Below are 287,438 nucleotides of genomic sequence, written 5' to 3' on the forward strand. Positions count from 1 at the left end.
CCAAGGTGAAAATTCTGCCTTTAGTCTCCAGAATGGAAAATTCTGCCCCAAGTTATTCATAAAAGATGAGGAAGCCAGAAGAATGGCAAGTAGGTGAGGATGTCCCAGCTTCCCATAAAGGCCGTCCATTGCTTCAGAGTCATGGAATCCAGAACTCAAGGATGCTAGTCTGAAAAGGATATTCAAGGATCATCTTACCTATGTGAAGGCTGTGTGGTCAGTGTCTGAGGATGTGCAGTAACTGATAGCCTTGACCCTATGCATTTCAGTTCCTCATTTGCCTTGTTACCAATATCACTTGAACACATGGCAGCTTCACTGAAGTCTGTGGCTGGCCCCTGAGCTGAACCAGCCAGGACCCGTTGGTGCCTCCAGCTCCAAGGAAGCATAGGCTGCAGCTCCATGTAATATATCAATGCAGGTCCTTGGCTATTCTCTTGGATTGTTATGCAAGGAGAGAAGTAGATTCGATGTGTTGCAAGGTGAAGGAGCACATGCGTTCTGACAGACATGTGCCCAAAGCTATAGCTCATTTTGGGTCTCATTAAGTGACCATGTATCAAGCAGCTAGGTTGTGTAACAGTGCTTTTATGTGTGAAAACCTTTGGATATGTGAGGGTACCAACGTTTTAATTTGTAAGTTGAGCTATAATACCGATCCTAAGCAAAGTCAGCAATGAAAGCTGTAAGACACAAACCCATTGCTATAAGTGTGTCAAAACCCTTTACATTTTGCATCATTCCTTGTCAGCAATTTCCCCTCCCCTCCTCAAAAACTCCCAATGCCGGATCCCAAATTGGCTGGGAGTTAGATCCTTTTATTCAAATGAGGCAAGCTGTGAGAATTGTTATAGGGAATTCTTCTGCCAAAGTTACATAAGGGAATTGGGAAAACCCCATGAAGATTCTCCTCAAAGTGTTTTTATGTTTTACAGTTATTTTTGTAACTATGGTTTAATGTTGATTAATAAAAGAGGCAAAGACCCAATGTTGCAGTCACATATACCAGCAATTCTCTACTCTTTTATTTAACCAAAGACTTTCTATATGCTGACAGTGACTGCACATTGAGGTTTGATCCTTAAAGCCTTGCAACACACCATAGAATTGTGTGCTCATGTGTCTTGGAGAGTTAAATGTAATGTTGCTTCCTCAACACTGAGCTGTGTTCATTGTGACCATGAAAGCACATGACCTGGAGCCATTATGGTTTCTACAACCATGTGCAAATCTCTACAGCCACTCAAAGTGTCCTCTTTACATGGCAATGACTGCACAATGTGCAGTTGATACAGATTGCGCACTGGTGTGCTGCCTTTCACCTTGCATGCCAGTTATATGCAACTTTGGGTGCTGGCCTTTCCAAGAATGAGGGCTTCGTGATCCTTGACGGATACAGGTCCAAAGCCGAACACTGACCTTGCTAGCAATGTCACTGCTTGTAAAGGTCTTTCCAATCACTGGCATGTCACTCAGGGACAGGAGAAATGCACTCAGGGCCCCGTGCTTGGACCTTACTCCTGCTAGAACCTTGTGGCACAGCCATGTCTTCTGTATCACTATGATGGCATCCTCACATGGAAGCTGACCATCATTGTCCTCCTCAGGTTCCTGCCCTTCCAAGTCCCCCTTGTCCGAGGAAATCTCTGCCTCCTCCATTTCTCCCTGTGGCAAGTGATCGCCCCTTTGAAGCGCCAGGTTGTGGAGGGCGCAACAGACCACGATGATGCAGGACACCCTTTCTGGAGACTACTGCAGAGCCCTACCTGAATGGTCCAAATAACAGAAGCACATCTTCAGGACCTTGTCACAGAATGTGCTATGTTGTATCTCTCCTCCAAGACACTGTGAGGAACATGGGTGTCATGAGCCATCTCTTCAGCGGGTACCTCTTATCACCCAGCAGCCTAACCTGTAAGCGCCATGGCCCTTCAAAATTCTGTGACATCTGGAAGTGTCTCAGGATGTAGGAGTCATGAGAACTCCTCAGCGCATTTGATACATACAAGTATGATCTGCTCCTGATGATCACAGACCAGCTGAAGGTTGATGGAATGGAATCCTTTCCTGTTAGTGAAGATCAGGAGCTGCTGCCAGGGAACTCTTAAAGCAACATGTGCACAATCGATTGCACCCTGCACTCTTGGGAAGCTGAAGATCACCACAGATCCCAGAAACCTAGCAGCCTGGCTAGCTTCATCCATTGTGAACTTTATATGATGACCCTTGCTGTAGAGGCAATCTGTCACCTCCTTTATACAGTTATGGGTTGAAGACTGAAAGATAGTGCATTGGTCCCCTATAGATCCCTGGAATGAGCCGCTTGCAAAAAATTGAGTGACCTCCTGAGGCATTGGCAGGGGATGGCCTCCCAGTCCATGCGGTGTCGGATCCCGCTGAAGAATGTGGCAGATATGAGCCACCACATTTCTTGACAAATTTAGGCATGCATGGCACTGTCTCTCGTTCATCTCCAATTAGGAGAGGCGTCTTCGGTAGACCCTTGGTCATGCCAGTCATGTCTGTGAGATGGGTCTGACCTCCTCAGCCTTTGGATCTTCCTGGGGCACCCCTGGATCATGCACCTCAGGCCAGGCCTCTTCTTCAAGCTGAGCTAGATGGCACCGGGCCCTTCTTCTCCTCCTCAACCTGCAAATGCCATCCAGAAGGCAACATTGACCACAGCCTCCATTTTGCAATCCTCTTTCTTCCAGTGGACAGTTTGATCCAAGAAATGAATGTATCTCATTCAATAAGTATAGACCTCCCACCCCAAGCCAGACAACACTGTCATGCCATTGGGCTGCGCTTGCACTACCTGCCTTTGTTCACCCTTGTAGCTGAGGCGCTCCCTCAAAGATCATGTGTCTAAGAAGCCACTCCAACAATTTGATATCTCAATCCCATATACGATGGAAGAGGGTCGAGCACAGCCATGTAATTTTGAGACTCACTAAAGACACTCATATGCTGCCTAATTTGGGTTTGAGATTACAACTGCCTTGAACTCTTGGAAAGATTGGATGCCTTGTGCCTTGTGATCCGTGTCAAATTTACAATGCAGTTTGGACAATTTGAGAGAGCTTCTTGCACTTATCCAGCACCTGTGCTCCCTTAATGTCTGGCTGCTCCTTCCCTTTTCATATTCCTCTGATGGTTAAAAGCTCAATGAGACCACCTCTAATGTGACCCCAAGGCATAGCATAGTCTCATGTAAAAGTGCACCATGATTTACTGGTCCCAACTCTAACTTTCCAATAAAGTCTTCATGAGTTCTCTCAGGTGATCCTTATTGCCATGTTTAAATTCTAATAAGTATGAGGATGCCCACTGAAAGAGCCCTGGAGTCAAGCTGTGGACTCATCCCACACTGCGTCAGACCCCTCCCACACTGCGTCAGACCCCTCCCACACTGCGTCAGACCCCTCCCATGATGATTTTTTCTAGTTTAATTTTTAAACTGCATCATTGATTCTCGTCTCAACGTGGTGCTTCTGCACTTCTACTTGCAGACTTGCTCCAGCTCTTCCCTCATCACCGTTAATGTCCCTCCAAGCATCCTGGAACCCTTGCCTTTAATCTCTCACCACAACCATTTGGCATCAGTGCCAGGACTATGACTGTCTAACACTCATTGCCCCCCCCAACAACTTCCTTCAGGACTCCCACTCTCCCCGCTGCCACACCACCACCCCGCCCCAGTCATAAGTATCCATGTACCCTTTCCTCTGATGCAACCCTAAACCCATCCCCTAGTCATAAGTCTGCATGCACCCCTTGCCTCTTGTGCCATACTAACCCCAACCACCCACTCACTTCCTGAGTCTGCATACACCCCTCCCATGTCAGGATCCAGCTCCCACACCTCCAGTCATCCCCCCACCCTCCCTTGTTCCTAATACCCCCACCTACCCCCAATCATCCCTCTACCTACCAGTCCCCCCAGCCCCTCCCATGTTCCCTTCACCCTCATGCCTCTGCCTTTCTTCTCTCCCCCCACCCACTGTCCCCATGCTGATCACAGCTGGTAGAGTGCAGTCCTGCCTGCAAACCCACCGAACCCAGTGCAAGCTGCCCTGCCTGTGCCTCGCAGCACCAAGTGAAAGCAGCCCTGCCAGTAACCCACAGCACCCAGTGTAAGCAGTCCTGCCTGTAACCCACAGCACCTAGTGTGAGCAGCCCTGCAATCTGGGAACCCCACCAGTCTTGCCTGAAAGACCAGCTTTGTCAGTGGTGACAGGCCAGAGCAGCACTGTTGCAGGCTGGCTTTCAATGTTTTATGCACCTCAAAGTCACAAGTGAAGTGAAGGTGGACAGATGCATACCACTTATATCTGATCGTGAATCAGACCAATCTATTTTCCCGCTGGCACGACACATAATTAGGAGGGAGAATGTGATTCCGGTTAGTAGTGTATTTAATAAGTATTCATGAAATGTTAATATATGCAAATGGGGCTCCAGAAATGGGTCAGTAGGAAAATCGCTCCACGATTAGGCCGCCACAAAAGTGCTGAGGGGAAAATTCTGACTTGCTTTCCAGCCAGCAGAAATCTGACTTTCAGTGTCACTCTGAACTTTCTGCTCTGATCCATCATGACTCCCAGCGCTGGCGGGACCAGAAAATTTCATCCTTGGTGTCACATCCTCACAATATTTTCCCTATTTTTCGATGGTGATCAAAATGGATGTCATTCAACTGTGCTTTAATTTTGTGTTATTTGTGTGAAGGGATTCCAAGAAATTACCGGTATTTTCACAAATCTTTGCCATGGTAAACGGGAAAAGATTGGAATACATGGATTGAGACAGTGTAATTACAAACAGGCCCTGCCTAAATTAGCTTAAGGGACATCGCTGAGCAAGGTGAGCAATTAATGCAAGTACACATACTATAGAGACTGTGGGCTTTGCCATTTAATACGAAGATGAGGAGAAATTCCTTCTCTGAGGGTTGTCAATCTTTGGAATTCTCTACCACAGGGAGCAATGGAGGCTGGGTCATTGAATATATTCAAGGCTGTGATAGACAGATTTTTGATCGACAAGGGAGTCAAGAGTTATGGAGAGTGGGCAGGCAGGCAGGTGGAGCTGAGACCACAATCAGGCCAACCATGATCTTGTTGAATGGCAGAGCAGGTTTGAAGGACCAAATGGCCTTTTCCTGCCATTATTTCTTATGTTCTTGTGCTCTTCACTCTGCACAAACATGACCGAAATCTACTATTCATGGCAATTATATCCAAACTGAATAGACATTAAGTGAGTTGCTATGCCTCTTAAAAGGGGGAAACTTACGGAAGGAAGGGCCTAAGTCCTTTCACACATCATGGGGCAATTATGCCAATTTATGGGGGTTGCCAGAGCAAGGCATTTGACACAAGTTTGTTCCACTGGATCACCACTGTGTTTGTGCTCAGTGGGAAAAGAATACCAATGAAGGGATGTAATGTGTACAAAATCTTACGTTAAATATGAACCATTTTAGCTTATTCATCAGGGTGTTTTTCTAAAAATACAATCTACCTATCATGATTTCTGATTGGCTATGCAAATCAAAATTCTTTGTCGGGCCCTGCTTGCAATTTTCAGTATGAATGTGTGAAAGTTGAAATTCACACCCCCAGCACCAAACTCTGACATTGATCTCCTTGTTGCTTTCTTCCCTTCAGCTAATTCCTTATCGACACCCATCTTTTATTCAAATTTCCACTGTTTTAATTTTCAGCCACAATCTTTCATGAAGAACTTTATCAAAGGTTGTTTGGAAATCTAAATATACCCTATCACTTTTGTCAAACAGAGCAGTCACATTATAAAGCTGCATTTGGTTATTACTTTGATTATCCAGCGCAGGTATTTCTCAAGTTTGCACCTGGCAATTCATTCCATTATTCTATCAGCTATTAATGTGACTGATGGGTCTGCAGTTGTTTTGATTAGGATTTTTCCTTTCTCTTGAGTACTATGTTTGTTTCTTTCCGATCAGTTGTTACTCCCAACATGCATTGGTTTTCACATCCCAGATAACCCTTTGTTATTTAGAGCAGATGCAATAATGGAGGCAAATTTTCATAAGGGCTCTCTTATTCACATGGGCCTGAATTTTTCAGGTGGCAGGTGGGCTCAGCGGGAGCTGGTGGGGCAGTCGTGGAGCTGATCGCCACCTACGATCGGCTCTGCACCGCCATTTTACGCGAGCGGGCCAATTTAGGCCCGCCCAGCTTAAGACGCAACCTGTAGCGCTCAGCGCTAACTGTGCAGGTGGGGGTAGGAGAGAGAATTGGGCGCGAAAGAGCGCCTCAATTTCTCTGAGGCACGGAGCTACCTCAGAGAGATTGAATCGCTACTGAAAATATTAAATGCATGGAATAAAAATTTACTTAAACACGTCCCCTCATGTGACTGTGTCACTTGAGATGGACATGTTTTTATATTTAGGAAAAAATTTTTATTAAATTAATAAAGGTTTTAGGAAACCTCATCCCGCTCGTGGATTAGGTTTCCTAAAAAACGTGAAGGCCGCTTGGTCTTTTCCCCTGCCCGCCTACCTAAAAGTTGGATGGGCAGCATTAACAATTACATTAATCACTTCCTTAATGGCCTTAATAGGCCGTTTAAATATCAGCAGGCACGCAGCCAACTCCAGTGTGCCCACTGATATTGAAACGGCTTATTAAGGAAATGATTAGTGTTCATGTGATATGGGTGGGTAGGCCACCATGTTCAAAGGGCATTTAAGAGTCATTGCTATGGGGCTTGAGTCACATATAGGCCAGGCAAGGTCAGTAGATTTCCTTCCCTAAATGGCATTAGTGAACCAGTTGGGTTTTTATGACAATGGTTTGATGGTCATCATCAGACTTTTAATTCCAGATTTTTATTTAATTCAAATTTCACCATCTGCCATGGTGGGATTTGAACCTAGGTCCCCAGAGCATTTCCTGTGGCACTGGAATACTAGTCCAGTGACAATACCACTATGCCACCACCTCCTCCAACACCTGGGGGCTTGTGTCAAAATTGGGAGAGCTGCCTAACAGACTAGTCAAGCAACAGCCTGACACAGTCATACTCCTGGAATCAAACCTTGCAGACAATGTCCCAGACACCACCATCACAACTCCTGGGTTTGTTCTGTTCCACTGGCAAGACAGATCCAGCAGAGATGGAGGCATAGTGGTATACGGTTGGAAGGGAATTACCCTGAGAGTTTTCACCATCGCCTCCAGACCCTATGAAGTCTCATGGCATCAGGTGAAACATGGGCACGAAACCTTCTACTGATTACCAGGTACCGCCTGCCTTCAGCTGATGAATCAGTGCTCCTCCATGTTGAACACCACTTGGAGGAAGCACTGAGGGTGGCAAGATTGCAGAATGTACTCTGGATGGGGGACCTCAACATCTATCACCAAGAGTGGCTTGGTAGCACCACTACAGACCAAGCTGGCTGAATCCTAAAGGACATAGCTACTAGACTGGGTCTGCAGCAGGTGGTGAGGGAACCAACAAGAGGGAAAATCTTACTTGACCTCACCCTCACAAACCTGTCTGCTTCAGATGCATCTCTCCATGAAAGTATCTGCAGAAGTGTCCACTGCAGAGCCCTTGAGGAGATGAAGTCCCATCTTCACAATGAGGATACCCTCCATTGTGTTGTGTGGCATTACCATCATGCTAAATGGGATAGATTTCAAACAGAATCAGCAACTCAAGACTGGTCAACAATGAGGTGCTTTGGACCATCAGCAGCAGTAGAGTTGTACTACACAATCTGTATCACACAATCTGTAATTATTAGCCTGACATATCCCCCACTCTGCCATTACCACCAAACCATGGGATCAACCTTGGTTCAATGAAGAGTGCAGGAAGGCATGTCAGGAGCAGCACCAGGCATACCTAACAACATACCTATCAACCTGATAAAGCTACAACTCAGGACTACTTGCGTGCCAAACAGCATAAGCAACAAGTGATAGACAGAGCTAAGTGATTCCAAAACCACCAGATCAGATCTAAGCTCTGCAGTCCTGTGACAGAATCATACAGAATCACTGAATCACAGTGCAGAAGAGGCCCTTTGACCTATCGAGTCTGCACCGACACGTGAGAAACACCTGAACCACCTACATAATCCCATTTACCAGCACTTGGCCCTTAGCCTTGAATGTTATGAAGTGCCAAGTGCTCATCCAGATACTTTTTAAAGGATGTGAGGCAACCCACCTCTACCACCCTCCCAGGCGTGCATTCCAGACATTCGGTCGTAAATAGTGGTGGACAATTAAACAACTCACTGGAAGAGGAGGCTCCACAAATATCCACATCATCAATCATAGGGCAGCCCAGCACATCAGTGCAAAAGATAAGGCTGGAGCGTTTGCAACATTCTTAAGCCAGAAGTGCCAAGTGGATGATCTATCTCGGCCTTCTCCGGAGGTCACCAGCATTACAAATGTCAGTCTTCAGCCAATTCGGTTCACTCCATATGATATCAAGGAAAGCATAAAGGCAATAAATACTGCAAAGGCTATGGAGCCTGACAATATTCCGGCAATAGTACTGAAGGCCTGTGCTCCAGAACATGCCAAGCTTTTCCAGTACAGCTACAACACTGGCATCTACCCGGAAATGTGGAAAAATTGCCCAGGTATGTCCTGTACACAAAAAGGCCAAATCCAACCTGGCTAATGACCACCCCATCAGTCTACTCTCAATCATCAGTAAAGTGATGGAAGGGGTCATTAACTGTGCTATCAAGCAGCACTTGCTTAGCAATAACCTGCTCATTGACACTCAGTTTGGTTCCTCCAGGGTCACTCTGTGCCTGACCTCATTAAAACTTTAGTTTAAACATGGACAAAAGAGCTGAACTTCAGAGGTGAGGTGAGTGTGACTGCCCTTGACATCAAGACAGCATTTCACTGTGTGTGGCATCAAGGAGCCATAGGAATCCTGGAGCCAATGGGAATCAGGGGGAAAACTCTCCGCTGGTTGGAGTCAAACTTGGCACAAAGGAAGATGGTTGTGGTTGTTGGATGTCAATCATCTCAGCTCCAGGACATCACTGCAGGAGTTCCTCAGGGTGGTGCCCTAGGTCCAACCATCTTCAGCTGCTTCATCAATGGCCTTCCTTCCATCATAAGATCAGAAATTGGGATGTTCCTTGATGATTGCACAATGTTCAGCGCCATTTGCAACTCCTCAGTTACTGAAGCAGTCCAGGAGCATATGCAGCAAGAGCTGGACAATGTCCAGGCTTGGACACACAAGCGCCAGGCAATAACCATCTCCAACAAGAGAGAATCTAACCATCACCCCTTGACATTCAATGGCATTACCATTGCTGAATCCTCCACTATCAACATTGTGGGGTTTACCATTGACCACAAACTAAACTGGAATATCCATATAAATACTGTGGCCTCAAAAGGACGTCAGATCTAGGAATCTTGCAGCATGTAACTCACCTCCTGGCTCCCCAAAGCCTGTCCACCATCCACAAGGCAGAAGTCAGGATTATGCTGGAATACTCTCCACTTACCTGGATGAGTGCAGGTACAACAACACTCAAGAAGCTTGACACCACCCAGGACAAAGCAGCCTGCTTGATTGGCACCCCATCCACAAACATTCAGTCCCTCCACCACCAATGCACAATGGCAGCAGTGTGTACCATCTACAAGATGGTCTGCAGGAACTCCTTTGTGCCTTAAACAGCACCTTCTAAACCCACTACCATCTAGAAGGACAAGTGCAGCTGATACATGGGAACACTGCATTCTGGAAGTTTCCCTCCAAGCCACTCACCATCCTGACCTGGAAATATATCACCACTCCTTCACTGTTGCTGGGTCAAAATCCTGGAACCCCCTCCCTAACAGCACTGTAGGTATACCAACACCACATGGACTGAGTGGTTCAAGAAGACAGCTCACCGCCATCTTCTCAAGGGCAATTAGGGATGGGCAATAAATGCTGGCCAACCAGCGAGGCCCACATCCTGTGAATGAATAAAAAAAGATTCCTGTAGACCAGTGTGGCTCTGTTTTGTTCACAGGAGGTTGCCTTTACTGATGAGTCTGTGCCATATAGACCGATGCTGTGCAAGATTCTCCCATTACCCAGGGTGATATTGAAACTCTTTAATGAGACCTTCAGGGTCATTTTTCTGACCTCTATGTGAATATTTCCCTTCAATTAGCTTGCCATAGTAGAGCTCTTTTGGCAATCACTTATCAGGCATTTTGGAAATAGGTCCTTCCCATCTTTCCTGATGTGATAAATGGGCACTTGGATAATAATGCTCTGGTTGGGCATAGTCAACATGGACTTATGAATGGGAAACCATGTTTGAATCTGTTGGATCTTTTTGAGGATGTTACTAATAGAATTGATAAAGGGGAGTTGATGGATGTAGTATACTTAGATTTTCAGAAGGCTTTTGATAAAGTCCCCCACAGGAGGTTGCTTAGCAAAATACAGCACATGGGATTGAAGGTAATATACTGGCATGGATTAAGGATTGGCTAACAAGTAGAAAACAAAGTAGGAATAAACAAGTCATTTTCACAGTGGCAGGCTGTGACTAGCAGGGCACCGCAAGGGTCAGTATTTGGGCCCCAGCTGTTCACAATATATATCAATGATTTGGATGTGGGGACCAAATGTAATATGTCCAAGTTTGCAGATGACACAAAGCTAGATGGGAATGTGTGTTTTGAGGAAGTTGCAAAGCCGCTTCAAGAGAATTTGGACAGACTTAGTGAATGGGCAAGAAAATGGCAGATGGAATATAATGTGGAAAAATGTGAGGTTATCCATTTTGGTAGGAGGAATAGATGTGCAAAGTATTTCTTAAATGGTGAGATTAGAAAGTGTAGGTGTACAAAGCGACCTGGGTGTCCTTGTCAATAAGTCACTGAAGGCTCACATGCAGGTGCAGCAAGCAATTAGGAAGTCGAATGGTATTTTAGCCTTTATCACAAGAGTAGCGAAGTCTTGCTTCAATTGTATAGAACCTTGGTTAGACTGCATCTGGAGTACAGTGTGCAGTTTTTGTCCCCATATCTTAGGCAGAATATTATTGCCACAGAGGAAGTGCAATGAAGATTCATCAGTTTTGTTCCCGAGATGGTGGGACTGTCCTGTGAAGAAACTGGACCTGTATTCTGTAGAGTTTTGAAGAATAAGAGGTGATCTCATTGAAACCTACAAAATATTGAAAGGAATAGATAGGGCAGGTTAGATGCTTTCCCTGGCTGAGGAGTCTAGAACCAGGGGACACAATTTCAAAATAAGGGGTAAGCAACTTAGGACTGAGGTGAGGAGAATTTGTTTTTACTCAGAAAGTGTGAATCTTTGGCATTCTCTACCCAAGAGGGCTTTAGAAGCTCAGTCATTGAGTATGTTTAAAGTAGAGATTGACATTTTTCTAAATATAAATTATGTAAAGGGATATGGGTAGACAGTGGGGAAAAAGACATTGAAGTGGACGTGGAGCCATGATTGTATTGAATGGTGGAGCATACTCGATGGGCTGAAAGGCCTACTCCTGCTCCTGTGTTCCTGTGTTCCTATTTTTGAATCCCTGAGGATCTTCCTGTTCCACATTATTTGAAATAGTTTGAGGTTGTCAGTGAGTATTGTACCTCCTGTCTTGTATATTTCACCTAGTATAGCATGTGACTCTGGTCCTTTGCTGCTTGACAGGAGGCTCATTGCTTTCATGATCACAGCTTTGTTGGGTGTGTCAATAAGTGACATTGGGTGTGTGGCATGCCTCTGCCATTTTAATGGGCACTTGCACTTTTCAAGTGATTCACCTTTCATTGGTACTCACTGACACCCAACTCTCATCTCTTGCTGCAAGTTGTTACTTGCATGTGATAGCAGCCACACCCCAGCAAACAATCTCAACAGGTGGGCAAAATCAGATGAGGGTAACAGTTGTATTTCCTGATCGCTGAGTTAGTGTTTGCCTATCCTTGCCTGTAAATTCTTAGCATTGTTTTATTAATTTGTTAAACAAGAACCAAGTATTCATGCATAGATTCTAAATAATGAATAGTAGATTGCTCAACTCTTGACCCACCTTTATTTTTGTGGAAATAATGTAATAATGATTCGATAACTAAGCATTTTGGAGACATTCCAACATTACTAGATGTCACCTTCGGGTTATTACTGGGACTGAGTTAGCTCAGATTAAACTCTTTTTTGGCATTTTAATTTTCAGCAAGAAAATATCTCCAAGTGAACTCTGCTTTCTAGGTTACTGCTCCTTCCCAACTCCCTTCCACCTTTGTTGGAGGCTCATTTCTCAGCTGCCAAGCTCCTGTTCTGTGGAATTCTTCCCAAAATAATCTTTTCCCTCAACATTTTCTTCATCACATCCAAAAACCTCCTCTTTGATTGTGCGTGTTATTTCCCCCTCTGTTTTCTCCTTTTTGCATGTTTCTTCCCGATTGAGTGCTCCAAGGTGTTTTTTTTATACCAGGGATTTATACAACATGTAACTTTTTTGGTCATTTTAATCACATGATATTTGTTTTCTTTGGATCTCCATGCTTTAATCTACATTACTTTCAATCCCAATATGTCAATTGTTATGGCACAGTGGATGGTAATTGCTGAGCTGCTCAAATCCCAGAAGGAAATTTGAAACAGCTGCCACAACTGTTTGCAATTTGTACTTTATTTCAAGATGCATGCCATGAATCAGTAGTAATGAGCCCACCAAGACTTAGAGGTTTTTTACAAAATTAAATGAAACATTTATTAATAGAAGAGAAAGGTTTTTAAGTATATACATAGGTCTACAAATTACTACCATAATAACTCCTAAATCTCCTCATTAATCTAGCTCCCAGTTGCACCTCATTAAGGCAACAGTAAAACAAGAGAGGTTTTAACAGACCCAGGCAAAGCACAGAATACCTTGGACAGGGAGATTCATAATGAGTTTTAACTTCAGTTCCTGTAGACAGCAGCTTGATGCATAGAAGCTGGAGGCTTTTCACACTTGTTAGATCATAGAATGCCCTCTCCTTACACATAACTTCATCTCCTTTATACAGGTTTCTCCATTTTTAATGTGAATTCCATTGTCCCAATATGTTTTTGCCACTACTTTTTCCATAATATAAATCTTATATTATCAGTAATCTTTGGGAAAAATAAACATACTGTTTGGCTTAGCCCCTGTTGGCTAGGTGTAGCAGCTCTTTGAAATTCATGACTCAGGTTTATCTAAAAATTCAAATGTTCCTCACACCTCACATTCTAAAACTTCAGCCATGTTTATGTACTTAGCATTTCAAACCTAGCTTCTCTTTTGATAACTCAAAAGCTCCAGATTATTGTCTGCAATTCAATTTAAATCCCCCCACAACAAACAACCTCACACAGAGAAACTAAGCCAAACCCCAATATTAACTTATCTTTATAATAAATCACAATAATACTATGAAAATTATTACATTTTCATGACAGCAATACAAACCTCAGACAATTTTTGCAAAATATAACAAAATCATTGGACAAAAGTGAGTACATGGGCAGAATTTTCCCATTGGGGTGCAGGGACGGGCCCCGTATGTCTGCATGTAAAATAATGCATGGTGACATCGGGTGAGTGTCCAGACGTCAGTGTACGCCATCGCGATATTTCGTTGGGCAGGCACGCAATGATATCTGCTGTGCACCCGCCATTAATTAATGGGCCATTTAAGGCCCTTGACTCACCAATCGACACCAGTTTTTTGGCGCCTGTGCAATCTTCGGGTTGGCGCACGGGCGCAACGGGCAGGCAGGTAGGACACATTTGTATAAATCTCACCGACAGGCAGGATAAGAGGGCTCACTGGGGCCGTAAGTGTGCTCTCTCAAGTATTGATTTTTCAAAGTTTTTGAAACTTGCCTGTGTGATCTGCAATACTTCAAAACACATACCAGCTGCTTTGTCTGGACTCTTAACCCTCAGGTCAGCACGCTGCAGTGAGGAATCTTTTTTGGGCCTGCAGGTTTCTGGAAGCCTTCCCCTAGCCTGGGAATGGGAGCTGAACTGTTCACTATGGCAGTTCCTCTGAGGAGGAAGGGAGGGCTAGAAGGCGCAGGCACAAGGGGCACAGGGCCAAGAGGCAGTCATTGGAAAAATGAGGGGTGCACTGGCCCCCCTGCCCAACCCTCCAGCCTGGCCTGCCCCAATGGCCTAGCCTCCAGACTTGCATAACCTCCATTGCCCCTCTGCAGAGCCCTTCGCCCAGCCATTGAGAGCAACCTTTCCAAGGCTGCCAGGCCTTCCTTTATACACGCCACCAGATTGCAATTGGACCCGGCAGGCTGAGCACAGCCGCTGCAGCCTGCCTACTCCCACTATGCATAGGAGTTGTGAAGCACACTGGGCAGGCCTTAATTGTCCCGCCCATGTAAAATGGCGGCACGAACCCGATTGTGAGCAGCGATTGGGTCTGTGCCTACCCACCACCACCCCCCACCCCCCCACCGCCCCCCGCCCCCCAAGCCATTCTGCCCTATGTAAACTTGAGTTCATCCCAAACTCTCGTGCCTGTTTCCTAACTTACACCAAATCCCATTCACCCATCACCCCTGTGCTGTTGATTTACATTGACTTCTGGTAAAGCAGCACCACAATTTTAAAATCCTCTTCTTTCTTTTCAAATCCCTCCATTGTCTCACCCCTCCCTATCTCTGTCATCTCCTTCATCCTCATATCCCTCTGAAATATCTGCACTTATCGAATTCTAGGCCCTTGAGCATATTCTAGCCTCTTAGCATCCCTGATTTTAATCACTCCACCATTGGTGGCTGTGCCTTCAGCTGCCTGGGCCCTAAGCTTTGGAATTCCCTCCCAACCTCTTCACTTCTCCACCTCAGTTTCCTCCTTAAAACCTACCCTTTTAGCCAAACCTTTGGTTATCTGCCCTAGTAGTATATGGCTTGAAAATATTTTGTTTTACAATGCTCTTGTGAAGCAGCTTAGGATGTTTTATTATATTAGAAGGGTTGCAGAAATATAAGTTGTTGTTATTGTTGTTGTTGTATGGTGTCAGAACACAGATTAGCCATGATCACATTGAATGGTGGGCCAGCCTCAAGTGTGCACATCTCATTTCTTGTATGCCTGAATACATTTTATAATATTTATACTGGTGAAGCTGAATCTCTCACATGTCCTCACTTTAAGCTTTGAAACAGTTTTATTTATTGATGACCTGAAGAACTGAGCAATAGCACAAGATATTTATAGAAATAAATTTCATGAACAGTTAATAACAAGTATAGGAAAAATACATTCAGAAGCATGATCTCAAACCATATCAGAACAATAGGGCAATTAAACATTGGTTCCAGCTGTAAAGCAAATTTATGACTGGTGTCGGTAAGTTATCTTTCATGCATTCACAAAGAATGATCAACAAATATGAGAGATTTTCATGTAGAGTCACAAAAGCAAAAATCCTAGAAATATTAGCAATTTAAGAAACAGCGGATACCATGGCTGGAATTTTCTGCTCCTGTTAGCAGCAGGCGTGTTTGGCGGCATGAGTGGACAATATGGCAAAAAGGCCAAAAATATGTTGGACAGTCATTGTGAAACCAGTTTGCGATCGTCCGCTCGCCCGTCAATGGCGGTCCGTGTTTCCCACTGTGCATCGTCGGGAACTTAACTTTAATGCATTTGCACCTCATCATTGTGCCCGTACACCAGAATCATCCCCCCACATCAAACTTACCACCCACACTGCCTAAATTTATGACTGCCTTTACAAGGCATGCACCTAGCGAGCTGAACTCCGAGGGGAACTCGGGGGTGGGTGCACACAACCTTGCACAGCGCTTGCGAGGATTGTCTGTAGGGCATTGAGGAAGAGCTGTCATGCATTCATGGGGTGAACAGGCAAGTCATTTTTTCCAGGCCCAGATTTCAGTGTGGTGCTGGGGCAAGGACTCCAGTGCAGGTGGGGACAGGTGTGGAGGACGGAAGGTGAGGGAAGCGGTCACACCCTTGGAAAAGCTTGTCAGAAGTGAGCATTCTTCCACAGCTGAGACCATTCAGCTGCAGCTCCATTGACATGCTTGGAGTCGGGCATTTCTGCCCACTCAAACAATGCAAAAGCATGAAAGTACCACCAAATGCTCCAGAACTTTTCAGTCCTCGGACACAGACTGCAAATTAATGTGAGTTTTAAGGGGCTGCAGAACAATTGGATGACTGGGCAAGTTGTAGAATCCCCTTGCAAAAGGTGGCCAGTGCGCAGTCACTGGTGGAGGTGCTCAGAGCCCCTTGTAAATGTCTTTATTCAGTTTTGGGCCAGTATCCCTCATGGTTAAAGCTAACAGTGCAGCCTTGCAGTGTGGGTTAGGAGTACGCCTGCTCCTGAGCTGAGACCACAGCATGTAGTCCAGTCGCCAAAGCTGCCACCAATCAAATGGAGTGGGGCAAAGGTGGGTGGGGTTTCGGACAGCCATGAAGCGCACTGCAGATGGCTATCCAAGTGGTGGCCAGTACTCTCCGGCACACATGAAGGGGCCTTGAGACTTCACCAAGAGAGGTCCTTAGCACATATATGCTAACCCACATTGATCCAGCAAGAGGAGAACATCAGGATCATGGAGCCTGGTGATCTAGCTGTCTGCCTCGTGGCTTAAAGAGAGCAGAGAAGAAGAGTGCAACAGAGGCACCTGGCTCACCAATGGGAGGAGCACCACCCTCAAGATGAAGGTGCAGTAGGAGCTCCTGCACATGCAGCTGAAGATCCACAGTGAGCTCTCGCTCGTAGGTGCCTCACTAGACCCAGGGTTTATAGACAGCGCTTGTCAGTTCTGCAGATTGAGAACCAGCATTGCCGAAGACTGTGCATATCTAAGGAACTGGCTGGTCACATATGCCACCTGCTGCAGGATTTGGTGCCATGGGAGCATGGAGGGTATCCACTGCCAGTGGCCATGAAAGTGACCATGGCATCAATTTTTATGCCAGTGGCTCCTCTGAGGCCTCCACAGGTGATCTGAGCGAGATCTCGCAAGCCTCCACCCACAAGTGCATCTGGTGCCTTGACAGGTCTGGTGGAGCACTGCAATACAGTCCCCAGAGGGTGTCAGGCATCAGCATAGCTGGCTGCACACTACACAATCTGGTGCTACAAAGGGGAGAGGACCTGGCTGAGGAGGAGATGGAAGAGTTGCACATCTCCTCCAATGAGGAGGACGTCGAAGGGGACAAGGGTGGAGGTCCTCGAAGGGGAGCATGCTGGTGATGAGGCCATCACACTGGCCTGACAAGGCAGCTCGCTCGGGAGGCCCTCATAGCCGCAAGATTCTTGGAGGATGATGATGACGAGATGCAGTGAGGACAATCCTGACATCTTCACCTTGCACCTAATGAATGTTTGACTCATGTGTGGCTGTTGGCAGTGCACATACCCTCAGGGCTCAGGCTCAGCAGAGGTCCTAATAGTTGCTAGATTCCAGGAGAATGATGAAAACATGCAGTAAGGATACTCCTTAGATCTTCACATTGCCTCTGTGAATGTCTGACTCCTGTCTGGCCAAGGGTAGCTCGCTTATGCTCTGTGATCAGGGTCATACCATGGAGATTGAGCCATGAAACTTTAATTGCACCTGACCCTTTGGCAGCCTTCAGTAACTGACTCCTTCAGCACCATACCATCACTAGACACAGACGCTGAAGAGATTTGAAAGCACACAGGATTACGGAACTCTGCCCACTGTAATCTGGCAGAAATGATGAGCACCATCGAGGTGCAGCACGGTTGTGTGAAGCTGGACCATCTCCTTGCTCTGAAGGTTATACACCGCACAGGGAAGAAGCCCTGGACTGAGACACTTGCCTTTATCTTGTGCAGGAACCGAGATTTCACATCCAAGTGACACAAACACTGCTCATCATAATAAGGAGCCATATGCACTCTACCTCTCTTACATCTCAAAATTAGTAAACATCAAAGCACCCAGACTAGCTGGCTCTAATCCAATTAAGACACACCCACAGACTAAACCTCTATTTTAAAAGAAAAATATTTTCCAATAATATTATATACATTAATAGCTTCATGACAGTCCCCTCCTAACATTCATGACAGGTCAGGTCCCAACTGAATCTCAGCAGGAACCCAGTTTGCATCTCATGCATGCTTGTTAAAACCCCAACAAACTGGAATTGTGCACCCCCATCAAATCTTCCATCCCGCCAGTGGGAAATTACGCCATTCTATAACCTTTCTGGCATTTGTGGCGTGCACCCGGCGAGGAAGAATTTTAAAGCAATTATCTTAAATCAAAGTTGGCTGCACCACTGAAGCTGGCCACAGGTATGGTGCAAGTATGGAAGACGAGGTGGGGAGGATGGGTGCAAGATATGAAGGGGATGGTGTCCAGAGGAGAAGGGGGGTGTGTCCAAGAGAGAAGGAGTGGAGGTCAAAGGTGGTGACACAGATTACAGGAGTGGGGGGATCAGGGTGAGCATAGAAATAGTGACGGGGTGGACTCAGCAGGGAGGGATAGGGTCCAGAGTGAATTTGGGAGGCTCAAGGGTTATAGAGGGGAGTGTGAAGGTGACATTTGGGGTTGACGATGATAGGAGGAAGTTGGTCAGTGGCAGGAGGAGGATAAAAGGTGGTGGGAACAGTTGGAAATGATACACGTACCATCCTGAGAAAGGGTCAGCTCCAGCCCAGGGCAACGTTCTTGATGCCCAACTGCAAAACATCAAGGTGGGGGGTGGGGGTGGGGGGGGGGCGGGGGGGGGGGGGGGGGGGGTGGCGGGGGGGGGGAATCTTCTCGAGTGGGTGGAGCTGCAGGACAACTAAAAGGAAACATTAATAATCATTTGGAGTCTGTATGAGAGCTGTCTCATTTGTGAAGGCCACATGGCAGCAGGTCTGGCCCAGAGGGTTCTCACAACAATGAGCTCTCAGCAAGGTGTAAAGCCGCCATTAACTCTGAGCCATTTGCCATCGGCTCCAGGCAGAGTTAGGGAAGAAAAAGGGGAGGGAGGGTGGGAGGGAGGGGGATTGCTACAAGGGGCATGCTGGTATATGGCAGCCAAGTCACAGCTACAAACCTCCATCCTCCTAGGGGAATGGACTTGCCTGACAAGGGCTCATGTGGTTAGTCCATTGTGACTAACAATGAGGGCAATAGATGCAAGCGGAAACGTGTGAGTGGGAGGCTTCTCACACGTGGCAGTCATTACTCTTGTCAAAGAGCAACGTTTCCATGCTCAGCCATGTTTTATGGGGAGGAAAACCCATCCTTGGTCCCCACCAGGAAGGGTTGAAGTGCGTGCAACTATTAAAACTGCTTGCAGGACGAATGAATCCAGAAGATTTCCAAACAGTGCAAGATAACATATATTTGGGAGTGCAAAATCTATTTACAATGATTGAACACCCGTGTCACCAGTGCTCATTCAATACTTCTTAACTTTCCTTTCTCTATCACTACGTCATTTCCCCAGCATCCACAGCAGAGGTGGAGACAGCCTGCTGACTAAAGTGATGACTTTAGCAGGCGTCCTCTGGAGGGCCTTGGGCTGCTTTGAGTCTCCTGCTCCAGAGCAGGTGTGCCCTTCCCAGCCTGAGCAGCTGGAGCTGAAGAGGTCATGGGCAGAGAGGATTGGGAACGTCTGTACACTCTTGGAGACACTGTTGGTTTAAGACCTAGAATGTGGTCAGCTGCATACCTGTACTTTCTACTATAAATATGCACATAGTTATGAGTTGTTAATAAAGACGTACTATTAACATACTCCAGACTGGAAGCCTACTTCATGGTGTCCAAAGCAGAACTCTTCAATACCCACACCTGAAATAGGCTTTAGGTCCTTTGCATATGAAAATACTTGAATAATATCTAGGTCCCCTCTCCAAGATTGGTTTGCTTTGAGGCTGCATTCAGGCAAACCAGCCCTGGGATCACCTAATTGTAGAAGATAACTAATTTACTGGAATGTAGAACTGGACTAAAACTACTTCTCCCAATCAATGTTCCCTCTAGTACTTTTTAGATGTGTGGGTGATTTACTTAAATGTATGGTCCCTTTAAACTAAAGAGACTATCTTGTGCATGGCCTGCACAGGGACTTTTGGGTTGCTTTACTGCTGAGCAGTTTAGGGATCATTGATTCCAACCCCATGTTAAATGTTTTGTTCGCTACGTGTGACCTACTCCATCCACGCTACCCCATCACTGCCTCAAGTAACTCTAGATCCCACAGTCTTGAAATGAAGTATTCCTGCTCTAGTCTCCCATAGAGCAACAAAGAATAGGAGCAGAAATATGTCATACAGCCCCTTGAGCCTGGTCTTCCATTTAATAAGATCATGGCTGATCTGCAACCTCAGCTTAACTACCCTAACATCTCTTGATTCCCTTAGAGTTCAACTTCAGGACTTTTAATGCCCAATGGGATGTATTGGGTAGCCAATTAATGGGAATTAAAAGCCAATTAATTGTCAGAGGTCTACTAGAATTTTCCAGTTGGCCTTTGGGCCCACTGAGGTATCAAGGAGTAGACCAGCTGCTTGGAGGTGACCTCCTGGCGACAGATTGGAGGGCCAGCACTCCAGGCAGGCTTTGATACTCTGCCCACCTGCCTGGCCTCTGGTGGGGGTGTGGGGCTCCACATTTACAATGGTAGCTTGGCTCCTATGTCTATTTTTTATCAAACAATTTGGAAAGTGGGGAGTGCCTCCATCTTGAGATGCCCTCTTACCTGAAAAGGCAGCCAACTGTTTCTTCCAAGTTGGAGAGCCTCCTATTGTCCCTCCAGCTTTGAGAGTCTGCCTGTCAACCTTAATTGGATGGCAAGCCCAGCCTCTGGCCACTAACAGGGTGACTGTTCCCCCTACAGTGCAAGGTTATGCCCTCCATATTTGACATCAGGGATCGAACCCAAAACCCAACCTCAAAAATCTATTGATCTCAGTCATGGGTTTATTCAATGATTGAGCAACCACGGCCCCAAAGATTCACAACTCTCTAAAGATATTTCTGCACATCTCAGTCCGAAATGGCTATTCCTTTATCCTGTGACTACATCCCCTAATTCTAGATTCTCCAGCCAGAGGGAATAGCCTCCTGGCATCAGACATTGAGACATATATGAAATATATTTTTACTTTTTTGTACACCTTCTACCAAGCAGCTGAAATGTGATTTCTTTTTTGTTTTATTAATTTTCAGGTAGTACCCAAAGTTTGTCAATCTAGCCTCTTAGACAAAATGTATCATAACCTCAAAACCATTTTAAAGAGCCTTGCTACAATCAATTAACAGGTGAACTGTTGTCATTGGACACCTGTAGAAAAGTCTTCTCCAGAATAGTCACATTCCTGTCAGCTAACCATGCACCACGAACAAGCAGAAACTGCAACTGAGAATGTATAGAATGCATAATGTTCTTCCAAGCTTCCTGTTAACTAAATGCTTCCCGTGGGTAGACTGGCTTTATAACATATGAGAAAACAACTGAGGGCAAGGAAAGTATTCAAATACCAGCACTCAATTACTTTTTAACCTTGCAGTGCAACAGTACAATTGTGATAATGTTCAGAATAAAATCACCCAAAACATTCTTCAGTAACTTTGGCAAAAATGTTGACATGTATATCATGTGGATTTCCACCTTTACAATCATGGCGATTTTTTAACCAACATTACTGAATGGAAGAAAGCATCCCTTAATGTATTGTATGATGGTAAACACAGAGGATTTGGGATAATACCACAAGAACTTGAATAATTCATGTAGGTCTGCCTTCTTTAGCGTCAGATAAAAGGTTACAGAGCCTAAAGGCCTTTTTTTGCAGTAAAGAAAGATTGTTAGTACCTGGATTTATAATAACATACAAACAAACAAACTAAGAGCAAGAGTAGGCCACTTGGCCCCTTAAGCCTGCTCCTCCATTCAATAAGATCAATGCTGATCTGATTGTAACCTCAACTCCATATTCCCGCCTACATCCAATAACCTTTCACCCTCTTGCTCATCTAACTCTGCTTTAAAAATATTCAAAAACTCTGCTTCTACAGACTTTGGGGCAAGTGAGTTCCAAAGACTCACGACCTTTTGAGAGAAAAGATTTCTCATCATCTCTGTCTAAAATGGATGACCCCTTACTTTTAAACAGTGACCCCTAGTTCTAGATTCTCCCACAAGAGGAAATACCTTTTCTACATCCATCCTGTCAAGGCCCCTCAGGAAATTATATGTTTCAATCAAGTCACCTCTTACTCTTCTAAACTCCAGCAGATATAAAGATTGTGACTATTTTTGAAAAGACTTTTCTACAGGTGTCCAATGACAATAGTTCACCTGTCAATTGACTGCAACAAGGCTCTTTAAAATGGTTTTGTGGTTACGATACAAGCAGATTGACTGTCCAATCTTTCCTCATAAGACAACCCACCCATTTCACGGATTAGTCCAGTAAACCTTCTCTGAATTGCTTCCAAAGCATTTGCATCCATCCTGAAATAAGGAGACCAATACAATACACAGTATTCCACCAATGTCTCACCAATGCCTTGTATAACTGAAGCATAACCGCCATACTTTTGTATTCAATTCTGCTCACAATAAACGATAGCATTCTATTAGATTTTCCAAATACTTCCTGTACCTGCATACTAACCTTTTGTGATTCATGCAATAGGGCACTCAAATCCCTCTGCATCTCTGAGCTCTGCAATCTCTCACTATTTAGATAATATGCTTCTTTTTTATGAACAATTTCACATTTTCCCACATTATACTCCATTTGCCAGATCTTTGCCTACTCACCTAACCTATCTATATCCCTTTGTAGCCTCTTTATGTCCTCTTCACAACTTACTTTCCTACCTACCTTTGTCTCATCAGCAAATTTAGTAACCATACCTTTGGTCCCTTTATCCAAGTCATTTGTATAAATTGTAAGATGTTGAGGCCCCAGCACTGATCTATGTCGCACACCACTTTTCACATCCTGCCAACCAGAAAATGATCCATTTATGCCTACTCTCTGTTTCCTGGTAGCCAGCCAATCTTCTATCCATACCAATACATTACCCCTTACACCATGAGCTGTTATTTTCCACAAAATGTGACACCTTACCTAATGTTTTCTGGAAATCCAAGTATAGTATATCCATCAGTTCCCCTTTATCCACAGCACATGTTACTTCTTCAAAGAACTCTAATTAATTGGTTAAACATGATCTTTTCACAAAACCACGTTGACTCTGCCTGATTACCTTGAATTTTTCTAAGTTCCTCGTTATAACATCCTTAATAAGAGTTTCTAAATCTTCCCTAAGGCTGATGTTAAGCTGACTGCCCTGTAGTTTCTTGTTTTCTGTCTCCCTCCCTTTTTGAATAGAGGAGGTACATTCGCTATTTGCCAATCTAATGGAACATTCTCCAAATCTAGGGAATTTTGGAAGATGAAAACCAACGCCTCAACTATATCACTAGCTACTTCTTTTACCATCCTCAGATAAAGTCAATCAGGACAAAGGGACTTGTCAGCTCGCAGCTCCAACAATTTGTTTAGTACCAATTCCCTGGTGACTGTAATTTTCTTGAGTTCCTCCATCCCTTCCATTTCCTGACTTACAGCTATTTCTGGGATGTTACTTGTATTCTTTATAGTGAAGACCAATGCAAAATACCTGTCCTACTCATCTGCCATTTCCTTATTTTCCCTTATTAATTCCACAGATTCATTTTCTATAGGACCAATGCTCATTTTGTTAATACTTTTCTTTTTTAAATATTTACAGAAACTTCTACCATCTGTTTTCATATTTCTAGCTAGCTTTCTGTCATATTCTGATTTTTTTCCCTCCTTATCAATCTTTTAGGCATTCTTTAGTGTTTTTTATATTTTGTCCAATCTCTTGACCTGCCACCCATCTTTACACAATTATATGCTTTTTCTCTAAGTTTGATACCATCTTTAACTTTTTTTTAGTTAACCATGGATGGTGGGTCCTCCCCTTGGAATTCTTCTTTCTTTTTGGAATGTATCTATTTTGTATATTCTGAAATATCCTCTTAAATGTCTGCCACTGCATTTCTATTGGCCTATCCCTTAAACTAATTTGCCAGTTCACTTTCTGATTTCATGCCTTCATAATTGTCCTTATTTAAGTTTAAAATACTAGTCTTAGGCCCACTCGTCTCTCCCTCAAACTGAATGTAAAATTCAGTCATATCATGATTGCTTCTACCTCAGGGCACCTTCACTATGAGGTCATCAATTAATCCTAACTTCTGACAAAGAGGTGGCTCTCATATGAATAGCCAGTGGTGAGATTTTGGAACTTTTTCTCCCAGATAAATGTTATCCCTCCATCTTAAATTCATACTGAGGTTCAGTTCCACTGCTGCAAGTTATCTTCCAGTACCTTGCCTGAATTGCTCATGGATGGTGGGACTAGTATACCACCCCTACAGCCACCTTAGCTGAGACTAAATGTGCAGCTAAGTGCAAACTGGGATCCAGGCATGCCTTTCAGTATTAACTTTTACCTCCAATTAGAGAACAAAAAAAGTAAATTTGGGAGAGCCTCATTTTGGAATTTGTGTTTTGCATAATTTTTGCTAGGAGTGAAATCAGCAATGAATTTTCTATTTGCTGTTTTATGAATACAAAATATGTGACAATCAGTTATGAAATATTTGAATATAAAGGGCCGTAACATCCGAGCTCCAGGGCAGTGTATCTGGGGCTCTGGGGGTATCAGGGATGCACTGGGGAGCCCACCGGAAGTTCCCAGTTAAGGATTGCATGGCAATTGCCTGGGAAGTTCAAATTACCAATGAGCAATTGCCCTGCAATGGGAACCATCCAAAAATGCAGTTTAAATCACAAACTTTGGATACTTCCGACTGTGTTCCATCAGTAGTTACCCAAAAAACATTAAAAGAATTAAAGCTACTTCTAGCTTCTGGGTAACTGTTGTACAGATCTACACTAACCACCCCCCCACCTCGACCTGCCTGCCACAGGACTCCTCCCACCCACAGCGACCCCTAGGGGGCTCCGTCCACCCACTGACAACCACCTCCCCATGGGACTCTTCCCCTGCCCCCCCACCACACAGGACTCCCACAAACACCTGACTACTCCCCCTCAGGCCCAATGCCCTCCCCCTCGCTGATGCCTGACCCGCTTCCCTCCGACTATTCAACCCCGCCCCCAACTCACTGATTGTGCTGTCCTAACTGCCAACCTCCCCCAACTGTCTGACCTCTCCATCCCACTGTCATTCCCCCTGACAGTCGAACCCCCAGCCCCCACACCCCCTGTCGGCCCCCCTGCCCAACAGTCGAACCTCTTTCCCGACTGTCCTCCACCCCCACCCCCACCATCTGTCTGAGTCCCCACCACCCCTGCAACCCCCACCCTCGGTCGACTGTCCAAACGTGATAATGGTCAAATAATCTATCCTAGCTCTTCTTCAAAATAGTGCAGTGGGATTTTTTATGTCTACCTGAAATTGCAAATGGGACCTCAGTTTTACATCTCATCTGACTGACAGCACCACCAACAGTGCAGTACTCCATCAGTGTTCCTAAAGTACTGCACTGCATCAGCCTTGATTTTGTGCTCAAGTCTCTGGAGTGGGATTATCCCACAGCCAGCTCAGAGACAAGAGCACTACAAACTGAATGAGAGCTGACATCATGTGATCCCCAAAGTGTGGGGATATATGGGCGGAAAAGTGGCAAATGGAATTCAATCCAGAGAATTGTGAGGTAATGCATTTGGGGAGGGCAAATGAAGCAAGGGAATACTCAATTAACAGGAGGACATTGAGAGGGGTAGGGGAAGTGAGAGACCTTGGAGCACATGCCCACAGGTTCCTGAAAGTGCAGAACAGGTGGAAAGATGGTAAATAAAGCATATGGAATGTTTTCATTTATTGGGGCGAGGTATTGAATATAAAAGCAGGGATGTAATACTGGAACTGTATAAAACGCTGGTAAGGCCACAGCTGGAATTTTGTGTACAGTTCTGGTCACCACATTACAGGAAGGGCATGATTTCTCTGGAGAGAGTACGGAGTAGATTTGCAAGAATGTTGCCAGGGCTTGAAAATTGCAGCTATGAGGAAAGATTAGATAGGCTATGGTTGTTTTCCTTAGAACAGAGAAGGTTGGGGGATGACCTAATTGAGGTGTATGAAATTATGAGTGGTCTAGATAGGGTAGACAGGAAAGGCTAGTTGAGAGGTCAACTCCCACAGATTTAAGGTGATTGGTAGAAGGATTAGAGGGGATATGTGGAAAATCTTTTTCCCCCCGTGGGTGGTGGGCATCTGGAATTCACTGCCTGGATTGGTGATCCAGCCTGAAATGTTCAACCCATTTTAAAGGCTGCAGACCAGGTGCTGGAAAGTAGGATAAAAATGAGTGGTTAGTTTTTTTTATCTCTTTTTTTGGCTGACGCAGACATGATGGGCTGAATGGCCTCTTTCTGTGCTGTAACTTTTCTATGGTTTCTGTGGTTATTATGAGTGTGTGTATATATATATATATATATAAATATATATATATAAATAGTTAAGCTAGCGAATTTCCTGTGTCATTGCTTATAGTATCTCAGGGAATAAATAGTTTTGTAGGTTCTGGAACTAACACTGGGACCTCCCTCCCAACACAGGTACAGCAGAGGTCACAGCTGCCCAAAATAAAGGCTGCCAACTCGATCCCAGCCTATGCACAGAATGTTCCATTATTATGTAGCATAGTGTAACTCTGCAGAACATTGCATAAATTATGTAACATTCCGTACTTTCAAAAAAAAGCAACAAATTTAATTTACAATTACCATGTGTGGCTATGTCTGGAGAAAACAATCCTGCCTTTCAAACTGTAATGTACAGTCATAGTTTTCTTCCCAGCATAAGGTAGGTTCTAAGAATCATTTGTACTGCCAGTCATTTCTTTTGCAGGTCACAGCACTTCAGGTGCAGCTCCAGGTACCTTTCAAATGGGTTGAACATTTCAGGCTCAACCGCCAATCCAGGCAGTAAATTCCAGATGCCCACCGCCCACTGGGTGAAAAAGGTTTTGCAAGTTAACTCTAACAAAGGAGGATTTCCTGTCCTTGTTGGAGTTCCACTCTCTCTAGGGCTCATAGAATATGCCACAGAGAATTGGAGCAATAGAAGGCAAGCAAAGAAGATCAAACCTGGAGCACCTGCACAAGCCGGGCTGGGCCACATATGTCATATTTTCATTTACTTTTCAATCTCAGCAGACTAGAGTTTCCTTAAAGAGAAGGGAGACTTATTTTCTAGTTTCCACGTATTGCCTTTTGTGAAGAACAAAATGATACTCTTCCCAAGAACAAAAAGCGTCAATTTGATTTTAAACATTATCATTGATCCCACAAACTTCCACATGTTTCTTATATTAAACCTTATCAATTGCTTCCTGAAAGTCATTACCGACCATTATATACCACTTCAATTAGATCCTAAAGTTGCTCAAAGTCAGAGGCCCTACTCACCAACTACTATCCTGCCCCCACTGCCAACACCCTGTCATTAATGTCAGTGCCACAGGTAATGATAGATTAACCTTATACCATTGAAGGTGAGGGGAAGCATACAGGGCCTATTTTAGGCCCAAGAAAATGGATGGACTACAAGAAGAAAGTCCAGGTCATAGACACTTCTGCACAGAAGCTGTCTCAAACACAACACAATCTAAGGCAAAATCTGAACAACCTTTTGTTCTTAAAGTTGGACAGGAACACTCAAGAAGCTTGACACCATCCAAGAAAAAGCAATCTGCTTGTTCTGTGCTCCATCCACTAACTCAAACATTCACTCCATCCACCACCAATGCACAGTGGCAGCAATGTGCACCATATGCAAGATGCATGGAGGATACAAAGGGATTAATAGAGGATACAAGTTGTGAATCAGGAAATGGAAGGGAGGGAGGAACTCAAGAAAATTAAAATCACCAGGAAAATGGTACAAAACAAATTGTTGGAAAACAGGCTGACAAGTCCCCAGGTCCAGAAGTGGCTAGTAAAATAGTTCATGCATTGGTTTTAATTTTCCAAAATCCGCTAGATTCATGGAACGTTGGAAAATAGCAAATGTAACTCCCTGAATCAAAAAGTGAGAGAGACAGAAAGCAGGAAGCTACAGGCCAGTTAGCTTAATATCTGTCATAGGGAAAATGTTAGAAGCTATTATTAAAGATGTTATAGCAGGGCACTTTTAGAAAAATTCAAGGCAATCAGGCAGAGTCAACATGGCTTTGTGAAAGGGAAATCATGTTTAACTAATTCACTGGATTTTCTTGAAGAAGTAGCATTGCTGTGAGTAAAAGGGAACTGGTGGATGTACTGTACTTAGATTTCCAGAAGGCATTTGATAAGGTACCACCAGAAAGGTTATCACAGAAAACAAAAGCTTATGGTGCAGAGGGTAACATATTGGTATGGATAGAAGATTGGCCAGTGAACAAGAAACAGAGAATAGGCATAAATGAGTCATTTTCTGGTTGGCAAGATGTAATGAGTGGTGTGCCGCAGGGATCAGTGTTGGGGCCTCAACATTTTCTAATTTATATAAACAACTTGGATGAAGGGACTTAAGGTATGGGCTGGGATTTTCCAGCCCCGCCTGCTGCTGGGATTTGCCAGTCCCACCGAAAGTCAATGGACTTTTGACTGGCCCGTTGCATCCCGGGCAAGTCCCGCTGGAAAACACTGCCATGGTTGCTAAATTTGCTAATGATACAAAGGTAGGCAGGAAAGCAAGTTGTGAAGAGGACATAAGGAAGCTACAAAGGAATATAGACAGGTTAAGTGAGTGGGCAAAGATCTGGCAAATGGAGTATAATGTGGGAAAATGTGAAATTGTCCATTTTGGCAGGAAGAATAAAAATGAAGCATGGTGATGAAAATGAAGCTTTTAAATGGTGACAGATTGCACAGCTCTGAGATGCAGAGGGACCTGGGTGTCCTAGTGCATAAATCACAAAAAGTTAGTATGCAGGTACAGCAAGGAAACCTAATAGAGTGCTATTGTTTATTGCAAGGGGAATTGAATACAAAAATAGGAAGGTTATGCTTCAGTTATACAGACATTGATGAGACCACGTCTGGATTGCTGTGTACAGTATTGGTCTCCTTATTTAAGGAAGAATGCAAATGCTTTGGAAGCCTTTCAGAGGTTTACTAGGCTAATACCTGGAAGGGATGAGGAAAGTTTGGACAGATTAGGCTTTTATCCACTGGAGTTCAGAAGAGTAAGAGACGATTAGATTGAAACATACGAGCATAAGAGTTAGGAGCAGGAGTAGGCCACTCAACCTCTCAAGCCTGCTCTGCCATGCAACAAGATCAAGGCTGATCTGGTTGTAACCTCAACTCCACATTCCCACCAAGCCCTGATGACTTTTCACCTCCTTGCTTATCAAGAATCAATCCAGCCCCGCCTTAAAAATATTCAAACACTCCACATCCACAAACTTTTGAGTTCCAAAGACTCACAACCCTTTGAGGGAAAATATAATTCTCCTTATCTCTGTTTTAAATGAGCTTATTTGCTGCTACTTGTTTACAATATCAGCTAACATGAGGGCCAGAAGGGAATTTGAGTGGTCAACAGTTTAGTGGGAATAGGGTTAAGAGAGCAGAAGATGTGCCTCATGGACAAGATGAGCTCGGAGAGGACATCAGAGGAGATGGGAGAGGACCTAGAGAAAGGTGCAGGTCCAGGTCTATGCAAGGGAGGAATTTTGGGGTAGGTCTAACAGCATCTGTGTAGAGAAAGACAGATTTAATGTTATTTTTAAATAGTGACCCCTAGTTCTAGATTCTCCTACGAGAGGAAACATCCTCTCCACAGCCACCCTGCCAAGACCCCTCAGGATCTTAAAGGTTTCAATCAGGTCAGCTCTTACTCTTCTAAACTTCAGCGGATATAAGCCTAACCTGTCCAGTCTTTCCTCATAAGACAACCTGCCCATTCCTGGTATTAGTTTAATAAACCTTCTCTGAACTGCTTCAAACGCATTTACATCCCACCTTAAACAATATTGTACGCAGTACTACAGATGTGGTCTCACAAATGGCCTGTGCACCTGAAGCATAACCTCCCTACTTTTGTATTCAATTGCCCTCGCAATAAACAATAACATTCTATTAGCTTTCCTAAATAATTACTGTACCTCCAAACTAACTATTTGCGATTCATGCACTAGGACATCCAGATCCCTTTGAATCTCAGAGCTCTGCAATCTCTCATCAATTAGATGATATGCTTCTTTTTTAGTCTTCCTGTCAAAATGAACAATTTCACATTTGCCCACATTGTACTCTATTTGCCCATTCACTTAACTTATCTATATACCTTTGTAGCCTCTTTATGTCCTCTTCACAACTTACTTTCCTACCTACCTTTGTGTCATTAGCAAATTTAACAACCATACCTTTGGTCCCTTCATCCAAGCCATTTATATAAATTTTAAAAGTTGTGGCCCCAGCACTGATCCCTGTGGCACATCATTCATTACATCCTGCCAACCAGAAGAAGGCCCGTGTATGCCTAGTCTCAGTTTCCTGTTAGCTAGCTCATCTTCTATTCTCCACTACTAATCGTCTCTTTTCCCCTGTTCTCCCCTGCACCTCCAACAGTAAGTGTGAGGAGCTCATGTGCTTTTTTGCCACTAAGGTTGAACCCATCTGTTCAGCTACTTCTTTTGCACTTGTCTCTTCTCCTTGCCCATCAAGCCAAGCTACCCCAAAGTTAAAAGCAAAATACTACAAATGCTGAAAATCTGAAACAAAATCAGAAAATGCTAGAAGCTCTGAAGAAGTCATACGGACTCAAAATGTTAACTCTGTCTTTCTCTCCACAGATGCTGTTAGACCTACCCCAAAGTTCCTCCCTTGCATAGACCTGGACCTGCACCTTTCTTTAGGTCCTCTCCCATCTCCTCTGATATCCTCTCCGAGCTCATCTTGTCCATGGGGCACATCTCCTGCTCTCTTAACCCTATTCTCACTAAACTGTTGACCACCCAACTTCCTTTCTGGCCCTCATGTTAGCTGATATTGTAAACAAGTAGCAGCAAATAGTTGAGAAATAGATGGGACCAAGCTTAGGTCCTTGGGGGCTCTAGAGATAACAGTGCAGGAACAAGAAAAGACACCATTGAAAATTTTCTGGCTACGGCTGAATAGGTAGGCGTGGAGCCAGTCAAGGACAATCACATTTGGCATGATAGTGAAGTAGAGACACTGGGGTAAAACATTGTGGTCAACCATGACTGCAGGAAGATGAGCAGGGATAGTTCCCCTGCCCTAATATCTCTTTGGCTCAATGTCAATTTTTGTTTGATTACACACACTCCATTGAAGTGTCTTGAGAAATTTTGCTATGTTAAAGGTGCTATAGTCATGCAAATTCTTGTTATTGTACATTAGTGTATCATATTAGATGCTCTGAGAAGACATTTTTTTTCTGGAAATGTTATCTCAACTTAAGTAATGTCATGTTAGTATTGTACTTTAATTGCTGGGTTTTTGGCAGTCTCAGGCTCCCCTTCTGCACCCTTTTTCCCCTGGAACATACCTGATTACGGCAATACTGACCAGCATGGTGTCCACCAAAGAATTCTAACCACACACAAAACCATAGCCAGAAAGGCTCATCGGGGCCCCAAAATAAACCTTGGGACTCTCTTGCCCTGAGCTTCACTTTTCCAAGCTTCTCTTTTCCTGTACCTCCAATGATGATTATCTCTATATCCTCGGTCACAACATACTATTGTACTGGGAACTGTTCCCTTGGGTTCCAGTGGTGGTCCCTAGTACCCTAAATTCCTGTTCACATCACCTTATAATGCTCTACAGGTTTAGATGGGAGCCTTTCCTCTTGCATGGTAATGAGGCTCAGGAGTTAAGATGGTTTATGCTTCAGGCTGACATTGTCATAGGTAGTTCCTGCCCAGCTCGCATGTTTAGCTTGCATCCTGAGTTCAAATCTGAACTGTTGTATCTGTCACATACCTGCGAATCTTGTTTTTCAGTTTTGGAGTGATGGTGACATTTATGATTCATAAATATGGATTTCCTCTCACAGGTAAACCAAACAAATATTTCTCGTGTTATGTAAACCTGGAAACCGATTTTGATAAATTTCTATCCTAATATCAACTAAAGCTTTGAAATAGATGATTTAAATTTAAGCGAATATTTCAAATTGCACTACATAGCTAAAATGCTGTGTAGTTTTGTACAGCTAGGTATTTTTCAGTCCACAAAATGGTCAGTCTATTAGTCCTTTCTTCACAGTGAAGAGATGCAAACTATTGATCAATATCTGGGTGACTTTAAATGTCATGTTCAGAGAATGACATTAGAAGGCACAGCATTAGATAAAATAGGTGGGTTAAGCCCAACACTAAATAATAGGGCAGATCAGAGATATGAAACATCCCTATAGCAAAACTACATAGCAAAGTTGAGAAATATGGTGCAAGATGTAGCAAGCCCTAATATGCACATGCGTAATGTGAGGAAAACAAATACAGTGGATGTTGAGGACCTGTTTTTCCTGAGACCTAGGATAGCCATTGGAGATGCAGAAAATACAAGAGCTGCTTTCTATTGGCCTTCTAACTGGCCCCACAATCACCAATGCCAGAATTTTACATTCGGCATTTTGGGGGTGAGCCTGACATGCGGAAACATGAAGTGACGCATGATGCAGTCAGGCGTGCGTCCCAACGTCACTGCACACCATCGTGATATTTTGGAAGGCGGGCACGCTATGAGGATGGAGGCGCACCCGCCATTAATTAACGGGGCAGTTAATGCCCTTGAGGCACCAATTGAAATCAATTTTGCACAGCCCATGCGATTTTCAGGGCGTCGCACGGGTGCAACAGGCAGGCAGTTTGGCCACATTTTCAAAAACCTCAACCACGGGTGAGATAAGAGGGCTGAGTGGGCTCGCTAATGTGAGTTGTTAGTACTTTAGATCATAACTTACTGCTACTTGCTTGTGTGAACAGGACAACTTCATTCTACTTCAAAGTTGTTTTGACAGAAATGACAGGCTTCAGTTCAGGACTCCGGAGGAGTCATAACACTTGGGGCCTTCCCGGTATCAGACAGCCTTCTCTTACCCTGGGAATGGGGATTGTGGTCTCCGCTGGAGGCACCTCCTCTGAGGGGGAAGAGAGGGCCAGAAGGGGGAGGAGGCCAGGTGTCCCTTTTCAGCCTCCAGGGGAGCGACCTGTGGGAGGACAAGCACATGCACAAGGGGTGCAGGGCCAACAGGAAGTCCAAGGCGGAAGAGGCCACAGAAGATGCCACTATCCTGCTGCCATGGTTTAAAGGCAGTGATGCAGCTACCTCAATATGTCTGAGGTGCAACCCCGAAGGAGGCTCCACCTCTCAAGGAGACAGTGACGTCCATCTGTCAGATGATTGGCCCTGAGATCAGCTCCAATACCCTGTGCCAGTGGCGCTGAAGGTCATGGTGACCCTCAACCTCTTTCCAGGGATCAGTGGGTGATCTTTCTAGAGTCTCCTAATCAACTGTCCACAGTTGTGTCAAGCTGATGACTGACACTCTGTTCAGGCGTGCATTGACTTTCATTCACCACCGCATGGACGAGGCCAGCCAGACACAGCAAGCCAGAGGCTTCACAGCGATTGCTGGCTTCCCCCACATCCAGAATGCAATCGACTGTACACATGTGGCCATCAAGGGACTAGCGGATGAGCCTAGTGCCTTCGTCAACAGGAAGGGCTTCCACTCCATGAACGTGCAAATAGTGTGTGACCATAGGATGCAGATTCTGCAAGTCTGCGCAAAGTACCCAGGCAGCTCCCACAACATCTACATCCTCAGACACTCCCAGGTGTCGAGGCTCTTCAGTGCTCCAGCCCAGCTGGATGGATGGCTGCTGGATGACAAGGGCTATCCCCTCAGAAGGTGGCTTATGACGCTTCTCCGCCATCCAAGATCAGAGGCTGAGCAGCGGTACAATAGGAGCCACACCTCCACAAGGGCTGTGGTGGAGAGAGCCATTGGTCTTCTCAAGATGTGCTTCCGATGCCTGGGCCTTTCAGGGGGTGCACTCCAGTACCCCCCACATTGTGTGTCGCTGATAATGGTTGCATGTTGCGGTCTCCACAATCTGGCACTGGAGAGGGGTGATGGAGCGGAGGCAGAATATGTTAAAGCAGCTGCTCTAGCAACAGACAATGAGTCCAGTAGTGTGTCCGAGGATGAGCACACTCAGGAGAACGCTGAGGTTATAGATGCTGACCTGGGCAACCTCCAGGGAGGCTTAGATCCAACACTCCTTCAGCTAGCCTACCAAAGATGAACCGCCACCACATGCCAGGGCTGCAGTCTCCATACTCAGTATCTGACAGGAATATTTGCTTGGTGAACAACATGCACTATGTGCCACTTCAATAAAGTTCAATGACAAACAAGTCACTCATAACATCATGGGTTACACTTCACCTATAGAACGAATGAAGCACCCAGAGGCTTGTTGAAAACAAACACATTTACCGGTGTGGTGCCTGTCATACATAAATCAAATTAAATGTAAAGGTGTTCTCCATCACACCTACCTATAAATAACTTAAAAATGGGGCAAAAAATAATACCAGTGTTATGTTGTGCCATAACAAAAACAAAAACAGAATTACCTGGAAAAACTCAGCAGGTTTGGCAGCATCGGCGGAGAAGAAAAGAGTTGACGTTTCGAGTCCTCATGACCCTTCGACAATGCTGCCAGACCTGCTGAGTTTTTCCAGGTAATTCTGTTTTTGTTTTTGTTTTGGATTTCCAGCATCCGCAGTTTTTTTGTTTTTATCTTTATGTTGTGCCATGTCTATGTGTTCCTCCCTCGCTGGCACTGGCATTGGAGACTGTCTTGTTCTGCTGTCTTGTTAGCCTTGATGACCTTGGCAGGCGTCTTCTGGCCCATGGAGCCTGTGCTGGCCCCGCCTGGAGGGAATGGCCAGTGGCACGGCTGGCATCTCCCCAGTTGTCGCAGCCTCATCGGATGCCTCAGTCACTGGTAGAGGGGCGGAGGAGCTGCTGCCCTCATTTGGAGTGCCCTGAGAGGAGCCCGCAGAGACGACAAGCAGCCCATGTGCCAACATTAGGTCACTTTGGACCTCCCTGCTCACCATTGATGGATAGGCACCTAGCTGGGATACTGGGTGCCCAATCCATCTCCCACACTGACCACCTGAGGTCATTGCCGGTGTGAGGGCTTGCAGGTCCGAGCGCAACCCCAGGAGGCCCTGATTCGGGTCCTGAAGGAGCCTCTCCATGAGAGTCGCCACTCTCTCCATGGAGGAGGCAGTGCATTTGGCCATGCAGGTCATTGCATTGCTTATGCTCCACATGGACCCCTCCACAACGGAGACCATGATACGCTTTCCCTCATGTATCTCTGCCAGATCCTCCCGCATACCCTGCTGGACTTCCAGCATCTGCTGCCTCAGGGTTGACTCCAGAGGCATATCATCAGCCACTGGCTGAGCATGTTCCTGGTCCCCAGCAGTCCCCCGACTGCTGGCGCCCTGGGCACTCTCTGCCTCACCGCTGTGCACCGAGATACTAGCCGATGATCTAATTCCCACCAAGATGCTGTTTTCTGCGCTGGTGCCTGCCTGGCTGAGAGGGTGTGACGCTGGTGCATTTAGATCCTGTGTGTCCTCTGGGGTGAGTGGTGGTCCTAAAACCGAGGGTGTTCTGGTGAGCCTGAAAGTAAGAACAAGGACATGTGATTAATTGAAGTCATTATACTGTTACTGTGCATGCCTGGCACCCGGATCAGAGTGCCCTCGTCTTTCCATTATCAATTCCATGTTCGAGGCTGACATCAATATAGAGACAACAGTGGAATGGTTGCAATTACAGACATTCTGACCTCAGTGCACTGGACTCTTGCCTTCCTGTGGCACCCCAACCTTACCGCGGCCGGTTGACTAGGTGCATGGCGCCTCTCCATCACCTCCTGCTTGTATCTGGTCAAGATTAAAAGGTGGGGCAGTCCTCCGCCAGTCCGCAGCCTCTCAGCATCCCTCAGTGTGGGATGTTTTCTCCTGAAAGAAGAGAGGAGCATTGATTAGTCCACCCTGTACCTGCAGTGCCATTGCAGCCTGGCCAACCCCACTTGAGGAAAACCTTGCAGGGCTCAGCCGATTCGTGACCCTGGAGCCGCGAGGCACTCATTCCAAGCAGCCAAGGCTCACCCCCTTGCCCAGATGCTGCCTCATTGACATTTGCCACTCACACTCTAAGAACTCTGAGGTCCGGGGGTGGGGGTCGCACCTAACTGCTGTGCTAAGTGACCCATGCCAACATGGCACTCACCCTTTCCGATTGCAGGAGACCATTAAAGCACTTGCGGCACCGCACCCATGTGCGCCTCACCACATCGTGGGAACTGACTCTGGATACCACCTCCTTCCAGGCATTTTTGGTTAGGTGGGGGGGCCTCCTCCTCCCGTCCCTTGGGACAATGATATCCCAGCCTGCTGCCACCTCCTCCAGGAGGCCGGCGAGACACTTGTCAGAAAACCACGGTGCCGACTGTCCCGCCGACTTGCCCTCCCGCCTGCCCTGTTCTGCAATGACATTCTGCATCGCTACAGTGCTGCAAAGTCAATGGCAGCCTTCGCACGGCTGCCTGTGCCGCTTTTGAATAGGCCACTGGGTCGCCGTTGGACCTGGCAGATTTTGAGCTCCTGCCCCCACCTGCCCCTTCACACTAATGCCGGAGACACGCATTACACTGGGCCGGCCTTAATTGGCCTGCCTGCGTAAAATGGCTGTGCGGCCCGATCGCGTGCGGTGGTCAGGTTTCCGACTGCCCCCACCCGCTCCCGCTGAGCCCGCCCGAAAATTCAGGCCCAGGTGTATTCTGGTGTTCAGAAAAAGAGGAGTGGTCACAGGTCTCTGCCTGAGTGTCACTCCCTCTCTTTCAGCATCAATGTAAACGGACTTTTAATGAGTTCTTAATGTAAAAGTGCAGATAGTTTCTTTCAATACTATACATGAGGTGTCTCACTAGACTTGCCATTCTGGGTTTTATAATTATAATGTAAATTTCCTTTTCCTGTCAAACATTCTCTGGTTCATATGACCCAAGGAGTTTTGCACAAGTTCCAGCACTTTGGTCTTAAAAAATGATGATCCTGACTCAATAAGTTTAACCGGGGGCAAGAAAATGAATCTGTTTAAATACTGCAAGACATCTAAATGATAGGGAGAAATAGAAAAGCTAAAAGCTTTTTTCCTCATGTTTTCGTGACATAATGCTACTTCAAAGACAACCCGAACAACAAGTATTGATTTTGGATTATTTTAATGAATTTTGAATTATCAGGGTGAGATCAATGCTGTGATGAATGGTGATTACAAAATATAATAAGGAATTTTGAAAATCCAAAATAAAAAAGTCTAAATGCTCTCAGTACGAACCTGTTATACTGCCAAATTATGTTGGAAAACCAGGCAGCATGCACCCATTTAACGACTAAATGTGATGATAAGCGAGATTTTTCAATATCATATGTACTCACAAAATTACCCCCACAGCAGGTCAGTCAGTGAGAACCACCTGATGCATTAACTTACCACTTTCCTTCAAATGCCGATGAACCTGCTGTATATTTCCAGCATTTCCTTGGAAAAAAGATTGTTTTTGCAGCCTGCATCAGCAGAACGTGCCCCCAGACGAGCTACAAATTTTCACGCTGTTCGTTCAGTGATCATAATCCCAACTTCGCTCCCTACTGCATCAATTGGATGTTTCAGACCTAAATCACATTTGAGGCCTCTTGCCACTTTGGTACTAGCTTCATGTTGAATTATACTTTTTGTGGAGTCAAACCCACCAAAAGCAGGGTTTCAATTAATTTTATGCAATACAATTATAACCAGCAGAAAGAGAGAGAGAGACAGATAGAGAGAGATAAAGATGTTTCTTCCATCAACTGGGCTGGATATGAATTCAGATGCTGCAGTGCAATGGATTTTGTTTGAACTGGGAGGTTCAGCTCTCCTCAAAATATGGTGAACATCAAAAGCGGAAAAAGATTAACATGGTAGAGATAATGTAGCTTCACAGGGAATATCCTTAAACAGTAATTGGCCTGGCTTTAAGGTGCAGTCGTTTCTTGATTCATTCAATAAATATTACTGATAATGATTTTTCAAAATTTAATTATTGGGCTAAAGGCATCACTTTATTCCCCATTCCAAGTTTGCCTTGAGAAGATGGTGGTGAACCCTCTAGAATGGCAGTCATGACATGAAGTCATTCCTGCTGTGCTGTTAGGCAGGGAGTTCAGGATTTTAACCTAGCGACAATGAAAAATGGTGATTTGTGTCCAAGTCAGGCGCTGTGTAAGTTGGATAGGAACATGGAAGTGGTGATCTTCTCATGCATCTGCTGTCCTTGTCCTTCTAGGTGGTGGAGGTTACAGGTTTCTCAGGTCTGATGAAAGCCTCCCACGTTTAAGAACTTTTCTGTTAGTGTGTCATTCTGTCCCTATTTTATATTCCTTGAGGAGAGGGAAGGACCTCTGGCAGACAACACCTGACATGTCTCTGGGATCATTAAATTCCCTCTTATCTGACCCCACCTAATATCTTGCTATTTTTTACTCTTGTGCTATCTATCTCTCCCAATTCTCTGTGCACCTTAGCTTCCACCTCTAATATTATTTCCTGGTTCCCACACCCCTGCCAATCCTCTTGAATAGCACTAGCAAATCACCCCACAAAGACATTGGTCCTGACTCTGTTCAGTTGAAACCTATCCGGCCTGCATAGGTCCCAGCTCCAGCAGATTGGTCCCAATGTCTCATGATTCTAAAGCCCTCTGTCCTGCACAATGTCTCCAGTTACAAATTCGTTTGCTCTATATCCTCCTATATTTATACTAATTTGCATGTAGAAATGGGAATAATCCAGAGATTACTAAATTTGAGGTTCTGCTTGCTAGTTTCTTTCCTACCTCCCTAAAATCTGCTTGCAGGAACTCATCCCTCTTTCTACCTGTGTTGTCAGTACCGATATGGACCTCACCTCTGGCTGTTCACCCTGCCCCTTCAAAGTGCTCTGCACCCTTTCAGCGCAGGCATTTGAGCTGCTGTTAAATTTGTTAGGGCCTATTTTTTTTAAATGAGCCTCGCAGCCACCTGAAATGAGTGCAGGTCTCGTTCCAATATTGAAATAAGGGTCCTGCATGTATTTCAAGGACCTGTTTGTGAGATTCAGTAAGATTAGTTCTCTATCTATGCTTATATGGTTTTTGTGGCACATCACTTATGAAGATCACAACAAAACCTGCTGCTTTAATTCCCAAGAGTAGTTTCTTGCCTCCTAAGACTGAAATGCAAGAATAGGAAAGATAGCAACATCAAATCCAAACTTGGTCAATATTCTGCAACTGGACATGCTGATAGGAGGCCCAAAATATATGCAGATTACAGGTGAAAAGGGAAGTGACTGTAAATGTCCCTGTGGCCTGTTATGTGTACCACTGCCTGGAGGGTGAGTGTTTGAAAGTGGCAGGTTGGGAAGGCATCCTGAACAAGCCAATATACTTTTATACTTTTCAATAGGAATTACCAGACAGCAACTAGAAGTGAGAGCCTTGGCTAGTTCATGGGACTATATTTCCGCATAGCTAATACGGTGCAGTGCTAAGCTTTGTAAACTTAGGATACCCAAGTTCAAACCCCTGTGTTATCATGATCTCAGTTTGGATGAACATTGAGCCAAAGAATCAGGATCGTCTCAGCCTCCAAACAGGAAGTGAAAGGATTATACATAAAATGGAATAATTTTGACCTCTTTCTCTTAGTTCTCTTTGACAGTTGATCACAGTCCACCTTTGCTCATCCTGACCTGAAATGTTAACACTATTTCTCTCCACAAATGCTTCCTGACCTGCTAACTATTTCCAGCATTTTTTGTTTTATTTCAGATTTCCAGCATCCACAGTATTTTGCTTTTGTCTTATGACTGTCTTAGATTGTCAGGGAGAAATTTTCCAGTACTTTTCTTGAATTTTCCTCATTTTTATAAAAACATTTCCCCAGGAAAACAGCATTGCTAAAGGGAGTGTTGGATGTTGTGTAAGGTAGCATTGTTGACAAGCTGACTCAATGATCTTTCACTGTTCTTTTCTTATGTTGTATGGAGTTCTTCTGCAAATTTAGCACATGAGAAAGCAAGTATGGGAAGCAAAGAGGGATTATGAAAAAAGACTGGCAGCTAACATAAAAGAAAATCCCAAAGTATTCTATAAGCACACCCCAATAGTAAAAGGTGGTAAAAGGAGGAGTAGGGCTGATTAGGGACCAAGAAGGGGATTTAAACATAGAAGCAAGAGGCATGGCTGAGGTGTTAAATGAATACTTTGCATCTGTCTTTACCTATGAGGCAGATGCTGCCCAGGCCAGGATTAAAGAAGAGGAAACTCAGTCACTAGAAAGGTTTAAAATTGATAAGGAGGAGGTATTGGATAAACTGTTGGTACTTAAAGTTGATAAGGCACTGGGACCGGATGAGATGCATCCAAGAATATTGAAGGAAGTGAGAGTGAAAGTTGCAGAGGCACTTTCAATGTTCCCTAAATTCGGGGGAGGTGCCAGAGGACTGGAGAATTGCAAACATTACACCCTTGTTCAAAAGAGGTTGCAAAGATCTGTCCTGCAATTACAGACCAGTCAGTTTAACTTTGATGGTGGGAAAATTTTGTTTTTTATTATTCATACATGGAATGTGGGCTTCGCTGGCTAGGCCAGCATTTATTGCCCATCCCTTGTTGCCCTTGAGAAGGTGGTGGTGAGCTCCCTTCCTAAACCGCTGCAGACCAAGTGGTGTAGGTACACCCACAGTGCTGTTAGGGAGTTCTAGGACTTTGACCCAGTGACAGTGAAGGAACAGCAATATATTTCCAAGTCAGGATGGTGAGCTACTTGGAGGGGAATTTCCAGGTGGTGGTGTTCCCATCTACCTGCTGCCCTTGTCCTTCTCGGTGGGAGTGGTCATGAGTTTGGAAGGTGCTGTCTAAGGAGCCTTGGCGAATTACTGCAATGCATCTTGTAGATGGCACATACTGCTGCACTCGTCGCACAGTTCCTAGATCTGACCTGCTCATGAGGCCACAGTATTTATATGGCTAGTCCAGTTCAGTTTCTGGTCAATCGTAACCCCCAGCATTTTGATAGTGGGGGATACAGTGATGGTGATGCTGTTGAACATCAAGGGGCGATGGTTGGATTCTCTCTTGTTGGAGATGGTCAATGCCTGACACTTGTGTGGCGCCAATGTTACTTGCCACTTGTCAGCCCAAGCCTGGATATTGTCCAGGTCTTGCTGTATTTGGACATGGACAGATTCAGTAGCTGAGGAGTTGTGAATGGTGTTGAATATTGTGCAATCATCTGTGAACACCCCCACTTCTGACCTTATGATGGAAGGAAGATCATTGACAAAGTAGCTGAAAATGGTTGGGCCTAGGACATTACCCTAAGGAACTCCTGCAATGATGTCCTGGAGCTGAGATGACTGACATCCAACAACGACAACCATCTTCCTTTGTACTAGGTATGACTCCAACCAGTGAAGAGTTTTCCCCCTGATTCCCATTGCTTCCAGTTTTGCTAGAAACAATTATCTGGGATAGAGTTAATAGTTACATGGAAAAATGTGGATTGATTCGGAAGAGTCAACATGGATTTGTTAAAGAAAAATCATGTCTAACTAACTTGCTGGAGTTTTTTGAAGAAGTAACAGAGATGATTGATGAGGGCAAGGTTGTTGATGTGGTGTATATGGACTTCCAAAAGGCGTTCGATATAGTGTCACACAACAGGCTTGTGAGGAAAGTTATAGGTCATGGAATAAAAGGGACAGTAGCAATGTGGATACAAAATTGGCTGAGGGATAGGAAACAGAGACAAATGGTTAATAGGTATTTTTGGGTTGGAAGAAGGTTTGTAGTGGAGTTCCCAGGGGTCGGTATTGGGGCCCTTGCTTTTCCTGTTATATATAAATGATCTAGATCTTGGTGTGCAGGGGACAATTTCAAAGTTTGCAGACAACACAAAACTTGGGAGAATTGTAAACTGTGGGGAGGACAGTGTAGAACTTCAAAAGGATATTGACACATTGGTGGAATGGGCAGATAGGTGGCAGATGAAGCTCAATGTGAAGTGTGAGGTGATACACTTTGGTACAAAGAACATAGAGAGACAGTATAAAATAATGGATACTCCCCTCCTAACAGCACTGTGGGTGTACCTACACCACATGGACTGCTTGAAGGCAGCTCATCACCACCTTCTGAAGGGCAATTAGGGATCGGCAATAAATGCTGGCCCAGCCAGCAAAGCCCACATCCCATGAATGAATTTTTAAAAATACTATTCTAAAGGGTGTTCAGGAGCAGAGATCTGGGTGTTAATGTACATAAGTAATTAAAGGTGGTAGGACAGGTAGAGAGAGCTTTTACTAAAGCATACAGTATTCTAGGCTTCATTAATAGGGGCATAGAGTACAAGAGCAGGGAGGTAATGAACTTATATATATGACACTGGTTAGACCTCAGCTGGACTATTGTGTACAGTTCTGGGCGTCACACTATAGGAAGGATGTGAACAAATTGGAGAGAGTGCAGAAGAGGTTTATGAGAATGTTTCCAGGGATGAGACATTTCAGTTATGAGGAAAGGATGGAGAAGTTGGGACTGTTTTCCTTTGGGAAGAGAAGGCTAAGAAGAGACTTGAAACAAGTTTTCAAAATCATGAGGGGTCTGAACAGAGTAGATAGGGAGAAACTGTTCCCGCTCATAAACGGATGGAGAACCAGAAGGCACAGTTTTAAAGTGTTTTGCAAAAGAAGCAAATGTGAGGTGAGAAAAAACATTTTCACACAACAAGTAGTTGGGTTTGGAGTGCACTGCCTGGAATTGTGATGGAGGCAGGTTCAATTGAGACATTCAAGAGGACATTGGATGATTATTTAAATAGAAACAATGTGTGGGGTTACGGGGAAAATGCAGGAGATGAGCAGGAAATTAAAATGCTCAGAGAACTGGTGCAGACACAATGGGCTGAATGGCCTCCTTCTGCACCGTAACAATTCTGTGATTCTATGAAGAGAAGGGGGTTAGTCCTCTGATAACAAGTTGTGAAATTGCTGAATCATTGGGTGCCCAATGCCCTTGGTTGTGTAATGATCAGATTGTTCATATCAATGAGTCCAAACAGCAAAATAAAAAACATGCGACTGTTGTCAATGACAGTCACAAATAAAAAAGTTTTTAATTAAGCTCCCTAGTCTCAATAACTCCTATTAGATAATTGCTCTGATATCTTCTGCATTAAACCTACAAATAATTGCAACAGAAAACAGTGCCCAAAAAGAAACCATCTGCAAAAAGGGATTTCTGCACCTATTATGATCGTTTATCGAGCTCAAGGAAGCTGAGCAGTGGATCAGAGACATAGGCATTTGATTTAATGGATCTGCGCCAATGTATTTTATGTCACCGTGAGATGTAGTTTACAAAGAAATGTTTGCCAAATATTTCATTTTAATGACAAAACATATTTTTTTAAAAGTTTCATTGATAAAAGGGATTTTAATGGTGATCGTCAACATCGTATATTGTTATTTTTTAGTTGACCTTTCACAGAAGGGTGTTAAAAGTGGGCAGGCCTTTGGTGAAGTTACTCACTAAACTGGATTAACAACATTCATCAGGGTACCTACCCAGGGACTGTTCCGTGCTATTTGTATTTGTGCATTTAAGTGTTTCGGACAGCTCCTTAAACTTACACAATGCTAGTAACTGAAACTTTAGTGTACTACATTCTGATCTCATTGCATCATTTTCAGAATAGACCTGGGCTGGTATTTTCCAGCCCCAGCTGCCGCCAGGATCTTCCAGTCCTGCCAAAAATCAGCGGAATTTTGCCGGGCCTGCTGCATCCCCTGTGGCAGGTCCTGCCACAGTGGGCCCAGGGATGGAATTTTACGGCCCCTCCTACCGGTGGGATCTTCCAGTCCCACTAGAGTCAATGGACTTATGAACAGCTCGCCACATTTTCCAGCCCCGGTCCTGCAAAATTCCGCCCCTGGTATCCGTTGATTGCATTTCTACAGGAAACTTAGGTATCATTATTTTGCTCATTTATTTTAAAATGCAATGAATTAAGCAAAGCTCATCTATTCTAAGTGTCTACACAGCTGCTTCAGTCTTTTGAACTGTCAAGAACTTCACTAATGCAGATAGGAAAGAAACTTGCTGCACGCACGTAAGATGTTAAAATTGTGATTTCATGTTTGGTGAACCGTCTACTGGATCCTTTCTCAACAATTGTCCTATTCCCACTTTGCAAAGGTTGCACAAGATAACAGAGAAATTAAGGTCATCAGTTACAAAGGGAAGATGAAAAAGTTCATCTTTAAACGTTCCAGTGTTGACAGCGAGGAGTCAGTCTCATTGTTTCCTATGTGGATTTTGGAAATTTAGTCACAAAATTCGGCTCCATAGCACCTGGGTGCTGTTTCCCATGTCAGTGGCTTCATCAGGACAAAAGAATTCCGCATGGTGCAGGGTGGCATTGACAGCACACTCCTTGCTTTATGGGTGCCACACCCAAATTCAAAGATGTACTGTGAGATCCCTTGGAGATTGGTTTCTGCAGATATGACAGCAGCTGTTTGACCTTGCATGACTTCAGCCTAAGCATGGATGACTTCAGCCTGAACTTACACTACAAACGCAAACTTTGGGTGGTTGCTGCATTTGCTGTAATGCCAGTTGAGACATTGGCAATCAGATGCTGTGTGATGGTTGGTTGGGTCTGCAATTGTTCGCATGGAGTTTTTTTTTATTTCTTCATGGGATGTGGGCATTGCTGGCTAGGTCGGCACTTATTGCCCATCCCTAATTGTCCTTGTTCAGAGGGCATTTTTTAAGAGCCAACCACAATGGAGTCACATGTAGACCAGACTAGGTAAGGACAGCAGATTTCCTTCCCTAAAGGACATTAGTGAACCAGGTGGGTTTTTATAACAATTGGTTATAACAAAATGGTTTCATGGTCATCATTAGACTTTTACTGAATTCAAATTCCACCATCTGCTGTGGCATGATTCGAACCCAGGTCCCCAGAGCATTACCCTGGGTTTCTGGATTACTAGTCCAGTGACAATACCACTACACCATCACCTCCCCTCTGTAATTATATATGGCTATAATTATGGAAAGGATGGGCTCCAAGCTCTACTCGAGGCCCTGTGCTGGTTGGTGCTGGATTCCTTCATACCCCTTGATAATGGCAGAAAGCTTTCTGGAAGGCCTGGAAATGCACCAAGCATTTCTGCGTGCATACCGACTGGCCTTTTTCTGTGCACTGCCTATTGATGTCCTCTTCTGAGTCCTCTGCATCAGAATCCATGTGCGACTTGGCCCTCTGGTGAGCTGGCGCCGGCAATATCCTGACTGCAGGCCACTCTGCCCAGTGTCTCACCAAGCGCAGACCCTGAATCTAAGCTACCTTCTAAAGTACATGCAGTGTCAGTATTCGAACTGTGGCTGTAAGGAGAGGGTGGGAATGGGATCAGGACCAGGTGCTGGAAAGTGGGATTAAAATGAGTGGCTAGTTTCTTTTTTCTCTTTTTTGCCGGCGCAGACATGATGAACTGAATGGCATCTTTCTGCACCATAACTTTTCCATGGTTCTATGTGAGAAGGAGGAATTAGGTATGAGCGATTTGATGATTTCAGCCACACCTCTAGACAAGGCTCAGTCATGGCCACTCTAATAATGATGAGCATTATTTCTTCAATCAATTAATTGCTGATGCACATGGTTTTGCGCAACCTTGTCACGCAAGAGAGAGGGAATTGTGTCAATAATTATGCAATTATGCGGCTGTCATGGTTGACTAGTTAGCAATATGTGCAACCTATGAAATATGGGTATAAGGATTGCAGCAGTGTTAAGTGTATGTCACTTCAGAATGATTCAGTGACTCTGACCTGCATTGCATCCAGGGTCTCAGGGCTATACTGCTCCATTTCTGCTGTTGGATAGTTATAACTCCACATTTACACAGTACAAAAAAATTTCAGGATGAATATTAATATAACAGTCCATTATCAGATTTCACTCCATATTATCAACCTGTTAATGGTGCTTATACAGGTTAAGGTATATCTCTGTTCAAATAATTAAAAAACAAAATAAGTAAATAAATAGCAACTCCCGAGCTCACTGACCTACATGTATGCCCGTTCCAGCAAGGCCTCAAATTTTAAAATCTCATCCTTCCAGTCGATTGCCTCCATGGCCTGCCCCATCCTATCAGTGCAACCTTCTACAGCCCTACAATCCTACCAGATCTCTGTTTTCCTCCAATACTCACCTCTTGCTGATCCCCCATTCCCTTCACTCCTCCATTTGTGGCTGTTCCTTCAGCTGTCTAAGCCCGTTCTTGGATTCCCTCCTTAAAGGTTTGCACTTCTCTCTCCTCCTTTAAAATGCTTCTTAAAACCTGCCTCAACAGCCAAGCTTTTGGTCATCTGTCTTAATGCCTAATGGCGTGGTGTCAAATTCTGCCAGATAACACTTCTGTGAAACACCTTGAGATATTCAACTAAGTTAAAGGTGCCACTTAAATGCATGTTGTTGTTAAAACACATCAAGACGTCTCAAAATGTTTCACTCAATAAATATCCACAGATGTATAGGCCCATGAAAAATTGATTCTCTGAATCTGCTGCATATGATAGCGGAATCAATTTAACAGTATAAAGACCAGAGGTCAGCTCAGGGACACTGACTTTCCTGAGCCCAAACCAAAACCAAAAACAAGGACAGTGTAAGTGCAGCTTTAACTTAGTTTTAGTGGCATAGGCTGAAGGAGGAAAGTCAGCATAAATAGCCAGAAAACAACTCACTCTTCTTCGAATAGGATTTCTTACGTTCAGTGGAACGGACTAGCTTGATTTGGGTTTAACATCTCAAGCACAAGATGGTTGCTTCGGAACACTGTGGAACTGCTACTGCAGCCCACTAAGAGATAAACTCTGTAGACATCAAAACAAAAACCATCTTTCAAAGTTAACACAAGAGAACTTATTAGCCCTTGAGGCAGTGAATGCCCATGACTTGCAAGAAACTGGCGTCATTGATCTCATTGACTGTAAGATGATGCTGACACAGAATAGTGATATTTATTGAGTGAAACATTTTGAGACATCTTGATGTGTTTTAACAACAACTTGCATTTAAGTGGCACCTTTAAGTTAGTTGAATATCTCAAGGTGTTTCACAGAAGTGTTATCTAGCAGAATTTGACACCAAGCCATTATGCATTAAGACAGATGACCAAAAGCTTGGCTGTTGAGGCAGATTTTAAAGAGCATTTTAAAGGAGGAGAGAGAAGTGCAAACCTTTAAGGAAGGAATCCAAGAACAGGCTTAGACAGCTGAAGGAACAGCTACAAATGGAGGAGTGAAGGGAATGGGGGATCAGCAAGAGGTGAGTATTGGGGGAAAACAGAGATCTGGTAGGATTGTAGGGCTGTAGAAGGTTGCAATGATAGGATGAGGCAGGCCATGGATGCAATCGACTGGAAGGATGAGATTTTAAAATTTGAGGCCATGTAGGTCAGTGAGCTCAGGAGTTGCTATTTATTTATTTTATTTTTTAGTTATTTGAACAGAAATATACCTTAACCTGTATAGGCACCATTAACAGGTAGATAATATGGAATGAAATCTGTGGGCAGAATCGTCTCAGATTTGCACAAGTGTGGTAGCGGGCGGGAAAAAGGGCGTTTTACCCGCTGGCCACAATGATGGGTTTTCACGCCGTTATCGTCCCAATCCCGGCTCATTAATCATGCATTCCCAGGAAATACACCATTTCGCTGGCACTCAGCCTCTGACTAGCCCACCACGTTGTCACCTTGCCACTTCCTCACGCCGGGCACCATATTTAAAGTGCAGCTGTGCACATACCTCTCAGTGCCTCCAGCCCGGGACTGCTGCACAGAAGACGTGGCCCCGAAAGGCAAGAAGACTGCAGCCCCTGATTCAGTGGCACATCCCTGGGATACCTTCTGGGTACCATTGGAAACCTCCACTATGTCCTCTACCCCCACTCTGGCTGTTGGAGGCCCATCAGTGTCACCACTCCAGCTTGGGAGGCGGTGGCAGAGGTTCACCATCCAGAGCAGAAAAGAGAGCAAATGATTTCATCCGTGCCAGGGTAAGGCAACCATCTCCTCACTCTAAACTCACACTCTCAAGGCCATCACACATTCACTGGCATCTCACTCACTGCCAGCTCAAGGGACATCACCACTCCCTCTCTCACACACACCCTTACATCCCCATCTGGCCTCACCTCCTCTGGAGACTGCCTCCTCAGTCCTCACCCTCTTCAGGCCACTTGCATAGATCAAGTGTCCCCATACATACCCTGGGGTACCCCCCTTTAGCAGTACAACCCTAGCCTTGCAGCCTCTTCCCTTGCCTGAGGCTACTTCCCCCACTTCCCCAAGCAAGCCCTAGCCCTGCAGCTGTTGAGAAGCCACCCTGCCTTATGGCTGGTCTGGTAGGTAGAGACCTGCCCGTGAGCCCTGATGTGGTGCTGCCTGCGAAGCCTGGCACTGATGACTGCGTCTGCTGCCTGAAACAAGGTAGGCAAGCAAGCCTCAAAGCCCCGAGCGAAGTGCAGCTCACCAAGTGCATGTCGCTTATGTTCAGTTGTGAAACACGTCGGTGTGATTGCCCAGATGATCCAGCATTGGGCGGAGGGGGGTGGTGATTCCGGCAAGCAGGGCTCATAATGAAATGCAGATGTTTTACAATAAAGTTGCTGACATGCGGTGGTGGGAAACGTTGCCCACCATTGACTGGTGGAGCGGACGATTGCAAACTGGTTTCATGACGTCGATTTTTTTGCCTTCCCGCCATTTTGTCTGCTTATGCCCGCAATGACACCTGATGCCAGTGGGCACGGAAAACTCCGCCCTGTATGTGGTCTATTCTTGCTCCTAATTCGTATGTTTGTATGTTCGTCTGGTGAATAGGAAACCTAAAATACAACAAACAGAACTGGCAGTCATATTGCTGCTTCCTAATGTCCCCTAAGGTAGACATGTCCCCTACAAAAATAAGAGTGGTACTGCCAAATCTAGACCTCCCCGATTGTCTAGAGGAATACAGGAGAAGATCAAACAGAAAAAGAAAACCTACGATAGGCACAAAGAACTAAGCACTGCAGATAGCCTAGACGAATATAGGAAGTGCAGGAACGAAGTAAAAAAGGAAATAAGGAAATCAAAGAGAGGGCATGAAAAAAGATTAGCAAGTGAAGTTAAAGATAACCCAAAGATGTTTTACCAATACATTAATGCTAAAAGGTTAGTTAAGGAAAAAGTGGGACCTATCAGAGATGAAGATGGAAACTTGTGTGTAGATGCAGAGACTGTGGGAAGGGTTTTGAATTAATATTTTATCTCTGTGTTTACAAAGGAAAGGGAGGATGTAGATATAGTAGTCCAGGAGGAACACTGCGAGATATTGGACGGGACAGTCATAAAGAGAGAGGAAGTACTTGAAGGGTTGAAATCCTTGAAAGTTGATAAGTCACTAGGGCCAGATGGATTGTTTCCGAGGCTGCTGAAGGAAGTCAGGGAGGAGATATCAGATGCTCTGAGGATGATTTTCCAATCTTCACTAGATACAGGGGAGGTACTGGAGGACTGGAGAAATGCAAATGTAATTCCATTGTTTAAAAAGGATCAAAGGAAATGCCAAACGATTATAGGCCCATTAGTCTTACATCGGTGATGAGCAAATTAGTAGAATCAATCCTGAAAGATAAGATTAACTGTCATGTGGAAAGGCATGGGCTAGTCAGGGATGGTCAGCATGGATTTGTTAAAGGAAGGTCTTGCCTCACAAATTTGATTGAATTCTTTGAGGAAATGACAAGAAGGGTTGATGAAGATTGTGCAGTGGATGTACATGGATTTTAGCAAGGCATTTGACAAGGTCACACATGGCAGATTGGTCAGGAAAGTAAAAGCCCATGGGATTCAGGGTAATGTGGCAAACTGGATAAAAGACAAAAACAGAATTACCTGGAAAAACTCAGTAGGTCTGGCAGCATCGGCGGAGAAGAAAAGAGTTGACGTTTCGAGTCCTCATGACCCTTCGACAGAACTTGCGTTCGAGTCCAAGAAAGAGTTGAAATATAAGACCAAACGTAAACTGGGCGACCACTTTGCAGAACACCTGCGGTCTGTCCGCAAGAATGACCCAAACCTCCCTGTCGCTTGCCATTTCAACACTCCACCCTGCGTGCCATGCCCCAAACTGGATAAAAGGTTGGCTTTGTAACAGGAAACAAAGGGTAATGGTTGATGGATGCCCTTGCGAATTGAAAGTTGTCTCAAGTGGTGTTCCACAGGGCTCGGTGTTGGAACCCTTGCTGTTTGTGTTATACATTAACGATTTGGACGTGAACATGGCAGGCACGATTGGGAAATTTGCAGATGACAAAAAGATTGGCCAAGTAGTGGATAGTGTAGAGGATAGCCATAATCTTCAAAACGATATAAATGGGTTAATGGAGTGGGCGGTAAAGTGGCAGATGGATTTTAACATAGAGAAGCGTGAGGTCATACATTTAGGGAGGTCAAACAGTTACAGGGATTACAAAATAAATGGGAATATACTAAGAGGGGTAGATGAAGTGAGAGATCTTGGCGTACAAGTACACAGGTCCATGGAGACAGCAGTTCAAGTAGACAAGGTTGTAAAGAAGGCATATGGAATGCTCTCCTTCATTGGCAGAGGTATAGAATATAAAAGCAAGGATATAATGTTGGAATTGTATAAAACACTGGTGAGGCCACAACTGGAGTATTGTGTGTTGTTCTGGTCACCACATTACAGGAAGGACTTAATAGCTCTGGAGAGAGTGCAGAGGAGGTTTACAAGAATGTTGGCAGGGTTAGAAAAGTGTAGCTACGAGGAGAGATTGGATAGGTTGGGGTTATTTTCCCTGGAACAGAGAAGGCTGAGAGATGACTTGATTGAGGTGTACAAAATTATGAGGGGAATAGATAGAGTGGACAGGATAAAATTGTTTCACTTGATGGAGAATTCTAGAATCGGGGACATAGATTCAAGGTAAGTGGCAGAAGGTGTAGGGGGACATAAGGAAGAACTTTTTTTTACACAGAGGGTAGTGGGTGTCTGGAATTCGCTGCCCAGGCTGGTGGTAGAGGCAGAAATTTTAAACTCTTAGAAAGTACCTGGATCTGCACCTAAAGTGCTGTAAACTGCAGGGCTATGGACCGGGTGCAGGGAGGTGGGATTAGAAAGGGCACCTGTGTGTCCTTGGGCTGGCATGGACAAATTGGGCCAAATGGCCTCCTTCTGTGCTGTAACTTTTCTATGGTTCTAATGATCACACTGAATGCATTTAAATCGGAGCTCACCATCAGACTGCCTTTGAAATTAAATACTTACCAAATTGGTGCCAATTTCCTTTATTTTAGAAAATCCTCTTTTGATTAATGAGATATCTTTGTACTTTTGACACCTACGTAAATTGCAGGTTCAGTGCTAACCAGTCAGTCTGCAGCCTTCTCTACTCTCTTCAGTTTAGCCCAGTTTGAAAGGCACACCCTCCATTGTACCAATGGAAAGTTTTCCATTTCACATACAGATGCTTTCAATTTTGATGAAATGTCAACACATTTTTCTGTTCTTTTCAGATTCTGTCTGACTTGCTGAGTCATTCCAGCATTTCCAGTTTTTTAACTGGTCATTTTCAAACCTTTCTAAATGTGACTTGTCAATTTTGTGCTGGTATATGCTAGTTGATAAGACCACTTAGTGTGTTTTTTTTTCCTTATTTTTTGTTCTTGGGATGTGAACGTTGCCCAGCAAAGCCGGCATTTATTGCTTATCCATAATTGCCCTTGAGGAGGTGGGGTGAGCCACTTCCTAGAACTGCTGCAACCCATATGGTGTAGGTACACCCACAGTTGTATCAAACTACTCCAGAAAAACACACTGAGTGGACTGCTGGGCCTTTTCAGACAGCAGCTAAGAGTTAACACCATTGCTGTGGGTCTGGAATAATGTGTAGACCAGGCCTGGTAAGGATGGCAGATTTCCTCACCTGAAGGGCGTTAATTAACCAGATGGGTTTTTACAACAATCTGGTAATTTCATGATTATTAATAATATTAGCATTTTATTCCAAATTTATTAATTAATTAAATTTAAATTCCCCCAGCTGCCATGGTGGGATTTGAACTCATTCCTGCAGAGTATTAGTTCGGTACTCTGGATTACTGGTACACTATGCTACCACCCCTTTACGGTTTCCATTGACCATTAGCTTTAGATAATTTTCAACAAATTATATAATTATTTCATAATTAAAATGACATAAAACAAACTAATAACTGAAAATTAATATTAATTGGTGTCAATGAAGTCACATTGTGAGCAGTATCAAGCAGCACTAAAGCTCAATACATACTTGGATAGCTAAACTAGGAAAAGGCTCACTCCACCATACAAACTTCCTGAAAATGCCTATTCCAGCCCTTGATGTTTGAACAAACACATAGTCGGGAGAACTCTGATCAATATTTCTGGCAGGGAGGAGGGGCTGGGGCGTGAATTACACAGGGGAAAACCCAAACACAGCAGGGCAATCTGCAACTAGCACTGAGTTCAAACAAACCCTATTTTCATTGTTGCAAGGGCCTTAACCCCCAGGGTCAGAGTCACGAATTGATGGAGTAGATGTAAATGCTTGTGAAGGGTGGATAAGATCTGTTTAAGTGTCATGGTCTGAAGTTTTTTTATTAGAATTGCCTATTCTATAACTTGAAAAAAAGGCTGAAGCTGTCAGTAAGATTTAAAAAAACACCATCTGCTGGACTACTTTGTTTGACGAGCCTTCTACTATAGGTTAGAGAAAAGCATTACCATCTGTTCATATAGTTTCAATAGGGCACTTTGTTGACATTTTGCAAGGACTATTATTATGCCATTAAGACTACTTGGTGAAATTCAGAAGCCACAATTACCTCAGAAGAGGGTTCTGAGTTCAATTTGATTGACAGTTTAAAGAAGCTTTAAAGGAATAGCTGTCTTTGATGTGGGGTCTGAATAGAAGTTGTTTGTTTTTATAATAGACTAACCACTTGATGAGATTTAAAAGCTTTGAATGGGTTTCAAGAATGGGAGTTTTTTTTTCCACTGTCAAGTCAGTATTAGATTTTTACAATTTTTTTTCATTGCCACATGTCTTCTGAGGCCTGCTCATGGTAGATAGTGAGTGAGTAGCTACGGAGATGGCATGGGAGTATGAGAGACATGGGGGGATGGTTGGGGTGCATAAGTTGGCATGGAGGAGGCCATGGGGGTAGTGGGCATTATAAGTTGGCATGGAGGGGCCATAGGGGTTATAAAGAGGCATAAGTTGGCATGGAGAGATGGGTGAGGGGGGTCTAAGGGGCGAGGGCCAGAGGGTCTAACAGCTTCTAAAACAACCGAGACAGGCCATCTAACCAGCCCACCTTAGCACTCGCCTGCCTCGAGGATCTGCTTCTGGGATCGATGGGTTCAACTCAATCCCATCCCACCTCCCGGAGCGAAACTTGGATCTAATGAAGCCCTTTGCAGCAAGGCAGGTCTGCTGAGTTGGAAAATTTCCCAACTCAAGTTACCCATCTTCATAGCAAAAATCCAGTGCAGTCTCCAAACAAAAATGATAAAAGATTGAACATTTATTTTAGTGGTTTGTTTTGTTTAAAGAAAAGCAAATTTTCTTTAAAATCAAGTGCACAAAAAAGTGGGAATTTTGTTTCTCGCCCAGGTGCCTTTGCATGGAGATGTTCATGATGAATATTGGTAGAAAACATTTGAATGAAATACATTAGAGAAGTCAAGATGTTTGCACTAGTAGGGGATCTAGAACTAGGGGCCAATGTAAGAGTCACTAATAAATGCAGTGAGAAACTCAGGAGAAATATCTTTACCTGGAATCTGTCAGAACGTGCTACCACACTGAATAGTTGAGGTCAATAGAACAGGTACAATTAAGAGGAAGCTAGATAGGTCCATCAAGAAGAAATAAATGAAAGAAAATGCTGACAGGGTGAGATGAAGAAGAGTGGAAGGAAGCTCAAGTGGAGCATAAAGATGAGCAAAGACCAGTAGGGCTGAATGACCTATTTCTGAGCTGCACATTTTAGGTACTTCTATATAAAGCCAATTCTTTCCCATCAGGCAACCAGCCAATCACAAATGATATTTCTTTAAGCTCGTGTCAGTAAATCCAACATGTCAATTTGCGTCAAACTCAGCTATTCCACCACCACACAAGCAAAACTGATGGTCATCTAATAGCTAAACCAATGGATCGGTCCACAGAGAATCATTTGAGAGAAACTGGTTCCCAGTGGGGTATCCCTATAAAGTTACTGTAGTACTTAAAGTTGTATTCTATTCTGGCTTCTATTGTATTTTGTTGATGTTTGGTCAGAAATAGATACTTCATTTTAGGAATTTTAAAAACAGAAGTAGTTAATTTAAAACCTGTACCACTATGTGTGTCTCTAGGTGTGAAGTTATCAAACCATTAAGGCTGGGCTGGGGCTGGAAAACCTTCATTTGGGAAGGGGAATGGCTTTCATGGACACTAACCAACAAGTAAAAACATCTGGTAGTCAAAAGTGAGGGTAACACAATAGCTGTTAATCCAATAAACAATGTTGATTAGATATATGGGGGTGGTTGGTCCATGTCAGCCATGCAAAACAGCCTCACAGTGAATCTGTTTACCATTGGATACCTGGTTGACCATCCCTCATCCCAACAAACCATTTTAGATGTGAATATGCAGCTTCCAGTCAAGATAGTCCTCAGTAACCATTAATATTAACTTATTGCCCATTCATTTAACCACTGCAAGCACTTCTCTCTTTCTTCCTCTGTCTCTTCACTTGTTTTTTCCACCTGTATTTTCTCCGCTTGAACTCCAAGAATGTTGTTACTGTCACATTGCTCTGTCACACACTTGTCTTTCAGTCCCTTGATTATGTTGTGCAAGCTATTGACACATGAGCCCAGTTCCAAATTATTGTCCACCAAGTGCGTGAAAGGGTCAGCCGTGGTCACCTCTATAAGCTCCCCCTCCATGGGAATCCGCAGGTGATGGGCATGAAGCATCATACGATAAGGGCTGCTGTCAGTCTTCAAGCTGTAGGTAAAGTCACCTACTATGGGATGCCCCACAGCGCTGCAATGGACCCTCAGCTGGTGTGTCCGGCCTAAACAAATAACAAGACACACTAAAGCAAGACATCTCTACATCAATCTCAAAGAAACAATTTCTACCTTCCAACATTACGGATTAAAAACAAATAAGTTGACATCACTTGCATCTCTAAATATCTAATATCTTTTCTAAGCATTATGTCATTGCATGAAAATTTGCATGACAAATTTAAATTTTTTTTATTTATTCATTCATGGAGTATGGACATCACTGACAAGGCCATTATTTATTGCTTATCCCTAATTGTCCTTGAGAAGGTGGTGAGATGCTTTCTTGAACCACTGCAGTCCATGTGGTGTAGGTACACCCACAGTGCTGTTAGGGAGGGAGTTCCAGATTTTTGACCCATCAACAGGGAAGAAACGGCAGGTGATATAGTTCCAAGTCGTGATGGTGTGTGACTTGGCAGGGAACTGGTATGATGGTGTACTCATGCAAAAACAGAATTACCTGGAAAAACTCAGCAGGTCTGGCAGCATCGGCGGAGAAGAAAAGAGTTGACGTTTCGAGTCCTCATGACCCTTCGACAGAACTTGCTGCGCTTGTCCTACTAGGTGGTAGACATCGCAGGTTTGGAAAGTGCTGTGGAAGGACCTATGGCAAGTTACTGCAGCACATCTTACAGATGCTACACATTGCAGCCACAGTGTACCAATGATGGAAGGAGTGAATGTTTATGGTGGAGGGTAGCTTGTCAGTCAAGCAAGCTGTTTTGTCCTAAATTATGTTAAGTTTCTTGAATATTGTTACAGCTGCACTCATCCAAGTAAGTGCAGAGTATTCCATCAATCTACTGCCTTGCTCCTTGTAGAGAGTGGAAGAGCTTTCAGGAGTCAGCAGACAGCCTCGGACCTGGTCCTGTGGCCACAGTATTTAGATGGCTGGTCCAGTTTCTGGTCAATGGTGACCCCCAGAATATGGTAATGATTCAATAATGGAAGTGACATTGAATGTCAAGGGGAGGTGGTTAGATGCTCTCTTGATGGACATGTCATTTCCTGGCACTTATGTGGTGCAAATGTTACTTGCCACCTGTGAGCCCAAGCCTTATGTTGTGCAGGTCTTGCTGCATGTGGGCATGGGGTGCTTCATCAGCTGATAAGTGACAAATTAAACTGAACACTGCACCCTCAGCACCTTCCAAACCCATGAATGCTACCATCTAGAAGGACAAGGGCAGCAGAGACATGGAAACACCACCATGTGGAAATTCCCCTCCCAAGCCACTCACCATCCTGATATGGAAATATATCGCCGTTCCTTCACTGTCACTGGGTCAAAATCCTGGAACACATGGACTGCCACAGTTCAAGAATGCAACTCACTACCACCTTCTCAAGGGCAATTAAGGATGGGTAAATAAATGCTGGTCTAGCCAGCGATGGCCACATCCCATGAATGAATTTTTAAAAATTAGCAAACATCCCCATTTCTGACCTTATGTTGGAGGGAAAGCAATTGACAAATCAGCTGAAGATGGTTGAGGCCAGGAAACTGCCCTGAGGAACTCCTGTCCTGGGGCTGAGATGATTGACCTCTAACAAACACAACTTTTGTGCTGGGTGTGATTCCAGCTCAGTGGAGAGTTGTTCCCCTGATCCCCACTAACTTACAACTTTACAATGGGCGGAATTTTATGGCAGTGGGATTTTACGGTTCCGCCGTAGTCAATGGAGTTTAGAATGGCTCGTAGCATTTTACAGCCCCATCCCCGCCTTAAAATCTGGGCCTATGCTTACTTGGTGCCATACTTGTTCAAATGCTGCCCTGATGTCAAGGACAGTCACTCTCACCCCACTTCTGGAATTCAGCTCTTTTGCCCATGATTTGTCTAAGGCTGTCATGAGGTATGGAGAAGGGTGATTTTGACAAGAATCCAAACTGAGCACTGGTAAGCAGATTATGGGTGATTAAGTGCTGATTGATAGCACTGCCAAAAGACACCTTCCATCATCTTGCTGATGATTGAGAGTAGGCTGTTGGGGTGGTAAATAGCCAGATAGGATTTTCCCTGCTTTTTGCAGAAATGATACCTTTTCCACATTGTCGGGTAGATACCAGTATTGTAGCTGTTTTGAAAGGGCTTGGCTAAGTGCACAACTTGCTCTGGAGCACAAGCCTTCAGCACTACAGCCTGGAAGTTGCAGGTGCCAAGAGCTTTTGTTTCTTGAAATCATGTGGAGTAAATCAAATTGGTTGAAGACTGGCATCTGTGGTGAGGAGCTCAGGAGGAAGCTAAGATGGATCATCCACTTGGCATTCCTGGCTGTAGACAGCTTTCTCTTTAGCACTCACGCCAGGCTCCGCCGTCATGGAGCATCCTCACCTTTTAGCACTCAAGACTGGATGTGACAGGACTGCAGAGCTTTGATCTGATCTACTGGATGTGGGTCTGCTTATCTCTTGTCTGAGGCATCCTGCCTCTGATGTTTAGCATGCATGCTTGTTGTAATTTCACCAGGTTGACATCTCATTTTCAGATTTAACTAGGGCTGCTCTGGCACATTGTCCTACACACCTCATTGAACCAAAGTTGGTGATCTGGTTTGATGTTAATAACACAGCGAGGGTTATGCTCGGCCATGAGGTTACAGATTGTGATTGAATACAATTCAGCTGCTGTTGTTAGCTCACAGCTCCTCAGCAGTTTTGAGCTGCTAGTTCTGTTCAAATCAATCTCATTGAGCACAGTGATAGTGCAACACAGCATGATGGAGGGTATCCTCAGTGTGAAAAACTCCACAAAGATTGTGGTCACTCTTCAGTGACCATACTATCCTGTACCAACACATCTGCGACAGGTGGATTGGTGAGGGCAAGGTCAAGTAGGTTTTCCCCTCGCATTGGGTCTGTCACCATCTGTCACAAGACCAGTTTGGCAGGTGTGTCCTGCAGGACTCCACTAGCTCGGTCAGTAGTAGTGCCACCAAACCACTCTTGATGACCCTACCCAGAGTACATTCTGTGCCCTTGCTTACCCTCAGCGCTTCTTCCAAATTATGTTCAATTGTTCAATATGGAGATGCATTGATTCATCCTGGGACAAGGGGTGGGCAGGTAATCAGCAGGAGGCTTCCTTGCACATGTTTGACCAGATGCAATGAGACTGCAGGGACAACCCGCTCCTGACTGTGTGCCACTGTGTCGCCACCACTATTAGTGGGTGATGGAGGAGTCTGGGGTCTTGGCTGAAAGGCACAATGCTGTGAGTATGGCTATGTCAGGCTTGGTTAATCTATGGGACAGCTGACCCAATTTTGACACAAGTCACCAGTGAGGAGGACTTAGCAGGGTCGAATGGATTAGGTTTGCCTTTGTTATGTACAATCCAATTGCTAGGCTGATGCCAGGTGGTCTGTCTGGTTTTATTCTTATTGTACTTTTTTTGTAGATATTTGATACATCTGAGTGGCCTGTTAGTCTATTTCAGAAGGCAGTTAAAAGTCAACCACATTACTGTTCACTTAGATTTACCTAAAGACCAGACCAGGTAAAGATGACTGGTTTTCTTCCCAAAAGGACATCACTGAACCAGTTAGATTTTTACGACAATCCAATAGCTTCAGACACCAGGTTTATTTAATTGATTAATCTGCCGTGGTGGGATTTTACTAGTTCAAGATTCTGGATTACTAGTCAAGCAACATAACCATTATGCTACCGTACTCACATGTTTTTCTATTCATTCTTGGGATGTAAGCATTGCTGTCAAGGCCAGCACTTATTACCCATCCCTAATTTCCCTTCAGAAAGTATCATAAAGCAATAAGCACACTGAGCAACAGTACATTTATGGACCAGCTCACTTATGAAGTGAAGAAAGAAATGAAAAGTGCTCTCCTGACAGCAACTGCAAAATCAATTCTACCACTACCTTATTCCAGGGAAAAAAGGGGCCATGCTATTATAGGCCCAAAATGGTATTTGTAGGAAGCGTTTTGTCCTGGCTCTCAATTTAATGACCTGATTACTTGAAAATTGCTGAAAAGAGAGACAGGTTGCCAAAGTTTTTTGTCTTGTGCTCATCAGGGCAAACACAAGAATACCAAATTTTAAACAATCACACATTTTATATTGCAGAAGAAAAGGGTGCTGATTGGTTGGCGAGTCAACTCTGATTGGCTGAGGTGTTGACATGGAGAAAGCAACAGGAAATTATTGGCTCCCCAAGTTCCCTGGTAATTCAAAAAATGCACAAGGTTTGAACTTATTCTTTTTCTTTGCAGAGAAAGGGTCTCTGCGAATGAATATATGTCGCTTCCAGTAAGCGTAAATGAGCCATGTTATGAGCTCAACTGATTATCCTAAATTGTTTGTTATTGTATCTATTAGTGCACTCAGGATTGTTCAGCAAGCGCCACAGGTAGAAAGAACTCACATCTTGGGAAATATTTACCTCCAGCTGCTAGCATGGGTGAGAGTGAAGAGATTCATTTCATAGTCCCACCCTCTTTTTCGTTCACACTGGTGAAGGGGAAAATATGCGTTCAAGTCTTGTGTGACTGCTACATATTAATTTCATTCATATGACAAAAGTCTGTCATCGATTTCCATTTTAAATTGAAACCAAGCTTTTATACGGATTGAAACAAAATCAAAAATGGGAAACTCTCAGCAGGTAAGCCAGTGTTTGTGGAAAGAGAAACAGAGTTAATGGGTGGTACTTCCTAGAGACGAAAGGGGGTTTCGCCCGACAGCCAGAGAGCTGCCGAGAGCCCTGTATTGCCTCTTTTCGGGAAGGCCTGCCATATTAAGTGCCACTCAGGCATTTCAGTGGACAGGGGCAGACCTTTCCTGAGATCAAGGACGCTGGGGGTGGAGGTCCGCCACCGAGAGCTGCCAACCAATCAGAGGCCAGCAGTTCTATTGAACAACAGCACCACCAGGATGGCAGCCGCTAGTGCTGCTTATGACACCCATGTGAAGTCTAGTATTATCACTGGATTCGAGGCAATGGGTGAGTGATGGTGAGACAGAGGGTGGGGAGAGGGTGGTGGGCACCAAAGGCAGCGGGATGGTTCTCAGTGGGGCGCCTCTTCCTGATGCCAGGTCCCTCGAACAGAAACAGAGTGCCTTTGAACAAGGGACCCCCCCCTCCCCAGGAGCCCAACAGGATTTGTTTATCGTGCTCTCTGCATGGCAAGTCCCCCACATGCTGCAGGGTTAATGGTGGGTTGAGGCCCTTAAGTGGGCCTCAATTGGCAGCAGGACAGGAAGGCCTTCCACAGGCCTTCCTGCTACGGACTTAATTGGGGTAAAGGCAGGAAGGCGGCGGGATCCCCACCAGCCACCCTCCCACTTGATTAAATGCCCCCCCTTCCCCACAAACTTACCAAGGGGGAAGGGCATTAAATTCTACTCAACGGTCGATGGCCCTTGTCAGATTGAAAAATATTACAGATGAACAGCATTTAAAAAAGAAACACAGCAAAAAGAAGGGGATTGGAAACACACAAACATTGTGCAAAAGACAATAGAATTATCTATGAATTGCTCAGGTGGCAAGCTAGGGATGGCAATATTCATATTAACATGGGAAGGTGACCTGACATCTCCATTGATTATATCTGATAATACTGTTCATTTTTTTTCTCTTTCCCACAATCCTATCTGTTCTCATTGACATTATTTGGAAGGCAACACCTATTTCTTGCAGATCACCTGATGTGGTGTGGTATAAAGCTCTCTCAACACTCTCCCAAAGATTGCAATTAACAGAAGGGCATATTTCCTATACTTAGCTATTTCCCTTTTTTTTATAACACCAGTCACCTCTGAATGATAGAGCCAACAGGGTGAAATGTAGGCACTCTATGCCATGAATTCCTGGTCAGAAACTACAAAAAGAATAATCTGTAAATATCTGAGGGGTAGACTATATCCATCTGTATCTGAAATTAATTCAAACGCAAGTCCCACAAGTGAACCACTGCACCGATTTGTTCCTCCATGCTACAGGATGCAAGAAGGAACTTGTATTTATATGGCGCCTCCGTTAATCCCCACAGCACTTCACAGCTAATGATGAATTGCTTTTGAATTTTAATCACTGTTGTGGCAGCCATTTTATGCAGAGCAAAATCACACAAATAGCAATGAGATAAATGACTGAGTCATATGTTTTTGGAGGAGCTTATGAAGGAAAACTGTTGGATAGGGCATTTGGAGAACTCCCCTACTGTGCCATAGGATTATTTACACCCAAGGTGGAAAGCGCCTGACGTCAGCCAAAACTGGCAGCAACCCGCCAATCCAATCTCTGGGAACCCTGAGGGAAAAAAGTCCCTAATTGGCAGCAGGAGCCCTGTTGCTGGGGCTCCCGGCCCCAAGAGGGATATTTAATTGTTGTCCTACACCAGTAGAGTGAAAATCCTGCTGCCAAGAGCTGCCAGCCAATCAGAGGCCAGCAACTCTTCATTACCAGCAGTGGCCAATGGGAGTGGTGGCTTCTGCCAGTAATTCACTTGGGCCTTCACCAGGGATCCCTGGAGAAAGGTAAGTGAAGGTGGGATGGGGGTCGCAGGGAGGGAGTTTAATGGCAGAGATGGGAGTGGGGTCAGAAGCAAGGTGGGGTGAGGCTGGCTCTCAGTGGGCCCCTATCCTGATACAGGGTCCATTGATTGAGCACTGGTGACTTTGAACGAGGGACTCCCCATCACCCCTTACCCGAGAAGGCCGCAGGCAGGTCTCCGTGGCAAGTTCCCCGCCTGCTGCTGAATGTGGCAGGATGAGGTCCTTAAGTGGGAATTAATTGCTCAATTGGCCTCTGTGCAGGAAGGCTGCCTGCAAGCTTCCTTCCCAGGACTTAATTGGTGGAGGCGGGATCTTCCCCATGCCTTGCTCCCTTCCTGTTAAAACAGCCCCCTTCCTACCTCCAATCTCTTAATGTCAGGGAGGGGGGCATTAAATTCTGCCCCTCAGCTCTGTTTAATATCCAACCAAAAGACAGCAGCTCCAACTTTGCAACATTGCACTGCACTGCAGTGAAATTCCAGCCTAGATCATGTGCACATCTACTTGGTAAAGAAAGAACCTGACTGAGAGACGAGATCGCTAAAACTGTGTTAAGCTAACAATTATTTTAACCTGACTTTTCATTTAATAAACAAAGTTAGAGCTTTAGAGAGCAACACTAACCTGTTAATGGCTGCAGGAATACTTTAGTAACTGGATCTCCACTGTAAAAACCTCTTGCCAGGACAGTCATCTCTGTCTGAGATGGTTTGGGATTTTGACAGCCTTTATAGAATCACATAGAAGTAAATCATTTATAAACTGCTTATTCTGGATAAACTGATAGCAGATACCTTTTTCATTTAATCCCATAATGTAGTAATCAAACAATTCCAAGCTAGACAGAAATTCTCCCAATGATTCACCTTCAGAAAACTTACTGTGCTGTGGGAATCTATTTATGATTATGTTATTAATCCTATTGTCTGACAAGCAAAACCTCTCTCACATCAAGCTTCCAACTTCTCTCTTTCCACCACTTTAATCAATGAAGTTAACACTTTGCTTAACCGAATGTCCCATTTCAACACTATAGAAATGCATCTCTGCTACATAGGATAGTGCCAGAAGGTGAAGTTGAGGTCAAGATCAGCTGCAATTTTATTGAACGGCAGAGTAAGCCAGAAGAGCCAAATGGCCTAGTCCAGCACTTATTTCTTATGTTCTTATCACAATCTTATTGGCCCCTTATTTTACTAATATTTGGGTATTGTGTTTTTCCCTGAACGTTACTCTTTTCCTTCAGAATGGCCTTTCACATGTTTTCTCCTGTTAAAATTGAGATTCAGTGCACCCTACAATATTTGAACTCATTCTTTCCTCACTCGGTCGTTCCATCTTCCTGAAATGTCTTAATACCCAAGAATTGGATTGTTTAATCACTATTCCACTTTTAATTTTAGCTTCTCTTTCATCCTTGGGAGGCTTACTGCATTATAGCCTTTGGCCTTTGACATTTGTTTCGGACAGGTGACCAGCTATTAAAAGTTGAATTCCAATGATGGCACTCTGTCAATGTGCCAGTTACTTCCAATAGAGACTGACCTGCAACATAGATGACACCCACCACTCCCATCCTGGCGAGCGTTTCAATCTCAAAGGCAAGCTTGGACAGCTGGGAACCCTTGGCTGCTCTAGTGCATTGTCCTGTCAAGGTTGCAGGGAAGCACGAAACATAGAAAATACAAGCAGGGGTAGACCATTTGGCCCTTCGAGCCTGCTCCGCCATTCAATATGCCCATGGCTGATCCTCTATCTCAATGCCACACTCCTGCTCTCTCCCCATACCCCTTGACGCCTTTAGAGTCTAGAAATCTATCTATTTCTTTTTAAAATATATTCAGCGACTTGGCCTCCACAGCTCTCTGTGGTAGAGAACTCCACAGGCCCTCTGAGTGAAGAAGTTTTTCCTCATCTCAATTCTAAATGGCCTAGTCTGTATCCTGAGATTGTGACCCCTTGTTCTAGAACCTCTCCCAGCCAGAGGAAACATCATCCCTGCATCCAGTCTGTCCAGCCCTGTCAGAATTTTATATGTTTCAATGAGATCCTCTCTCATGCTTCTAAACTCCAGTGAATACAGGCCTAGTTGGTCCAATCTCTCCTCATACGACAATCCTGCCATCCCAGGAATCAGTCTTGTGAACCTTTGCTGCACTCCCTCTGTGGCAAGTATATCCTTTCTTAGGTAAGGAGATCAAAACTGCACACACTACTCCAGGTGTGGTCTCACCAAAGGCTGCAGTAAGACAACCTTGCTCCTGTACTCAGGTCCTCTCGCAACGAGGGCCAAGATACCATTTGCCTTCTTAACTTTTTGCTGCACCTGCATGCTTGCTTTCAGTGATTGGTGTACAAGGACACTTAGGTCCCTTTGTACATCAACATTTCCCAATCTAGCACCATTTAAATAATTCTCTGCCAATCTGTTTTTCCTACCAAAATGGATAACTTCACACTTAACTATGTTAGACTGCCTCTGCCATGTATTTGACGACTCTCTTAATGTGTATAAATCAGATTGAAGCCTCTTTACATCCTCCTCACCACTCACATTCCCACCTAGTTTTGTCATCAGCAAACTTGGAAATATTACATTTGCTTCACTGATCCAAATCATTGATATATATTGTGAATAGCTGGGGCCCAAGCACTGATCCCTGCAGTACCCCACTAGTCACCACCTGCCACTCCGAAAAAGACCCATTTATTCCAACTCTGTTTCCTGTCTGCTAACCAATTCTCAATCCATGCCAATATATTACCCCCAATCCATGTGCTTTAATTTTGCACACTAACCTCTTATGAGGAATTTATCAAAACAGAAGCTAAAAAGTAGCTCTGGTGCCTGGCATGCAAAATCTCGGTGGGGAGAAAGGGGATAAGTTCATCATAAAGCAAATGTTTTATCAGTTTGTCTCTAACTTTGAGTCCAAAGAAAGATCTATGAGAAACTGTCCTTGAGTTAATGTTAACCTTTGAAGTCTATAGCAATGTATCTTTCCACCATGCTTTTGCAGCCCTGTCTATTTATCATTTTAGGGGTTTATCAGCAACTGATTCATTCTGGAGCAGATGTAATTGTATACTTTACCCTGGGTATCTTCAGTACACATCATGTGTGTCATTCCTTCGGTTGTATTTTTACCAATTGCTCGATCTATCATCATCCTATTCACAGAGACATGACCTCTGACCTGTGGCAAACATGTCAGCATTAGATTTAACATTTATGTCAACAATCCCATTCTACAAGGGAAAACCTACTTCTTAAGGCTCAGTTTCATTTCACAAACTTTCTAAATGTGTCACAATTGTTCTCACTCTCCTCAAACAGATTAAAACTAGATCTAAATCAGAGTTTAACCTGTCACGTCAATTAATTCATGTGGAGAAGGAATTCTGATGTGCAAGTTTATTTCACCCATTTTCACTCTAGATAATTTTTTTGTTTCCTTTTTTAATCTACTCTCGTCAGTGAACCCAAGCTCCCTAAACCTTCAAGTGTGTTTTCACTTTTCCTAACAATAACAACTTTCATTAATACAGCATCTTTAATGTAGTGAATGTCCCAAGCTGTTTCATAGGAGTGTAATCAGACAGAAATAGATGCTTAAGCCAAAGGAGATAGGAGGAGGGGTAACCAAAAGATTGATCAGAGGTGTACTTTAAGGACGGTTTTAAAGGAGGAAAGGGAGGGAGGAAGAGGAGCAGACAAACTTAGAGAAGGAACTCAGGAGCACTGGATAATGAACTGATTGTTTTTTTTAAATTACTTTAGTTACAATTTCCATCCCTTGCACTGTGAGATCCTCATTTTCAGAAGGTGAGAAAATAACATTACTCTAGATCTTATTTTACCCTTTAACATGCCTCACAAAATGTATTAAATAGCAATAGGAACAACATCAAGACATATTTAGAGTAGTAATTAAGATTTGCTAACTCCTTGTATAGTACCCTCCATACCAAAACATATTATAATTGTCATAAATAGAGTTGCACTTTTTATTTTTATCACTACAGAGTTTATTTGGCTTAGTTAACTCTGCCAGAATTTCAACCAGGCTCTCTTTAAAAGTTCCTGATATGCTCTTATATCTTTGAAAACCCCAAATACTAATCTGAAAAAGGCCAGCTGATTGAAACCTTTCAGGAAGTTCACGGCTGATGTCAGGAAGCACTTTGTCACACAAGGGAAGTACACAAAGGGTAGCTGAAATCTGGAACTCTCTCCCCCAAAAAGCTGTTGAGGTTGGGGGCTCAATCAAAAATTTAAAAACAGGAATTGATAGATTTTTGTTGGGCAAGGATATTATGGGTTATGATCTAATTGCGTGGCAGCACAGGCTCGAGCATCCGAATGGCCTCCTTCTGTTCATATGTTCCAGTAACAAATAAGATCGTAGCCATAAGACACTGGAGAAGAATTACTGCTGAATGAAATCATTCAATTATAGTGCAGATCTTCAAAACAGCACTTTTTTGTTCAGTTGGACACCTGAAGCACATAGAAACCCTCACATTGCTTAAACAAAACGACTGAGAAAATCTGCACATTTTTGCTTGTTTGATATGCAGTGCACGCTCTCATACCCACCCTGGTCATTTAGTGTCTAGTGGGCTTTGATTTACAGGGAGAGTGCGTATTTTGTATTAGGCAAATCTTTTTAGCCAGTACGTAGAAAGCCCAACAAGGGAGGGGACAGTTCTGGACCTAATATTCAGAAATGAGCATGGGCAGGTGGAAGGCGTATCAGTTTGGAGAGAGTGACCATAACTCAGCTAGATTTAGGATAATTATGGAAAAGGATAAGGTTGGGCCAGGAATAAAAGTTCTAAACCGGGGAAAAGGATAATTTTACTAAGATGAGATACGATTTGGCCCAAGTGGGCTGAGAGCAGCTACCTGCAGATAAAACTGTATCAGAGCAGTGGGAGGCATTCAAAGAGGAAATAACAAGAGTACAGGGCAAATGTGTTCCCGTAAAGACAAAGGAGGGGATCAAGTCTGGAGAACTCTGCATGTCAAGGGACATAAAGGTTAGGATTAAGAAAAAAAGAGAAGCCTATGGCAGATACTGAGGACTCAATATGACAGAGTCCCTAAAGGAGTATAGAAAGTGCAGGTGGGAACTTAAAATGAAATTAGGAAAGCTAAAAGAGTGCATGAGAAAGCATTGGTGGGTAGAATAAAGGAAAACCCAAAGGGGTTTTTTAAATATATAAAGAGCAAGAGAACAACTAGGGAAAGAGTAGGGCCAATTAGGGACCATTGAGGTAATGTGTGTGTGGACTCGGAAGACATGGGTACAGTCCTCAATGAATACTTTGTGTCGGTCTTCATAATGGAAAAGGATGACGCAGGTATAGTCATCCGGATGGAGGACTGTGAAATATTAGAGGAAATTAACATAAAGAGAAAGGAGGTACTAGCGTGGTTAGTGGCCTTAAAAGTGGATAAATCCGCAGGTCCGGATGAGATGTATCCCAGGCAGTTGAGGGACGCAAGGGAAGAGATATCTGGGACAAAAACAAAAATAAAAATACCTGGAAAAACTCAGCAGGTCTGACATCATCTGCAGAGAGGAATACAATTAACGTTTCGAGTCCATATGCATCTTCAACAGAACTAAGGAAAAATAGAATAGAGGTGAAATATAAGCTGATTAAGGAGAGGGTGGTGGGACAGGTAGAGCTGGATAGAGGGCCAGTGATAGGTGGAGATAACCAAAAGATGTCATAGACAAAAGGACAAAGAGGTGTTGACGGTGATGATATTAGCTAAGAAATGTGCTAAAGGTGATATTAAGGGTAGAAAGCAGGACAAGCAAAGTACAGATAGCCCTAGTGGAGATGGGGTGGGGGGAAGGGATCGAAATAGGCTATCAGGTAGAGATAAAACAATGGATGAAAATACATTTAAAAATATTGGAATAGGTGGGAAAAGGAAAATCTATATAAATTATTGGAAAAAAGGGGGATCGGAAAGGGGGTGGGGATGGAGGAGAGAGTTCATGATCTAAAGTTGTTGAACTCAGTATTCAGTCCGGAAGGCTGTAAATTGCCTAGTCGGAAGATGAGGTGCTGTTCCTCCAGTTTGCGTTGAGCTTCACTGGAACATTGCAGCAGGCCAAGGACGGACATGTGGGCATGAGAGCAGGGTGGAGTGTTGAAATGGCAAGCGACAGGTAGGTCTGGGTCATACTTGTGGACAGACTGAAGGTGTTCCGCAAAGCGGTCACCCAGTCTGCATTTGGTCTCTCCAATGTAGAGGATACCGCATTTGGAGCAGCGAATGCAGTAGACTAAATTGAGAGAAGTGCAAGTGAAATGCTGCTTCACTTGAAAGGAGTGTTTGGGCCCTTGGACGGTGAGGAGAGGGGAAGTAAAGGGGCAGGTATTGCACCTTCTGCGGTTGCAAGGGAAGGTGCCGTGGGAGGGGGTTGAGATGTAGGGGGTGATGGAGGAGTGGACCAGGATGTCCCGGAGGGAACGATCCCTGCGGAATGCCTCCGGAGGGGTTGAAGGGAAGATGTGTTTGGTGGTGGCATCGTGCTGGAGTTGGCAGAAATGGTGGAGGATGATCCTTTGAATGCGGAGGCTGGTGGGGCGATAAGTGAGGACAAGGAGGACCCTATCATGGTTCTGGGAGGGAGAGGAAGGTGTGAGGGGAGATGCGCGGAAGATGGGCCGGACACGGTTGAGGGCCCTGTCAACCAGCGTGGGTAGAAAACCTTGGTTAAGGAAGAAGGAAGACATGTCAGAGGAACTGTTTTTGAAAGTGGCATCATCAAACAGATGTGACGGAGGCGAAGGAACTGAGAGAATGGGATGGAGTCCTTACAGGAAGCGGGATGTGAGGAGCTGTAGTCAAGATAGTTGTGGGAGTCAGTAGGCTTGTAATGAATATTGGTGGACAGTCTATCACCAGAAATTAAGACAGAGAGGTCAAGTAAAGGAAGAGAAGTATCAGAGATGGATCACGTGAAAATGATGGAGGGGTGGAAATTGAAAGCAAAATTAATTAATTTTTCCAGGTCCAGACGAGAGCATGAAGCAGCACTGAAGCAGTCAGCGATGTACCAGAGAAAGAGCTGTGGGAGGGGGCCGGAGTAGGTCTGGAACAAGGAATGTTCCACATACCCCATAAAGAGACAGGCATAACTGGGACCTGGCAGTAATTTTCAAATCCTCTCTGGCCACAGGTGAGGTGCCAGAGGACTGGAGGACTGCTAACATTTTTCACATTATTAAAAAAGGAAGGAAGGGATAGACCAGGAAGTTTCAGGCCAGTCAGTCTAACCTCGTTGGTGAGGAAGTTACTAGGAAGAATTCTGAGGGACAGAATATATCTGCACTTGGAGAAGCAAGGATTAATCAGGGATAGACAGCATGGATTTGTTAAGGGAAGATCGGGTTTGACAAATTTGATCGAATTTTTTGAGGAGGAAACCAGGAATGTTCATGAGGGTAATGCGTTTGCTGTGGTCTACGTGGACCTTTTGATAAGGTCCCTCATGGCAGCCTGGTCAAGAAAGTAAGAGCCCCTGGGATCCAAGGCAAAGTGGCACGTTGGATCCAAAACTGGCTGAGCGGCAGGGAGCAGAGGGTGATGGTAGAGGGATATTTCTATGACTGGAAGTCTGTTTCCAGTGGGGTTCCGCAGGGCTTGGTGCTGGGGCCCTTGCTGTTTGTGGTGTACATAAATGATTTGGACTGAAATGTAGGGGCTATGATCAAGAAGTTTGCAGATGACACGAAAATTGATAGGGTGGTAAATAGTGAGGAGGATAGCCGTAAACTGCAGGAGGAATATCAATGGACCAGTCAGGTGGGCCGAGCAGTGGCAAATGGAATTCAGCTCGGAAAAGTGTGGGGTAATACACTTGGGGAGAGATAACAAGACAAGGAGTTACACGATGAATGGTAGGACCCTGGAAAGCACTGAAGATCTGAGGGACCTTGGTGTGTATATCCACAGATCCCTGAAGGTAGCAGGGCAGGTAGATAAGGTGGTTAAGAAGGCATATGGGATACTTGCCTTCATTAGTCAAGGCATAGAATATAAGAGCAGGGAGGTTATGCTGGAACTGTATAAAATGCTGTTTCGGCCACAATTGGATACTGTGTGCAGTTCTGGTCACTGCATTGTAGGAAGGATGTGATTGCAATGGAGAGGTTGCAGAGGAGATTTACCAGGATGCTGCCTGGGCTGGAGGGTGTGAGCTATGAGGAAAGATTGGATAGGCTGGGGTTGTTTTCCTTGGAGCAGAGATGGTTGAGATGGGACCTGATAGAGGTGTGTAAAATTAGGGGCATAGATAGGGTGGATAGGAAGGCACTTTTTCCATTAGTAGAGGGGTCAATAACCAAGGGGGATAGATTTAAGATAAGAGGTAGAAGGCTAAGAGGGGAATTGAGGAGAAAGTTTTTCACCCAGAGGATGGTGGGAGTCTGGAACTCACTGCCTGAAAGGGTGGTTGAGTCAGAATCTCTCGTAACATTTAAGAAGTACTTAGATATTCACTTGCATTGCCATAGCCTCCAGGGCTGTGGGCCAAGCGCTGGAAAATGGGATTAGTGTAGTCAGATCTTTGTTGACTGGAGCAGACATGATGGGCAAAATGGCATCCTCCTGTGCTGTAAACGTCTATGAGTCAAACAAAATTGCTTTTGTGGATTTCTCAGTATTTGTTTTCAGAGCCACTGAAGTCTGATTTCTCTATTCTATTGACGGAAAATAGATTCAGAAATCTTCACATAAAACAACTTCACAAAGCACTGAAGGTCACCTCAAGCCCTTGCTGTTGCTCTTGAGAACTGTAACTTTGTAAATCCAATGAAGCCATCTAGTGGCAGGGATTGATTACCTCACCAATTCCACTACAAATGGCTGTCATTCTGCTTACAACATTGTCAACACATGGGACCAGAGAAAATCACCTCCCATTATCATTTGCTATCCCATTCAGTGTTCCTAGTGGGTATGATGGCACAGGCACCAGCAGACCATCAGTAACTCATCCATGTATGGACATTTCCTAACAAGACTGGACTTTTCCAGCATGAGTGGATATCACGGGGAAGCGGGAGGCCAGGGGGAAGGAGGGTGGGAGGGGTGGTAGGCGGTGTTGGAGTGTGATGTTCATCACCTGTAATTTCCAGCCACAGTCACTGGATCATGAACAGGAAACTAAATTCTTGCTGGGAACAGACACTGAACAGCAGCAGATCTCATTCCTGTGCCATTAACTTAGAAATGTGATGATGTGGTGACTAGACAAAGGAGCTAGGTACAGCCATCTCATAGTTTTGAAAGAAAATACAAAATCACTACACTGACTCAATTTTAGAGTCAAATGGGGTAGAAATTTGTCTTGGGCAGTACTCCTATTTATATGGATAGCTTAACATTCAGTTCTATTTAAGTCAATACTGAATATATTGAATTAAAAATTGGGTGTGGATATCCTGGTGAATCGATATGACTATATAATGCTACTGGCCTAAGAGGAATTTCCACCCCATTGGCTTCAGGGCATCGTTGGTATGATTGGTGCTGTGATGAATGTCGCACAAAGTGAAGATGCATGCAATCAATTAAATAAAACAAAGAGATACGTACCAGAGCCAGGTAAACCTTGGTTACCATACGATCTCTGAAACACCGATAGGCTTTGGCTGCTGCCATCTTACTAAAAGCAATACACAGTGCCCCACTGGTGGAAAAGTCTAGCTGATGGCAAAATCTGTCCAAAAACATAGAACAAAATGATTGGAATCATAACAGCAAATGCCCCTTCCCTTGCTTTAAGTAACCAGACTTCTGATGAAGTTCAAAGAAAGATGGCAGCTGAAATCTGTCAAACTTATTTTACTGGATGCCTTCCAGTACATGGACAAATATAAGACCACCATCATGGCAACACAGGTGAATTGTGGGTTGTACCTGATCTGTGTCGCAGAAGATCTAGCAATATGCATTGCCACTGCTGTTAATCGGATATCCTTTGCCATCCACCCATGACCATTACCATCTAGAAGGACAAGGGCAACAGACAGATGGGAGCACCACCACCAGTTCCCCTCCAAGCCACTCACTATCCTGACTTGGAAATATATCGCCCTTCCTTCGCTATCACTGGGTCAAAATCCTGGAACACCCTCCCTAACAGCACTGTGGGTGTACTTACACCACATGGACTGCAGCGGTTCAAGAAGGCAACTCACCACCACCTTCTCAAGGGCAACTAGGGATGGGCATTAAATGCTGGCCCAGCCAGTGAAGCCCACACCCCATGAATGAATAAAAAAAGTCTACACCTTTAATCCAAACTAGCTAAAGGTGAATGAATTATTCAGCAGTCACATAGCACACAATGGGCAGTAAAATATGAAATTAATTAAAACATATTCTTGGATACTACCATAACCAAACCTTGGGTTAGCAGTTTACAGCTAGCCACATTGACCAGTATCTACTATACTGATGTTCTACCCTCTTAAATATAATAAACTAAAAACAATACAATAGGCTTTTTCTGCTGCCGGATGATTCAGCAGAAAATAAATTTTTCTAATTTTCTCACCAATTGTCTTCCATCTCCAGTTTCTTTTTGCAAAGGTGCTAATTCCTGGCTGGATCATGGCTCCATGGTGAAGTGAACATTATGGACAGATTTAATGCCCTCCCCAAGGCGAGTTTGGAGGCGGGGGATGTTTAATCAGGCGGGAGGGTGCCGGGTGAGGATGCCGCTGCCTTTCCATCTCTGCTCCAATTAAGTCTTGGGACAGTGGACGGACTTCCTGCCCTACTGCCCACTTAAGGGTCTCAGCTTGCCACAACTGACATTCAAGCAATGATGGACAGGGCAGTCGCCATGCAGGAAATTTGAAAAGCAAACTTTGTCAGGGTTGCTTGCAGTCTCCCTGGAAGGAAAGGGGGATCCTTATTCAAAGGCACTCAGTATCTCACCAAGGAACCCGGCATTGGGAAGGGGGAGTTGGGGGGGGGGGTGGGGTGCAGAATGCTGAGAGCCTATCTGCTTCCCCCTTCCCCCCATCTCCCACAACACCCGCCCCATCCCCATCCTGCCCTCACTCACCTGTGGCCTGGGTCCCTCGGTGAGCCTAGGTGCAATGCCAGCAGCTCTCACAGGATCAGGGGATGGTTTTTCTGTCACCAGCATCCTTGGTGCTGAAGAATGTCTACCGCTGTCCGCTTAAGTGCCTGAGAGGCACTTAATGTAGGTCTTCCCCAAAGGAGGTGACACAGGGCTCTCGCTGTCTTCAACTGGCAGGGAAGACCCCCATGGCCTGCATTTAATACTGCCATTTGTGTGTGTGAGCCTTGAAAACTGTTGCAAGTTATTCAACGTTCTAGAATATCACAGCCAGCCATGTCCATGTACATGCATTTCCAGCCAGATCACTGGATAAAGTTGTAATAGGCATTTGATAAGGTGCCACAAAGATTATTACAGAAAATAAAAGCGCATGGTATAGTGGGTAACATATTAGCATGGATAGAAGATTGGCTGGCTGGCAGAAAACAGTGAGTATGCATAAATGGGTCTTTTTCTGATTGGCAGGATGTGAAGAGTGCAATCCCACAGGGGTCAGTACTGGGGCCTCAACTTTTTAGGATTTACATCAATGACTTAGATGAGGGGAGTGAAGTCATGGTAGCTAAATTGGCAGATGACACAAAGATAGGCAGGAAAGTATGTTGTGAAGAGGATATAAGGAGGTTGCAGATGGATATAGATAGATTGAGTGAGTGGGCAAAGATCTGGCAAATGGAGTTTGATGTGGGAAAATGTGAAGTTCTTCACTTTGGCAGGGAGAACAAAAAAGCAGAGTGTTACTTAAATGGAGAATGGCTGCAGAATTCTAAGCTGCAGAGGGACCTAGATGTTCTAGTACATAGGTCACAAAAAGATAGTATGCAGGTACAGCAAGTAATTAAGAAGGCTAATGGATTGCTATTCTTTATTACGAGAGGGATTGAACATAAAAGTAAGGATGTTATGCTTCAGTTATACAGGGCATTGGTGAGATTGCATCTCGAATACTGTGCGCAGTTTTGGTCTCCTTATTTAAGGAAGGATGTAAATGCATTGGAGGCGGATCACAGGAGGTTTATTAGATTGATACCTGGAATGAGTGGGTTGTCTTACGAGGAAAGGTTGGACAGACTGGGCTTGTTTCCAATGGAGTTTAGAAGAGTAAGGGGTGATTTGATTGAGGTATACAAGATCCTGAACAGCCTTGACAAGATGGACGATTAAAGGGTGTTTCCTCTTGTGGGTGAGTCCAGAACTAGGAGACACTGTTTTAAAATTAGGAGTTGCCCTATTAGGACAGAGATATGGGGATACTTTTTCTCTCAGGGGGTAGTGAGACTTTGGAATTCTCTGTCTCAGAAGGTGGTGGAGGTGGGGCCACTGAATATTTTTAAGGCAGAGGTAGATGGATTCTTGTTAGACAAGAGAATCAAAGGTTATCGGGGTTAGATGGGAATGTGGAAATCCAAACACAAGAAGATCAGGCATGATTTTATTGAATGGCAGAGCAGGCTCGAGTGGCTGAATGGTCTACTCCTGTTCCTATTTCTTATGTTCTTATGTAGTAGAAGCTTTGGCCAATAGTCTACTCTTTAACCCTCCAGAATTATCGAGACCTAGTGCCACAGTCTTAATGAAATCGACTACCTCAGCATGGATAAATTTCCTCAGCTACTTCACTAGATAAATTCATCAAAACCATCAGGAATGCTAAAGACTGTTGCTTCAGGACCTTGGACCCCATCCAGCGTGGAATATTAATTAGTCTCTTGGTGTCGTCACAATTAAGCAACCGCTGACCTCATGTTGCCAAGCATATATTACAACAACAACTTGCCTTTTATGACACCTTTAAAGTAGTAAAATGTCCCAAGGAACTTACAAAAGACTTCTAGGAGCTAGTGTTTTTGGCTTGTCAACCATGAGCTTCAGGCTTCCTGTCATTTAATTTGCTACCAAATCCAAGCCTTAAAATATCCAAAAGGGACTGTCTTTAATAACATTATCCTCAGTTTTACCGCCCCAAGAATTGATGGCGCAGACACTAACTAGTACAACTGGTTAATGAATATAAACAAAGAAACCCACAGGTATCTTTTCTCAATGAATGTTTGAATTGGCAGGTATTTTTATAGTCATTTCTTAGAATCCTTACTTGCATCACAAATGTTAATGGGCTGAATTTTGCCGTTGGCGAGCAGGAGGCAGGGCCCGCTTGCCGACGCGCAAAATGACGTGGGATGATGTCGGGGGTTCCCCCTGACGTCATCCTGCCCCATTTAAATACTAAGGAAGACGGGGGGACAGTGAAATCAGCTGTCCGCCTGCCGACCTGTCAATGGCCGGCGGGCAGGCCAGGAGCCCCGGCGGGCTTCTGAAAAACATGAAACCTCATCCACCAGCGGGATGAGGTTTCATGAAGGGTTTAAAAAATTTAATAAAGTTTTAGTGAAATTTATGAACATGTCCCATCTCATGTGACATGTTAAGGATTTTTTATTTCTATTTTTAATGTTTTCACAACTGGTAGTAATTCCCCTGAGGCAGCACTTAGCACTCTTGCATTTGGGGAATCTCCCCCCGCCCACGGGGATCGGCTCCCTGCCCACTGGAGATTGGGTCAGGCCCGCCCGCCTGGAAGGCAGAAAATTCTGCCCAATGTGTGGCCTCAAGCTCATTTTTAGAAATTGAGAATTGTCTGGCTTTCACAGTTTCTAATTTGTGATAATGTTGTGTCCTAAATCTATTTAACGCAAGACCAGGGCCCAGCAACAGTGATACCTGTCTCAAGTGCTTCATTCCCCACAGCTGGAAGCAAAGTACAGATGTAATATAAGTGTCTGGCACATATAGGGTTAATGTGGGACTGACTGCAGTACTGCCCACACAGTGATGTAAGAGAGCACATGACCCACACCCAGGGTCAGTCTCTGTTGAACAGAGCTGTGTGTACCAGCAAGCATTGAGACAGTTCCTAGCTTGTACTCTTTACTGTACATTTGCAAATAGTTCTAGAGTCAATGAAGACTTACAGTTGGCCTATGTATGACTACGAAGACTTCTTCAAACCTACCAAACTGTATCGAACACCCTACAACATGGTGGCAGCTCATGGAAAAACCCAGAAATTCAGAAAAGCTGGAGCAGAAGAAATTCAAAAGCTGGAAAATTAAAGGAGCAGCATTCTGATCTGACTGAAAGCACCTGAGTGAAGACACAGATGGAGATCGCCTGAGAGAAGCTCTATAGCAGAACTGGAAGTAGAAGGAAGAAGGGAAAAAAGCTTCACTGTGTAGCTTAGGACTCCAGAGATCGCGTGGAGGTTCAGTTTGAATACCCACGGATTGCAGAGTCAAAAGACCTAGCAGGGGTGAGCTAAAAATTGTTCTTGGCCAGATCAGAGCAGCTCATTTCCAAAGGCACCGTGGCCAGCCAGATTCCCGAGTCAGCGCCTGAACATACGGCATCCGAGCTCGCAATCTGTGAGATCCTCTTTGTGATCCACAACCAGGACTGTTCATTACTAAGCCACAAATCCTGTGTTGAACTTAACCTGTTACAGATGATTGATAAGGTCAGCCAGCAAGGGCCTGGCTCCGTGTGCAAGTGTGTTCCCGAAACTTTTCACAGGAGTGGGGCGACTGGAAAATGAATACAGAATCACACTGAGAGGAGATGCTAAATCCATGTGCCTATTCACACCACATAAGATCCCCCATCCGCTCATGAAGCAGGTGCAGCAGCAGCTGAACGAGATGGCATGCGAGTTTTCAGATTATATCATCAGCCTCAAGGTTACAATCAAAATGAACCACAAGCTACTAGTCTCCTTATTGGATGAAAAGGAGCTAGCAAAGATGCCTCCCAGAATCCAGAGGCTTTGCCTGCACCTCAGGAGGTTCGCCTATGAGACGGGATACGTCCAATGTAAAAACCAGAGAACAGCAGACACCACTTTCCAGAGCCCACAACAGGCCTCCCGACAAAACAGGATGTCATTCTCATTGAACAACTGGAAGCATATTCCCAATTGACAAGGAGATGCCTGCCAAGGACCACAAGTAAACACTAACAGATCTTTCAGGAACAAATACACGATGAAGTGTGTGCCCACATCTGCAGATACAGCCAACAAGAAAGGCATCAGCAAAGATCGAACAGGAGGACCATGAAAACCTGGTTTGGACAACAAAAGCACTTTACAATTAAAAAGATGACCTCCTGGTCTACAATGAGCGGCTGGTCATCCCAATCTCCCTGTGGTCAGAGGTCCTTCAAAAAATACACCAGGGCATCACCAAGTGCAAGGCACAGGCCCAATCCGCTGTCTGGTGGCCAGGCATTTCCAAGGCAACAGAAGACACCATTGCAAATTGCCAGATGCGTGCATTGCACAGGCAGGACCAAAGATAATCCCTACCAGGTCTTGGGAGAGGCTGAGCGTTGATGTGTTCGTCTTCAACAGCAAATCATTCCTTATAGTGGTGGACTACTTCTTCAGATGGTTTGAGGTGAAGCAACTATACAAGACTACCACAGAGGCCGTAATTAAGGCACTAAAAGAGATGTTCATGAGCCACAGCATCCTGGACAGGATTGCGTCCAATAAAGGCCACAGTTTTCAAACAAGTACTTTGCGCATTTCACTGCCATATCTGGCTTCCACCACCTCACCAGTTCCCTGAGATACCCACAGTCAAATGGGGAGGCTGAAACAGGAGTCCATACAGTAAAAGCCCTCCTAAAAATGAACAAAGACTTCCCCACAGCACTGCTCACATATAGGTCCACCATTTTACAATGCGGCTGTCACCATCTGAATTCCTGATGGGCAGGAAACTCCACACACAACTTCCAATCCAGCTAAAAAAAACTCATACCAGAGTTGATTACCAGGATATCCAAGCAAGAGAGCAGTCTTACAGGCAGAAGCAAGCTTCCACCTACAATAGAAGGTATTGTACTTGACACTTGCCATTATTACATAAGGGTGACAAGGTCTGGATTAAACACTGCAGAGGGCACAGTCAGGAGAAACAGAAGGAGGAGTCTCTTCCTCATCCCTAGACTGCCTGTGCCCTTTATGCAATGGAGAGATATTGAGGAACAGATGCCAGAAAAACCTCCAAACCTACAGGAAGAACCAGCAGCAACAGAACCTACCACTCGTCCTATAGTACTGTGAATAAGATATGCAAGGGTTATATGGCCAACAGACCACCTGAACCTTTGAATTCAAGAACTTGAAGGGGGGAGATGTGGTAGTGATAATGTAGTAATGACAATGCAAATGTAGGATAGTAATAACAATGTAAGACATAAGGTAAATTATAATCACTTGAAATGCATTGGATAAAGACTTGGAAGAAGGTATATGATAAGAGTCTGGTACATGTAGGGTTAATGTGGGGCTGAGTACAGTATCACCCACACAGTGACGCAACATAGCACATCAGCCACACCCAGGGTCAGTCTAGTGTTGAACAGAGCCATGTGTACCAGAGACAGCTCCTAGCTTGTACCCTTTACTGTACATTTGTAAATAGTTTTAAGAGTCAATAAAGACTTGCAGTTAACCTTGTATTGGTGGGATTTTCTGGCCCCACACATTGTCAGGATCATCTGGTCCTGCCGAAATTCAATGGACTTTTGGCTGGGCCGCCAAATCTCTTGTGGCGGGTCCTATCACGATGGGGTCAGAAAATCCTGGCCCACGACTATGAAGACTTCTTCAAGCCTACCAAACTGTATCCAGCACCCTAGACAACAACAGCCATCAGAAAACGAGAGCCACTGCCATTTTGTTGTGACTGCATATTGACTGGGGATATGGGTCAGCAGTGTGATTTCTACACTCCAGGGACTGAAGCTTCTCTTTGAGTAAAAGACTGGGAAAAGTCTGCTTTTCACCTTCCCTGAAATCACACAAAAACTGTGCTCCCATGATTTCACTAGCAGGTTATAATTTCGAGCCGGAATTTTCCAGCCCCTCCCGCTGATGGGATCTTCCAGTCTCCTGAAGTTAATGGAGATTTGAATGGCTCGCCGCATCCACGGTGGGGCCAGAACATCCCAGCCTCAGAAACAGCTTTTTTTAAACAAATGAGTTTCTGACTTCCCCTCAAAATTGGAGTGGATCTGAGGCAGGAAACTTAATGCAATCTTGTATGCATGCAGTAGTTTCAATATTGTCATCCGTCCTCCAGCTGTAGATCAGTTGGTATCACTTGTGCCTCTGGGTCAGAAGGCTATGAGTTCAAGACTTATTTCAAAGGCTTGAGCATAAATTACAAATTGACACTTCAGTCCAGCGCTGAGGGAATGCCACTGTCGGATGAAACCGAGGCCCCATCTACCTTCTCAGGAGGAAGTTAACGATCCCATGGCATTATCTGAAGAAGATTAGGGGAGTTCTTTGCAGAGTCCAGGCCAATAATTATCTCTCATTCAACATGCTAAAAAACAGATTATCTAGTCATTGTCACATTGCCCTTTGTGTGACCATACTAATGTGCAAATTACAAATGCTGCTGCATTTCTTATATTACATGAGTGATTATGCATCAGCAAATTACTGCATTGGGCTGCAAAGCGCTTTGGGAGCATCTTGAAATTGTGAAAGAACACACAAGAGCACAAAGGATAGGACCAGGAATGGGCCGTATAGCCTGTCTAGACTGCTCTGCAATTCATGGTTGATCTTGAGCTTCAAATCCAATTCCCTCCACCACTCCCCATATCCCTTGGTTCATTGAAAGACCAAATATCTGTCTGTGCCAGCCTTAAATATAGTCAACAGTGGAATATTCACAACCTTCTGGGGTAGAGAAATCCAAAGATTTACAACCCAAATTGAAACAAAGGAAACTATGAAGGTACGAGGCATGAGTTGGCTAAGATATATTGGGGAACTTCATTAAAAGGTGGATAGGCAATGGCTAATATTTAAGGAACGAATGTATGCATTGCAACAGTTATATATTTCTTTCTGGCACAAAAACACAATAGGAAAGCTGCCTACCCATGGCTAACAATAGAAATTAAGGATAGTACTAGATCCAAACAGGAGTCATATAAAGTTGCTAGAAAAAGTAGCAAGCCTGAGGATTGGGAGCAGTTTAGAATTCAGCAAAGGGGGACCAAGAGATTGATTAAGAAGGGAAAAGTAGAGTATGAGAATAAACTTGCAAGGAACATAAAAGCAGACTGTGAAAGCTTCTATAAGTATATAAAAAAACAAAGCTTGTTGAGGACAAATGTAGGTCTCTTACAATCCAAAACAAGAGAATTTATAATAGGGAACAAGGAAATGGTAGTGCAATTAAACAATGACTTTAGTTCTCTCTTCACAGAGGAAGACACAAATAACTTCCCAGAAATGATAGGGAACCAAGGGTCTAGTGAGAAGGAGGCATTGAAAGAAATTAGTGTTACTATAAAAAGAGTGCTGGAGAAATTAATGGGACTGAAAGCCAATATATCCCCAGGGCCTGAAAATCTACATCCCAGGAGGTGGCCATGGAAACAGTGGATGCATTGGATCTCATCTTCCAAAATTCAGTAGATTTTGGAACAGTCCCGGCAGTTTGGAGAATGGCAAATGTAACCCCACTATTTAAAAAAAGGAAGGAAGGAGAAAATAGGGAACTACAGACCAGTTAACCTAACATCAATAGTAGAGAAAATGCTAGACTCTATTATAAAGGGTGTGATAACAGGACACTTAGAAAATATCAACGGGGATTTATGAAAGGGAAATCATGTTTGACAAACCGACTGGAGTTTTTTGAGGATGTAACTAGCAAAATAGATAAGTGCATTTGGATTTTCAGAAAGCTTTTGATAAAGGCTCACATAAGAGCTTAGTGTGTAAAATGATGGCACATGGGATTGGGGATGATATATTGGCATGGATTGAGAATTGATTAGCAGACAGAAAACAGAAAGTGGGAATAAATGGGTATTTTTAGAGTGGTAGGCAGTGACTAGTGGGGTACTGCAGGGATCAGTGCTTGGGCCCCTGCTACTCACAATCTATATCAATGATTTGGATGTGGGAACCAAATGTAATATTTCCAAGTTTGCTGATGACATGAAACTTGGTGGGAATGTGAGTGGTGAGGAGGATATTGTGAGGTTTCATGGCAATTAGACAAGTTGAGTGAGTGGGCAAATACATGGCAAATGCAGTATAACGTGGTAAGTGTGAAGTTATCCATTTCGGTAGGAAAAACAGAATGGCAGAGTATTATTTAAATGGTGTTAGATTGGGAAATGTTGATGTACAAAGGGATCTGGGTGTTCTTGTTCAGTAAGCAGTTAAAAAGGTAAATTGTATGTTGGCCTTCACTGCAAGAGGACTTGAGTACAGGAGCAAGGGTGTCTTACTGCAGCTGTCCAGGGCCTTAGTGAGACCAAGTATTGTTTGCAGTTTTGGTCTCCTTACCTAAGAAAGGATATACTTGCCTTAGAGGGAGTGCAGCGAAGGTTCACCAAACTGATTTCTGGGATGGCAGGGTTGTCATATGAGGAGAGACTGGGTCGACAAGGCCTGTACTCAATGGAATTTAGAAGAATGGGAGGGGATCTCATGAAGCGTATAAAATTCTGACAGAGCTGGACAGACTGGATGCAGGGATGATGTTTCATTTGGCCAAGGGTGTGTCTCGGACAAGGGGTCACAGTCACAGGACACGGGTTAGGCCATTTAGAATTGAGATAAGGAGAAACTTCATCACTCAGAGGGTGGTGAACCTGTGGGATTTTCAACCACAAAAGGCTGTGGAGGCCAAGTCACTGATTATATTTAAGAAAGAAATAGATAGATTTCTGGACTCGAAAGGCGCCAAGTGGTATGGGGGGAGCACAGGAGTATGGCATTGAGATAGAGGATCAGCCATTATCATATTGAATGACAGAGCAGGCTCAATGGGCAGAATGACCTACTCCTGCTCCTGTTTTCTACATTTCTAACCCTGTGAACGACAAAATTTCTCCTCATCTCAGTCCTAAATGGTCAATCCCTTAACCTGAGACGGTGCCCCCATGCTCTCGATTCCCCAACCAGAGGAAACAATCTCATTGTCTACCCTGTCAGGCCCATTTCGGAGTCTTGTATGTTTCAAAGAGATCGCCTCTCATTTTTCTAAACTCCATAAAATATAGGTCCAATTTACTCAGCCTCTCATCACAGGACAACACCCTCATTGCAGGGACCAATCGAGTGAATGTTCACTGTACTGCCTCCAATGTAAGTTTATCTTTACTTAAACATGGAGACCAAAATTCACACAGTACTCCAGGTGTGGTCTCACCAAGGTCCAGAGTGACCAACCGTCCTGAATTTTCTGGGACTGTCCTGTACTTTTCGACCCACTTCCCGGGACACGTTGTGTCCTGGATTTTTGCCCTCTCTACAGTTCTACAGACTTTTGGAAGGATTTTCCAATTCCTCCAATGGCGAGCATCGTTGCAAGCAAGACAAGAAAATTTGGAGAGCAGCCAAAAGTCAATTGAAAGTCACGCTGTTTGTTTTGTGCCTGCTCTGGCCACAGTACACTGGTGGCTCAAGTTTGAGTCTGTACAGTGCCCTTCTACCCCAGGTCCCTGGTTTCGCCAGCCATCGCCACCGCCCCTCCAACCCTTGGCTGCTGCCATTGTCTTGCCACCCTGTCAAGGCAAAGTGTCCCATAATTGTTTCACCCAGAGTTGGTCATCCTTCCCACCCTGTACAATTGTAGCAAAACTTCTTTATTCTTGTACTCCATTCCCCTTTCAATAAAGGCCAAGATGCCATTTACCTTCCTAATTGCTTGCAATACCTACATGTTAATTTTCTATGCCCATTGTACGAGCACACCCAAGTCCTTCTGAACATTAACATTTACAAGTTTCACACCTTTTAAAAAATATTCTGCTTTTCTATTCTTACAACCAAATGAATAACTTCACACTTCCCTGCATTACACTCCATCTGCCATCTTGTTGCCCACTCACTTAACCTGCCCATATTTGTTCAATGTCTCTGTTATTTCCTCATTCCCATAATAATTTCTCCTGTCTCTGCTATGTTTATTTTAGCTGCTCTCTTACTTTTTATGTTTGTAAGAGCTCTTACAATCTACAATCCAGCTAGTTTACTCTCATATACTACTACTTCCCTTTTGATCTACTTTTTGGTGGCCCTGAAGTCATCACTGGCTATGACTCACACAAAAGGAATTTCTGGCCTTCAGAACAGCAGCAACCTCGTTATCTCTATAGAGGTGTGAATGCCCCCCTGTGACTGCAGAGATCAAATCCCAAGGAAATGTACAAAGGCCCTTTACATTTTTAAGGCATGGCCCTGGCCAATGGAGATGATCAGTCTGTAAAGACAAAAGGACCCTGAAACCTCTGTTGAACTTATTAATGGGTGAAACATTAACCCTCTCAAGAATCCAGACAAGGGATATACATCCTTTGTCTAACACAAGGTGGAGAAATGGGAGTCGTGTCACATGACACATCTTCCTCCACCCCCCAAGCTGCTAGAACCTGTAATTTGCTTTGAAAAGGGCAGAGTGCCATTTTTCATATAACAGGCAATAGCAGAGAAAGGGCTCTGTCTAGGATTTTGAATACCTGGTTTCCCACCTACACTGTTTTCTACTGGAAGTTCTGAACTTTTGTACTAACGCCTACAAGACTAAATCATCTCTACCTGGAATGTAGACTACCATCATGGAAGTCATTGCTACTGGAAAAGTGAATTACCCATCATCAGCTTCAGCCTGCTAAGCCCTGTGAAATGATACACCATTGGACTTTTGATTCTGGACTCTGGACTCAAGTGAAACAATAATTCTTATTCTGTCTATGGTCTTTGCCCTGTGCTCTTTCTTTCTCTTATCCCTCTTTTATTGTATCAATGTACCGGGGTTATGTAGCGACACCCCATTGAGTGTGTATAAAAGTAAACTAACCCATTTAGTTCACCCATTCTCGGGTGTGTTGTGGGGTTATTAATAGAGAATTGGATCATACCAAAACTGACTGGTTGGGAAAATACGCCACCACATATTGAGAGGGAAATCAAAAATCAAAAACACCTTTCTGTTTGCGGATGGATGGTGAGAGGAGAAATTAGGGCTGTTTAAATTAAACCACTCCCCCTCCTTCCTGTTACAAACCTTATAAACCTTTATTTTAATCTAATAGTATCCTTAACTTCCTCAGTAAGCTACAGATGGATCTTTCTTGCTGAGTGTTTGTTTTTCAATTGAATATATTTTTGTTGAAAATTTTGAATTGTTTCTTTAAATGTTTCCCACTGTTTATTTACAACCATACATTTACTCTATCTACCCAATCAACCATAGCCAGTTCTCCCCTCATACCTATGTAATCGGCATTGTTAAGTTTAAGATTCTGGTTCGTGATTGGAGTATGTTGCTTTCAAACTGAGCATGGAATTTAATTGCATTACAGATCACTAGTTCCCAGCAGATCTTTTACTATGAGGTTACTAATTCACCCTTCCTCAATTACATAGTACCAGTTGTAAAACATCTTTAAGCCCAGTTGATTCCACAATGCATTACTCCAAGATTGTGTCATGAAAATATTCTACAAATTCACCTTCTAGAGCACCCTTGCCAATTTGATTGGTCCAGTCCAAATGAAGATTAAAAACCCCACAATTATTATATTGCCTTTGTTACATGCCCCAAGAATTTCTTTTTTAATGCTCTGTCCAACAGTATAACTATTGTCAAGGGGTTTATAAACACTCCCACCAGCATTTTCTGACTTTTGATATTCCTCATCTCCACCTAGACTGATTCTACTTTATGATTTTCTGAGCCAAGATCCTTCCTCACTAAAGTTCCTTATGTCATCCTTTACTATCAGGGCTACCCCTCCTCCTTACCATTCTGTTGTCTTTTTGAAGCATTGTGTACCCTGGAATATTTATTTCCCAACCTTGGCCACCTTGTAACCATGTCTTTAATGGTGATTCGATCTAAATCATTTACCTCTATTTGTGCCACTAAGTCATCTATGTCATTGTGGATGCTTCACACATTCAGATAAAGAGCCTTTAATTGCATTTTTTTTACTATTAATCCATGCATGAACCTTAGTCACTGATGCAAAATTACTGTTAAACTCTGTCCCCGCCTATCCCACTCTGTTTGCTACACTGTTCTGTTGCCCCAACTTTTCTCTTTGGATTTCTAAGTCTCCCTTCACCTGAAATTTCTTCCCTCCCTGCACCTCCACCACCCTCCCCCCATGTGTTAGTTTAAAGCCCTATACACAGTCCTAGTTCCTAGTTATACAATTCACCAGGACACTGATCACAGTCCGGTTTAAATGCAGCCCATCCCAACGGAACAGCTCTCTCTTTCCTGAGTACTGGTGCCAGTGTCCCATGAATTGCTACATAAATGTCAGTTTCTCTAAGCTCCCTCAGTTGGACAAATTCAGGGTAAACCCTGGTGTCATGATACAAAGTGGACATAAAGTACTCACCTAAAGCCATAGTAAGTATCTGGGTCAACAAGCTCAGGAAACTGGTGCTTTAGCTGAGACTGAACAGTCAGCTTTTCATACCACATCTTACTATCAATGCGAATATCCCAGTGCTTGTTCACCACCAAGAAATCTGTGCTTTGGTATAGAATACACAGGTTGTCTATGCTGGCAGTCTCCATATCACCACGCCATGCAGCATCAGTCCTAAGGAAAGACAGAGAATTGAAGATTACCACATGGCTCCACTACTTTAATGCAAGGGGACTGTTAACTTTAACACAAAAGGAAAATGCTGCGGACATTGGAAATCTGAAATAAAATAAACAGAAAATGCTGGAAATACACAGCAGGTAAGGCAGCCTCTGTGGAGAGAGAAACATGACAAAAACATGAACTCTTTTGTTCCTCTCTCTAAAGATGCTGCCTGATCTGCTGAGTATTTCCAGCATTTTCTGTTTTTATTTCTGTTAACTTTAACATTGGAATAGCTTAAATCTGGTGCTGCCTTTGTGCTGGGGGAAGAGGAAGAGAACAGCTCAGTAGAACCATAGAAAAGTTATGGCAAACAAAGAGGCCATTCAGCTCATCATGTCTGCACTGGCTGAAAAAACAACCAGCTGCCCATTCTAATCCCACTTCCAGCACCCGGTCCATAGCCTTGCAGGTTACAGCACTTCAGGTGGAGATCCAGGTCCCTTTTAAATGAGTTGAGGCTTTCTGGCTCAACCAACAATCCGGGCAGCAAATTCCAGACACATACGAACGTATGGATTAGGAGCGAGAGTAGGCCACTTGGCTCTTTGAGCCTGCTCCACCATTCAATAAGATCATGGCTGAACTGATTTTAACCCTCCATCTACCCCCAATAACATTTCACCCCCTTGTTAATCAAGAATCCATCTGCCTTAAAATATTCAAAGACTTTGCTTCCACTGCCTTTTGAGGACTCACAAATCTGTGCCTGCTGGTAACTGACCTCTCTGCTAGGGGAAGCAAGTCTTCCCTGTCCAGTCTAGACCCTTCATAATTTTGTACGCCTCAAGCAAGTCACCCCTCAGCCTCCAGTGTTCTAAGGAAAACAACCCCAACCTACCCAGTCTTTCCTCAGCTGCAATTTTCCAGCCCTGGCAACAATCTTGTAAATCTCTTTTGTATTCGCTCCAGAGCAAATTATGTCCTTCCTGTAATGTCTGACCAGAATTGTACATAAAATGCCATTGTTTTATACTGTTCCAGCATTACATCCCTGCTTTTGTATTCTATACCTTATCCAATAAAGGAAAGCATTCCATATGCTTTCTTTGCCACCTTATCAACCTATCCTGTCACCTTCAGTGACCTGTGGACATGCACTCCAAGGCCTCTCACTTCCTCTACCTCTCTCAATATCCTCCCTTTTAATGAGTATTCCCTTGCTTTGTTTACCCTCCTAAAATGCATAACCTCACACTTCTTCAGGTTGAATTCCATTTACCAGTTTTCTGCTCACTCAACCAAATCATTGATATCCATTCTGGAGTCTACAGCTAGCCTCTTCACTATCAACTATCAGGCCGATTTTTGTGTCATCTGCAAGTTTCCCAATCATGCCTCCCACATTTAAGTCTAAATTATTATTATATAGCACAAACAGCAGGGGACCCAACACTGAGCCCTGTAAAATGCCATTGGAAACCGCTTTCCAGCCGCTAAAATGTCCACTGATCATTACCCTTTGTTTTCTGTCACTGAGACAATGTTGGATCCAACTCGCCACATTCCCCTGCATCCCATGACCTTTTACTTCTCTGACCAGTCTGCCATGTGGGACCTTGTCAAATACCTTACTAAAATCCATGTAGCCAACATCCACAATACTACCCTCATCAATCCTCCTTAATACTTCCTCAATCCTCCTTAATACTTCCTCAAAAAATTCAATCAAGTTAGTAAGACACGACTTTCCCTTAACAAAACCATGCTGACTATCCCTGATTAATCCGTGCTTTTCTAAATGATAGCTTATTCAGGCTCTCAGAATTGATTATAATAATCTTCCAAACACCGAAGTCAGACTGACCGGCCTATAATTATTTTAACTATCCCTCGCACTCTTTTTAAACAATGGTACAATGTTTGCAGACCTCCAATCCTGTATATTTTTGGGAGGAAGGTTTAAGAGATTTTTTTTCCTGCTCCATTTGTTGTATTTTTGGTCTCTCCATTTGTAACACTATTCCCTAGTCAGTTAAGAAGGCCAGCAATCTGGTCCTAACAATCTTTGCTAATGTCACTCAGTAATCAGCTAAAGGGATCTGGGTGATAGCGGCCTGGACTGAAAATTGCTCTCTTCCTGCGAAGTAGCTGTTTCCTACCTGACATCACCCCATGATGGGGATCCACCAAGTAGTGAGTCAGGAGCATGAATCCTTGCTCATCAGTGTATTTTAGCACTCCAACATAATTCACCCATTCAGCCCAGTATGTACCTGTTGGCCAACATCTGACTCTAATATACAGTAGTTGTTCCAAAGGTGAACCATGCTGTTTCACCTAATAAGTATAGTTATTTTTTTAATTATTATTTTCTTATTATTCTTTTGTTAGTTGCTTTTTGCTCCATTTTCTATAAGCTAGAAAAACCTCAAATATGGGTTAACAAAATAAGCTCTGGCCCAGTTGAGACCTATTTACAAGTCTAACTTCTGAAGGCACTTGGATGACTAGTAGGTAGGTATGCAACAAAACAGCAGAGCTAGCTAAGCTGTATGTCATTTTTGTAATGACCTCCTCCTATTCCAGTATGTTCAAACAAGCCTTGTAAGCACCTTTAGAATCAGCTGTGTGTGTCTACTCTAATCTGAAACACTCCATGGATATAAATGGCACCTATTCCAGATTTATTTAGTTAACTGAATTTAAATTTGGCACTGTCGTGGTGAGATTTGAACTAATCTACTCCAGATCATGAGTCCAGGCCACTGAGTTAGTAGTCTTATATAGTCACTATACTACCACACACGTAATAACATAATAATAATCACCGATGGATAAGGCAGGTTCAACTGATGGAAGGGTTCTGAAGCAGTCCGTGTCCATATGCAGAAAGACTTCGACAATATTCAGGCTTGGACTGATTAGTGACGAGTAATGTTCACACTACACAAGTGCCAGGCAACTATCTTCTCCAAAAAGAAAGAATCTAACCATCTTTCCTTAACATTCAATGACAACGCCATTGCTGGATCCCCCACTATCAACATCCCGGAGGTTACCATTGACCAGAAACTGAACTGGGTCAACCATATAAATACTGTGGCTATGAGGGCAGGTCAGAGGTTTGGAATTCTGTAGAAAGTAACTCACCTCCTGACTCCCCAAAGCCTGACCACCATCTACAAGGCATAAGTCAGGAGTGTGATGGAATACTCCCCATTTGCATGGGTGCAACACTCATGAAGCTTGACACCATCCAGGACAAAGCAGCCCACTTGATTAGAACGCCATCCATCCATCCACCATATTAAGCATTTACTTCCTGCACCACCAACACACAGTGGCAGCAGTGTGTACTATCTACCAGATGCATTGCAGCAACTCACCAAAGCTCCTTCAACAGCACCTTCTAAATCCGTGACCTCTAACATCTAGAAGGACAAGGGCAGCAGTTAGATGGGAACACCACCACCTGGAAGTTCCCCTCCAAGGCACTCGCCATCCTCCAGCTTGGAACCATATCACCATTCCTTCACTGTCACTGGGACAAAATCCTGGAACTTCCTCCCTAACAGCACTGTGGATGTACCTACACCACATGGACTGCAGTGGTTCAAGAAGACAGCTCACCACTACCTTTTCAAGGGCAATTAGAGATGTGCAATAAATGTTGGCCTAACCAGTGATGCCCACATCCCATGAATGATTAAGAAAAAAATTGATTCAGCTTCCTTCCCCATTTGCTGCCCTTGGCAGTACGGTGTCAGACTGGCAGGTGCAGAGGTGCTGGCATAACATCTCAACTGACTGCAGTGTTATTCAGTAGATGATGAATACCATCTGAGCATTTCTGCCCTAACCATTGATCATATTTATCATGTCAGTACGCATATGGTAGCACAGTGGGTATATTACTGGACTAGTAATCTAGAGGCCTGGGCTAATGATATGGAGCATGTGAGTTCAAGTCCAACTACGGAAGCTGGGAAATTTAAATTCAATTAATAAGATAAATCTAGAATAAAAAGTTAGTAACAATAATGGTGACCATGAAGCTACTGGTTTGTTATAGAAACCCATCTGGTTCCCTAAGGTCCTTCAGGAAAGGAAATCTTACCCGGTCTGGCCTATATGTGATTCCAGCCCCACAGAAATGTGGTTAACTCTTAACTGCCCTCTGAAATGGCCCAGCAAACCTCTCAGTTGTATTCAAGACCAATCATCATCACCTTCTCAAGAGCAATTAAGGATGATCAATAAACAATGACCTTACTAGTGACATCCATTTCCCATGAATGAATAAAAAAATTCACTTGTTCTCCATCAATTGGCGAATTAGAACAAGTTGTCAAATTGGGGGAAAAAACAAACAAAAAGGCAAAAAGCACAAAATTGTAGGTGCTGGAATGCTGAAATGATGGAAAATGCTGCAAAGAATCAGCAGATCAGGCAGCATGTGGAGAGGACAGAGAAGTCAATGGGCGGACTTTTCCACCAGTGGGATTTTACGGTCCCACAGAAGTAAATGGACTTTTGAACGGCTCACCACATATTACGCCCCACCTCCCCACCCCTGCCCGCTGCAAAAGGGCTGTAAAAATCCACCCAAAGTTGCAAGTATAGACCATCCAACAAGACTAATAAAAGATAGTTGTAGCTGTGTGGCAAGTCTGATGTACTTCTATCTGTGCTTGTCACTTAACAAGCATGCAGGAGATCTGTGCCACGGTTAGAAGGCTTTGAGTTAACAGGAATTTATCACTTGTAAGCCTTTTTCTCAGCAAATGTTTTTTGTAAGAATATCTCTAATATAGCAACATTTATCAGAACAGTATAAAAAACTGGGATAGTCTTGATTGTTGCTGCTGTTTCTCTTCTTATTCACTTTACCACAACTCTACAATCAGTAAGAAATAATACCCTCCTTAAATGCCTGTTTCTGTCTTCCTCCCTGAATGCATGCAACCCCAAGCCAGGTTTCATTACTGGGTGCAAGCCATACTTAGCAACAAACTCAATAAACATTCATAGAAAAATATCAGTCAAGGAAAATCAGTACAAGCCTGGATGTCAAAACACTTATTTGATTACGTAATTGAAGTTTAAGGTCATAATTAAGATTCAATTGAAATGCCTAGAACAAGTCATTAAAGATGTTACCCTCAGTCAGCCTACTGAGTGATTAAATACATTACTGATTCCAAGCCCTCCAGTGCCATTCTGTAACGGCCTAAGTAACTGTGGTAATCATACTAACATTAATTTTGCAAATTCAGTGCTGCATTGATAATTAGCTGTTCAACTTTTCTGGTGAGGGACTCTGGAACAGCGCAAAAGTGGCAAGAAATTGTGGTAAGGCACACATCACAGCTTAAGTTGCCCACTCCATAATCTGCATTTCTGCACATTAACAATGGTTCACAATACAGATGCACCATTAGTAAGGGTCATGTTTCCTCCAAATTTGGCCCCAATATATTATAATTGGAGAGGGGGGGATCAGAAAAAGCATCTTTATATGATAATTAGGCTTTATAATGCATGCACTGTTTTTCAAATAGTGTTAAAAAATTTTAGTTGGCCTCAATCAGACATTTATATTTCTTTTGCGGTGTATTAAAAATGCAGTTTGCAGGAAAGACTTGGCCCTAGGACAGTGGCCTCATTTTATTAAGTAGAAAGACAACCAACAATGCCCATTCTTCGACAGACTCCAGGTTTCTGATGCAAGTGATGTACAGTATAATCAATGGAAGCATAGAGAGAGTGGCTGTTATAAGAACCCTTTGTACTAAAATGGCAGTGGTATAAAATACAATCTGTTCATTATATAAATAACAAACAGTAACTAAAAACACCAAAAGAGGAGGTGTTAGGCATCTTGAAGAATATTAAGGCGGATAAGTCCCCAGGGCCAGATGGGATCTATCACAGAGTATTGAGGGAGGCAAGGGACGAGATTACTGGGGCCTTGACAGAAATCTTTGAATCCTCACGGCTATGGGTGAGGTCCCAGAGGACTGGAGAATGGCCAATGTTATTCCATTGTTTAAGAGGGGTAACAGGGATAATCCAGGAAATTACAGGCCGGTGAGCCTTACGTCAGTGGTAGGGAAATTATTGGAGAAGATTCTTCGTGACAGGATTTACTACCATTTGGAAGCAAATGACGTATTAGTGAGAGGCAGCATGGTTTTGTGAAGGGGAGGTCGTGTCTCACTAACTTGATCGAGTTTTTCGAGGAAGTGACAAAGATGATCAACGATGCTATTATGCATGGATTTCAGTAAGGCCTTTGACAAGGTCCCTCATGGTAGACTGGTACAGAAGGTAAAGTCGCACGAGATCAGAGGTGAGCTGGCAAGATGGATACAGAATTGGCTTGGTCACAGAAGTCAGAGGGTAGCAGTGGAAGGGTGCTTTTCTGAATGGAGAGCTGTGACTAGCGGAGTTCCGCAGGGATCAATGCTGGGATCTTTGCTGTTTGTAGTATACATAAATGATTTGGAGGAAAATGTAACTGGGCTAATTAGTAAGTTTGCAGACGACACTAAGGTTGGAGGAGTTGCAGATAGTGAAGAGGATTGTCAAATGATACAACGGGACACGGATCAGTTGGAGACTTGGGCGGAGAAATGGCAGATGGAGTTTAATATGGACAAATGCGAGGTAATGCATTTTGGAAGGTCTAATACAGGCAGGAATTATACAGTAAATGGCAGAACCCTTAAGTACATTGACGGGCAGAGGGATCTGGGTGTACAGGTCCACAGGTCACTGAAAGTGGCAACACAGGTGGATAAGGTAGTCAGGAGGGCATATGGCATGCTTGCCTTCATTGGCAGGGGTATTGAGTATAAAAGCTGGGAAGTCATGCTGCAGCTATATAGAACCTTGGTTAGGCCACACTTGGAATATTGCGTGCAATTCTGATCACCACATTACCAGAAGGATATGGAGGCGTTGGAGAGGGTGCAGAGGAGGTTTACCAGAATGGTGCCTGGTCTGGAGGTTATTAGCTATGAGGAGAGGTTGGAGAAACTCAGATTGTTCTCACAAGAGCGACAGAGATTGAGGGGCGACTTGACAGAAGTTTACAAAATTATGAGTGGCATGGACAGAGTAGATAGTCAGAAGCTTTTTCCCAGGGTGGAAGAGTCAATTACTAGGGGACATAGATTTAAGGTGAAAGGAGAAAACTGTAGAGATGTGCGGGGCAAGTTTTTTAGGACAGAGGGTAGTGAGTGTCTGGAATTCGCTGCCAGAGGAGGTGGTGGAAGCAGGTACGATAGTGGTGTTTAAGAGGCAGCTTGACAAATACATGAATAGGATGGGAATAGAGGGATATGGATCCCGAAATGCAAAATGTTTTAGTTGACAGGTAATATGATCGGCGCAGGCTTGAAGGGCCGAAGGGCCTGTTCCTGAGCTGTACTTTTCTTTGTTCTTTGGCACCTCAGCACATCCACATACACACATACATTACCTGCAATGAGGCCTCACTCACACCTTCCACACCACTGAAACGGCTCTGATCAAAATCACAAAGGTGTTGACTGTGACCATGGTAAACTACCCTCCTCATCTTTCTTTACCTCTCTACAGCCTTAGAAATGAGTGACACAATTCTCCTGCAATATCTTTCTGCTATCCAGCTGAATTGGATTGACATTGTTTTAATTCACTCTTGCTTATTTAGTTCTAGTCAGAGGATCTCCTGCAATGGCTTCTATTCCTGCCCCTGCTCCATCACCTCTATTGTCCCTCAACGATCTGTGCTTGGCCCCCCTCCTATTTCTCATCTTTATTCTGTCCCTTGACAGCATCATTGCAGGGTTCCACGTTTATGCTAACAAACACCCAGCTCTACCTCACTACCACCTCTTGATTCTTTCAATGTCTGCATTGTCTGACTGTTTGTCAGACATCCAAAGTTCTTTCTAACTTCTATTTGTGGGCATAGCCAACTTGTTGAACTGCATGGTACCTTTAAGATTAACATTTAGCATGCATGCATTTTAAAGGGAAAGGTGCTTAATCATAACCTGCTTGTTGAACAGCACATTTCAAATACTGTGCAGCTTTTGAGCTTAGAGGAATGCATCACTGTCATTCGGTTCTGAATGAGCTGAAATTTTCTCCAACTAAACAACGGGCAGGTTGAAGCCTTCATCATTTCCCCCTCTGTCATGAACTCCATTCCCTAGCTATTGATTTGATTCCTGTCCCCAGCCACTGTCTACCACTGAACTGGATTGTTTTCAACCTGGACCGTGAGCCTATCTACTGACCCCATATCCTCTCCATCACCGAGAACAAATATTTCCACCTCCATAATGCCACTCCATTCCGCTCCTGCCTTAGCTCATCTGCTACTGATATCTTCAGCAATGCGTTTGTTACCTCTAGACTCGACTATGCCGGTGCTCCCTTAGTTAGAATCAAATCTCTCTCTAAACCTGAGCTCATCCAAAACTCTGCCGTTCATATCTTAAACCACATTGACTTCAGTTCACCCATTTATCCTACTGCTTGCTGACTGACACTGACTGCCAGTCCAGGAACTCCTCGATTTTAAAGTTCTCATCTTGTTTTCAAATCCCTCCTCAACATTGTACTTCCTACAACCCTCCAGGATCTCCAGGATCTCTGCGCTGCCCTGCATCCAGTCTCTAGCCTATTTGTGACTTCCATTGCCCACCAGCGGTGGCCATGCCTTCCCTCCATAAACCTCTCTTCCTTTAAAACATTCCTTAAAACCTACCTCCAAGACCAAGCTTTTGGTCATTAGTCCTGATATCCTTTTCTCTGACCTGGTGTCGATTTTAATCTGACGATCACACCAGTCAGACGCCTTTCCACCCGCTAAAGGCACTATATAAATGCAGCTTGTTGTTCCCTGTTGTCCCAACGCAGCCAAAGTTAAGTGGGGGAGCCAATGGGAGAGGGCCTTCCGCCTCATCTCCTGTGATTGGCGTCCCGATGGACCAATAATAACACCAGAATGGATTAGGAGGCGGGGCTTCTGCCGGGCGCTGACGTCACGACTGACCCCCCATTCGGAAGTGTTTCCGGGGTTTTGGCGGGAAATTTGGGGATGGAGGGCGAGTGGGACTGGGAGGAGGAGGAAGAGGGTCACTTTCAGGATCTGTTTGCTGATGAACTGGAGGCCTTGGCCCAAATACATGAACCAACTCATGGTAATGTAACCCGGAATGGCCCATTGAATATCCCGCTCCGAACCGCTTTCACTGTCCCGGACCTTTCCCACCTCCCCGTCCCTGCGGCCGGTGAGGACCCGCTCCCTCAAGCCCATGGTCCCGGTTAGAAGCAAATCATGGTCTTTTTTAATTCCTTGGTGCAATGTGGTGTCGCTACACCAACATTTGTTCACCATCCCTAATTGCCCTTGAGAAGGTGGTGGTGAGCTGCCTTCTTGAACCGCTGCAGTCCATGCTGTGTAGGTGCACCCACAGTGCTGTTTAGGGAGGGAGCTCCAGGATTTTGACCCAGCGACAGTATCCTAGGTGGCAGCGATCATGGGTTTGGAGGGTGCTGTCAAAGGAGCCTTGGCGAGTTGCTGCAGTGCAACTTGTAGATGGTACACACTGTGCGTTGGTGGTGGAGGGAGTGAATGTTTAAGGTGATGAATTGGGTGCTAGTCAAGCCGGCTGCTAGTCGAGCTTCTTGAGTGTTGTTGGAGCTGCACTCAACCAAGCAAGTAGGAAATATTTCATCATACTCCTGAATTGTGCCATGTAGATGTTGGGCAGCTTTTGAGAGTCAGGAATGGAGTTGCTCACTGCAGAATTCCCAGCCTTTCTCCTGCTCTTGTAGCTATTGCGTTTACATGATTGGTCCAGTTAAATGCTTGATCAGTTGTAATGCCCAGAATGTTGATGGTATGGGATTCAGCAATGATAATGCCATTGAATGTCATGAGGAGATGGTTAGATTCTCTCTTGTTGGGAGATGGTCATTGCCTGGCACGTGTGTGGTATGTATATTATTTCCATTTGTCAGGGCAGCAGGAATGTTATCCAAATCTTGCTGCATGCAGGCAAGGACTGCTTTATTATCTGAAAATCTGCAAATGTTATTGAACACTAACTATAAGTGAACATTTCTGACTTAGTTGGGCTGAGGAACTCCTGCTGCAATGTCCTAGGACCTGCTCTTTGTCCCCTTTCAAACTCCAGCTTGTTGCTGTTATCCCAGTGTGAAGCTCTACTTGTGTTTGAGCACTATATAAAGATCTGCCTATTCAGGCTGTCTGCCATTCTAAAGTTCAACTACTTTTAAAATTGTTTCAATGTATGGTTGCTAAATTTGCTGACGACACAAAACAAGAGATAGGAAAGTAAGTTGTGAAGTGGAATAAGGGGTCTGCAAAGAGATATAGATAGGCTAAGTGAGGGCAAAAATTTGGCAGATGGAGTATAATGTTGGAAATTGTGAACTTGTTCACTTTGGTAAGAATAGAAGAGCAGCATATTTTTTAAATGGAAATAGATTGAAGAAATCTGGTACAGAGGGATCTGGATGTCCTGATATATGACTCATAAAATGCTTGTATGCAAGTGTTGAGGAAGCAAGTGGAATGTTGGCATTTATTGCAAGTGAAACTGAATATAAATGTAGGGAGGTTTTACCACAGTTGTACCACATCTAGAGTACTGTGTACAGTTTTGGTCTCCTTATTTAAGAAAAGATATTAAATCATTGGAAGCAGTTCCGAGTAGGGTCACTTGAGTGAGATCTGGGATTGGGGTGGTAGGTGGGGGAGCATGCTATCTTATGAGCAAAGGTTGGGCAGGCTGGGTCTATACCCATTGGAGTTTAGAAGATTGAGAGGTGATCTGATTGAAACATAAAAAGATCCTCAGGGAACTTGACAGAGCAGATGCTGAAAGGATATTTTCTCTTATGGAAGAGACTAGAACTAGGGGATACAGTTTAAAAATAAGGGACCTCCCATTTAAGACGGAGATAAGGAGAATTTTTTTCTCTGAGGGTTGTAAATCTTTGGATCTCTCTTCCTGGAGAGCGGTGGAGGCAGGGTCATTGAATATTTTTAAGGCAGAGATAGACATCTTTTGACTCCCTTGTTAGTCAAGAATCTATCAGTAGATGGAATGTGGAGTTGAGGCCACAATCAGATCAGCCATGATCTAATTGAACAGCAGAGCAGGCTTGAGGAGCCGAATGCTTACTCCTCTTGGTTGATATGTTCATATATATTCATATGTTTCACTTTAATAGGTATTCTAAGAGTATTTAAAAGTAGCGATGGTCTTAAATTCTTTCTGCTTCATCCATGCATTTTTGACTTGTTGCCCTTGAGTAAGACTCGACTCTGCTCTTCCATTCAATAAGATGATGGCACTACTCTTGTCCATGTGGCACTGTCCACACCAAGAGCCCATTACTCTCGCTTAGGGCGGGGAGGCAGCTCCCCAGTCTGCCGGAACAGGAATCAAACCTGTGCTTTTGGCATTATCCTGAGCCGCACATGGGCCATCTTTCCAACTGGCCAAAGATCTGTCTAACTAAGCCTTGAATGTATTCAATGGCCCAGCATCCACTACTATCTGGTTAGACCATTCCAAGGATGAAAGATACTCTGAGAGAAGAAATTCTTCAAGTTCAATCTGCTCAACCTTTCCTCATAAGACAAGCCCTTCATCCAAGTGAATCTTCTCGAACTGCTTCCAATGCAAGTATATTCCTCCAAAACTGTAAAGAGTACTCTGTGTAGTCTCACCAATGCCTTATAGCAAGACTCCCTTACGTTTAGTCCACCTCTCCTGCCAGCCATGGGCTTTTGAAGGGGCGGTGGGTGAATGGTTGGTGTGGCATTAATATTGAGACCATTTTGTCTCTGTTCCTTTTGGCAGAGTTGTTGATTGGTCCTTGTGTGCAAGATAGAAATGGACTAGAATGGGAGCAAGAAATGTTAGGAATTATTTATGTTTTAGTTCTGATGAAGATTTTGCACCTGCAACATTAACTCGTCTTCACTGATGCTGACTGACCTGCTATGTATTTCCAGAATTTCTGTTCCATTTTTTCACATTTGCAGATTTCCCCTAGTTCTTACATTGCCCTAAGTTTTATTTTTGCTCTAACCTCTTCCTCTCTTTCTGTCAACATTTTTAGGGAAAAGTCCCAGACCTTGCTATAATAAGTTTTGGTACGTTATCTATTTATAGGTTGTGGGTGCATCAGTGCTGAACCTGGAATAGGTAGTCCAGTATGTTTGATACTGTAGGCCACTGAGCACACAAAGTGATAATTTCAACTGGCTTTCAACAGATCCCAATATAGTATGGAGCCTGTGGTGGAATTATTCATCTAATCTATTTAAATGTCTGAGAACATTTTTGTATTTTGTGTACCCATGTGGAGACTAGATGAACAATGTAATAGGAAAGGCTACCACCCTACAAATATGATGACAGCAATGCTTTTACAGACCTGCGCCCCAATTGCTGACAGCGGACATAGCTAGCTAAAAGTAAAATACTACGGATGCTGGAAATCTGAAACAAAAACAGAAAATGCTGGAAAATTCATCAGGCCTAATAGCATCTGTGGAGAGAAAAAACAGAGTTAATGTTTTGAGTCCATATGACTCTTCTTCATTAGCTAGATATTGTCTTAAGTAACTGATCAAGGCAGGATACACGTGGAAGGAGAGTGCAGCCTGCAAAGGAAGAACTGTGCAGCCATATTGAAGTCCCGATTTCTAATTAATATAAAAAATTCCCCCATCCCTCTGTCCATTGTGCAACTTTCTGCTCAAAACATTCAGTGGAAATCTTTGTGCAGTTTTATTACTGCAAGGTCCTTGCACTTGTTCTTATCCCACTGGGAGGTCTTACCCCAAATAGGAGATTGTTGGCTAGTGGCAGTTAGTATTTCTAGCATTTTGTCAAGGAAAGATCAGCTTAAAATTATTTGGTTCATATGATTAAGTGAGTCTCTGAACCATCCCGATGAGGAGGAACACAGGCTCAATCCCTTGTTTGTGCTGAGTTACCTTATTTCAACCGTGGTGACGCTTGACTTGGCCTGCGTTAGGGATGGGGTGAAATGTTCGAGGGTAAATGTTTCTAAACCTATATCCTGGAACTCCTGCTAGAAGTGTGCATGTTGTTAGATGAGGCCAAGGATTGGGTTTGGCTTTGATGGTCCCTCTGGTTATATAAACTGCCAACACTAGGCCAAACCGAGACATGATTAATGGCTGGATAAAAACAAAGTACTGAGGATGCTGGAAATTTGAAATAAAAACAGGAAATGCTGGAAAAACTCAGCAGGTCTGACAGCATCTGTGGAGAGAGAAACAGAGTGATTCAAGGCCATTCGTGTGAAGTGCTAGCGGGTGATCAACATACCTGACCTACATTGGGTAACCTTGGTTAAAACTCCAGCAAATCGATGAGTTCTTGCTAAGTTGTTCAAACCCCAGGCATGCAGCTAAGTAGCTGCTAATTAAACACAGATTGCAATGTATAGTAGGTGCAGGAACTTGTGAATCCCAAAACAGCCCCTCCATCTTGCAGAAATTCCTGAGTCAGCAGATCAGATTTTTCCTCATTTTAAAATGTAGTGTGCATGCTGAAGAAAATTGTTCATTCTGAATTTTTAACAGGACAGATCAGGAGGATTATGCTAGCTGCCCTCCTTTTAAAGGCCCATACAAAAATGGCACCTGGAACAACCCACGAGTTTTCTAATACTTTTATTATGAGTTGTCCAAGCAGCTGTCACAAAACAATGCTATATTTATAATGGTGTAGGACTCTTAACCAGGGGGTCTCACTGCCTCTAAGGTCCTCACCCTGTACTTGGTATCAATGACACAAAACAAACTATGGATACAATTTCCACTTCATGTGGAAAGCCTTTATTAACCCACTAAGCAATAGTATATACTTGCAACACCAGATGCTCAGTAAGACCTGTGTGCAGGAGCTCCTCCGCAGGTGGTCGGTCTGCTGAATGAATTCCTCCACACAATGACTTTTTTTTTGGAAAGATATACTTTATTCATAAAATATCTGAAAGAACATTTCAAAATGACCACAAGAAATGCAATCATGTTCAAGTTTTCCACAAAGATCATGAGGTGCTTCAATACGGTAAATGAACATTACAGACAGTGCAATGGTATCTAAGTTATCTACATAGATCATATTGCACTCTGAGGTGCTTCAGTACAATTGTGATGTATGTAGTATTCACTGCATACATTCGATGTGAGTCATACAGCCCGAGGGGTCTGTACAATTCCCAGCCCCTCGGTGCACTGTGGCTGAAAGGTCTTAGACAGCGACCTTTCCCCATTGCGCCTTTGTGGTGGCTGCCCCAAGCTTTAGTGCATCCCTCAGCACATAGTGCTGGACCTTGGAATGTGCCAGTCTGCAACACTCAGTCGGGGACAACTCTTTGCACTGGAAGATCAACAAGTTCCAGGCAGACTAAAGAACGTCTTTCACTGAGTTGATGATCCTCTAGCTGCAGTTGATGTTTATCTCAGTGTGTGTCCCTGGGAACAGTGTAGAGCATAGAGTCTTATGTCACAGAACTGCTCTGGATGAACCTCGACAAAAATCACTGCATCTTTCTCCAGACTTTCTTTGCAAAGGCACATTCCACAAGGAGGTGAACAATGGTCTCTTCCCCACCACAGCCACTTCAAGGGCAACGTGTGGAGGGGGTACTTCCGGTGACTGACCAACTCACACTCCCTGTTTGCAGCCCTGATGTCCTTGGGAGCTGTGACTATACCCTTTCTGACCCTGGTCTTTCGGCATATAAGGTAATGTCTTAAGTAGAGTCATCTGAGTGGATTATCAACTCCACTCTGGCCATGCAAAGACCACCTGTATATGGTCATTTCCTGCTCTCAGCAGGGGTTGCTTCCAGGTACCTTCAAGCAATGGATGTGATTTCTGTATCTAGGTAAGGCAGGAGGAAAGCCATTCACACGTGCTTGAGATCACTATCTAGGTCCGTTTCTGTAATCAGGTTGTCTGATGGTTAAACACCACCCCTTGGGATGTTCTGACACATGGATCTCTGTATCCTTGTGCAATCTTTATTTTTTAAAAAGGTCCATATAAGCTTCAGAGTTGATGTTTTTGATCAAAAATCTTCTCCCTTCGTCCTATGTCCTCTACACTCCATGCTCCTGCCACCCGGTTTGGAGCTCAGGACGTTGGTGCATCTCACAACTGGTTACATTTTGACACAATTATAAAAAATAATACATATTAAAAAGAAACAAAGGGAGGCCTTAACTGCATCGCAGAAATAAACAAAATATCAAAATGCCTTACATTGTGATGTGCTTTGTTTTGTACTTTTTGTGAAAAAAGAGCTTAAGAGATCACGTTTATTCTGCTACTTAGAACATTAGCTGATTTTTAAAAATAACTTAATTGACATGGAGCACAGGGGAATTGCCTTATAAATGTAAATCTTCGGAAAGTCCATATGGTGTTGTCCACGGGTGGGCGATGTGAGGGCAGCCAGACTGAACATGCTTTCTAATTCCCTTATTACCCTATCTTATAGAGAAAGTATCTGACTTCCTCTCTATGTTTCACCTAATGTCCTTGTACATGTTTCCATGTTGGCAGTTGCTGGCATTTGTTCTCCTCTCTGACCCCTCCTTACTGTGTCATGGCATCCCAAGATTTAATTCTGTGTGATCTGCCAGCACCAAAGCTTTTGACACGGGCTAAACTGCACCCTCCTATCACTCCGACACACAGAAACATTTCAGCAGCCCCTCATTCCTCCACAATATATTGATGATCCACCAGCACTAATTTATTACATGCATAGACCCCTCCAAATCTTCACTGTAGCCCCCTCAGCCTCTCCAATCAGCAATATTTTGATGCCTTAGATTAGCATCACCCTTTTACCACTCTTAACGCCATATGTCACCGAGTTTTTCTGTCTCTTCCCGACAGATGAAAAGTTCTCCAGTGCATTTAAGCAATCCAAGTTTCGACACGGCAAGCCCACTTTTGAAGAAGCCCTTGCAGCAGGGGACAACTTCACCAGGAATGGCCCAAGTGTCAAGGCCCAGGCTCAGGAACCCACAAAGCAGCAGGACATCGTGGGGAGCAGTGTTGCTAGGAAACGAAATGTTGATGCCCTCCGTTCACCTGAGGAAGTGGAATTCCCTGACCATCTGCTGCACCAGGATCAAGAGCAAGAAATGAGTACGTTAGTTTGCTACATGAAGCAGGGGACAATAGCATGCTCCCAATTCCCTCTACAGTCACTGTTTTTTGCTATGATTTATGGTGATAAACAATATTTAATTACAGCCTTGAGTGCAATATCAGAATTGTATTAGACTGGTCAGAATTAATCAGTAGATGCTGAAAAGAAACGGTAGACTTAACAAAATTTGTGCTGCCAGCATAGAACTCCATGCTTCAGGAGTGCAATCCAGTAATTTGTGGGAAGAGATCAGTAGGATTTTCTGTTATTGAAAATCCAGGAAGTGCACTGACCTTTGCCTAAACTCCTGGCACTCCATGCTGTGCTCAGTGGCGATACATTTCTATGATCAACCCTGAATAAATTATCTTTTCACATTATTTGGATTGAGAGTGAGAGGGGAATGAAATTTCTTGACAAGTGGTAGAATATATCCTTTCCAAAATCAATGGCCTATTGTGGGTGTGTCCAATCAATGGAGGGGGTGGGGTGGGGGAACAGAGTAATCAACTGAGGTTCTAGTTCATGATCATTATCCAACGGCTTAGACTGGAAGTTGTGTGCATGTCGGGTGAGGAGTCAGATCAGGCTTCACAGTGATCTGTTTCTCACAACCATGTAGCCTAGATTCTCATGTCTAGGTCTAGGTTTACAAAGGAAGAATGGCCACTCTTGGTTGGATGGCCTTTCTCCAGTGAACCGTCACCTCCACATGAATAACCTTTAGGCATGTAAGTCAGATATTAGAAGACAGATGAAAAGTGCCACGTTAACATCACAAGGTGAATTTGAATGAGGAAGGCCACTAGGCTCTTCCTTCCAGAATACCAACCTGCCCATGTTTCCAATTCAGCATATTGCTATCTCTTAAATGAGTCCAGTACTATGGCCTTACCCACCTTTCCCTATGTAGCACCAGCTTTTTATACCCACTGTTCTTTACTAATAAGGTTTTAGCATTAAGAAGACTTTAATACATATAGGTGTCCAGGGAGCAGAAGGAATATTTATGTTTTTAAATACAGGTTAAAATAAAGTGCTGGATTTTGATTAACTTTTAATGGAAAGAAGAAAAGAAGAAATTGCAGTTGTGTAGTGTATTTTATGATCTCAAGATGTCTCAAAATGCTTTATAGTCAGTGAAATGCTTTTTTGAAGTCTGGTCACAGTTGTACTATAGGAAACAGAACTAGCAACCATATCTTAAGACTGAGACAAGCTTCAGACCTCAGTGTTATGCTCACAAGTATTGCCCCCAACCTCATGCAACATTATTTATGCATCATTAATATGTCAAATTGGGTTTCTCAGTAACTTCTTTAATCTCAGCAACTCCCAGGCACAAGAGGCCCAGGCTAGGTGCCATGAAGAAACTGGATTTTATGTCACAGCTCAGCTCAGAGGAGCCTCCTCCACCAGAAGATGACATCACGCCACCCTCATCACCTGAAGACTTCTCCCAGAGCCAATACCCCAGGTAGGCCATGAATGAACAATCTGTAGTCCTCCTTTATTCCCTCTTGCCTTGAAATTGGAACTACCGCATTCCATATTTTCCAGTCTTTGCAGTTAGATTGCATCAGCTTCTGGTGTTAATCCAGACTATTTCATCACACGAACTAGCTGCATTCTCCTCATCTATTATCACCCCTTCCGGAGAGTGACAAACTCAAAAATATTCACTGTGACTCCTCAATAACATGCTCTCTTGTAAATCTATATTCAGCCTCATCATATCTCTGTTCCCTGTGCTAGTTTAGAGACCTTGTTAATCTTTCCTCTTAGTCACTAATTTCCAGCATAGGACAGTCACTAATTTCCAGCATAGGACAGTAATTTTACAGAGAAAATTGTAACACTCACTGGGGGCTTGTGTTTAGTTTGGTATTGTTGTCATAAGTGTTTTGTACAATATAGGAATATAGTACCTAGATCTATTTTTTAAAATTCATTCTCAGGATGTGGCAGGCTGCTGCTGAGGCCAGCATTTGTTGCCCTTGAGAAGATGGTTCCAGAGATAGGAGTTCAAATCCCAATAAAGCAGTTGAGGCTTTTAAGTTCAATTAGTTAAATAAAAAGTCTGGAATTAAAAACCAGTATCACTAATGATGGCCTTGAAACCACCAGATGGTCAAAAAAACCCATCTGGTTCATTTTTGCCCCTTTGGGAAGGAAATCTGCCATCCGTACCTGGTCTGGCCTATATGTGACTTCTGACCCACAGCAATGTGGTTGACTCTTAACTGTGGCCTGTGAAATGGCCTAACAAGCCCCTCAGTTGTATCAAGCAGCTACGTACCACCCTGCGTCAAACAGGGGGGCGCACCACTCAGCGTCAAACGGGGGCGCGCGGCCCAGCGTCAAACAGGGGTGCGCGCGGCCCAGCGTCAAACAGAGGTGCGCACGGCCCAGTGTCAAACGGGGGGGCGCGCCGCCCAGCGTCAAACGGGGGGGGGGGGCGCGCGGCCCAGCATCAAACATGACTAATGTGTGCCCAACCCAGTCAACCCTGTAAAATCCTCCTCATAGCATCTGGGGCCTTGTGCCAAAATTGGAAGAGCTGTCCACAGAAACCTGACATATTGATACACTCAGAATTATGTAGGAGTTCCCCTTATCCCTCAGAGACCCTCTCCACACCGAAGTTAATGACAGCAGATTCACGTGTGTATGACTTGAACAGAATGTCCAGCGAGACAGGTTCGTTCTGATAATTCACAATTGTTTTATTGAATCACCCACATTCCCACAGTACAAAACCCCAAAATTTAAAACAACCCGTTACCAGTACCTAATATGAACCTCCCAAGACTCGGGCTTAAACTTACAAAAACACAGGCAAAACACCATGTCCTGTCCTGAAACCTGAAAAAAAAACGCTCAGACCAATATCACTGCGATTTGGCTGAAACTTAACAATCCTCAACGCAGCTGGTCTGTGCGATGTTGACTGTAGCCCTAAGTCAAGGTAACCAAACTCAACCTTTCGTCTGATTACAACCCAATACATTCAAGCCAATATCGCCACGACCCTCCATCCGACTACAGCCAGATACTCAGATGTGCTCTTCTTTTATAATAATTTAACTCAGACATGTCAAAACATATTTCCTGTTGTTCCAATGTCCATTTGGTTGATTCCACACAAAGTCCAGACAAACGTCATTAGCTCTGGCTGGTTGAAACAATTTGCGATTTTCCATGGAAGATGTATCCAGACAAATATTATCAGTCCTCATTGTATAAGCAATTCTCCTGCTGTTTGAGGTGGCACAGTAACAGCACCTGGCTCCAAAGTTAATGAGGGTTTGAATGACCCTAGTCCAGTACTATTGCCTGTGGTGCAGACATTTGTTGCATAATTCTTTGAGTGTACTGCATTTATGTTATGCCCTTTGTGCCATTGTATTGGGTAATTGGACTTCTTGATTGCATTAGTCAATGGCAAGGAATGGCAATTCTCTGGTACCATTGTTCCCTGATAGCAGTCAGTCAATGTCCAAACCCTTTTAAGTCACTGTTTTTTAACTAAAAGTCCAAATTAATCCCTTGCTGCCTGGCCCTGTATTGCTGACTGCAGCTTGGCTTTTGTAATTTATAGTTCCAGTCATGAGGTCAAGACATGTCCATGGGTTTGAAATTCTAGTCCATAAATTTCCCAGTTGGGGTGGTTTCAGATCCTACAAATGGTCCCTTTTGTCAATATCACAGGGTCCTCCATCTGTTCCACTGAGTATGCCTTGTCCCACTGACTGGACACATCCACAATAGGTGTCGGCACAGTGGTATACAGTCGGGAGGGAGTGACTTTGGAAGTCCTCAATATTGACTCTGGACTCCATGACGTCTCATGGCTACAGTTCAAGCATGGGCAAGGAAAGCTCCTGGCTAGTTACCACCAACTGCCCTCAGTCAACTAATGAATGAGTACTCCTCCATTTGAACATCATTCGGAAGAAGCACTGAGAGTAGCAAAGTCCCAGAATGTACTCTGAGTGGGGACTTCAATGTCTATCACCAAGGGTAGCTCAGTACTGTCCGAGCTGGCCAAGTGCTGAAGATCATATCTGCCAGACTTGTGCTGTGGCAGGTGATGAGAGAACCAACAAGAGGAAAAAACCTACTTGACCTTGTCTTCACAAATCTGCAACTGTTGCAGATGTATATGCCTGTGACAGTATTAGTAGCAGTGACCACCGCACAGTCCTGTTGGAAACAAAGTCCCATCTTCACATTGTGTGCGCTAATGCCACGTTAAATGGGCTAGATTCAAAACTGGGAATCCATGCATGGGATACCATTTACAAGATGCACTGCAAGCAACTCACCAAGGCTCCTTCGGTAGCACCTTCCAAACCTGTGACCTCTACCACCCAGAACGCTAACAGACCACCACCTCAACTTCCCATCCAAACCTCTCACCACCCTGATTTTGAAGTATATGTCACCATTCCTTCGCTGTTGCTGGCTCAAAAACCTAGGACTCCCCCTTTAACAGCACTGCAGGCGTGCCTACACCACACGGATTTCAGTGGTTCAAAAAGGCAGCTGACCGCTCCCTTCTCAGTGGCAAACAGAAGTGGACAATAAATACTGGCCTTGCCAGTGACAACCACACCCATGAATAAATAAGAAAAATCTTGATCCTGAGTCCCCTATCTACTTAGACAAGTGTGACCTGGTCAGTTGGGTAACAAAAATCAATCAGGGAGCCATTCCACTGACACTTTGCCACCCAATGACATACCTAGCATTTTTTGCCAGAAGTGATATCAGACATGTAATATGTATGGCCACACAGAGTTCTGTGTATTGTAAGTGAGATATAAATCTCACAATGATGTTGTAAGAGGTAGCTTCCTATAATTTCCCATATTTGGGGCCCAGTGTTACTGTGAAGCTAAGTGTGGAGTTATATTTAATTAGTTGGTATGCCTCGTGCATTTGATTGCTTTGTGTGATAATTTTTCTGCCTCCCCATCTGAGATTTGTTTTGTCAGTAACCCTGACCCCTTCACTATGAACAAATTACCTCCACCCCAGAAATTGCGTTTGACTCAGAGGCGCAGGCAGAATTGGAAAATGGTCCCTCTTTGGGATGGTATTAATGATAAGCACCTTGCAGTAGGTCAGCTCCATGTGTTTTGAGTTTCTTGAAAGTTATAATGAGATCCTTTTCTTTGGTGCCTTGTGCAAAGTCTGCTTCATTTGATGAGTGGAGTGGTGCGTTGAATTGTCTAACTTTGAGGAATCTCTCATTGGTGGAGCTGCTGTTGTTGGAATAAAATATTAAACTTCAGAAATGAACTCATATGTTGGCATGTATAAATTGTATGACAAAATGTATATATTTTTGTGTATGCTGGCAACACTCAGCTCTACCTCATCACCACCATATTTAACTCCTCCACTTTTACTAAATTATCAGACTGCTTTTCTGACATCCTGTACAGGATGAGCAGAAAATTCCTTCAACTAAATATTGGGAATACTGAAGCCATTGTTTTCGATTCCCACTCCAACCACTGTTCCCCAGCTACTGACTCCATCCCTCTTCCCAGTAATAGTCTGAGATTAAGCCAATCTGTTTGCAACCCTTGAAGTCACATCTGACTTTGAGATGAGTTTTTAACCTCCAATTCGTACTGTCACTAAGACCACCTATTTCCATCTCCATAACATCACCTGACCCTGCCCTGTCTCAGTTCAGCTGCAATTGAAACCCTCATTCATGCCTTTGTTACCTCTAGACTCAACTATTTCAATGCACTCCTGGCTATTCACCCACATTCTGCCATCTGTATATTTAAATTTGAGGCCATCCTAAACTGGCCATATCTTAACTTCCAACAAGTCCCGTTTTTCTATTAAGCCTGCGCTCGCTGATCTACACTGGCTACCAGTCAAGCAATGTCTCGATTTTAAAATTCTTATCCTTGTTTTCAAATCCCTCCATGGTCTCGCCCTTCCCTCTCTCTGTAATCTCCACTAATTCTGACCTCTTATGCATCCCCAATTTTAATTGCTCCGACTTTGGTGGCCATGCCTTCAGTTGCCTAGGTCCCGAGGTCTCAAATATTCTCCCTGCCCCGTTTTACCTCGCTTTCCTCCTTAAGACGCTCCTTAACACCCTGCCTCTTTGACCAAGATTTTTGTCATCTGACTTAATCAGTGGGATTTCCCGCACCCGCCCGCCGCTGCAATCTTCTGGCCCCGCCACGAAGGGGCTGGAAAATCCCAGCCAATGTCTCTTTGTGACTTGGCTTCATACTTAACAAAGCACCTTGGGACGTTTCATTGCATTAAAGGCACTATACTGTATAAATTGCTCTTGTTGAAGTTTTAACATGATAAAACTATATAAATTTAGCTATTGCAGTATAAATTTACAATCCCTTACTTTTCAGAAGTCCAAAGACATCAAAACAGGTCATGCCTGACATAAGTGGCATGGCCCCCATAGAAGAGGTTCCATCTCGGGAGGTGCAGAAGCGAGTTCTGAAACGGCCTCCGGTTTTGGAAGATTACATCAACGTAACGTCATCCGATGGAACGCGTGTTTACCTGGCCCTGCAGGATGAAGACGCAAGGTCAGGGCTGAAGGTGAAAGCTTTGAACTAGCCATCAGCAGCTTTTTGTGAAATCAAATTACTTTGTTTGAGTGTTTTTGTTTTTTGCCTTTTCTGATAAATGTGACAGTGTAACATTCTATGCGTATTCAGACTGACTATCTAGGGATCTGTGGCATTCATCTAATCAAAACAAGCATTTCCTTCATCAAGGGGTCCTGTCTCCTCCTCCAGGATCACCCACCCAAAGCCACTGATGTTTTTTGGGAATGGCCTGTAACTTAGCACCACCACCCTCGTTCCCCCCCACCATCCCTTCTCTACCACCCCCCCCACAAACGCTGGCCTGGGACTCAACCTTGATTAACTGTAAATTCCAAAGTGTCACTGGCATTAAACAAGGGTTTGATTGTTGATGGCACAAGGAGGGAAGAGACTTGTGACCATAAAACAACAACACGGATCAGCTGGGCCAGATGACCAGTTTCTGTGCTATAAAATTCTATAAAGGCAGGTAGTTTTTGTGTCTTGACATAAAGCAATGCTGCACTCACCAGTCTATGTTTTATTTTCTTAGTTAGATGCTCTGCATTGGAATGGACAAAGGCAACTGCATTTGCTGGGCGTACCTTTCTCGTATCTAAAGGAACAAGTTGCTGAAGAGGTAACGGGTGGATTAATACTTTTGTTAGTGTAGGAAATATGAATTTGTGATTTGCCACCACTGATGCATATAGAATACTGAAGCATTGGCGCACATTTAGAAATATTTAAGAGTACTCCTGATGGTATGAGATAGTGATAGGGTAGTGTGACATCCTACAATCAATTCTTTGGCTCGTACACTCACAGCATGTGGCTGCTGAGTTAGGCATTAAGAATTGAGGCAGTGAAAATGGCAGTTTCTGAGTGATGCCTGAGCATGTTCTCTACTCCTTGCTTGAACTGAGCAACTGAAAGTGGTACTGATACAGATCACTTCCTTCCTTAGTTTTGTCACACTTTCACTTAATTGTACTGCAGCTAATATAGAAGCATGTGGAAGTTTGCTGCCAGCTAATGTTACAACATAACAGATTGGAAACTCATAATGGAAATTTACTTTAATGTGTGTTGAATGCATCTGGTCTCTTGCCCTACTGTGATGCTGATGATGAGGGGGGATTTCTTTTGTACACGAACCCTTCCACTTTGAGGAGATTTACCATTTCATTAAACACACGTGTACTAACAGCACCGGCTGTACCTCTTGATCCCCTAGACGCTAGACCCCCATTCTGCTACTGTGATTACAATCCATCTGACATTCAGTTTTGGATAAGTTGCAAATTCCCTCCAGCTAGGCATTGAAAAGCATGAAACCATTCCCTTTGACGCTTGTCACCAATTCCACCCCATTCCTTGACCACTGTTCCAGATTAAAGAAAACTGCTCATAACCCCGGCGTCCTATATGACTCTGAGTTGAGCTTCCAGCCCTATAATCCCTACTACCACAAAGACCACCTATTTTTCACCTCTGTAACATTACCTTCTTTGGTCACCTCTAGACCTGGCTGTTCAGTGCTCTCGTGATCAGCCTCCACCTCCCTATAAACTTCTCATCCAAAATCCTGTGGCTCATATCCTAGCCTGCACCAAGTTCCACTCACCCAGTACCCTGTTCTTGCTGACCAATATTGACTTCCAACCTACCAAAGTCTAAGTTAAAAATTCTCATCCTTGTCCTTAAATCCCTTCATGATCTTGACCCTCCCTGTCTCTGTAACCTTCTCCAGCTCAACCCCTGCAAAGTCCTGTGTACCTCCATCCCTGGCTTCTCATACATTCCCCCTCCCTTCGCCCGACATTGTGCCTTCAGCCATGTGAGCCATATGCTCTGGAATTCCCTCCCCTAAACTCCCCCAATTCGCTCTCTTCCTTGACAACCCTCCTTTAAAATACACCTACCCTGAATTTGACCAAGCTTTTGTTCATAGCTCCTAATACCTCTTCCTTTGGCTTGATGTCCATTTCTGTCTTCGTTTTGGGATGTTTTTCTATGTTAAAGACACTACATCAATGCAAGCCGTTGCCTGACTATTGCCTGATCTTTCCAGAAACACTTGTCTCTTCAGGGTATGTTTCTGTAATTGTGCTAGTTCCCATTAATTAATTATTTCCGGATTATCAATTAGTAGAATCTAATTTACAGCAACTCCTTCAGTGTGAAGCAGGCAGTCTGCTCTGCGTCAATGATTTTTTAAAAATGCTTAAACAGTGAAGTGGAACTTTAAGAATGTGCTATCTACTATTTGTGTTTTATATCAAAAATACTAATTGCATTGCAAGCTCCTTTGTCAGTCAATCTCTATGGTTATAATTTGAATGTTTCCACTTGCACATGTTCTGCCTGTAGGTGACACTGTTGTAGGACATTTCAGTGAAACAGTTGGTGTGGAACTTGTGTCAGCATGTGTTTCCTCACCAAAGGCACTGAATGGCTTTACAGTTTTTGTGGCTTTTTCACATCATTGAACGATGAAAATAATCTTGTAATGAATTTGCACTAAAATAAGTGGCTGTTTTCATACATTTTCAAAGAAAATCATTACTTGTGCACCAGTTATTGGGTGACACATCCAGACTGGCACTCAAAGTTTACGAAGAAGCCCTCTGCCACCTGTCACAACCAGTCCTTCCCTACCTATTCGCTCTTCTCCTCTAATCTTCAGCTTCCTCTACTTCCGGCTTATGTGCCTTTCACTTCCCTACCTTCCCTGTTGCTCTACTTTGCCTTCACCTTTACGCATTTAACCCCCTTCTCCTATCACCCTGCTTCCCCCTCCCCTTCTTCTTGCTCCCCGCACAAGTTCCACCTTTCTCACTATCGCTCGTTTTCCCTCCCACCTTCCCATTTCCTTGTGTTTAACTTTGCATTTGGTGGTGAATCACCACTTGAGGTCATTCTGTGTTTCTTTAATAACTTGTTCCTTCTTATGTCTAAGCATATTTCTTTGTGTTTATCTAGTGTCGTAGACAGGTGATGGAAGAATCCCAGAAGTTGAGTGAAATGCCTAATAGGTAAGTCTGGAGTCTGCAACTCAGGGCAGTTTGAAGGAAGTTAGACCAATTGTAGGAGGCTTCTGCTTTTATGGAGAATACAGCATTAAAGTTTTGAGATTAAAAAGAGCTGCAAATTCCATAAGCCTGTAAACAACACAAATTCACAATAGATCAGTTGGTATCAGAAATGAAAGGATTTGGTTGTGTTTCTTGGGTTATGTACAAGAGCAGACCAGGGCTTTGGAACTTTATCTCAGTGAGTGAACTTCCTTAGGGAGAGCAAGGGAGTCACCTCCTTCAGGAAAGCAGAAAATTGGAGAGAACAAAAAAAAGGTTGATTGGTTTCAGATTGGCGACCTGGGTAACTGTGCTGACAACCTTTAAACTTCTTTGGGATGAATACAGAATATAGCAAGAATGATTACAAGATAGGTATGGCTGTGAAAGTTAATTCAGTACATTCTAACTCCCCGTTCTAAACACAATACATAGGCCACAGCATCCCCTTTCATCTCATGTACCAACTCTTTCCTGTGTGATTCCACAGTTTTGACTTCATTACCCAACCCTGAAGTCCATTCCACATGTAAATTTTATATTGTAGGATGAATTTTAGAATAAAATTTCTTGAGTATTGCTAAAAAAAAACACTTCGAAGCTTTTCATCTTCCACGCATCAGGACATTTTGCAAGAATACCAATACAAGCGGAAAACAGCAATTTATACTGTATGAGAAGAGAGTGCTGATTGGTTGGCAAGTGGACTCTGATTGGTAGAGGTGTTGCCATGGAGAATGCACCTAATGATGGTGACTGACAGTTAACTGCCAAGCATTGTTTGAAATTTAAACTAGGCAGCTTGTCCCTGATTGGTCAAGGCATTGACCTGAGGAATGAGTCAGCAAATGGCTGTCTCTTGTTTTGTTTAACTGAAACAGCTGCAATAGAGCAGGTCCCTATATATTAATATACGTAGCTTCCAGTACATACACATGCGCTACACTGTGAGCCTGATTGGCAATCTTAAATAAACTTTCTCTCATCAGTTTGAAACTCTATCCTGTTGTTCCCAATCAATTTAAAGTATTACTTTGGATGCACCTTTCCTCTGGTGACTGGCTTACCAAATTCTTTCCTTTGTCTTGCCCAAGCAACCAAAATGGAAGAGACTCTTAGTTACCATCCTGCCACAATACAAAATGACCCCTCCCTCCAACCTTCCAAGAAAAAATATAAACTTTTTCTTGCTTCCATTTAGGCATGAGGATAGGCCATTGTAATTAGAATATTCTGGATAAGTGGATAAAATACAGTACCCTGCAAGTCTTTAGATACACTCAGCTTTGAAATACAGCCTGTGAATATCAATGAACAAGGCTTTCTACAGAAAGAGCAAGGAGGAATTTGACTCAATTCAATTATGAATTGTGTGAAATATGAGGAATCAAAATGGAATACCTTAATACAGATCTTAATTTTATATTAATTGTGTTTAACTGTATGCAGGTGGTTTGCCTTAACTGGTGATTCACTTGAGCCCCCTACAAATAGACAGACTAAAACTATGTTTGTTTAGTTTGGCGGTGTATGCTTGTACTGTGTAATTCTGTAAACAAATATAATAGTGTGTAAAGATTATCTCCAGCTGTATCCCTTACCAACTAGCTTTCTGGAGTAGAACACCGATATAGATATTTAAGGGCTATAAACCTGATTTGAGATTGCTTATTTCATGCACCTTTTCTTTCTCTCTTTGTTTACAACAGCAATTTATATTTCTATAACATCCTTAATGTAATGAAATATCCCAAGGGGCTTCACAGGAGCATTATAAAGCAAAGTATGACACCAAGCCACGTAAGGAGATATTGGGTCAGTTGACCAAAAGCTTAGTCAAAGATGTAGGTTTTAAGAAGCATCTTAAAGGAGGAAAGTGAGGCAGGGAGGTGTAGAATTATAAGGAGAGAATTCCAGAGCCTGGGGCCTAGGCAACTGAAGGCCTGGCTACCAGTGGTGGTGGAGCAGTGAGTGGGAGCGCACAGGAGATCAGAATTATCGGAGCGCTGATATCTTGGAGGATTGTGAGGTTGGAGGACATTATAAAGATAGCGAAGGGCGAAGCCACGGAGAGATTTGAAAACAAGGATGAGAATGTTAAAATCAAGAAGTTACTTGACCTGGTACCAATATAGATCAGTGAACACGGGTATAGGGGAGCGGGACTTAGTGAGTTAAGACACATACAGCAGATTTTTGGAGGATCTCAAGTTAACAAAGGGTAGAATGTGAGAAACCAGCCAACTATGTTTTGAAATAGTCAGGGCTATAGGTAACCAAGGCATAGATGATGGTTTCAACAGCAGCTGAACTGTGAAGGGCAAAGTCGAGCAATGTTACGGAGGTGGAAATAGGCGGCCTTGGAGATGGTATGAATATGAGACCTGAAGCTCATCTCGAGGTCAAATGTGACACCAAGGTTGAGAACAGATTGGCTTAATCTCAGCCTGTTGCAAGGGAAAGGGATGGAGTTCGTAGCTAGGGATTGAATTGGGGACCAAAAACGATGGCTTCAGTCTTCTCAATATTTAATTGGGGGACATCTCTATTCATCCAGCACCAGATTTGGATAAGCAGTTTTGTTTACCTCTTGTTGCTTTGCTTTATTCTTAAAGCCAGGTTGATGAAATTGGAGTAGTTGAGAGACAGGAAGCAGCAGCAGATGAAGATGATGATGACTCAATTGATGAATTTAGCTCCAGCACACTGTGGGTTGATAGATTCACTCCAAGGCAGTACACCGAGCTGCTCAGTGATGATGTAAGTAATATAGTCAAAAAGTATCACCCAATCTGCTTGCTGTAAGGTGATATTGTAATATTAACCTTTGAGTTTCAGTGCTAAATATGCTGTGTCCTTTCCTCAGTAAATATTAGGTTGGTGGGGAGAGGGATTTGAAAATGAAGAGAATGATTTTGAAAAGCAGAACAGTGCAGATGCTGGAAACCTGAAATAAAGGCAAGACAGTGCTGGAAAAACTCAGGTCAGGCAGCATCAGTGGAGAGAGAAACAGTTAACATTTCAGGTCTGTGATCTTTCATCAGAATCTTGAAATCCGCTCACTGGAGTATGGGGTGTCAGCGGTGCTTGGAGAAGGGGTTTGAAGTTGCTGCATGTGAGTGCAAAGGCTGCAGTGTTCTTGATGAGTTGAAGCTAGTGGCGAGGTGGAGGTCGGGAGATTAGCCAGGAGAGCAATAGAGGTAATAAACTTCCACATCATAGAGGCATGGACTAAGGTTTTAGTTGGGGAGGAGAGAGGGACACAGACGAGCAATTGGGATAAAAACAGTATCGTAACAAAGCAGATATTCAGAGCTGAGAGGAGTTGGACGAAAGGTCTAGCAGGGATAGTATTGCACTGCTCTAGCTGGTTGAATCTGAGGTGTAAGCTAGGCAATTTGTTGGAATTAAGGGTAGAAGCATTTAGATACAGAAAGGCAACAGTATATGACTTTTGTTTTCATTTTAAGACTGAAATATTTATAGCTAATCTGTGTATAATATTGGAGATGCATTGGAAGAGTGTTTGGTTTGATGGAGGAGATAGGACCATGAAGGTGAGCTGTAGAAGAACAATGTTTGAGGAGAATAGAACAGTGAGTTTAAGACAACCAAGTGAATGATGAGAGACAGAGGTTCACAGCCACAGGGTTTAATTTGTGACTTTAAGCAATGTGGTCTTGGTTTCAAAAGCAGACTGGAAACCCAATCCGAGGGTCTGATAACAAGGTGGGAATATACCTGCATAACCATGTGTCCCAAGACTTTGAAAAGGAAGGAAGGGTGGAAGTTAAGTGGCAGTTGGAAGAAAATTAGAGGAGGGGGATTGAAATTCTTGAGCAGAGGATGTGATGGTTTTGACTTGAAGGAAATAAGGACAGTGCTAGAGGATACAGAGAAGCCAATAAATTCAGTCAGCATTTGGCTGAGGAAGTTCAATTGGGTGTTCGGGGCCTGGGAAGGAAAATTGAAGACAAGCTTGGTTAATCTTGTTTGATTATTTTGAAGAAAAGCAGGGGAGCCCTCAGGACAACCAAAAGTGCTCTTACATCCAGCAATGTAAAATATACTTTTCTGTTAAATGTGTCACTATTATATTTTAGGATGTGCAGCAACCAATTCATGCACAGCAAGGTCCCACAAACAACAAGATAATCTATTTTAATGCTGTTGCTTCAGAGCTAAATATTGGCCAGACTAATGGACTTAAGTGGAAAGATGTTTCACAAGGCACATTGGGCTGAATAGCCTCCTTCTGTGCGGTATTATACTTTGATTCTAGGACGCTGGGCAGAACTCCCCTTTTCTTCTTCAAGATAGTGCCATGGGATCTTTCACGTCCACCTAAAAGGCCAGGCAGGACCTCAGTTTAACATCTCACCTGACAGATGGCACTTTGACAGTGCAGCACTCCCTGGAGTTTCAATCTGTGTTATGTACTCAAGTCTCTGGAGTGGGACTGGAACCCACAACCTCCTAACTCGGAGGTGAGAGCCTCGAATGTAGTTGAACATAGTGCAAGCATTTTTTAGCAGCAATCTACATTTTGCATAATTTCTTTTATCATATGAGTACTTCACAATACAGTAATGTGACAATGAAGAGTAAAATTCAGATTCATTAAAACAAACAGGCAAGAGCTTTATTTAATTCTTCAAAAATCTCAATAACAATCACCAAAAAGATTTTATTTTAATGGCAAGTTCACAAACTACATTTGACACATGCATTATGCAGCATTCTTCACTTGGTGTCCTTCAGTGACCTTACAAGCATACAAATAATCCATTTTTCTAAAAGCCCTCTATGCTGATAGAATGCCCTTTGGAACCATAATGTGAATTGTAAAATCAAACTTTCTTTTGTATAATTTTCTGTTAAATGAATGTCTTAAAAAAAAAACGCTGCCTGTCTTGTGCTCATTAGTTGGGAATCATTATGCTTCACCTTTCAAACAGCTTTCTTATTTCCAATTTTATAAAGATCAGCACCACCATTTCTTAAAATGCATCCAAATTCAAATGCCAGCTTTCATGTGCAACATTCATCAGAAGTGTTCAGGACACCATGAAAAAAATATGAAATGACCTAAAATTTAATCATATCACCTTGTAATCATCTGAATGGAAATGCTATCAAAAGGTTGACTAGACACTCTACTTCAAAAATAAACAAGAGCAGTTGGGAATTCACTTTCATTTCTAGCCAATCCTGATAACGGTTATTACAAGCTAGGCCACTAGCCATGTTAGCATGATTTTGCTATTCTTGTATCTTGCCAACTTTTTGTGACATGTTCTTTTTTTTCAAGATTATTGGCAACACTGATCATTTTGCTTTCCTATCAGATTGTTTGTTTCAACTGCCTCCTAATGAATTTTTTTTTGTATTGAAGTTCATTTTTAAATGTCACATTTGGTGTCTTTCTTTGATGAAGGCTAGAGTATAATTCAATCATCACAAAGAGAATATTGTTTTGATGTGCAAAATGTTTTCAGTAATATCTATCATGTATTTAGTCTATCAAAAGATAAAACAATTCTAATGTTCTTTACTCTGACATTCAAATCTGGTCAATTTTAAAGTGGCCACTAAAATCTCTCCAGTATTGAAAAAATACTTATATGCGTTTGTAGAGTTGTGTTTGTCAGCTTGACAATTCCTGCAGGTTCTAAGGGCTGCTTCATATTTCAGTACACTAATCGCTGCCTCCTGAAGTGGTTGAAACTGTGGGATACAGTAGTCTTTGGCAGAGAGAAACCTGCGAAGAAAAGCAAGCAGGTGGTAGAAAAGCACTTGGCCTTCCAACAGTCACAGCAGCAGCAACAGCAGAATAAATGGAAGAGCAAGACTCAGATGACTGAAGAGATCCTGGATGCAGAACTCGATGCACATAACAGACCAAAGTACAAGGTAAGTGGGTGCTAAAGCAAGTCCTTTCACCAAATGCAATGAAAGTACATAAAATACCGCAAAGGGGCTGTGAAATTACTTGTTACCGGAGCTTATGCATTCTACTGAAATGGCCCATAATCTTAAATGCATTAAAGGGAAATATCTACATTACAACAATGACTACATGTAGTTCATTAGCTGTAAAACACCATGGGACATTCTGATGTTGCGAAAGATGCTATATAAATGCAGGTCTTTATCTGCACTATTATCAGTACATCTCTACCTCTCCTTAGGGGCCAAATCAGGGCAGCAATTTTGTGCAATGATAGGCAGCTCTGCTACTCCAATCACAGATAGGGGCAAGAGACTATGGGTAGATTTGCCCAGTCACAGTGTCAGTGAACAGAACTTCATGATGTTGCAAAACGTCAGCTCTTTTCCCCGAAACAAGGTTAGAAAGATGATGCTCACTTCCCTATTCGCCTTCCCATACAGCAGGCAAAAGAGACTTGAAGCCAATAATGTGGCCTGAATTGGAACAAAGATGCAGAAATAAAAGGCCACTGTTCCTAACTCTGTGAGCCCATCCCCTCTCATTTGTACCCCTGCTTTTTTTCAAACTCATCACCAGTCATAATTCTCAGCAACTTGCACCATTGCCTAAATCTTATATCAGGATCTTTTAGTTGGGGCTTGATTTATTATTGAGTTTTTCTTTAAATCTCTGAGGAGATTCTTCCACAATCTCTTGGAGTTTCCACAATCTATTGCACCAAAATAAAAACTGGAACACGATAATTTTGTTTTAAGAAATTCATCTAATTAACTCCTTTAGAGTTCAGTGTCATTGTTGATGTGAGCATTCCTTTTTCCGTTATGTGACTGAAAATGAACGTTGCTGATGAGTGCAAGCTGCAGCCCCTGAAGCGATCTTCACTGTGAGCTAATTTGGAGCTTGTTATATCGACAACAAGTGGCTCCCTTTATTAAAGCTGCATTAAATTATCAACGTTTCAAAAATTTTAAGACAGTGACATGATCAAATTGCCGCTCTACATTCGAGGGTGTACGATCTGAAAAATGACTAACCACTGCTGTTTTACGCCGTGTTAATCATGGCTTTAGTGAATGGCACAACTGCCTCGGAGTCACAAGTTTAAGGGTTTAAACTACACTCCAATCGTCTAGATTGGCACCCCCACAGCAGGACTGTGGGAGACTGTACTGTTGCAGTTTCCTGCCTTTTGGATGAGATGTTAAACCAATGTCTGCCCTCTCACTGGGAGTAAAATATCCCGTGACATTACTTGAAGAAGTGCAAGAGACTTTTGGCCAACGTTTATCCCTCAAACAGACACTGAAACAGATATAGTCATTTATTTGTTTTGGATTTCCAGCATCTGCAGTTTTTTGTTTTTATAGTCATTTATGTGCTATATGAAAGTAAATTTGTTGGCTCTTTCTTTCCCTTATCTCTAGGTGGCGCTGTTGAGTGGTCCTCCCGGTCTGGGGAAAACAACCCTGGCTCATGTCATTGCAAAACATGCAGGGTACAATGTTGTGGAGATGAATGCAAGGTGAGCATATGGAATTTAACGTACTGCTTTATAAAAACTCATAAAAACCCAATGGACAGAAAAGTGATGAGTAAATGGTTATTTCAGTCATTTCTCACCAAATTAGATTTGCTGTGTTTCAGCAAAATGTTACAAATTCATAGTGCATTAAAATTATAATTGACGTTTTATGAGTTTTCTATAGGGAATAAGGAGGTGACTTGCATGTCAATGGTTCTCTTTATCCTGCCACCTTTTTAGATTATTTTAATTTCCTAAATTGAGAGTGGTTTTAATTTCTAGCCCCTTCCTGATGACCTCTGATTGCAGTTCAAGAGGATGATTACCATACTTGTGAAAATTTTGTTTTGCAAATGAAGCATGTGCGCACTCACTGGTTTGAATTCCTCGATTACTTGTTCACTTGCAGAAGATAAGGCTGAAGGATTTGCAACAATCTTCAGCCAGAAGTGCCAAGAGGATAATCCATCTTGGCTGCCTTTAGAGGTTCCAGCATCACTGACGCCAATCTTCAGCCAGTTCAATTCACTCCGTGTGATATCAAGAAATGGCTGAGGATACTGCAAAGGCTATGGGCCCTGACAATATTCCCGCAGTAGTACTGAAGGCTTGTTCTTCAGAACTGGCTGTGCCCTTAGGCAAGCTGTTCCAGTATAGCGACAAGACTGGTGTCTACCCAGCAACATGGAAAATTGCCCAGGTATGTCCTGTACACAAAAAGCAGGACAAATCCAACCTGACCAGTTACCGCCCGATCAGTCTACTCTTGATCATCAGTAATATGATGGAAGGGGTCATCAACAGTGCTGTTAAGCGGCATTTGCTTATCAATAACCAGCTCACTGACGCTCAGTTTGGGTTGCGCCAGGATGACTTGGCTTCTGACCTCATTACAACCTTGGTTCACACATGGACAAAAGAGCTGAACTCTAGAGGTGAATTGAGAGTGACAGCCCTTGACATCAAGGCAGCATTTCACCAAGTGTGGCATCAAGGGGTCCTAGCAAAACTAGAGTCAATGGGAATTGTGAGGGAAAACTCTCGACCAGTTGGAGTTGTAACTACCACAAAGTAAGATGGTTGTTGGAGGTCAATCATCTCAGTTCAAGAACATCACTGCAGAAGTTCCTCATATTTGTGTCCAAGACCCAATCATCTTCAGCTGAGTCATCAGTGACCTTCCTTCCATCATAAGGACAGAAGTGGGGATGTTCAGCACCATTCACAACTCCTCGGATACTGAAGCAGCTCATGTTCAAATGCAGCAAGCCTTGGACAATATCCAGGCTTGGGCTAACAAGTGACAAGTAATATTTGCACCACATGCACTGCAGCAGTTCAAGAAGGCAGCTCACCGCCACCTTCTGAAGGCAATAATTGCTGGCCCAACCAGCAAAACACATCCTGTGAATGAGTAAAAAAAAACAAGTCCTAGGCACTGACCATCTCCAACAAGAGAGAATCTAACCATCGCTCATTGACATTCAATGGCATTACCATTGCTGAATCCTCCACTATCAACATTCTGGGGCGTTACCATTGACCAGAAACTGAACTAGACTAGCCAGATGGATAGAAAAGTAAGAGGAGGTAGAGAATGACCCAATCCCAAGTCCTATGTCCTGTGTCATATATTCCTATGTTCCCAGAGAAAGGGACCACCTCCGGTGTGACCTATGGTAGTGTTCGTCACTGATATAATTGAAGAATGCAAGGTGGACTGCAGCCCAGCCTGCCCTAGTGAAAAGTGCAAAGTGAACAAGTTTGTCCCTCGCATCTCATTGTCAATTGGAGTTAGAGAGTCTGAAAAGGGGTGTAGACAGGTTAAGTGAGTGGGCAAAAATTTGGCAGGTGGTGTATAATGTGGGAAAATGTGAACTTGTTCACTTTGACAGGAGTAATGGAAAAACAGTGTACTATTAATGGAGAGAGATTGCAGAACTAGGTGATATAGAGGAATCTGGGTGTCCTGGTATATGAATCAGAAAAAGTTAGTATGCAGGTACAGCAAGCAATGAGCAAAGCAAATGGAATGTTGGTATTTATTGCAAGGAGAATGGATTTTACAAGTACGGAAGTTTTTTACTGTAGCTGCACAAGGCATTGGCGAAACCATATCTGGAATACTGTGTACAGTTTTGGTCTCCTTATTTGAAAAAATATATAATTGCATTAGAAACAGTATGTAGAATGCTCACTCGACTCATTCCTGGGATGACGGGCTCGTCTATCAAAAAGGTTGAACAGGTTGGGCCGGTGCCGTAAGAAAAATGAGAGGTGATCCTATTTAAACATATAAGATCCTGAGGGGACTTGACAGGGTGGATACCAGGAGGGTGTTTCCACTTGTAGGGGAGACTCAAACTAGGGGATGCAGTTTAAGAATAAGAGATCTCCCTTTTAAGACTGAGATGAGGAGAATTTTTTTCTTTGACGGTTGTTAGTATGCCAAATTTTCTTCCCCAGAGAGCAGTGGAGGCTGGGTCATTGAATTAATTCAAGGCAAAATTAGACAGATTTTTGATAATCAAGGGTGTCCAGTGTTATGGGGGGCAGACAAGAAACTGGAGTTGAGATCACAACCAGATCAGCCATGGTCTTATTGAATGGCGGAGCAGGCATGAAGGGCCAAATGGCCTACTCCTGTTCCTATGTCCTATATAAATGCTATGGCTACAAGAGCAGGCCAGAGGCTAGAAATCCTGCATTGAGTAACTCGCCTCCTGAGTCCCCAAAGCCCATCCTCCATCTACGAGGCATAACTCAAGAGTGTGATGCAATACTCTCCACTTGCCTGGATAGGTGCAGCTCCAGCAACACTCAAGAAGCTTGGCACCACCCAGGACAAAGCAACCTGCTTGATTGGCACCCCAGGCACAGGAATTCACTCCCTCCACCACTGACAAACAGTGGGAGCCGTGTGTACCATCTACAAGATGTACTGCAGGAACTCACCACGGCTCCTCAGCACCTTCCAAACCCATGACCACTACCAGTTAGAAGGACAAGAGCAGCAGATACATGGGAACACCACCACCTGGAAGTTCCCCTCCAAGCCACTCACCTTCCTGACTTGGATTCCTTCACCGTCGCTGGGTTAAGATCCTGGAACTCCTTCCTTAACAGCACTGTGGGTGTACCTACACCACATGGACTGCAGCGGTTCAAGAAGGCAGCTCACCACCATCTTCTAAAGGGCAATTAGGATGGGCAATAAATGCTGACCCACCCAGTGATGCCCACATCCCATGATGAATAAAAAAACTCCAAACTGCTAGTTTCTCTTATATGTAATCCATTCTCTCGCCATGTATCGTAAAACAGCCTGACAAAATCCTTTTTGAGCCTTACGCAAGAAAAATAGGAAAAGAAATTAGAGTCACAAGAGGCCATTCAGTCCATCACGTCCGTGCCGATTAATTAGGTTGTTTTGTTTCAGGTGTCTGCTCTGGGGCAGTGGGTGTACCCTTGCCTTTGAGTCAGCAGGTCATGAGTACAAGGCCTACTTCAAAGACTTGAGCCCATCACCTAGGTTGCCACTCCATGCAGCACTAAGGGAACACTGCATTGTTGGAGTTGTAGATGAGATGTTAAACCAAAGTACCCTCTGTTTTCTAAGGTGGATGTAAAAGATCCCATGGCACTATTCAAAGAAGAGCAGGAAATGTTCTGATGTGTGCAGGGCAGTGGAGACCTATTACTAGCCGATAGAGCTAGACTTCACACCTTTAGGACAGGCAGAGATCATTGTGGCGGGAAGTGGGTATTGGGGGGGTGAAGAGTTGGAAAGTGATGAATGGAGTATCAAATAGGCATCTATATATGTTCTGGTGTCAAGCCATGCTGTTTATCTCCCATTTAGTGATGACCGCAGCCCAGAGATCTTCAAGACCAGGATTGAAAGTGCCACCCAGATGAAATCTGTGCTTGGAAGCAACGAGAAACCAAATTGCCTGATCATTGATGAAATTGATGGTGCTCCCAATGTGAGTCTATATTCTGAGTAAAATCAGATGATTAAATGTAGTTTTTAGCATCTGCGATGAACACCACAGAGAGATGATATAAATATAAACCAGGAGTCACACCCTCAATTAAAACAGTCCCTGGGAAGAAGATCAGAACATCACACATTTATCTTTCTTAAACCATTTATCTTGTCAAGCGTGGACTAGATTTTTACCAGGACAATTCCAGCACTTATGCTCAACATCATGGATGAATGTAAGCTCCCAATTTGACATCCCCTATCTGCAGGCATAGTTTCCCAAAATAGTCGAGCTTTGCAGTATTTTTATTCTTTTCAGTACAGATATTAAAGTCACCTCTATATGAAAAATTAACAATCTGGTGAGAGTGCTATGAGGTGCCAGTAGTTCTGCTTTGGAAGGGAAAATAAATCCTTCTTGGGCAACCAATTATTTAAGAAAAACTGCAAATACTGGAAATCTGAAGCAGTAATGATATAAAAAGAGAAAAGGTGCATTAATCCTTCAAATAGAAGTGAAAGATAAATGAGCATTTTTGTTGAAACAGTTTGAAAGGGCTAAAAACAGCAGCAAGTCCAATCAGTGAGGCAGTAATGGGTTGAAAGACCTTGCAGTGTGCAATAAAGAAACTGTTAGTGTACGAAATCAACTCTGAGATAGCAGAAAACTTTTAAAAACACGCACATGAAAAAAAACTTGTGAATTCAGCTTGAACTCATCTAAAGCTACTGCCCATATCCTAACTTTCACCAAGTCCTATTCGCCTATCACCCTACAAACTGCAGATCAGGAATTAAAAGCCATTTTACCTTCACCTTGTATAAAGCTAATAAGAGCATTAGCATTAACTTCCTAGAAGATTGACTAAAGACAAACCAAATCAGTGTTGACATGCTGTCTTCAAGACAAACAATGTAAGTTCTGCAATTAGATATTACAATAAGGGAAGAACTGCTCCGTATCAAATTGTTTTTTGTAAAGCGAAATGTTTATGCAACTTTGAAAAAAGTCTAAGAAACCTCCCTTTATTGTCTGCCTCAGGCTTTTGCTGTCTGGTTTTGATGGATTTAAAAATTCTTATCCTTGTGTTCAAATGCCTCCAAGGTCTTGGCTCTCCCTTACTTTGTAACCCCCACCAGCCTTACCAATCTCTGAGATCTTTGAACTCCTCCAATTCTGGCCTCTTGATCTCCCCGATCTTTCAATGCTCCACCATTGGTGGCCATGCCTTGACTGCTAGCCCCTAAGCTGTTAAATTCCCTCCCAAAAACTCCCTGCCTCTCTCTCTTCACTTAAGATGCTTTTTAAAATCTACCTCTATTATTGTATATTTCTTTGACTTGGTGTCAATTTATTTGTTCAATCACACTCCTGTGAAGCACCTTGAATTTTACTCATAGAATTATAGAATGATATAAGCACAAAAGACAGCTATTTGGCCCAACACGCCTATGTTAACTCTTCGAAAGAACTGCCCAATTAGTCCCATAACCCAGCAATTTTTCCGCTTGAAGTATTTAACAAATCCAGTTTTGAAAGTTAGAGTCTGTTTCAGCTGCCCTCAGGCGTTGCATTCCTGATCTTTTGAACTCGCTGCTTAATTTTTTATTTTCTCATGTCGCCTCTGGTTCTTTTGCCAATTACTTTAAATCTATGTTCTCTGGCTACTGACCCGTCTGTCACTGGAAACAGTCTCTCTACTCTATCAAACTCTTTATGATTTTGAGCACCTCCAGCCCCCACTACATTGGGTGGTTAGAGTGTCAGACCATTGGAGTTAGCTTATCACAGCTGAACTTGCTGCTGCCCTCTCTCAGTACTCAGGAGTGGGTCACACAAAATCAGCCCCCTGATATTTCCCAAGATCCCCTGACTACAAAATCTGAAGTTGGACTTGAGTCGTCACATCTCCTTTTTGTTTTTTCTCCTCTTCACTGACAGGCCGCAATAAACACACTCATGAATCTCGTTAATCGCAAAGATGGGAAGGAAAGTGATGTAGCAGCGGGTGGTGGAAAGAAGAAGAAGAAAAAGGAAGGAGGAATTTTACAGAGACCCATCATCTGTATCTGTAATGACCAGTTAGTATTTATGTCAATAATGGAACTCCTGAGCACTGCTTCCTGAAATCATATAACTTAGAGCCTACAATGTGGACCAGCAAACATTTCACTTCTACGGCAACTTTTGCTGTCAAATCATTGGTTGCTGGATTTAAAAGTAACGATATCAGAGGAAACTGAATATATCGAGATGGAATTGTGGTGTGGGTTTGGGGTCCTAGCAAGAGTGTGCAGCTATAGGTTGGTGAGTGTGTGTTTGTGTCATAGATGCAATCAGTGTGTGTGCTTTGTGTATCTATGAACACAGCACCCCTGTTCCCTAATTGTGGCTTAGGTCAGGACTTATTATTATTTCCTACAAATATTTCTAGTGTACTCCAACCTCATATCATTGGCTGAGGGAGTGAGTGAAACTCTCTGTGTGATGCTAGGCTTAGAAGCTCTCCAGTTTGATTCCCCAATTGTGCCATTGGCTAATCTCAGCTAAGAGTAGCAGTACATTTGGTACATTCACCTCAAGACCTCTGAGTCAAGGAATAGTAAAGTTGGCCAGAGTTCCTGCATTTATGGCCCCACCTGTACATTTAGGTGTGTTAGGTGAGGAAAACGTTGACTTTATTGAGATGCCTTTTACACCCAAATAGCTTGCTGACTGTCACCAGTCACACACAATGAATAGCTAGTAGGTGGAGTAAGAGAAGGCTCTGGATCTACACCACAAGAGTCAACACGTCCAGGGGCAATGGCATCGTGCCCATTGTGGCTCAGTGGTAGCATGCTCCTCTGAGTTGGAAGGTTGGAGGTTCAAATCCCACTCTGGAATCACGAAATCTAATCTAGGATGGCAATACAGTGCTGTACTGAGGGGGTACTTCATTGTCAGAAGTGCTGTGTTTTGAATGGTACATTAAATCAAAGCCTTCCCTGCCCTCTTGTAAAAAATCCTATGGCACTATTTTGAAGAAGAGCAGGAGAAGTTTTCCCTTATGTCCTGGCCAAAATTAATCCCTCGACGAACAACATGAAAATAGACTATCTGATTGCATTGCATTGCTGTTTGTGGGAGCTTGCAATACGCAAATTGGCTGCCACGTTTCCTACACTGCAACAATGATTGCATTTCGGAAGTATATCTTTGAAGACACTATATAAATGAAAATCTTTTGTTAATTGTAAGATTAATAAGCAATGTGCTTGCGTTTGGTTTTACCGTGTAATAATGTGTTATAGAAATTAGTTTTCATGTAACTTGGAATGACTGAAGTAGTTCTAACTAGCTCACTTTGCTAACAGGTATGTGCCGTCACTGAGACAACTGAGGCAACAAGCTTTCACGTTAGTCTTCCCTCAGACCCTGCCCTCCAGGCTCGTTCAAAGGCTGCATGAGGTTGGTATCAAGCAGTAAGGTCAAACCAAAGTGCCAGGGCAATTTGAAAACTAGTCAGATACTTGTAGCCAAACACTTGTTTATGATGGGTAAAACACGATGAGTCAAGCACCAGTTATAACAACCTTTTTAAACTTCTGTTTATTTGGCGAGGGGAAGGTATTAATGTAGTTTTGATACTTGTATTATTTACAGAATCACAGAATTGCTACAGCACAGAAGGAGACCATTCAGCCCATCACATTTGAACCGGCTTTCCAAATGAGCAATTCCCTTAGTACCATTCTCCCACCTTCTCCCCGTAACCCTGCACATTCTTTCTTTTCAGATAAGTCTAATTCCCTTCTGAATGCTTTGATTGAACCTACCTCCCCCACACACTCTGTCATTGCATTCCAAACCCTAACCACTTGGTGCATAAAAAAGGTTTTGTGAATACTATTTTTGCTTCTTTTGCCATTACTTTAAATCTGTGCCCTCCCATTCTCGATCCTTTCACATGTGGGAACAGTTTTCCCCGTCTAGTCTGTCCAGATTCCTCATAATTTTGAATATCTCTCAAATCTCCCCTCAGCTGTCTTTTCAAGAAAAACAGCCCAAACTTCTCCCAACTATCTTCATAACTGAAGTTCCTTATCCCTGGAGCCATTCTCCTGAATCTTTTCCACAGTCTGTCCAATGCATTCACATCCTTAAAGTGCGGCAACCAGAACTGGATGCAGTACTCCAGCTGAGGCCGAACTGGTGTCTTATATACAGGCTCAACATAACCTCCTTGTTCTTGTACTCTATGCCCCTATTAATAAAGCCTAGAATACTGTATGCTCTATTAACAGCTCTCTCAACCTGTCCTGCCACCTTCAACAACTTATGCACATATATCCAAGCCACTCTGCTCCTGCATCCTCTTTAGAATTGTGCCCTTTACTTTATATTGCCTCTCCATGTTCCTCCTAGCAAAATGAATCATTTCACATTTCTCTGCAGTGAATTTCATCTGCCACCTGTCTACCCATTCCACCAACTTGTCTATATCCTTTTGAAATTCTAAACTATCCTCCTCACGGTTTACCACGCTTCCAAATTTTGTATCATCCGCAACCTTTGAAATTGTGCCCTGTATACCAAGGTCTATGTCATTAATATATCAGCATAAGCAAGGGTCCCAAAGCTGACCCCTAGGGAACTCCACTTCCTGCAGCCTGCAAAACATCCATTAACCACTACTCTGTTTCCTGTCACCTAGCCAATTTTGTATCCATGTTGCTACTCTCCCTTTGATACCATGAGCTATAGCTTTGCTCACAAGCCTGTCTCAAATGCCTTTTGGAAATTTATGTACACATCAACAGCATTGTCCTCATCGTCCCTCTCTGTTACCACATCAAAAAACATGTTTAACAAGTTAGTTAAACATGATTTTCCATTAAGAAGTCCATGCTGGCTTTTCTTAATTAACTTTCGTTTGACCACATGATTACTAATTTTGCTCCGTATAATTGTTTCTATAGTTTCCCCCCCAACTGGAGTTAAACTAACTGGCCTGCAGTTGCTGGACTTATCTTTACATCCTTTTTTGAACACGAGTATAATGTTTGCAGTTCTCCAGTCCTCTGGCACCACCCCTAAGTGCAAGGGAGAGTGAAGAATTTTGGCAGGGCCTCTGCAATTTCCATTTTTACTTACCTCTAACCTTGGATACATCTCATCCGGTCCTGATGCTTTATCAACTTTTTAAGTACAGTCTATCCAATACCACCACTTTTATCAGTTTTAAACCCTTCAACTATCTGAATTACCCATTCTTTTGCCATGGCCCAGGTAGCATCATCTTCCTTGGTAAAGACACATGCAAAGTGTTAATTTAATACCTCAGCTATGCCCTCTGCCTCAATGCGTAAATCCCATTTTTGGTACCTAATCGGACCCTATTCTTTTATCTCATTTTCACTATTTAAGAAGATTTTGGGATTCCCTTTTAACTTGGCTACTAGTCTCTTTTCATACTCCCTATTTGTTTCTGTTATTTGCTTTTCAGCCTCCCTTCAGAACTTTTCTATATTTAGCCTGGTTCTCTAATGTACTTTGTACCTGACGTCTACCATAAGTACACTTTTTCTTCTTTATCTTAATTTCTATCTCTTTGTCATCCAGGGAGCTCTGGCTTTGTTTGTCCTACCTTTCCCTTTCAAGGGAATATACCTTGACTGTACCAGAACTACCCCTTCTTTGAAGGTAGCCCATTGGTCAGCTACTGTTTGTCATGCCAATCTTTGACTCCAATTAATTCAGCCCAGATCTGTTTTTACCCTGTTGAAGTTGGCTTTCCCCCAGTTAATTATTCTTACTCTGGATTTTTCTTTGACCTTTTCCATTGTCAGTCTAAACCTTTTGGAACAATATTCACTGTTCTCTAAATGTTCTCCTACTGATACTTGATCCACTTGGTCCACTTCATTCCCAAGAACCGGGTCCAGCAGTGCTTCTCTCATTGGACTGGAAACATACTGTTGTAGAAAATTTTCCTGAACACACAAGGAACTCTTGCCCCCTCTGCCCTTTACACTACTATTATCCAAATGTATGTTCAGCTAAGTGAAGTACCCCATTGTAGCTAGTCTATAATTTTTGCACCTCTCTGTAATTTCATTGCATATTTGTTCCTGTACATTCTCCCCACTAGCTGGTGGCTTATAGACTACACTGAGCAATGTAAATGCACCTTTTTTGTTCTTTAGCTCTCACCAGATAGATTCTGTCCTTCGCTCCTCTGGAGCATCCTCTTTCTCCAGCACTGCAATGCTCTCCTTAAAAATACTGCCACCTCATCCCCTTTTCTTCCTTTTCTATCTTTCCTGAATACCTTTTATCCAGGAATATTTAACATCCAATCCTGCCCACCTTTGAGCCAGGTTTCTATCATAGCCACAACATCATATTTCTACAATGCAATCGGCATCTGCAACTCACCAATCTTATTTACCACACTCCGTGCATTCACGTAATCAGTAACCTGTATTGTAATCGTAATTATGCAATCAGGAACCCTGATTTAGATCTTATTACTTTTTCGTTTACTCTGGCCCCACTTTACTATCCCTTATTCTAGTGCTATCTATCTCTCCCAGTATTCTGTACATCTAGGTATTCCTCTTGATATTATTCCTGGTTGCCACATCTCTGCTATGTTAGTTTAAACCCTCCCTAAAAGGAAGGAACTCAGTCCAGGCTCTATTTAGGCGCAAACTGCCCAGTCTATACAAGCCCCATCTCCCTCCAGAGCCAGCCCCAATGTCCCAGGAAGCTAATACACTTCCCACCTGTCCCATCTTTCCAGCCACACATTCATCTGTTTTATCCTACTTTTTCTATACTCACTTGCAAGTGGTAGTGGGGATAATCGGGAGGTTACTACTTTAGAGGTCCTGCTTGCTGATTTTCTACCTAGCTCCCTGAATTCTGACTACAGGACTGCATCACTCTTTCTGCCATGTCTTTTGTACCAATGTGGACTGTGAATACTGGCTGTTCACCCTTCACTCTTTCCCCCCTCAGGGTGCTTTGCAATTGCTCAGTGACATCCTTGACCCTGGCACTAAGGGGGCAGTGCACCATCCTGGATTCATGTTTGCGGTCGCAGAAATACCTGTCTGTTCCCCTAACTATTGAATCACCTATCACTATTGCTTTTCCACTTTTCCTTGTACCCCCTGTACAGTTGAGCCACCTGAGACGCCATGGACTTGGACTCTGGCTGCATTCCCCAGATGCACCATCACTCTCATCAGTATTCTGAACTGATTACTGGTTGTAAAGTGGGATGCACTCAGGGGACTCCTGCAATACCTGCTGTTTCTACTTGACTGGTGGACACCCGTTCCTTCTCTCTCTGCACATTCTTAAGCTGCAGGGTGACCAGTCTATAATCATGCTATCCACGGGGTAAAATGCAGTGAATAGCTCAATCTCACTATGTCCTTGTTATTGAATGCTTGTCTTTCACCTGTGCTTACTCTGAGGGTGGCAATGCTATAAACAATCTTTCTCCACTGATTTCTGTTCTCTGCTGCCATCCATGTGTGTCCCGTAGAGAGTCCAGTCCATGTTCTGATATCCATCTGTGCCATCTTGGGTCTTCCTTGTGCACATTTTCCAGGTGCTTTGCCTTGCATTACCTCTTTTTCCAAACACTCCTCCTGTTTGCATCACGTGTCCAAAATCTGAGCTTCCTTGATATCACTGCCTCAAACAAGTTTCTCTTAACACCAGCTTTCTTGAGCACCCACTCTTTTGTCCCATGACACACGCAATATCTGCCTGAGTCCTTTCATTTCAAATACTCTTATTTGAGCCTCATCACTCTTCTTGATGGTCCAGCTTCCACAGCCATACATTGTCACTGACCACACAAGGACTTTCAGAAGACAGATTTTCTTTGTAATCGAGATGCTGTGGCTTTTCCATACTCTTTTAAGTGAGTTCACAATGTCATGACCTTGTTAAGTCTAACCCTAATTTCATTGGTAGACTCTGCGTGTTCTGTGATGAGTGACCCAAGATAGCGGAAGGTATCAACCTGTTCAAGCTAAACTCCATCAATCAGAATCTCTCAGGTGTTTGCATCACCCCCATCACCTTTGTCTTGTCAACATTGATCAGCAGACTGTATTTCTGGTTAACTTGATCAAGACAATCTACCAACTCCTGTAGCTCCCCCGCTGAGTTAGCGAGCAGAGTAATGTCGTCATATTCAAGATTCGAAACTCACTGCCCACCAATCAGTATCGCACCTTTTTATCCCTCAGGTGTCTCTCTCATAACTATTTCTGCTGGGATGTTGAATAAATATGATGAGAGAACACCCTGTCTAACACTCTTTTTGATTCCGAACCATTCTGGGAGAGTGTCAGCAACTCTGACCCTAGCTCATTGCTTACGATAAGCCTTGGCTAGCAAGTCCATTGAATGTGGTGGGTACCCAAAGTCTAACCATTGTGAACCAGACCAAATCAAATGCCTTCTCAAAATAAATGAAGCACATGTATATTGGCTGCTATTGTTCTTGGACTTTGCATACTATGGCTCTAAGATTAGTGACTTGATCTCTGGTTCCTCTTCCACATCAAAACCCAGCTTGCTCATCAGCAATCTCACTGTCCTTTTCTGGATCCTTTCCAGGATGACCATGAGCAAGATTTCATTAGCGCGGGAGATCAAAGCAGTTCTGTAATTTATGCACTGTTTCAGGTCACCTTTCTTCAGAAGAGGTATAGAAGTTGAATCAGTCCAGACTTGTGGCTAATTGCCACACATATTCTATGCATCCTGTACATTACCAATTCTCCTTCCATCTTAAGTAATTCTGCCGTTATATCGCCTGGGCCCACTGGTTTGTGGGTGAGGTACATGGGCCATGCAAAACTAGTTTTCCTCTATGTCTAACCATCCTATGCCTTGTCTAGGAATAGGTAATGTTAACACAGAGTACCAGAATTGGGTAACTGTCCCATTCCCTGGTGCTAACATCCCTCAGCTGGACCTGCGTGAGAATATATAACATGCACTCCACTGGTAGAATATACGGAGCTTTGGCCTTGAATTCTGGCTCTTACCTGTTGGTTTATGGGGTTAACACCATCCCAAACTACTTGGGGTAGATCTAAGACTTTGTTTTCCATCTCTCCCCATTATTACTTTGTTTGTCCCCAGTGGAAATAGGGATAGATGGTAAAGGTGGCGCCTGTGTGTGTGCCTGATCTATTGGGAATTATTTTGATTTTGTTGGTGGAGGCTCAGTTTTTATTTAAGGATATCTGTAATTCTGTCTTTCCCTCTTTCCCTCCATCCACACTCACTTAGATCACCAATAAAACAGGGTTGAAGGCAGACATGGGAATTCTTCTGAGTCTATGTGAGAAAGCAGAGAATGATATCCGCTCATGTGTGAACACTCTACAGGTAAGCTGGTGGACTGACTTTTCTTTGTGTACTCGTATTACGTGGCAGAAAAGCCATTCACTTCGACTGATTGTTGCTAGGTTGGATCGTTCTGGCAATGTATTCCTGTTAAATGTTGCCACTGCTACTAATGAATATTAAGCCAGTGACTTTTGCTGTCTTGGGTTGGTGCTGAGTTAGCCGGAGTATTAGTGGAACACTATTATTTCCCCTAATAGGGTATATTTACCTCTATTGATTAATGCCAGTGGGGAAAATAACAAGCCTTATTACAAAGCACATTTCCTCAATTGTTTTTTCTCCTGCTTGCTAATGTAAAAAATTAGGCTCCATACCCCCGTCTTGGGAGCGTAAGAGATCAATTTAGACACCACTGTTTCTTAATGTAGTGTGTGTGTGTCTGTGTACAAGAGCATGGAAGTGTGTGCCCATGCATGTACATGTCATCCTATGCATGTGTTCAAGGGTATTACGTGGGAGAGGGCCAAGCTGAATTGATTATTCCATTGATTATCACTCTCCAGGTTTTGGAGAAAATTCTGGAAGGCCCATATGTAGCATGAGGCAGGGTTTATAAAGCTCCCTTCCCATCTTTTAAAAATTTTGTGGATCTGCTGAAACACAATGCAACAATTTTTTTTAAGAATGGTGTTTGTCACATTAAAAACTAGCACAAGTAAGATCTTACCATTAAAAAATGAGGTGGGTCGACATATGCAATATGCATCTAAACTTCAGGCTCACTTCTTAATATTAAAAATTCCTGTGGCTGCCCATACCATGCATGGCTAATACTCCTGGGACCTGGAAATGTGAGGCTCTGATGGTGGCAGCAGTGGGCAGTTTGATCAGCTGCGTATGGCATGCTCAACTATAAACAGCTGCCATGCCAAGCAGCAGTCAGGTTGAACAGCAAAAGGTAAAGTCAGTCAAACAATCATTGACACTCTGATTATTTCTTAACTCATTACCCCACAGAGCAGTTAGCAACCCAACAGCTCTGTTTACTTGATTTAAGAATTTAAAAATTCTTTCATGGAGCGTGGGCATCGCTGGCTAGGCCAGCATTTATTACCCATCCCTAATTGCCTTTGAGAAGGTGGTGGTAAGCTGCCTTCTTGAACTGCTGCAGTCCCTGTGGTGTAGGTATACCCACTATGCTGTTAGGAAGGGAGTTCCAGGATTTTGACCCAGTGAGGGGATGGCGATATAGTCCCAAGTCATGGTGGTACATGGCCTGGAGAGAAACTTGCAGCTGGTGTGTTCCCATGCATCTTTTGCCCTTGTCCTTTGACGTGGTAGAGGTCGCATGTTTGGAAGGTGCTGAGAGTTTCTGCAGTGCATCTTTTAGATGTTTTGGGGCCTCTCCTGCTCCAACATCAGTGGCAGCAACGGCAACACATCGGCCTAACCCGTATCAGTGCACTGAATTAAACTCCTTTTTTAACCTACTTCAAAAAAAAAGAAATATATGGCCTATTTCAGTTCTCATTCTTAGCAATAAATGGGGCACCACTGACATCGGTAGTGATCACACTCCCTTCTCTTTTTGTTTGCCCTGCTCACAGAATGGAATTTTAAAAAGATTTTATTCCTGGAAGATGCTGATTTTCCAAGCACTTTTTGCTGATCCCTCAGGGGCTGCAGACCCCCAGTTAAGATCCCCTGCTGTGATGGGCACAGGCTGGGGCTGTATTACAGTATACTCTTTACTGGCTGCAACACCCCTGTCAAACATCAATCATTGACCATTTGAGAGGTCCCACAGGCCCTTGGAGAAAGGTGAAAATAAAAATGACTCTTTTTCAGTTGGGTTAATCTAGTTCCTTCCCTGTGTGGCTCTATACAATCTGAGCCATGTCAGCTGAATGATTTGATTATCAGGTAGGATCAACAAAGAATTTATTTTGATCCATTTGATTTCATCGGAATACCAGCATGTGATGTCTTCTGATTTTAAACCATTTAGGGTTTCTTAAATGAATCCTGTTTTGTTGCATGAAGCCCTGATTTTGAATGATTGCTGAAACTAGATCTCTACAGTGTCTTTCTTTCACCTCCATTTATGACTGGATGTTTCCCTAATTCCTGAATGATGCCATTTGCACAAGCAGCAAAGACTGTGGGATTCGTTCACTATTTGATTATGAAATGGTGGCTGTGTCGACCTTCAGGACCATTACAGTGTTAGAAGCTCTTAGATAATGAGAGGAAGCACTTTCCATTGATCCCTGCACATCAAATTAATAATTAAAAGGACAGATGTTAAGTGCTGAACATAAATCCTATTACTGAGCATCGAGAGACCAATGCCAGGCACTTTGCGGAAAGATTGTGACTCCATAAGTGGGCAATCTATAAATTGTGGGTCAGACCAGGAAAGGGGAGAAATTTCCAATACCTTTCAGTCATGTCTAGCTGTGGAACCTGGGTCTCTGTAATTGTAAATTCCAAGCCCCCCACTGATCCACCCCAAATCATTTTAGGTTGATTTTCTTTTCAATGTGTAGCTGTCGAGTTGTCGGACTGTTGTGATATTGGTGGAAACAATGTTTATACATGTTTAATGTAGTAAACAATTTCAAGGTGCTAAGCATGCGTGTCCTCGGGACAGGAATTTAACACCGAACCACTTAATTAGGACAGGCGATCTGAAACTCGGTCAAAGAAGTAGAATTTACGGAGCACCTTAAAGGAGGAGTGAGTGGTAGAAAGGGTTAGCGAGGAAATTCCAAACCTTAGAGCCTAGACCAGTGGTCAGAGCCACATAACAGATCTTTAGCCTATCATTTACAACTCTCAATCTTTTCCAGTTGGATTACGATGTAAAAAAAAGCCTTAAAAAAATTAAGTAAAGAAAAAAGAAACATGCTTTTATTGCAGAGATAAAAGGTAATCGTTATACTGCACTTTAAGGTTTGAAATGATTATTTTAATAAACCTGTTTGAGTTACACCATGGTCATAGATAATGTCTGATTCAAGGAACAGGTTTTATGGTTGCAACCATTATTTCTAATATTGCTGACATGATAAATTATTCTGAATATACTATTAGAAGTTATATTTTTAATCATTAGCTGAAAAAATTGTCTTAAGTTCTACGCATCTTAAGTTAAAGTTTGTTTTAAAGATGATTTTCCTGGCAAAATCATCATTTTTTAAAAATCAAAAAATGAGAGTTCAGAATTAGGTATATTTTAATATGACTTTTTCTACTGATACTCATTCAATACATGTATCTTATATTTGCAAAATATGCATTCTACCAGAGATACTTGGCAATTTGTTAAGTACTTGGTTTAGAAACACGGAATTTTCATCTTGCAGCTCCCAATAATTTTATTTTAGATTTTTTTTAAAGGCTGTTCAGATAAAAGTTTGCTGATGGGTACCGCCTCCGCCCCCCCCAAGCCCAGACAGCTGAAAGCCTGGCCGATAATGTTGGAGCAATGAAAACCGGCAAGTGCACAAGAGACCAGATTTGGAGAAGCACCGATATCTGAGGGTTGTAGGGCAAGAGAACTTTACAGAGATGTGGAGGGGCGAGGGCCAGTGAGGATTTGAAATCAAGAACGAGAATTTTTAAATCCTGGCATTGCCAGGCCAGGGGGCCATGTAGGTCGATGAGCACCTGAGGCATTCTGTGAAGGGAGGTTTCTTACATTTAGACTTTTTTTAAAATTGCGTAAACATTTTGCTCTCAGAAATAATTGGATATGGAGCAGCTCTTTCCTTGCTGTGCTATCTACTTGCAGAGCTTATAATTTGTCTTGAAGACAGCACGTCATCTGTGGTTTGGTTTGTCTTTATTCCTTCACTCTGGGAAGTTGCAGCTGGTGCTCTGACCAGCGGTGTGCAAAACAAAAGTAATATGGTTTTAGTTCTTGATCTTGTATAATAACCCCCACCTAAAATTGAAATTAATTTAGTTAACTTTATTGATAAAGCAATATGTTGTGAAGTTAAGTGTTTGCACAGATTAACTTCCATTTCTGATTTAGCTCCAAATCATAGAAGTCCATGGCACAAAAAGAGAACTTTGGACCTGCCATGTCAGTGCTACCCTTTGCAAAGTTAACCCCAATATCCCATTGTCACCTTGTATCTATCTCTGTTGCAGCAAACCTCTGCATAAAGAAACTTCTCATATCCTCTCTCCCTACACTTAATAACAATTTTAAATTGTTGACTGCCTCATCATTGACTCTTCAACCAGAAAAAGCATAATTTTAAAAACAGCTGTTAAATCATTTCATATTCTCTGCTTCGTTGAAATTAATTCCGTTGTCTGAAGCCAACGCTACAGTTTTCCATTCCTCATATTGTGCTGGTGAATCCACACTATAGTCTGATTTACTGCCCATTCTATAATGAGGTGCACAAACCTGCTATACTCTACTATGACCTAGAAAGGGTGCTTAGTTGTTGCCGTTTCTTCCACTGATCTCTTGCATTCACACAGTGCCTTGTCACACTGAAACATTGCAAAGCATTTCACACATCAGTGCAGTGAATATAATGTGTCTAAACACAGTAGTCATTTCGAGAAAGTAACAACCTACATACAGCCATGAGATAATGGTGCACTGAATTTTTTTGGCATGTAGGTTGAGTGATGAATGTTGGCATATTCTTGGTCTCCTTAATTGCATCACTGTTTGGGGGATCTTGCTCTCTTTGATTCAGCTGTCCTGTTTCCTACATTACAATAGTGACTAAATACTTAATTGTCCAGAATGCCCAGAGCTTGGTGAAGGCACTATCGAAATGCAAGTTATTTTCTTTCTTTCAAGTGCTGCGGTGAAATCTTTGGATTTCTCAACCAACAGGAGAGAAAAACATACTTGACCTCATCCTCACCAACCCATCTGTCCAGTGGTAGGAGTGATTACAGCACAATCCTTGTAGAGATGAAGTCCTGCCTTCACATTGAGGATGCCCTCCATTGTGTTGTGTGGCACCACCAACATGCTAACTGGGATAGATTTTGAACAGATCTAGTCACTCAAGACTGGGTATCCATGAGGCACTGTGGGCCATCAGCAGCAGCAGAATTGCACTTAACCGCAATCTGTAACCTCATGGCCTGGCATATTCCCCACTCTACCATTACCACCAAGCCAGGGGATCAACCCTGTTCAATGAAGCACCAGGCATACCTAAAAATGAGATCAATCCGGTGAAGCTACAACACAGGACTACTTGCATGCCAAACAACATAAGCAGCAAGTGATGAACAGAGCTAAACAATCCCACAACATATCAGATCCAAGCTCTGCAATCCTGTCACATCCAGTATGAATGATGGTGGACAATTAAATGACTCACTATAGGAGGAGGCACCACAAATCTGCCCACCTTCAATGACAGGGGAGCCCAGCACATCAGTGCAAAAAGATAAGGCTGAAGTATTTGCAGCCATCTTCAACCAGAAATGCCGAGTGGATGATCATCTCAGCCTCCTCTGGAGGTCCCCAGCATCATAGATACCAGTACAAAAACAGAATTACCTGGAAAAACTCAGCAGGTCTGGCAGCATCGGCGGTGAAGAAAAGAGTTGACGTTTCGAGTCCTCATGACCCTTCAACAGAACTAGGGAGAGAAATGGAAAGCAATGAAGGTGAGCAAGGCAAAAGCGAGATACGGAAATCTTGTCGCAGAGACGAACAAAACTTCTTCAAGGAAGACATTTCTTGAAGAGCAGTGGCAGTCAATACCAGTCTTCAGCCAATTCGATTCATTCCATGTGATATTAAGAAACGGCTGAAGGCACTGGATACTGCAAAGGCTGTTGGCCCTGACAATATTCCGGCAAGAGTACTTTAGACTTGTGCTCCAGATCTTGCTGCACCCTGAGCCAAGCTGTTTCAGTTCAGCTACAACACTGGTATCTACCCAGCTATGTGGAAAATTGCCTAGGTATGTCCTGTTCACAAAAAGCAGGGCAAATCTAACCCAGCCAATTACTGCCCCATCAGTCTACTCTCCATCATCAGTAAAGTGATGGAAGGGATTATCAACAGTGCTATCAAGTAGCACTTGCTTTGCAATAACCTGCTTACTGATGCTCAGTTTGAGTTCCACCAGGGTCACTCAGCTCCTGACTTCATTAAAGCCTTGGTTCAAACATGGACAAAAGAGTTGAACTCCCGAGGTAAGGTGAGAATGACTGCCCTTATCATCAAGGCAGCATTTGACTGAGTATGGCATCAAGGAGCCCTAGCAAAACTGGAGTCAATGGAAATCAGAGGGAAAACTCTTTGCTGTTTGGAGTAATACCTAGCACAAAGGAAGGTGGTTGTGGTTGTGGAGGACAATCATCTAAGTTCCAGGACATCACTGCAGGAGTCTCTCAGGATAGTGTCCTCGGCCCAACCACCTTCAGTTGCTTTACCAATGATCTTGCTTTCATCATTAAGTCAGAAGTGGGGATGTTCGCTGATGATTGCATAATGTTTAGCGCCATTTGCGATGCCTCAGATACTGAAGCAGTCCATGTCCAAATGCAGCAAGACCTGGACAATATGCAGGGTTGGGCTGATAAATGGCCAGTAACTTTCATGCTGCACAAGTGCCAGGCAATGGCCATCTCCAACAAGAGAGAATCTAACCATCGCCCCTTGACATGCAACGGCATTACCATTGCTGAATCCGCCACTATCAACATTCTGGGGGGTCACCATTGACCAGAAACTGAACTGGACTAGCCATATAAACACTGGCTACAAAAACAGGTCAGTGGCTCGGAATCCTGCAGCAAGTACTCACTTCCTGACTGCTCAAAGTCTGTCCACCATCTGCAAGGCACAGATCAGGAGTGTGATAGAATACTCTCCACTTGCCTGTTTGAATGCAGCTCCAATGACACTCTAAGCTCGGCACCATCCAGGACAAAGCAACCTGCTTGATTGGCACCCCATCCACAAACATTCACTCCCTCCACCACTGACACACACTGACAGCAGTGGGTACCATCTACAAGATGCACTGCAGGAATTCACTAAGGCTTTTTAGACAGCATTTCCCAAACCCACAACCGCTACCATCTAGAAGGACAAGGGCAGCAGACAGATGGGAAATTCATCTCCAAGCCACTCCCCATCCTGAATTGGAAATATATCACCCTTCACTGTCGCTGGGTCAAAACCCTGGAACTCCCTCCCTAACAGCACTGTGGGTGTACTCACACCACATGGACTGCAATGGTTCAAAAAGGTGGTTCAGCACCACCTTCTCAAGGGCAATTAGGTGTGGGCAATAAATGCTGGCCTAGCCAGCGGTGCCCACATTCCATGAATGAATTTATAAAAAAATCTTTGCACATCATATCTGTAGATATTTTCTGCAAAGTTGAAATCTCTGTCACTGATGTCTGCCTTCAATGCTTGAATTGCTGAATTGCATTTTTAGTTCCTCCATGGAAGAGGGAAGAAGGAATTGAGCATGAAGATGATTCTGACGACAAAGATAGGCCTCAAGGACCAAAACAAAAGCCTGTTCTCCGTCTGGCAAGAGATTTTTCAACTCCCGAAGGTTCAAAGGTAACAGAAAAGCTTCCAGCACAGAGCACAATTTGCATTGTTGTTACTAACTGTTGCCAGTAAATCTGCTGTGGTAGTGAGGTGAGTGGATTGGAGATGAATGTACTCTTAATTTTCTGCTTTCAGAAAGCAGGTCGGCCAGGGCCGCTGTTTGCCGGATGAATTACAGATGATCAATAACCAGGACTCCTTGAATGCCATTGTGAAGACCCCACTCAGTGCAGTAGCACAGAGATTTAATCATATTCTTCATCTCGCCACCTCAGCAGGAGATCATGAAAAGATCACCCAGGTGAGTAACTGTTCACGCATTTATAGCATTTTTTTTACTGAATGCAAATTAACTTTAGAGACTCTTGGGTCAACCTAACCTCAGTCTCCAAAAAAAGTAACTTTGGACAAAATGAATTGCCTTGTGTGTATGTGTTGTGTGTGCATTTTGTGCATGTATGTATGGCCACAACCATGCGGTATCTTGGTTCATCAATCTGTCTCACTTCTAGTCATGCTAACTGTTATTGGGCCTGAAATGGTGTTTGGTGGGTGGGTGGGGGGGGGGGGGGGGGGGGGTGCACAGAATTAAACCTTGGCCTGTCACATGTTGTTTGTCAGAATTGGTCAGAAATTCTTTCTAACACTAACAATCCACCTTCAACCCATACTGCAGGGCTTGTTCGACAATTTCTTGCTTATGAAGTTCAAGGATCCCACTTTCAGCGGAGTCTGCCTGGCACTGGAGTGGTTGGAGTTCACGGATATCCTGAACGAGAGGGTGATGAGCGTGCAGAACTTCCAACTGATGCGGTACCTGCCCTTCCTTCCAGTTGCCTTTCACATGCTCTTTGCAGCATCCAACGTTCCAAGGATTTCCTATCCAAACAGCCACTATGAGGTAAGAAAGACTCTTGTGTGCATAAGAACAAGGGATGGGAGTAGACTGGCCCATCAAGCCTACTCCGCTATTCAGTATGAACATGTCTGAACTTCGACTTCAACTCCACTTTCTTATCTGCTTCCCATATCCCTTGATTCACTGAGACCCCAAAAATTGACTACCTTAGCCTTAAGTATTCAATGATGGAGCATCCTCTGAGGTAGCAAACTCAACTTGTGTACTGTAAGGCAGCAATTTAGAGACTCCTTCTTAGACCTAGGCTAAAGACTTCTTTCTGTCTCCACAGATGCTGCTAGATCTGCTGACTTTTTTCCAGCATTTTCTGTTTTTGTTCCAGAAAAGCACTTATAAAATCAAAAGGCATAAATTTTTACATAGAGGAACTGGTTCTTCTCTGGAAATGCTTTTTCCTTAAACAACCCCTTTTCTTAAAATAAAATTGTTAATTTTGCCCTTCTTGGCTGCCAGAGGTCAAAGATTCCAAATTGAACTCATTATCAACTACCTAGCCATAGAACACTGAGCAGAGCCTTGTGTCTGTTAGTCTGAGTTTCTTTTGTCCATGCAAAAATATTTCCTGAGCAAGAGAGCAAACAAATAGGCCAGAGGTCAGCTGGGTTAACGAGGAAGCCATTGTTACCTGACTGACAGCCCTGCTGGGACTTGCTCCATACATTCTTTGAGCTGAGTGTTGGAAGCTGTTCTGTACACTCGCTTGTTTGAACATTTCTTGGCAAAGAGGGAATCACTTCCACTGAACAAATGTTATTTCAAAAGAGGACATTCATGGTATGAGAGCATGTATAACAAACTAATGAGGAGAATGGCTAGTGTGGCAAAAACCTACTTGCAGTCCTTTATTAATGGGTAAAACGTTTTAGAGAGTGCATTCCTCTACTGTAAAATATATTTCTGAAATATGGAGGTCTTTGGTCTGGTTCTCCAAAAATAAAAGTAAAATACTGCACATGTTGGAAATCTGAAACAAAAACAGAAAATGCTGGAAAAACTCAGAACTCTGAAGAAGTCATACGGACTCAACATTAACTCTGTTCTTCTCTCCACAGATGCTGCTAGACCTGCTGAGTTTTTCCAGCATTTTCTGTTTTTGTCTCCAAAAATAAAGCCTTGCTTAATGGACTGGGTGGCTATTCTAGCTTTTGTAATAAAATCTGTACCGAACCCTCTCCCATTAAGTGCCTAGTGTTTCTGCCACAGACCGTTTGAAAAATGGCGCCAGTCTCTGTTCATCGTTTTCTATGGAAAGGTGCAGTTTGCTTTATTTCTTTTTAGTTATCGTTTTCTTTCTGCTTGAACAGGCACAGACTAAGATTGCTCATGTGCACAACTTGTTGACATCCATGATGGGTGAAATCAGCCCAGTGATCCGCAGCCGAATCACTCTGCAAGCGCTCATATCGGAGACCCTCTGCCTTCTACTTGACATCCTCTCTCCAAAACTGCGACCGGTGAGTCACCAGACATGGTGTGGGTTTTCAGGCACCCTTTGAGTGCGGCAGGAACTTAACTTTCGCATAGATACTCAAAAGGCAGAGATTTGCAGGTCTACAGGGAAAGAGCAGCAGCAGCAGGCTGGGGCAAATTGGATAACTCCTTCAAAGAACCGACACAGACGTGATGGATCACCTGACCTCCTGAGCTGTACGATTCTATGATTCAAGCTGACTGGTGAAGTGGGGAGTGAGATCTAACCTTCACGCTCAATGTAATTTACTGAAGCAGCAAAACTCCTTAACCATTTGCCTGCTTGTTGGAAGAGTTTCCATTGAAATTTGGTGATGTTTTCTAACAAACCAAAAGTACTTCATTAACCATTAATGGTGTATTTTTTAACATTGTTAAATCCTTCCTATTGAAACCAGTCTTGGATATAATATGGCTATTTAGCTTTTAATTTATAAATAGTAATAGATCTGGAGCAGCCAGTAACAAGATCACTTATCAGCTGTTTCACTCCTGATTTGGGACAGTTTTTTTTTTATTCTTGAGCAAGGTGTGGATGTCGCTGGCAAAGCCAGCATTTATTGCCCATATCTTATTGCCCTTCAGAAGTCAGCAGAAACATGACTTCAGTTCTGATACCTGCTTGGCTGCTGATGAAAGTTTGTTGGGAACCTTAGTAACTAATGTCTCCATGTAATAAGACAACGACAGAAGTGTGGACTCTTGCTGTTTATAGGGCTGCCTGTTTCAAAACTGTACAGACGGCAAAACAAGGTTCATGAGACACTTGGCATTAACTGGGGTGACCTGCACAGTGTAGGCCATTTATCTGTTGGGCCAATATCTTTTGGGTTGGGTGTTTCAGTAATAAGTTTGTTCAGTAAAATCCCACTGCATTCTCTCTGAATCATTTGGCTCTGGCCAAAGACTAGGGTTAATCTCCTAGATTTCTGCCCTCATAAAGAAGGGGTTCTGATTATTCCTTGTTATTCTGTGACCTTAGTTTGGGGATGGAGCAGATAGCAGGGCAAAACTAAGTAAGTAAATGCAGCAGATGATCTCAGCAGTTGTAGTGGTAAACATGGATTAAGGAATGTGAAAATAAGCAAAAAGTAGCTGCTCCTGATCTCAGCAGGGCTTGTGAGGTTCCTTGTAGATTTTCAGTGAGGACAAGAAAAAATAAAGAATTGTCATTTGTCCAGCACCTTTAACAACCTCATGTTCACAGCCAATCAAGTAATTTTGAAGTGTAACCATTCATGTAACGTAAGGAAAGACAGCAGGTGACTTATGCACAGCAATGTCCCACAAACAGCAATGAGATAAAGGACCACATAATCTGTTTTAGTGATGTTGATTGAGGGGTAAATGTTGACCAGAGCTCCTGGAATACTTCCCAGCTCCTCATTGGAAACTAGCATTAATTCGTTACATTCTTTCAAAAGGGCACGGTTTAACGTCTCATATGAAAGGTGTCACCTCTGCTTGGTAAAGAATGTAGAGATGACCAAGCCTTGTTTTATTAAAAAAAATTGTATATTTGTTCTTTTTGAAACTAGCCGATTCGTGACTCCAGGCCCACACTAATGTGTTTGGTTCTTAACTGGTCGCTAAAGTGATCTAGCAAAACAGTCATCTGTATCATCATCTGAGGGCAGATAGAAATGGGCAAGAAATGCCAGCAACACCCCCATCCTGAGAATTTTTTTTTTTTAAGAAGGCGATGAGAGAGAAGGAAACGGTCCCTGTGAATCACATGTTAGTGAATTTTATACAACCTGCCATTTTAATTGAATCCTCTAGGAGCTACTGCCTACAATAGACTTGTTCTAAAGTATTCACAAGCTTTCAGAGCCTTTGCCCCAATGCCTATCTTCTGCAGTTTATTACTTTTAGTGAGTAATAACTATTGGAAGGTGAGGCTGACTAAAACCTTGAGAATCCCAACTCCCAAACACTTGATGCTAATATAATGATATCAGTTGAGAAGCAAATTAGGGAAACTTAAAAAGAAGTTATGAGATCTGTTTTTTTAACCAATACCAGGACCAATGTCTGGCCTTCTTACAGGGTCTACCTTTAATATTTTGAACAATCATGGGTTAGTAAGTTTACAGAACTCATTTCTCATTATCTTGACTCCCTTCTCTCTCCCCATGTCCAGTCCCTTCCCACCTACATCCGTGATTCCTCTGACACCTTACGTCACACCAACAATTTCCAGTTCCCTGGCCCCAACCGCTTCCTCTTCACCATGGACGTCCAATCCATCTACACCTCCATCCCCCACCAGGATGGTCTGAGGGCCCTTAGCTTCTTCCTCGAACAGAGGCCCGAACAATCCCCATCCACCACTACTCTCCTCTGTCTGGCTGAACTTGTTCTCACACTGAACAATGTCTCCTTCAACTCCTCTCACTTCCTCCAAATAAAAGGTGTGGCTATGGGTACTCGCATGGGCCCCAGCTATGCCTGTCTCTTTATGGGGTATGTGGAACATTCCTTGTTCCAGTCCTACTCCGGCCCCCTTCCACAACTCTTTCTCCGGTACATCGATGATTACTTCGGTGCTGCTTCATGCTCTCGTCAGGACTTGGAAAAATTTATTAATTTTGCTTCCAATCTCCACCCCTCCATCATTTTCACGTGGTCCATCTCTGACACTTCCCTTCCCTTCCTTGATCTCTCTGTCTCAATCTCTGGTGATAGACTGTCCACCAATATCCATTACAAACCTACCGACTCCCACAGCTACCTCGACTACAGCTCCTCACGCCCCGCTTCCTGTAAGGATTCCATCCCATTCTCTCAGTTCCTTCGCCTCCTTCGCATCTGTTCCGATGATGCTACCTTCAAAAACAGTTCCTCTGACATGTCTTCCTTCTTCCTTAACCGAGGTTTTCCACCCACGGTCATTGACAGGGCCCTCAACCGTGTCCGGCCCATCTCCCGCGCATCCGCCCTCACGCCTTCTCCTCTCTCCTAGAAACATGATAGGGTCCCCCTTGTCCTCTCTTATCACCCCACCAGCCTCCGCATTCAAAGGATCATCCTCCGCCATTTCCGCCAACTCCAGCATGATGCCACCACCAAACACATCTTCCCTTCACCCCCCCGGCAGCATTCCGTAGGGATCGTTCCCTCCGGTACACCCTGGTCCACTCCTCTATCACCCCACTACTCCTCAACCCCCACCTATGGCACCTCCCCATGCCCACGCAAAAGATGCAACACCTGCCCCTTCACTTCCTCTCTCCTCACCGTCCAAGGGCCCAAACACTCCTTTCAAGTGAAGCAGCATTTCACTTGCATTTCCCCCAACTTAGTCTACTGCATTCGTTGCTCCCAAGGCGGTCTCCTCTACATTGGAGAGACCAAATGTAAACTGGGCGACCGCTTTGCAGAACACCTGCGGTCTGTCCGCAAGAATGACCCAAACCTCCCTGTCGCTTGCCATTTTAACACTCCACCCTGCTCTCTTGCCCACATGTCTGTCCTTGGCTTGCTGCATTGTTCCAGTGAAGCCCAACGCAAACTGAAGGAACAGCACCTCATCTTCCGACTAGGCACTTTACAGCCTTCCAGACTGAATATTGAATTCAACAACTTTAGATCTTGACCTCCCTCCTCCATCCCCACCCCCTTTCTGTTTCTTCCCCCATTCTTTTGTTTTTTCCAATAATTTATATAGATTTTTCTTTCCCCGCCTATTTCCATTATTTTTAAATCTTTTATGCCCCCCCACCCCCACTAGAGCTATACCTTGAGTGCCCTACCATCCATTCTTAATTAGCACATTCATTTAGATAATATCACCAACTTCAACACCTCTGTGTTCTTTAGTCTGTGACATCTTTTGATTATCTGCTCCTATCACGGCTTGCTTGTCCCTACAACCACCAACCCCCTCCACTTCTCTCCCCCCACCCAACCCCCCCACCTTAAACCAGCTTATATTTCACCCCTCTCCTTGGATTCAACCAGTTCTGCTGAAGGGTCATGAGGACTCGAAACGTCAACTCATTTCTTCTCCGCCAATGCTGCCAGACCTGCTGAGTTTTTCCAGGTAATTCTGTATTTGTTATGGGTTAGTAAATGTTTCATTCTGTCCTAAACACCATTACTGCCTTGAGGTAAGTGAAGGAGCTCCTGTATGTTACTTCACTGTGCTTAATTTATAAAATACCAAAGTCAATCCTGTCCGGTCACTTGGAAATGATCAAAACCTGTGATAATTACACTGAGGTTAAACATGTACAGGTAACTTGGCTAAAGACAGAAAGATTTGCATTTATATAGTGACTTTCACAGCCTCAAGACCTCCCAAAGCACTTTACAGCCAATGACTGCAATTCAGAAGTATTTCACTGTTGTAGTGGAGAAAACTCAACAGCCAATTTACACACAGCAAACTCCCAAAAAAAGCAAAATGCTAATGACCATTTTTTAGTGATGTTGATTGTGGGATAAATATTGGCCACAACTTTCTTTTCAATACATGGCTGACCAGGATTCTCTCCCACTCTTACTGCCTGCCATTGCCTTGTGTTGGAAGGATTTGCAGGTTAATAATTAGCCTGTACATTATGAACACACCCTGCGTGGCCATCAGGTTCTGGGACGGGACTCGAACCTGAAACTTCTGACTCATCGGCAGGGATGCTACTCACTGCGCCACAAGACCTCCCCAACCTTACTACTGCACTCTAAATCCTGGTTGTCAGGCAAATAGGGCATTCTACCCTAGTAAATAAAGACCCCAGTGAGAATTAATGCCTACTGCCTTCATTGAATTTGGTTTAATGGTTCTCTGCACCACGTTATTAGTAAATCTCAAATTCCCATGGGGACTGTCTGCAATGTACAGTGCACGTTACTGATTCTTTCTCTACTGTGTAAGTAAATACATGCTCATTACCATAGCACTTGTCAGAATAAAACTGTGTACAGTGGGCCCTATTTGCTGGCTGCATAAGAACTTTCCTGGGGATAGAGCAGTATCTCTGCCACTATGGGTGCTAGTCCCTGAGCTGTCTGTCATTATAGTTACATACGACCAGCAGACAGTAAGTACAAAAAATGGACATTACTCCAATCCTTTGGACAGGAGGTGACCACAATTGTAAAGTTTTCTGATTCTTTGTTCTGACTGTAGCTGCTTTTGCTTTACCCACTTCTGCCCCCCTCCCCCAAACAAGGTGGTCTGTTCTATGTCTCCAACTTCATGAGACATTCACATGATCATAACGTATTCTATCACCAAACCATTGGTGCTGTAACTCCTATTACCCACACATGGAGTTCCATGCCACTCCTCCTTGATTCTTTTCAGCAGACACCATTTTTTGGCAACTGCAGTATGTGAAATTACAGCAATCAGTGATTTTCAACCCCCCCCCCCCCACCAAACCACCACCACTTCCTGATGGCATTGATCTATGGTGAGGTGCAGGCTGGTACATGGCCCAAATAGCTATATTAATAAGTGCATGTGTGAGCCCAGGAGGTGAGCATCAGTCATCAGCTATTCATTGTGGGATGCCCTCACCAATGTCCTGTCCTTACATGTCTCTCTGCCTGCCTCTCTCTGTCTGCCTGTCTCTCTCTCTCTCTTTTTCTCTCCCCACTATCCCCTCATCTAATTTGTTCACATCTGGCTACCAGTGTATTGAAAATTGTTTATTTCCATTTGAAAGGACAACAAATGTGATAAATAGCGAACACCAAGCGCCTTCAGTATCTCTGCCCTAATTAAGGATAGGAATATTTTGCAGTGGCATTTTTATGACTACACTCTGGAGAAAATCTCAGGTTCCTTTCTTTTACATGAGAATCATAGATCATTTTTAATCAGACCTTCTCAATTTTTTTTCTTTCTATTGGCCCATGTTGAGTTTCTCAGTCTAGTATGTACCAAACTCCTTTTCACAAATTACAACCATGTGAGGTGAAATGTCCTCGAATTTCACAAGCACCTTTTTCATAAAACTAAGCAATGAGTTACATTTCCTCCATGCTATGTGTCAACATAAACCCATTTATAAAAACATTGTTCAGAAAACAAGAACTTAAATTTATACAATGCCTTTCATGACTTCAGGACATCCCACAGCTCTGAGACTCAATGAAGTGCTTTTGAAATGCAGTCACTAGTATTGTCGGAAATGTGGTGGCTAATTTGCATGCACACAGCTCCTACAACAGTAATAAGATAATGTCTAGATAATCTGTTTTTAGTGATGTTGGTTGAGGGATAAATACTGACCAAGACACTAGGGAGAACTCCCCAGGTCTTCTTCGAAATAGTGCCCATGGGGATCTCTTGCATCATTGGAAGGGCAGGTGGGGTCTCAGTTTAACGTGTCATCTAAACGATGGCACCACTGACAACAGCACAGTTGAAATCACACTTGGAATTAAGACTGAAACGTTCTTGGTTTTTCTCAATAAGCCCACCCTACATGATCAGGGGTTCATTGTGACTAACCCAAAGCTGTTTCTGCCCAAAATAAGCAGCATTTAAGATGCTACACTCAGGAATTTTGAAATTGACAGTGCAAATTTCGCAGTGTTTTGATGAAAGCAACTGCTCATTTTGAATCTGGGCGCTTTAAGGGATAGATCGCCTACCCCTTTGCTGCTACCAGTGAGGAGAGGATACAATTTTTTTTTATTCATTCACGGGATGTGGGCTTCACTGGCTGGACCAGCATTTATTGCCCGTTCCCAGTTGCCCTTGAGAAGGTGGTGATGAGCTGCCTTCTTGAACCATTATTTCTGCGAATCATGTCAGCAAGAAAGGTTGGGTGGTTACTGAATGCAATTTATTGTGGAATACTCAATATGACTTTTGAAATAAAGATCTTCGCTGGAGGAAGTTCATCCTTAATCATGAAGAGCAGGAAATGCAAAGCTGCCAAAAAGACATTTTAAACCCGTTTGATATTAAGGGCTGAGGAGAAGACTATCTCAAAACAGTGTCTGCTTGTACTCTGAGATGCGACTCTGTATGTTATTAATACTGAAGTTGGTCCTGTGAACTTCACCCAAAAGCTGTTGGTATTTTGTTTCCAAAAAATATTTTATTAAAGAACTGGTTTGTGTTAGAAAGGGGATAGAAGAGAGGAATATCTGAAGACTGTGATGTAGATCTACTTGAGATCCCTCAGAGCAGAGTCTGGTCAGCACTGCTTGGGCTTAATTCTTTGTATGTAATGCATGATATTTAAACAGGAGCTGTCCTGTGTTTGTTGATTTAAAAATTTAGTATCAGAGTTCTTCCCTGTCCTTGGAAGCTCAGCATTTCTGGCTCCTCTTTGTGCCAATGCCTGGTTTTGGATCACAAAGGGTTTGGCAAAAATTGACTTTCAAAATTAATATGGAAATGGAGCAAGTTGATAAATTTGCTCATTATGTAGTCTAATAAAATGAAGTGGTTGTGAACATGGAAGATAACAATGTAAAAAGAGTCACTAAATGTCTGAAGGAATTGCCATAAAATCAAACTACTTATGAGTAGAATATTTACTTCCTATGGAAAACAACATTGTATAGTTTTGAAAATAATATCTTGAACCCTGAAGTAAAGAAACTTGTAGGTGTTTGCCAGAGATCTGTAAGGAAAAAATATTTGGACAAGCAGGATGATTTGTCGAAGGTTCTTGAATGAATGCTAGTGAAGAGGAACTGCCATAAGAAGATTAAGATGTACAGTATTGGGGTGCATCACTTGTAGAGAAAGTTATTGTTGTTACTGTTTGGAAAAGTTGCTGCTAATGGTGAAGAGGTAGACAAAAAAAATATGATGAAAATAGGTAGGAATAACATCAGGGGCTGGTGTAAATCCAACTATGCAGAGACTGATATCAGCTTGGAGAGTGCACTTCAAGATGATCCTGAATGAAACCTGTTATACAGAGCACTGCACTTAAACAACCAAAGGAGAGCAGTTATTTCAAGCAGCTACTCTGGGCTACCTAGTTGTGTTCAGAAATTTCAAATGACAGGGAAGTTTAAAAGGGACTTTTCTGAAATAGCTGGGAGCCTTATAATGACGTGAATTGTAAAACCCTTATTACAGGTGAACACCCAGCTGTATAGCACCAGGGAGAAGCAGCAGCTAGCTGACCTGATTGGAGCCATGCTATCTTACAACCTCACATATCACCAGGAGAGGACACCAGAGGGGCAGTATGTCTACTTGCTGGACCCGTAAGCACTGTCTCTACTTCTCCTTTAAGTTCCTTGTATTACATAGCCAAAGGATAAAAAGCCCCAATTGGTTTAAATATTCCTGTGTTTCCAGGCAAAGCTGATGTATAAATTAGAGGTGTTTCTTGAGAAAATAGGCATTTAAATGCTTGTCACATGAGTGGCACTTTTTAAAACAAAATTTGAGAGATGTGGGCATCACTGGCAAGGCTGGCATTGTTGCCCATTCGTAATTGCCTTTGAGAAGATGGTGGCAAGCAGTATTCTTGAACCGCTGCAGTACATCTCATGTATTTTTAGCCAGAGTGTTCCAGGAAGGTTTGGAAGGTGTTGTTGAAGGAAGCTTGACAAGATGCTGCAGTGATCTTGTTGATTTTAAACGCTGCTGCCACTGTGTGTCTGTGGTGGAGGGAGTGAATGTTGAAGCGGTGAATGAGGTGCTGATCAAGGTGGGTGTTTTGCCCTGGATGGTGTCAAGCTCCTTGAGTGTCGTTGGAGCCACACTCATCCAGGCAAGTGAAGAGTATTCCTTTGCAGTTCTGATATGCGCCTGGTATATGGTAGGGTGACAGGAGATGAGCTACTGGACACAGAATTCCCAGCCTCTGATCTGCTTTTGTAGCCACAGAATTTATATGACCGGTTCAGTTCAGTTTCTTGTCAATGGTGATCCCCGGGTTTTGAAAATAGGAGATGGTCATCGCCTGGCACTTGTGTGGCACAAATGTAATTTGCCACTTATCAACTCAAGCCTGAAAGCTGTCCAGGCATATGGGCACAGACTGTTTCAGTATCTGAGAATTTCCAAATGTTACTAAAAATTGTGCAATCAACAACAAATATCCCCACTTCTGACCTTATGATGGAGCAGAGGTCATTGATGGAACAGCTGAAGGTGATGGACATAGGGCCCTACCCTGAGAAACCCAGCAGTGATGTCCTGGGACTGAGACGATTGGGCCTCCAACCCTGGGTTTAGGACTCATTAAGACCTACTAAGAATGGTAGTGCCATTATTTTGTGTCAATGCTAAACATTTTAGGCTCGAAAGATTCAATCTACCATGTGATAATCTGATGGCAGCTGGGTTAAGCAGTAAGAATGCTACAATGGCCTCTGCCTCCTGGGTTATAGAGGGGAAAGATCTTGCTTCTCTTCTCTACATTACTGGGAACACACTTGTGTGGATACTGGGTGAGAACAGGATTGGGTTTGTCTTGTGAGCCTGTTGCACAACTTCTGTTTGGGTTTGCGCTGAATAAATTGAGAAAGCAGTCCTGGAGCTTTGCCCTAGCAAGGAGCCCATGCCATTCAGAAGAGGGGGTGAGGTGGGAACAGGGCAGAGAAAAAAATGTACAGACCATCAGCACATTGGGTTTGGAACTCAGTAAGAATGACAGGAAATGAAATAAGTGCTTGTTTTATGCAGGGAGATGGTTTAAGTTGATGGGTTGGGAAAGAGTTTGCAATGGCTGCATTGTGCTGGCCATCTTGGGCTATGGTATTGGTACATTGCTGTCATGCGGTATAAACTTTTCACTGTACTGGGACAGCTTGACCAATCCAGGATAAGGCATTATCAGGAGTGTAATACTGAGCAGCAATATCAACAGCAGAAGGAAGGCAGAAGCAGTTTATCAATGCCATCTATCTCTCAGTAGTGCTACTGTTTGAAAGCCCATCTTAGCTATTCTCGCTGAAAATTTGGAGCAGTTTTGACAGGAGCTAGTGATTGCGCAATGAGACAGCAGCAGGGAGTCACAAAGCAGCTTATCTCATGAAGTGTGCATTACTTTTCTGAAAATATCCCTTGGCTGAATCCTCACACAGGGCCAGTTCTTCGCCTGAAGGTCATGACCCATGCTGGTGTAAAGCTGTGAATGACAAAGCACAGTCTAATCCTTTCACCCAAGTGGTCTTTCTTTGTCAATGTTCCTAGTCAGCAGGTGGGTAGTGGATAGTATTGAAATGAAACCTAATTTCATCCTCACCCAACATAGCTCCTCCCTCCTCCGTCGCAACACATGCACACGCAGCCTAGCAGGAGTCAGAATAGCCATCAGATGAGGTGAACCATGCAGATTTAACCTGAACCTTTAACATTTTTTTTCCGTTAAAAGCATTTCCCTTTTTTCAGTTTGAGGATGTGTGTGTCACTGGCAGGGCCAGCATTGGTTGCCAAGCCCTAATTGCCCTTGAGAAGGTGGTGGTGAGCTGACTTCTTGAACTGCTACAGTCCATGTGGTATAGATTTACCCGCAATTCTATTAGGAGACAAGTTCCAGGACTTTGATCCAGCGACATTGAAGGAATGGCGATATCGTTCCAAGTCAGGATGGTGAGTGTCTTGGAGGGGAACTTCCAGGTGTTCCCATCTATCTGCTGCCCTTGTCCTTCTAGATGGTAGCAGTCATGGGTTTGGAATGTGCTGTCTAAGGAGCCTTGGTGAGTTCCTGCAGTGCATCGTGTAGATAGTACACACTGCTACCACTGTGCATCAGTGGCAGAGGGAGTATATGTTTGTGGATGGGGTGCCAATCAAGCGGGCTGCTTTGTCCTGGATGGTGTCAAGCTTTTTGAATGTTGTTGGAGCTGCAATCATCCAGGCAAGTGGAGAGTATTCCAGTGCAGTCCTGACTTGTGTCTTGTAGATAGTGGGCAAGCTTTGGATTCAGCAATCGTAATGCAATTCAGTGTCATGGGGTGATAGATCCTCTCTTGTTGGAGGTGATCATTGTCTGGGACTTGTGTGGCCGAGTGTTACTTGCCATTTGTGAGCCAAAGGCTGGAAATTGTCCAGGTCTTGCTGCGTTTGGACATGAACTGCTTGAGTATCTGAGGAGTCGCGAATGGTGCTGAACATCCTCACATCTGACCTTAGAATGAAAGGAAGGTCTTTAATGAAGCAGCTGAAGATGGTTGGGCCTGGGACACTACCCTGAGGAACTCCTGCAGTGAAGTCCTGGAGCTGAAATGATTGACCTCTAACAACCACAACAATCTTCCTTTGTGCCAGGTTCACTCCAACCAGTGGAGAGTTTTCCCCCAATTCCCATTGACCCCTGTTTTGCTAGGGCTCTTTGATGTCACAGTCAGTCAAATGCTGTCTTGATGCCAGGGCTGTCACTCACCTCGCCTCCTGAGTTCAGCTCATTTGTCCATGTTTAGACCAAGGCTGTAATGTGTCCAGGATCTGATGGCCCTGGCAGAACCCAAACTGAGTGACAATGAGCAGGTTATTGCCAAGCAAGTGTTGCTTGATAGTACTGTTGATGACCCCTTCCATCATTTTCCTGATGATCAAGAATAGACTGGTGGGGCAGTAATTGGCCGGGTTGGATTTGTCCTGCTTTTTGTGTACAGGACATACCTGGGCAATTTTCCACTTTGCTGGGTAGATGCCTGTACTGTAGCTGTACTGGACTAGCTTGGGGTTTGCATTTCTTGCCTTGCCCAATTAGCCATTACTACTCTTCATGAATGTCAGCATGCTATCTAATAGCAGTGTCCAATGCTATCTTCACCCGTTGTTCCCTTGTGTCACCCAGGGCTTGCTGGATAGTTATCAGGAGCACAAAATCTAGCTGATGTATTACATCCCAAAATGTTCCATGGGAGTGTTATCAATCAAAATTTACTACTGAGCCACATCCTGGTCAAAGGTAGGATTAAAAGAGTATCTTAAAGGAGGAGAGAGGTATAGAGAAGCAGAGAGGTTTAGAGAGGGACTTCCAGAGTTAGGGCCTTGACAGCTGAGGGCATAGCCATCAATGATAGAGCTATTTAAATTGTGCATATGCAAGATATCAAAATTGTAGGGCTGGAGGCCTATTGGCCTACATGGCCCAGAGATGGTGACTTGGCCTCCAAATATCTGATACTGTTCTCAAATTCTGGTATTCAAATAGAGTTCACTGAAGGAAAGAGCCTGGTATACCCCCTCCACATTTACTTTGGCAGCTTTGTGTTCAATGGCAGTAATTTAGGTGTTTTTCTGTTCAGAGCTAAAGATCCAAGTTATTTCCACAGCACATCAACCTTTTATCCTTCAACTGAGGTTGTGTGTTGTCTGCATGCTCACTTTTCCAGTTTCTTCACTGTTACTTTTCTGCTAATTAAACAGAAGATGAAACTCCCTTTAGGTGTAACAGTTTAATAGCCTTATCAAACCATTTTAATTAAAACCACGAGAGAGTATATCCTTATTTCAGATTTATCCAGCCCTTATAGGAGTTTGTAACTGACTGAGAAGTACTTACCTCTGGATGTGTCCCAGGCTCATTGGTGAACTAATTGCATTTCAAAAAGGCTATCAAGGTATTGGAGAACATGCAAGAAAGGATTTAGATGAATTATACCTGAACTGAAAGGAAAGACTGAACAGGTTGAGTGCTTTTCTGTAGCAATGTGAAGGCTGAGGGAGTCACCTGATAAAGGTCTTTAAATAAATGGCATTTTTTTAAAAAATCATTCACGAGATATGGGCTTCACTGGCTAGGCCAGCATTTATTGCACATCCCTAATTGCCCTTGAGAAGGCAATAGGGAGCTGCCTTCTTGAACCCCTGCAGACCATGTGCTGTAGGTACACCCACGGTGCTGTTTAATAGTCAGATGTTGAATTAATGTTTCAACTTGTGGGGAAAATTCAAAGCTAGGAGTCACTAATATAGGACAGTCAATAATAAATCGAATAAGGAACTCGGGAATGTGGAACTACCACATGGAGCAGTTGAGGCCACTACAGTAGCATAGATACATTTAAGAGGAAGCTAGGTAAGTGCATGAGAGAGAAAGGAATAGAAGAGGCTCATGTGGAGCGTAAACACTGACATGAAACTGTTAGGCCAATATGACTGATTCTGTGCTACGCATTCTATGTAAAGGCCCCTCCTTGGAGCACCTTGAGTAATTAACCATTTGGGTCAAACGGTGAAGGGGACGAGCATCTCAAAGGAATCTCTGCAGATAGAGCCTGTCTCTATCCTGGGTTGGAGTTTGGTTCCATTCCACAATAACTATGGGAGACATGAAACTTATGAAGTCTTGGGCTTTTTTTCCAGCAAAAGTTTAAAGATTAAATTGTCCAGTGAGTCACTGAGTCAGACAGACCAGGCGAAGCCCAAATTGAGCACCAAGTCTCTGGTCAAGTTAGCTGACGTCAGGCAGTATGGTGATGAGGTTGGTACAGTTAACCAAATTAGGGAGTGGACAATATTAGGTTCCTTCTGCTGAGCACTATCAAGTGGCCCATGCAGGATAGTGAGTTTATGTGGAAGTCAGGCAAGGACAATTTTGGAATTCATCCATAATGCCATGACTCGCATTTAAATCACTCTTGGGTGAAGTACCTGAGTGTGTTTAGTGCCTTTGGACTAATAAATTCAACAAGAGAAGGAAAAGATTTAATTTAAGTAGCTGGCTTCATGACCTCAGAACATTCTAAAGTGCCCGCCACCATTGAAGTTAAGTCAGTGCTGTGTTGTGGGAAACACAGCTGCCAATTTGAGCACAGCAAAATCCCATACACGCCAGTGTTAGTAATGATCAGGTCATCTGTTTAGGTGTTGGTTGGGGAATAAATATTGGCCAAGACACCAGGAGAAACTTCCCTGTTCCTCTTCAAGTAACATGATGGGACTTTTGACAGTCACCTGAGAGGAAAGACAGGTCCCCATTTTAACTTCTCATCCAAAAGGCAGCACCTTTGACAGTGCATCACTCCTTCAGTAGTGCACTGGAGAGTAAGCTTAGATTTTGTATTCACATCTCTAGATTGGAACTTAAACCTGCTGAGTCAGTGGGAGGAGTGCTACATCTGAGCCAAGACAGACACCTTGACAAGGAGTCAGCCCCTTCAGGGTGATGGGGATGATTTAATAATGGCATCAGGGATGACTGTGAACTCGACCTTGGTGGACCTCACTTTTCACCCATTCCCACAATTCTTGAAAATTCAGAATCTTGTTGGCAGACCCTTGGTTAAATTGCTGTCATGGTGCATGCATTCAGTTTATTTCTCACAGGATAAAAATTCTTTGAGTCCTCAAAGAATTAGTGATTTCATGTATGGGATGACAGCAGTTCTGAAACACCATAATCTGACATGCAAGTTGAAGATAAATATCGTGTACTCTATGGAGTAATTTTAATCCAACTCCCTGGGTTGGAAACCGAGAGGATTGAGCAAAACGGTGGGTTTATAACCAATCTTCAGTGTGGTGTAAAATCGGCCAGAATTTAATACCTGTGCTGCACACAATCAGTTTCCTAATATTCGGGTTCGACTAAAATTACTCCAATGCAATGTTGATGATAAACTGCGCAATTAACCTCGCAGGCTGCCAAATCACCCAAAGCCTGTCCTCCATTTCTGCAAAGTACAAGTCAGGCGTATGATGGAATACCCCATTGTTGAATGTCAAGGGGCGAAGGTTAGAATGTCTTGTTGGAAACGGTCATTGCCTGGCACTTATTTAACATGGATGTTACTTGCCACTTATCATCCCAAGCCTGAATGTTATATTTGGAAATGCAATGTCCAGTTCACCATGAGAGATGGTGCAGGAAAGCAATGTCCTGAGGGCAGTTTGTGAAATGTGAGCTGATTCGTTTTGTGTAATGACAAGCCCATGTTCTTCTTTTAAAGGGGAAGTCTGGCAAGGATTGTTTTGTCCCCCACTGTCTGTATAAATAAAATAGATAAATAGTTTTGTTTTGAAAAGGTCACATTTCATGCCCCAAAATAGACTCTATTTCTGCTCTCCTCCTCAACTCGCTTGCTTGAGTGCCCTCCTTCGTTTTAACGATGGCTTCAGCTTTGGCTTGGGAGCCAATTTGGAGCCACACAGTCCCTAGAAAGCATGCTGCCAAGCTGAAGTGGTGGAAATAGATTCACTGGCAGCTTTCAAAAAGAAATTGGATAAGTACTCGAAGGAGAAAAAATTGCAGGGTTATGGGGAAAGAGGGAGCAGGAATAACTGGATTGCTCTTCAGAAGAACTGCTGCAACCTTGATGGACTAAATGGTCTCCTTCTGTGCTATACTATTGTGTCTGCAGGAGCAAAAAAAATTGAAAACACAAATCAGTAACAGATATTTTCCTGGTGCACATTCAAGGACAAGTTTACTTTCTTCTTAATCCCACTTGCCTGCCTTTTCCCCATAGCTCTGCGAATTTTCTCTTCAGGCAATCATCCAATAGCCTTTTGAAAGCCACAGTTGAATCTGCCTCCAACACCCACTCGGGCAATGCATTCCAGATCCTAACCAATCAGCGCTTAAAAAAGCATGTTGCCCTTGGTCCTTTTACTCCACTTGACTTTGCGACTCTTTCCAAATCAGTAACTGTTTTGAATGCTTTCAGTTCCCTGCAGCAATCTTCCCAACTTGCTGCTTTAGCAGGACATTTCTTAGACAAGATGAGCAATATGTGCAGCCTTTTGCTAACTTCTGTCCGTGTAACATCACAGCAAGTGTGCAGGTCTGGAATAAGAGAAAGCATGTTAGACTTGTATCTAGATCATGTGGGGCATTCCCTCAGCAACCTGTCAAGCCAGTGGTCAGCAACTGGGACAAAGCAGAGCTGCTAGGCTATTAACAGAACCTGTGATGAGACAGACCTCTCTCAATGATCCTTCACAGATGTGGTACAATACTAGTGAAATGGACTGTAAATATGGGAAGCTCAGAACTGTAGTCTTCAGGTTGTAAGGGTGAGTGTGTGGGACTGTGAATAGCACCTCATAATGATGTAAGAGGGACTCGAGGGAGAATGTTCCTACCTTCAGCAGTGTAATATCTAGTCATGTATATCTGTATATAATTCAGTTATATTTAATAAACCAGCTATTACTCAGACATACCAATGTCTCAACAATCATTCCTCAGCCAGTCCAACCGACATACAATATGGTGGCAGCTGTGAAGGACCCCAAAACTTTGAAAATTCAGTTTTAAAAGGGATTGCAAATCTGACCTAGAAAAGTGGTGCCAAAATTGCAGAATTTGGTATGGCACAGTTGAGAAACTCCAAAGTTGCTTCATAGACTGGGTGGTAGCAGGAAAAGTTAGAAAATCAGCTGTTCAAGTCATTTCAGGGCTGCACCACAAATACGTGGTAGTCGATGAAGAAAATCCCGATCCAGCGCTGATACGCTTGGAGTCGGAGAACCAAGTTAAGATTCGTGGAACTGGTGAGCAACCCTTAAAAAGAGTAAAAATGTAATTCTAATGGCACACCAATCAGGCAGTACTGGGCAAGTTATGTCCCTTGCATGCGAGTGTTTCAATGAGCCCTGCAATCCAGGTCCAAGGTTGGCACTATTACATGTGGTAATTGCGAGGCAGCACAAACAAGAAAAAATAGTGGTTGCAAATACTTGATGCTCCAGGGTAAGGGAGGGAAGGGATTACTGCAATAACTTCAAGCAAAGAGTTTGCAGATTTGTAGATATAAATACCCAAAAGAGATAATGACCAGAGAGGGTCTCGGTGAGAGGCTGATCAGCGTGGGAAGGCTGCAATTCCTGGAAGGAAAATTTAAAAACTTTCGATGAAACCATCTAAAAGCTTGGAGAAGCCATGGATTTTAAATTTATGGTACCTGAGAGGTTTGGATACACTAAAGGACCGAATCAAACTCAAAATTGGGTACTTTGGGGAAAAAGATTTCTGAGGTTCCAAATTGTTTCAGCGTTGGACAATAAGCCTGAAGTTGAACAAGTCAACACGTACTTTACTGCATAGGAACAGTAACAGATGCTATTGCAAGACAGGGCATCAGTGAGACCTCTGATAAATTTGAAGCCTTAAAAGCCTTCGATAATGATTTCACTTGAGCAATAAGGTTCTGGAAAGGGCCAAATTCAACAAAAGGGTCCAGAAACCAGGTGAACCAGTAGATGCTTTTAGTAATGACCTTTACAGGCTGGTTGAAGGATGCGAGTATGGAGACCTAAAATCAGAATTAATGCGAGACCGCATTGTAGTCGGTATTGCCAATGATTCCCTATCAGACTTATTGCAATCTAAGGAAGACCTAACCTTAGAGAAAGCAACACGGCTGGTGAGACAAATAGAGGTCCATAAATATAACAGGGCAATACTGAGAGGTGAAGAAAAACCTTGGCTCAGGAAACCTTCAGTGACTGTACAGTTCCCTCAGATCGGGAATGTAAAAGGAGCATCAGAAAAGAAGGTACAACTTGGAGGGAAAATACAAGACACCATCAAACCACACCAGCGCTGTGGCACCAAGAAGACCCACAGACGAGAGTAGTGACCTGCAAACACTGAAGAATACTTTCTGTGCCAAAAGAATTGGCTATTTCAGGAAGATGTGCCGCAGTAAAACTTCAATTGTTACAGGCGTTAAGGGAAAAAGTCTTCGCACATAGGCTATTAATGAAGTTGAAGAATTCCAATCAGATGAGGAACAAAAATGTTTCCTGGGTGAGATCAGTGACCCCAATTATGCATTCTAGAATGCAGATATATATGTCGATGGACATATCACCAAATTTTAGCTGGATACCAGAGCGAGTGTAACAGTTGTATTAGACAAAGAACTATGTCTACTAACACACTGTCTGCAACCAACAGAAACCCAGCTATATGGTCCAGAAGGGATCACACTACAAGTCAAGGGAAAGTTACAGGCAACACTCTGGTGCAAAGACAAGTTAATATTGGAAAAGTTGTATGTTCTACAGAATCAGGAATTCTCTCTAAGTAGGAAAGCTTGTATAGACTGTAATCTTATAAGGAAAGTGGGTGAAGTCAATCAACAAACATCCAAGGATAACTTCAGGAATGAATCCCTGAAACTATCCAGCTGCAATGAAGATCTGGATTGGGATTTCAGCGCTAAATTTTTTGACACTTCACAGAGATCAATAGTCCAGCTGTTTTGCAGGAGGATGTCCAGGAGTGGGGTTAGAGGACTCGCTCACACCGAATGCACAATGAACCAATCAGACCAGAGAAAACATGAGAATGAGACTGATCACTCATCCCTCTGTCATATTGCTCAAAAGTGGAAGATGGAAATCTGGTGGCAGAATACTTTGTTCAAATGCCACATTCACGTGGTAAGCGTCTAGAAAGTACATTGTACTTATCCACCCATCAAAGTTGGTCATCAAGGATTTTAGCAGTCAAACAAGTCCAAACTAAACACAGAACCAACCCGTGCAATGTCCACCTTTCCAACCTGGGAAGAAAGTGACCTTATTGATAAACCGGATCTGCTAGATTTTGAGGGAAACCAAGATATTGATCAGGTGGGTTCATCATAGTTTCCTTCCTATCCAAAAACTTACTTCCAGAGATAGAAATCCACGAATACCTGAGAGCTCAGGAATGAGTGACTGCGAGGAGTCATCACTCCAAACTTACAGAGGAAGCAAGGGCAAATTCAAGAGGCAAGGGTAGAGAACGTGCGAAACATGAAGAGTGGAATAAAGCTGAAAAATCCAATCGGAAGAGGGACAAGTGATCGAGAAAAGTATAACATCAAAGAGAGGAAGAAAAGAATCAAGTCCAGATCCGGAAGTCAGGCCAAGGGAACCCAGGGTTAATAGTCCAGAGAGATGACAATCAACAGAAATCTTATTCAGTACATATACCAGAAGGTACTATACAAAGAAACCAGAGGAATCTTACTTCTGTTCCTTGAAGAGCATACAGACCAATCAGTCATATACTTGGAAGGACCAGATGTTGGGTGAGAGATTACAAAGAAACAGATACGACAACTCTCAATGAAGACCAGTCAAGTCAAGTAAAAGAAGTTCAAAGCTAGTCTACTGATCCTCCAAGTGTGACAAGAACACGGTCAGGGAGAGTTGTGAAGCCTCCTGTTGGATTGAATCTGTGGATTCAAAGACTTGGGGTGGGTGGATAGGGGAGATGGGGTAGTCTGTAAACGTGAATGTAAAAGAAAATATGGACATAGACTTGTGGGGAGATATAGTATTAGGGTTGTAAGGGTATGGGACTGTGTAAATGGCACCTCCCATAATGATGACATAAGAGAGACAAATGACCAAGAGTCAGAAAGGAGAATGTTCCTAGCTTCAACAAAGTAATACCTAGCCATGTATGTCTATATATAGTTCAGTTATATCTGACAAACCAGTTATTGTTCAGACATACCAATGTTTTAGCAATCATTCCTCAGCCAGTCCAACCAAAATACAACAACCTGCTGAATAATCATTATTAATTGTTACAGGTGGATTGTTCTTCTTCTGTAACTTGTCAAAGAACGACTTTACATTTATATAGCACCTCAGGAAGTCGCAGAGCATTTGACTGCCAATGAAGTACTTTTGAAGTGTTAATGTAGGAACCGTAGTAGTCAATTTGTACACAAAGTCCCATAAATTGTGGAACAGTAATTTCCATTGCACATTACTGGCTCCATCTCAGATTTTTTTCTCAAGTATCATCAAAGATACCAGGGAAGGAATGAAACCAATAGTGATATTTATTATGTCAAGCATATTTAAAGGTTTACTGGTCCTGGGTCAAATAATGTGCATTCCAACTAGATAGGCTATTCCCATAAAATAGTAGCCAATTTTAAAGTAGCCACAGTATGCCTGCCTCGGAAACCCACTCCCTATTAATATTCCAATATTAAGCAGGCTGGAACTACAAGCTGTACCCCCTTCTGTTTTAAACATCAAGCTAAGCAAATACTTGAGAGCCTGTCTAATTTATTGAAATTAAATATTTACTTGTTAATAGTGTCCCTTGGCATGTCTTCTGGGTGATATTGATGGTCGCTAACAAATGTTATTTGATATTGATTCTTGGCAGTAGCTTAACCTGTACTAATCATATCATATTTGAAATCTGATCCTCTTTGAGTATATAATCCACTCCTACCATTGTGTAACTATGCTCTTCATCAAAATGAAAAACCACTGTACCGTTTTAGACAGAACTGCCCTTAGGCCTGTATAATGAACAGCTGTCACTCCTCAGTCTAAGTATTGTCATTGTAATTGTACTTGTATGTTATTTTGAAATGCACATTTTCGGTATTTTGTTTATTACACAGTAGACTGACCAAAATCCCTGAATAGCTGAATTTATAGTTAAGTCACACATTGCCTGATAGGGAAAAGGTGGCAATGTACCCACACATTTTATGGTACTATCCTACCAAGAGAAGTTCCTGATGGCAATCCATGGAGAACTCAAACCTGTGCTTGTCAGTTAGCTAGGGCAGAATCTTGTTGAGATGTAGCAAGTATCGCCTGCCAGCTAGAGATCCAGCGAGAGACCTGCATTACCACTGAACCAGAAGCAAATAAGGCAGTGGTGAGGCCAGCAGCAGGCCTTTCCCTGAAATCAAGACCCTGGGGGCAGAGGTCTCTTCTACTGAGAGCTGCCAGCCAATCAAAGGCCAGCAGCTCTTATGTTCAACAGCACCACTGGGGAGATTGCAGCTGCTGCCAGAAGGATAGGCACAAAGTCGCATGATTGCAGAGTGACCCAGGCCTAGGTTAAGTAACGTGAAGGGGGTGTGTAGGGTAGTGGTCACGCAAAGAGGGGTGCAGGAGTCAGCATCGAGGGCAGGGGGTTGTTTTCACTGGACTCCCCTCTTCCTATGCCTGATCAAGGCACATTGCCCGTAGTCTATAGTATTACTGATGATTGAGCAGCCAACTGATGAGAGTTCGAGGGTTCAGCCACTTATTGGAGCCCAGGATTCATCCCACTCAGTCTGGTGCCCTGAGAATGCAAGAAAAATTAGAAATCTGTTGGCACACAGCAGGCTCCCACAACAATAATAAGATAGATTACTAGATAATCTGTTTTGGATGTTGGTTGAGGGTTTGGTGTTGGCTGGAACACCTAGAAAACTCATTTGCTCTCCTTCAAATAGTGTCATGGAATCTTTAACATCCACCTAAGAGGGCAGGCAGGGGCTCAGTTTAACATCTCATCCGAAAGGTGGAGTTCCCTCAGGTCTGCATTGGAGTGTGAGCTACGTTTATGTGCTTCACTCTTTAGAGTGGATCTTGAACCCATAGCCCTCTGACCCGGGTGTGAATCCTACTCACTGAGCCACAGTTGCCAGTTGACAGGTAGCATTATCTCAGCTGGGAAAGGAGGGGAAAGTTAATGACTGCCTTGTGCTGGTAAGCTATATGGTTTTAGTTAGTTAAATTCAAGATATATATTTAGATTTCCTGACATCTTTGTTCGTGTCAACTTGCACTTGGGTTCTCTGGATATAGGTAATGGGTGCACGTTGTCCTTCGAGGGGGAGATTTTGCACTCCCTATCAAGCAAAAACTTTACTTAAGTGGATTATTATAATAGGAGTAAGAAGACCTTAAGCTTGATGAAGATGATGGGCTTCCTCCTGTGTCAGAGATACTGCTGAGCAAATGAAAATTCCGTTGGTGTGCCTGACTGATATTTACTGCCAATGAAGTAATTTTGAAGTTTAGTCACTTGTAAAGTAGGACCTGCAGCAGCCAATTTGCACACAGCAAATCCCTCAAACTGCAATATGAAAATGATGGGATAATCATTTTCAGTGATGTTGGTTGATGGACAAATATTGGCCAGAGCTCCCCTGTTTTTGTTCACAATCATGCCATGGGATCTTTTGCGTCCATCTGAAAGGGCAAAGATGGCCTCAGTTTAACATCTCATCTGAAGGATGGCACCATTGGCATTGTGGCACCCCCTTAGTTCTGCATTTTGTACTCGAGTCTAATTCAGAGGCAAGAGTGCTACCCACTGAGTCACAACTGATGGCTATAATGAGGAGGTTGCAGCGAAGTTGAAAACCAACATTCAGACTATTTGAGACAAGGGACAAGTAAAGACCATTTGAACTGTTGAATCTCATTGCTCTAGCACATTGTTGTTGGTCTTGCCTTTATCCTAGTTACATTTTTGCAATTTCTGTAATGACATTTTTGCATTCGTGTGCATCATGTGATTTCAATACTGTGCAGTTCTGGAGGTCAAATTATTTTAAAGGTCAAATTCATCTGCTTATATCTGAAAATCCCTCCTTCTGCTTGTGGCTTAATGGTGTTGCACAGAGCAATTTGCTCCTATTTTGTTTCCTTTACATACACAAATCTTCAATTTTCCAAGAATAGAAGAGAAAATCCCTCTGGCATCCATCTAAACCCCAGCACGTGGGAAGCTATTCTTGCTCAAAACGCAGCCAGCTGAAGAGGATGACAGGCAGCATTGGCATCTGGAGTACAGAAATAAGCAGTTTCATTTAATCTGCTCCACGGGAGGCTCACCATCGAGTCTCTTTGATCCTGCTTTGGAGTACGGTTCACCAGTGTGTCGCGCAGAGGAAGAGACCCAAGCAAGAGGGGAACATGTATTCCTATGCATCTCAGACTGGGAGTGACTCTTCGGTTCCAATTAATCAGCCTACAGTTCAAGCACGGTGCGGGCAGACAATACTGATAACCAACTGGGGGCTGCCTCTAGCTGTGGCTCTCTTTCTGCTCTGGCTCACTTATGCTTTTATCTACCTGCCAGCAATGGTGCATCGGGCAATGATCGAGAATGCAGCAAGAAACCTCACGCAGGACTTCAAGTACGAACACACCGGCCACCCCAACTCTAATTAGAAGCTTGAAAACCTAAGAGAAGCCGGGTGTGGGAGGGACAATGAAAAATTATACTGACTACTTCAGTCATGCAGCATTTTCTTCACTGAGATGCTGACTGGTGCTACGTAGCAGTAAATACCCCTTTGGCTTTGACTCTGACCTTTTCAATCCACCCCTTTCTTTTCAAGGAAGAAGTGAGACTGCAAATGCTTTCAGAAGAAAAATACTTTTTAATTGGGAATGGCACTGGCTCTGCTGTGTTACTAAACTATGGATTTGGTGGGCTGAACGGAAGATTGAAATTAAAAGATGTTTCCTTACACCACAGAAATTGAATCTGAGGGAAAGAAGAGGGGAGGAATCAAGCATATACACAGATGTGATTGTGATTTTAAACACTAGCAACTATTTGAAGATTTTTCAGTTTACAGGATCTACCATGTGTTAAATAATTATCTAAATTTTCATGTTTTGAAGTAGGTGACTTTTTTGGGAAACTGTCCTAATTGTCCCACAGCACATCCTTGAGCTAAGTAAGGCTGGATGAAGGAACTAAAATGTATATGCCACCCAACATGTGTCTCTGAGGGAACTTTTATGAATTTTATGTATCCATCCTCCACCTCTATAAATATGTCCTTGTGGTTTATCTACAATCTTACAATGTTTGCTTATGAACCCTATGAAAACTGATATGAAATAATTTAAGATTTAAACTTAGACTGTGTAGTTGCTCTTCTATAGAGATCTAGTGTTATATTATTTTGGCATTTTGTAAATTTACTGATCAGGGAGTATGTGATGTCATAGATTAATCCACCCATTGTCAGTTTGGCTCAGCCGTTGATGCTCTCGTCTCCAAGTTAGAAGGTCATGGGTTTTAGCGAACTGCTAGACTTGGAAGTCGGGTAGTTTAAGCTGAGACTCTAGTGCAGTACTGTTGTTCTGTTGGAGGTTCTTCTCTTCGGCTGAGATTTCTGCCTATTGAGGTTGATGTTAAAGATGCCATTGCACTATTATGAGGAGATCAGGGAACTCTCTTGATATCTTGGCCAATGTTTCTCCCTCAATTAACTGCACCAAAATTGGCTACTCAACAATATCACTTCTTTGACATTGAAGCACTTTTGGAAGTCCTGAAGATATTTTATGTGCTGTATAAATGCAAGTTCTTTCTAACACCCTATTGGGCAAAGGCATTAAACCATTACAGAGTTAGCTACTTTCTGTTAGTTCCTCAGTTTTTAAAAAATTTAGTTGACTTCAGTACTCACTCACTTGTGAAGTTTTAGGGGTTGGGGGTGGGGGAGGTGCAGGGAAAAGAATCAGCCATTCTCTGCTGATCGCTATTCACTGACTCTTCTAAGAAATGTGGGTAGGATTGAATAAGGACAGAATTGGGCATGGTTAGTCTATTTGGATAAAGCTCAGATTTGAAGAATGCCTACATATCAAGCTGTCAGTAATTTCTGGGGCCAATGGAGGTAATTAGGAAAATTAATAAATAATGTACAATGTATACAGTGTCTCAAGGACTGATGCAATAATACCTTATCAGAAATGCTAATTTGATAAAATTGGAAAATGAGTTCATTTGCACTGTAATGCAAACAGGAAGTGCTGGAAAAACTCAGGCCTGGCAGCATCTGTGGAGAGGGTAACAGAGTTAACATTTTGAGTCCATATGACTCTTCTTCAGAGCTCTGCTTCTCTCTCCACAGATGCTGTCAGACCTGCTGAGTTTTTCCAGCATTTTCTGTTTCTATTTCAGATTTCCAGCATCCACAGTATTTTGCTTTTATATCATTCATTTGTACTGTTTTGTTTCGGAATACTGTATCTTTATCTTGAACACTTGGATAAATTATTGTTTTGAAAATACAATTAAAAATACAGAAAATGATTATCTCGTGTAGGAAATAATTTTGTAATAGCATCCTAAATTAACCAAGTAGCAATTTTAAGTAGGGCCCTTTTACATGAAGATTTCTGAGATCTTATAAACATTTTTGTAGAGGGGAGGCATTTAAGTTTACTGAAAAGAATCAGATATCTCTTTCCCCCTCCATGCCCCTTAAAAATCACACTTGTGTTCTGCCTTTTCAAGCAATTCCTTTTTATGTTTGAATATTCCACCTCTACTAAGTGATGAGTTTTTGAGTAGGAGAAGCATCTGAAGCTAACAGGTATTTACATTGGGTTGTGATAGTGCTGTTTCACTTTCCACAATTGTAGTTGAAAGTTTTACCCTTTGCATGATGGCCCTGTTGGACCCATGACAAAACAAATAACCCAAATTACATAGACTTGTCTTATATTTTCAGTCCACTTGAAATGATGCAATATCCAATATTAAAGGAACTAAAAACACAGAAATGTCAGGAATAGGTTGTCACTGCAGAGCTCCAAGACATTGTTTACATACGTATTAACACTGAAAATCCATCAAAGAATTTATTCTGTCACTTTTCTTCAGCAGGAAAAGCCTTTTAACACTACAGCTAACTTTGCAGGTGGCTCTTGTCCCAGGCTTCAGCATGGCACCATACCAGTCATGTGACAACTTTTAATGTTAGCGAAATTCAGAAATGCAATTCGCAACAAAATTACACTAAGTACATTTTTTTTAAAAATTTATGAAATTCTAATGGGCCAAAATTTAATAGGAAAATATTGGAGTTTAATTGCACTCATTGTTATTAATGTATAAATCATCCAGCAACTTTTAGCAAAGAAGAGGGTGGATTGCAAATTGTCACAAGTTGCTGGACGACTCGCACAGCTCTGCTGCTAACATTTCAAAATTGGGAGACTTTGGTATAGGTTCATTAAATTGCCATTTTGCTTGCGTACCTCATTTCTGACCAGGAAGGTGTCTGAAGGATTGAGTGATGCATTGGGTTAGACTCTGCTATTTCACCTTTGATGGCAGGATTTGAACCCATTCCGGAATAATAGGCTAACAGTTCCCTCTCGCTCTCTGTTGATGGCCTGATGTGGAATGAGTCTGAGCAACTTTTAACACCACTGTTAACAACTGCCACAGTTAGTTGTGTTACGACAAGAATTTCCTTTTCCATCCCACTAAGCATCAGTCAATCCTTCATGTCTTCTCTGAGCCAGCATTGTATTCTAGCCATTGCTCTCAAATGATGAAATTTCTCTGTGAGTTACTTTTTAATCCACCAGATTTTGTGCACTAACCATTGTAAAAATGTCATGTGCCGTCTTTAGTCTTCCTGTGTAGAGTATTACATTGATCCTTATTTTTGATTGGCATTTTATTATCTGCCTGTGACTTGCCCCTCCTTACCTCTGTAATCTCCTGTTGCCCCAAAACTCTTGTGAGATACCTGTGCTCCTCTAATTTCGGCCTCTTGACCATCATTAATTTTAATCACTTTACCACTAGTGGTCAAGCCATGAGCTGTGTGGGCCCTGAGCTCTAGAATTCCTTCCCTAAATCTTTGTGCCTTTCTAACTCATCAATCATCTCAGTTCCAAGACATCGCTGCCTGAGTTCCTCAGGGTAGTATCCTTGGCCCAGTCATCTTCAGCTGCTTCGTCAGTGACCTTCCTTGCATCATAAGGTCAGAAATGGGGATGTTCGCTGATGATTGCACAATGTTCACCATTTACGATGACTTAGATACTGAAGCAGTCCATGTCCAAATGCAGCAAGACCTGGACAATATCCAGGCTTGGGCTGGCAAGTGACAAGTAATATTCGTGCCACACAAGTGCCAGGCAGTGACCATCTCCAACAAGAGAGAATCTAACCATTGGCCCTTGACATTCAATGCATTACCATTGCTGAATTTCCTACTATCAACATCCTCGGTGTTACCATTGACTGAAACTGAACTGGACTTGCCATATAAATACTGTGGCTACGAGAGCAGGTCAGAGGCTAGGAATCCTGCAGCAAGTAACTTCCAAAACCTGTCCACCACCTACAAGGCACAAGGATTGAATACCCTCCACTTGCCTGGATGAGTGCATATCCAACAACACTCAAGAAGCTCAACACCATCCAGGACAAAGCAGAACGCTTGACTGGTACCCCATCCACAAACATTCACTCCCTCTACCACAGGTGCACAGTGGCAGCAATATGTACCATCTACAAGATGCACTGCAGGAACTCACCAAGCCTCCCTAGATAGCACCTTCCAAATGCAGGACCACTACCATCTAGAAGGACAAGGGGAGCAGATGCATGGGAACACCACCACATAGAAGTTCCCCTTCAAGCCACACATCATCCTGACTTGGAAATATATCGCTATTCCTTCACTGTCACTGGGTCAAAATCCTGGAACTCCTCCCTAACAGCACTGTGGGTATACCTACACCACATGGACTGTAGCGGTTCAAGAAGGCAGCTCACCACCACCTTCTCAAGGATAATTAGGGATGGGCAGTAAATGCTGACCTAGCCACACCCACATACCATGAGTGAATTTAAAAAAACCTTGCTTTCCTCCTTATGATACTCCTTAAAACTTACTACTTTGAACAAATTTTTCATCATCTGACCTAATATCTCCTTACATGGTTCAGTGTCATACTTCGTTTTATAATGCCCCTGTGAAGTATCTTGGACACTTTTATGTTAATGTGATAAAAGTTGTTCTACCTCTGTAATTTCCATTCTTTTTTGAAGATTTGCCGTGCATATGAGAGATGATGAAAAAGTGAATTTGATGTCACAAGGAAAGTCAGGTTTTGAATAGAAACACATGAAGCCATTGAATAGAGGAACCAAGCTAATGCCAAAATGCTTTGGTCATAAGGGCAGTCAGGTTATCTATGGGCAGTAGGCTCTTGCACAGCCCCAAGTGAACAGATAAAGCGGGCACTAGCAGGAGTCTGGAAGGGCAGCCTGCCTGATATCCATAGTGGAGCTGCAATTTTGACTTAAGATGTTACAGAGTGCAACCTGTAGAAAAGAAAATGTAGATGTGAAGAAATTGTGTAACATGAGATAAGTTTCCCACTGTGGCTAAATACATGTGAAACCTTTGGACCAGTTGCTTCAATGGGCCTTCCGCAAGTATTTGGGACGATTGTTATGATCCCCATAGAGACCAGTAACTTTTTTTAAAGAGTTTAATTTCCCATCCATAAAAGAAAAGAAACAAAAAGCAAAATTTCACTTTTTAAGAATTTTTCTGTAATTAAACCAATTAAAATGGGCATAGATCAAACATTAATTAACTGGCAACTTGTACATCAAAAGGTACTTACACATGAACTAACTCACTATTCCTTACAACACCTTTTACTGTATGCCACATCTCTGGCAGATGTGTGGCATCAAAGGAACAACCCTAGAGAGTCCAGTTCTCCAGTGGAGGTTCACTTCTCCCCACCATGCTAGGTCAAAGCTTGTGTCTTTCAAGGATCGTTCTGCTTTGCCTGAATTTTCCCAAATACAATTATCACCTGCAAGGCATGGATTGAAGACTCCCTATCCCTTAAATCTTCAAGAGTCTCCTCCATTCATTTCCCTTTCTTTTGAAGAGAAACAGAACTCCTGCTTGGTCGTTAAAACAAAACAGTTCTCGAGCTTTTCCACAGCAGAAGCTGCTTTGTTCCTGCACCTCAGCCACAACTGACCTTTTCCTGTGAGATACTGTGAAAGGTGTAAAAACTGCTACCCTACTTCATTAGGTTTCTATTCGAGTTTCTCTCCCCTTGGCAACCGTTATCACGTGGGCTTTTCTCTAAATTGAGGAGATTACCAATGTTAATTACACCTTCCTTTCCATAATTCTCAGTTTTGCTTTGAGTTAAAGGTACATTTAAAAACATAATTGCCTTGCAAAGTTCAGCATTCATGACTCACCTTTCTTTAAAAAAAATGGGAAAAAAGTTAGTAATGATTTTTGCCATAGCTATCAAACTGCAACAAATTATAGTATTGTAAATATTTTAACAACTAGCTTATTACATACAGCACAGGTAACATTCTTTACACTTTCATCACGTTTCAGCATTAAACAATTCGTATTGGCTACACTATCAGGCTGAACCTATACCAGAACCAAATGAATGTGACAGTTGGGTTTTAAGTCCAACTTGTATGAGTTCTTACAGCCCCAACTGTCTTGCAAATGAGAGCTTACTTTATTACTGGGTGATTCACCTTTTAATCTCTGGAAAATATCTTTTTCATTTTGCATAGTCTTTACAGCTTTTCCATGTCCTTGGTTAAAAGATTGCACATTGGTTTTGTATTCTTCATGTTGCTTTTTAAAATCTGTATTGGATTGTGTAGAATCTGGACCCTGGGATTGTGTTTGTGATGGGCCCACAGGTTTTACAATTTGTTTGGTCTGGTTAACTTTGTCAGGAAAAACATGCTGATTGCTGGTCAACCGTCTGTTGATTGTGAATTGGAATCCAAGGAGAAATCCCCTGTTATATTGCTTCATCCTTCTGGATTCAACAATTTCTTTTGTTCACCTTTAAAGCCAGACACTAAACTGTCATCAGGATTTTCATATTTTAAAACAGACTCTAAGTGAATCTGTTCGATTTTTAATTCCTGATCTCCATTTTCTCCCATGTCTGCATGTTTGTTAATGTACAAGTCTTTGAAAAAAGTTTCAACCAAACAAACATCTGAGTTATTGTGAAGGACAATTAAATTCACCTCACCCTGTTTAAATTCAGAATATTTTAACTTTTAAGATCTTTTCCATGATCTAATCCTTTGGGCTTTTTTCCCAGGACACACAGGTTTAACACCTCCTTTTGTGCAAGCAGGCTATTTGCCATCAAGTAAAATCCCCTTTGTTAAGGTTATTTTGATGTTCTTCGAAGAAAGCTTGATGTTCCTTTTTATTCAGTTCACAACTTTTCTTTATCTCTTGCTCTTCTTCCTCCCATTGAGTTTGAGCTTTGTTTAATTCTGTTCTAGCAATAGCAATTGCCTTTTTGTCTAAAAGTTTTCATTTGCCTACAAGAACATGTATCCTTCCTCTCAGCTCTATAGTATCAACACTGGACTTAGCTTTACTGCCCTCCTTCAAACATTTCTTTTGTTACGGACAGGAGTGGGGGATAATTTGAACAGCACTAATATCTCTTCTCACCACCCATCCATAAACAGAAAGGTGTTTTTGATTTTGATTTCCCCCTTTTATAAGCAGTGGTGTATTTCCCATCGCCTCAGTTTTGGTGTGATTCAATTTTCTATTAATAACCCCACAGCAAACTCGAGGTAGAATGAACTGAAAGGGTTAGTTTATTTGCAGATACTCAAAACATGGAGGAGGGTCTCAAAGTTGCCTCTTTGCATTCATGCAATAAAAGAGGGATAGAGAAAAGAAATATTTACAGCACGGCGACCACAGACAAAAGAAATGTTGTTTTATGTGAGCTCCATAAGACATAGGAGCAGAAATTAGACCATTCGGCCCATCAAGTCTGCTCTGCCATTCAATCATGGCTGATAAGTTTCTCAACCCCATTCTCCCGCCTTCTCCTCATAACCTTTGATCCCCTGACCAATCAAGAACCTATCTACCTCAGTCTTAAATACACTCAATGACCTGGCCTCCACAGCCTTCTGTGGCAATGAATTCCATAGATTCACCACTCTCTGGCTAAAGAAGTTTCTCCTCATCTCTGTTCTAAAAGGTCTTCCCTTTACTCTGAGGCTGTGCCCTCGGGTCCTAGTCTCTCCTACTAATGGAAACATCTTCCCTACGTCCACTGTATCTAGGCCCTTCAGTATTCTGTAAGTTTCAATCAGATCCCCCTTCATCCTTCTAAACTCCATCCAGTATAGAAGCAGAGTCCTCAAACTCATCTGTTCCTCATATGTTAAGCCTTTTATTCCTGGGATCGTTCTTGTGAACCTCCTCTGGACCCTCTCCAGGGCCAGAACATCCTTCCTGAGATACGGGGCCCAAAATTGCTCACAAAATTCTAAATGTGGTCTGGCCAGAGCCTTATAAAGCCTCAGCAGCACATCCCTGCTTTTATATTCTAGTCCTCTCAAAATAAATGCCAACATTGCATTTGCGTTCCTAACTACCAACTCAACCTGCAAGTTAACCTTAAGAGAATCCTGGACTAGGACTCCCAAGTCCCTTTGCACTCCAGATTTCTGAATTCTCTTCCCATTTAAAAGTAGTCCATGCCTCTTCTTCCTGCCAAAGTGCATGACCTCACACTTCCCCACATTGTATTCCATCTGCCACTTCTTTGCCCATTCTCCTAACCTGTCCAAATCCTTCTGCAGCCTCCCTGCCTCCTCAATACTACCTGTCCCTCCACCTATCTTTGTATCATCTGCAAACTTAGCCAGGATGCCCTGAATTCCTTCATCTAGATCATTAATGTATAAAGTGAAAAGTTGTCCCAACACTGACCCCTGCGGAACTCCACTAGTCACCAGCCGCCATCCTGAGAAGGACCCCCTTATCCCCACTCTCTGCCTCCTGGCAGACAGCCAGTCTTCTATCCATGCTAGTACCTTGCCTCTAACACCATGGGCTCTTATCTTACTGAGCAGCCTTCTGTGCGGCACCTTGTCAAAGGCCTTCTGGAAGTCCAGGTAGATAACATTCATTGGCTCTCCTTTGTCTAACCTACATGTTACCTCCTCAAAGAATTCTAACAGATTTGTCAGGCATGACCTCCCCTTAATGCTGACTTTGCCCTATTTTACCATACAGTTACAAGTATTCTGAAATCTTATCCTTAACAATGGACTCAAATCTTACCAACGACTGAGGTCAGGCTAATCGGCCTGTAATTTCCCATCTTTTGCCTCACTCCCTTCTTAAACAGGGGGTTACATTAGCGATTTTCCAGTCCTCTGGGACCCTCACTGACTCGAGTAATTCCTGAAAGATCACCACTAACGTCTCCACTATCTCTTCAGCTATCTCCTTCAAAACTCTGGGGTGTAATCCATCTGGTCCAGGTGATTTATCCACCTTCAGACCTTTCAGTTTTTCTAGCACCTTCTCCTTGGTAATGGCCACCATGCTCACCTCTGACCCCCGACTCTCTTGAACTTTGGGGATGTTACTCGTGTCTTCTACCGTGAAGACTGACACAAAGTACCTGTTCAGTTCCTCCGTCATTTCTTTGTTCCACACTACTACTTCCCCAGTGTCATTTTCCAGCGGCCCAATGTCCACTTTTGCCTCTTTCTTACCCTTCATATATCTAAAAAAAACTCTTGCAATCTTCTTTTATATTACTGGCTAGTTTACCCTCATATTTAATCTTCTCCCTCCTTATTTCTTTTTTAGTTGTCCTCTGTTGGTCTTTGTAGGCTTCCCAATCCCCTGGTTTCCCACTGGTCTTTGCCGAATTGTATGATTCATCTTTAGCTTTTATGCTGTCCCTGACTTCCCTTGTCAGCCATGGTTGCCTCATCCTCCCTTTAGTATGCTTCTTCTTCCTAGGAATGAATTTTTGCTGTGTCTCCCAAATTACTCCCAGAAACTCCTGCCATTGCTGTTCCACTGTCTTTCCTGCTAGGCTCATCTCCCAGTCAATTCTGGCCAGCTCCTCCCTCATGCCTCTGTAGTTGCCTTTATTCAACTGTAATTACATCTGATTCCAGCTTTTTCCTCTCAAATTGCAGGGTAAATTCTATCATATTATGGTCACTTCTCCCTAAGGGTTCTTTCACCTTAAGCTCCCTTATCAAATCTGCCTCATTCCAGAGTCAAAGTCCAATGAGTTATTCCTTCAAGGAGGTCTGTGAGCTGAAAACCAATGCTGGTTAATTCACTATTCCGATAGTGTTGACTTCATACGAGATAGGCATGCAGAGATGATTCAGGTGATGGTACAGACTTTCCAGTAGAAGCAGTATAGATGGGGCAGAGCTCCTTTTCTGTGAGGCTGCTTGTAGGGTGGTAAACAGCAGACTGACTTTGTAGTTCCACAAGGCAGTATTATTAGTTTCGCAAGCAAGTGGTCCGTGTCACGTGACTCCCACTTCTCCACTCTGGTTTTAACAAGGGATGTGTAACCCTCGCTGGGTCCCCGAGATTGTTGAACGTCTCAATCATTAAGAATTGAAAGAAATTATGCCTGCGTCCAGTGGGGTTCCACAGGGATTGGTGTTGGGTCCCTTGCTGTTTGTGGTATATATAAAAAATTTAGACTTGAATGTAGGAGGGTTGATTAGTAAGTTTGTGGATGACACGAAAATTGGTGGGGTGGTAAATAGTGAGAAGGATAGCCTTAGATTACAGGAGGATATAGACAGGCTGGTCAGATGGGCTGATCAATGGCAAATGAAATTTAATCTGGATAAGTGTGAGGTAATGCACTTGGGCAGGACAAATAAAGCACAGGAATATACGATGAATGGTTGGATCCTGGGAAGTACCAAGGACCAGAGGGACCTTGGTGTGCATGTCCACTGGTCCCTTAAGATAGCGGGACAGGTAGATAAGGTGGTTAAGAAGACATATGGGAGACTTGCCTTTATTAGCTGAGGCATCGAATATAAGAGCAGGGAGGTTATACTGGAACTGTATGAAACGCTGGTTAGGCCTCAGCTAGAGTATTGTGTGCAGTTCTGGAATCCACATTATAGGAAGGATGTGATTGCACTAGTGAGAGCGCAGAGGAGGTTTACCAGGATGTTGTCTGGGCTGGAGAGTTTTAGTTATAAGGAGAGATTGGATAGATTGGGATTATTTTCCCTGGAGCAGAGGAGATTGAGGGGGGACATGATTGAGGTGTGTAAAATGATGAGGGGCATAGATAGAGTAGACAGGAAGGAACTTTTCCCCTTGGTGGAGGGATCAATAACCAGGGGGCATAGATTTAAGGTAAGGGGCAGGAGGTTAGAAGAGATGTGAGGAAGAATTTTTTCACCCAGAGGGTGGTGGGAATCTGGAACTCACTGCCTGAAAGGGTGGTAGAGAAAGAAACCCTCATAACATTTTAGAAGTATTTGCATGTGCACTTGGCATGCCATGGCATACAAGGCTATGGGCCTAGTGCTGGGAAATGGGATTAGAATAGTTAGGTATTTGTTTGACCGGCACAGACTCGATGGGCCGAAGGGCCTTTTTCTGTGCCGTAGACCTCTATGAAGGTTGTGGGGTCCTTTGTCTTGGCCAGCCGGTTGGCCAGCCTGGGTTGTGAAATGCAGATGGCCTTTGTATTGCTCGCTTTGAATTTGGCCTGTGCAGTGGCTCTTCAGGGATGTAGAGGTGTAAGTTTCTCGGTTACTTCCAGGTAGCTCCTTTTGTTCAGGGGTCAGAGACACTCATAGATTCAGCCATTGTAAGGTCTTTGTCCAGTTTTGAATTTTTAGAGATAGCAATAAGCATACCTCTATATATTTTTTATAAAAATATACAGGATGAGGTTTTAGTCCCCTCACACTTTCCTTTGTTTCCTCATTTGCTTTGAGTACTATTGCTAACTGCTTTGCCATGCCGTGCTCATGCTTTTCCTGCATTTTTAATTCAGACAGCTTTAACATGGAGAAGATAGCACTGTACTAATGGTCAGACTTTGTGTTTGTATAGTGCCTTCAATGTAGTAAACTGTCCCAGAGACCTTCATGTAGGAGAAAATGAACTGAGTGTTGGAAGAATTAGGAGAATTGATCAAATACCCTGTCAAAAAATCAAGGTTTCCAAAGGTGGGAAGAGAAGTAGCGACATGAAGAAATTTAGGAAGGGATTCTGGAGGATAAGATTGAGGCGGCTTGAAACTCAGTGTGGAATAACTGGAAGTGGGGAGGATGCATGAGAAGTCAGAGTGGATGACTCTGGAATGTCATTTGGTAGGGTTGGGCAAGGACTTAAAGGGATTTGTAAACAGGACTTTGAATTCAGTGCATTCGGAAGCATTGCAGGTCAGTAAAGTCAGGTAATCTCATTTAAATCTTCAATTTTTATAGACTTTTAACCCCGCTCCCGCTAGCACTCCTCATCTTCAATTTTTCCTTTGTCTCCTGAAGGTGTTGAATGTTGACTTTATGGTACTATCTACTGTTTACAACACCTCACTCACTGAAATCATGCAACACAGGAGGTCCCTTGTGTTTATGCTGGCTATTTGAAAGAGTTGCTCAGTTAGTTCCATTCCCCATCTCTTTCCCCATAAGCCCTGCTAATGTGACTTTTACAAGTCTTTATCCAATTTTGCTTTGAAAGTTGTTATTGAATCTGCTTCCACCACCCTTTCAGGCAGAGCTTTCCAGACCATGGAAAGTTCTAAGTTTAGAAAAAGCCTCCTAACCTTCCCTCTGGTTCTTTTGCATTTTGTCTTAAATCTGTATACTTTGGCTCTCTTGCCAGTGGAAATTGTTTTTCCTTTGTAAAGAGTACTTCATAATCCTTAAAAAAAAAATTACCATTCTATAAGAGGGTACCACTGTGAAAAGCTGTTTGTGAAATTAAGTACTGATAAACTACACTCTGCACACTGGGTAATGATGAGACAAATGCAATCAGCAGTTTTATAATGGTATCTTTGGATGTCATACAAAAAGCCTGCTAGAGATGTGTGTGCATTTTTTAATGCATTTTACATTAACAGGGAGTCTATATGCTGGTGCTGTGTCAGACAGCGAGAAGTTTGTGTGAACAGTTTTGAGCTTTTATGGGGAGCTTTATCTAGCATTGGGAATCTGCGATCTCAGCCAGTTAGGCAGTAGGAACATGGGGAAAAGAATAAGCCATTCAGCCTATCTAACCTGTTCTGCCTTTCAGTTAGATTATGGTTGATCTACCTTGGTTCCATAACTTTTAATACCCTTGCTTAATAACAAAAAGAAGTCTGTCAATCTTAGTTTTGCAGTTTTTCCATTGACCATTATTACTGGCATTCTTAATGGCATTTTGAGAGTAGGTGGGTTCCACATTTCCACTAACCTATGTGCAAAGATATGCTTCCTGGCATCCCTCCTGAAAGGCCTGGCTCTAATTTTTAAAGTTTTGTCTCTTCATTTGGACCTTTGCAAGCCAAAGGGAATAGTTTCTCTCCTTCTACCCTATCCTTTAATCATTTCAAATACCTCTTTCAAACCACACACATTAATCTTCTGTACACAAGGATGTCACAATTTGTGTCTCAGCCCCTGGGCATGAGAAAGAGAAACAGAGCTTTTTGAATGTTGTAGACCACAATTAAAGAGGCAGGCCTCGTGATTCTCTTGCATTAGACTGTGATCTCACATGTATACGGATGCTGCTGCGAAACCTCAGTATTTTCTCCTTTGCCTCTCTATCAGATGAGGGAGAGCACAAAACTGGTTGAAGATGATGCTATACCCATATTAATTGAGAGCAGTATTAAAAATATAGTCCCTTTTAGATTTTAGATGATTTTCACTAAAAATAAGAAAGGCTTGCATTTATATAGTGCCTTCCACAACCTTAGGACATCGCAAAACCCTTCAAATCAAAGGATTACTTTTGAGTTGTAGCCACTGATTTAATATAGGAAATGGGGTAGCCAATATGCGCACCGCAAACTCCCAGAAACAGCAAAGTGATAATGACCAGATAATTTCATGGTACTGCTATCTCCATAAATTGAGAGGGACTGCTCCCAGAGTCACGTAGGCTGTGAACAGGCAGAGGGAGAAAAAAGGCAAGCTGCGCAGACTACATAACTTCCATTTGGCTGTACCTTGAGAGAGACATAGCTTGCTGCTTTGACTGTTCTTATATTATAAGCATGGCCCCATTTTGGATGCAATGTTAAACAGGCCCCAACGGCCCCCTCAGATGAATGTAAAAGATTCCATGGCCCTACTTTGAAGAAAGGGGGAGTGATACCTGGTGTCTTGACTAATATTTATACTTCAACAAACAATACTAAAACAGAATATCTGGTTATTATCACATTGCTGTTTTGGGAGCTTGCTGTGCACAAATATATATGCAATATAATGTGGATAAATTGCTATCCACTTTGGTAGCAAAAACAGGAAGGCAGATTATTATCTGAATGGCTATAAATTGAGAGAGCGGAATGTGCAACGAGACCTGGGTGTCCTCGTACACCAGTCGCTGAAGATAAGCATGCAAGTGCAGCAGGCGGTAAAGAAGGCAAATGGTATGTTGGCCTTCATTGTGAGAGGATTCGAGTACAAAAGTAGGGATGTCTTGCTACAGTTACACAGGGCTTTGGTGAGACCACACCTTGAATATTTTGTGCAGTTTTGGTCTCCTTATCTGAGGAAGGATGTTCTTGCAATAGAGGGAGTGCAGCGAAGGTTTACCAGACTGATTCCTGGGATGGCGGGACTGACATATGAGAATAGATTGAGTCGGTTAGGATTATATTCACTTGAGTTCAGAAGAATGAGGGGGGATCTCATAGCAACCTATAAAATTCTAACAGGACTAGACAGGGTAGATGCAGGAAGGATGTTCCTGATGGTGGGAGAGTCCAAAACCAGGGGTCACAGTCTGACGATATGGTGTAGACCATTTAGGACTGAGTTGAGGAGAAATTTCTTCACCCAGAGAGTGGTGAGCCTGTGGAATTTGCTGCCATAGAAAGTAGTTGAGACCAAAACATTGTATGTTTTCAAGAAGTTAGCTACTGCTGTTGGGGTGAAAGGGATCAAAAGATATGGGGAGAAAGTGGGAGCAGGCTATTAAGTTAGATGATCAGCCATGATCATAATGAATGGCGGAGCAGGCTCGAAGGGCCAAATGGCCTACTCCTGCTCCTTGTTTCTATGTTTCTATGTAAATAATCTGCCATGTTTCCTACACTACAACAGTGACCACAATTCAGAGCTACTTAATTGGCTGTAAAGTGCTTTGGGATGTATTGAGGTGGTGAAAAGCCTGTATAAATGCAGGTTCTTTCTTTCTCTGGGCTGTAACTTGAGACCTAACTATAATTCTAGCTTTGTCAAAGAAAGCTTTCCTGATATTCTCTGAATAAAGTCAAGATTATCTCTGTTGAAATGCTGCCCTTGAGGGGTTAAATTAAATTGTTTTCCAACAGGGTTCAAGAAGGACTGTCAGATACAACTGACCAGTGTGTGAGCAACCAGCACCAGAGACGTAGAGGCCTCTAATAATGTGTCAATGTTAAAGTATGCATGGCCTAAAATGTTAAACTCATTGGCCAGTTGGACCCCCACCTTCAGCATGACACGGTTATTGCATCACATCAACTTAAAAGTGTAGTATAGTTGTGCTTTGGATTCACAGATTGGAGGGTAATGCAAATTTTTGGTAAGCATTGCAAAGCCACCTTTAAGAAATGTTGACTGGAACTTTCCATGATCCCCTCTCTCCACTCCCTGACTACCCCAACTAGTGGAGCTGTGTATTTGATTACCCCAATCAGAAAATCTCGAGGGTTTTGCCCATGATTTTCCATCCATAGGCATTAATGGTCGGAATATTGCAGACAGCAAGTTTGTGATGTTTTGATGAGATGCCCATCGCGCTCAAGGTCCCGCAACTAGGTCTCAGAAAGCTCATTATGTAAGTTTTAACCCAGTGAGAACCTGCTAGCTGCAATATAAAGTTCATTCAAAGATACTAATTGGCTGACATTTAATATTCCTAGCATCAATGAGAAGTCTCACTTTTTTGCCATTCTGTTCAATCCACATGTTATTAAGCTCACTTGCATCCAACAGAGCAAAAGCTTGCATTAATGTAGCACCTTTATCTTTGTAAAATATTCAAAGGCCCTTCCCTGAGTGTGATCAAGCAAAATTGACATTGAGCCATTAGGACAGGTGACCAAAAGCTTGGTCAAAGAGGTAGGTTTTAAGGAGTTTCTTAAAGAAGAGAGGAGTGGAGAGATTTAGGGAGAGAATTGCATAACTTTAAGGCCTTATAAGCTGAAGGTATGGTCGCCAGCAGTGGAGTGAAGGAAATCCAGGACGCTCAAAGTAAACAATGAGAAACCAAATAATTGTACCATAATAACCTGATGCATAGAACACGTGAAGTGCTGAATAACATGAATTACCTTGTTGCCTCATAGGATTTTGCCTGTATTAACCATGGCATTAACTTGGCTCTTTCTCTCCCCGATTGCAGGAACATGGAAGATGTTTGTCGATTCCCAGATCTTCCTGCTCGGAAGCCAATGACCTACCAGGCCAAGCAACTGATTGCCCGCGAGATTGAGCTGGAAAAGATGAGGCGTGTGGAAGCCTTGCTAAATGCTCGCAACATGGAAAAGAAGGTAAAAGGCAGCAAGTGCTGCTGCCAGCATTTGGAATGAGGGTTCAGAGGAGTAAGAATTTGAGATTAAGAGGGAAAATATTATTGATCTTATTTACTTAGAATGTGTGCAGTTTGCACCACTGACGTTAACACGAGAGAATATGAAGCACAAATTTGTAACAATAATCATGGAATCTTTTTTAAACTTGTGTAAAATAAAGTTGACATAAGAGGGCGTGTCCCCTATCTAACCCTGTTAGGAATCAGATAGGAAGAAATAATTTTCCCTCTCATGCTGCTTTTATTATTTCTGTCCATATATTTTGGGGAAAGGTGAGAGTTGCAGGGGATTGATCTTGATCTTGACATCTCGGTGTACCAAACCAGCCCAAGACTCCAGTTACCAATTGGCCAGTTTTCAGCAGCCAAGGTAATTGGAGTTTTAAAATTGTCTTTTAGTTATGTTCTGACAATAGACTCATCCTTTAGTTTATCAACTGTCGCCATTTGGTGCTCTTTTTAAGAACTTTCACAAAAAATCCCAATTGTACGGTGCTGTTAAAATCTATGGTATAACACGGTGCATTGATTTCACTATTGGAAAAAGATAGCTGACCAGGAATTTCAAACCCCCAGAACCAGTCACAATCCAGGCAGGTGACAGCAGGAGTAGACTGAATTTTTAGACGCGTTTCATGTGAAGCAATCGCTGAAGCAGCCTGTATTAATGAGGGCCTCTGTTGACGTGAAACGTGAAAGGGATGAATTAACAACACCTCAAACTGAGCGTTTAATCACATCCTAAATAGGCCTAAAAAAGATAACTTGTTATACGTTATTTCTAACATAAAAAGCAGTACAGATACTGTAACGTAGTAGTCAAAATGCTTGCTTAATAACTCTGTGGATACTTGAGAAAATTATGAAAGATTCTGTTATCTTCACATAAGGACATAAGAAATAAGAGCAGGAGTATACGGATCCTGAAGCCTGCATCACCATTCAATACCAGCATGGCTAATCTTCTACCTCAACTCCACTTTCCTGCTCAGTCCCCATATTCCTTAATTCCCTGAAAGAACAAAAATCTGTCTATCTCAGCCTTGAATATACTCAATACTGAAGCATCCACAACCCTTAGGTAGAGAATTCCAGAGATTCCCCACCCCCTGGGTGAAGAAATTTCTCCTCAACTCAGTTTAAATGATCTATCACTTATTCTGAGACTGTGCCTCTATGTTCTAGATTCTCCAGCCAGGGGGATAAGCCTCTGTGTTTACCCTTTCAGAATTTTGTATATTTCTGTGAGATCACCTCTCATTCTTCTTAACTTCTCCACCTGATCAAAGCGGCTTTGTGGGAGTTTAGGGGGTAGAAGTGATCAAAACAAACAGGCGATGAAGTAAGAGCTTGGTGAATCCAAGAGTAGGCACATGCTGAGTCCAGCAAAGGAGAGAAATATTAGTTGAAGGTGAAAATAAAATGATGCTTTGTGCATTCTTACAATAGGCTTTGTTTTTATTACATTTGAAAAAATACTGAAGTTTGCATTTATTGTGCTAATGTTGCAGAGCTCTCAGTTATTTGTCAGGTAGACGGTCAACTTTCTGTTCAGCACAGAATTCTTTGGTGACTTATGGCAGTTGTCTCCCAGGATGTGCTGTGTCTGATTAATGAAGTCTTTAGAGATTAGTACCTGAAGCCATGAGATGTGGACTCAGTTAGATGAGAGAAGGTGAAATGTAACTCCCTGAAGGATGCTTGTTTGTGTGATGTGGGAAAAACAAGTCCTGTTAATTAGCCGACAGTTGTCATCATGATAAAGTATACACATATACCTCAGGGTACATAATGTTCTTAAACAATTCCAGTTAAACATTGGGAAGATCTAAGCTTTTACTTATAACTCCCTAGTACAAACTCTGCTCCCTCTCAACTGATTCCTTCCCCCTTCCTGGGCTATTGGCTCCAGCTGAACCAGACTGTTCTCACCTCAGCACCCTGATCGATCTGGACCAGAGTTAAGAAACCAAGAGGTTATTTCGGTGAACAGGTGAAAACAGGCATAGAGTAAATGCTGTGCTGATGAGACAAGCTTGTTTGGAAGTCTCATTTTAGCATGTATCTTCGGGCCTACTTGCTGATTTCCATAATTTCAACTTGCCTGGAGGCACAAAAACAGATACCTGCAGGTTTGACACCCAAGTGCTGATCAAAAGCAATTTTCGTGGAGCTGTATGTGTGGCCTCCACACAGCAATTTCCACTGAAGGAGTGCGCTGGGTAAACCACCAGCAAATTTCAGGATGGCTCACAGTCCAACTAAGCGGGATGTACAGCTTCTCGGACGTAAGACTGGAGGTCTGGTGGAGGAGGTTCAGGTGAGGCGGGATGTCCTGCAGGGCTGGGAAGAATCCCCTTCCCCTGCTCCTCTCCTGGAGCAGCTGGTGCTGCTCTGCCTAGCTTCATGACCTCTTGCCATTCCTTATCCAGACCAGGTGGGCCCACTAGCAAAAAGTAAAATACTGCGGATACTGGAAATCTGAAACAAAAACAGAAAATGCTGGAAAAACTCAGCAGGTCTGACAGCATCTATGGAGAGGAAAACAGAGTTAATGTTTCAAGCCCGTATGACTCTTCAGAGCTATTTCTCTCCACAGATGCTGTTAGATCTGCTGAGCTTTTCTAGCATTTTCTGTTTTTGCTGGGTCCACTAGCAATATGCTCATGATCAAGCTTTCTTCTGTAACTCTGGTGCCATCTTTAAGGGTGTCCAATAAGAATATTTAAGTGAAGCCCTTAAAGAATTTTCGAAATAAGTGTTGACAGTGTTGATGAAGTCTTGACAAACAATCCCAGCAAGGACTCCTGACATATCTCAGAATTCTTTTTCAAACCACCAATATTGAATGAGCACAGAAATTAGCATGGATTTAAGTAGCACTCAAATTATTCAGCCATGATTTGTTTATTCCTATTTAGCTGGTTGCTGTTAGAGGCTGCTAGTTGAAGCACCAGCCACCAAATAGCAGTGCAGGCTCTTTAAAGAGCTCAACCAGGCAATTTAATTGGCTATCAGCACCTTAATGATGCTAGCACAAGCTGCAGCACTTTTACCAAAACAGCATCTCCTGCTAAACATGAGCTAAGCCAGCATTGCTGCTCAAGACCTCTTCTTGGCCAGCCTGTGGGCTCTTTAGTGCCTAAGTATCTGGAGAAAATCATGCTCCTGTTAACCTCTGCAGTACACAGATCGCTGGCTTCCACTTCTGAAACAACATCCTGCTTCTACCCCTACCTAGTTTAACTACCACTTGAGTACTTCAGTGCTGCCTCTGCAACCTCCCATCCTTTACTCTCTTCAAACTCTAGTTCAGAACTGCTGCTTATACCCTATCCTGTTCCCCAAGTGCCTCAAATTTAAAATTCTCACCCTCATTTCGAAACCGCTCCATGGCCTCATCCCCTTATGTTTCAGTAACCTCCTCCAACCCTACTGATCCCCAAACAAACCATCCATTCCACTTGCTGCAGTCTCCAGTGCATGTCTTCCTGTGCTCCCCCAACCGTTCCCCCTCTCCTCCTCCCCCCAAATTTAGCGACATGCATTCAGCCACTGAGACCTCACAGTGTAGAGCTCCCTATCAGAATCCCTCTGCCCCTCTATTTCTCTCTCACCTGTAACGCCCACTCCCTTGAACTTTTCTTGTGGTCACCGCTCCTGATCTCTTTGGGTCACTGTCCAGTTTTCCCAATACCTGTGCAGCAGATTGTGATGTTTTTCGATATTAAGATGCTTGATGCTTATACCTTCAGCCTCCAGGCATGTACTTGATGTCTTTATTCACTCCTCTTGCTCCTGTTAAGTTTTGAATGGTACAAAAATGGGATAGCCTTTGGTGGGAGTGAGATTCTGTAAATGTTACTTAATCCTGTATTTTTTTTCACTTTCTGTTTTCAGGAAGCAGCTGAAGTCAATAAAACGAGCGAAAGCAAGAAAAGTTCAAAACCATGTGTGAAAAACCATGAACAAAGGCTGGAAAATGCCCTCAAGTCTGTGACTGTGAAGGAAAAGGTAAGGACCATCAGTAGTAATTCAGAGTGGATAGTATCGTCAACCTTAAATGTTAATTCATAACCCACAACCCCTCAAAATATCTGCGTTGCTCCAATTCTGGCCTCTTGTGCATCCCCAATTTTAATAGCTCCACCATTATTGGCTGTGCATTCAGCTGTCTAGTTCCATAGCTCTGGACTTCTCTCCCCAAACCCCTCCATCTCTAAGCCACCTTGAAACCTACTTCTTTGACCACGTTTTGGTTACCTACCCCATCTCCTTATGAGATTCAATGGCAAATATATCTATACTATTCTCCATAACTACTCCATATGCTAGAAAGTTCCACATTCTAACCGTTCTGTGGGTACAAATGTTTCCTCTGAATAACCTGTTTTGCCACTTGTCCACAGGAGGAACTATCTTCTCCAAGTCTACCCTATCCAACTCTTTTGTAACCTTAATTAACTCTAATAGATCACCCTTCAGCTTTCTATTTATTAGCCACAGCACATCGTCACCAGAGGAGCTATTGGGAGCAGCATCCCTGGTCAACACAATGAGTGAGATTTAACACCTGAGCAGAACCAAATACACTGCTTAGGCCTATAGATCCCTTGACTTTTGCCTAATGAGGCCACTGCTACCAACACCTGTGAACAGACCCAAGGAAGTGGGGCGAGATTTGGTGAGCAGTGGCATATGTATTTTCTTTCGAGAATGTATCCTGCTTTGCTTCAAAGCACTGAAATAACTGTAGCGTCCCTATAGGTTTACTCTTTTTTAATGAGTAGAGCATCAGCCTATTGTATCACTGGGTTTTAAGTGGAAGTCAGTGGTCAGAATAAAGGTAAACAGATACCAGACAGCCTCTCGTAGGCAGTGGCTCATTGTCACTGACAGATCAGGACATCTCGGTGCAGAGTGAAACTCGCCTTTGGAAGTTGTGCAAGATGGAAATCAGCAGAAATGAAAATGGAGTTGGCTGTAAAACCAGTGGTTGATTCACTCATCTGTTCCTTACAACTGGCCAAGATGAATTTCACCCTCATTGAGTCTCAGTTGAAATTCTCTGTGTCTGGAATCTCCATATCAAAAAGGCCTTGAGTTTGCAGATCCCAGTCTGGGCAATAGTTAACCAGTAATTTGTTATGGAACCCCATTTGTTTAGGCACCGGATGAGTGCATCATCGAGCTCACCTGTGATATTCACAGTCAGATATACCGCCAACAGCCGTGGCTCAGGCTCAGGCATGACTGAGTCCCACTTGGATGAGGTGTCTGCCCTAATGAACGAATCTCAAGGCCATCAGGAGAGGTGCAGGAGTAGGTGATAATTAGAAACAATCACACCAGCATAAGCAGTTTACAGTTTATTATCCACTTTTGCACTGGCGTAATCTCTGCACAGCACCAAATACAGCTTGCTGTGTCTGACTATTGTTTCTGTGTATAGCTTCTGTAAGAAATAAAAAGCAAGCTAACCAGGTTTTCTCAGTAATAGAAAATGAGGGTTATGCTGCCACCATAGGAACTTTTATCCTCAGCGATTTCTTGACTCCTTGTTAAGTCGCAATCGTAAATCTGAAATAAGGACAGAAAATGCTGGAAATACTTAGCAAGTCTGGTAGTATCAGTGGAGAGAGGAACATAGTTAACATTTCAGGTCGATGAGCTTTCATCAGAACTGGTTTCTTTGTCGCATGTGGAAATTTTATGAGACTGAATCTGGTCCAAAGGAAAAGGATGTCTTCCTCATTGCTCAAAATTTCAATGAAAACACACTATTTAAGGACGGGGTGGAGAGTGTATGGAGGCCCTGAGTGGCTTGATGTAGCTTATCAAGGAAGGCTGACTTACCTCTAGATGGCTGAAAGCTGACTGCCAGCTGCTTCTGGCATTGTTCGAACCAAGTGCTCTTGGGGTAGCTGGAGGAGAGCACAGCCAGGTATATAACAACTGCTGCTCTCCACCCAAACAGTGAGAGGTGACGGATACTCTGGAGAGCAGTGGGACACAGCTGATTGGAATGGCAGGGGCCTGATCAATGGCAACAGCTGCAGGCAAAACATCTGGGTTTGTCCCACACCTCTCAACAAGAGTTTGAAAGATCTTCCTGTGATTTAACCTCAGCGCCAGGCTGAATAACATTGTCATGGAAACACCAGCATTAATGGAGATGGGTTAATTATTCATAAGAGTTAATAATTTTATTCTAATTACTCCATTAAAAGAGAGGGGATTGAATTTATCAGTTGTTAGTTCACTGCATGCTATCCCCCTTTCCACTTATGCTGACTGACTTCTCTTATGCTGACCACATGGACATTGGCACACCTGCTGTGGGAGAATGAGATGGACATGTGGGTATTTATATGTTAACCCCAATTTCACATTTATTGACATAGATCATGCCCCCTTCTTTCTCTGTCTTTCTGGATTTGGCACTGATCTGGTCCCCGTTTTTCCCCCCACACTCCCACTCTTTACATACGATTACGCCTTGCCACACAAGATTATTTCTAGGAACTTGTTGTATGGTCTTGAGGAGTCCTTGAGCATGCTGCAGATGTAGTTTGAAGCCTCCAATTCTTATTTCAGCCTCTTGTCTGTGTGTCAGTTGGAAACTTGAATCCCTTTACATCAGGCAGCAGTAAAATGTGCCAAACTATTACTGTCTAATCCTGAACATTTGTCTGTTCTTGCCCATGTGATGGCATCTTGCTGCAACTCATGAACTGTTAGCTCTCCCTTCAGTTAGCATTCATTGTTTTTATAAAACAGTTACAACTTTTCCATTGTTGGATGCCTACTCTTAAATTAAAAAGTTCTAGTTCAACACAAATCTCGTGTGAGCGTTTAGTGAGAATGTCTTCAAAGGCCACTGTATGAGACAAAGGCTTTTCGTAATGTGAAGCCCATGGCTACATTTTAATTAATCTTTATAAATGTAGTTGCTTGAACTTCACACCTGCTGATCATTTTTTCTAAAACAATACTCTCTCTCCCCTGCTGCATCCCCACTCCACTCCATTTTATACTTAACATTCGCCTTGTGCAAAAGATCTGATCGTTATGATGTTCCCCAAGTTCCTGTAGGACTCCAGCCCCCAAATTTTCCCCTCTCCTCTCCAGAACGTACTGACTCATTCAAGGGTTTGACTCCTTGAGCCAGGCAGCCCTCCTGTGTCTCAACCAAGTGCTTCATTCTCCATGTTTTAAGCATAGGTTGATGTGTTTTTGGACCTTTGGGGGGTTGGTGGGGGGGGGGAACATCGCAGCTGAGCCTGATGTTTTTCTTAGCTATAATCCATTCACTTTCCAGCAGAGGTTGTTTCCTTTTCTTTCTTTTATCCAGGAGTCATTGAGATAGTTATTAAAACAGAGGCCTCATGCACAGCAAACATTGCAATCAAAAACTAAATGTAACACATCGTAACTGTAGACAGGAAATGCAAATGTTTTTCTTCTCTTTCATCTGCTGACTGACCTATTGTTCATTTCAAGGATTTTCTTAGCCTGTCACACCAATAAAAATTACAATTGCTTTACCTCTTTGAGAAAGACAAGAAAGACTTGTATTTATATGTACTGGTTGCACTGCTCCCAAAGCACATGATAACATTGAATTGCTTTGAAGTTCAATGATTGTTATATGGGCAAACACTTTCTGCACAAAAGAATCCCACAAACATCAGTATGATGAATATTGCGTAGAGGCATTTTTTTTAAGGTGTGGTTTGAGGGAGGAATGTTGACCAGGACTTAAAGGAGGAGAGAGAAGCCCTACTTTTTTTTTTGAATTTTGCTGTGTGACCTTTAATGTCCATCTAAACAACAGACTGTACCTCAGTTTACTGACCCATTAGAAGGATGGCATCTCTGACAATGCAGCACTCCCTCAATACTGAACCACCGTGTCAACCTGAATAATGTGTGCATGTTTCACCCTCTCCCTTTCCCTTTGAGGTGCTTGCCCTCAGTTCATGTGGCAATGCAGATGCGGAATATTTTGATACAAAATGTTTACCATATTAAAAGTGCTGTTGTGTTCACTGCTCACAGGCATAGAACAGCAGTGTATGATTCAGTTATTACAGCATAAGCTTTGTTGGCAGATTGGGGCATTCATTACTTTAATAATCTCATAATTACTAAAGCACAGCAGCTGTGTTTTGTGCCCTATTCATTTTATCCCTGTGATTTGCACTGTGAATGTGCTGGGTGCAGCTTAGTAAACATCTGCAAGTGTCCCATTTAAATCAATGACATTTGGGTCAGTCAGAGAGAGAGAGTAGTCATTGTTTAAACTGCATGACTGAGTATACTAGAATAAGGTGGGAACGATTTCAAACTGACACAGAAAGCAAAGTCATTTTTAAAAATTAATTCTCAGGCTGAGTGTCACTGTCATGACCAGTACTTATTGTCCACCCCTAATTGGCCTGAGAAGGGTTCTTCAGGAACCCCTGCAGTCCCTGTTTGAAGCTTTTGATGCAAACTGACTGGCCAGTCAGATGGCAATTGGGAGTCAACCACAATGATGTAGGACTGGAGTCACACATGGACCAGGATGGGTGAAGACAGCAAGTTTCCTCCCCTAAAGGGCATCAGTGAACCAGTGGGATTTTTGCAACAATCCAACAGCTTCATGATCATTTTTATAAAAATAGTCCTGTCCCATTGAAATTCAAAGAACCCAAGGAACTGTAATTTCTATTGAAGCCTCCTGGAGACAGACTAAGTGGAGGCACCCGAATACTAAAGATGTTCAGATTCCAGGTGCATCACATTCATTGGGACTGTGTCCCTGAAATCACTGATTTGATTGTGATTTAAAATTTTGTTAAACTTAGTTAATTTCTGCCGTACTAAATTAGGAGGTTACAGTGAAAGGGGTGTTCTGAATAAGTAGTTGCACTTCTCGCTGATTTTCACTCTATAGTTTAACATTTGGATCTTTCTTCAGCTTTCACCTGTATTTAACTTTATTAACATGAAGACTGAAAATAGAGTTTGGAAGTAAATTTGAAATGACAATCCTCAGTGATATTCCTAGTTGGGATAGTTTACCCCCTTCACTAATGATCCTATATGGGGGAAAAAATTGATAATCCCTAGAAAAGTTTACCCCTGATGATGTCTGATTATTTGAGTCAGAAGATGTGCCTCACAGGACAGTGTTTCTGTTGAGGGCTGTGAGCTCATGTTCTGCTGCAGCAGACTGCGCTTCTTTTGATCAAAGCATAATCCTGAAACATATTCTGGGATGTTCATAAGTTAACTGCCGTGATGCATGAAAGAAAATTGTTAATTGGAACAAGTTGGAACTTGCTGACCAGGATATTAACATGTTGATGCAAAGGACCCTGGATGTGAGTTCACCCCAGGAGGCTGTGCCATTGAGGGATACTTGAATGTATCCACTGATTAAAAATCAAGAATGAGGAAAGGCAAATGGCCTGTTGAAGCTCCTCTCTAGTAACCTGGCTCTCCCATTATAGCAACCGCTGCATTTCGAAAGCCAATCCCTAATGTTATTGTATCCACTGCTTCGTTATAGGTACGGAAAGAAATTTTCTTCAGCATATAAGAGATTTATATTTAATCACCTCTCATTAATTGTTTAAGTAATCACTGCACTTTTAGAATTAGCTATTTGGTATATGCCCGCTTCACAAAAAATGAATTTTGCACACAGAAAGGTCCCACAAAACACAGTTGGATGTTTGTGCTGATTTTTTAAAATTAATTCTCAGGATGTAGGTATTGCTGGCAAGGCTGCATTTATTGCCTTTCCTTAGTTACCCTGAGAAGATGCTGCCGCCTTGAACTGCTAGCACTTATTTGTACAATTAAGTAGTTTGCTAGGCCATTTTAAAGAGCATTAAGAGTCAACGGCTTAGTCACTAGGTAGAGGTGTCTAGGATCTTCTCCCTATTGGTTCAGCTGTGGCTCAGTGTTTACGCTCTTGCCTCTGAGGCAGAAGGCCGTGGGTTCAGGTCTCATGCCAGAGATATCAACACAAAATCAACATTGCACTGTCAGAAGTGCAACCTTTCAAATAAGAACATGTGGAGGAACAGGAGTAAACCACACACCCTATTGAGCCTGCTCTGCCGTTCAATATAATTATGGCTGATCTTTGGTTTCAGCTTTCCCATTCACTCCCCATACCACTTGATTCACTCAAGATTTTCTCTGTCTGATTGTGAAGACAGATTAAAGAGATTGCGTCCCTGCTCTGTTGGCATGGCCCAGCTGGCACTGTCACCCTCCATAAAACAAAAAGGAGGGCAGCATCCAGGTAACGAGTGCAATCTGAGGTCTAATCAGGAATTCCTAAGCCTAATAGCTCGTAAAGCAGGGACATAATTGTACGCAAAAGCCTTCACACAATAGACATAAATATTTGCAGCCAAATGTGTTTGTGCAGCACATTTAAAAGCTGTTTACTGATATCAGACCTGACTTTTATTTGAACTTTTGTTTGGTGTTTGCTCATTTGTATCTAAACACTTATTTCTCTTATAATTTTCAGGCGGAACTCGACTTCTTTGGACGGAAAATGGACAAAAACAACATTGTTTCAACCTCAACAGGTATTTTACTCAGATACTTCCTGTCTCTTGCATACAGCAGCCCCAGAGCCTCCACATCTCTCTCTTGCTCTTCTCTCTCTCGCTCTCGCTCACTCTCTCTCTCCTGCTATTGGAATGCCATCTTACTGTAGGTTTGCCAGCCCTCCAGGAATGTTCTGAAGTCTTAAGGAATTAATGATTAATCTCCTGGACACTGTTGCCAGCAACTCAGGAGAATCATCAAAGGGGCACAACAAAGAATTTGTGTGTTCTTCATTTCCTTTGAAGGATATAGAATGTGTATGATGGGGGTGAGCTGGAAGGCTGTTTGACTGAGTGGAACTGCTGGAGGCAGGAAATCCTGTGATAAAGCCTCCAGGAATTCAGCTAACCTGAGTTGTCACCCCCACCTTGCTACTTTCTCTCTCACCTATGGCGAACTCACTGTGTAAGGAAATTGAAATCAGGAGCCTGGTTCCCAGGACTAGACGTTGGGCTGTACAGTGCAGTATCTTTTCGATCTACACCTAATTCATTGTCTGGCTACCGCTCCATTAGCCACAGCTCACATTGTTGCCAGTTTGGCTGCAGATTATAGGAGGGGACCCCCCACCAACGCCCCCCCCCCCCCCCCCCCCCCCCCCCCCCCCCCCCAACACACACACACACACACAAATGCAGTTTAAAATAAAGGGGCAAGTAATTCATAGAATCATGCAGCACAAAAAAGCCATTCAGCCCATTGTGCTTGTGCTGGCTCTTTGGAAGCTGTCCAATTAATCCCACTCTCCTGCCCTTTCCCCATAGCCCAGCAATTTTTCTCCTTCTCAACTATATGTACAATTTGCTTTTGAAGGTTACCTACTGAATCCCTTTCAGACAGCGCATTCTAGATCACAACAACTGGCTGCGTAAAAAACACTGGCTCCTCATTTCCCTTCTGGTTCTTTTGCCAATTATCATAAAATCTGTGGCGTCTGGTTACCGATCCACCTGGAAACATTTTCTTCTGATTACTTCTATCCGAACCCTTCATCATTTTGACCATCTATTCAATTTTTTTTAAATTTTGAGAGAGAAAATGTCCTCCCCTTTCTGCAATTAAAATGAATACAGCCTAACTGATCACCTGCAGGCCTCTCAATCAGTGATCACCCTTCTGTCTCCAGCGCCATGTTGCACATTGGTTTTGATTAGTGGAGGCCATTTTGGTCAGGTCTTAGAAATAATTCAGTAACTTGTGTTCAGAGCAGCACGTTTCCTTCACTGTTTCCATGGTTACATTTTTTTTTCTCTATCTCTGTAATAATCTCTGAGGTGAATTGTTCTGTCAGTGGGTTAGCTTCCTAAAACAGGGTTATATTGTCATCACTTGATGCGTTTTCTGAGCTACTGTTGAGCATCGTGTCGCCTGGATGGTTTTTCTAAATAAGCTTTCCGATACATTATTCATACATTCCCACCCAGGGATATCATCTGTTTTGATTACTCAAAGCCAGCAGTCTTATGCAGCTACTTATATGGTTGTCCTAAGTATGTTTTGTTCCTGCTTCTGTTTCAGGCTGAGTAGCACCCCTTTCAAGAAAAATTGCTGTTGATTCCCCCCACACCCACCAACCCCGGTCAAAAGACTGAACTCGTGCTTGCCTTGTTGGGATGCAGGGAGGCCTGGAGACGAGATCCTTGCTTTACAGAATGTTCCTCCTGAGCTCCAACTATGCTGCCCAAGGCTCTGTCTTCACTGAGTTTTGAATGGAGACTCCCAACTTGCTCATTCACAGGAGCTGAAAACTGCAACTCCCTTCACCTTCTCCAAACAAGCTACAAACATTTGAAATCAGAGTTTGGCATCTTCCAGCCTCTATTTATTGATTCTTCTATGCCACCATTATAAAATTTTTCGTCTTAAGTTTCTCAATGTTCCAAAGTGCATCTTTGCCATATTTCTACACAATACCAAATTGGGGCAGTTTATGTCATGGGCCCAGTAGGAATGGTTTGCGACTGAATTGTTTTTAAAATCGCACAAAAATTGTGTAGGGCTGGGTTTTTAGTGATTATTCACCCCCTCCCAGGAGATTACATGGTGTTCGAGTGGGCTGCACATTCCCTCCATATCTTAAAGTTAGAGCAATCTTGATGTTGGCACAATTTATAGCTTTTGAGTTCTGCCAGTTTGAGTGGTTTTGTAATATAGATATATGCCTAATAGGACCAGAGCTGAGACTCTCCAAACTCATTTTGCAGTCACTTTTAAAGAGCCAGTAGAATGAGAAGGCTTTCAGCCCATTTGTCTTCACTGGTTACCCTTATGTCCTTCAGGTAGAGAGGCAATGTGATAATGCAATGTGCCTCACAGCCCCTTTTCCTCTATGTCTCTGTCAACATGTATTTTGAGGCTAATGTTGCTGGATGTTCAATGACTTTGTGCAGCATGTTCTATCAGCAGTAAACTGTTGTGTGGTGAGGAATTGATTCTGAGCTTGGAGAGTACCTGTGCATTGAGGGTTGGGGAGTCCAAGTAGACATTACACACGTGAACCTTCAATAAGAAAATGGTGAAACCCTGTACCAATTCTCTCAATATTACCTACATTACAACAGCGAACAACACTTCATACTTAGGAGCATCCTCAAGTTCTGAAAGGTGCTATATAAATGTACGTCTTCCTTTTATGAGCTGCTAGCAGCCAACTATGGAGTAACAGAAGTCTAGGAAAAGAGGCATGCTGCCTGTTCCTTTTGGCCAGGGAAGGTAAGTGTTGCGAGGGGAAAGCTACAATATTTTCTAACTTATTTTATCTGTACTCCAGTGCCAAATCTGGAACACAATCAGCTCTGTCTATTCAGTGCTAATATAATGCCTACCTCTTATCAGTATATTGATTAATATCTATCTATCTTTCTCTCTCTCTCTCTCAGTGATTGGAAGTGCTGAGCCCATGAAGGAAACAGCTGAGAAACTTATTGGAAAAGCAGTTGGAAACAGTGATGTTTGGTTCCGATTTAATGAAGGGGTTTCAAATGCTGTTAGACGCAATGTTTACATAAAAGACCTGCTCTGAGATTATCGTTGGTCATTGAGAGAAGTAGCAGCTGTTTAAAAAGCAGGAAGTGGCTCTCACATTCTCGTACAGAATACAGAATGGAACTGTTGCTCTCGGGCCTCCAAAGAAAACTCGCTTGTGCCCAAGCTTCAGTAGATTTGAAAGCAAGTAAATGGAGCTGGTTTTCCTTTGACATTTCTAGTAGGAGATGAACTCCAGTCAAACTGTTGGGTGACAAAACTCTTCATACATTAAGTGACGGTAAGGTTTGTGCCACAGCTGTGCAGCTCAAATCCCCCCTAAATGTAACAGTGCTCAAGAAGCTAGTTAATTCCAGCACTGATGGCTGAGTTGGACTATAAGTAGGTTTGGAATCTAGTTATTATTTCCACAAAAATTAGGTGCCCTATTCTTTCCAGATCCTTCCTTTACCCTTCCAGATTTGCCCCTTACTTACCCCACCAAATGATAATGAGCATTTACTGTAAAGTGCAATCTGCATAAACTGGACGAACTTCCCAGGGGCCAAATGCCAACCATAGATTGGCAAAACTGAGAAGCCCATTGGTAAGCTTAGACATATGGTTTGGGTCCGACTCTTGATTGGAACATTGTTTAAATGGGCTTTGTTTCAGACAACATGGAATTCTAAATTTTTCAAACAATAAATTAAGTCTTGCCATTATTAATTATTGCTTTATTTGTTATCTTCCTCTTACATTGCTCCTTTCTAGTTGTACAAAGAAGTTGGTTGATCACTCATACAATGATTTTGCCTAGAATTACCATAAAATGTACAAAAAATGTAATGCATATGTTTAAGAATTTAAAAGACTGCCAACAAAATTCTCCTCGAGAGTCTCTTTCTTTACAAATAAATTGTTTTATACAGAGCAGTTTGAAAATGTCAAAGTATAGCACATTTGCCCTTCTCTACCCAGGGGTTGTTCTTCATTAGCTCTGGGTTTAAGAATGGGTCGTTTGGCACTCCCTCTTCTATCCACTTCACAAAGCTTCATACAGAGATGGGATAGAAAGGAGAGATATATTAGTTGGACACTTATATAAACAACAATTGATGAATGCAATTTATTTCAACTTGAATCTACTTTGAACAAACAGTACTAGTTGCTTTGGCATGTCCCTGTTTCAGCAACCTCTTATTTAAAAAAGAAAACTTTGTCTTGGTTTCTGTCTTGACAGATGGCATTGATAATGTATTTTTCCTAACAGTTCACAGAACCTTAACGGCACAGAAGGAGGCCATTCGGCCTACCATGTCTGTACCAGCTCTCCAAATGAGCATTATGACCTAGAGCCATTGCCCTGCCTTTTACCCATAACCCTGCACATTGTTTGAGTTGCCTCTGCTCACTTTTTCCCTTTATTTTCCTTTTAGGCTAAGACCTCCATCTTCAAGCTTTTGTTTTTGTTAAAGACCCATCACCTGGTCCCCCTGTGCCAAAACATATTCAATGCAAAAGAGACAACCGAATGGCTTGTCTCAGGTCTCTAGGGTGGGCTGCAAAATATCTTTGACTTTCTCTCTTCACTTCACACAAATACTTAACACCTCACACCACCATATCTAATGTTGGAAACTTATATTTCACTCCTCAGCCCTCACAGTGTTTATTAACTTATTCCAAGTATGAAGGTACAGGGTTCAAGGGTATTTCTATCTACAGACTGAGGTGACTGAACATGCTTGAGCAGTGTATGCATCCAAAACACTAACTCCAAGAATAAAGCTACATGCATTGCTCAATGTGGAACTGAAATGCAGAACAGGGCAGTCTTGGGTTCTGTCCTCAATCTGTAATGAGTTCTTCCTTCTCAACCAGGATTCTGATTGGGGAGCTGCACTTGGCCTCAGAGCTCCTGCACATAGGAGGGGGAATTCAAGATAGGACTTGCAGACTATTCCCTTGTCAACAAGTAAGTATGCGTGCGTGTGACTGGTGAGGACGAGATTGGGTTCAACTATGATGCTTCCCCTATAGAGGAATAGACTGTAAACTCTTGTTTCTTGAGCTAATGTGGGGAAGGCATCGGGGCCATCACCAACCCTGGAACCAAAGTACACAGAAAGCAAAATATTCCAAAATGAAGATGGACAAAGGAAAGCAGCAGCTCCATGATCATGATGTATTCCTTCGTGGGAATGTAAAACTCAGTGCAGCAGTTAACAGTGACCATATTGCTTCTGCATTTTGTCATCCAATAAATAGTTTCAAATTATAACCAGAATGTCAGGGATATGTTTTACACTATTGGGGGTTTGTCTACACAGGGACAGACCAGCGTTCCACTAAATTTACCACATTTCTTCCTGCAGATCCCCACTCTAGCACATGGTTTCAATCAATCAGTAATTGGAAACTGCCCTTGGCTTCATTTTGTATTGATTTTAATTGAAAAGAAATTTTGAAAGTTTCTGCTAAAGCAGGAAGGTTTTCCCCTCTCCTTGCAATACAACTGTAAGTTTGTGTATAATACATGTAGCATATCCTGAGAAACGGCAGGAATCTGGCCTAACAGTTACACTTCATTCATCCAAGACAGAATGTACAGTATGGACTGCATAACGTGTGTAATCACGTGGTGTGTCACAGGCAGTCCAGTAGCTGATGGTTTTTGCTTTGACTGTGTTAACTAAACACTGCAGATTACAGGATTGTTTACATCAGTTTTAATCCCTAATATTTTGCTATATATTCCCTTATTTTTAGTAATGTTTTACTTACCCAGCATGAACACATTTATCTCACCAGTTGTCCCCTTTCCCCAACCCTGATCTCCTTCAGTGTCTTGGCTCTTCACTGGGCTTCTCTTTGTGAGTACTGTGCCAGGTGATCAGCACTAAATTGCCCAAGAGGCAACCATCACCTGTAAGCCCCACTGGTGAGAACATTGCAGCCATCCCTCACCTGAAACCCATGTCTGGTACTTCTAGGGGATGCAGGATCTCTGGCAGATTTTCCATAACCCTGGATGTTTAAGGTCAACCTCCCTACCATCAGTCTGGCTGTGGCCAGCATTTAAACCATTAACATTTACATCTAATGCAGCCAAATGCTATTACTTTCCATTAATGGTTGTAAAATACTGAATATTGCAATTAACCCATTCCAAACCGAAGATAATTGCACATTTAATTGGCATTTTAAATAGTAACTACCTTAATACCATGTAACAGTAAAGTAATATATGGAGTGGGCTATGTAGATTGCATTAACCTGTTCTTGGTACCAGACAGCACATGCTGCAGTGTCAAACAGAGTGAGCCTACTCTCATGTGTCACTATAGATGACCAGAACAAACTGATCATTTCATTAATGGGCTGCAACAGTTCAAGAAGCCCGCTCACCACTATCTCAAAGGTAGTTAGGGATGGCCTGGCCTTGCCAGCGATGCCCACACCCCATGAAAGAATAAAATAATTACTTAAGAAGGACTTGTTTAAAAATAAAAATGAGAAGTGAGGATATTATAGGCGTAATCTTCTCTTTCCAGCAGGAGGAGTCTGTGCCTTTGCTGGCCTCACTAGATGCAGTCTCTCTGGTAGGAAAGTGTTCTGTTTTAGGATAGAAATAAATTCCTCTTGATCCATGGCTCAGTGGTAGCATACTTGCCTTTGACTTGGAAGGTCAGGGGTTTAAGTCCCATTCCAGAGATTTAAGTGCAAAATCTAGTGCAGTACTGAGGGAATGCTGTACTGTCAGCAGTGCCATCATTCATGTGAGATATTAAATGAGGTCCCATATGACCACTTCTGAAAGAGAATATTTTGAAGAGCTGGGCAGTTCTTCCTGTGTCCTGGCCAATACTTGTCACTCAACCAACACCACTAAAGAGCAAATTATTTGGTGGTTATTACATTACTACTTGTGAGAGGTCGCTGTGGCAAAATTGGCTGTTGCACTTCCTGCACTACAAAAGTGACATTTCATAAGTGCTTAACTGACTGTACAGCAATTTGGAATACCCTCAAATTATGGATCATACATGAATGCAAGACTTTTTTTCTTTTAGTAATGCTCACTTATGTTAGATAAATGCAGCTTTGGGATCCAAGCAGCGCACAATCAAGTAGCAGGAGGAACAAGGTGAATGGAGAGAATCTTGATGTGGATTAGTAGATGGAGAGTTTGCCAGTATACCATTTAGTAATGGCAATCAGGAAACCCATGGTCTCAGGTCAGTGGTGGGGCATGGCAACTAAATTGTTTTATCTTATTGAAAAGCTTACTCCTCTGGTTTCTCCCTACCTTATTATTATAAGGGTCCAGCAATAGCAGTGTGATTCTCCAAAATGCTATATTACTAAGTAGTAGAGCTTGATTTTTTTGACTGGAAGGAGGCTCGTTTGGAGAATCAACACAAACAAAAACCAGTTGGGCTGAATGGTCTATTTCTGCTTTAACTGTTATGCAATATGTCAGTACTCATTCAATGCCAGTATGATGCTAGCTATGTATACTGTACATCCCAAAGACTGGCAGATCGTATCAAATAGTATGTCCCAGCCACTGTTCACAACAGGCAGCATACCAATCAGCCCATGCTTACAAAACTCAAAACACAAGTGTCCAACATTAGATGTGATTCCACAATTGGACAATATTTGCTAAATAGTCCTCAATGTCCTAAGAATTACAATAACAACTAATTTAAGATTGTCAGTTGGGCTTGCAGTGTGCCTCATTTGCGTGTACTGGAAGCTACACATATTAATAGAAAGGACCCTGTCCTTTGCAGACAGAAAGAACGTGTACACACATTGCGTCTGTTTCAGCTAAACAAAATAAGTGACAGCCATTCGTTGACTCATTCCTCGGTGCAATGCCTTGACCAATCAGGGTCAAGCTGCCTGGTTCAAATTTTGAAGAATGCTTGGCAATTAATTGTCAGTCACCATCAGCGGTGCATTCTCCATGGCAACACCACTTGCCAACCAATCAGCACTCTCTTCACATGTAGTATAAATTGTTGTTTTCCCCTTATATCGGTATTCTTGCGAATGTCCTGATGAGTGCAAGACAAAAAGCTTAGATATGCCTCTTTTTTCAGTCTATTTTCTGGGTAATTTTCAAAACTGAAAGGCAAATAATGCTAAAGTATGTAAAAACTATTGAGCCCAATGTGGTTTATTGGAACTTTGTGTTCATTCTGCATCTTATATTAATGGGTTTTGTTGAATTATTTTGACTGGAGTTGCTATTTTAATCGACATTGTTTCAGCACTAGCTGTCCACAATCTATTATCATGTTCTCAGCCATAGTAACTTTAAACAAAACCAATGGTTTTCATCTGCATGTGTTTAACCAGTGATAATAGATTAAGTTTGATTGATGAATCCTTGAATAAGCAGATCCTGTTGTCATACAGCAGGCCAGGCATCTGGATGATACAGTTTTGCTCCTAGTTGCAACTGGTGCCAAGGAACAATAAAACTGGACCATCAATGACCATTCTTTATTACAGAATAAGTTGTTGCGAATCAAGTGGAATTAGCGCACAACCCCATTGTTAGGTACCATGTCACAGCGCCATTTTATTTATCAAGATGGAGAGAAGTAACTAGTATTCCCTCCCAAGATTTCAACCACAGTAAGCTATTCATTTTTTAATTTTAAATTATTAGTTTGTGCTGCTGGGTTTTGTTAATTTATCTTTTGTATTAAAACAATGCCCACACTTCAACTGGTACTTCATTAGTTGTAAAGTGCCTTGAGATCTCCTGATGTGGAAAGTATATAAATGTAAGTCTTTAGCGTGTACCATTTCCTCCAAAAATTGTTTGAGCGTCCCCCACACTGATGGGTGAGACCATTTTTTTAAACTAATGCAGGTAGGTAAATCTCAAAGAATTTTGTTTACAGGGACACTTTTGTTTTTCCTAGAGATGTCACTTTGACTGGCTCCCTGGTTAAATGCTCTATTCTGCTATCCTGGTGTACAAATGAATTATGTATAGAAAAAAAGGACCTATGTTCAACCCCTGCCCTATGTTGAGTTAGCTCATCTCAGCAAGGTTGGAAATAAGGACACTATCAGAGGAAATTTTAACCAACAAAACCAGGCAGGTTTGGGTCAGATCGGTGGGGAGTGATTTAAAGTTTGAGAAATCTGCTGCAAGCCTCATTGTCATTCTACTTTTGGAATTTAACTCTGCATCTTTCTCAAGGGGAGGACTCGGTGGATTGCAGGGGGTAAGTGTCCTCATACCTACCACCTAGATCCAAATGCCTGCCTGAGGAGCCTCTGCAATCTCGTCACTGACACCCCCAACCCCAAGGCCTCTGATCCCAACTGCCTATCAGCCTCCGAACTCCTCCCACCACAGGACTTCCAAATACCTTACCCCAACCCAGACACTGACCTCTGATCCCCTTCCCCAGAATCCTGAAACCCACAACCCCAGGTCTGTGATTTCCACCTCCTGCTCCACGCCCACCCCCATGATGTCTCTGAACTCGCCCACTCAGACCGCTGGCCTCCCACTTGTAATTGGCAGCCCACCAATAGACACTTCCTCTTCCCCCAACACTGGTTGATTCTACCTTCCCAATCAATCAATCCCACTATCCGCTTCTGTGTGGCTGCACCTCTCCTCCCAATCATTCCCCGTTCATCAATCCTCCCTCTGATCAAACTCCCCCGCTCCATGCCCCATCCCTGATTGACCATCCAGCTACCAGCTTAGCTACTACTCTAGTTGTCACTGACCAGCTCCCTGACTAACTGTTTGTCGGCCTGTCAATCAGGCTGATCTTCGGACAGGGGAGCGATCAGTGACCTCACTGACACATAGTGGAGCACGTAAGGGAATCCCGAATGACAGGTTCCCCAGGACTTCCTGGCCGAGCTGTTCCCTGTGAGTCAGGTCAGTAAACATTCCACGGACAATTTGCCTCAGTGTACCCAGACTGGGGCTTAAAAAAAATAAAACAAAGTTTTCACTGCAGAATGACTCCTGCCTCACCCCCACCTATCCCTTCTACATGATACACATTTATGGATAGCAAGAGGAGGATATGACCAGGCGCAAACATAATTTCCCTACTGGTTAAATTCTCCTGTTAACATCTGTCTGGAAGAATGGCCATTTGGTCAAGGTCTGGGGTGCTATTAACGTCTGCAAATTAAAACCTCGGCATCAGTCAGTACCTCAGGAAAGGAAGAAGGAAACTTGAGAGAACAGAGCGTCTGAATTTTTTTCATGGGATGTGGGTGTTGCTGGTAAGGCCAGCTTTAATTACCCATCCTTAATCACCATTGAGAAGGTGATGATGAGCCACGTTCTTGAACCGCTGTAGTCCATATGGTGTACATACACAGTGTTGATAAGAAGAGAGTTCCAGGATTTTGGCCCAATGACAGTGAAGGAATGGCGGTATAGTTCCAAGTCAGGATGGTGTGTGGCTTGGAGGGGAACTTGCAGGTGGTGGTGTTCCCAGGCATCTCCTGCTCTTGTCCTTCTAGGTGGCAGAGGTCATGGTTTAGAAGGTGCTGCCAAAGGAGCCTTGGTGAGTTACTGCAGTGCTTCTTGTAGATGGTACACATTGCTGCCATTGTGCGTTAGTGGTGGAGAGAGTGAAAGTTTAAGTTGGTGGATGGGGTGCCAATGAAGCGGATTGCTTTGTCCTGGACGGTGTCCAGCTTCTTGAGTGTAGTTGGAGCTGCACTCACCAAGGCAAGTGGGTAGTATTCCATCACACTCCTGCCTTGTGCTTTGTAGAAAGTGGACAGGCTTGAGGGGGTAGGGGGGTCAGGAGGTGAGTTACTCACCACAGAATTCCTAGTCTCTGACCTTTTGTAGCCACAGTATCTATATGGCTAGTCCAGTTCATTTTCTGGTCAATGATAACCCCCTGAATGTTGGTAGTGATGAATTCAACAATGGTAATGTTGATTGACTGTCAAAGAAAGATGGTTAGATTCTTTCTTGTTGGAGATTGTGGCACTTGTGTGGTGCAAATGTTACTTTCCACTTATCAGCCCAAGCCTAAATGTTGCCCAGGTCTTGCTGCATGTGGGCATGAAATGCTTCAGTATCTGAGGAGATGGTGCTGAACATTGTGCAATCAGTCATGAATGTTCCTACTTCTGACCTTGTGTTGAAGGGAAAGTCATTGATGAAGCAGCTGAAGATGGTTAGGCCTAGGACACTACCCTGAGGAAATCATTCAACAGCAACCTGAGACTGAGATGACTGAATAAAAGATTACCTATTGTATTAAGGTACAGAGCAGTCACTCCCACTATGAAATTCTTCTGTCCTGATCTTATACACAGTGGCCACCTATTGAGATCCTGTCTGCTGAATCAATGTTGCCACTAGCTGTATAAGCCAGTGATTAGCTAAGAATTAACTATCCACATGTATGGCTGTCTTATTACCCTATTCTGGGAATCAAATTCATGAACGTTACTAATAATGTGGAATAATGATACCCTGCAGGAATTTCACATGGTAGTGTGTTATGAAAAATGTATTTATTTAATTGGATCATAGGTATCCAGCCATAGAACCGAAAAATCCAACTACTTGATTGAATGTTTTACATCAGAAAGGCAGGTGAGCATGTATTGATAACTGATGTATATATTTTTTAATTTTAATTTCCTTTTTTAAATATCAATATTGAATGCTTCAGGATTAATTTTAGATGCAATTTGATTTATGAATATGTTGAGCCTTAAAATGCTATTCTGTGGTATCAAAATCAGTCTTATCCCATTCAGCTCCTTTCTCCAACATCCATATTTATATCAAAAGTATGCATTTATCCATCATACAGGAGAGGATGTTTTATTCATTCTTGATATAGGTGTCGCTGGCAAGGCCAGCATTTATTGCCCATTCCAAATTGCCCTTGAGGAGGCAGTGGTGAGCCACCTTCTTGAACCGCTGCAGTTAATGTGGTGAAAGTACACCCACAGTACTGTTAGGGAGGAATTTCCAGGATTCTGACCAATGAGGAATGGGGACAGGACATGTGTCCAAGTTGGGAATAGTGTATGACTGGGAGGTGAACATCTCACTTCAAAGCAGCAAAAGCAAAGCAGCAGAAAAAGTTGGTGCTGGAGATTTGCTCACAGCTCACAACCTATGTACCCTAACCCAACAATGAACCTGATTGGCCGAATGATTCAGCTAAACTGCCGACCCACAGTGAGTTCCTAAGCAGTGACTTTAAAGTTAAACACCAGATTAATGACTAAACGTCACACCGATGCTTCAGAGCAGAGATGGTGGCAATAAGCCTGTTGCTGGATTGTGATCAATTCTGCTCTTTATCCAGCAGATATGAAAGCAGGCTGGAGAGTCTTAGCCTTCCAATTGTCCCTCTTACATTGTGGAAAATGTTTTTTTTTCCAATCAATGCAGAATGGCCCTGGAACAGAACTTACCACACAGCACTGGAGCTATCAGCATGCCTCTTACACACTGCTGACCAGAACATTGGTGGATCATTGCAACCATGTCATGTGGAACTACTCTTCTTACAGGGTGCAGCCAACATGTAACAAGTATCAGCTAGGCTCAGTGATAACACTTTCATCTCTGAGTCAGACGGCTGTGAATTCAAGCCCCATACCAGGACTTGTTCAGCCATTTGTAGATTCCATGTTAGACAGTTTCATCTGTCACAGTCAGATAGTCAAAAACAAATCAGGGTCTTCATCTCTTAATCGACATTGTACCACAGTCTTATACTGAAGGAAAGTACATATTTTGATCTGCCAGTGGATGTACTATGGACTCCTCGCAAAGTAATTTTTCCTTCTTTACCATAGGTGAGCTTGTCTTCAAGTTCTGGCTTCAAAACGGATGGAGCCACTAAAGGATGAAAAAAACCTTATCGTCGAGAATAATCAAATTGCTTAGTAGCAATGGTCTTTGGGTTGCCCCCAAGGACATAACTGGCGCTATATAAATGTGAGGAGCCCATTGTACATCTACTGCTTGCCCCCTAAAAATGGCAGATCAAAATATGTACTTTCCTTCAGTATAAGACTGTGGTACCATGTGGATTAAGAGATGAAGACCCTGATTTGTTTTTGGCTATCTGACTCTGATGGGGTAAACAAGGTAAACACCTACTAATTAACTAAGGAATGGCAATGATATTTAAGCCTTTTTACCTTTATACTTACAAAGGATAGTAAAGCAAGAAATACAGGAAGGCCAGAGGGGCTATCGAACTATGACTAATTGATAGATTTTAAAATGTTTTAACTATTCAAAGGGCTAATGGAATTTAAAGTTGATGAATCACAAGGTCCAGAATACTGAGGGAGGTTAGTGATGAAATAGCTGAGACACTAACAATTTTAGAAGCATATGAACACCAGACTGTTCTGCCATTCAATGAGATTATGGCTGTTCTCTATCCTAACTCCATTTACCCACCTTGACTTCATATACACCAGTAACCCTCACTTCAATTATGTGAAACTGCTAAATACAATAATAAAGGATAACATTCATCAACACAAATAAAGAACAAATCATGCTGAGCTGATGTAATTAAATGCTTTGAGAAAATTAGTAAGTATACAGTCAAAGGGAGGGTGGGAGGGGAAAGTGAATTTGATTTCATTTGGTGATTTGGAATTTCAAAAAAATGCCATATACAAAACTTGTGAAAGTTAAGGGCACAGTAAGATAAAGACAGTGGGACAGCTTGAGAGTAGAAAGCCGAATGCAGAGTGGATGATTCTTGAATTGGAAAGATGCAATTAGTGGTGTGAGTCAAAGTTTAGAGTTCCTCTCAGTTGCCACGTACAGAAATGATTTGGATATGGAAATAGAAGGAGTAGTGATAAAAAATTAATGAGGATTTTTGATTTTGTCCAATAGTGGAAAAAGAGTTACATAGAATTTTACAGCACAGAAACAGGCCATTCAGCCTAACAAGTCTATGCTGGTGTTTATGCTCCACATAAGCCTCCTCCCATCTTATTTCACCCAATTTTATCAACATATCCATCTATTCATTTTTACCTCATATACTTGTCTAGCTTTGCCTTAAATGTATCTGTGCTATTTGCCTTAAATGGATCTGTGCTATTTGCCTCAACTACTTCACATGGTGGTAGGATCCACGTCTTAACACTCTCTGGGTAAAGAAGTTTTTCCTGAATCACTTTCTCAATTTAGTAATGTCTATCTTACATTAATGGATATCCTAAAAAGCATAAACATCTTCTATAGTTCTAATCTATCAAACCTCTTTGTAATTTTAAATACCTTTACATTTGCATTTCTATAATTCTATGAAAACCTTACAGCTGTAGTTGAGCTGCCTTTTGAAAGGAGCTGATCGCACCATTAGACACATTGAGAGAGTGTATCATTCTCACTCTCATCTGTCATCTTAATCACAACACTAAAACAGAATTTGAAGCTTACTCAGGGATTGTTTTGGAAGACATCTCTCTCTTGTATGAGAGTTGGTACTTCAGACTATCCACTTCCTTCTTGAATTGTGGAACGTCCCAATCCTCCATGGCCACAGATTGTTTCCTTTCGAAGAAGAGAAAGAAATCTGAAAAAGAACAAATAAATTCAAATCTCAGCAACGTCAAAAGGAGATTAAACACCAACACGATGTGTTAGTACAGCATTGTCACTTCAGATACAAGAGATTTTAGTTACAGGCTCAAGTCTTAATATTTCTTCAAGTGAAGATTACATGAAGCAACCATTCAGGAGACCTGTTGTGATTCAGAGTCATGCAAACCAGGGAGGTCCCAAGGTTAATCTCTAGTCTGTGCCAATATAGTTGATTCCATCTTTCGAATAAAGCGTTAAACTAAAGCCGCATCTGCCACTCAGGTGGGTGTAATAGATCACATGGCATAATTTGAAAAAGAGCAGGTGAGCTCTCCACATTATCCTAGCCAATATTTATCCATCAACCAACAGATTATCTGGTCATTATCATAACACTGTTTGTGGGAGTTTGCTGTGCACAAATTGGCTGTCACGTTTCTTACTTCAAAGTTCTTAATTATCTATAACAACTTGAAATAATGAAAGGTACCATAGAAATGCAAATCTTTCTCTTTTTCCTATCTCTATAATCTCCTTGAGCCACACATCCCTTGATATATTTGTGCTCATCAAGTTCTGGCTTCTTAAGAATCCCCAATTTTAATCACTCTACCACTGGTCACCACATCTTCAGTTGCCTAGACCCCAAGCTCTGGAATTCTCTCCCTAAATCTCTCTGCCTCTCTACCTTGCTTTCATCCTTTAAGACACTTTTTAAAACCTACCTCTTTCACCAAGCTTTTGTTGACCTGACCTAATATCTTCTTATATGTTTTATAACATTTCTGTGAAGTGCCTTGGAATATTTTATTACATTAAAGGTATTATATAAATATAATTTGTTGTACTTCAGTTGGTGAGTTGGGTGTCACCAAGGAATAGAATTACACCAGTTGCAACATGTTGCCCCCTCACATAACTAAATTTTCAATTCTCACTGTCAGGCCTCATGGGAAAAACAGCCACTTGGAAGTTCTGGAGCTTTTTCAAAGCAAACATTATCCATACACTTTCATCTGAATGAAAATTCTTTGCACCAAATATTCACCTTGTGGATACAGAAAAGCCACTATCTGTTTTTATTTATGTGACAAATTCCAAGATATTTTCACTGTGTATAGGTAATTTGAGATAGACCTAGTTTTTTGTAGAAACATAAATTAATATCTTGCGCACTATATAAATGTAGAGCCAAGGCTGGGGAAATTCTAGAATGTTCCCCTGACTCCAGTGTACCTGCTTCCAGAAGGTGGTCCTTGTCTCTACCCTCTAAATGTTTTTTAATGATGTGCTAACTGAGCCAGGAAGACCTCATGGGAAAGATTTGCCTAACACGTGACTATGGGTCATTGAATCTGGAAATGGATCCATCAGAGGAGCAGTCATGCAATCAAATCTGTAACATCAATATGCATTGTTTCATGCCTAGGCAAAATTCACCCAGCAGTCCAGGCACTCTAAGGACACAAGAGACATATCAACCCCTGATGTGAGAGAAGATGGAAAGAGACTGAAGTACAAAGGGTGGGAAATAAGGGTGTTCCTTGGGTAAAACAGAGCTGCAAGAGATTAATGCAATGTGCTACAGACTGTCAGCAAATAGCCTAATCATATTCACTGCTGACAGGAACTGCTTATAGTTCTGAAAGACTGAGCCTTTTATTGCTGTCATTAAACATAAGATTGTGCTGTAGGCTCTATGTATCCTATTTGTTTAATATCTGTAAATAAATCTAATTTGTTAATTCAGAATCTGAGCCCAGCTCACGTGAAATGTGTTGATAACACCAGAGTGGCTTGGAGTGAAATAAAGTGCAGGGAGCACTGCTTGGTAGAGAGTCCTGAAGGGTACAGTCTTTGTGGGAGCAGAGCAATGCAAGTCTACAGCTTCTGGTTTGAAGGAGATATGTGTTCATTTATAGGAGGCATAGCAAGAATGTTGGCAGAGAGCTGTGAGAAATACTCGTGCCAGCACATGAAGTGTAAAATCCCTGAATGGTGAATTATTGTGTCTGTCTCTTGAACTGAACATAAAAAAGGACTCCATTCTCTTTAGATGTGATGAAATTTTTTGCAATGAATTTGTTTTGCAATTATCAGACTCCCTGGTAAATGGAGGTGTCCGAATCCACTCATACCACCCTCAGTACCAGCAGCATGTTTAACACAGGCGGGTTCTCAAACAAAATTTAATACCGAGCCACAGAATGAAATATTAGGACAAATTATCAAAAGGTTGGTCAGAGATAGATTTTAAGGAATGTCAAAGGAGGAAAGCGAGGTAGGTTTAGAAGGAAATTTCATCATTTAAGGCCTTGAAGCTGAAGGCACGGCCATCAGAAATGGAGTAATTAAAATCCAGAATGCTCAAAAGACTAGAATGAGAAGAGTGCAGAGATCTCAAAAACCTGTAGAGTTGGAAATGGTTACAGAGACAGGGAAGGGATTTGATGGAAATTTAAAAATTAGTACCAATGAAAGGCCCTTTAGAAATTCTACCAACAATAGTTTCTTACTATCTTTTTAACATAGTTGTGAAGTCACCAGCACTATGATGCCAGTTGTTCTATACTACTTTGAAGAGATCGATCTCTGACTGCCACTCAAACCAATTCTAGCTGCCTGTTGTCAAGGGAGGCTTTCAGGCAGATTGGCCAGAACCCAAACTGAACAGAGTAATTGTGTTGCTGACAGCTGTAAGTCTTATAAGTAAGAAGGTATGGGGGCTAGGTAATCTTGACCACTTTGCTATTTTAAGAGTTTGGCTGCCTCTTCCCTGGGATTGCCAACCCTCCAATATTGTCTTGGAGTTTTCTGTAATTAAAGATTAATGTCCTGGGCATCGATACGAGCAACTAGAAGAAAAATTATGGGCATTTAAAAATGTGTGTAATTTAACATTTAGCAGTATTGGAGACGGGATAAGCAGGCTGTTTGACAGTCAAGCACCATCCAGCAGGTAATTAAGAGCATGTTTGCTTTCCAGCTGGTGTAAGGCAGAAGAAACTGGTCATTCAATAAGTCTGTGATGGGTACCTTGGGATGGGGTTGTTGGAGTTAGGAGGCCATGTGATGAAACTTCCAGGAATGTGCCCAACCACAGTTGGCAACTTTAGTGGAAACAAAATTAACATTTCTGGTCAATGACTTTTCACCAGAACGCAACTGTTTTATGCCTGAGTCCCCACTGATCACTGGTTCAAGAACAGCCTGCCACATTTGAATTGACAGCACTCAAAAAAGACCATTGAGTTAAAACACTTCACAACAGCCAAGGCTTCTGAGGAGATGGAGAGTTAAGGAGATGCCTGACAATATCCTTCTTGCCTAATCCTAAGGACGCCCCTGCAGGTTGGAAGGAAGCTTGAATCTTTGAAAGTCTCTCCCCCAGCCAGAATATTTTTAAGGCAGAGATAGATAGCCTTTGACTATCTTGTTGGTCAAGAATCTATCTGGGGCAGGCAGAATGTGGAGTTAAGGTCATAATCAGACCAGCCATGGCCTTATTGAATGGTGGAGCAGGCTCGAGGGGCCAAATGGTCCACTCCTGCCCCTAATTCGTACGTTTGTAAGCAACACCGGCAGCAGGTAGACATGAGTCAGATCCTGCGGGTCTCATCTTAATTGATGCAGGAATAGAGATAGATTTTCAGTTAGAACAAAAAATGAAATATTTAACTGGCAGCCCAGTTTTTAAAATCCAGTTTCGGAACAGATACACGTATTCATTATTCATTTGAATTCCAGCTCTGTTAAATAAAGAAAGACTAGTTAGAATTGGATTAGCTATGGACATATTTAACAGCCTCTCTTCAGACTGTCCAGCAATGCCCATTGTCATCTTACGTCCTCACAAAGCGAGATAAAAGGGGGACAAGTTTCCAATCATTTAAACATATTGGAAAATGCGGCAAACTGGTGTCTAAACACAGAGAACACTTCATGGCAAAGCAAACTAAACCGGATGAGAAGATAGCAAAAGAGTCAAAGTAGCCGATCGCCCGCTCTCCCTTTCTCCCTCATCGTTTGCTTTTCCATTTGAATGCACCAACATTATTTCCGCATCGTCGAGACGAGTCTGCAGCTGCAGCTCACTCACAACAAGCATCAACAAGCGGGTGCAGATCGTCAGCACTCTCCTCACTTTCACTTCTGCACTATTCACAAGCTAACCGTTCCCAGATCCCTCCCTCTCCAATCTCCATCTCTCTCTGATACAACCAGTTCCAGCAAAACCACGTCCACGAAGAAACACAGCCACTTGTTCTGCCCGGATTACACTGCATTGATTTCTCTCTATATATATGTGTGTATGTATATATATATATATATTCTACCTCTATATATGTGTGTATATATATCTATATATATATCTATACTTTCTCTCTCTATGTATGTATATATACTCTTTCTATATAAATTTATATATCCTGCACATATTTCACAATGAGGTATTGAAAATAACTAAACAAGGACATCTCTACAAGGCGCAATTTCAACTGATTTCTTGTGTCAACTTCCGCTTACCGGTTAACAATAAGGCTGGTGCTCACATTTGGGAAACCTCAATCCTTTTCTGTGCTTATCAATTTCTGATCAGTTTCTCACACACAATGTCCAGTCAGCAGTCGACAGTCGGTCAGTTTCACTACCCTCGCTTAGAAGACCCGGCTTCTGGCCAATACATGCACTCCATCACAACAGGAACCATTTTAAATATTTTATTTTACTTGTGTAATATTAAGCAATGCTGAGATTTTTTTTTTTGCATTATTCAGCCCGCTTGACTGGTTTAAAGCTTGTTAACCAGAATTTGTAGCTGATTTTATTTGGGAACTGTTGTCACAAAGGCTGATGAAGACTAACCGTAATATCCGTGTACAGAACAATACAGAATCCTGATTTCCGGCCAGTCACTTACTTACCTCAACCCCTCCCTCTCGATCCGATCCCCATTTTTAACTCAAGAAATATTGAAATCTCTCAATAAAACCACGGATCATATCCGAACATAGAGCGAGAGAGGCGATCGTTCACATCTTTATTTGGTGTAAATTTTCCAGTAGTGCTGGTTTCAAATAGATGATGTTATCAGGGAGGCTGGGTTGGTTATCAGATGGTGGTAACTCAATCATAATTTGAGACGTATGCATTTAATTAGGTAGCAGTGAGGGGTATAGAGAGGACTGATCTCTGTCTTTGATGTCGACATGTTAAAATTTGTAGAATATCATTGCGTCTGCCTTAAGGCTGCAATGTAACTCAGTGTTGAATTTGTATCATGCAATAAATCTGTAATATTCCATTGTTACATTTAAATTGTCAATCACTAGTCCTTTCCTTTTAACGTCTCTCAAAAGAAAACATTAACTCACCTCACTGACAAGGCACTTTTACAGCGAATGGACACCCGACGCAAACTGATGCATCCAATGATGACTCCTTTGTGCCAGAAGGGAAGTTTGAGCTCAATATATACAGATGTTGTCCCTCTCCTTTTCGGAAATGCAAATCCTTAGTGTAATCTATTAATGTAACTGGCAATCCATTCAGAATGTGCTGTTCAGGAGCTGATGCCCTTTGGAGAGGATTTGCACAGCTGAGCTCTCTCGCCTGTCCCCGCGTGTGCTCCTCTCTCCAAATGCCGCTGTTTGTAATAGTTGGAGCTGCAAGGGATGAACCAGCTTCCTGGTGTCTCATTAGAGGCTGTGCCGGGGGTGTGGGATGGACTGTAGCCCCTGGTATCATAGCTACCTCCTCTTGGCAGCATCCACTCTTATTTAATTAAATCCCTAAGGGCTATATTAAGCTACACGCAAGTCTACAGAATGAAACACTGCGGAATCTGCAGCAGGGGCAGAGCATCAACACCCGCAATTAATAAAGTTGGACCCATTTCGTCTTATGATTCGTCTTATGATTCGGATCATCCTTTTGCGGGCGACTAGCGGGTTCTATCTATACACACAAACATGCACTGGAAGAGGCGTATAATTTACACAATTGCCCATTTACTTCCAGCTCTAAACTGCAGTGCTTTAAAGGATGGCTTTATTCTACATATGTTAGTTCACCCACGGCTTTCAGCAAGTTCTGCTCCTGCGCTAACAGCATCATATTCATGACTAGGTTTCATCCAGGCTGGCTGGTAATGTTCGTTTTACACAAACATGCGAATCACGCAATTACATCTAGAAATGTCCTTGCTCGTCACAAACAGAAACATCAGAAATTCCTGTTTATCCGAGCTAATAACTCAAGACCACAATTAGCTAAGGCCCTTTAGCTTTGTGAATGCATTAGAACAAATAAATTTAAAAATGCTTAAACACCAGAACCCCACTTTTGCCAGGACTCTTTATGCGGTAAATATGATTGAAAGATTGTGCATCAGGTGAAACGTTGAACATACAATCAACCTGTCCAGGTAGAGAGACAATGGTATGGTTGGTATTCTGAAACATCCCAATGCCCTTTACAGCCAATGAAGTATTTTTGAAGTGTAATCACTGAAACAATGTAGGAAACGTGGCAGCCAATTTGCGCACAGCAAGATCCCACAACCAACAATGAAATAAGTAGCTAGAAAACTTGTTGTAAGTGCTGTTGGGTGGGAGATAAATGTTGGCCAGGACACCAGGGACAACTAAGATGAAAGCAAAATACTGTGGATGCTGGAAATCTAAAACAGAAACAGAAAATGCTGAAAAAACTCAAACTTGGGAAGGGTCTGTATGACCCTTCTTCAGAGCTGTGGGCTGAAGAAGGGTCACACAGACTCAGAACAGCAACTCTGTTTCTTTCTCCACAGATGGTGTCAGGCCTGCTGAGTTTTTCCAGCATTTTTTGCATTTATTTCACCTGGGACAACTGCCTTGTTCTTCTTCAGAATAATGCCAAGGGATATTGTATGTCCATCTGACATCTCCTCCAAAAGACAGCACCGCATGCCTTGATTACTGCACTGGAGTGTCACTCTAGGTTAACCCACAGTCTATTACTCAGAGGTGAGAGTGCTACCAACTGAACCAGACTGGCAGTTGTGCCTGATACTATGTATTAGACAAGAGCCAAGTTTCTTGTTTTGTGAGATTCACACTGTGTTATTGTAAATGGGGGAGGGAAGGAAGAATTCTCAAACACTCTGGTCATTGATGCTGCCAATTTGGATGAACAATCATGTAATACATCTCTTTCCTGCCCTTAACAGCCTCCCAACTCAATCACTTTGAGTCAGTCTTCTTTTCTCCTTCTTTCTCCCATTATCATTGCAAGGCTGGCAGGACCTTTCAGAAGGTCATTTGCATTAAGGTAAGAATGTGTGGTTGTAAATTTTACCGAGCTGCAATATAGTGAAACTAAGACTATTGTTGCACAAAGTGCATCTTGCTCTGCAGCTCTATGTATTGCTTTGTTTTGTGACTGTTCTGCTTTGAAAAATTTATTTGCCCTCATTGCACCATCTCCAGTGTCCCATGTGAACCTAAGAAATTATTAAATCGCCTGACGATGCCTTGGGTGGGGAAGTTAATAAAATTGTTATAATATATGTCAAATAAAGGAAGAACAAACAGTTTCACCAGACAGAATAGCTATAAATAGTTCCACTCCGATTGCATTATGCAACACTTTGAAATGCAGTTTGTTGAAATACCAAGAACACAAGCTTGGAAAAATATACATACATTAAAGATGTTTAATAGAGTGTGAGTAATGTAGTGTTCATTAAAAGAAGAAAGCTGGCAAGTAAATTATACATGGGTATAATTATTCATGGGTCACAAGTGTAATGAACAGAACATCTCATCACTACTAGTACCCATTTTGTTTACGTTAGGGCATTCACATTTCAAATTATTATTTTTAAGTATTTGTAGAGAGGGTCTTGAGTGATATTTTGATCAAGGTGTTTTAGTAATGAGAGGTGGATCAGTATTATGATGTGGAATGGTCTGTGATGTGAGTATTATTCAGGATAATGGGAGGCAACTTTGACAGAATAAAACTGGATTTTGTGACCTAGTTTTTGGTTGAGTACTGAATAAATCTTTGTATCAAGATATAAATTTTCTTTCCATTGCTGACTTGACAGTGTTGGTGAGAATTGCATGACTTGCTGAGGTCTTTTTCTGATGATAAAAGGAAACTTGTGGATTCAATATTATTTCACAAGTTGTTTCAAATCACATGGCTTATGATATCATGGCTCATCCATTCTAACCTGTCTCTCTCTGAACTTACTGCACTCCATTCTCTCAGGTCCAACCCTGACATTGTCATCAAACCCGCTGACAAGGGTGGTGTTGTTGTCTGGCGCACTGACCTCTACCTCGCAGAGGCTGAGCATCAACTCGCAGACACTTCCTCCTACCTCTCCCTGGACCATGACCCCACCACTGAACATCAAGCCATTGTTTCCAGGACTGTCACTGACCTCATCTCCTCTGGGGATCTTCCTCCCACAGCTTCCAACCTGATAGTCGCCCAACCTCGGATGGCCTGCTTCTATCTCCTACCCAAAATCCACAAACAGAACTGCCCCGGTAGACCGATCGTCTCAGCTTGCTCCTGCCCCACAGAACTCATTTCTCATTATCTTGACTCCCTTCTCTCTCCCCTTGTCCAGTCCCTTCCCACCTACATCCGTGATTCCTCTGACACCTTACTTCACATCAACAATTTCCAGTTCCCTGGCCCCAACCGCTTCCTCTTCACCATGGACGTCCAATCCCTCTACACCTCCATCCCCCACCAGGATGGTCTGAGGGCCCTTAGCTTCTTCCTCGAACAGAGGCCTGAACAATCCCCATCCACCACTACTCTCCTCCGTCTGGCTGAACTTGTTCTCACACTGAACAATTTCTCCTTCAACTCCTCTCACTTCCTCCAAATAAAAGGTGTGGCTATGGGTACCCGCATGGGCCCCAGCTATGCCTGTCTCTTTATGGGGTATGTGGAACATTCCTTGTTCCAGTCCTACTCCGGCCCCCTTCCACAAGTCTTTCTCCGGTACATCCATGATTACTTCGGTGCCGCTTCATGCTCTCGTCGGGACTTGGAAAAATTTATTAATTTTGCTTCCAATCTCCACCCCTCCATCATTTTCACGTGGTCCATCTCTGACACTTCCCTTCCCTTCCTTGACCTCTCTGTCTCAAACTCTGGTGATAGACTGTCCACCAATATCCATTACAAACCCACCGACTCCCACAGCTATCTCGACTACAGCTCCTCACACCCCGCTTCCTGTAAGGACTCCATCCCATTCTCTCAGTTCCTTTGCCTCCGTCGCATCTGTTCCGATGATGCTACCTTCAAAAACTGTTCCTCTGACATGTCTTCCTTCTTCCTTAACCGAGGTTTTCCACCCACAGTCGTTGACAGGGCCCTCAACCGTGTTCGGCCCATCTCCCGCGCTTCCGCCCTCATGCCTTCTCCTCCCTCCCAGAAACATGATAGGGTCCCCCTTGTCCTCTCTTATCACCCCACCAGCCTCCGCATTCAAAGGATCATCCTCCGTCATTTCCGCCAACTCCAGCATGATGCCACCACCAAACACATCTTCCCTTCACCCCCCCTATCGGCATTCCGTAGGGATCGCTCCCTCCAGGACACCCTGGTCCACTCCTCCATCACCCCCTAATCCTCAACCCCCTCCTATGGCACCACCCCATGCCCACGCAAAAGATGCAACACCTGCCCATTCACTTCCTCTCTCCTCACCGTCCAAGGCCCCAAACACTCCTTTCAAGTGAAGCAGCATTTCACTTGCATTTCCCCCAAATTAGTCTACTGCATTCGTTGCTCCCAATGTGGTCTCCTCTACATTGGAGAGACCAAACGTAAACTGGGCGACCGCTTTGCAGAACACCTGCGGTCTGTCCGCAAGAATGACCCAAACCTCCCTGTCGCTTGCCATTTTAACACTCCACCCTGCTCTCTTGCCCACAAGTCTGTCCTTGGCTTGCTGCATTGTTCCAGTGAAGCCCAACGCAAACTGGAGGAACAACACCTCATCTTCCGACTAGGCACTTTACAGCCTTCCGGAATGAATATTGAATTCAACAACTTTAGGTCGTGAGCTCCCTCCCCCATCCCCACCCCCTTTCTGTTTCCCCCTTCCTTTTTTTTTCCAATAAATTATATAGATTTTCCTTTTCCCACCTATTTCCATTATTTTTAAAAAAAAAAATTTTAAATCTTTTATGCTCTCCCCACCCCCACTAGAGCTATACCTTGAGTGCCCTGCCATCCATTCTTAATTAGCACATTCATTTAGATAATATCACCAACCTTTAACTTTAACACCTATGTGTTCTTTTGTTCTATTGTTGTTGACATCTTTTGATGATCTGCTTCTATCACTGCTTGTTTGTCCCTACAACCACACCCCCACTCCACTTCTCTCTCTCTCTCTCTCTCCACCCCCCACACACACACCTTAAACCAGCTTATATTTCAACTCTTTCTTGGACTCGAACTCAAGTTCTGTCGAAGGGTCATGAGGACTCGAAACGTCAACTCTTTTCTTCTCTGCCGATGCTACCAGACCTGCTGAGTTTTTCCAGGTAATTCTGTTTTTGTTTTTGTTTTGGATTTCCAGCATCTGCAGTTTTTTTGTTTTTATGGCTTATGATAATATTGATTCTTTTGATGTCTTTCCAATTATTCTATAAAACAATAAAATGCAATTCACAACCATTCACTCCCTCCACCACTGACACACAGTGGCAGCAGTGTGTACCATCCACAAGATGCACTGCAGGAACTCATCAAGGCTCCTTTGACAGCAATTTCCACACCCACAACCTCTACCATCTAGAAAGACACATGGGAACACCACCACTTGGAACTTCCCCTCCAAGCCATTCACCATCCTGACTTGGAAATATATCTCCATTCCTTCACTGTCGCTGGGTCAAAGTCCTAGAACTCCCTCTCTAACAGCACTGTGGGTTTACCTACACCACAGGGATTGCAACGGTGCAAGAAGGCAGCTCACCAGGAGGTTGCTTAACCAGGAGCCAATGTAAGTCAGCGAACACAGGTGGTGATCAGGGAACAGGACTTGCTGTGAATGAAGACACAAGCAAAAGAGTTTTGCATGACCTTAAGTTTACACATGGTAGAATGTGGGAGACCAGCCAGGAGTGTCTTGGGATAGATGAGTCTTGAGGTAATAAAGGCATGGATGAGGGTTTCAATAGCAAATGAGCTGAGACAGGGGTGGAAGTGAAAATTGGTAGATGGCATGAATATGAGGTCAGAAGCTCATCTCAGGATCAAATGTGACAAAAAAATGCATACTTACATCTGCACATGTATAAATACACACATGTACACAGATACACTATATATTAAGTGAAATACATACATGCGCACACATCTTTCTTGAGTGGAGAATTATATCATTGGTTAGAAAATTGCAAATGTCTCCCCATTATGTAAGAAGAGTGGAGAAAGTAAACCAGTTGACTACAGATCCGTTAGCTCAGTGTCAATTGTGGGGAAATTACTAAAATATGATGTGAGGGACAGAGTGAATGAGCACTTGGACAAATTTAAACTGATCTGAGAGAGGCAGCATGGTTTTTGTCACGCCTGACCAATCTAATTTAATTTTTGTGGAAATGGATTGAGGAGTGTCGATGGAAGTTGTCCATGTAGACTTGCAGAAGTCATTCAATAAAGTTCCACAAGAAGGTTGGCAAAAAGTTATAAACAAAGGTGAAAGCATATGGAATTGGAGGGCAACTTGGTGGCATGGGTGGGAAATTAGTTGCGAGATATGCGACACAGTGTAGGGATGTAAGATTTGTATAATTGGCAGCATGCGACCCTGTGCTAGGATGTTAGTTCTTCACTTTAAATGTATCAATGACTTGGATGAAGGGATCCAGAATTTACAGGTGACACTAAGTTGGGGGCAACAGTAATGAGTGCAGATTGAGAAAGGAAATTTCAAAGGGTCATAGAAAGAATCAAATTCTAACTATGCAAATTGATGGATTTTGAATGAGTTAAATCCTTGCCCAATGAATGAATGGGAAAAACTGTGGTACAGGACAAGATGTGGGCAATTGTGAGGTCATCCACTTTGGGTCCGAGAAAAACAAATCAGAATGTTTTTGTAATGGTGGTAAATTAGGAACTGTGGAGGAACAAAAAGATTCAAGAAGCTTTGGATGTCCATGCACAAAACTCTCAAAATGTTAGTGCCAAAGTACAAAAAGTAATCAAAAAGGCTAATAGGATGCTGACCTTAATCTCAAGGATACATCAATGTAATAAAATGAAAAATGTTATGCTTCAGTTATATAGAGCCTTGTTCATACTCCATTTGGTGTCTTGCATTCAGTTTGGGACACCACACCTCAGGAAGGACATATCAACCTTGGAAGGGGTGCAACACAGATTCACCAAAATTAGCTAAACTGGTTAAATATTGAGGACAAGTTGGTTTGTGTTCCTTTCAATATAGAAGATTGAAGGTTGACCTAATTAAGACATTTAAAGAGAAAAAAATTCAAAATGGGTAAATATAGATAAAACATTTCCTCTGATAGGGGAAATCCAGACCAAGTGGACATCATGTTAAAATTAGAGCCAGGCCATTTAGGAGCGGAATCAGGACAGACTTCTTTGCACAAAGAACAGTAGATACCTGGAACTCTCTCCCAGAAAAGCTGTAGATGATGGATTGATGGAAACTTTCAAGACTGAGATTAAGAGATTTATGTTAGCTATGGGTACTAAAGGATATGAAGCAAAGTTGGGAAAATGGGGTTGAGGTACAGAGCAGACTTTTGTAACTGAATACTGAAATAGGCTTGAGGGGCTGAATGATCTACTCCTACTTATTTTCCTATAGCTATACACACACACAAACTCAAACACCCACACACACACACACAAACACCCACACACGCGCGCGCATGCTCACACACGCACACACACTCACACAACACATACAAACACTAATACACACACATGATCTCATACACATACACAAGCCTTCTACCACGCACACTCACATACACTCACACCCTCTCTCACACACTTACATACACGCACTCACACACTCACACCCTCTCACACACACACTTACATATACGCTGTCACACAGACACTCACACTCTCACACACACAATCACACACAAACAAATGCGCACACACATAGACATTTGTAATATTTTGCAATATTTTGCATATTTGCAAAAGCACAAAATCATCAGCAAAAGGGATTTTATGATCAATGTATTTAATCCCCAAGGAACTATCCAATGTCACCCTAAAATTATGCTATGCACATGTACTATAAATATATATGTGTGTCAGAAACTCTATTTGTCACACCAGAGGTCAGTGCAGCTCACAATGCTGAAAAGTAGTCCTGTGAAAATGTATTGTCCCACTGGTGTTACCATACAGACTGGAGCCTGTAACGAAAATGCCACAGGTTGTTATGATTCTTACAACCCATGATAGGATTTGACTGCAAAACAAAAATAGGGAATTCCATGTAATTGAGCCCACCAAAGTAATCACGTGGAAATATTTTTGTTTCACACCCTCCTATACAACCAGTTTGTGTGGATACATGTTCATATGAATATACTTAAATAGGTACTGTATGAACATCAGGCATTCATTGAATCTGTGTGCCTGTACTCAGCTGCAGAATGCAACCAGTGTGGTTACACTTTTTAAATACTTCATTGACTGTAAAGCACCTTGAGATGCCCTGAAGTCGTGAGAGGTGCTATATAAATGCAAATCTTTGTTTCTATACATATATGCTAACCTCACACGTATAAACACACACTTACACACCCAGGCTTCATATAAGTGGGCCTCCCTATTATCCTTGCTACTAGCAAACCAAATTGCGAATTATGATCAGTTTGATAATGAGACAGCATTTAATGGACCTGCAAATGCAGTCAGTGAAATGAATTTAATTTGTTTACCAACAATTAAAACGGGTCAACAGTTTCACCATAAATGAGGGAAAGAAACAGCCGGATAACTCCAACACATTTCCTGTCAAGGGCTGTTGTGTTTTTTTTAACCCCTGCAAAGATTAATTTCCAACTTTAACGTCAGGTTCATCTTTAAACGAGTCTGTAGTGTTAGGCTAAATGCTGCAGGCGCCAGTAAATCGATTTCTGCTGAAACATTTAGATTCAATCCCAACCGAGTGGAGAGAAAACAGAGCCGTGTACATTCCATTTATTTACAGCCTAGCTTGTGTGAGCGTACGAGACCTCGCTTTTGTAGAGAGTTATGTTTGTAAAATTTTTAACAATCTACTATTTCTCCCCGGCCGTTTCGTCCTATGGTATGGTTCACATTTCATGAGAAGGTGGGAAGACTGCGCTTTGTACGGATCGACACCCTGTGGCGAAACGTTTTGTAACAAACTCACTCTTCCTACCCACAGTCGGATACAAAAATTACAAAGACTATTAAAAATGTTTAATAAGTGAACAAACATGGGTTTATTTTTAGCACGGATTGTCCCATAAACCTACATGAACTTTGTATTTCTGGCTGACCCCCTCGTCATGAGAGTGAGAGGAGGTGGGGCGGTGGGGAGTTGTTTATTTAAATTGCCAAGCATGTAAATCTCCAAACTCTTGTGAGCACACGCTGTGACCGTATATTGTCACCAAAATATTAATCTCCGGGCCCGGATTATCATCTTCAATCGACGCCAAGTGCAACTGAAAATTGTTTTGATTATACTCGACATCAACCGATTAAGGATGAAAAGGTTCATGCTTGTTTGCAGGCAGCTCCCATGGTCCAGAAGTGAAATCCTTCTTAAACTGGATGTGCTGAGCCGTGTTGCCAGCTATATTTTAAAACAAATATTATTGGTCACATATATCAATCAGATATTTGGAAACAGCTGCCAGTAATAGGTGTGCAGGCTATATTTTAGCAATGGAGTTTCTATTGAAGTGTACCTAAGCTTTGAAATCCAACCTCTTGTGTGTTTTCAATCACATTCTGCAGCCTAATGGCTATGACCTGTCTCCAGCTGTTAATCCTGCTCAGTCCAATTTACTTCAGCGGCAGGCTCGTGAAAAATTCTACCCACCAATCTGCCCCTGGGCTAAAGGAGATAGGTTTATTAGTCAGCTGTGGGTCAGTGCTGGCATTCTTGTGGGAGAGTGGTGATTTCAAGAGGAGGGAAGTTCACCCTAATATCCTGTCCAAGTTCGTCCCTCAGTGAAACTGGTCATTTGTTTCATTGCTTTTTTGTGGGACATTGCTGTGTGCAACTTGACTACTGCATTTTCGAAGGTAAAGTACATTGCACTGTCCTGAGGTTGTGAAAGGTGCTATAAAAATGCATTTTCTTTCTTTAGTTGAGCTGAACTTCTGATCCCATATCCCCTCCAGCATTAAGACTACATATTTCCACTTCTGTAACAATGCACATCTCTGCTATTGCCACAGATAATCTCCTGCTGAAATCCTCATCTATGTCCAGGCTCGATTATTCCAATTCTACCCTGGCTGGTCTCGAATCTTCTAGCATTCTGAGGTTTAAACTCATACAAAACTCTCATGCTCAAGTGCTAACCCACACCAAATCCTGTCAACCTCCAGTGCTCATATCTCTGTCCTCATATCCCTGTGCACATATCGCTGTGCTCATCTCCCTGCTGCTGTGCACATATGCCTGTGCTCAAATCCACAGCACTCACTTCCTTGTGCACATGTCCCTTTGCTTTTATCCATGTTCTCATCACCTGGTGCTCAAGACCCTGTTCTCATCTCCTTGTGCTCATATCCCAGTGACAAAGCCCTGTGCTCATGTCCCTGTGCTCAAGCCTTTGTGATCATGTCCCTGGGCTCATATCCCTGTCCACATGTCCCTGTGCTAATATCCCTCTGCTCACACCTCTCTCTGCTCATCTCCCTGCCTCTGTGCTCATATCACTGTGCTCATGTCCCTTTGTTCATATCCCTGTCCTCATATCTCTGTCCTCATATCCCTGTGCTCATGCCCTTTGGAAATATTGCTGCGCTAACATCCCTGATCACATGTTCCTGTGCTCATATCCCTGCCCTGAGATTCCTGTGTTCATATCCCTGTGCCCATATCCCTGTGCCCATATCCCTGAGCACATGTCCTGGTGCTCATTTACCTGTGTCCTCATGTCCCTGTCCTCATGTCCCTGTCCTCATGTCCCTGTCCTCATGTCCCTGTCCTCATGTCCCTGTGCTCATGTCCCTGTGCTCATGTCCCTGTGCTCACCGCCCTGTCCTCACGTCACTGTTTTCATGCCCCTGTCCTCACAGCCCTTCCTCATCTCCCTGTCCTCATCTCCCTGTCCTCATCTCCCTGTCCTCATCTCCCTGTCCTCATCTCCCTGTCCTCATCTCCCTGTCCTCATCTCCCTGTCCTCATCTCCCTGTCCTCATCTCCCTGTCCTCATCTCCTTGTCCTCATGTACCTGTGGTCATGTACCTGTGCTCATCTCCCAGTCCTCATGTCCCTGTGCTCATGTCCCTGTGCTCATGTCCCTGTGCTCATGTCCCTGTGCTCCTGTCCCTGTGCTCCTGTCCCTGTGCTCCTGTCCCTGTGCTCCTGTCCCTGTGCTCATGTCCCTCTGCTCATGTCCCTCTGCTCATGTCCCTCTGCTCATGTCCCTCTGCTCATGTCCCTCTGCTCATCACTCTCTGCTCATCTCCCTGACACTGTGCTCATATCCCTGTGCACACGCCCATGTGCTCACATCCCTAGTGCTCACATCCTTCTGCACATGTCCCTTTGCTTTTATCCCTGTTCTCATCACCTGGTGCTCAAGCCCCTGTTCTCATCTCCTTGTGCTCATATCCCAGTGACATAGCCCTGTGCTAATGTCCTTGTGCTCGTTTCCCTGTTCTGATATCCCTGTGCTCAAGTCCCTGTGCTCAAGCCTTTGTGATCATGTCCCTGGGCTCATATCCCTGTCCACATGTCCCTGTGCTCATTTCCCTGTGCTCATTTCCCTGTGCTCATTTCCCTGTGCTCATATCCCTGTGCTCATCTCTCTCTGCTCATCTCTCTCTGCTCATATCCCTGTGCTCATCTCCCTCTGCTCACACCTCTCCCTGCTCATGTCCCTGTGCTCATGTCCCTGTGCTCATGTCCCTGTGCTCATGTCCCTGTGCTCATGTCCCTGTGCTCATGTCCCTGTCCTCATATCCCTGTCCTCATATCCCTGTCCTCATATCCCTGTGCTCATGTCCCTTTGGAAATATTGCTGCCCTAACATCCCTGATCACATGTCCCTGTGCTCATATCCCTGTTCTAATATCCCTGTGCCCATATCCCGGTGCTCATTTACCTGTGTTCTCAAATCCCTGTTCCAATATCCCTGTTCCAATATCCCTGTTCCAATATCCCTGTTCCAATATCCCTGTTCCAATATCCCTGTTCCAATATCCCTGTTCCAATATCCCTGTGCCCACGTCCCTGTGCCCACGTCCCTGTGCCCACGTCCCTGTGCCCACGTCCCTGTGCCCACGGCCCTATCTTCATGGCCCTGTGTTCATATCCCTGTCCTCACTCCGTGTCCTCACTCAGTGTCCTCACTCCGTGTCCTCACGTCCGTGTCCTCACGTCCGTGTCCTCACGTCCGTGTCCTCACGTCGTGTCCTCACTCCGTGTCCTCACGTCCGTGTCCTCACGTCCGTGTCCTCACTCCGTGTCCTCACTCCGTGTCCTCACTCCGTGTCCTCACGTCCGTGTCCTCACGTCCGTGTCCTCACGTCCGTGTCCTCACTCCGTGTCCTCACGTCCGTGTCCTCACGTCCGTGTCCTCACTCCGTGTCCTCACTCCGTGTCCTCACTCCGTGTCCTCACGTCCCTGTGCTCACGTCCCTGTGCTCACGGCCCTGTGTTCACGGCCCTGTGTTCACGGCCCTGTGTTCACGGCCCTGTGTTCACGGCCCTGTGTTCACGGCCCTGTGTTCACGGCCCTGTGTTCACGGCCCTGTGTTCACGGCCCTGTGTTCACGGCCCTGTGTTCACGGCCCTGTGTTCACGGCCCTGTCCTCATCTCCTTGTCCTCACGTCCCTGTGCCCACGTCCCTGTGCCCACGTCCCTGTGCCCACGTCCCTGTGCCTCACGTCCCTGTGCTCACGTCCCTAGCTCACGGCCCTGTCCTCACTCCGTGTCCTCACTCCGTGTCCTCACTCCGTGTCCTCACTCCCTGTGCTCACGTCCCTGTGCTCACGTCCCTGTGCTCACGTCCCTGTGCTCACGTCCCTGTGCTCACGTCCCTGTGCTCACGTCCCTGTGCTCACGTCCCTGTGCTCACGTCCCTGTGCTCACGGCCCTGTGCTCACGGCCCTGTGCTCACGGCCCTGTGCTCACGGCCCTGTGCTCACAGCCCTGTGCTCACGGCCCTGTCCTCATCTCCTTGTCCTCACGTCCCCGTCCTCACGTCCCCGTCCTCACGTCCCCGTCCTCACGTCCCCGTCCTCACGTCCCCGTCCTCACGTCCCCGTCCTCACGTCCCCGTCCTCACGTCCCCGTCCTCACGTCCCCGTCCTCACGTCCCCGTGCTCATCTCCCTGTCCTCACGTCCCTGTCCTCACGTCCCTGTCCTCACGTCCCTGTCCTCACGTCCCTGTGCTCACGTCCCCGTGCTCATCTCCCTGTGCTCAAGCCTTTGTGATCATGTCCCTGGGCTCATGTCCCTGTCCACATGTCCCTCTGCTAATATCCCTCTGCTAATATCCCTCTGCTAATATCCCTCTGCTAATATCCCTCTGCTAATATCCCTCTGCTAATATCCCTGCCTCTGTCCTCATGTCCCTGTCCTCATGTCCCTGTGCTAATATCCCTCTGCTCATATCCCTGTGCTCATCTCTCTCTGCTCATCTCTCTCTGCTCATCTCTCTCTGCTCATCTCCCTGGCTCTGTCCTCACGTCCCTGTCCTCACGGCCCTGTCCTCACGTCCTTGTGCTCACATCCCTGTCCTCACGTCTCTGTGCTCATATTTCTGTGCTCATATTTCTGTGCTCATGTCCCTGTGCTCATGTCCCTGTGCTCATGTCCCTGTGCTCATGTCCCTGTGCTCATATCTCTGTGCTCATGTCCCTGTGCTCATGTCCCTGTGCTCATGTCCCTGTGCTCATGTCCCTGTGCTCATATCTCTGTGCTCATATCTCTGTGCTCATGTCCCTGTGCTCATATCTCTGTGCTCATATCTCTGTGCTCATATCTCTGTGCTCATATCTCTGTGCTCATATCTCTGTGCTCATATCTCTGTGCTCATGTCCCTGTGCTCATGTCCCTGTGCTCATGTCCCTGTGCTCATGTCCCTGTGCTCATGTCCCTGTGCTCATGTCCCTGTGCTCATGTCCCTGTGCTCATGTCCCTGTGCTCATGTCCCTGTGCTCACGTCCCTGTGCTCACGTCCCTGTGCTCACGTCCCTGTGCTCATATCTCTGTGCTCATATCTCTGTGCTCATGTCCCTGTGCTCATGTCCCTGTGCTCATATCTCTGTGCTCATGTCTCTGTGCTCATATCTCTGTGCTCATATCTCTGTGCTCATATCTCTGTGCTCATGTCCCTGTGCTCATGTCCCTGTGCTCATGTCCCTGTGCTCATGTCCCTGTGCTCATGTCCCTGTGCTCATGTCCCTGTGCTCATGTCCCTGTGCTCATGTCCCTGTGCTCATGTCCCTGTGCTCATGTCCCTGTGCTCATATCTCTGTGCTCATATCTCTGTTCTCATATCTCTGTGCTCATGTCCCTGTGCTCACGTCCCTGTGCTCACGTCCCTGTGCTCACGTCCCTGTGCTCACGTCCCTGTGCTCACGTCCCTGTGCTCACGTCCCTGTGCTCACGTCCCTGTGCTCACGTCCCTGTGCTCACGTCCCTGTGCTCACGTCTCTGTGCTCACGTCCCTGTGCTCACGTCCCTGTGCTCACGTCCCTGTGCTCACGTCCCTGTGCTCATATCTCTGTGCTCATGTCTCTGTGCTCATGTCTCTGTGCTCATGTCTCTGTGCTCATATCTCTGTGCTCATGTCCCTGTGCTCATGTCCCTGTGCTCATGTCCCTGTGCTCATGTCCCTGTGCTCACGTCCCTGTGCTCACGTCCCTGTGCTCACGTCCCTGTGCTCACGTCCCTGTGCTCACGTCCCTGTGCTCACGTCCCTGTGCTCACATCTCTGTGCTCACATCTCTGTGCTCACGTCCCTGTGCTCACGTCCCTGTGCTCACGTCCCTGTGCTCACGTCCCTGTGCTCACGTCCCTGTGCTCACGTCCCTGTGCTCACGTCCCTGTGCTCACGTCCCTGTGCTCACGTCCCTGTGCTCACGTCTCTGTGCTCACGTCCCTGTGCTCACGTCCCTGTGCTCACGTCCCTGTGCTCACGTCCTTGAGCTCATTTCCCTGGACTCCTGCCCCTTTTCTCATGACACTGTGGAAATGTCCCTGCGCTTACATCGATGTGCTCATCTCTATGTCCTCATATCCCTGTCCTCATATCCCTGTCCTCATATCCCTGTCCTCATATCCCTGTCCTCATATCCCTGTCCTCATATCCCTGTCCTCATATCCCTGTCCTCATATCCCTGTCCTCATATCCCTGTCCTCATATCCCTGTCCTCATATCCCTGTCCTCATATCCCTGTCCTCATATCCCTGTCCTCATATCCCTGTCCTCATATCCCTGTCCTCATATCCCTGTCCTCATATCCCTGTCCTCATATCCCTGTCCTCATATCCCTGTCCTCATATCCCTGTCCTCATATCCCTGTCCTCATATCCCTGTCCTCATATCCCTGTCCTCATATCCCTGTCCTCATATCCCTGTCCTCATATCCCTGTCCTCATATCCCTGTCCTCATATCCCTGTCCTCATATCCCTGTCCTCATATCCCTGTCCTCATATCCCTGTCCTCATATCCCTGTCCTCATATCCCTGTCCTCATATCCCTGTCCTCATATCCCTGTCCTCATATCCCTGTCCTCATATCCCTGTCCTCATATCCCTGTCCTCATATCCCTGTCCTCATATCCCTGGCCTCATATCCCTGGCCTCATATCCCTGGCCTCATATCCCTGTCCTCATATCCCTGGCCTCATATCCCTGGCCTCATATCCCTGGCCTCATATCCCTGGCCTCATATCCCTGGCCTCATATCCCTGGCCTCATATCCCTGGCCTCATATCCCTGGCCTCATATCCCTGGCCTCATATCCCTGGCCTCATATCCCTGGCCTCATATCCCTGGCCTCATATCCCTGGCCTCATATCCCTGGCCTCATATCCCTGGCCTCATATCCCTGGCCTCATATCCCTGGCCTCATATCCCTGGCCTCATATCCCTGGCCTCATATCCCTGGCCTCATATCCCTGGCCTCATATCCCTGGCCTCATATCCCTGGCCTCATATCCCTGGCCTCATATCCCTGGCCTCATATCCCTGGCCTCATATCCCTGGCCTCATATCCCTGGCCTCATATCCCTGGCCTCATATCCCTGGCCTCATATCCCTGGCCTCATCTGCCTGGCCTCATCTGCCTGGCCTCATCTGCCTGTGCTCACGTCCCTGTGCTCACGTCCCTGTGCTCACGTCCCTGTGCTCACGTCCCTGTGCTCACGTCCCTGTGCTCACGTCCCTGTGCTCACGTCCCTGTGCTCACGTCCCTGTGCTCACGTCCCTGTGCTCACGTCCCTGTGCTCATATCTCTGTGCTCATGTCCCTGAGCTCATTTCCCTGGACTCCTGCCCCTTTTCTCATGACACTGTGGAAATGTCCCTGCGCTTACATCGATGTGCTCATCTCTATGTCCTCATATCCCTGTCCTCATATCCCTGTCCTCATATCCCTGTCCTCATATCCCTGTCCTCATATCCCTGTCCTCATATCCCTGTCCTCATATCCCTGTCCTCATATCCCTGTCCTCATATCCCTGTCCTCATATCCCTGTCCTCATATCCCTGTTCTCATATCCCTGTTCTCATATCCCTGTCCTCATATCCCTGTCCTCATATCCCTGTCCTCATATCCCTGTCCTCATATCCCTGTCCTCATATCCCTGTCCTCATATCCCTGTCCTCATATCCCTGTCCTCATATCCCTGTCCTCATATCCCTGTCCTCATATCCCTGTCCTCATATCCCTGTCCTCATATCCCTGTCCTCATATCCCTGTCCTCATATCCCTGTCCTCATATCCCTGTCCTCATATCCCTGTCCTCATATCCCTGTCCTCATATCCCTGTCCTCATATCCCTGTCCTCATATCCCTGTCCTCATATCCCTGTCCTCATATCCCTGTCCTCATATCCCTGTCCTCATATCCCTGTCCTCATATCCCTGGCCTCATATCCTGGCCTCATATCCCTGTCCTCATATCCCTGGCCTCATATCCCTGGCCTCATATCCCTGGCCTCATATCCCTGGCCTCATATCCCTGGCCTCATATCCCTGGCCTCATATCCCTGGCCTCATATCCCTGGCCTCATATCCCTGGCCTCATATCCCTGGCCTCATATCCCTGGCCTCATATCCCTGGCCTCATATCCCTGGCCTCATATCCCTGGCCTCATATCCCTGGCCTCATATCCCTGGCCTCATATCCCTGGCCTCATATCCTGGCCTCATATCCCTGGCCTCATATCCCTGGCCTCATATCCCTGGCCTCATATCCCTGGCCTCATATCCCTGGCCTCATATCCCTGGCCTCATATCCCTGGCCTCATATCCCTGGCCTCATATCCCTGGCCTCATATCCCTGGCCTCATATCCCTGGCCTCATATCCCTGGCCTCATATCCCTGGCCTCATATCCCTGGCCTCATATCCCTGGCCTCATATCCCTGGCCTCATATCCCTGTGCTCATGGCCCTGTGCTCATGGCCCTGTGCTCATGGCCCTGTGCTCATGGCCCTGTGCTCATGGCCCTGTGCTCATGGCCCTGTGCTCATGGCCCTGTGCTCATGGCCCTGTGCTCATAGCCCTGTGCTCATATCCCTGTGCTCATATCCCTGTGCTCATGGCCCTGTGCTCATGGCCCTGTGCTCATGGCCCTGTGCTCATGGCCCTGTGCTCATGGCCCTGTGCTCATGTCACTGTGTTCATGTCACTGTGTTCATGTCACTGTGTTCATGTCACTGTGCTCATGTCACTGTGCTCATGTCACTGTGCTCATGTCACTGTGCTCATGTCCCTAAATTCATATCACTGTGTTCATGTACCTGTGCTCATGTCCCTATGGAAATATAACTGTGCTAATATCCCTTTGCTTATGTCCCTGTCCTCATATCCCTGTCCTCAGATTCCTGTGTTCATATTCCTGTTCTAATATCCCTGTGCAAATTTCCCTGAGCACAAGCCCCAGTGCTCATTTACTTTTGTTCATATCCCTGTCCCCATATCCCTGCTCTCATATCCCTGTTTCAATATCCTGGGCCATAACCTTGTGCTCATGTCCCTGTTCCAATTTCAGTGTGCTTATGTCCCTGTGTTCATATCCCAGCTTTCATTTCCCTGTGCTAATATCCCTGTGCTCATCCCCCTGTCCTCCTGTGCCTTTGCTCATGTCCCTGTAGAAATATCACTGCGCTCACATCCCTGTGCACATATCAATGTGTTCATCTCCTTCTGCTTATGACCCTCTGATCATACCCCATGCTCACATCCCTGTCCTCAGATTCCTGTGCTCATGACCCTGTTCTCATATCCCTCTGCCCATGTCTCTTTCTTCATGACCCTGTCCTCATGTCCCTGTCCTAATGTCCCTGTGCTCAAGTCCTTGTGCTCATGTCTCTCTGCTCATATCACTGTGCTGATGTCCCTGTGCTGATGTCCCTGTGCTGATGTCCCTGTGCTGATGTCCATGTGTTCAGGTCCCTGTGCCCATCTCCCTGTTCTCATGCCCCTGTGTTCATATGCTTGTGCTCATGCCCCTGTGTACATATCCCTGTCCTCATCTGCCTGTGCTCATACCCCGGTGCTCATACCCCTATGTTCCTATCCATGTGGATATATCCTTTTAGCCTCAGGGGATTCCTGCACTATCTGTTGTTTCTCTTAGATACTATGGCAGTCACCCATTCTCTCCCTGCCTGTGTACTACTTGGATGCAGTGTGACCACCTCTCTAGCCATGCTATCCATGTAATCCTCAGCATTGCGAATGCACCACAGTGACTCCAGCCTCCTCTTGAGCTCCGCAACTCTGAGCTCATAATTCTGCAGCTGGTGACACTTCCTGAAGATGTAGTCATAGAGGGCAGTTTGTGCCTACATGACTTCCCACATCCCGCAAGATGCACATTCCACATGGCCGAGATGCACTGACATACCTTATACTTTATATAAGGTGTTTACTACAGAATTTACTAATTTGTTTTAATTATTATCTTAATTTAGAATAATTCCTATGTATACTACAATTTACTGTTTTTATCTCAGTCTCACTTCTTCTCGCGTTTCTTTAACCCCTGACTCCGCTCTCAGTCTCACCCTTTCTCACGCGGTTTTAACTCCCGACTCCGCTCCTTTCATAAACATAAGTTGTTGTTAGTGCCTCATGGGCATTTGTCTCTCAGAATCTGAACTAAGGAAGGCCATTTGGTATCAAGTATCTGATGTTGCAAAGATGTATTACAGCCCCAGAACAATTAAAAGGCAATTCTGTGTGCACTTTACACTTAATTTCCTGGTCACTGTCTGAGGAAGCATGAGTTAGTTAGTATGATGATTGGCATCACTGATGGATGCTTTCTCCCTCTAGTGGCAGTGTGTTTATTGCAGGCTCTGGAAGTCACATCAACATCTTTTAGGTGATCTCAGTGCCCCTAGAGGCATCAATACCCCTTTTGCCTTACAGCGCTGCTGTCTAAATTAAGGTTTCTCTTTTTAACACTGCTGTGAAGTGAAAGGAGTAAATGGTAACGTATGTAGATAAACACCTGTCCGGTATTGTGAAAAAGTAATCATGTAACAAAAGCAAAGTACTGCAGACATATGGAATATGAAATAAACACAGAAAATGCTGGAAATACTCAACAGCAGAAAAGATTCAGGAGAATGGCTCCATGGATGGGGAACTTCATTGACATGGTTCAATTGGAGAAGCTGGGGCTGGTTTTCTTGGAGAAGATTAAGATGAGATTTGATAGTTTGAATCCTGGCCAGAGTAGATCAGAAGAAACTGTTCTCACTGGCAGAAGGAGAAACAGAGAACACTGATTTAAGATGATTGACAAAAGAAGCAGTGGTGAGATGAAGAGACACTTTTTCACGTAGCATGTGGTTAGCATCCTGAATGCATGGCCTGAGAATGTAGTGCAGGTAGGTTCAATCGAGACATTCAAAAGGGAGTTGGATAATTATTGGGAGAGAAAAAAAATTGCAGAGCTATGGGGAAGAGGCAGGTGAGTGGGACTAGGTGAGCTGCTCTTGCAGAGAGCTGGCATGGTCATGATGGGCAGAATGGCCTCAGTTGGTGCTGTAATTGTTTTATGGTTCTACAATTCCACGATAGGTCAGACGGCATCTGTGCAGAGAGAGAGCGAGAAAGGGCTAACGCTTCAGGTTAAGGGTTCAAGGAAAAATAAAAGAGAGATCTGTGATTAAAGGACAAAACACGCAAGGAAAAATAACATGGTAACAAGACAAATATAGAAACACAAGCTGGGTCTAGAGGCAAAGTACTGTGGTTGCTGGAAATCTGAAATAAAAACGGAAAATGCTGGAAAAACTCAGCAGGTCTGGCAGCATCTGTGGAGAGAGAAACAGAGTTAACGTTTCGAGTCTTATGAGGAGAGATTGAGTAGTTTAGGCCTATACTCGCTGGAGTTTAGAAGGATGAGAGGAGATCTAATTGAGGTATATAAGATGCTAAAGGGGATAGACAAAGTAGACGTGGAGCGGATGTTTCCCCTTGTGGGGCATTCTAGAATGAGAGGCAATAGTTTCAGGCTAAGGGGTGGTGGATTTGAATCAGAGATGAGGAGGAATTACTTTTCTCAAAGGGTCATGAATCTGTGAAATTCACTACCTCAGAGTGCAGTGGATGCCGGGACGCTGAATAAATTTGAGGAGGAGATAGACAGATTTTTAATTAGTAACAGGTTGAAAGGTTATGGGGAGAGGGCAGGAAATTGGAGTTGAGGCCGAAATGAGATCAGCTATGATCGTAGTGAATGGCGGGGCAGGCTCAAGGGGCTGAATTGCCTACTCCTGCTCCTAGTTCTTATGCTCTTATGTTCTTATGAGTCTGTATGACTTCTTCAGAACTAGAGAGCTCCTCTTTAGCTCTGAAGAAGGGTCATACAGACTCGAAACGTTAACTATGTTTCTCTCTCCACAGGTACTCCCAGAGCTGCTGAGTTTTAACAGCATTTTCTGTTTTTATTTCTGGCACTAGAGGTAGTATAAATGGATTTAACAAAACAGCAGAATATAACATAGTTCCATATCTTTTACATTGGGGAGACCACATGCACGTTAGGTATTTACTTTCCTGAACACCTCCCTTCAAACTGCAAACATGACCCTGAGATTCTGGATGTTCAATGACTCCAGACCTCCAACCTATCACAAACCTTTTCTTTAATTCTTTCCCTGAAACACCCCCATTCCCTAACTCTGCAATTGCTTTAAAGCTATTCATCTCTTAACATCTTCCGTTCTGATGAAAGTTTATCAATCTGTAATGTTGGCTTGTTTTTTTTCTCTCCACGGATGCTGCCGTACTGGCTGAGTATTTTTTCATTTTTTCTGCTTTTATATCTTATTTTATAGACCATGTGAAGAACAGTCAGCAACTTACACAGACACACAAACTGTAATATTGTTTCCTCAATCGCTTAACATTATAATTATAGCACAAAGAGTTACAGCAAAAGCCTGAGTGAGATACCATTAAATTAAGGCACTTCTGTTCAAAGTGACTCATTTCCCAATCTGACTGTGAAATTACTGGATTGTAAAAACTGTTTAGAGTGAGATTTATGCTAATTCTGGAAGTGCTTTTATATGCTTAGTTGGTTCCTAGGGTGAGATTGTTGTCCTATGATGAGAGGTTGAGTAAATTGGGCCTACGCTGTCTGGAGTTTAGAAGAATGAGAAGCGATTTCATTCAAACCTACACTATTCTGAAGGGGCTTTACAGGTACACACAGAAGTTTCTGCTGGCTGTGGAATCTAGAACACAGGGGGCGCATAAGGGGACAATTGTTTGGGACTGAGATGAGAAGAAGTTTCTTCACTTATTTTTACTTACAACTATTATCCTCCAGTCTCTGTAATTCCACGAGTGAATTTACAAGAGTGGGAAATTTGTAATTGAGTAACTCTCTGTGCTACCATTGGGGATTAGAACTGTTTGCAGTACCTTATTTATACTGTATATGCATTCAAAAAAAATCTTGCTTAAGGTACAAAAATGCAAATTGAAAGGATAATTATGTGAGATGTCTTTGATCCCGGAGCATGGAGAAAAATAAGAATCTCAGCCCAGAAAGGGTTAGTGGTTAGTGTTAATGGTTAGTGTTAGTGATTAAGGTTAGCAGTTGGTGTTAGTGGGGGTTAGTATTAGTGGTTAAGGTTAACAGTTGGTGTTAGTGGTTAGTGTTGGTGGTTATTATTCATAGTTAAGGTTAGTAGTTAGTGTTATTGGTTAGTGTTTGTGGTTAATGTTCGTGGTTAAGGTTTGTGGTTGGTGTTGGTGCTTAGTGTTAGTGGTTAAAGTTAGTGGTTAGTGTTCATGGTTAGTGTTAGTGGTTAAGGTTAATAGTTATTGTTAGTGGTCAGTGTTAGTGGTTAATGTAATTGGTTAGTGTTAGTGGTTAAGATTAGTGGCTGGTGTTCGTGGTTAGTGTTCGTGGTTAGTGTTCGTGGTTAGTGTTCGTGGTTAGTGTTCGTGGTTAGTGTTCGTGGTTAATGTTCGTGGTTAATGTTAGTGGCTAAGGTTAGTAGTCAGTGTTAGTGGCTTTAGTGGTTAGCGTTAGTGGTTAATGTTATTGGTTAGAGTTAGTGGTTAAGGTCAGTGTTTAGGTATTGAAACCATTTTTTATTTATTATAATTGACAGTATGTTTGCTTTTGACACTGCCATTGTTACTAGACTTGCCTGTGGTGTGTGATACTTATTGGGTAACATGTAATTTGCAGCTTTTAATAAGCAGTAACATGTAGGCTTAACTGACTACCCACTGCCTCCAACCAGCTGAACCATTGGGGAGCTTTAAGTTGCTATTTTTCATTTGTGAATCTAGGCATGATTATCAGCTTATTTTACCTAAGAGGATATGAAACCAAGTCTGATCATATTTTCATGCAATGTGCACACGCGCACGCACACACATACCATTTCTATCAGGAATCATTAGAGAGCAATTGCAAGCATGAACCTTGGTAGGTTTGTCCCTCTCTAAAGGCACTGTGTGAAATATAATAACCACTAACCTTAGGGAAGCTTTCGAGTTCCTTTGACATCAGGATGTTTTCCAGGGCATTGGGGAGTTATTCACATAGGACAGGCTTCACCTAAACCATACTGGCATCAGAGAGGGTAAAATGGGCAGTGGGAAAGCAGTTAAACTAGTAAGGAAATGCAAAGAGAAAGAATAAAGGGTGATGAAGCACAGGAGGGAGTGGTAGACATCAGCCTGAGTACAGACATAGAATCAAGAGGTAAAGAGGGAGAACATAAGTATATAACCATAGAGAAAAATACAACAACTTATATTTACAAAGAACTTTTAACTTAATGAAACACCCCAAGGCCCTTCACAGGAGCATTGTAAAACAAAGTAGGACACTGAGCCACATTAAGGTATATTATGTCAATGAACAAAAGCTTGGCCAAAGAGGTAGGTTTTAATGGTCTGAAAAAGTAGTGTAAATGTAATAGGTGAATTCAATGTCAAATAGGGTACAGAAAGATAAATAAAGGGAGGGAAAGAAAAAAACTGGATTAAGAGATGAGAGAGAAAAAGAAGAGAAAAAAATGTTAAATAAAAATTAAAAATTTGTACAACAATTAATACCTGAAGGAATGAGATTCCACACTTGTAATAGTTAATTTTCGCACCAAAGAAGATGGGAGAATATGGCATGAGGTAAAGTGTTTATTTGGAGAGCTGGTGCAGACATAATGGGCCAAATGGCTTCCTTCTGCATTGTAAAAGTTCTGTGATCCTGTGAGAAGTTGATTGGCAGTAGTTAACAGTTATCATATCATTCTATGGGTACTTGAACATGATGTGACAATACTGAACTTTCTCAAAACTAGAGCAACCTCACATCATTTAACACATTTCAATGGTGATCCAGACAGTGAGATGTCATTTTAATGAAACTAATGGCAGAGTGATACATTGGAATTTGGTTGTGCAACTTCCTCTTGCCTGATGTTACAGTACTATCTATGCTTAAGTATCGGTGAGTGTCATTAGGCTCACCATTATTTTGACAGTGAAATCTGAGCCAATAAAATGAAAAAGGGAATGCTTGTTAAAGGAAATAGATCAACATGGATTAAAGAAAGCAAAATGAGAAGGAACTTCCTAAAGTCCCATTGCCAGATAGTGGTATGGTATATTGGAAAGTTCTGCCTGTCGTGTTTAATGAACCTGCTGGAATATTTCCAAAGATATTTATTCTGATGTGTCAGTTAAAATAATGCTTGGATTTTTATAAACTTTTATCAAGGTTCTGTATTAGCAATTAATAGCTATGGTAAGTAAACAGGGAACAGGCTAAACAGAAAATGGTATGAAAGCACAACAGAAAGGTAATCATAAATGGGAACTTTCATAGCCAAATAAAAATCACACTGTGGAAAAACTGTACTTCTAATCGTTGACAATGTGAGGTTTGTAAATTTTCTACTGGTTTAGTTCAGCACATAATAGACAAGTTAAATAATCTGGAATGAAAACAAATTCAGTTCCAAAAACCTCTTTTCACAATTGAGTGCTATTATTTATAGTCATTCTTGCCGTATAAAATCATCAAGGATTCCTAAAGTGGGACTAATTTCTTCCTCCATATCCCTGCCATTCACAGAAGCACACAGTGCAGAAGAGGCCCTTCAGTCCACCGAGTCTGCACCAACACGTGAGAAACACCTGACCTACCTACCTAATCCCATTTACCAGCATTTGGCCCATAGCCTTGAATGTTATGATGTGTCAAGTGCTCATCCAGGTACTTGTTAAAGGATGTGAAGCATCCTGCCTCCATCACCCTCCTTCGTGCATTCCAAACCATCACCACCCCCTGGGTAAAAAAGTTTTTCTTCACATCCCCCCTAAACCTCCTACTCCTCACCTTGAACTTGTGTTCCCTAGTGACTGACCCTTCAACTAAGGGGAACAGCTGCTCCCTGTCCATCCTGTCCATGCCCCTCATAAACTTGTACACCTTGATCAGGTCGCCCCCTCAATCTTCTCTGTTCCAACGAAAACAACCTAAGTCTATCCAGTCTCTCTTCATAACTTAAATGTTTCATCCCAGGCAACATCCTGGTGAATCTCCTCTGCATCCCCTCCAGTGCATTCACATCTTTTCTATAGTGTGGTGACCAGAACAGCACACAGTACTCCAGCTGTGGCCTCACCAAGGTTCTATACAACTCCAGCATGACCTCCCTACTCTTGTATTTCTCTTTCTCTTTTATTCTGCACCAGATAGACAGTTCTCTCCAGTTCCTATTGCACTACTCAATACCCTCACGAGCTGCTCATGTTTATTGACAACATTGATAAGAGGTGTTAATACTCCTTACATTCATGATGTCAATGAGTAATACTGGACTTCTGTATGCATCACCAGTGATATCAGCTTCTGTGATGTTACATACTTCTGTCATATGTTACATAGTAAAAGGTGAGATGCTTATGCACAGCATTCTCTGCTTACATCCAAACTCTTGCACAACCAGCAACTCCTCTCTCACTTCACATTCCACAGGTTAGCAAAATTAAAGCACATGAGATAGGAGGTAATAAACTGGCATGGATTAAGGACTGGTTAACAGGCAGGAAGCAGAGAGCAAAAATAAACCGGTCACTCTCGCGTTGGCAGGCTATGACTAGTGTGGTACCACAGGGATCAGTATTTGGGCCCCAGATGTTCACAATAAATATCAATGATTTAGATGTGGGGTCCAAATGTAATATTTCCAAGTTTGCGGATGACACAAAGCTAGGTAGGAATGTGTGTTGTGAAGAAGATGCAAAGCAGTTTCAGGAGGATTTGGACAGACTAAGTGAATGGGCAAGGACATGACAGATGAAATATAGGGTGGAAAAATGTGAGGTTATCCACTTTGGTAGGAGGAACAGATGTGCAGAGTATTTCTTAAATGGTAAGGGACTAGAAAGTGTAGATATACAAAGGGACCTGGGTGTCAATGAAGGTTAACATGCAGGTGCAGACTGCAATTAGGAAGGCTCATGGTATGTTGGCCTTTATCCCAAGAGGATTTGAGTACAGGAGTAGCAAAGTCTTACTTCAATTGTGTAGAACCTTGGTTGGACCGCACCTAGAGTACTGTGTGCAGCTTTGGTCCCCTTACCTCAGAAAGGATATTATTGTCATAGAGGGAGTGCAACGAAGGTTCACCAGACTTGTTCTGGGAATGGTAGGACTGACCTATAAAGGGAGATTGGGGAAACTCGTCCTATGTTCTCTAGAATTTCAAAGAATGAGAAGTGATCTCATTGAAACCTACAAAATACTTAAAAGGATACAAAGGGTAGATACAGGTATGATGTTTCCCCTGGTTGGGGAGTTTGGAACCAGGGGACACAATTTCAAAATAAGGGGGAAGCCACTTAGGACTAAGATGAGGAGAATTTTTTTTACTCAGAAGGTGTGAAACTTTGGAATTCTCTACCCGAGAGGATGTGGAAGCTCAGTCATTGAATATGTTTAAAGTAGAGATTGACAGATTTCTAGCTACCAATGACCTAAAGGGATATGGGGATAGCGTGGGAAAAAGTCATTGAAGTGGATGATCAGCCATGATCATGTTGAATGGTGCAGCAGGTTCAATGGGCTGAATGGCCTACTCCTGTTCCTATTTTCCACACACTTGGCTTTATATTCACCACTTTCCCATCCTCATTCATGGAGTTACATAGAGTCGCCATAACAGAAACAGGCCAATCTGGCCTATGCCAGTGTTTATGCTCCACGTGACCCTCCTGCCAACCATCTTCATCACATCCTATCAGCATATCTTTTTATTATTACTTTCTCCCTCATCCTAATCAGCAGCCTCTTAAATGTATCAATACTATTTGCCTTGACTACTCCATATGGTAGCTTAGGCTGATAAGTGGCAAGTAACATGCATGCCAGACAAGTCCCAGGCAATGACCATCTCCAACAAGAGAGAATTTAACCATCTATCCTTGATATTTAATAGTATTACCATTGCTGAATCCCCCACTATCAACATCCTGGGGGTTACCATTGACTAGAAACTGAACTGGACCAGACACATAAATACTGTGGCAAAAGAGCAGGTCAGAGGATGAGAATTCTGATGCAAGTAACTCACCTCCAGACTCCCCAAAGTCTGTCCACAATCTACAATGCACAAGTCAGCAGTATGATGGAATACTGTCCACTTGTCTGGATGAGTGCAGCTCCAATAATACTCAAAAAGTTCGACACCATCCAGGACAAAGCAGCCTGATGGATTGGCACCCCATCTACCACCTTCAACATTCACTCCCTCCATCACCTGTGCACAGTGGCAGCAGTGTGTACCATCTACAAGATGCACTGCTGCAACTCATCAAGGCTCCTTTGACAGCACCTTCCTTTTATGGCATAGCCAATGGTAAATACTGACTTGTTCAAATCCCAGAGGGAAACTTGAAACAACTGCCACAACTGGTTTTGCAATTTGTATAAATTTTGAGATGCATGCCTTGAATTCAGTAGTAATAAGACCACCAAGTCTTATAGGTTTTTACAAAACTAGATTAAGCATTTATTAATAAGAAAAATGATTTTAAGCACATACATATATCTACAAATTACTACTATAGTAACATCTAAGTCCCCTACTCACTCTAACTCCCAGATACACTTTTGTTAAGGCAGCAGTAAAACATATTGAATTCAATTGTCAGAGCATCATGTTTCTTTGCCTGGGTCATTTAAAATCTATGTGAGTTTTCTTAACTTCAGTACTTTGTAAACAGCAGTTTGAGGCATAGGTGCTGAAGGCTTTTCACACTTGCTAAATCCTAAAATGCCTACCCTTACACGCAGCCTTTGATCCTTTATACATATTTTCCCCTTTGCATGAAAATTCTCATTGTTTCACTATGTCTTTGGACTTTACCTTTCTGATCATAAAAATCCCTCATAGTACTAAGTTTTATCAGTAATCTTTGGGAAAAATAAACACACTGTGTCTGAACTTCACCTGGCTAGGTGATACATTTCACTCCCGCTTTTGAAAACAGTCTAGTCTGGTTTATTTAAAAATGCAAATGTACTTTTACACTTTACATTCTAAACTTCCCCATGTTTACCATGTTTACATCAAAGCCTTCAGACCAGCTGCCTTTAATTCAATTAAGTCTCTCTCACACACACACACACACACATATAAACACAGATACCACTATCTTACAATAAATTCCAATAACATTATGGGAATTATTATATCTTCTTGACATTTCCATACCTGCGACCTCTACCACCTAGAAGGACAAGGGCCAGATACATGGGAACACCATCACCTGGAAATTCTCCTCCAAGTCACACACCATACTAACTTGAAAATATAGCATCATTCCATCGCTGTCATTGGGTCAAAATCCTGGAACACCCTTCCTAACAACATTGTGGGTTGGACTACAGTTGCTCAAGAAGATAGCTCACCACCACCTTTTCAAGAGCAATTAGGGATGGGCGATAAATGCTGGCCTAGCCAGCAACGCCCACATCCCATGAACAAATCTTTTTAAAATTCCATATTCTTATTACTCCGCGAAGAAGTTTCTCCTGAATTCCCTATTGGATTTATCAGTGGCTATCTTATATGAAGGTCAGAAGTGGGGATTGTTGCTGATGATAGCACCTTATTCATCTCTATGTGTATCTCCCAGTTATTGAAGTGACTCCTGCTTGTGTGTATCAAGACCAGGACAGATAAGTGCAAAGCAACATTCATGCTAGACAAGTGCCAGATAAGATCATCTCCAACAAGAGAGAATATAACCAGCTGCTCTTGATATTCAATGGATTACCATCTCTGAATTCCCCCACCATCAACATCCTGGGGGTTTCCATTGACCAGAAACTGAACTGGACTAGCCATATAAATACTGTGGCTACAAGAGCAGATCAGAGGCTTGGAATTCTGATGTGAGTAACTCACCTCCTGACTCCTCAAATTCTGCCCACCATCTACAAGACACAAATCAGGAGTGTGATGGAATTACTCTCTACTTGCCTGCATGAGTGCAACTTGAACAACACTCAAGGAGCTCGACACCATCCAGGCCAAAGCAGCCCACTTGACTGGCACCCTATCCAAAACCTTAAACATTCAGTCCCTCCACCACTGACGCACAGTGGCAGCAGTGTATACTATCTATGAGATGCACTGCAGCAATTTGCCAAGCACCTTTGAAAGCACCTTCCACACCTGCAACCTCTTCCTTCTAGAAGAACAAGGGAACATGGAAACACACCTCCTGCAAGCTCTCCTCCAAGCCACACACCATTCTGATTTGGAATTATATCGCCATTCATTCACTGTTGCTGAGAATCCTGGAACTCCCACACCAAAAACACTATAGATGTCCCTACACCACACAGACTGCAACGGTTTAAGAAGGTGGCTCACCACCACCTTCTCAAGTCCTCAAGCCTTCCTGGTCTTCAGAGCTGGAAAAGGTGTTTGTCCCCTGGTGAGCTGTCTCCTGGGCAGTCCCATCAATAATACCCACTGCTGCCACTGGTGGTTGTAATTCGCCATGTGCAGACCACTCAGAATCACCATTTAACCCACACCATGCCAATGTCTGTATTGGTGCCTGAGAGGTATGGAACATCTCCTTCATCGGGTCCAGGTGCTGAGAATAATCTAGGCCTGGATGTTAACATGTGTCATAGAGAGTCATAGAGATCTACAGCACAGAAAAAGGCCCTTCAGCCCATCGAGTCTGCGCCAGTCAAACAAGTACCTAACTATTCTAATCCCATTTTCCAGCACTAGGCCCATAGCCTTGTATGCCAATAGAGTCATATACAGTCTTGAGTGCAGTTCAAGTTGTGAAACTAGCTGAAAATTTGCTGAGAAGCATGAAGCATTGCAAGTAACTTACAGACACGCTGCTCAGATGCACGACCAGCCTCTGCCTCCCCGCTGCTCATGACTTTGCTCAAGCACTATTCTTCAGGGCTTCCTGAATGTCTTGGCTGAAGGCTAGAACCCGCTGCTTTATCTATTTAATCAAACTGTCCATCAAAACATTCTGGCAGCTCTTGATAGAGTGAAATGTCTGATGGAGTAAGATTGGAAATATAAAACTGTCATGACAAGCAATGTTTCATTTTAAAAGGGCTCAACTGTAGGCGAAATCAACCTTCTTTCTTTCCACAATTTAAAAAATATCATTTATCTATTTAATCCCAAGAGGCCACTGTACCAAGTGCCACTTAATATTACATTTCAGGGTTGAAACTGGAATATTTTTGAGGCATCTCAAAGACCACACATATGTTACATTAAGCTTTACTTTATTTTGATTGTAGACATCTTAGGTCATAGATCTTAAGGTACATCTTAAAGGGATATTTGCTATACATAAGCTGTGCGTACTAAAGTGAGTAGTTTGCAACGAGAGTGGCAATGGGAATTTGGCGAGAGTGGGAATTTGGTGAAGAAGGAAGTGCCAAGTAGTTCAAACCAAGGGGTTATGATAAATATATAAACAATCAGTGTAATTAATTATGTCTAAAATTATTTTTTTTAAATCAAAATGATGGGACAGCTGAGGCCAATTCCCTGCAACTCCTGTTCCACATAGAATCTCCCTGGATAACCATGTGTGTAAAAAGTGTCTCCAGTTACTCAGACTTAAGCTCCAGGCCTCTGAGCTACAGTTCCTGCTGGGTATATGGGAGGTTGAGAATTTCCTGGTGCGCAAGTCCCAGGAGGCAGTCAACACATAGCTACAGAGAGTTCAGGAGGACAGTAAGTAGTTGGCCATCTGGCAGGGTAGGAAGAGGCAGGCGTGCAGGTATCCTTCGGGAGTATGTCACGGCGTGACAGTTTTTAAGAGCTGAATACCCAGTGTGGATGAGGATACCTTGGGGAAATGCAGTCTACAGCACATCCATGATACTGTTGGGTAAATGACTAAAGGGAAGGAAAGCGAAGTGTAGAACTCCAATGGTCACTGGTGAACTGATAGTCAAGGGGTAGGACCAATACCCTTGCCACAGATTGGCTAATGCTGTGGGGTCAATTTGGACTAATTTGGCGGGGTGGGGGGGGGGGGTGCAGGGAGGAGGTAGGCAGTAAGATGAAACGTCAACCTGGAGAGTACATTCAGAAATACTGCAGGCATTTAGACAAAGTCAACAACAAATGTGGATCATTTCACTTTTACTCGAAGGTGGTGAGACCCAGATATAGTTACACACTGAAGAGAGGAGCCAAACAAAAAGAAACACTGACCCTGACAAATCTGACTTTTCCAATTTGGTTTAATAAAAATCTTGTATCTGCATAGTGCCTTACACAACATTAGGACATACTTAAATGCATTAAATGCATGACAACAACAACAATTTGCATTTATGTAGCACTTTTAACTTAGTAAAATGTCCTAAGATGATTCACAGGAGTGATTATCAGACAGAATTTGACATCAAGCCAGATAGGGCGTTATTAGCTTAAAGTGAACAAAAGGTTGGTTAAAGACATAGGTTTTAAGGAGTGCCTTAAAGAAGGAAAGAGATGTGGACAGGTGAAGAGGTTTCCTGAGAGAATTCCAGAACATAGGGCTCAGGCCACTGAAGGCAAGGCCATCTATGGTGGATGAATGGATCAATGTGCAAGGGGCCAGAATTGGTGGAACACAGAGATCTCAAAGGGTTGTAGCACTGGAGGAGGTTACCGAGATAGGGACAGGCAAGGCTATTGATGAGTTTGAAAACAAAGATGAGAATTTTAAAACTAAATCAATGAGCTACTCTAGAGGTTGTAATGTAGGAAACTTGGCAACCAATCCAAGAAACAACATTCCTTCAGTGCTGCACTATAGTGTCAGCCTAAATTTTGTGCTCAAGTCTCTGGATTATGATTTGAATCTACAACCTTCTGACACAGATGACAGTGCTACCCACTAAACCACAGCTTATTCATAAACTCATAAATTTGACATAGAAAATACAGGGCCTGAACTTTCAGGAAATTTGGATGGCTCAGCCCCGCCATCCAAAGAGTTGGTGGGAAACACATCCCCGCTGACCCAACAGGCCCGATGCCATTTCACCCTCTAACGAGCGTTGATTGGCATAAGGCAGGACTTCAACCCATCACTGGGTCGAAGTCCTGCCTTGGAGAGCTGCCAGCCAACCTGATTGGCAAGCAGCTCTCCAGTCCCTCCAGGAACAGCGCTGCAGTGGCTGGAAAAGGCACTACAGGGAGCCACCTGGAACAAAGTGCTGGGAACGGGAGGAGAGGTAAGTGGCAGGGGGTCCTAGGATGAGGAGGGTAGGGAAGGCCTGGGGGAATCACGAGGAGGTCGATTGGGGTCCCGTGGGTTAGGCTGGGGATGCTAGTGGAGGGATGTCCAGAGATCAGTGGGCCTTAAGGAGAGGGTGCCCCAGACAGAAGGGGGCTTCTGATAGAGGTGACCCCACAAACCCCCCACCACTTCCCGCCCGAGATCGAACTCTGTTTGTTTTTGGGTTTGCCACCCTGATCTGTCATCCGCTTGCCAGCCTAAAAATTGAGGCTGGGCGGGAAAAGGCCCTTAAGTGGCCACTTAAGGGTTTTAATTGGGTCAAGGGTGGGCCTCCCCTCCAAGACCCAGCCCACCCCAGTGTAAAATTGCGACCAGGTTGGGGTGGGCGGGATCCCAGAGGGAATCCCATCCATGTAATTTCACAGTCCCCACACCCACCCCCATCTCAGAAGCTGCAGCTGACAGGAGTGTAAAATTCTGACCCAGATGTTTTTAGTTCTCCATTGAATGACTGGGAAAGGGTTTACACGATATTGGGTATATCACTAGGTTGACTGACTAGGAGAGAGGAAGACAGATCCTGGGTTGATTGGAGGCGGGAATATCAAATCTTTGATATATGATTTGATCGAGTGACTTAGGATTGAGGGTACCAGTTTTTGGATTTCTCACTTGATTGCTGGACTAGCCTTGGGACAATGATGAGTCACTTTGTACATGAGTTGCGTTGTTGACAGCAGTACTGCAGTATAATGACAGGTGACAAACATTCGGGAGATGATATTCCATGGGAAGCTAGAAAACACCATTAAAATGGTATCAGCTATGGCTCAGTGGTAGCACCCAGAATCGGAAGATTGTGGCTTTAAGTCCGAGTCCAGATGTTAGAATACAAAGGGATAGAAATCATGCTTCAGGTATTTGTAGGACTGGTTTGACCACACCTGGATTACCGTGAGCAGTTCTGGGCACAACACCTTAGGAAGGATATATTGACTTTGGAGGAAGTGCAGCAGAGATTTACCTGAATGATACCAGTTCTCAAAGAGTTAGATTATGAGGAGAGATTACACAAACTAGGGTGTGTTCCTTGGAATTTAGAAGGGTTAAGGGGGTGATTTGATCAATGTTTCCAAGATATTAAGGGAACAAATAGAGTATTGAGAAACTATTTCTGCAGTTGGGGGGTCTAGACTGGGACCATTGTATAAAAATGAGGAAACACTTCTACATACAAAGGGTAGTAGAAGTTTGGCACTCTGTCCTACAAAACACAATTGATGGTAGATCAACATTAATTTTAAATCTGAGCTTGGTAGATTTCAGTTAACCAAAGTGATTAAGGGATATGGGGTAAAGCCAGGTACATGTAGTAAAGTCATAGATCAGCCATGAGGTAAAAACAAAAAAACTGCGGATGCTGGAAATCCAAAACAAGAACAGAATTACCTGGAAAAACTCAGCAGGTCTGGCAGCATCGGTGGAGAACAAAAAAGTTGACGTTTCGAGTCCTCATGACCCTTCAACAGAACTCAGTTCTGTTGAATGGTCATGAGGACTCGAAACGTCAACTCTTTTCTTCTCCGCCGATGCTGCCGGACCTGCTGAGTTTTTCCAGGTAATTCTGTTATTGTTTTAGATCAGCCATGATTTCACTGAATGGCAAAACAAGTTTGAGGGGCTAAATGACCTCTGCCTGTTCCTTTGTACTATTCGAAGAAGAACAGGGGAGTTCTCCATGGTATCCTGACCAATAATTGTCCCTCAACCAACATCACAGAAACAGATTATCTGGTCATTATCACTTTCCTGCTTGTGTGAGTTTGCAAATTGGCTGCCCTGTTTCCATACAACAGATATTATATCTCAAAAGTACTTAATATAAGTTCTTCCTTTGCTTTTCTTAAATGCTCTTCTTTGTCAGAGAGTTCTGCTGAGGCTCATTCCAGAAGTTATTCTGACGGGGAATACTCATTGATATGCCAATATTGTAAATGGTGACAGAAATCCATGAGAAATGTTTTTTTCTCTTTTTATTCCTAATCCTTTTTGATATCATTTATATTGTACCTCTGCCAGGAATCCCCTTCTGCCAACCCAATGTCATCTGTACAATAACATTGCAAGAACAGCTAGTAAAATCTCAAGCTGATCCTCCATGAGGATCCAATTTGCACCCCCATTGATTTAATCAACAAAATATCTGATCCTCTTGCAGTAGGGCCAGTAATGCCAGACTCTGGTTCATGTGCTGGGAAATGCTGCCTTATTTTGGCAGCTACCAAGAAATAACATTTTGAAAAGAACACTGTGTATGAGAAACAGAAAGTACATTGCTTTGGAAGCAAGCCCTTGACAGGACACAGAATATAAAATTGGACATCAAATCACCGAGGGGAAATGAAAAGGTTTTTGTTAAACCCACTTAATTGTATCATATCTGCCCCCACCCTTAACGTTAACATCACTACACCTTCAGATGGAGTATAGTAACAGTCACAATTGACAAGAGTCAGTCTTGACGCATTGGTAACCAACTTGCCTCTATGTCAGAGGATGTGCATCCAAGTCCAATCCCAGAGACTTGAACACAACCTGGGCTGACATTTCAGTGCAGTACGGAGGGAGTGTTGCACTATTGGGCTGCTGTCTTTCAGATGAGAGGTTAAACCGAGTCCTCGTAAAAGATCCTATGGCAGTATTTTGAAGAAGGGCAGTGGAGTTCTCCCCATTGTCCTGGACATTAGTTATCCCTCAATCAACATCACAAAAATACAGACTTTGGTCAATATCATATTGCAGTTTGTGGGAGCTTGCTATGAGGAAATTGGATGTTATGTTTCATACATTACAGAAGTGGCTAAACTTTGGAAGCTCTTCATTGACTGTAAAATGTTTTGAGACATCCTCACCCTGTGAAAATATTTAAATGCACCTTCTTTCTCTCTTTTATCAGTGAATGAGGTTTGATTTTTGAACCACATCAAAATGGTTGAGTCTTTCTTATTGCAAAGCCACATGAATTTCCTCAGTGCCTGCAGCCCAGCAACTGCTTCAGATCACTGACATTCCCTTCTTGCCAGAGAGTGAGAACTGTACAATCTGTTAAATGAACCGTCCCCACAAAAACTAATTTTAACAGTAAGCCCTGTGCGCTCTCCACTGCGATGCTCATCACAGGAGTTAAGCCTCTCTCCTAAGCTCAGTGGCTGGTAAGCTGTGTATTATCTGTGCTGGTTGCTCTTTAGAGGAAACCACTGACCCAGCCAGTATTGTAATAATAATAATTAAAGACCATCTGTTGATCTGGTATTGGCTGGCTCTGCAAAATAGAACCATTTTGTTCTCCAATCTCTGGTACATTACTGTAAATTATAAATGATAATATTAGTAAACAAATCAAAAGCTGCTGTAAAATAATTACATTGTCGGCAATTCTCACCAAGATTCTCTCATCCTTAACCAAGACACTTTGGTGAATGAACAATATATTATATTAATGATAAATTGAAGAACACCATTTTGTTAAAATGCATTTAAAACACTTGGTTAGTAAGTTAGAAACAGATTAAACAGCCCTGAGGAAATGACATAGTTTGCTGGCTGAAGATTATTAATATAGTTAAGTACCTTTGATTGATCCTTTCTTGGCCTTTTGGCATAATTAACCATTCACCATTGCCCCTCTCTGGGGCATTCACATGTGGCTTTCGGTTCTTCTTAGGTCAGCTCAGCTACACTCTTTTATTTTGAATTTTACAGATTAGGTTTAATTTTATATATTCAAAACAACACACACCCTGTAAATGGCTGTAAGTTTCTTCACAATGTTATGACAAATACACTGTCTTTTATTTACAACATTTTACACTGTCTGTCCTGTGAAATCATTGTGGTTAGAAGATTTTGATGAGAGTTCCTTATTATGGATAAAAAAAATACCGCAATTAGAAAACAGAATTTCTCAACTTCCCCAGCACAGGTACACTGACAGTGAATGAAACACGCAAACTTATGATATTGACAGGCACGAGTGACCTGATCCATCAAGCCTGGCCCACACTATGATGATCAGAGCATCATAACTAGTCACATTTTCACTGCGCCTCAAATCTCCTCTTGCCCCCCATCCACACCAACCACCCCCCACCCCCCCATTTTAAAATCCCGCCTGTCTCCATTCCGAAATGGATGGAGGAATAAAAATGTGGATATTCTCCCTGGCCAGGAGGGTGGGATAGATAGAAATAGTGAAAAAAACACAAGGTCAATAAGGAGGAAAAGAACCTTCTGGAAGTATAAATTTTGGGACATTTGCCTATTAGTACAAACACTATCTTAATCGCGATGTCCATGGCCTCAGTGTCCTAGGGATTATTAAATTTATCCATGTCCATGTTTGGTCCTCATAAAGTGCAATCCCATTCTTCAAGCTCCACACTTTCTCTGATTAATATTTAGAATAAAAAACCTCAGGCATTTTTAGTGATTTTTTTAAAATACAGGTCAAAATTGGACAGAAGGATTTTAGCAAAAATCAGAGATAATGCCCTAATTTTTTTATATTGCAGCAGTGATTACAACATATATTTACAGAGTGCATTTAATAAAATATTCTAAGGCACTTCATAGGAGCATTATGAAATAAAATTAAACACTGAGCCACATAAGGCCACATGAAGGCAGATGACCAAAAGCAAAGAGCTAGATTTTCAGGAGTGGTTTAAAGGAAGAAAGAGAGGTAGAGAGGCAGAGAGGCTTAAAGGAAGTTACAGAGTTTAGGACCTAGGCAACTGAAGGCTCAATAATTAATCCACAAATGTCCAAGTGACAATTAATTTTGTCCCAGGTTATCATTTCTAAAAGCTTTTCCACCACCAAGGTTAAACTGACTGGCTTGTAGTTGCTGGGTTTATCCTTAAACCTTTTTTTGGACATGTATGTAACATTTGCAATTCTCTAGTCCTTTGGCACCACCGTTGTATGTAAGCAGGATTGTAAGATTATGGCCAATGCCTCCACAAATTTCTACCTTACTTTCCTGAGTACCCTTACATGCATCCTGGTGCCTTAACAGCTTTAAGTACAGCCAAGCTTTCTAGTTCTGGGGCATGTTTTTATGTCTCCATCCATTTTGGAATGGAGACAGGCGGGATTTTAAAATAGCGGGATGGACCTGAACCCAGGGTTCCCGTTCCCATTCAATTGTGTGGGATCTTTTAAAGGCGTGGAATAAGGTTTCAGTAGCGGGCCTGCATGCAACAACCCTGCCCTTGTCTACTCCATTGCAGATGTGGGCATTTTAGACCTCAGCTACTTCCAAGAAGGTGGACCTGTTTTGGTAGGTGACATGGTTCATGGCAACTTAGAGGAGTTGTGAACCATTGGGGATCGCTAGTCTGGAGTTGGTAACCTTTAGATAGGTAAGTTTAGAAGTTGTTGACAATATCATATGTCATAATGTAATGTTGTATGATAAGTTAAATCAGTTAAATAAGTTTAATACGGTTTTGTTTAGAAAATGTAAGTACCCATTAAATTGATCAGCATTGTGGAAGTGTTCAGATGCATTAGAGTATGTTATTTGGTAAATAAAATGTTCTTCTGCATTCAACAATATTGAGATTTGGATTTTAACATGTCAACTGGATCCTTTGACTTAATTTTTTCTTTGATTGATACAGTTTTGAAACAGCTGTATGGTTGTACAGCCTCCAAATTCAAAGGATCAACCTCCACCACCTCTAATATGACACCACCATCAACCATATCTTCTCTTGCTTTTCCAAAGCATTCTGGAGGGAGAATTCCCTAAACGACACCATGGTCCACTCTTCAATCACCCCAACACCTTGTTCCCTTCCAAGGGCACCCTCCTATGCAATCGCAGGAGATGTAACACCTTTGCCTTTACCTCCTCTCTCTTCATTGTACAAGGCCCAAACACTCCTTCCAGGTGAAACAGTGATTTACTTGTACTTCTTTCAATTTAGCATACTGTATCTGCTGCTCAACATGTCTTCTCCTCTACGTTGCAGAGACCAAACACAGATTAGATGACAGTTTTGCAGAACACCTCTATTCAGTCAGCAAGTATAACTTCAAGCTTCCAATTGCTTGTCATTTTAATTCAGTACCTTGCACTCATGCACACATTTCTGTTTTCACCTGCTGCACTCTTCTATTGAATGCAAGCTCTAGGAATAGCACCTAATCTTCCAATTGGGCACTTTACAGCATTCTGGACTCAACACTGAGTTCAACAATTTCAGACTATGAACTCTGTCCTTTATTTTGATTCCTTTTTTTTCAATGTGCTGGTTTGAATCTTATTTCTCATGTTTTTGCTTTCAGACAGAGCTGTTCATTATTCTGGCATTTACACTCAATCTGGACAAATGCTTTGTCTCTTTACTCCAACCATTACCACTCCCTTTGCCTTTTGTTCCATGCATCGTTGTCATTTAACCTCTCACCCTCTACCCTATCCCAGACCTTCTCTTTTATTCTTCCTCTCCCTCCCCCCTTCAATGCATGTAACCATCATATTCCTACTCCCCCCATCAGTTCTGAAGGAGACTCGTATTTGACTTGAAATGTCAGCTCTTTTTCTCTCTCCACAGATGCTGCCAGATCTGCTGAGTATTCCAATGCCTTCTATTTTGATTTCAGATTTCCAGATCTGCAGTATTTTCCTTTTATTTTATTTTCACTTCTTTTATTGACAGCACAACCATCTGTTGAGCCTTTGAAGCAATAAAATAGATAGCCTTCTGTTCCGCTACTTCAAAGGTTTTAGTGTATTCAGCTCTGGAAGCTTTTTTTCCCACAACTATGCAATAGAATCTTATTATGAGTGTTTGGCTGAGCACCAAACCCCACTAATGGATGCAGCTCAGCAGAGGGTGCTGATACCACAGTCAAGGAAACAGAGATTTGTTTTGATTGACAGTTTTAAGGAGTTAATAGGATTATGTTTTTGAAAGGTTTTTAAATGGCTGCTTATTTTTGAAAGTTTTGTGAGCACTTAAGAGGATTAAGATTTTGTGAAGAAACTTTTGGATGGCAATGTGTTTTATTGACATAAAAACAAAAAACAAAAAACTGTGGATGCTGGAAATCCAAAACAAAAACAGAATTACCTGGAAAAACTCAGCAGGTCTGGCAGTGTTCCTGGGATTCGCCTAGTTCTGTCGAAGGGTCATGAGGACTTGAAACGTCAACTCTTTTCTTCTCCGCCGATGCTGCCAGACCTGCTGAGTTTTTCCAGGTAATTCTGTTTTTGTTTTATTGACAGTTTTATGAGCACTTAAGATGATTAAGGTTTTTGAAGCATTATTGAATGGTAGTTTGTTTATTTTTACTGTTTCATGAACATCTCAATGAGACTTCAATATTGCTATAGGGCTCGCGAGTTCTGCCCATGTGGATACTGATTGAGTGGGCATGGGGATATGGAGGGGGTATGGAAGGGCATGGGAGTATGGAGGGGGCATGGAGGTTATGAGGGAACATGGGGTATGGAGGGAACATGGTGGATATGAGGGGAAATGGGGGATATGATGGAGCGAATGGAGGGGGCATAGAAGTATAGAGGGGCATGAGGGTGATTCAGGGAAAAATTGGGGATGAGGGGTGAGGATGTGGGTACCTAGCACATGTACAGAACTAGGTTGGTGTTTCAGTGACTGAAGGCAGGCCTTCTAACATTGCCTTAGCATCTGCCGTCCTTCATTCCCACCTCGGACCTGTTTCTGGAGGTGGCAGCCCTGAATGCAGCCCTTCCCTACCACCCTGCCATGAAAACAGTTGCAGGCACTGTGGGAAGGAGACGGAATTGCAACACCGGGATGTAGCCCCACTTGCGATTCTTTCCTCGAGGATGAAAATCTGGCCCATCTCTTTAGTTCAGGAAGTAGGGTCGGGTAAAAAGGAACCAGTAGATATAGCACAATTCTGAAAGGTATTCAAAAAGGTGCCATACAAAAGGTTAATACACAAGATAAGGGCTCGTGAAATTGGGGGTAATATATTAACATGTGTAGAGGATTGTTTAACGGACAGGAAGCAGTAGGTAGGAATTAACAGTGCATTTTTAAGTTGGCTAGCTGCAACTAGTAGAATCTTAAGGATCAGTGCTGCCACCTCAGCTAATTATAATCTATATCAATGACCTAGACGAAGAGACTGAGAGCAATGTGTCTAAGTTTGCTAACAATACAGAGCTGGGTGGAAAGGTAAGCTGTGAGGAGGACACAGAGAGGCTGCAAAGAGAAATAAACAGGTTACTTGAGTGGGCAATAAGATGGCAGATGGAGTATAAATGTGGGTAAGTATGAGGTTATTCACTTTGGCAGTAAAAATAAAAAAGCAGAGTATATTTCAAAAGGTGTGAAATTTGTAAATGTTGACATCCAGAGAGAGACTTTGGTGTACTTGTACAAGGAACACAGAAAGTTAGCATGCAGGTAACAGTAAGCAATCAGGAAGGCAAATAACATGTTGCCTTTAATTGCAAGGGGATTGGAGTACAAGACTAAGGAGGTCATGCTACAATTGTACAGGGCATTGCCGAGAGTACACCTGAAGGACAATGTACAGTTTTGGTCTTCCTATTTGAGAAAGGATAGAGGTGTATTGTAGGCGGCACAGCAATGGTTCACAAGTATAATATTCGAGAGTTTGAGAATTACAACTGACACAATTTCACCAAAAATCCAACAGCTTTATTGCCAAATACTTAAATTGAAAACAATACCAAGTGATTTGAAACATACAGTTGCTCCCAAGTTAGTCAGGCTAGTTGACTGCACGCCAACTGGACCTAACCTGACTAGGACCGATTCACTTGCAGCAGGACCTTTCCTGTTGTTGGCCTCACTCCTGATGGCACCTGATGAGGGTTTTTAGCTTGATTTTATATTTTGTCTGCATGGCAACTGTTCTCATGCTCAATCCCTCCGAGCCATTCGATTGTGAGCCTCTGATTGGTTTCTGAAGGGCGTGGTAACATGTTACCAGAAGTGTCCGCAGCACATCTTAAACAATCTTAAAATGTACTCTTACACAAGTTTGGTTTCTGGAATGAGAGGGTTGCTCCATGGTGAGAGGCTAAGCAAATTGGGCCTACACTCTCTGCAGTGTAGAAGAATAAGAGGTGATCTCATTGAAACATATAAGATTCTGAATGGGCCTGACAGGGTGGACACTGAGAGGTTGTTTCCCCTGGCGGGGGAATGTAGAACATGGGGGCACAGTGTCAGCTTAAAGAATCAATCACTTAGGACTGAGATGAGGAGAACTTTCTTCACTCGATTGTGGATCTTTGCAATTCTCTATTCCAGAGGGTTCTGGATGCTCCATTATTGAATACTTTTAAGGCTGGGATAGACAGATTTTTGGTATCTTAGGGAATTAAGGGATTTGGGGAGCAGGCAGAAAAGTGGTAATGAGGCTAAAAGTCAGCCATGATCATATTGAATGGCAGAGCAGATGATCTTCTCTTGCTCCTATCCCTAATGCTTTGAAGTTCTTATCAATTTTTAGCCCATCTAGTTTCTCAACCGTCTCCTCATTCCCTGTGACACCGGCAGCATCTTCTTCCTGATAAAGACAGATGCAAAAATGTGGTCTGTGGGGCTGGAGGTTGTTACAGAATTAGGGAAAGATGAGGCCATGGGGGTATTTGAAAATAACAAGAATTTTAAAGTAGACCTTTGGTCAATGAACTCAGGGGTGATGGAGAAACAAGACAGGGCAAATTAGAAACGGGAGGCAGAGTTTTGGATGGCCTCAAATTTACGGACGGTAGAGTGTGGGAGACCAGCCAGGAATGTATTGGAATAGTCAAGTCCAGAGGTGACAAAGGCACGAATGAGAGCTTCACAGCAGATGAGCTGAGGCAGTGATGAAATCGGGTGATGTTATGAAGGTCGAAACATGTGGCCTCAGCGATAGCACTGACATGTACCCGGAAGCTCATCTTGGGATCAAATATGTCACCAAGGTTGTAAACGGTATAGTTTAGCCTCAGGACGAGGGGAGAGCAATGGAGTCAGTAGCTAGGGGATGGAGTTTGGAGTGGGGACAGAAGACAATGGCTTCAGTCTTCCCGGTATTTAAATGAAGGAAATTTCTGCTCATAGAGTACTGAATGTTGGATAAGCAGTCTGATAATTTAGCCACAATGGAGGAGTCAAGAGAGATAGTGATGAGGTAGAATTGGGTGTCATGAGCATAAATGTGAACACTGTGCTTTATGATGATGTCATTCAAAGTACTTCTTTGGTTGCAAAGCACCATAGGATGTTCTGTGGTTTTGGAGGATACTACTTAAAAGCCTTAAATTCTTCTTATGTTAAAAAAGACAAGATGTAAGCAGTTTCAGGCATATAAATACTGTGGCTAATAGAGCTGGTCAGAGGTTAGGAATTTTGTGGCGAGTAACTCACTTCCTGACACCCCAAAGCCTGTCCACCATCTACAAGTCACAAGTCAGGAGTGTGATGGAATCCTCTCCACTTGCCTGGATGAGTGCAGCTCCAACAACACTCAATAAGCTTGGCACCACCCAGGACCAAAGCAACCCACTTGATTGGCACCCCATCCACAAACATTCACTCCCTCCACCACAGTGGCAGCAGTGTGAACCATCTACAAGATGCACTGCAACGACTTACCTAGGCTCCTTAGGCAGCATCTTCCAAACCCGTGACCTCTACAGGTCAAGGACAGCAGACATGTGGGAACACCACCACCTGGAACATAAGAACATAAGAACTAGGAGCAGGAATAGGCAATTCAGCCCCTCGAGCCTGCCCCGCCATTCAATATGATCATGGCTGATCTTATTTCAGCCTCAACTCCAATTTCCCGCCCTCTCCCCATAACCTTGCAACCCATTACTAATTAAAAATCTGTCTATCTCCTCCTTAAATTTATTCAGCGTCCCAGCATCCACTGCACTCTGAGGTAGTGAATTCCACAGATTCACGACCCTTTGAGAAAAGTAATTCCTCCTCATCTCTGATTTAAATTTACCACCCCTTACCCTAAAACTATGGCCTCTCGCTCTAGAATGCCCCACAAGGGGAAACATCTGCTCCACGTCTACTTTGTCTATCCCCTTTAGCATCTTATAAACCTCAATTAGATCTCCTCTCATCCTTCTAAACTCTAGCGAGTATAGGCCTAAACTGCTCAATCTCTCCTCATAAGACAAGCCCCGCATCTCTGGAATCCATCTAGTGAACCTCCTCTGAACCGCCTCTAATGCAACTACATCCTTCCTCAAGCAAGGGGACCAAAACTGTGCACAGTACTCCAGGTGCGATTTCACCAATGCCTTTTACAGTTGCAACAACACTTCCCCAATTTTATACTCTATTTCTTTAGCAATAAATGCCAAAATTCCATTTGCTTTCCTTATACATGCTGTACCTGCATAATAGCTTTCAGCGATTCATGCACGAGGACACCCAGATCCCTCTGCACTGAAGCATTCTGAAGTTTCTCTCAATTTAAATAATAAGCCTCCTTTTTATTCTTCTGACCAAAATAGATAACCTCACACTTAGCCACGTTAAACTCCATCTGCCAAATTTTGGCCCATTCACCTAACCTGTCCATATCCATTTGTAAATTTCTTATTTCTTCGTTGCAACTTCCTTTCCCACCTAGTTTGGTGTCATCTGCAAATTTAGCTATAGTACCTTCTATCCCTGAATCCAAGTCATTAATATAGATTGTAAGTAGTTGGGGCCCAAGGACCGAACCCTGTGGTATCCCACTAGTTACAGCTTGCCATCCAGAAAAAGACCCATTTATCCCAACTTTCTACTTTCTGTTGGTTAGCCAATCCTCTATCCAAGCTAATATATCACCCCTAACTCCGTGTGATCTTATCTTGTGTATTAATCTTTCGTGTGGCACCTTATCGAAGGGCTTCTGGAAGTCCAGATTTACTACATCTACAGGATCCCCAATATCCACTTTGCTTGTCACATCTTCAAAGAACTTTAGCAAATTAGTCAAACATGAAATTCCCCTCCAAGCCACACAACATCCTGACTTGAACTATATTACTGTTTCTTCACTGTCACTGGGACAAAATCCTTGAACTCTCTAACAGCACTGTGGGTGTACTTACATCACTTGGATGCAGCGGTTCAAGAAGGCGGCTCATCGCCATCTTCCCAAGGGCAACTAGGGTTGGGCAACAAGTGCTGGCCCAGCCAGCGATGCCCACATCTGGTGAATGAATAATAAAAACACATTTTCAGTGCTCCCCCTGATAGTGCGGATTGGCAAAGGTGTTTCTATCAAATTCCTTAACAGGATTATTTCAGACAGAAAGCATAGGCTGCAACAACCTGCAGTATTTCCAGATAGAGATGTGTGGTCACTGACTAATAAATTAATAATGAAAAACTTGATCATTCAGAGCTCACTATTCTTAGCCTATTAAAGCTAAAAATCCCTTTTCAAAGATTTAATCCACAATGCAATAGCCAATTTCATTGTCATTTCTTTGTCATTTATCTTATCTGTTGACATAGTGTACTGCATAGGACATTGGTTTTAGAAGCTGATGAAGGTAAAATTGGTGAAGTTTTGCTGCTTTAAAGTTTCAGCTCAGTATCATTGTTGCATCTGACTGAGGGAGGGTGCCCTCTACTGATGGAAAAATAGCATTGACCTAGTGAGATGCTCCTGTCATCGTCATTTCAACATCAACTTACTTTTAGATAGTGGGCTTAATGTAGTAAAATGTCTTAAGGTCTTTCATAGGCACATTATCAAACAAAATTTAACATTGAGCCACATACGAAGACATTAGGACAGATGATGAAAATCTTGGTCAAAATGATAAGGGGACAGAGATGTAGAGGGGCCTTCAGTCTCCTGTCCTAGACTCACCTTGTTTGGCAAATTTTGTAGCTGATGATGCTCCTGTGAAGCACTTTGGGGCATTTGACTGCTTTAAAAGCATTTCATAAATACAAGCTCTTGTTGTTTTTGAGGCTGTCTTCAAACACTCCTACTCATCATCGTTGTATGAAAACATCAGGGCAGGTTAGCTGGAAATAGGCAGAGGGACAAGGAAAAGGGGATTAGAAAGCAATATACTGAGTAAAAGAGACTCTCGGCACAGATATTGTTTGAGGAGTTCAATGCCTTTAAAACACAGACACATAAATTAACCTCGTGGTGAAAGTGAACCTATCTGATGCAACAGACCTAAAAATTGGTTCGATATTAACTGGGACCATGATGCTAATACACGGGTCCCAAAGGGTCACGAGCTGGAGCTAGGGAAACTTAGAACGTTGTTAGTCATCTCCAAACATCTACAGTACTCCAAAGATAATGGTTTGTTTTCAGTTGATTTTAGAGGCAGAACTCGTTGATTCAATTATTTCAATCATTCAGGTTCCTCCTGCATCAATTGCCGATCAGGGACAGTCAACTGGAAAGCACTGAAGAGAATGCTGGTGGTGGGAATACTGGCTTGATTCAATAGGTGTTGCAACAATATGTTTGCATAGCAAGCCCATCCAATGATACAAGCAGGTGGCTTATAAATACAGGGTGCCAAGTACTAGTAGGAAGTGAATCTCATCCTGTCATTTCTGGTGTTGCCAATGCTCCAGAATTATCTGGGACTCTTCAGAATTTGCAGCTTAATGTCCAGGGCACTGCTGCCATAAAAATCATAAAGAGCGCTAAAAAAAAGCTGTGTTATCTTATTCTTTGAACATGCATTTACTTGTCATAAAATTATTGGAGAAACAAAGTCTGGTTGACTGGGAGATGGTCAGGTAAGAGAGAAAAGTCAACATTATTTTGCAGAAATTATATCAGGAAGTTTTCTGCTCTCAGGATTTTGCTAAAAGATTTCACCCCCTAATTTATTTCTACAGATTTTTAATGCTCCAATCAGTCAGATACTATACTGGTGCAAAATTAGTAGCGTTGTCTGCCTTCTGTCTTGTGAGATGTTTTGCGCTTTAGTGATCATCTCCATGTTAAGCATTGCCTGTTGTGTGGCTCAGGAGACTCTTGGCCTGCAGTCTGTGCTGCATTTGATGCAGAGGAAGACAGTGTCTGAAAAGGTGCACAATTGGCTGGCCTCTGCTTTCTCTGGGCCCTCTTCTTAGCTAGCTGATGTTATGAAAATATGAATGTACAAAATAGGAGCAGAAGTGAGCCATTCAGCCACTCAAGCCTGCTACACCATTCAATAAGGTCATGGGTGATCAATTTGTGTTTCGAGTTCCACATTCCCATCTACCCCGATTACCTTTGGTTCCCTTGCTGAACAAGAAGTTATCTACCTCTACCTTAAAAATATTCAATGAACCCGCCTCCACCACCTTCTGAGGCAGAGAGTTCCAAAGTCGCACAACCCCTAATTTTAAAACAGTGCCCCCTGGTTCTGGACTCATCCACAAGAGGAAACATGCTTTCCACATCCACCTTGTCAATACCGTTCAGGATCTTATATACTTCAATCAAATTACTCCTCATTCTTCTAAACTCCAGTTTAACAAGCCCAACCTGTCCAACCTATCCTCATAAGACAACCCACTCATTCCAGGTATCAACCTAGTAAACCTCTTCTGAGCCACCTTCAACACATTTACATCCTCCCTTAAATAAGAAGACCAAAACTGCACATAGTATTCAAGATGTGGTCTCACCAACGCCCTGTATAACTGAAATAAAACATCCTTACTTTTATGTTCAATTCCTCTCGTAATAAAGGATAACATTCCATTAGCCTTCTTGATTACTTGCTGTACCTGCATACTAACTTTTTGTGACTCATGCACTAGATTATCTAGGTCCCTCTGCAGCTTAGAATTCTGCAGTCATTCTCCATTTAAGTAATACTCTGCTTTTTTTATTCTTCCTGCCAGAATGAACAACTTCACATTTTCTCACATTATACTCCAACTGCCACATTTGCCCATTCACTCAACCTCTCTATATCTGTCTGCAAACTCCTTATCTCTTCTTCACAACATACTTTCCTTCCTATCTTTGTGCTGTCTGCAGATCTAGCTACCACGCCTTCGTTCCCTTCATCGCAGTCAATTATGTAAATTGTAAAAAGCTGAGGCCCCAGTACAGACCCCTGCGGGACTCCACTCGTCACATCCTGCCAATCAAACAAAGAACCATTTATGCCAATTCTGTTTCCTGCCAGCCAGCCAATCTTCTATCCAGGCTAATATGTTACCCCCTACACCATTAGCTTTTATTTTCCACAATAACTTTTGCTGATATACCTTATCAAATGCCTTCTGTACAGTACAGTATATCTACAGGCTCCCCTTTATTCACAGCACATGTTATTCCTTCAAAGAATTCTAATAAATTGATTAAACATGATTTCCCTTTCACAAAACCATGCTGACTCTTCCTGATTACCTTGAGTTTTTCTAAGTGCCCTCTTTAATGATCGATCCTAACACCTTCCCCATGACAGATATCAAGCTAACTGGCCTATAGTTTCCTGCTTCCTGCTTCCCTCCCTTCTTGAGTAAAGGGGTTATATTTGCTACTTTCCAGTCTGATGGAACCTTTCCAAAATCTAGGGAATTTTGGTAAATTAACACCAATGCATCGATTATCTTATTAGCCACCTCTTTTAAGACCCTACTGAGAAGGAAAAAACAGTAAAAACTGGGAAATAAGAATACTGGTCTGTACTGGTCTTGTATACCTTAAAATGGAACACCAGTAAAACTGGGAAGTAAGAGTACTGAATTGTTTTTTCCTTCTGGGTAGGATGAAGTCCATCAGTACCCAAGGACCTGTCAGCCCACAGTTCCATCAGCTTGCTCAGTATCGCTTCCCTAGTGATTCTAATTTTACCAAGTTCCTCTCTCCCTTCCATCTCCTTTTTACAGCTATTATTGGAATGTTTTTATATCCTCTACAGTGAAGACAGAAGCAAACATTTGTTCATTTCATTTGCCATTTCCTTATTATCTACTATTAATTCTCCATTGTCACTCTCAAGAGGACTAACCCTCATTTAACTTACTCTTTTCCTATTTAAATACTTGTAGAAACTCTTGCTATTCATTTTTACATTACTAGCTAGTGTCCTCTTATATTCTAATTTCTTTGTCTTGATTAACCTTTTAGTTATTCTCTGCCATTCTTTATATTCTTGTTTCTCCTCGCCTCTTCCAATGCCCTTCCAAACGGTCAGCCTCCAGAGGTCATGGCTGTCAGTGATTGTCTCCCAGTTGTTAATGTCAATGTCCGCCATCTTCATATTTCACTTGCAGGTGTCCTTATAGCGGAGGTATGGATACCCAGGATGTCGTTACCCAGTGGCCAGTTCACTTTGCAGAAAGTCTTTGGGTATACGGCTGTCATTCATCTGATGAACATGGTCAAGCCAGAGCAGGCATCATAAATTGAGCAATGAGCGTCTGCTGAGGGAATTAGCATAATCCAGGACCTCTAGGCTGATTACCTGGTCCTGCCAAGAGATACTGAGGATATGTCTGAGACAGTGAAGATGGAACTGTTCAGCCTTTTCTCCTGACTAGCATATAGTGTCCAGGTCTCAGCACTGTAGAGGAGTGTGTGAGGACACAGGCTTGATAGAGTCGCAGTTTGGTGTTCTCAGTCAGGTTTCTGTTGTTCCACACTCTCTTACTCAGCTTGGATATAACAGCTGCAGCTTTTGCAATGTGTGTATTAATTTCAGCATCAAGTGACAGATTGTGGAGCCAAGATATGTGAAACTATCTACAACCTGCAGTGCCACATTGTCGATGCTGTTAGATGAAGTTATGGCAACACCCTGGACCACGACATTTTTGTTGCTGATACCGATCGTCAAATCAAACCCTTTACCAACATGAGAGAGTCTGTCTGTTTGCCACTGAAGGTGTTCCTCAGTATGGAATGCTAATGTGGCATTTTCAGGAGAGAGCAACTCTCTAGTAAGGACTTGGCGCTCCTTTGTCTTAGATCTCAGGTGAGCAAAACTGAACAGCTTTCCATCAATTCAGTATGTAAATAGAGACGCTCTGTAGATGACCTGAAGACGGCAGCAACGAGAAGAGTATGCCAAAAAGTGTCGGTGCCAGAACACAAGTCTGTTTGACTCCACTGCAGATTTCAAAGGGTTCTGATGTTGTCCCATCATAGCTGACCTTACCCTTCATGTTGTCATGGAAAGAGATCACATTGAGCAGCTTTGGCAGGCAGCTAATTTTCTCCAGCAGCGTAAATGACTGTCTCTGTTCACATGGTCGAATGCCTTGATGAGATTGATGATGGCAATATATAATGGTCTCCCTTGCTCATGATATTTCTCTTTTAGCTGCCGGACAGAGAAAATCATGTCAATTATAGATCTTCCAGTTCTGGAACTACACTGGGATTTGGGGTAGATGTGTTCAGCCAGGATCTGCAGTCTGACAAAAAAAAACACAGGTAAATACTTGCCCTATGATGTGCAGCAGGGAGATGCCTCAATAGTTGTTGCAATCGCTGCAGTTGCCTAGCTCTTGACAGGGTCACAATCTTTGTATTACGCATATCCTGGGGCACTGACCTTCCCTCCAATAGAGAGAGGGAGGTTTCAGCAGATGCTGCAGGAGTGCCAGTTTCCAGTGTTTTGCCGAGTTCAGGAAGTATTGCATCAGCGTCTGGAGCTTTCCCCTTAGCAGGCGAATCATTAGCTTTGCTGTGGGTTCAATATCCAGCTCTGCCTGGCAGGCATGCTTTCTATGGTGTCTAGATCTTCCTCAGTGACAGTGTTCTCCCTAGAGTGCAACTCAAGGTCAGATTCCACTCATCTCCCAAACTATCTACTGCAGTCAGTGATGACCTCTCCGGCCTTTGTTTTCAATGGGAGCAGTTTTCTTTGTTGATGATCGTGTTGTCTTTTTCATCCCTTCTTACATGCCCCTAACACTCCCTGTTTTGAACACTATCTGGATATTCTGGCAAGAGTTGTAGCCAGTAGTCATTAGCACACTGCCTAGCAACCTTACTTTACTTCGAGTGTCTTTAGTGCATTCATTCTTCACACTCTGATCTCTCTTGTAATTAATCAGAGGGGACTGCATGGCTTCAATGACAGGTTCCATCACAGTGACATTAACCTCGAACCATCAGCATTTTTCCACTCTTGCTTCCCATACGTTGGGAGAGTGCAGTATCGTAGATGGTACCTTGAGGTATGTCCCATTTCACTTCTGTACCATGTGGGACTGCTGGAGAGCATCATTTAAATCGAATCAAGGAACTGTTGGCTTTTATCTAGGTAGGCAGTATGGTTGATACTGATGGAGGATAGCATTCCTTTTTTGAATGAAAATACTTCAAGGGTTTCACCCTCACCCTGGTGCACACCTGGTAGTGATCTGTATCACAGTCAGTGCTGTGGTAGCTGTGTGTATTGACAGTGCTGCTCAAATCCAGATGGTGCCAATTTCCTGATCTTGGATGTCCCCAGTACACCTTGTGGCATGGTTGGTTCTGAAAGAAGATGTAAGACTCATAGACAACCACAGCACAAAAGGATGCCATTCGGCCCATCGTGTCCATGCCAGTCAACAAAGATCTGACTACACTAATCCCATTTTCCAGTGCTTGGCCCATAGCCCTGGAGACTATGGCAAAGCAAGTGAATATTTAAATACTTCTTAAATGTTATGGAGTTTCTGATTCAACCACCCTTTCCGGCAGTGAGTTCCAGACTCCCACCACCCTCTGGGTGAAAAAATTTCTCCTCAACTCCGCTCTGAGCTTTCTACCTCTTACTTTAAATGACCCCTGGTTATTGACCACTCTACTAATGGAAAAAGTAACTTCCTATCCACCCTATATATGCCCCTCATAATCTTATACACCTCTATCAGATCCCCTCTCAACCTTCGCTGCTCCAAGGCAAACAACCCCAGCCTATCCAATCTTTCCTCATAACTCAGAACATCAAGCCCAGGCAGCATTTTGGTAAATCTCTGCACCCTCTCCAGTGCAATCACATCCTGTGGTGACCTTAACTGCATGCAGTACTCCAGTTGTGGCCTAACCAGTGTTTTACACAATTCCAGCATAACCTCCCAGCTCTTGTATTCTATGCCTCAGCTAATAAAGGAAAGTTAGCTACACAAAGTTGGTGGCAGCAGCAAAGCTCAAGTGGTCTCTGTCCATTCTCATTCATCTCTCCCAGGCCATGTGTTGAAACTCCCCCAGTAGATAAAACATTTTCTGACTTAGGGATTCTGCTGATAGCAGTGTTGAGTTCTCATAGAAATGGTCTTTTGCCTCGGTAGTGGAGCACAGCTTTGCAGCAGAGATGCTCATGAGGTTAACTGGCCCTGTTTGAGTTGAGAGGGGGATGGAGAGAACATGTTTTGTTGGGGGTTCTATGATCAAGAGTAGCGAGTTCCTTATAGTGAAGCTCTCCTCGTGCAATTCTTCTGAACTATTCCCCTGCCAGGTGAATGAGTATTTTATCTTAAAATTATTGGAAGGAAAATGGTTGTTTGACTGAGAGACAGTCAGGAAAAGGAGAAAAGTTAACACTGTTTTGCAGAAATTATATCAAGAAGTTCTCTGTTCTCATGATTTTCCTAAAGGATTTCACCCCCTAATTTACCAGACAGAGCAGTCTTCTAAAGATTTACTGCTCCAGTCAGATACTATTCTGGCAGAAAATTAGTGAAACCTGATTATACCAATAAATGACAGATGAATGAATGCACCAATTGACATTATAATTCTCCAACTCAATTTACAGAAACCAAACCTGAGAAGCACCAGAATTGCTCCCACCAATAGTCAATCATGGGTAAAAATCAAATGGCCCCTCTGCTAATCCTTCATGTAGTGTTGGTAGTGTCTTTCTTGAAGCCAGATCCACAAGAATTCAGGCAAAACTCTAGCAAAATCAATATTGATGGACTGGACACTGTGTCCAGATGGTTGAAAACCATCTCCCCAGCAGGTCCTGTTCTCTAAACTCTCAAATAGCGAAAGGTACTCTGAAGCACAGCTGCATTGATATTAATGACTGGGAGGAACTTGCTACCAATTGTTCAGAATGACAACAATTAGTCCTTTAAGCTGCATCACGCTTTGAATCACAACATCTTAATGATGATGAGGCAGCATGATGGCAGAGAAGGAAAGAAAAGAAAGCAGATCCTACACTCCAGATCCCACTACTTTGTTGGACATCTTGCTCCATGGGCCCAAAGATCTGTGGGTCGAGAATCGAGCTGTTCAGTCACATGAAGGCACATGGCAGCAACCCGTGACCCTGAGTAGACATCATCTTCGAATCAAGGGACAGCCGATGGGACAACAATGGTGGTGTCTTAATTGCAGTTATCAGTCTCCTGTGTGTAACAAAAGCAATGATTATTTCTTATAAAAATCTCAGTTTACTGGTATGGAGAGTTGCAGCAGGTTAGCCAATCAGTCTATGGACGGTCATAACCTTTTGTTGGTTAAATAACAAATTAGAATCTGAAATTATGCAATGGGAAACAATGGTTGGCATTTTACTGCCCCACTGTGGCAGGGGAAGGGCTGTAAAAAGTGGCCAGCTGTTCAGAACTCCATTGACTTCAGCGGGACCGTAAAATCCCGCCGGTGTAAAATTCCACCCAATGTCTTTCTGAAATTGCTCTGTCTGCTATTTTTGCCGATACTTTAAAATGTCTCATTTAAAGAAATGAACTCTCAGAATTTCAGGCAAATTCACATTGGTATTGCACGCAGGTGTTTCGGAGCTGAATCACTTCTTTGCTATTTGTTCATGAGATGTGGGCATTATTCACAAGGCCTGTAATTACCCATTCATAATTGCCTTGAGAAGGTGGTGATGAGCTGCCTTCTTGAACCACTGCAGTCCATGTGATGTACGCTCATAGTCCTGTTAGGGAGAGAGTTTGACCCAGCGACAATGATATATTTCCAAGTCAGAATGGTGAGCGACTTGGAGGGGAACTTCTAGGTGGTGGTGTTCCCATCTATCTGCTGCCATTTTCCTTCTAGATGGTAGAGCTTACAGGTTTGGTAGGTGCTGTCGAAGGAGGCTTGGTGGGTAGCTGCAGTACATCTTGTAGATGGTACATACTACAGCCACTGTGTGTCAGTGGTGGAGGGAGTGAATGTTTAAGATTATGGATGAGGTGCCAATCTAGTGGGTTGCTTTGTCCTGTATGGTGTCGAGCTTCTTGAGTGTTGTTGGAGATGCGCTCATCCAGACAAGTGGTAAGTATTCCATCATACTCCTTACTTGTGCCTTGTAGACGCTATGCGGTGTCATGGGGTGAGTTATTTGTTGCCCACTTCTTAAGCTCCGACCTCGTTTTGTAGCCACTGTATTTATATGGTTGAACCTGTTAAGTTTCTGGTCAATGGCAAGCCTCACATTGTTTATAGTGGGGGATTCAGTGATGGTAATGCTGTTGAATGTCAAGGGGAGATGGTTAGATTCTGTCTTGGGGAGATGTTCACTGCCTGGCACTCGTACAATGCCAATATTACTTAATCAACAGGAAACAAAAAGGCACCCATACCATAGAGCTACTTTCAAATATTCATATTTGGAAGTTCCAGAACCTTCCAAAGACATTTCTGCAAATTTCCATTTGAGGGAAAATAAATAACACCAAGATTACATTCAGAACAGCTGGTCATGTCATAAATGTTGCAATTACCCACACAGCATCCTTTAAGTATTATGGGCAACTGCAGGCACAAAGCCATCAAGGTTAATCCATTCTGGTACAACAGTCTATTTTTAACTAGACTATAAATATTTGTTTAATTCTGCGACACACTGTGTTAATAAAGCTAAGTAACTAGATTTGTTGGGAAAGTATTCTTACAAGGTGGCAGATTAGAGAACCAAAAGCGATTATGTTGGAGTACATCTGGACACTAGTTGCAGTCCTCTGGCAGATATGTTCCAGTATTTTAATGAAATGGTTTGAAGTCAAATGAAAGGGAATGAAAACAACAGGGATCAGAGATACTTTACAAGTTCCAAATATGGAATCATAGAATCATAGCAGCACAGAAAGGGGCCATTTTTTTCTTTTATTCACTCATGAGATGTGGGTGTCACTGCTCAGGCCAGCATTTAATGCCCACCCCTAATTGCCCTTTTTTTTCAGAGGGCATTTAAGAGTCAATCACATTGTTGTGCGTCTGGAGCCAGCGATGCCCACATCCCATGAATGAATTTTTTAAAAGTGTCACTCACCAGCCTTTTCCTTGTAACCCTACACAATTTTTCTTTTTCAGATGATCATCCAATTCCTTTGTGAAGGCCTCAATTGAACCAACTTTCATTCCAGATCCTAACGACTTACTGCATAAAGAAGTTTTTCCTCATGTCACCATTGCTTCCTTTGCTAAATAATTTAAATTGGTGTCCTCTGGTTCTCAGAGCTCAGATTTCTTCATGTTTTAGTGTTCTGAAGAAGTCTTATTTAGACTGAAAATATTAACTGTTTCTTTCTCCACAGGTGCTGCCAGACCAGTTGAGTGTTTCCAGCACTTTCTATTTTTTGCCCTTGTACTCTTTGCCCCAATTTATAAAGCTGAAGATGCCTGATGCTTTATTAACCACACTCTCAAACTTCCTACCACCTTAAATGATTAATGCACATGTAAACCCAGGTCCCTCAGATCCTGCACCCCCTTTAGAATTGCACCCTTTATTTACTATTGTATCCCCACATTCTTCCTACCAAAATAAATCATTTCATAATTCTCTGCATTAAATTTCATTTGCCACTTGTATACCCATTCTCTACCAATCTGTCTATGTCCTTTTGAAGTGCAACACTATCCTCCTTACAGTCCACAATACTTTCAAGTTTCATGTCTGTTCTGAGATGGTCCTTCTTGCCTGTGGACTCCAGGCATGGTCTTAGTTACCAGACAGACCGTAGTCATAGTCTGGTACTTGCTTAACACTTGTTTATTAGTACTACACCTAAACCAATTACAGAGTAGGCATGTTGCTCTTAGGCATGATGTTCCAACCTCTCTCTTCTAAAACATGACTGACTAATGTCAGTGCTACCTCATCATCTACGTCATACCTTAGCATATTCCACCTGCAAACCCTTTAAACTGCACCTCCCCCCAATTATACTATTGAATCTTCGACAACAATATGAAACTATCTTTAACTATTTACATTACAATCCTGTAACTCCCTTTTTACAACTGCAGCTTCTACCCAACTCCAAATCCTACTCTTCCCCCTCGCTAAGTCACAGTTCTGAGGGATTCAGTCTCCTTAGTATTCTTGACCCTTAGGGAAGACGTCTTGGAGACGTACAGAGTTTCTTCCTTGTCTTGTATCTTCCTTGTCATCATCACCCAGCTCTGCGTGTCCCACACACACACACAGTAGTGCTAAAGGTTCTGTTGGAGCTTCTGTGCTGACCTCCAGCTCTGGAGGGAAGAAGATTTTCAGTTCGGACTGAAGTATGGGCGTCAACTGACTTTCACCCTGGAATGTACCAGCTGTTCAGAAGTGTGATCCTGTATGAACTCTGACATGGACTCAGGCAAGGCATCCTCTATGGAAGACCCTTCATGGACAACAAGTGATAGCTTTGGCAGTACATTGGTAGGTTCAGTGGAACAAGTATCTGAATGCTGCTCAGGCACTAGAAACACAGCTGACTCCTGAAAAAAGACAGCGTAGACTTCATAATGTGCATCCATGGACTGGAAAGACAGAGCAGCCTCATCCTCCAACAGATCACGCAGTGCTGCAATGGCTTCATCGCAATCACTTTCTCCTAGGAAGAGCCAATTCAGGTCTAGCAGGTCTTCATGGGGGTGGTCACTGTCTGTTGCAGTGCCTTCTGTATCTGCCACCTCTGGCTTAACTTCATGAAGAACTGAGAGATTCATAACTTCAATCTCTGCTCGGATCTAGTGGATGGTGTCTCTGTGACTCTTGCAGTGTTTGAATAAACCTCATTAGCTTCTGAAGGCTGAAGTTCCACTGGTTCTAAATAAAAGGTTGAAAATTGTTCCATGAATGACATTGAGTTGTTCAAGTACTGGACATCATCTGTTTTTTCTAGGATTCCTAGAAGCATGCCAACATCACCACTCAATAAGAATGTGCATTGATTGTGGAGAACACAGAGAGAGTCAACGATCTGTCAGCCCTTGCAGCAAAGAGGAGCAATAATCCTGCCTCTAATCAGAAGCTCAATGCCGCCTGGACCTTGTAATTTGATGTCTGATAGATGAAGGGGTATTGGCTGAAGCCAGTCGAGGCCATCTGCTAGTATGCTGGCAGCAGTTCCAGTATCAATTTTAAAAGCAGTATTGAAACCTTTACTTTGCACTGTGACTGACCATTAGTCTAGACTAAGACTATTAACTTCCCCTAGGAACTGTGTAGTTTTGTCTTGATTTCCAATTTCTTGGATGGAGTGTGTTTCATAAATAAATTCTTGTCTTCTATCTCAATTAAGGTTGTTTGAATGTTCAGTTTTGCTGCACTGGAAACATTTTGCAACCACTGTTGGGCATTCCTGGTGTCTATGTTGGATTCTTGCACCACAACGCAAGCATGTCAAAATGGTTGCTGATGTAGAGTTTCCCGCCCTTTTGCCCAGTTTGGTGGGCTTTCTTGTGGGAGAAGGCACTGCCCTTGGGCCTAGTCAGTCAATGAAGTCATGTGAATCCTCGGAGTCATACTGGATTATAGCCCAGTCTCTTTCTCTGAGTTCAGCCTACATCCTGTACTGAACCGCTTGATCTATTACCAGATTCCGTGGTAGACTAAAGTACTTGTCAAAGGCTTTGAGAATGGTGTCAACGTCTGCAATGGACTCTTCAACCCCCTGCTTCTGGAGAACGTCATCTGCTATCAGACCCACAGCATAAAAAAATAAACTGATCTGACATTGCTGCTGTTTATCTTACAATCCCGATGCCGCCTGATACCCGAGTAAGTGTTTCTTCAAAACCTTCCAACTCGGGTCTCTCTGTGGATCAAATTTCAAATTTCAAATTTCTCAAAAGGGATTGCTGGAATCGCCATCTTCTCCTCCTGTCGATTTGTAAGTATGAACTGCTATTGAGTTTTCCTTCACTCCGTGGTTCCTTTGATAACACCAATGTATATTTTACATTGTTGTCTCCACTGCTGCCACCATGTTCTGAGATGGTTCTTCTTGTCTATGGACTCTAGGCGTGGTACTTAGTTACTGGACAGACTCTAGTCATACTCTGGCACTTGCTTAAGCTACAGAGTAGGCATGTTACTCCTCTCTCGCTCTCAAGTCTGACGCATGACTGACTGATATCAGTGCCACGTCATTGTCTCCTTCATACATTAACATTTTCCATTTGTCAACCATTCAGACTAAAGTGTTGTCAGCAAATTTTTAAATTGTGCCCTCTACACTTAGGTCTAGGTCATTAATATATATCAGGAAGAGCAAGGGGCTCTAACACTGGCCCCCAGGGAACTCCACTATAACCTTCTTCCAGTCTCAAAGCAATCGTGCACCTCAATTCTCTGTCTCATGTCACTCAACCACAATTGCATCCATGTTGCTACTGTCCCTTTTATTCCCAAGAGCTCTAACTTTGCTCTTTATCTAATGCCTTTTGGAAGTGCATATACATCACTTCAACAGCCTTACCCTCATCAACCCTTTCTGTTACCTCCTCAAAAACTCCAGCAAGTTTGTCTAACATGGTTTTCCCTTAACAAATATGTGTTGGCTTTCCTTAATTAACCCGCATTTGTCCATGTGACTATTAATTCTGTCCCGAATCATTGTTATGAATGAAGGAAGGGTCTCCCTAATTGGAGTTGTCTACCTCTGTGAAAATATTTTACTTATTATACACTGCCTGTAGAAGATCTCCCCAACATAACAACCAACAGAGTGATAATAAAAAAGTGATATATTCTGGGCTGTTGAGATCATTCAATTTAGATTTAGCAGTTCATTGTCCTCTGGAACCAAATGAGACTATATTCATTTCAATCACTTTACACACTTGCTGTTCCCTTGCCACATGACACATGTCTCTTCCCTCTCCTTGACTTGAAGACTTTTCTGTTGGGTTGTGGGTCCCAGAGGTTGATTGCTCTCCAGTATTTAAGTAGCCGTGGGCCTAGGCAGTGATGGCCTATGGTTACTTGACTGAAGAGGTTGACACAGTTAGCACAATGCTTTCCGCAGCTACATTATATACACACACACTCATGTACACTCACAGGCACACATGGATTCATACAGACACACTGTCAGATACATGAACACACAGACTCACACGCACACACATTCTCACAGACACAACCAAACTCACCTAGTGCCATTTTCCTGCCTTCTCTCCGTAACCCTGCAGATTGTTTCTTTTCAAATAATCATCTGTTTCCCTCTTGAATGCTCCCATTGAACATGCCTCCACCACATTCTCAGGCAGCGCATTCCAGACCCTAATCACTTGCCGTGTGAAAAAGCTTTTTCTCATATCACTTGTGCCTCTAAAGGGCACAATTCTGAAATAGGTGCGGGAGCAGAGGGACCTGAGTGTATATATGCATAAGTCATTGAAGGTGGCAGGGTAGGTTGACAGATACTGTGTGCTTTATTAACTGCTCTGTCAACCTGTCCTGCCACCTCCAATGACTTATGCTGCTGCACCTACTTTAGAATTGTGCCCTTCATTTTATATTGTCTCTCCATGTTCTTCCTACCAAAATGTATCACCTCACACTTCTCCTCACTGAACATCATCTGCCACCTGTCTGCCCATTCCACCAACTTGTCTATGTCCTTTTGGAGTTCTACACTATCCACCTCAATGTTACAATGCTTCCAAGTTTTATATCGTCCACAAATGTTGAAATTGTTCCCTGTACACCAAGGTCTACATCATTAATATCTATCAGGAAAAGCAAGGGTCCTAACACTGACCACTGGCAAACTCAAATACAAACCTTCCTCCAGCCCAAAAAATATTCACTAACTTTTACTCTCTGTTCCCTGTCACTCAGTCAACTTTGTGTTCATGTTGCTACTGTGCCTTTCATTCCATGAGCTATAACTTTCTCACAAGTTTTATTATTCTTTCCCTCAGGTTTAGTGGCTAATAAACTTGCTCTTTCTTTGACTCAAGAAAACCTCATGATTGGCTCCATATTGTTCACATCATAGATAGTAAAAAATATGTTTGGATTTGGAAAAGGTATCCACAGGGAACAGAAATTTAAAAACCTTTGTTGTGACCAACTGAGAAGGAATCAGTTCACTCCTCCTCACCAATAAGGCAGTTTTGTACCAATTGGCTCACCAAATTTGAGCATGTTAGACTGAGCTCAAGTATAAACACCAGGCACTAACGAAGAGGGTAAGTAACAGATTTGAATCCGCCCACATCTTTGTGCTCTCACGGTCAGGAAAACAAATTAGATGTTTTCCATGGGGATGAATTGCATAGAAATCAATGTAAACACCCACTGTAATGTATCAACATCACAATGCATCCTGCTCAGAGGGCCAATTTGGGTCTTAATTACCTTTTAAACAGATAAAAATAAGAGATGGTTCCCTCCCCCCACCCCACAAAAAACCCAATTATTTGTTATTCCTATCCCTCTACTTTTGTTCATTTTGAAACAGAACACACATTTAAGATTAAGTTCATTAAAATATGCCCAATGATCAAGGAATGAACATGTAGGCACTGACCCGAACAGACCACAAAAGTTTGACTTCTGATGTGAGCTCACTTTGGGTGGCCTGAGCTTGAGTGGTCCTGGTGCTTCCTGGTGTTCTTGTACCGAGTAGGGTGACTAACTTGGCCAAGCTTCCCACTCCCACTTATAATCCAATGCCTCAGCTGAAAGGTACAGTGAATGTCAGGTGAGGATAGAATTAGTCTTGGCTCTGATGCTCCAAAGACTCTGCCAATGCTCTCTAGCTATGCTCGAATATGTAGCATGAACAAGGTCTGAGAGGCCTGTTCGTGCAACACATATCTGTAACCCAACATGAGTCACCACTCTCAGGAATTAAAGAACCCCAAAAAGCGGTTGGGGATGGGGACTGTGCAAAAATTCAAGATTTTTGTTAGGCAAGTGTATTAATGGTTATGGAACCAGGGTGATTAGATGGATTTAAGATACACGACAGCCATGATCTAATTGAATGGTGGAACAGATTTGAGGGGCCGAATGGCCCAATCCTGTTCCTATATTCCTCTCTGTACATTCCATGGAGAAGATTGGAAGGAAGGAAACATTATGGCCGGAATCTTCAGCCCCTTGCAGGAGGCAAGGGAGGTGGTGGGTGGGCCTGAGCATTTGGTGGGTTGGCATTGGGACTGATACCCAATCTTTCCTGCCTCCGTTGGAAGCAAGTTCTGGGTGGGAAGGCCCATGGATGACCTTCTCGCCGTGCCTTCACTTAAGTCACTTAAATAACAAATTAACGACCACTTGAGGGCCTCTTCCTGACTCTGCAATCTTCCCAGCTGGCCTGCTGACAGGCAGCCTGTAAAACACTAACCTGTGTGGATCAAGGGCATGGACATGGGGCAGGGGGGTGGCTACTGACAGCTAACCTCCTGCCCCTTCTGCTGACCCTCATGGCCCTCCTTCTCCTCACAACCCCCATTCCCCCCAACAGCACTTACCTTTTTCCAGAGTTGGTCTGCAATCCTGGGACTCCAGGGGTGTTGTTCCAGCAGCAGCCATGCCTCCTCTGTGGTGCTGCTGAGTACAAGACCTGCCAGCCTCTGATAGGTTGGCAGCTATTGACGAGTGGGCAGTTGTCTTCCAGGGTCCTTAGCCTGGAGGAAGGCCTACTGCTGTCCACTTAACTGCCTGATGGACAGAAGATATTCCTCAGAGTCAGTGAGGGTGTCTCGTCGCTTTTTCAGGCAGCGAGCAAGACACTCACTGAGGACAGAAGATTCTGCCCAATACTCCTACGCAATTTTGCAATTAGTGCACGTACTGTAAACTAAATTCAACCCATATCTGACAATATGGGTTTACCTGTACTCAGTAGATAATTATTTTTAAGGCTTTTTAAAAGTTCTTGCTTTTCTCCCCTTCTTTTCTGAAGGTGCTGCTTCTCCCTGAGGTACAGTTCAGGGAATGAAACCCTCCAATACCTTGCTGAAGGTGAGGGGGCCTAGCTGGACAGCACTTTCAAAGAAATGGCTCAGACGCAAAGGCCTCTTCTGTGCTGTGAGATTCTGAATCACCCTGGACTTGCTCTTAACAATTTCCCAGGGGAGGGGAGGGGAGGCAGAGCAACCAAGAGTAAGAGTCCTTTTTCCATGGTTTGTTCTCCATTTGGTAGATTTATTAGTCACATTACAGCTTCTGTAGAGTCACAAGCTCTCCAATAGGTGAGATCAGCTGGGGTCTTTTGCAATGTATGTTGTGGGGATATAGAATGCAATATGTTATCCAACAAGTCACTGCAGTGCGTCCAATGTCCATTGGGCCAGATTTTGCAGGAGGTAGGGGTGTCATTGATAGCAAACTTCCAGTATACACCATCTTTACCCCTCTGAAACTGACTGAAACTTCAAGATATCAAGCGTACGCAGGGTAGCTTGGAAATCCTGCGTTGCAACCGGTCATTCAGTCATACTCTAGTACTTGCTTAAGCTACAGAGTAGACATGAAAGAAATTGAGATGACTAATGTCATGCCGAACCAATTTCTCTGTTCCTCTCACCTATTCTAATCTGTCTCTCTCTGAACTTACTGCACTCCGTTCTCTCAGGACCAACCCCAACTTTGTCATCAAACCCGCTGACAAGGGTGGTGCTGTTGTTGTCTGGCGCACTGACCTCTACCTCGCGGAGGCTGAGCGTCAACTTGCAGACACTTCCTCCTACCTCTCCCTGGACCATGACACCACCACTGAACATCAAGCCATTGTTTCCAGGACTGTCACTGACCTCAGCTCCTCTGGAGATCTTCCTCCCACAGCTTCCAACCTGATAGTCGCCCAACCTCGGACGGCCCGCTTCTACCTCCTACCCAAAATCCACAAACAGAACTGTCCCGGTAGACCGATCATGTCAGCCCGTTCCTGCCGCACGGTACTCATTTCTCGTTATCTTGACTCCCTTCTCTCTCCCCTTGTCCAGTCCCTTCCCACCTACATCCGTGATTCCTCTGACACCTTATGTCACATCAACAATTTCCAGTTCCCTGGCCCCAACCGCTTCCTCTTCAACATGGAGGTCCAATCCATCTACACCTCCATCCCCCACCAGGATGGTCTGAGGGCCCTTAGCTTCTTTCTTGAACAGAGGCCTGAACAATCCCCATCCACCACTACTCTCAGCCGTCTGGCTGAACTTGTTCTCACACTGAACAATTTCTCCTTCAACTCCTCTCACGTCCTCCAAATAAAAGGTGTGGCTATGGGTACCCGCATGGGCCCCAACTATTCCTGTCTCTTTACGGGGTATGTGGAGCATTCCTTGTTCCAGTCCTACTCCGGCCCCCTCCCACAACTCTTTCTCCGGTATATCGATGATTACTTCGTTGCTGCTTCATGCTCTCGTCGGGACTTGGAAAAATTGATTAATTTTGCTTCCAATCTCCACCCCTCCATCATTTTCACGTGGTCCATCTCTGACACTTCCCTTCCCTTCCTTGACCTCTCTGTCTCAATTTCTGGTGATAGACTGTCCACCGATATCCATTACAAGCCTACCGACTCCCAAAGCTACCTTGACTACAGCTCCTCACACCCCGCTTCCTGTAAGGACTCCATCCCATTCTCTCAGTTCCTTCGCCTCCTTCGCACCTGTTCTGATGATGCTACCTTCAAAAACAGTTCCTCTGACATGTCCTCCTTCTTCCTTAACCGAGGTTTTCCACCCACGGTCATTGATAGAGCCCTCAACCGTGTCCGGCCCATCTCCTGTGCATCTCCCCTCATGCCTTCTCCTCCCTCCCAGAAACATGATAGGGTCCCCCTTGTCCTCACTTATCACCCCACCAGCCTCTGTATTCAAAGGATCATCCTCCACCATTTCCCACCAACTCCAGCATGATGCTACCACCAAATACATCTTCCCTTCACCCCCCCCCCCAACCCCCGGCAGCATTCCATAGGGATCGTTCCCTCCGGGACACCCTGGTCCACTCCTCCATCACCCCCTACTCATCAACCCCTACCTATGGCACCTCCCCATGCCCACACAAAAGATGCAACACCTGCCCATTCACTTCCTCTCTCCTCACCATCCAAGGGCCCAAACACTCCTTTCAAGTGAAGCAGCATTTCACTTGCATTTCCCCCAACTTAGTCTACTACATTTGTTGCTCCCAATGCGGTCTCCTCTACATTGGGGAGACCAAACGTAAACTGGGCGACCGCTTTGCAGAACAACTGCGGTCTGTCCACAAGAAAGACCCAAACCTCCCTGTCGCTTGCCATTTTAACACTCCACCCTGCTCTCTTGCCCACATGTCTATCCTTGGGTTGCTGCATTGTTCCAGTGAAGCCCAACGCAAACTGGAGGAACAGCATCTCATCTTCCGACTAGGCACTTTACAGCCTTTCGGACTGAATATTGAATTCAACAACTTTAGATCTTGAACTCCCTCCTCCATCCCCACCCCCTTTCCGTTCCTTCCCCATTCCTTTTGTTTTTTCCAATAATTTATATAGATTTTTCTTTTCCTACCTATTTCCATTATTTTTAAATCTTTTATGCCCCCCCACCCCAACTAGAGCTATACCTTGAGTGCCCTACCATCCATTCTTAATTAGCACATTCGTTTAGATAATATCACCACCTTCAACATCTCTTTGTTCTTTTGTCTGTGACATCTTTTGATGATCTGCTCCTATCACTGCTTGCTTGTCCCTACAACCACACCACCCCCCCCCACCATTTCTCTTCACCCCCCACCACCCCCCCCCCAACCTTAAACCAGCTTATATTTCACCCCTCTCCTAATATTCACTCAGTTCTGTTGAAGGGTCATGAGGACTCGAAACGTCAACTCTTTTCTTCTCCGCTGATGGTGCCAGACCTGCTGAGTTTTTCCAGGTAATTCTGTTTTTGTTATGGAAAATAATAATACTGGCTGCATGCGTGTGACGAGTGATTGCAAAAATGGAGTCAATGAGCTGCAAAGTGAATTGTATTATTCATAAGAATTAAGATTTACAGAAAAAAAGTATTGATGAACAGGAAATAATAGAAAAGTGGGACGATGCATTGCCAAATCCAACATAGCAAGCACATTTACTCAGACTCTTTCCCTGGGTTTGAAATATGCAAATGTGAAAAACAAATTAATTTGTTCAAACACGGGGATGGACCGGAAAACATGACAGAAATACCCAGCAAATATATTCTATTCTTGCAATCAAGCATCTATTTGCATGTAAAAGGATATTGCTTTAAGTAATGCAAATTGGGATCATTTCCAAGCTCCACATTGCTTTATGCAAAGTACAGGCAGAGTTAATTACACAATCCATGTTGGCCTGGAGTTTTGATTGAAGATTCAGTCTTGTAAGAATCAAATAATTTGAAATGCAAATTAATTGCCTGACATCCATTTCACCTTGATGTTTAAAAATCATATTGCTTTTTTGAATTGTTAATTGCATTTTTTCCCCTTTCCTCACTAGTTTCTCCCCTCTTGAATCCTTCTTATAGTCCTCCACAAGCATACATTTCCAACAGGAGTTACCAATCATGTTCTGGAACCCTGATTGATGATTATCTCCTTACCCTAGTACCAAGACCATGTCTATTAAGTCAGCACAGACCAAAAATCAAACTTCGAGCTGAGGACAGAGTGGGGGAGGGATAGAGAATTAGTAATTAAAATTATAATTTTCCACAGTGCTCCCACTCTAACCTTTCTGTCCTTGGCCTCTGACACTGTCCCAATGAAGTTCAAAGTAAGCTTGAGGAACAACAGCTCCTCATCTTTCAAGAGGCACTTTACAGCCTCTGAACTCAAATTGGAGGTTTGCCCTTATTGTTGGTTAGGGCAGTGGGGTTAGATTCAGAAGGAAGAGAATCAAAGCAGGAGATAGAAGGCAGAAAATTAGTGAACAAGTATGGAAGGCCAAGGAAACAAAGCCAGAAAATAGGCAACAAAGGAATGGTTCAGTGATTCATGGTATACACTCCAATGCAAGGATCCTAGTGAATAAGGCAAATGAGTCGAGGCCACAGATAGGCACTTGGAAGTATGATATCGTAACTTTAAAAAGCCAAGAATTGAAACAAAACATTCCTGGTTACAGGGCTTTCAAACAGGTTGGGAAGGGAAATAAACAGGAGATGGGGGAGGAGGGGGGGATGGATGGGGTTCGCAATATTGGTTAAAGAAGCGATCAAATATACGTGAAGGGATGATATGCTAGAAGAAGGATTAAATAAGGCCATATGGATTGAACTCAGTATCAAAAAGGAGCAATCACATTGCTGTGAGCAATCTATAGACACCCAAAGTCAGAGAGAGATGGAAGAGCAAATTCATAGGCAAATTGATGAGAAGTGCTGAAACATTAGGGCAGTAATAGTAGGGGATATTAACTAGGAGAATATCAGTGTAAAATTTATAGAGGGCACAGAATTCTTAAAACACATTCAGAAGCTGAATTAACTAGCCAAGTAATGGTTACAACAGCAGGTCAGAGGCTAGGACACCTGCAGTGAGTAACTCACCTCCTGACTCCCCAAAGTCTGTCCACCATCTACAAGGCACAAGTCAGTAGTGTGATGGAATATTCCCCACTTGCCTGGATGAGTGCAGCTCTAGCAACACTCAAGAAGCTTGACACCATTCAGGACAAAGCAACCCACTTGATTGGCACCCCATCCACAAACATCCACTCTCTCCATCACTGACACACAATGGCAGTAGTGTGTACCATCTACAAGATGCACTGCAGGAACTCACCAAGGCTCCTTAGACAGCACCTTCCAAACCCCCGACCACTATCAACTTGAAGGGCAAGGGCAGCAGAGAGATGGGAAAGTCATCACCTGGAAGTTCTCCTCCAAGCCCCTCACCACCCTGACTTGAAAATATGTCACTTTTCCCTCATTGTCGCTGGGTCAAAATCCTGGAACTCCCTCCCTAACAGCACTGTGGGTGTACCTACACCACATGGATTGCAGAGGTTCAAGAAGGCAGTTCAGCACCACCTTCTCAAGGGCAAGTAGGGATGGGCAATAAATGTTGGCCTAGCCAGCAGAGCCCACATCCCATGAATGAATAAAAAAAAGAGAACCTTTTTAGCCAGTATGAAGCAAACCCAACACGAGAAGGGGCAGTTCTGGATTGAATTTCAGGGAATGATGCTGGGCAGGTGGAAGGGGTATCAGTGGGAGAGCATTTTAGTAGTAGTGATCATAATTCAGTTAGATTTATTGTTTTGGAAACCCAAGAGTCAATTTGCCTGGTTTGAATTTAAACATAAGCTTGGGGGATAATTGTTGCTTGTTGCCTTGTCCATGACAACACCTCTACCAATAAAAGTCCACTTGTCAATCAGTCAGCACCCTTTTCTTATGCAATATAAATTTGTTGTTCCTTTTGAGATTTGGTATTCCTGCAATCCTGTTCTGATGAGTGCAAGATGAAAAGTTTTGACAGTATGTCTCTTTCTCCAGCAATACTCAGTTCTGTTCTACCAAGCAACTAAATATGAAGGGGTTTAGTGTTTTTGAGAGTGGATGAATTACCAGGCTCAGATGAAATGTTTACCAGGCCAGTAAGAAAAGCAAGGGCAAAATAGTGCACATTCTGACCATCATTTTCCAACCCTCTCTGGCTAAAGGCATAGTGCCGGAGGACTGCTAACATTACACCATTGTTTAAAAAAGGAGCAAGGGTTGGGCCGAGTATTTTTACAGCCAGTCAGCCTAACGTTGGTGGTGAGAAAATTGTTGGAAAAATTCCAAGGGGCAGTATAAATCATCATTTAGAAAAACAAAGATTAATTAAGGACAATCAACATGGATTTGTTAAGGGAAGGTCTTGTCTGACAAATCTGATTGATCTGCCTTGTTGTCTTCTCAAAACAATCAGGGTAGTCCATTTGATGTAGTCTACGTGGATTTTAGCAAGGCTTTTGATGAACTCCTACATGGTAGACTTTTCAGGGAATTAAAAGCTTACTGGTTTCAAGGGAAAGTGGCAAGTTGGATCCAAAATTGGTTGAGTGGCAGGAAACAAAGGGTATTGATCAACAACTGTTTTTGTGACTGGAAGGCTGTTTCCAGTGGAGTTCTGCAGGGCTCAGAACTGGGACTCTTTCTGTTTGTGGTGTATGTCAATGGTTTAGAATTAAATTCTTAAATGATTAAGAATTATGCAGATGATACAAGATTAATTGTGTTGTTAATAGTGAGGAAGAAAGCTGTAGACTGCAGCGTTTCAAGAAGGCAACTCACCACCACTTCTCAAGGGCAACTAGGGATGGGCAATAAATGCTGGCCCAGCCAGCGAAGCCCACATCCCATAAATGAAAGGGAAAAAAAAGGAAAATATCAGTCGACGGGTCAGGTGGGCAGAAAAGTGGCAAATGGAATTCAATCTGTAGAAATATGAGGTTATGTATTTGGAGAGGGCAAACAAGGCAAGGGGATGCACTATAAATGATAGAAAACTTAGAGAAATAAAGGGACTTTGGAGTGCATGTCCATTGATCCCTGAAGGTAGCAGGACTGAAAGGTAAGGTGGTTAATTAGGCATATGGGATATATTCTGTTATTGTCTGAGGTATACAGTATAAGAACAGGGAGGTTAGGGAGGTTATGTTAAAACTGGAAAAACCACTAGTTAGAACGCAGCTACTGTCTGAGTACTATTCTGCTCATCGCATTACAGGAAGATTGTGATCACACTAGAGAGGAAAGTGAGGAGATTTATGAGGATGTTGTCAGGGCTGGAGAATTTTAGCTCTGATGAAAGATTGAATAGGCTGGGTTTGTTTTTGGAACAGAGGAGACTGAGGGGAGATTTCATTGCGGTGTATAAAATTATATGGGGCTTATAGAGTGGATAGGAACTGCCCATTTCCAATAGAAGAGGGGTCAATAACTAGGGCGAATAGAATTAAAGTCATTGGTAGAAGGGTTAGGGAGAAATTGAGGAAAGGTCCTTTCATCCAGAGGGTGGTCAGGACCTGGAACTCACTGCCTGAGAGAGTGGTAAAGGCAGAAACCCTCATCAAGTTTTAAATAATGTTTATGCACATGAAGTGTCATAAGTTACAGGGATAAAGATCAAGAGCTGGACAGTGGGAATAAACTGGATAACTCTTTTTCAGCTGACACAGGTGTGATGGGCTGAATGTCCTCCTTTTATGCAGTAAATTCTTTATTTTTCAGTTCATAACCTCTACTTCCATTTTTTTGGATGGCAAATGTTGGTAATGATTCTGTTACATTGCATTTATACCTCCTCTTGGCCCATCTTTTGCATCTTTACTCAACATGCCTTTTGTCATGTCATTTCTTCTGACAAAGGGTCATTGACCTGAAACATTAACTCTGTTTCTCTTGCCACAGATGCAGCCTGACCTGCTGAACATCTCCAGTGTTCTTTATTTCAATGTCAGATTTCCAGCATCTGCAGTATTTTGCATTTTGAACTATAAGATACCTTTGCTGGTGTTAGTTTTTGTGAACAAAAGAAGTTTTAAAGGGGATGCTGAGGGAGAAATGAATAGAAGGATATGCCAATAGATTGAGGTGATGTGAGTAGAGTGGAAGGAGGCTCGTGTGGAGCATTAACTGGACTGAAGAGCCTGTCTTATGCTATAAATTCTACGTAAATTGCATTTTAGCATTGTTGCTCTGCAAATCCCATCATTAACTTCAGGAAGGAGAAAACTCCATTTGTTACACTGTAATATATCTTCGATATGATAGTAATTAATGCTTAATTAATTAAGTATTTAACAGTTTAACTTACTGTAGAAGACAGAACAATAATGCATGAGAAGGTTAATGTTAACACAGGTAAACTAAGCAATGTCACAGGTGGGGTTCCTGTGCAACACGAGACTATTTAGGGAGAAAAAGTCTCTTTTTAAAATGAGGTTAATGAAGGAAGAATTAAGAAGTTGATAATACTGCACCTGATCTCATGGGGATAACAATCAAATGTTAAATTAAATTCAACATTTAATGTGCTGGGACTTAATTCCTAATCAATGCTCTTGTGAAATGCTAAACCTTCCAAAAATGTAGTGGACCAGAACTGTTGGCAGTGAACAGGAACAAAGGTTCCATTGTTGTACATAGTACAACACCCTGATTTCACCATTCAGGGTGACCAACTGTCTGGTATTTTAAAGGATTTTCCTCTTATTTTTCCTATTTGTCCCATGTCTCTTAATGAATGTCTTTTGTTGCTTATTTCTGGACAACCTGTGGGAGACTGAACCTGGCAGTTTCCTCCTTCTTTTGCTGCTTTGTTTTTCATTTGTGAACACTTGCACTGTGGCTGTTGGCCACCAGGGAGAGTTGTTTTCACTGGCATACCCCTGCTCCAGTCAAAGTGTAAGAGTTGGTCGCTGTGCCATCATCCCTTGCACTTGTTAATAACCTTTTTGAGTGCAACATTGCTTCAATCAAATTCAACAGGGTAAATTATCCTGTGGGAGAATGAGCAGATGGCAGGATTGCAAAGCAGATCAAGGAAGTGCCAGCAAATTATCTCTGTCTAAGTAGTCATGAAACTACATCTAAGAAGACTTTTGCAACTTTAAATGTTGTTGTCTTTGTTAGCTCCTCCTTTGAATCCATGATTGCTGGCCACTTAATAAAGACAGGCTGTTAAGGTCAGTTATTGCCAGCTGCTTCTGCAAGCTGTGGGGAATGTACACTGCAGTGAAGTTAATGTTTCTACTTCAGGACAAGACAGAAAGTTCCGACCTTGGGTGGATATTTTGCTGGAGGTTCCCCCACATGACCTGCCCCCGTCACCCTTGGTCACCTGACACGCACCAGCTTTCCACAGCCAATTAGAAAATGAATGGATTCTTCATGATCCAATTAGACACTTCGTTACTATCAGTCAAAGAGCCTCCCCTGCCCATCTCCAATATTTTTCTAATAGACAAAATACTTTTAAGAAAATTATTTTTTTAATGCCCTAACGATTATTCTCCTGGGTTGCTGATAGGCAGTGCCCCAGGGATTAATCTTTCATTCCTGAGGAGTTGCCAAACCTACTTATTATAAATGTGCGATTGATTGCTCATGTAATAGCTGAATGGGCCCCATTTAACAAGTCAGGAATATTTGATGCAGATCAAGGAATGAAGTTATCCCATTCACTTCCCAACATCTGAGATAACTGTCTCCTGCTCAGTTTGATTGACAGCTGGCAAGCAACAGTGTAGTTTAAGAGCTTGGCTTTCCCAGACTGCTCCACGTTCAGGAGTTTCAGTTTCAGATCTTAAATAGGTTGTTGTGGGATCAGTCAATAGTTAGTCTGAAGCCAGGTGAATGACTGAAATGTAGCTGGTTCAGTTGGATTTTGCTACCTAAGGAGTGAGTGACTGTTTCTAAGATTAATGTTATGCTGAGAGGTAGTGCAGGGTAAACAACTTTATTATTTACTGTTAAAATGTCAAAGGTTGTAATTACTATAATGGAGATTGCTTACATACCTGTTAAATAAATTTGTCTCGGGGTTTATAACCTCTGCCTCCTACAGCATATATTGACCTAAAAATCAAGGTGAGGGAATATCTGCCAGAACAAGATAATTTCCAGTGAGCCAAAATACAATGGAGCCAATTATTATTTTGGGTATACACCAGGTAGGTGGCGGCCAGAGCTCGTCACTACCCCGTCAGATGGTATTAGTGAGGTCTGAATAATTTATGGTCAGGCCTCACTTGAATTCAATCAACGAGCTGCCATTGCTGAATAAACGGCATCAGGCAACTAGCCAATTGAGGAGGGAGAGAGGAAATGGCTCCATCATGGAACCTGGGGGCTTGGCCTAAATAGCCAAGTGGTTATGGTACTGGGCTTGTAACCCCAAGATCAAGAGTTCAAATCTCACAATGGCGAACTATGAAACAACGTAACTTTATAGCTTGGCCTAAATAGCCAAGTGGTTATGGTACTGGGTTTGTAACCCCAAGATCAAGAGTTCAGATCTCACAATGGCAAACTATGAAACAATGTAACTTCATCTGAATAGGAACAGATGGAAACATGTTTGTAATTTAAAAGATTATCATGGAACCTGGGGGCTTGGCCTAAATAGCCAAGTGGTTATGGTACTGGGCTTGTAACTCTTTCGAGTACAAACCCGTTTCCATCTGTTCCTTTTCAGATGAAGTTACATTGTTTCATAGTTTGCCATTGTGAGATTTGAACTTTTGATTTTGGGGTTACAAACCCAGTACCATAACCACTTGGCTATTTAGGCCAAGCTACTGGGCTTGTAACCCCAAGATCAAGAGTTCATTTTCTTAACGATCTCGTGGAGGTAATTGTGTATTCAGTTGGTTTCCTGATACTGAGGAGAGAAGGTATGTGGTGTTGGTGTTGCTGCTCCTCAGTGTTTCAACTGTTTCTGCTGCTGCCTTTGGGGTTGTTGCTTCTGCTGTGTGCTTCTGCTGCTGCTCCTCCAGTGCTGCCAAAGGAGAGAGAGGGAGAGAAGAGAACAGTTGCTGCTGTTGATACAGGACAGGAAGGCCAGGAGGCCAGGACTGAGTTAAAAAAATAACATCCTAGGTGGGTGTCTGAACTGTGTATTTTTGTTTAAGGTGGGGGCAATTAAGGACTGTGTTTTGTAGGGGGAGGCAGGAAGACTGCCAGAGGAGTTGGGGAAGGAAGAGAGGGAGGGTGTGTGTGTGTGCTGAAACCATCTTTCTGCCACCCCTCCCCCCAACCCAGCCCTTTTCCTGGTAAGGCCAGCAATAGCTGGTGAAGACATCGCCTCCCCCTGCCGGAAGAACATCAGGCCCCCACCCACCGTCCATCCACCATCGAGGACACCCACCTGGACATTTACCTCTTTCCCTCCTGTGCCTCCCTGTCTTTTACTCCTCTCCCTCCTCTCCTCTGCTGCCTAAAAGGGGGGAGGTTGTTTCTACCTCTCTCCCCCACCCCCTTTCCTCCCTATATATATAAAAAAATTATATAAAAAGAAAAAAAAAACAAAATGGCCAATCCTTCCCGGGGTGGGCGTGGCTCTGGCCCTAAGGCCAATTCACCATCACCTGTGGCCGGGCCCTCGAGGGCTAATGTGGAGGCGGTTTCGTCACCGGTGGCAGGGCCTCAAAAAAAGAAAACCTATGCGGGGGTGGTTGCTTCTGCGGCTCCAGCTGCTCCCGCTGCCCTGTCACCTTTCCGCCTCCTCACCAGGGCCCTTGGGGTAAAGAGCTATGCTCACCCTGAAATGACAATAGAGGCCTGCGTAAAGGCTATGGCTGGGGTCGTCGGCCCCTCAGCCATTGTCGCGGCCTCTAAAATGTATGGGAAGGCCATATTCTTCTTGAGGTCCAAGCGGGCGGTGCACCTCGCCCTGCAAAAAGGACTCACTGTGGGCGGGACTTTTCTGGCGGTGGACCCCCTTGAGGCCACCGCCCAGAGAATTATTATTTCGAACGTCCCGCGAATTCTATCCAGTGAGCTCCTCCTCCCTCACCTTAATAAATTGGGGGAGGTCAGGTCGGGGGTTGCACCAATCCCGCTCGGCCTCAAAGACTCGGCCCTCCGCCATGTGTACTCCTTCCGGCGCCAGGTATTTGTCCGCTTGGCCCAGGAGGAGTGCCTGGAGGGGGCCTTCGTTATCAATTTTGAGGGGACCGCCTATCGGGTCTTCTGGACCGTGGAGGGCGTGCGGTGCCATGCTTGTAAGGAGGCTGGGCACGTGAGGAAGAACTGCCCCGCCTCCAAGGCCACGAGCCCCACCCAAGCGGCCGCGGCTGGCACCGCCCCTCCTCCCCCCGCCACCACTCCATCTCCCTCCCCGCAAGGGGAAGCGACCCCGGCAGCAGCTGCCATCTCGGCTGCCGGTGAGGCGGGGGGAGAGCCCCCGCGCCGTAAGAAGGCGCGGAGGAAGACCCGAAACTTGGAGGCGGCCCCTGAAACGCCCCAAACCCCCCAAACACATGGAAAAACCGGCTCGGGGGAAAAAACATCATCCGGCCCCGGCGTCATGTCCGCGTGTGCTCCCGGGTCCGTGGGCGCTAAGGCGCCAAGTGCTGGGCCCGGCGTCGTCCCTGCGCGTGCTCCCGGGGCCGGCGGGGAAAGGACGCGGGACCCCGAGCCCGGGGAAACAAACATCAAAAACCCAGAGGGTGGAGTGTCCGGGAGGGCTGGACAAGGAGGAGGGGGCCTCGGAAATGGAGGTCTCCCTAGCCCCCAGCCTGACCCGGAAGAGACGTCACGCTTCGGAGGAGGAGGTGGGTGATGCCCAAACTGAAGAAGTTGGGTGTGTCCCTTCCCCCGATGAAGAGGTGGTGGCGTCTCCACCAAGTAAAATCTCGCCCTGTCCTCTGGGGGAACTCAAAACCCCTGCACCGACTCCCACCACTATTACCCCTGTCAACCTGCTGCAGTCCCCTGAACAGGGCCTCTCGGGGGTCACTGAAGGCACCTCCCTTGAGGTGGTGCCCGACTCAGAGACCCTCGATACCCCCGAGGTACCTTCTGGCTCGTCGGGGGACTGTAACTCTCAAAATTTAAAAAATGTTAACGGGTCATTGGGTGGCGGCGAAAAGGAAGGCCTTCCCACTCCCTCCCAAACCTTAGCACCGGGCGTCCTAGTTTTAGGTCAGGAGCTTGTCCTGAGCTCCCCGGACGACCCGGTGCCGGGAGGAGAGCGGGCATCAGAACTGCCGCTGCCCTCTGACCCAAAACGTTTAGAGGAGACCAGAGAGGACCCCTCTGGCCTTGATCCTGGGGGTGGGATCGAGGCACAGATAGAGCCAGCTGGCAGCTCCGAATCAGCCCCCGTACTCAATGTGGGGGAGGGGTCGGAAGCTGGAGGCGACGACCTGGAGGAGGACGGGGTGTCGGTGGTGAGCGTTGGGGATTACGCTGAGTCGCTCTCAAGCGAGGCGGTGGATCCCCTGGTGCCCTCTACTGACTCCCCCCTCATCCCCCCAAGGGAACTCCGGGACTTTTTGTCGGGGCACCGCGGTCGCCGAGACAGGGTTCAGTTGGCCTTGGACCGGTGGCATTCGTTTCCGCTGGTGTTCTGGTCCACTCGCGAGGCTCTCAAGTCTCCTGAGTTGGATAGGAACGCGCGGCGGAGGGTCCAAACGTTTCTCGCTGGGCTCCTGAAGGAGAGGAAGGACTAAAAAGTCCTCTTCTTCTTTTTAAATGACTTAAGGTGAAGGTTTGATGTACCTTTGACAATGAAGACCACTATAGCCAGCCTCAACATCCGCGGCAGCAGGGGCGCACAGCGCAGGTTCCAGAACTTCTCGGTCCTCAGGGACGGGAAGTAAGCGTTGTGCTTCCTGCAAGAAACCCATACCGTTCCGGGAGACGAAGCCACGTGGCTCCTGGAATGGCGAGGGGGGGTCTACATGAGTCACCTAGCCTCCAATTCTGGCGGGGTGGCTATCTTGTTGGCCCCGCATTTTCAGCCGGAGATCTTGGGGGTCAAGGAGTCCGGTGCCAGGCCGGTTGCTGCACCTGACTGTGCGTCTGGGGGGGGCGGTGCTTCACTTTGTGAATGTGTACGCTCCCCTGGGCACGCAGCAGCAAGCGAGCTTCTTTGAAGAAGTGTCCACTCATCTCGGCTCCATCGACGCTGGCGAGTGCATCGTCCTCGGGGGGGATTTCAATTGCACCCTCGGGGTCCGGGACCGTCACGGTACCCCGCACTGCACGCGAGGTGTGAGTAAGTTGCGGGACCTGGTCAGGTCCTTCGACTTAGTGGACGTCTGGCGAAATCTCCATCCTGACTCCAGCGTGTTCACCTTTGTGTCACCTGGAGTCGGAGCGTCCAGACTC

The 287,438-nt window shown here is 43.4% G+C and overlaps 3 protein-coding genes across 6 annotated transcripts; 1 reads left to right on the plus strand and 2 right to left on the minus strand.

Moving 5' to 3' along the window:
* Positions 1 to 53,910: 53,910 nt before the first annotated feature.
* rpusd1 (RNA pseudouridine synthase domain containing 1) lies at positions 53,911 to 94,724 on the minus strand. The gene is made up of 6 exons (XM_041205823.1): positions 94,542 to 94,724; positions 85,580 to 85,786; positions 71,623 to 71,746; positions 65,089 to 65,191; positions 62,619 to 62,720; positions 53,911 to 55,473 (listed from the first exon to the last, which is right to left on the minus strand). Exons 2-6 carry the CDS (start codon positions 85,759 to 85,761, stop codon positions 55,082 to 55,084), a joined length of 903 nt encoding a protein of 300 aa, XP_041061757.1. The 5' UTR covers positions 85,762 to 85,786; positions 94,542 to 94,724; the 3' UTR covers positions 53,911 to 55,081.
* A 132-nt stretch (positions 94,725 to 94,856) lies between these two features.
* chtf18 (CTF18, chromosome transmission fidelity factor 18 homolog (S. cerevisiae)) lies at positions 94,857 to 195,981 on the plus strand. 2 transcript variants are annotated; one of them, XM_041207446.1, is made up of 22 exons: positions 94,857 to 94,977; positions 101,767 to 102,021; positions 103,355 to 103,502; positions 108,433 to 108,628; positions 109,172 to 109,258; positions 111,604 to 111,656; positions 114,311 to 114,455; positions 117,390 to 117,608; positions 119,073 to 119,170; positions 123,033 to 123,156; positions 125,101 to 125,240; positions 126,516 to 126,609; positions 132,469 to 132,567; positions 139,980 to 140,110; positions 140,237 to 140,402; positions 140,778 to 141,002; positions 142,325 to 142,474; positions 150,550 to 150,680; positions 181,323 to 181,470; positions 185,412 to 185,525; positions 192,049 to 192,109; positions 195,011 to 195,981. In XM_041207446.1, the coding sequence occupies exons 1-22, from the start codon at positions 94,875 to 94,877 to the stop codon at positions 195,151 to 195,153; spliced, it is 3,030 nt and encodes a 1,009-aa protein (XP_041063380.1). In that variant the 5' UTR covers positions 94,857 to 94,874; the 3' UTR covers positions 195,154 to 195,981. The 2 variants fall into 2 exon arrangements, with proteins under 2 accessions (XP_041063380.1, XP_041063381.1); XM_041207447.1 differs by having other exon boundaries at positions 108,436 to 108,628.
* Positions 195,875 to 242,132, minus strand: LOC121288704 (guanine nucleotide-binding protein G(I)/G(S)/G(O) subunit gamma-13). Of its 3 annotated transcripts, none has more exons than XM_041207448.1 (3): positions 242,049 to 242,132; positions 206,563 to 206,698; positions 195,875 to 196,148 (listed from the first exon to the last, which is right to left on the minus strand). In XM_041207448.1, the coding sequence occupies exons 1-3, from the start codon at positions 242,095 to 242,097 to the stop codon at positions 196,043 to 196,045; spliced, it is 291 nt and encodes a 96-aa protein (XP_041063382.1). In that variant the 5' UTR covers positions 242,098 to 242,132; the 3' UTR covers positions 195,875 to 196,042. The 3 variants fall into 3 exon arrangements, with proteins under 3 accessions (XP_041063382.1, XP_041063384.1, XP_041063383.1); XM_041207450.1 differs by lacking the exon at positions 242,049 to 242,132 and adding an exon at positions 211,234 to 211,400; XM_041207449.1 differs by lacking the exon at positions 242,049 to 242,132 and adding an exon at positions 212,082 to 212,367 and having other exon boundaries at positions 195,882 to 196,148.
* Between the last annotated feature and the right edge of the window lie 45,306 nt (positions 242,133 to 287,438).

This window comes from Carcharodon carcharias, chromosome 15 (genome assembly GCF_017639515.1).
Source record: "Carcharodon carcharias isolate sCarCar2 chromosome 15, sCarCar2.pri, whole genome shotgun sequence".
NCBI lineage: Eukaryota > Metazoa > Chordata > Chondrichthyes > Lamniformes > Lamnidae > Carcharodon > Carcharodon carcharias.

What these genes read in the sequence shown, in the direction of transcription:
- rpusd1 (XM_041205823.1), bottom strand. Translation starts at nt 85,761, where the DNA reads ATGGAGACTGCCAGCATAGACAACCTGTGTATTCTATACCAAAGCACA. An exon ending in CCAAGGTTTACCTGGCTCTG is followed by an intron (nt 65,192 to 71,622) that starts GTACGTATCTCT and finishes TGTTTGCCACAG; the next exon opens with GTCAGAGGTCATGTCTCTGT. An exon ending in ATTCCTGCAGCCATTAACAG is followed by an intron (nt 55,474 to 62,618) that starts GTTAGTGTTGCT and finishes TTATTTGTTTAG; the next exon opens with GCCGGACACACCAGCTGAGG.
- chtf18 (XM_041207446.1), top strand. Translation starts at nt 94,875, where the DNA reads ATGGAGGGCGAGTGGGACTGGGAGGAGGAGGAAGAGGGTCACTTTCAG. An exon ending in TTGAGTGAAATGCCTAATAG is followed by an intron (nt 111,657 to 114,310) that starts GTAAGTCTGGAG and finishes TTATTCTTAAAG; the next exon opens with CCAGGTTGATGAAATTGGAG. An exon ending in TCTCTCCAAAACTGCGACCG is followed by an intron (nt 142,475 to 150,549) that starts GTGAGTCACCAG and finishes CCCTTATTACAG; the next exon opens with GTGAACACCCAGCTGTATAG.
- LOC121288704 (XM_041207448.1), bottom strand. Translation starts at nt 242,097, where the DNA reads ATGAGCAGCGGGGAGGCAGAGGCTGGTCGTGCATCTGAGCAGCGTGTC. An exon ending in TGCATCTGAGCAGCGTGTCT is followed by an intron (nt 206,699 to 242,048) that starts GTAAGTTACTTG and finishes GTTCTTTTTCAG; the next exon opens with ATTTCTTTCTCTTCTTCGAA. An exon ending in TCTTCCAAAACAATCCCTGA is followed by an intron (nt 196,149 to 206,562) that starts GTAAGCTTCAAA and finishes CTCTGTATGAAG; the next exon opens with CTTTGTGAAGTGGATAGAAG.